Consider the following 288,358-nt stretch of genomic DNA (forward strand, 5'->3'; position numbering starts at 1 on the left):
GGGTGGCATATATAACATATAGAGAGTCAAGAGGGGGGGAGAGGGGCCACGAGCAACTCTATCTCCCTGCTATGTTCATCCCCTACAAAAGAGCTAGAAGGAGGTCTACATTATTAGAAGCAACAGAGAGAGGGGAAGGGTAGCCCACCAAAGGTTAAACTAGACATTAGAGGGTTTGTGCTTCCATAAGAACGCACATAGACAAACGGTGTGCTTAGGGTAGAATGTGGAAGGGTGTCTTCCAGTGGAAGGAGATAAAACCTAAGGTGTACAAAATGCCTGGTATTCAGAATTTGCACCCAGCACTGGAAACGGCCTAATTCATAAGCGAAATCAACTGTTACCTGGGTGAGAAAGACTATTACGCAAAAGGGATGATCAGTGGAAGGGCAGCGCATAGTCATGGTACAGGGAGCAGCAACCTAAATAACATGTGGTAAGACATCACTAGTGCATAGCAAGACTTTAAATTGAGCAAACAATCGCCTTATCGGTAACAATGAGCTTATCAAAAAGGAAAAAAAAATGCAATTTGCATATCAAAAAAAAGAAAAAAAAAACACAGAACAGAGTAACGAAACCATAACGTTGGAACCAATGTTCTAGCACCCTCGCCACCGGACAAAAAGAAAGAAAAAAGAAACCAACAAACATGAGGGGAAGGAATCTGTGCATGTTATCTATCTCACAAACCTTATTGATACCTATGTAACCAAGTTGCCTGACGCGTCAGGTGAGACAAGGGCTTGGGCCCACATGCGTGGCATAGAAGATTGAATACCTGGAGAATGTTCTCCACAATTTTGGGAAACCTCCGAGCAGGGGAGGGACTCGCCCTCAGGCATACTAATCCAGATTCCTTCCCCTCGGGTGCTGCCCAGCGGTCAAGCTCTTCATTGTGAACTGGACTGCAATATAAAACAGAACCAATGGTATATAATATAACATTTTTATTACATCCCAGGCTGCCAAGGTCCGTCGCCCGAGGACAGAAAAGACAAGCAAGAGAGTGAGAGAGTAGGGTAAAGTAAGCAGAGGTTTAAAAGACAAGATGAGGAGAAAATATAGGCAAAGGAGACAGGAGGGGCGAGTAAGAAGAGAGTAACATAGTGGAGGAGGGAAAGAGTCGTAGCAGCAAGGGCGCACAGAATCCCCCCTCTTCTCCCTCTAATATAGGGTCTTTGTACTAAGAATTTTCTACATCAGTCAATCTGTGCTATGGGGGGGGGATCTTCTGCAGAAGTGTCCGTGGAAATCAAAATGTTACATGGACATAGAGTCAGCTTGAAGAGGGACCAGAGGTTCACGTGGGCAGAGGCTAGCCTATATGAGGAGACCAAGTCTATCCTAAGAAGAAAGGGTCACTGAGTGAGGTTAGGAAAATCCAAACGTGGGGTCTCCAGACCCGCCCGAACCAACATGGCCAAATAATATGTAAGTTTCTTCTGAGGTAGGACAGAAGGTTTCAGGGAAATAGCCGAACAATCTCAGGGCAAATAAGACAGGATAAGTGGTGAGGAACACACTGAGTACCTGGTCAATTATGTCTAGGCCTTCGGTGAACAGGAGAGGCGGTGGGACTACCATTTCGTGGGGCGTCCGGGATCCTCCGTGGCGAACGAGGAGGGGGAGGCTGTTGAAGGTCTCTGCGCCGACGTCCCATGTGGAAATTACCCGCTACCTCCAAACCTTCCATGGAAGAAACTCTCGTTAAAGAAGGGAGCTTGAAATCGCTGTACCAGTCAGGAAGTTCCACTACAGGAATATCCAGGGCTGCGCAGAAGTGGTCTAAATCCTCTGGTACCTTAAGGGTTGCGCTACGGCCCTGGTGGGATGCTGACAGGCCAAAAGGGAATTTCCAGCGGTACTGAATTTCTCTACGCCGGAGGACCTCCAGGAGGGGCCTTAGCTCCCTTCTGCGTTGCAATGTGATCCCGGAGAGGTCCTGAAATTTTTTTATGGAGGCTCCCCTGTACAGGAGCTGATTTCTCTCACGGGCTTTGCGGAGAATCTCTTCTTTTAGCTGAAAGTCTATTAAACAACATACTGCGTCTCTCGGGGGGTCTATATCTCTACCCCTCGGACGAAGCGCTCGGTGAATGCGTTCAAAAGCCACTGGAGTCTCCAGAGGTCTTTCCAGCAGGTCATTGAAAACGTGGGTGACTGCTTGAGTAAGGCGATCAGGTTCAACCGATTCGGGGAGACCTCTCACCCTAAGGTTCCGACGTCTCCCCCTATTGTCCAAATCCTCCATGTGCCTGTTGATATCCCTCAGATGGATAGCGTGGGATTCAGTAATCTGCTGAACATGGCACAGGGAGGCATCATGGCGGGCCTGGACAGATTCAATTTCTTCTACTCTGACTGACATGGAATGAATGTCCTCCCTTAGGTCCGCAATGGCGGCAGATAGCGTGCCCTTAATGTCGGCAGCTACATTCCTTAGGTCATCTATTGTTAGCATTTGCGGTTCCCGGGCCTCGGGGTCTGCCCTCGAGCGTAGCGGGCTCCTGCTGTGGGAGCGCGATCTACTCGAGGCCGCGGCTTGCGAGCCGCCTCTAGGCCTCGCGCGGAAGAGGTCCGGTATCTGCCTGTTCGGCTGAGTATGCTGCTCCGGAGGGGAGCGGGACCTAGCCGCCGACATCCCCTGTGGTGGCCCCTGCTTACCGCTGTGCTTCTGGCGTTTTTTCCCCGCCGTGGTTACTGAGTGCTGGGCCTCGAGGACAGGAGCTCCAGGACTACGCCGCCATCTCGGAACACCGCCGAGCCACGCCCCTCTCTCTTGGCTGTTTCTATGTGTCTACCGTATTGCAAATAAGATGATTTTTAGAGGATCTTAGGAATGCAGCCATCTGGATATCTTTATTGACATAAATATTGTGCATGTTCTCATGCTTCCTCAGGACCATTGGGAAATAATCAGTGTGCAACATTATCTTTCATCATCAGAATAATAGTAATATAGTATAGAAGATACCCTAGTTTTACTGACCCAAACAACTTTATTCCACTGGGATGAAAGCAGCCTTTAGTTCACACTCCAAATTTTTCTCAAAAATGGTGTGTAGCGCCTACCCCGATTTTCCGGGAGTCTTATGGTGACTACCAGGGGTAGGGATGGCTGGCATACATTTTCAGGGTGCAGGTTTGGGGGCATGGTGGGTGATGCACAAGGAAAAAAATTGGGTGCCAGTCACTTTTATGCTTGAACAAAAGAGAAGTTTATTTCTGAACCAGGAAAAATGAGAGGGGAATAGGGCACAGGACACCCTTAATAACGTAATCAGCAACAGGCAGATTGGCAGACTCCTTAGACAAAAATAGGTGAGACGAGGCAGACCACAGTACAGGAAAAAGAGTCTGTAAGCTGAACCAGCACATCTGTATTTTATAGGACAGGTTGTCTCCTCTAGTAACTGAACTTTACTCCCAGCTTCATATACAGATTCTCTTGGATGAGTTCTCTCTTGAAGTCCTCCCAGCCACTTTATAGCCTCCAGCTACACGAAGAGTCCCCTCTGGTGCTTCCTCAGAGCTCCATTCCTCTAGAATAATTTCTGTCTCTTTGTCAGACTTTCCTCCTCATAAACTTGAACACCCAGATAGGCCTCGGACAGGCCTAGCAGCCGGCAGCCACCTGGATTGGCCTCAGGCTTTAGGCCTAGCAGCCAGGAACTGTACACACATCCACCCAGGCTGAAGCTCTGGGCAGGAAGACTGACCCTGAACACCTGACTTCTTACCATTAAATAGCTTTTCCCAGCATATTTAGCTGCTAATATGATTGGCTGAGAAAAGTATTTTATCCATGATTGAAGTATACTGTAGCTCATCATACTAATGTCAAAGGCAATGGTGCCACTTACTGACAAAAGGGAGAAGTCACGATTCAATGGAATTAAACAGAAGTCATGTAATCATTAAACACTAAAAATTAGCCAGGCTGGCTACCACCCCACAACTAAATTTACCCTTAGCCCTATTCCAGGGACAAGGGTGCTACAGGTGGAATTAGTTTGGTGAGGGCAGAAACTTTCCAGGCCACAGGGGAGTCCTGTCATGAAATGTAAAACATCAGTTAGCAGCTGGAGTCCCTGCTTTAGTAAGCAGAAAATGTTCTTGGACCCTCCTCAAAATTCATACATATTAGACTGGTATAAATTATGATGGAGGCCCCACGCCATTTGTTTACAAACAGGACAAAGCAGGCGGAAAACCATCATTTAGCAGCAATAGATTTTATTCTCCTTAAATGTCATTTTAGCAAGAGTAGATTGTACTGGCACATAACTTCACATGCAGGTTTAGAATATTTCCAACCATATTTTTTTTAAATGAGTTATATATTATATATATTTTTAATGCTGCCCTTTAAGCCTCCCCACTAAACTATATTTTCTTTTCAATTTATTTTGCATTAGTACATGTTCCCCATGGCAGTGTCCAGACATTCTTACCCCCTGTTTTTTTTTGGCAAAATCATACAAACTTGCCTTGAAAAAGACAAGACAAAAATAACAGTATAGTATATAGAGTTTGGGCATTATGTCTGGGGTATGTAGCTGGGTTTGCTATGTAGCACTTTGATTGATTCACTCATAACTATAGGTAAAATGCTTCCTGTCATTAGGGATGATTAGGCGTGCCAATCTAACAACAAATGTACACATGGCAAAGAAAGGGGATGATTAATGGCATAAATCACTTCATAAAACACTGGTTCAGCAATAAGCCAATCCCCAAAACAAGTGAATTAAGAATGATACAATAATCCTTTTATTTAATTTTCTAGATTCTACTGATTTTCATAAAACAAATAGAGGCATTACTTTTTTTCTTTAAAAAGTATAGGTTAGCAACATCAAATGTAAATGGTTATTTACATCACACTTTATTACAATATTGCAGATGGTGTAACTGTTTGTATCCATCGTTTTTATTTATCTCATTTATTTTAAATGTTGCTCTTTTCTTCAATTCTATTTCAATTCTATGTGCAGCTAGTAGTTATCTTCTGCTTTCAATATGGTCTTTACAATTTACTTCCCTCACCCCCCCCCCCTTTTTTTTTTTCTTTCTTTTTTTTTGAGGCAGTATGGAAAGAGGACACAGGGGACCAGAAAACATACAGCATTCTTTACTTTGGGCCACAATGAACCCAGCTCAAACATTGCGTTTCAAAGAGGCATGTCAACAATAAGAGCAATGGTCAGAGAGAGCAGCATCATTGTACAGGAAAAAAGACCATCTGCAATGTGCATTCAGAGTAAGATTTTCAATAAAACTGGTACTGAATGGAGACATTTTGTTAAATGAATGGGGCTTTCAGTCTTTCATATTTTGTATCTGCTATCATACAAAAACATTTTAAACTTCAATAAAAACACAGCATCCAGAGTATAAACAATACTTTCACACTTTCTTAAATATATTCCCTACCTAAAATATCAGGTCAAAGGCAAAATTTAAATGTGGAGGGTGCAGCAGATTTATTCAGCTGTATGGAGCCTTAACCATAATATTAAACAGCTCTTATCATTCAGAAGCATTTACTAAAATAAGCTCCATTAGAGCTAAGCTTTATTTATGATTCCCCACTAGTTTCCTTTAATGTGCTTGCAGTTGTAATTTTAATGAGAGAAAGCACAATAATAAATATCAGTAAATGTGCAATGAGTGCATTTTTATTGGGATTTCTGAACAAGTCAGAAGAACAGTGCTTCGTCATGAACCAGAACCAGCTTTTTAAAAAATAATAATAAAAAAGCCTCACAAAAGTGTTATTGCAGCATGGGAACGTATTTCCAAAAATAAAACCCTTTATAGGAAATAATGTGGAATATAAAAATGTTGAAAGTGGTAATAGAAAAGATGTTAAAATCTGGTAAACAGTTGCAATCGACAAGAAAAGCACTTGCACATTTTACACTAACATGTATTTGGCTAGAGATTGAATCATCCTTTTTAGTAAAAACAAATAAAATAGTTTTACTATTGTTGCTGTCATAAAAGAATAGATTACAAATGTAATTATGTGACTTTAGATTTATTAACTATGACATCACATTTTTCTTATAAATTTATGATAGAATGTTGTTCATGTAACAACAGCTGAACTTGTATCTAGGCTTAACTTACATCAAAGACAACTCATACGATACTGGGTTAAAACATAGTCTGGAACTCTACTTAGTTCATCCCCATCCCCTGTATCACCGGGAGGCTATTATGGACCCCCAAAGGTCACTGGTATTATTATTATTTTTATTATTATTATTATTATTATTATTATTATACAGGATTTATATAGCGCTAACAGTTTACACAGCACTTTACAATATAAAAGGTGACAATACAGTTAGAATAAAATAAAATACAAGAGGATTAGGAGGGCCCTGTTCAGAAGAGATCACAATCTAATAGATGGTACAAGTGGCACAAAGGGTTCTAACTGTGGGGAATGAGCTGATGGAAGTGGTAGGAGATTAGTTGGAGATGTGATAGGCTTTCCTGAAGAGATGAGTTTTCATAGATCGCCTGAAGGTAGCAAGAGTAGGGGATAGCCGGATCAGTGGAGGTAGCGAGTTCCAGAGGATGGGAGAGGCTCTGGAGAAATCCTGGAGACGAGCATGGGAGGAGGAGATGCGTGGGCTTGAGAGTAGGAGGTCATGCCCATTGTTGCTTATATATGGTCTTGTCCATATATGATCAATGGCATCACCTCGGATATCCTGCCCTCTTGTATATAACTGCTGTCATCCACTGGACTTGTTATTTGGTGGATTACAAGAAAACATGGATTGACATGGATCTGCATCACTGGACAATGTAATTGACAATGGATTTGCAAGGATGGACATTTTTTGGTGATTTTTTTTTCTTTTTAATAAGACTTGTCATGCTGTTATGTGTCCTTATTTCTAGGTTGCTTTTTTGTAAATGAAAAGGGGTACTATATACCCCATACTCATTCACATATGGGGTTGTATCTGGGTGCTTTTATTGTTAAAGGGGGCTTCCAGATTCTGATAAGCACCCCACCTGCAGAACCCAACAACCACTAGGCCAGGGTTGTGGGGAGGAGGACCTTGTCCTCATCAATTTGGGGACAAGATGCTTTGCAAGGGTGGCCTGGCATGGTTCAAAAGTGGTGGGCTGCACTCTTTCCCCCCTTTTCCTGACCTGCCAGGTTGTTATTATTTTTTTATCTTATTAATATAGTCTCCAATCAGTCTGGAGGGGGAAAGAAAAGGGAGAGGGTTCCTGTCCATCCTAGACTACATGGCTGTGTGTTTTTATTTGTCATGTACCTTACAGCAAAGCCTGATGTTTAAAGGGAGGCCTCTCTATCAGCCCTGGCTCAGGGACCACTGATGTTGAAGAGTGCAGCGAGGTATGAGTGCCTGTAAGTTTTCCAGCTGACCATACCCATGAGTATGCATCTTTGGTCAGCACAGCAGATGGCAGCAGGAGCAGTAGACCTTGGACTGGGCGGACACAAGGTGGAAATTGCTTGGCAGGCAGCTGGCTGGTAACAGATGCTGGAGAGTCTGGCAGGAGCAAGCAAGTGAGGGACCAGCAGGGACAAGGTAGCATACAAAGCAGGACAGACGGATAACTGGATGCGTGGTTAGATGAGCCAATTCAGCAACAGATGGTCAGATGCAAGCATGGATGACAAGCAAAGAATGGTCAGGATGCAGGCAGAGAATGATCAGGACACAGGCAGAGGTCAGCAACACTGAAGTAGGCAGATGAGCAGGAGGCAGATCAGAAACCAGAGACAAGCCAAGGTCAGAGAAGGTAGCATTTAAGTGTGGTCAGGACAAGCCTGGTCAATCACAGAAGTCAAACACAGAAACAGATGAAGGAACATGTGAATCACTGTAGATCAGAAAGCACTGACTAGTACAGCTTCTGCTCTTAAATAGTCTATTTGGCGCCAGTGTTAGTGGCAAGTGCGGGTGCCTGTGCATGCACACATATGTGCACGTCTATGCACAGCAAGGCGAGCACCCACAGATCTTCACCTGTGCATCTGTATGCACCTTAACCACTTCAGTGCAGGACACTTTTACCCCCTTCCTGCGCAGACCAATTTTAGGCTTTCAGTGATTTCACACTTTGAATGACAATTACTCAGTCATGCTACACTGTACCCAAACAAAATTTTTATAATTTTTTTACACAAATAGAGCTTTCTTTTGGTGGTATTTATTCGCCACAGTTTTTTGTGATATAAGCAAAAAAAATACAGAACATTTAGAAAAAAACACTTTTTTTTTAAGTTTCTATTATAAAATTTTGCAAATAAGTAATTTTTGTTTATAAATTTGGACCAAAATGTATACTACTACATATCCTTGGTTAATGTAACCCAAATGAGTGTACAGTATATTATAGGCATACCCCACTTTTAAGTATGCAATGGGGTTTATTTACTAAAGCTGGAAAGTGCAAAATCCGGCTCACTTCTGCATAGAAACCAATGAGCTTCCAGGTTTTATTACCAAAGCTTAATTGAACAAGCCGAGGTTAGAAGCTCATTGGATTCTATGCAGAATTTAGCTTGATCTTGCACTTTCCAACTTTAGTAAAACCCCATTGTGTACTTAAATTTGGGGTATGCCTGTATTTAGTCTTTGTGAAAGTTTAGGAAACTAGTGAGGAATGATAAGAAGAGTCTACAAACTATGGTACCAATCATTGCAAACTGACCACATGTGATGTCATTTCTTGAGGCCCTGAAATGTGAAGACAGTAAAAATACCCCCCAAATGACCCATTTTTGGAAAGTATACAGTCCTAGGTATTTCTAAATAAAAATATCTCTGCGCTAGTCCGGTATGAAACTGCTACAACTCAAAATCTTGGAAGGGATGAAGTAATAGAAGTGGCTAATGGAGTGGCTAATGATGCACTGTTCCTTCAACCCTTTCCCGACCAGCAGCCACAGTTGCACTGCGGCAGGTTGGCTCCCCTGGGTTAACCGACGTACCTGTACATTGTGACCACTAGGTGCGATGCTGGAGCCAATGCGCATGCACCCGCGATCGCTCCACACAGAGACAGAACAGAGATCTGTCAATGTAAACAGACAGATCTCTGTGCGGTTAAGGTTGAGGAGAGCGATCTGTTATCCATACTAAGTATAAACAATGATCAGTCTCCTCTCCCAGTCAGTTCCCTCCCCCCACAGTTAGAATCACTCCCTAGGGAACACAGTTAACCCCTTGATCACCCCCTAGTGTTATTCTCTTCCCTGCCAGTGACATTTACACAGTAATCAGTGCATTTTTATAGCAAGGATCGCTGTATAAATGTTAATGGTCCCAAAAATGTGTCAAAAATGTCCGATCTGTCCGTCCATAATGTAAAAATCACGATAAAAATCGGCGATCACCTAATTACTAGTAAAAAAAATAATAGTAATAAAAATGCCATAAATCAGGGCGTGGCCTAACACCGGTCTGTGATGGCAGCTTAGGAGGAGAGCTCTGGCATCTAGGGCTTCAGCATGAGCCACGAGCATCTCATATGTGGAAAAGCTTTGAATTGTAAGGGAGGAGATTTCCGGGAGAAGCACTTTAGCCCCCCGCTCAGAGGCGGACCCGAGCACGCAGCTATTCTGGAGTTATTCAGGATCCAGCAGGCAGAGTTGCAGGTTTCCACTCAGGCCTTGGATACAGCTAGCCAGCGCAGCACACAAAATCCCTTTGGAGCAATCGGGCACTGCCACACACTGCCCTCAGCCCTCACTGCTCCTCAGCTTAGAGGATGTACAGCTAGTGGCTTTGAACATCAGGACCACACTCTCCGCAGCGATCTCAGATCTCAAAACAGATCTCAGAGCAGTGGCATTGAGACCAGAGCGCATGGAAGTGGTGGCCATGACACATGGATCAGCTATACAGCAAGTACAGCAGGTATCCACTTCCCATGATCAGATTATGCTTGATATGCACCGCCATATGGAAGACCTGGATAACAGGGGTAGGAGACACAATTTGAGATTAAGGGTGATCCCTGAGTCTGTATAAGTGCCCCCAGCTGCAACAAACAATATGAGCAATCTGTAATACTATCTTGGGCAGACCCCCCGGATGCACCCCTAGAGACGGAGAGATGTCACAGGGCATTTAGACCTAAAGGTTGTGATACTGATCCCCCCAGAGACATAGGGGGTTATTTACAAAAGGCAAATCCACTTTGCACTACAAGTGAAAAGTGCACTTGAAATTGCACTGAAAGTGCACATGAAAGTGCAGTTCCTGTAAATCTGAGGGGTAGATCTGAAATGTGGGGAAGCTCTGCTGATTTTATCATCCAATCATGTGCAAGCTAAGATGCTGTTCTTTTATTTTCCTTGCATGTCCCCCTTGGATCTACAGCGACTGCACTTCCAAGTGCACTTTCAGTGCAATTTCAAGTGCACTTTGCACTTGTAGTTTGCACTTGTAGTGCAAAGTGGATTTGCCTTTCGTAAATAACTCCCATAATGTGCTGTCTGGTCAGCTTCAGTCAGAAGGAGGACATATTGTGCCAAGCTCGCAACCAGGGACAGATACAACATGAGGGTGTCACCATACAAATCTATCAAGCTTTATTCATTATCACACTTCAACATAGGTGAGTGCTCCACCCATTCTTAATGTCCTGAGGGAAAAGCATATTATACATCGCTGGAAGTTCCCCTTCTGCTTGATGGTGACCATGGGGAATCGAACGGCCTCCCTACGCACACCAGTGGAGTTACAAGCGTTCTGTAATACCCTGGGCATACCGAGGGTAACTGTTCCAGAGTGGCATAGTGCATTTATGTGAACAGAGCCCTGAATCCATGTTCAACAAGAGATGACCCCACACTCGCAACGCAACAGGCAGAGACGCTGCAGATCCTCTTGGAATTCTTCGCAGAGAGGTCTAGGTCACATCACAGATCATGATCCTGGAGCTGTGCCTTCATCTCTCCATTGGAGAACAGATAACTGAGTCCAGACTATCGGGTCTTGAGAGGTGCTTTCTTTTGGAGGCTGTATGCCTACTCTTTGGCAGGTTTTGTTACTTCCTATGAATGCTACAGCATGTTCATTACACTAATAAGGATCCTGACTCAGCAGAGCACAAATACTTACCACTATGCCCTTCTTGGTTGGCCATGATTCACCTGTTTGACTGTGCTCTCCTTACCCAACTTATAGACTTGGACCAAGTTGGCTTTATTCCAGGTAGAGAGGCGAGAGATAATACGCTCAAAGCCATTAACATCCACACTGGCTTACTACAAATCACAAACAGGGTTTCCTACTCTCTTTGGATTAGGAGAAGGCATTCGATAGAGTGGCCTGGGACTACATGATAGAAGCCCTAAAAACTATGGGTTTCCCCCAACGTTTGCTTCACTTCATACAAGAACTATATACTAAATCCACCACAAGAGTCCGCGTTAATGGCCACCTGTCAGGTGCCTTCACGATATCCAATGGGACCAGACAAGGATGTCCCCTCTCCTCACTTATCTTTGTCCTTTCCCTTGAACCACTGCTGAGACGCCTCAGAACAAACCCAGATATCAAAGGAATAACTATTGACCGTCACGACTACAAAATAGCAGCATTTGCTGACGATATTCTCCTTTTCCTTACAGAACCTCTTACAACACTCCCTAATCTTCTGAATGACTTCAACACTTTTAATTATCTGACTAACCTACAAATTAACTTTGCATAATCTGATGCTCTCAATGTCACACTACCTCCTGATACATGTACGCAATGTCGAGATAATTTCCCGTTTATATGGCGTAGTCACTCACTCACATATTTAGGCATCAAACTACCATCATCCCTTACTGACTTATACTCTATTAACCATCTCCCACTGCTCCAAAACATTATAAAAGACCTGAAAAAATGGTCCTCTGGGATCTTCTCATGGTTCGGCAGAGCTGCCATAGTTAAAATGAACGTCCTACCCAGACTTCTCTATTTTCTACAGACAGTTCCAATAAAACTTCCGCCAGCTTTCTTTTTTACATATCGGAAAGCATGCACGGATTTTATATGGAGTACACTACGCCCTAGAATAGGTTATGCCAGACTTACCATCCCTAAACTTAAAGGAGATATAGGTCTCCCAGACCTCCACAAATACCAACAAGCCTGCCACTTAAGCAGAATTATTGACTGGAACGTACACCCTAAAACCAAAGAATGGATTGCTCTGGAACAATCCATGTCACCCATTCCACTCTGCCAAACTCCATGGATTGCACCGAACTAAATCCCTCCTGAATACGGGAGGCATCCACTCATTCACCCGACTTTAGTTTAATTTTGCGATACATGTTCTAAATATAAAATGTAATCACTTCTAGGCCATGACTCCTCTCCGATATAATCCAGATTTTACTCCAGGAATGTCCTCCTCCTTTTTAATGAATATTTCGCCTCACACGAATGTCCGAGCAGAACATTTCTTTGAAAATAACCAATTACTCTCCCACACCGACCAAGCCACTAAAACGACAAATGGCACATTTCACTTCAGACTTTTTTTGACAAGCACAATCCAAAACCGGGTGTGGCAAACCACACCCTTTGAATCCCTCTATCAGAGTACTGAACTTCTTAAACACCTGATCTCCTGCACATATATGCTGCTACTTTCAGACCACCTTCCCAAGCTCAATTGCGCCAGCCATAAATGGGAACAAGAACTTTCTCTTGACTTAACCAATCGTGAATGGGAAAACATTTACACATGCATTCACAAGGGTACAGTGAATGTACACAGGCAAGAAAAAGCTTTTAAAATCTTTTCAAGATGGTACAGAACCCCCCTAAGATTACACCACATCTATACCTTTCTTTCACCATCATGCTGGTGATGTGGGACTGAAATTGGTTCCCTCCTTCATATGTGGTGGACATGTCCTAAATTGCAACCCTTTGGAAAGAAGTCCACCGACTCACCAAGCAAATAACCACATACGAACTAGACTACACACCAGCGCAATTCCTGCTGCACCACTCCAACTTACCTATGAAGACTTATATACGCTCCCTAGCCATACACATGGTCAATGCGGCAAAATTGTGTATACCAGTTAGATGGCGTTCTCCTGAACCTCTATCTAAATCTGATTGGTTTAAACGCATACAAAAAACAGCATAAATGGAAGAATTGATACATCAGGCTCATGACACACAGTAAAAGTTCACTGCTGTATGGTCTGGCTGGTTCCATTTTATTACGACAAACGAATATCAACAGTCCACCACGTAATTGCTCACCAAGGGTGATGACATAAAATTAAAATACATTCTTGAGAAACCCGCCACCCGTTTCCTTTCCTATGTCCTCAAATTGCCTTGGATTGTTCCATTACATAATTGAAGAGACCCCCAACTAAACACCTCCATTTACAAACATAGAATGTGTCACCTTCTTAAGCCTTATTATCACTCCCTACCTGTCCCCCCTCTTTTTACCATTCCCTTCACACCTATTCCCCCTACACCAACCTAACATAATATCCTACCATCAGATAATCACCTGTATCTATCTCCTAAAATAAAGAGGATCTGACAAGGATCCCTAAACAAAATGCCTTTGCTTGTTTTTTTTTTTCCTTTTTGCTTTCCTTGTTTATTTGTTTATGTGGTTGATCCTTGTTTTCTCCGGGTTTTACTCACACTGTTATTGTGCTACATGTGAGTATGGAGGATTCATGGAATCGGTTTACCTTTGTATTATCTGCAAGACTTTTAATAAAATGTTTATTAAAAAAATAAAATGCCATAAATCTTTCCCCTATTTTGTAGCTGCTAAAACTTTTGCGAAAAACCAATCAATATCCACTTATTTTTATTTCCAAAAATATGTAAAAGAATATATATCGGCCTAAACTGAGGAAAAAAATGTGCTTTTAAAAAAAAAAATTGGGGATATTTATAATAGCAAAAAGTACAAAATATTGGGGGTTATTTACGAAAGGCAAATCCACTTTGCACTGCAAGTGCAGTCGCTCTAAATCTAAGGGGTAGATCTGAAATGAGTGGAAGCTCTGCTGATTTTATTATCCAATCATGTGGAAACTAAAATTCTGTTTTTTATTTTCCTTGCATGTCCCCCTCGGATCTACAGCGACTTTATTTCCAAGTGCACTTTCAGTGCACTTTCAAGTGAACTTGCAGTGCAAAGTGGATCTTCCTTTAGTAAATAACCCCCAGAGTCTCGTTAAGTCTTTTAAAACTTCTTGAAGGATTACATTTGCACAAGAAATTCTCTGATGCCTGGGACTGGGAACACAGGATTTCAGCAATCAGCATCTCTCTGTACCAGGCAGTCGGTAAAACAAAAAGCAATTCAATAGAGGAAAAATGCAAAGCAGTAAAGGGATGGGATTGAAGGTTTGAATCCATTTAATTGAAATAATTTATGTCTTATGTCTTTTAACCAGTCTGGATAGCTAGCTAGCTACATACAGTATCTATTATTTATATGTCTTTTCATCTTGTTGTGAATGTCCAATTATTACATACTATGCAGTTTCATTGATCAGCTATGAAATACAAGCAATTGCACAGACTACAATGTTTTAGTTTTTAGTAAAAGTGTCAAAATTGCAGTTCAGTACTTGCTGAATATGTTTTGTTTTTATTACAGAAAGTATTACTTGGGCATCTTAGCAACAATATTAAATTTTCAATCTTAGTGGATCCCATATATTTTTCTCAGTAATGCTAAATCATTTAAAATAAAAATGTTGTCTTTTACATTAGTAAATTTGGTAATAAAAAAAGTGATAGCATTTTGTGGCTTATGTCGCTATGAGAAAGGTTTTCAAATTGAGGACAATAATATTTGCTATGCAAATGTCTTAACATTCATGCAAGTGCAATGGATAATACCTATAATTTTTGTAATATTAGTGTAATATTTTACTTGCTTTTTGTGGGGTGAATGTAATATTCACCATAACATAATGTAACAGTTTTTGGTAAATGTGTCAAAATTGTGGCTCAGTGCTTGCTAAACAAAACAATTATTTGTTTTTATTGCAGTAATAAATTCCATAGGAATTTTAGCAAAAATATTACATGTTCATTCTTAATGGATTCCATATATTTTCCACATTAATGCAAAGTCATTTAAAATAATATTTTGTGTTTTACATGAGTTAATGTGGTAATAAAGAAAGTGGATAGAATTCTCTAGGTAATGTTACCCTTCTCCATGAGAAAGGTGTTCAAATTGAGATTAATAATGTGGAAGATATTTTATTACTTTTTCAATTGAATAAAATTGTTAAAATATTATTTCATCATTTTATTTATGAGTTTGTAACAACGGTCCATGCACACTGTTACTTAGGGTTCTATTTATATATACAAAAAATGCTATTCAAATGTCTCAACATTCGTACAAGCGTAACTGTTAATACCCATAATGTTTGTATGTATGTAATAGATTACTTGCCTTTCGTGGAGCAAATGTAAAATTCCCTTGCATTCGCCTCATCAGAGAAAATAGCTATAGAATCATTAAACAATGGGAGTTAACATTTACCAATTCATAAAATAGCTGTATTGATGTGAATGCCCCCTTATTATATACTATGTAATTCCATTGACCTGCTATGAAATACAAGCAATTGCACAGAACCAAACTATAATGTAATATTCAAATAGTAGGGAAAGGGGGATGGGAAAAATTGGGGCATTAAATGAGGTCATAGCCTCCATCTCTATCACTATTAGGCAAAAATTAAAAACAAGAGCTTGACGGGACTTTATATGAAGCACGGGGTTAAGAAAGGAAACAAAAATAGCTATTAAGAAAAATATTAATATTTATTTGTCTATCAAAACATGATTACATATATTTAATGAGGTGCGCAAACATACATGTCATTAATATCAATATTTTCTTTATACACTCATGGTGACCGATAAAAAATAGGTTATAAATGCGCATCTCAATTGTATACATAGAAACCACCAATGGTAATGATGGAATAGACAATGAATAAAGTATTACAGCTACATGAACCTATGACTTCATCATTGTTACAATATGTAAAACGAACACAATTGATACAATATTACAAAAATAAATACTTTTAGAGTTGGGATACCAAAATACACGGCAACTGGTAGCTCTAACCATTTCACGGCTTACTGCCACTCATCAGAAGCAAGCTCGTGATTGGTCTGAAAATACAGGGTAGTGATCAATTAATATTTATAATAATTGAAGCAAAAGGGAGATTGAAAAACCCACCTAATAATCACTTACATACAGCCAAGCAGCCATAGGCGCGGTATCGGGGGCCACCAAACACCCCAAGCGACGGCACAGGAACTGGGGAGGCCCATCCAGCAGCCATATGGCCCAGGGGGTGCGTACACAGGCGGCCACCGGGACAAACAGGACAATTCTCAATTGTAAACATAAACAGTATGTAAGTGTATGCCTAATGGGTGAAAAAATACATAGTGAGAACTACAAATTAGAGGCTATGTAATGTGGAACATATGAGTGCAGGTTAGAAAGAGGAAAGAAAAGAAAATATGCTGTAAAAAGAAAATGTTAGGTGAATATAGAAGTGAGTAAGATAAGCGACGGGAGGAAGGATGGCCAGTGTATGCCGTCCCCCACCCAAACTCCCAAGTAACAAAGTGACAAGAAGAAGAAGAGGGAAGGAAAGAAGAGCTGTGGCGCTAAGTGTAGAAATACCTTGTGTATAGAAAGAAAATGAGATCCTAGGATCACAATGTTCAGGGTATGTGTAAGCCCAGATTGTTCCAGTCCCGCCCGCTGCCGCCACCCACAAACACCCATACGCTGCAACACGCACGAGTACCATGAGGAGGGGAGAACGTCGGCCCCGGGACAAATTACCGCCCAGAGCCGGCGTCCACACCCACCCCCCCCGGTCACATAACGATGGAGCTAAGTCCGCCTGGACGGCGGCGCCTAACAAAGGGACGCCACACATCCGGCGGTATAATGTGTGATGCCGATATGCAGTGGGCGAACGTGCCCCGCCCCAACCATAAACAATGGATGAGGAGGGCGGAGGGAGTCCCCCAGTGCGCATCGTAGATCCCGACCATGGCCAAAACGAGGTGACGGGGCAGACAATACCTACCTCACCGACTGCACAGGTGTACCAAGGATTAACCAATATAAAAAATAAATATTATTCAACCAAGGAATATAAAAATAAGGAAAAAGATCAATGGGAACTGATGAAAATAAATAAAAATTGATGGGTAATAAGACACTTAGAGTGTTGTCCAGAAATTGGAACAAAAGAGGACAAAATGCAGAATGAATAGAGTAAATAGATAAATGGAATATAAATAACACCCGTCTTCCATCCCTTATATCAATAGTCAAATAGTAGGGAAAGGGGAATGGGAAAAATTGGGACTTTAACCACTTACAGACCGGACCATTTTGCTGGTCAAAGACCAGACCACTTTTTGCGATTCGGCACTGCGTCGCTTTAACTGACAATTGCGCGGTCATGCGACGTAGCTCCCTAACAAAATTGACATCTTTTTTTCCCACAAATAGAGCTTTCTTTTGGTGGTATTTGATCACCCCTGCGGTTTTTATTTTTTGCGCTATAAACAAAAATAGAACGACAATTTTGAAAAAAACGCATTCTTTTTTACTTTTTGTTATAATAAATATCCCCCCAAAAATATATATAAAAAATGTTTTTCCCTCAGTTTAGGCCGATACGTATTCTTCTACATATTTTTGGTAAAATAAAATGGCAATAAGCGATTATTGATTGGTTTGCGCAAAAGTTATAGCGTTTACAAAATAGGGATAGTTTTATGGTATTTTTATTAATAATTTTTTATCATTTTTTTTACTAGTAATGGCGGCAATCAGTGATTTTTATTGTGACTGCGACATTATGGCGGACACATCGGACATTTTTGACACATTTTTGGGACCATTGTCATTTATACAGCAATCACTGCTATATAAATGCAGTGATTCCTGTGTAAATGACACTGGCAGTGAAGGGGTTAACCAGTGGGTGGCAGTGTAGGGGTTAAGTGTTCCTAGGGGTGTGTTACTAACTGTGGGGGGGCTGGGCTTTCATTTAGTGAACACTGATCTCTGCTCCATTCACATGGAGCAGAGATCAGCGTCACTAGTTGCTAGGCAGAATGGAAAAATGCAGTTTACAACCGCATTTCTCCATTGAGCCGCCCCGTGAGACGATCGCGGGTATGCCCACGGTGATCAAGTCCGCGGGACCCGCGACCGGACTCACAGGGGTCCCGACCGGGACGTGCTCGTGATGGCAGGGCGGCATTGAAGATTGGACGTACCTGTACGCCAATATGCCTGCCCGTGCCATTCTGCCGACGTACATCGGTGTGCGCTGGTCGGGAACCGGTTAAATGAGGTCATAGTCTCCATCCCTATAACTAGGGATGAGCTTCGAGTTCGAGTTGAACTCATGTTCGACTCAAACATTGCCTGTTCGCCTGTTCAGCGAACAGTGAACAATTTGGGCTGTTCGCTGTTCGAAAAGCCGGAACACCCTGTACAAGTCTATGGGAGAAATCTAAAGTGCTAATTTTAAAGGCTAATATGCAAGTTACTGTCCTAAAAAGTGTTTGGGGACCTGGGTCCTGCCCCAGGAGACATGGATCAATGCAAAAAAAAAGTTTTAAAAACGCAGTTTTTTCAGGAGCAGTGATTTTAATAATGATTAAAGTGAAACAATAAAAGTGTAATATTCCTTTAAATTTCGTACCTCGGGGGTGTCTATAGTATGCCTGTGAAGGGGTGCATGTTTCCTGTGCTTAGAACTGTCCCTGCACAAAGTGGGCGGGGCCACCCGTCTCCTGACCCCGCCACCCTCTGACGTTAGTGAGGGAAGCCAGGGCTTCCCCCAATGACGTATGGGTGACCCCGCCCCCCTCTGATGTAACGGCCACCTGTCACCTGACCCCGCCCTCCTAATATAAGAAACATCAGGTGCTGGGATCCCCACAGTGTCTCCTCAGTGGAGACAGAAGATGGATGCATGGATGGACTGCGCTGAACTGAAAATCGCTGGATCAGATCAGCCATCGCTGGACCCCGGAGAGATGATCATCCATCGCTGGATAGCAAGAGTGGATTACCACCGCTGGAATCTTTTTTTTATTTTTATTTTTTTTAATAAAGACATTTTTCACAAGTGTGTTTGTCTTATTTAACAATTTTTTACACTTTCTTTGTAAAATGGTAGGGGTAATTTTTTACCCCCTTACCATTTCAAACAGGGAGTGGCTGGAATCTGGGGGTCCCCTTGTTAAAGGGGGCTTCCAGATTCTGATAAGCCCCCCGCCCGAAGACCTCCACAATCACCGGCCAGGGTTGTGGGGATGAGGCCCTTGTCCCCATCAACATGGGGACATGGTGCTTTGAGGGGGTCACAGACCCCCAAAGCATCCTCCCAATGTTGAGGGCATGTGGCCTGGTACGGTTCAGGAGGGGGGGCGCTCTCTCGTCCCCCCTCTTTTCCTGCGGCCTGCCAGGTTGCGTGCTCGGATAAAGGGTCTGGTATGGATTTTTAGGGGACCCCACATCAATTTTTTTTTAAAAATTGATGCGGGGTTCCCCTTAATATCCATACCAGACCTGAAGGGTCTGGTATGGATATTTAGGGGGAACCCCACGTCAATTTTTTTTAAATTTGACGCGGGGTTCCCCTTACTATCCATACCAGACCTGAAGGGCCTGGTAATTGAAATTGGGGGGACCCCATGCTTTTTTTTTATCAATGAATGAATTGTCGGCTCCCGTAATACAGAGAACACTCATTGAGTGTTCTCTGTATTACGGAGCCGATAATTCATTATAGCCGCAAGTGATTTTAAATGAATTTTTTTCGGCAGAAATTACACTTTGTGCAGGGACAGTTCTAAGCACAGGAAACATGCGCCCCTTTACAGGCATACTATAGACACCCCCCAGGTATGAAATTTAAATAGAATGTTTCACTTTTATTGTTTCAATTTAATCATTATTAAAATCACTGCTCCTGAAAAAAACAGCCATTTAAAAAAAAAATTGCATTGATCCATGTCCCCTGGGGCAGGACCCAGGTCCCCAAACACTTTTTAGGACAGTAACTTGCATATTAGCCTTTAAAATTAGCACTTTAGATTTTGAACGTTCGAGTCCCATACACTTTAATAGGGTTCTAAAGTTCACACAAAGTTTATGTCTGTTCGCAGGTTCTGGTGAGAACTGAACAGGGGGGTGTTCGGCTCATCCTTACCTATCACTATCAGGCAAAAATTAAAAACAAGAGCTTGACGGGACTTTATATGAAGCACGGGGTTAAGAAAGGAAACAAAAATAGCTATTAAGAAAAAGATTTATATTTATTTGTCTATCAAAACATGATTACATATATTTCATGAGGTGCACAAACATACATGTCATTAATATCAATATTTTCTTTATACACTCATGGTGACCAATAAAAAATAGGTTATAAATGCGCACTTCAAATTGTATACATAGAAACCACCAATGGTAACCTATGACTTCATGATTGTTACAATAAATAAAACAAACATAATTAATACAATATAAAAAAAAAAAATCCTGTTAGAAATTTGAGATACCAAAATACACGGTAACTGCCACTCATCAGGAGCAAGCTCGTGATTGGTCTGAAAATACAGGGTAGTGATCAATTAATATTTATAATAATTGAAGCAAAAGTGAGATTGAAAAACCCACCTAATAATCACTTACATACAGCCAAGCAGCCATATGCACGGTATTGGGGGCCACCAAACACCCCAAGCTATGGCACGGGAACTGAAGGGGCCCATAATGTAATATATTTTCATAAAAGTGTAAAAAATGTGGTTCAGTGCTTGTTGATGTTGAATATGTTTTTTTTTTTTTTCTTTTGTAGTAATGATTACATGGGCATCTTAGCAACAATATTATATTTTCCTACTTAGTGTGGGGATTATCCAAATCTGGAGACCCTTTTTAAAAATAAGGGGCCCCCAAAAACTGGCATACCCTACATGAATGAATAAGGGATACATATATCCCTACTCCTTCAGAAAAAAAGTCAATGATAAATAAACACACACTAGCAAATTTTTTGACAAGTCCTTTAGTTAAAAAAATCCCCATGAGGTAAATCCACCATCAATCACAACATCCATTGCTGACTGCTGCTAACTGCGACTAGTGATGGGCAGAGCACCCCTGCGTTCTGTTCTACACCAGAACTCTAGAACTGGGAACAAGTTGTGACCAGAACCCAGAACAATATTAAAATATATAGTACCAGAACTCGAAAAATCAAAAGTTCCAATTTTTAAGGTTTATATGCTAGTTATTGACCATAAAAAGGTATGGGGGGTTTGAGTACTGCCCTGGGGGACACGTATAAATGCAAAAAAAAAGAAAATTTTTTTTTAAATGAGCAGTGATTTTAATTATGCTAAAAAAGTAAAAATACTTTTTTACACAAATTTATTAGATAATAGAAAATGGGTGATTGGATGGACTTTATTTAAAGAAATATAGTATTTGATGCACTATACACTGTATTCAATTGAGCACTGCCGCTGGCACAAATTGAAAATTGTAATTAAAAATGTATTAATAAAAAATGGGGAACACCAGTATCTCAGTAAGACAAACTGCGGTTAACAATTTAAAAAGGGTCAGGGGAACAAAAACAAAAAAAGATGCAGCAACAAAAAAAGAAAAAAGTTTGTATACAGCACTGTATACAGCATTAAATATGATGCTGTTAAACACTGCACTACATTCACACTACACTGACACTAAACTGTAGTCACACTACACTAACACTACACTTTAATCACGCTACACTGACTCTACACTTACACTACACTGACACTCTACATTCATAATAACACTAACTAGCTATCAGTGAGCCCTGCTCTATCTATCTCCAACAACACACTGCAAAATGTTCCTTTGGGAAAGAATCTTTTATAGTGTGGGGTGGAACTATGTGCACTGAGCCATGATTGAGCAAAGCCATCATGACCTTATCCAATCAGGGCTCTGACAGTGCTCTGGGCCCTGGTTAGGCAAAGCCTTGCATCTGATCAGCAGTCAGGTGCATTGCGGCACTGTGTAGCATGCATTGCTCAGTGAACATCCAAATGAGCACTGTTCTGGGCCGAACCAATGCTTGACCCAAACAGATCACCCATCTCAACTGCCAACCCACTGAACAAAAACCAAAACCAAAACCATGTCATGTTTTTATGGCTTATACACTGCAGAATTATCTAATTTTTCTGAGATAAAATAACCTCAAACCTCTAAATCCACTTTCTATCTCCCACAATGCTGTGGAGGTTTAGGTCTCCCCAATGGCGTCTCATCCATGTGTGCAGGGTGTTCACTGCTCATGGGCCCACTGCACACAAGGGTTATTGTCCCTTGACAGTGGGGGATGATCGGTGCGGCAGAGGACAACTGTGAGCACTGATCTCCCTGTAAAAAAAAACAGCCTGATTTGGACAGGAGATTCAGTTTGTAGATGTAGAGACTGGTGGCTGCAGCTGAGCCAAGTATCTATGTCACTCGCAGAGGCCATCGAACACACTCTGTTCCTCCTGTGTCTGCCTGGACCGCCTACTCTCCAATCCCGGCATGCAGCTGTATCTGACAGGAGATGTGTGGGCAGGAAATATGAATGATGCCGCTGTCTGTGCCTGAGATAGCAACTTTAGCCCTCTGGTGATTGAACACTGAGCCGTGCAGTGTACAGTGATTGCTGAACTGTCCCTATCTCCCCCACTTGTCTCTCCCCCTCCTCGCTGTTCTTCCATGAGAAAACTTCAGTTCCATTTGACACTTATACATTGATCACTTTTTTCTTTTAGGCTGGGTTCACACCGATGTGGTCTGACACATTGCATGACATTTGTTCGGGAATTGCACCAGATTCCTGTACGAATTACATGCAACTTCAGTGCGGTGCGAATTGAGCCATGCATTATGTATGGCTCAATTAGCACTGAATCCACACCAAATATGTGCAGGGCCCTTTTTTTTTGTCTGCACCAGAATCAGATTGCAAGGGTGTTCAGACCCATGCAACCTGTTTCCACAATTCGCACTGCGTTCTGCAAATCGATTTGGGGGTGTCATTAACTTTATATTGACACCCGTAGCAGTACCCAGAGCACAGTGTAAACTTCCCGTGATTCAGAGGTGGTGCTGGAACTGCTGGAACTGCGGTCCCCCCAACACATCAGTTAAAACCGGGCCTAAACCATTGTGTTCAATTCCCCCATCTACACATTCAAGGTGGATGGGGGAATCCTTCCATTGACACTGTGATAGAACTACCAGGGTCGTACTTGCGACCAGGTTCTGGCTTTCCATCACAACAGAGGGTTTCCAGCCTCCTCTTTCTGTCTTGAATGAATGAATGATTTGTATAGTGCTGCAAATGCGAACTGAATCGCCTCAAGGCGCTTGATCAGCCTAGTTGTCTAGCTTCTTATGCCGCGTACACACGGGCGGACTGTATGGCCTACTTAGTCCGTCGAAACACATTTCAGTGGACAGTTCGCTCGTGTGTGGGCTTCAGCGGACTTTTTCAGCGTGCAGTCTGGCGTACTAAGTATTTCGGATTTTTCGAAATTCTGTCCGTCGTACTTTGGTTTCAGAGGACAATCCGCTCGTCAGTAGGCTAGTTCGACGGACTAAGAATGGCGCATGCCCAGAAAGGATTTACACGGCGGAAGGGTGCTTTGCTGTGTATTGGACTTCCTATTTCTAGTCCCGTCGTACGTGCTGTACACGTCACCACGCAAGCTTTCGACGGACTGTTTGGGTATTCGTGTGTGGTCAAGTCCGTTCAGTCGAAAGTACGACGGGCTGTCCGTCGGATTGTATGACGAACTAAGTACGCCATACAGTCCGCCCGTGTGTACGCGGCATTAGAAGAGGTAGGTCTTGAGTTTTTTCCTGAACGCCTGATGGTTTTCTTCCATACGGATGTTAGTCGGTAGAGCGTTCCAAAGCCGTGGTCCTTGAACTGCGAATCTCCGTTCTCCCTTTGATTTGTAATGGGATTTGGGAATTAGGAGGAGGTTTTGGTTAGATGATTGAAGACTGCGGTTGGGTGTGTAGTGTGTTATCTTCTCACGTAGGTATTGGGGAGTGTTTCCTAGTATGCATTTATGGGTGAGGCAGAGGGTCTTGAATGTAATCCGTTTCTTTACGGTTAGCCAGTGTAGGGTCCTCTGGGCGGTGGAGATGGATTCCCAGGTTTTTTTTCCCGTTATCAGTTTTGCCGGCGTGTTTTGAATGAGTTGTAAGCACTCAAGTTGATATTGGGGTAGCCTTATGTAGAGGGAGTTTGTGTAGTCGAGTCGAGAATTAATGATTGTTCCAACTACTGATGTTGCACCGACGATGTTGCTGAGTAGGTGGTGATCCCGAAGGATGCCGCTGATGACAGCGGTGAATATGTTGAGGTGCTGATGATGGTGCTAATGTTCAGGTGGTAGTGGTGAAGGGGCCTGCTGACCTAACCGCCCTCCTGTTGATCCAGAGGAAGGTGAAAACCCCCTAGCTGTGCTAGCCAATTGCTACAGTAGGAGGAGAGGCGGTCAGACCGGGGGACCCTGGATCAACTGCTAGGTGAACCCCGCTATTGCCCCTGCTATTTAAACCAATTATCTGACTCTATGGCAGCAGCTGCACCCCATTAGGACTCAGTAGTGTATTATGCGGCTGATGGGTGCAAACATGGTGGGAAGGGGGCTGGCGTCACTATTGGTTGTAGACAGCTGAGCTTTCCGCCAGCCACCTAGCAGCATTGACACTGCATAGCCTTCTCTGTTGACATGGCGATCGAGATGCAATCTGGTTGATGCTCCTGATAAGATCTAATATTAAATGTGATAAGCAGTTTTATTGATCAGAGCCCCTGCCTTACTTACTCGCAAGTGCAACCTTTGCAACCCTGGTAGTTCAGCCATTACATTGGACGCTTATATGCCATTCCCTAGTGTTCTGGGGACATACCTTTTGCTTTCCACCACCATGGGGGGGCAAGATGGCAGGAAGGGGGCCCTCTGCAGAACATGTGAAAGAGTCCCGCTGCAGGACCAAAACAAAGGACCAGTATCAGTGGGTAGGGCCCCAGGCACAGAGAAAAGGGCCACGGGAGCGATGGTTGGGGGGGTCAGGGGGACCCGCCATGGTTTCTTGCAGCGGAGCCATGAAGGCATTAGTTACACCTCTGATACAGGGAGATCGGTGCTTGCAACTGTTCCCCGCCACACCAATTTTCCCTGACTGTCCCCCTTGTTCTCCTCTGCCCCCCTCACCGCCCTGCAACTGGCTTCCCTCCTCTCCTCTCCTACCTGCTGCTGTCATGTCATTTACTGGCCCCTTCTTTTTCTGAATTGGACACAGTGAGCGATCCCTACTGATCGCTCCCGTGCCCTCTGATAACATATAATATATATTTACTAGGCTTCAGTTTATGAAAGGGATTTGGGAATCTGTGTCTTCAGTCCCTTTTTCTGTCTCAAAGGGGAGATGTTGGGGGTCTATTTAGGTCCCTGACATCTCACCAAAGCCCGTCAAAAGGGCTTTGGTGAGATACCCAGCCCCCCCCCCCCAAAAAAAAAAAGGACTGTGAAAAAAAATTAAAAACAAATTAGATACATGTAAAATATGTAATGTAAAAAATGTAAAAAAATAAATACATAAAAAAAAAAAATGTTGACACCATCCACTGCTCTAATGACACTGTCCACTGCCCTACTGACACCGTCCACTGCCCCATAAGCCCCCCCCCCCCATCCTTTCCCAGAAGCAATGTGAAAACAAATATTTAAAAAATTATATAAAAAAAAGCACAATTGTAAAAAATAATAGGTAATAAAATAATAAACACTGCTGACACCAACCTCTGCCCTACTGACACTGTCCATTCCTCTACTGACACCGTCCACTGCTCTACTGGCACCATCCAATGGCTACCAAAAAGCATTTGGAGGAAAAAAAATATGTAATATGTAATTGTAAAAAATGTATAAAAAATGAAAGAACTACAGACACCGTCCAGTGCCCTACTGAAACCATCCTGCACATACTTCCCACCACAGTACATTTTGCACTCCTCATCTGCACATTCTACCCACCTCCATACACTCCGCACTCCTCCTGCACATACTACCCTAACCTACTAACATACTACCATACTACCCTAACTACTAGGGATGAGCCGAACACCCCCCGGTTCGGTTCGCACCAGAACTTTCGAACGGACCCCGCGTTCGAAACGAACGCTAGAACCCCATTGAAGTCTATGGGACTCGAACGTTCGAAATGGAAAGTGCTAATTTTAACGGCTAATATGTAAGATACTATCCTAAAAAGGGTTTGGGGACCTGACTCCTGCCTCAGGGGACATGGGTCAATGCAAAAAAAGGTTTTAAAAACGGCCGTTTTGGCGGGAGCACTGATTTTAATGACGATTAAAGTGAAAAAAAAAGGGAAATATTCCTTTAAATATGGTGCCTGGGGGTGTCTGTAGTATGCCTGTGAAGTGCCACGTGTTTCCCGTGTTTAGAACAGTCCCTGCACAAAATGACATTAAACGGAAATAACACCATTTAAAACTACTTGCGGTTTTAATGTTATATCTGGTTCCTGCAATATGGTTGAAAATCATTCAGAAAAATGGCATGGGTAGCCCTCCCTGCCCATTACCAGCCTTTTTGGGTCTTGTACGCATATTAAGGGGAACCCCGTACCCATATTTAAAAAAGGAAACGCGTGTGGCCCCCAGGCCCTATATACTCAGAACAGCAGTATACAGGCGGTGCAAACAAGACAGGGACTGTGTAGGTTTGTTGTGTTAAGTTGAATCTGTTTGTAATTTTCAACTGGTACATTTTTAAAGTGTAGCTCCAGTCAAAAAAAACTATTTATAAGCTTTTTGGAAAACATAGGGAAGGGTTATCACCCCTGTATAATTTGTTTTGTCGTCCATCTTTTTTCATCTCACTTGCTGCTGTCTGATGTTTGTAAGTTGGATGTTTGAAAGTAGGGGCCTGCCCTATATGCTCTGCAGAAATGGCGGAACAAGGTGTTGGTTTTGCCACAACATTGTAAGCCCTGAAAGTGACTCTTGGTGGGCGCTGGAGCGCCCTGCTGTGAACGATTATATCAAGAATTGTAATTACATGCCATTGTTGAACAGTGGTAGAAAAATTGACCTTTGGTGGTTGTGGTGCTGGTGCCACAACACTATAAGTCCTCACCGTTACTCTGGGTGGGCACAGGAAGGGGCCCTCCTGTGAAATATTATATCAAGAATTGTAATTACATGTCCCTGTTAAACAGGGGCAGAAAAATTGGGCCTTAGGCACTGGTGCCATCACACTGCAACCTCTGCCATATACTCTAGTTTTATTGCAGGAATTAGCCCTGCTGCAAAGCATTGCATCAAAAATTGTACTTAAACGCCCCTGTTAAACAGGGGCAGAAAAATTGGGCCTTAGGCACTGGTGCTGGTGCCATCACACTGCAACCTCTGCCATATACTCTAGTTTTATTGCAGGAATTAGCCCTGCTGAAAAGCATTGCATCAAAAATTGTACTTAAACGCCCCTGTTAATCAGGGGCAGAAAAATTGGGCCTTAGGCACTGGTGCTGGTGCCACCACACTCCAACCTCTGCCATATACTCTAGTTTTATTGCAGGAATTAGCCCTGCTGCAAAGCATTGCATCAAAAATTGTAATTAAACGCCCCTGTTAAACAGGGGCAGAAAAATTGGGCTTCTGGCATCACCCAGAACCAAAAATGTTCTTCCAACATATCAGCGGAGGAGGAAGAGGATAGACAATCAACATAACAGGACAGTCACTCAGCATCAGCATAGGCAGTCTTGAAGGGATGTGGTATTTCAAAAAAAATTATTCGGTTACATCAGCTTCAGGTGCTTGGTAGCTGTGGGTGATCCAAGACTGATTCATCTTGATGAAGGTCAGTCGATCAACTGATTCGGTGGACAGGCGCACCCTGTGATCGGTAACAAAGCCACCAGCAGCACTGAAGGTGCGTTCCGAAAGAACGCTGGATGCAGGACAGGCCAGTAGCTCAATTGCATACTGTGCAAGCTCTGGCCAGTGATCCATCCTCAAGACCCAGTAAGCCAGAGGATTTTCAGTGGGAAAGGTGTCCAAGTCTGACCTTGCCCCTAGGTATTCCTGCACCATGTAAATTAGACGCTGGCGATGGGTGCTGGAACCAATCATACCTTGGGGCTGCGGACTAAAAAAATGTCTGAAAGCATCAGTCAGACGGCCACCTTCTCCACCGCTCCTTCTGACTGATGCCTCAGCAACACGTTGTCCAGGACCAGGAGTTTGTGACCTCCCAGTCTCTGGGAACGCGTTGCACAGAGCTTTCTGCAAGGCCTCCCGGAGATGTCTCATCCTCTGCTCCCTCTGCGATGGCAAGATAAGGTCGGCAACCTTACCCTTGTACCGTGGATCAAGGAGAGTGGCCAGCCAGTAATGGTCCCTCTCCTTGATCCGAAGAATACAAGGATCCTTCCGCAGGCTTTGCAGGATCAGGGAGGCCATGCAGCGTAGGTTAGCTGAGGCATTCGGTCCGGAGTCCTCTGGGTCACTAAGGACAACATGATCCGCAGCTACCTCCTCCCAGCCACGTACAAGTCCACGTGTTTCTTAGGACTGTAAATCATCCCTATAAGACTGCTGCTGCTGATGCTGATGCTGAGTGCCAGCCTCCACCTCCATGCTGACACAATCATCCTCCTCCTCCTCTTCCTCCTCCTCACCCTCTTCCTGTGTGATGGGTGGCACAGCAGGAACACTGTCTGGATAAAGGGGGCCTTGAGAGGCAAGGAAGTCCTCCTCTTCCTGCCTCTGTTCTGCCTCAAGTGCCCTGTCCATTATTCCACGCAGCGTATGCTCCAAGAGGTGGACAAGAGGTACAGTGTCACTGATGCATGCACTGTCACTGCTCACCATCCTTGTGGCCTCCTCAAACGGTGACAGGACAGTGCATGCATCCCTGATCATGCCCCACTGGCGTGGTGAGAAAAAACCAAGCTCCCCTGACCCTGTCCTGGTGCCGTAGTCGCACAGGTACTCATTGATGGCCCTCTGCTGCGTGTGCAGCCGCTGCAGCATGGCCAATGTTGAGTTCCATCTGGTGGGCATGTCACATATAAGGCGGTTCTTGGGCAGGTTCAACTCCTTTTGGAGCTCAGCCAGCCGAGCACAGGCATTAAATGATCGGCGGAAATGCACACAGACTTTCCTGGCCTGCTTCAGGACATCATGTAAGCCGGGGTACCTGCCCAAGAACCGCTGCACCACCAGGTTAAGGACGTGAGCTACACAGGGCACATGGGTCAGTTGTCCCTGTCGGAGGGCGGAGAGGAGGTTGGTGCCATTGTCGCAAACCACCATTCCTGGCTTAAGCTGGCGTGGCGTCAACCACCTCTCGGCCTGCCCCTGCAGAGCTGACAAAACATCCGCCCCAGTGTGGCTCCTGTCCCCCAAACAAACCAGCGCAAGCACGGCATGGCATCGTTTTGCCTGCGTACTTGCATAGCCCCTGGAACGCCTACGGAGCACCGCTGGTTCTGAGGACAGAGCACTGGAAGAGGCCATGGAGGAAGAAGAAGAGGAGGGGGTGGAGGAGAGAGGTGTGTCACAACCAATAGTATCATTTTGGAGGCGTGGTGGCGGAACAACCTCCAACACTACTGCACCTTGTCCTGCATCCTTCCCAGCAGCCAGAAGAGTGACCCAATGGGCCATGAAAGACAGGTAACGTCCCTGTCCATGCCTGCTGGACCATGAGTCAGTGGTAATATGCACCTTACCGCTGACCGCCCTGTCCAGCGAGGCAAGGACATTGCCTTCCACATGCCGGTAGAGAGCCGGAATCTTCTTCCGTGAGAAAAAGTGGCGTTTAGGGACCTCCCACTGAGGAACCGCACATTGTACAAACTCACGGAAGGGGGCCGAGTCTACCAACTGAAAAGGCAGCAGTTGAAGTGCTAGCAATTTAGCCAAGCTAGCATTCAACCGCTGGGTATGTGGATGGCTGGGAGTAAACTTCTTCCGCCGGTCCAGCAGCTGGGGCAGGGACATTTGCCTGCTATAATCGGATGTGGATGTACCACTAGCAGAGTTCCCGGAAGCACTTGGCTGTGACACACCTAATTCTACACCTTCATTCCTCTCAGAGCAGGTTTCAGAGAGGACTGAAGGTCTAGTGGGGTTGGAGATGCCAGCTGATGAGGAGCAAGGAGAGGTCCGCTTTGTTCTTTGGTGTGGGTCTTTGAGGTACGCTTGCCAACGAGCTGCATGGCAGGTCAACATATGTCTGGTCAAGCATGTGGTGCCCAAGCAGCTGATGTTTTGGCCACGTGAGATACGCTTGAGACATATGTTGCAAATAGCAGCGGTGCGATCTGATGCACTCGTCTCAAAAAAGGCCCACACCAAAGAACTTTTAGAATAACGCGCAGAGGAAGCGCTCTGCGCAGGCGGAGCTCTGCGGTGTGATTCAGTTGGTGTGCTGCCCCTAAGCTGACCCCCGGAGGGCATCCTGCCTCGTTGGACATGTGCCTCCTCCTCCTCCTCCTCCTCCCTCCTTCCAGGCACCCACGTGGAGTCAGTGCCCTCATCATCCCCTCCCTCTTCATCGCTGTAGCAAACCTGGCAGTATGCTGCAGCTTGTGGAACATGACTGCCAGATTGCTGTCCTTCTTGAGCATCCCCTCTCTCTGCGCTCACGCTACTGCCTTCCTCTAGCTGAGTGTCATCATCAGATCCCACCAAACACTGGGCATCCTCCTGGAGCATGTACCCAACACTGTGCTCAAAGAGTTCAGGAGACTCCTCAGGAGGACGTGGTGGGTCTAGGGAAGGAGTCACTGATGATGACATTGAGAGGAGGGAAGACGATGTGTTGGCAGCTGCTTTGCTACTACCCTGAGACTGGGTGAGAGAGGATGAGGAGGATGAAGAGGGCTTGGTCATCCACTCTACCAAGTCGTTGGCATGTTGCGGTTCAACATGTCCAGCTGCAGAAAAGAAGGACAAGCATGTCCCATGGCCACGTGCTGATGACAATGCACCGCGTCCATGACCAGCACTGTTGTCTCTAGACACAGAGCCTGCCTGCCATCTTTTATCGGCTCGCGCCTGTCTGCCTCTCCTTGCTGGCCTTCCAGACATGGTAATGGCCTGAAGGGAGTTGGGTAAAACAGTAGTTGGGTAGTTTATATTGTGCTGGAGGCACACAACACCCACTAACTCCTGCAGATGCCTTTTTTATAGAACAGCAGAGATAAAGGGGTATATACAGATGTATACTGTGCTGTGCTGGAAGCACACACAACTTCCAATAACTCCTGCAGATGACAATTGTTCCCAAATAGAGAACAGCTATGTAGGTGGATTATAGCGGTATGTACTGGGTACAGAGCACGCAGACAGCACGCACTATCTCCTAACACTACTGACTGCAAGCTCTATTTTTAAACATGGACCACTAGCTATATAGGTGAGGTGAATATCACGGTGTATACTGCGGTCAGGGCACGCAGACAATAACCAGAAAACAGCAGAGTTAAAGGGGTATATACAGATGTATACTGTGCTGTGCTGGAAGCACACACAACTTCCAATAACTCCTGCAGATGACAATTGGGCCCAAATAGAGAACAGCTATGTAGGTGGATTATAGCGGTATGTACTGGGTACAGAGCACGCAGACAGCACGCACTATCTCCTGACACTACTGACTGCAAGCTCTATTATTAAAGATGGACCACTAGCTATATAGGTGAGGTGAATATCACGGTGTATACTGCGTTCAGGGCACGCAGACAATAACCAGAAAACAGCAGAGTTAAAGGGGTATATACAGATGTATACTGTGCTGTGCTGGAAGCACACACAACTTCCAATAACTCCTGCAAATGACAATTGGGGCCAAATAGAGAACAGCTATGTAGGTGGATTATAGCGGTATGTACTGGGTACAGAGCACGCAGACAGCACGCACTATCTCCTAACACTACTGACTGCAAGCTCTATTATTAAAGATGGACCACTAGCTATATAGGTGAGGTGAATATCACGGTGTATACTGCGGTCAGGGCACGCAGACAATAACCAGAAAACAGCAGAGTTAAAGGGGTATATACAGATGTATACTGTGCTGTGCTGGAAGCACACACAACTTCCAATAACTCCTGCAGATGACAATTGGGCCCAAATAGAGAACAGCTATATAGGTGGATTATAGCGGTATGTACTGGGTACAGAGCACACAGACAGCACGCACTATCTCCTGACACTACTGACTGCAAGCTCTATTATTAAAGATAGATCACTAGCTATATAGGTGAGGTGAATATAGTGGTGTATACTGCTGTCAGGGCACAGACAATAACCACTACACAAGAGCAAGATAGGAAATCAGCCAAAAACGATTGGTGTGTAACTGTGTTGAAGGTACACAGAACACCCACTGCTTCAGATGCCAACACACTACACGAGGCCGCCTCAAAGGCGGCCTTATATAGTGTGGGGCGTGCACTACACAGCCTGAGCTATGATTGGCCACAGGCAGGACGCCCGTGGCCAATCATGGCTCTCCTCGCTGCTGGCGCTGCGATTGGCCAAGCATGCGGGGTCACAGTGCATGCTTGGCCAATCATGAGCCAGCAATGCACTGCGCCATCGCAGTGCATTGTGGGCCACACGAATTTTGCCGTGAACGGCCCAAACGTTCGGAATTCGCCGAACGCCCGAACGACCAATGTTCGAGTCGAACGTATGTTCGACTCGAACACGAAGCTCATCCCTACTAACTACCCTAACCTAACTGACCCTCATGCTAGAGTACTTTTTTTGTTTCTCTGTAAGCAAATTTTACTAGTACTAACATTGATCCTCCCTCAACTAGACCTTAATACCTCAATTAATGCTGCTGAATTGTCCAGCATATGGCCCCCCACTAAGTCTGCTTCTTCTAATATTGTTGGTGTGGAAAGTAACTTGAAGGTGCCAACCCGTGGGTATTTGGTCCCCGCTAGAATATAGAAATATGCTTCTGATTACTCCGGAGCTTGTTTTTGAGGCTTTTCAGAGTCTGGCACTCAACTTCATATTTGGTGGGATTGCCCAATTGTCCAAAATTCCTGGAAGGCAGTTTTTAACTTAGCCTCCAGCATCTTTGATACACATATACAGACAATCCTGCTACAGCCCTATTAAACCTGAAATCTGATGGGAATACACAGAATCATTTTCTCCATCGTTTATAGCTTCTAACAGCCGCAAAACAAATCATTGCTAAGAGATGGAAAACTCAATATTTAATTCTAGCTGTAACCATACACAGAACTAATAAAGTTCCTATTCATGCTAAAATGGAAGCAATCAAAAGAGATTGAATTGGTCAATTTGAGAAACACTGGCTTCCTTCGGTTAAGCAGTGTTTACAGACTTTGATGACACACTATTATTGCCTTGGTAATTTTACTCTATTTGCCTTGACTATACTTTCTATTCATTTGGGATAGCATCTCTACTTGTAACCCCCCCCCCGCCCCCATTCCCTTCTCCCCTTTTTTATACCCTCTTCTCTGTATCTACTCCTTTTTTTTCTCTTCTACATTTTTTTTAATATTGTGTGGTACTCATAAACACATTATCTATTCTGTTTTCAATAAATACTTATTAGATTGATCTCCTAATTACTGCTCTTACAAAATGAACCAATAGTCACTAGCTTACTTGTTTCCTTCTGATGGAATTTTCCAATGCTTTAGATGTAATACTTTATTGGTTTATTAGTAGTTCTACTGGTTACATTTTTACATTGTTATGTACTCATCCTGCTCATGAATCAATATGTTTAGCTTTATTGCTATTTGAATATTGTACCACCATTCTTCTATGTACTCAATTTGTCAATATTTGTTATATTTAAAAAATAATAAACAAATTTGACGAGAAAATTAGCTACACATATATATTCTTCTAGTTACTATTATTCATATAAAGTACCATGTCACAGAATTAAGTACAGTATTCAAAAAAAGAGGCACATACCTTCTTCCGCTTGTCTCATTCAGAAGATAATACCCCCTCTGGTGCCCCCTAAATGTACAAGTATTCAAAAGTTGACTGAAACATGGTCCCACATATTTGCATATACTTAAGATCTTGTTGTGCTCACAGTGTATCTTCTACTGTCTTATATTCTTTCATAAGACAACAATTCTACACAGACATTTCCTAAAGGTCACTTTATTAAAAAATACAAAATACGCGTGACCTCTGAATACAACCTTCCCCTCCAAAAGAGCATTCCTTTCTTTCAACTAATTGCTCACTCTATCATCCATTTCCCCAATGCATACTACCCTAGAAGATTGAGCAACACATTTAGCTACCTTTTTGGCCAACTCATTACAACTGTTCTGATAAGCTGGAGGTACAGTGCATATGGACCATTCCGTTTGGGCTTTAAAGAGTTACTAAAGTCATATTTTTTTAAATTAAAATAACAAACATGTTATACTTTCCTGCTCTGAGCAATGGTATTGGGGTTCTTGGGTTCCCGATGGCGATCTTGGCGCCTCCTCTTCTTTTCATGCCCACCATAGCCAGCCACTTGCTAAAGGTGACAAACGTTGTCCACACGTTCCTGACCTGTGTGTCTCCATAGACTCACACAACAGGACTTAGGCCCGCCCCCCACTTTCTCTTGATTGCTTTTGATTGACAGTAGCAAGAGCCAATGGCTCCTGTTGCTTCTCAAATGCTGTGCAAAGAGGAAATAAGGTCAGAATATATGCAGCCGTGCCCAGCGCTGATCTCTTTACACAGGGAAGGGGGCACAGGGAAATTGAAAATGTTGTTTACCTTAATGCAGACAATGCATTAAGGTAAAAAATGTTTTTAGGTTTAGTAACACTTTAACTCTATCCCAAACCTATGTCAATCTGCTACTTATACCGTCATTTTACCCAAACAAACTAATTCATTACCACATTATGGCTACTAGATGAAGCTGAGGAGCATACTTTTTTCCTATGATAGTCAATGCCATTTTATGCCAATTATGTAGTATTTTTTCCTTTGTCAATTGTTATTCATTGTCAATGAATAATATTTGACCTGCAGAAACTGTAGCATAAGAACCTTTGCTATTTCCCCAATTGCACAGAACAAATTTGCATACAGTTTCAATAAATGAACACCTAGAGCACGCGTGTATTTAAAACTGTTTTGAATTTAGTTGTTCCTTTAAATGCATAGTTCAGCAGATCTAGCTTCTGTAACTCTGGGTGGTTTTTGAACTTTTCAAATCTACAGTTTCGATTTGGCAAATTTCAAAGCAAATGCAGCTGTCAAAACTGTCAAGGGAGAATAAATGATGACAAATGAAGGTTTGGAAACCCAATGGTCTATAGAATTGTTTAATTTCCTCTTTTGTTTTTTTCTCCCTGTTTAGGTTATTTAAATAAATTTAAAACATCAAAGATGCAGAGAAAATAGATGAGCTGTCAGCTACCAGCATTAAGTGACTGTGATGAAACACGAATCGCACCATGAGCTATTAACAAATTTGAAAATGCTGTGAATATATAGCAAACATGCTAAAGCTGTGCAACCTTATTTTATTGGAATGTTTAATAATGTATTTAATGTATTAAACTAATTGGTATTTAAACGTATATTTATAGCAAGGCTTATGTAACATTTATACCATATATTTACATACATTATCTTTTTTTAAAAGGGTGGTCTAAAAAGGTATTCAATTTAGCTTTTTACAGGAGGCCAAAGGACACAGTAAAAGAGTAATTTTATCTAAAATTGATATTTGTGTTTGTAAAGGACTGAAAGTACATCACTCCTCCTCCCATTAAGCCCAACACTTCACCTTCACAGTGCATGGTACTTTCCTCTCTATGTGACCACAGTTGTCCATTTGAAGAAGAAACCAGCACATAGCTTCTCCTCAGATAAAACTGTATTGTTAAAGTCATACTAAAGTCTCCTTTTTTTTGGTTTGAAAATAACAAACATGTTATACTTACCTGCTCTGTGCAGTGGTTTTGCACAGAGCAGCCCAGGTCCTCCTCTTCTTGAGTCCCTTGCCAGTTCTTCTGGCTCCTCCCCTCTGCCAAGTGCCCCCCACAGCAAGCAGCTTGCTATGGGAGCACATGAGCTGAGCCACAGCTTGTGTGTTCATTCAGGCACTGAGCCATGGTCTGGCTCTGCCCCCTCTATCTCCTCATTGGCTCACTGACTTTGATTGACAGTAGCTGGAGCCAATGGTGCCCGCTGCTGTCTCAGCCAATGAAAAGGGAGAATTTCAGACAGCCGAGCCTCTTGTGCAACATTGCTGGATTGAGGTGGGCTCAGGTAAGTAAATACGGGGTGAGGGGGGCTTCTGCACACAGAAGGTTTTTTGTATCTTAATGCATATAATGCATTAAGATTAAAAAAAAATCTTCTGCCTTTAGAATCACTTTAACGCATCTTGCACACAGTAAAAAGCAAGTAAAAACCATTAATACTTCAGACTGCAAAAATGTAAGCATAGCTGGTTACTCTACTAAAACACTGCTAAAACAATCTCCCACCAATATACGGGTAGGTCAGCAACTAATTACATACACAGAACCTGATTACATGTAAAAAAAAAATGTATTTTGCAACCTAAAAGAAAGTAAGAGAACTAATACAAAAAGTAGGACAACATCAAAGAGATGTGAGTAACAGTACAATACAGTATAATTTTAAGTACATACTCATAGCCCATCTATGGTTTAAACCCATGGGACCCTTGGCTGCAATTAAAAAAATCTGCCAGAATGCAGAATGCCATAGAGAAGGACCCTTGCTCTTTAGATGAAAGCAGTGGTCTTGCTGAAGAGGTCTGACATGCCCTGGTCAGATGTCTGAGTCAGAGCAACAGCCCTCCAATCAGCAAAACCTATACTTTCTGCTATTTGAGAACTCTAGCCCTAATTGCATTTATGTGGCAGCACAGGGGGAACAGGGGTACATATTTTTATTATTGTAGATTAATTTTTTTCTACCTAACTTTATTGCTATCACAAGGTATGAACAAGCATCTTAATTCGTTTTTCATGCTTATTTATCCATCTAAGCATTCTCTGCTTTGATACATCATGTGAATGTAAATGAGTTCTATGCCTCTTTTACTCAATATATGACCGTTTATATGGCAAGCTAAAATACCTAAAAAAAAAACAGAACTAAATTTCACTGACCACAGCTTCCATAATTTCCTATAAATAACCCCATCACAAGCTATCACAACATCAAACTATTTCCCATAGCATTCATGTTGATGTACATTGCCCAGACATATTCCACTGTTTTCACCATTTCTAAAAAGGCCTGTGAAAAAACACATGCAGATTGTTATTACTTTAGTGCCTGTGGACATGAAAATGCTGTAAATAGGCTGTAGGACACAATCTGTATTAGTATGTAACCAGAGCCAAGAAAAGGGGGGGGGGGGGACGCAAGAGCCAAGAGCCAAGACAATTGGGAGTGGTGGGAAACATGATGAGCACTGCACTGTGTGCACACTCAAGATCAGTGGCGAGCAATTGGCAGATCACATCCCCCCTTCTATGTCATGAGTTAGCAGTTGGGAAGGAGGGGGTGCAATTCTAATTCTACATCTTTCTTCTGAGTGCTGGATGACCCCATCCAGGCACTGGATTTAACAAAGGGTGAACATTTAAAAAAAAAACATTCTCTTCTCCACTCCTCAGTTACTTAAGATGCACAGCATTTTGATACCTACATGCCAATGGTTTGCATCTAATTTAGGATACCTACCAGTGCCTAAAAGCCCTACACTAATCTCTTTCTATGCAGTTTGTCAGCTGTACTCCTTATGTTTTCCCTGCTGTAACCTCAACCTTTCAAAGTGAGGGGGGTGGATAATCTAAAGCCTCCTTATTGGCCTTTTTAAGCTAGCTCACTTAGGTCTAAAGACCAAGCAGTGCATTAATATTACAAAGAATGTGGTCTTGAGAAATCCTATCACAAACCTAAAACACACAGGATTTTCCTTGAACCTCTTTAATATCTTTTTAATATCTTCATAAATTATATAGGGTCTGGGATCAAAAGTAACATTTCCGTCTTTGCAGATGACCCCAAGATATGCAGTGGAATAACTTCCTTACAGGATGTTTCCAATTTACAAGCCAACCTCTATGCTCTGTCTAATTGGGCGACTATGTGGCAGATGAAGTTTAATGTTGAGAAATGTAAAGTTATGCACTTGGGGGCTAAGAATATGCATTCATCATACATTCTAGGGGGAGTACAACTGGGGGAATCCATAGTGGAGAAGGATTTGGGGGTTTTGGTAGATCATAAGCTCAATAATAGCATGCAATGCCAAGCTGCGGTTTCCAAAGCGGTAAAGTCCTTTCTTGTATTAAGAGAGGTATGGACTAGACATGTGCAGAGTGAAATATTTTGTTTCAGAATTTTGTTTTCGTCCGAAAAATACATTTATTTAGTTACTCCCGAAATTCGTTTTTATTTATTTAGTTTTTCGTTCAAAAATTACATTCGTCCAAAAATCCACATGAATTACGGTTGAATCTGTCTTTGAAGGCTTATGGTGTCTGTCGAACGTATAAAGAAGATTCAATGGTGCTGCTAAACTCTATATAGCATACTTTGTGTGAACTTTAGAATCCTATTGAAGTCTATGGGACTCCAACATTCAAAATCTAAAGTGCTAATTTTAAAGGCTAATATGCAAGTTACTGTCCTAAAAAGTGTTTGGGGACCTGGGTCCTGCCCCAGGGGACATGTATCAATGCAAAAAAAAGTTTTAAAAACTGCATTTTTTTCGGGAGCACTGATTTTAATAATGATTAAAGTGAAACAATAAAAGTGTAATATTCCTTTAAATTTCGTACCTGGGGGGTGTCTATAGTATGCCTGTGAAGCGGCGCATGTTTCTCATGCTTAGAACTGTCCCTGCACAAAGTGTCATTTCTGCAGGAAAAAAAGTCATTTAAAATCACTCACGGCTATAAAGAATTGTCGGCTTCCGTAATACAGAGAACACTCATTGAAAGTCATTGATAAAAAAAAAAAGCGTGGGGTTCCCCCAAATTCAATTACCAGGCCCTTCAGGTCTGGTTTGGATATTAAGGGGAACCCTGTATCACATTTTAAAAAAATTGACGTGGGGTTCCCCCTAAATATCCATACCAGACCCTTCAGGTCTGGTATGGATATTAAGGGGAACCCCACGTCAAAAAAAAATTGACGTGGTGGTCCCCCTAAAAATCCTTACCAGACCCCTTATCCAAGCACGCAACCTGGCAGACCACAGGAAAAGAGGGGGGGACGAGAGAGCGCCCCCCCCCTCCTGAACCATACCAGGCCACATGCCCTCAACATTGGGAGGATGCTTTGGGGTCCCCCCCAAAGCACCATGTCCCCATGTTGATGGGAACAAGAGCCTCATCCCCACAACCCTGGCCGGTGGTTGTGGGGGTCTGCGGGCGGGGGGCTTATCAGAATCTGGAAGCCCCCTTTAACAAGGGAACCCCCAGATTCCGGCCCCCCTGTTTGAAATGGTAAGGGGTACAAAAGTACCCCTACCATTTCACAAAGAATGTGTAAAAAATAGTTAAATAAGACAAACACACGTTTGAAAAAGTCCTTTATTAAAAATAAAAAAAATAAAAAAAGATTCCAGCGGTGGTAATCCACTCTTGCTATCTAGCGATGGATGATCATCTCTCCTGGGTCCAGTGATGGCTGATCTGATCCAGCGCAGTGAATCCATCCATCTTTTGTCTCCATGGAGGAGACACTGAGGGATCCCAGTGGCCTGACGTTTCTTATATGCGGAGGACGGGGCCACCCATCACCTGACCCCGCCCCATTCTGACGCAAATGGGGAAGCCGGGATTCCCCAATGACGTATGGTTACTGGGTACTAACATTTATAGGTAAAGTTGATCTGGGGAAAATCAGATTGCCTCTCGGGGGATCAGGAAGGAATTTTTTCCCCTTTTTTAGCAAATTGGATCATGCTCTGTTGGGGTTTTTTGCCTTCCTCTGGATCAACTGTGGGTATAGAATTGGGTATATGGGATTGTATGATATTATTTTATTTTTTTTGTGATTGAACTGGATGGACTTGTGTCTTTTTTCAACCTGACTAACTATGTAACTATGTAAACTCATCCCTAATTTAGAGCAAAGGTTTTACACTGACATTGTAAATATTCCCAATCTGTGTTTTTTTTTTTTTTTCTTATAAATTGTAGAACTGTGCTGTGTCACACAGCCTTGCTCAAGACTGAGTCGGCAGGTGTGCCCCCATAACAAGCCACTTGTTATGGGGCACACAAAAAAAGAGGAGGAGCCAAGAGTGCTGGCGGGGGACCGAAGCAAAGAAGGTTTCAGGGCAGCTCCATGCAAAACCATTGCACAGAGCAGGTAACTATAACGTTTGTTATTTTAATTTTGTTATGTCATGAGCATGTGGATGCTGTGGTTTAACCACTTCAGCCCCGAAAGATTTGGCTGCTCGATGACCAGAGCACTTTTTACAATTTGGAACTGCACTGCTTTAACTGGTAATTGCATGGTCGTGCAATGCTGTACCCAAACAAAATGTGCGTCCTTTTTTCCCCACAAATAGAGCTATTGACAGGTTTGTATTCTGAGCCTGAATCTGACAGATGGGTGAGTTCCTCTTCACTCTCATCTGTCATGCTCAGAAACACGTAGGCCTCTTCACTAGTGTACCTTCAATTGGACATTGTAGCCTCTAAATTTACTGGTACAACTAGTGAAACTCACAGGAAAAGAGAGCACTTGACTGTCAGCGACTCCTTCAAACGCTGCCAAAAAAACTGTTAGCACTTGCAGTGATCTCGCCTCACTCTGCGAATGCTGCAGTTATGTGTTTAGTGTTTTATAATTACTCTATTTGTCTGCTGGCTGGGGGCTTCTAATTGTGGGCCGGGTGCTCTGGGTGGACTTTCTGCGCCTTAGCTAAGCTCAGCTCAGGCTTGATGTCGGGACCCATGCACACCGGGACAACTCATGCTCGGCATTCCTATGGGGTGTAAGTTCTGTGGACTTGACCATCTTTTTTCTGTATAAATGTATTTATATATAATATTTCTCATACTACGGGCTTTTTAATTTAGAACACCTGTTATTATTCATTATTTACAGACATTATATATTTGCTCCTGATGAGTTGGTCTATCGCCGAAACACGTTGAGCTCTTGAGGATGTAATCCCTCACATTTCCATCATTTTTTCAACATTTTTATGAATTCTATTGTATATTATTACTGTACTATTTCTATGATATTTGTATAAATCTTTTTCCCTGTTATGATAATTAAGTTCTATATCATGTTTACTCGGATGTCATGTCTGTACATGTATTGAACACTCATTTGTCACATATAAACGCTCCCTGGCATTCATGTATAACTAATAATAAAATTTCTACTCTTACAGTGTTTTTGAGCGTGTTGAGTGTTTTTGAACCTGCCTCATTTAAAGTCCCATACTTGTTTTGTCTTTTGAATTTAGAATAGGGATGGAGACACACTACCCCCCCTTCCTTGTGCGTTTCATTTAAAGTCCCAGTATATGGAGATATACATTCCCCCTCTTTGAGTGTTTTGTAAGTGACAGTGATCGATGATACTGCACTTGGATGGGCTGGGTGGAGGGGCTAAACATGGGTGCTAGCAGGTATCTGGGCTGATCCCACTAACGCTGCAATTTTGCGAACCCTAAACTATTGGGGACGCTAATATAGATTGATCCATTTAGACAATATACTACTAAGGAGGTGTATGGTGCATGCGTGGGTGTTACTGCTACTAGCACCCGTGCCATTCTGTCACAGTAAAACTGTGGCAGCTGGTCGGGAACCAGTTAAATAATACTTTTTCTCTCTTTTTTATTTTATATCTTTAGTCCTTTTTAAATGTACTATTACATGCCTGGAAAGGATGTCAATATTCAATTTACAATACAGTTAAATCAAAAATCACAATGTATGCTTCAGAGAGCTGAAGCTAATTTTGTCATTGACGCTGACAGAAATTCTTACACAGACAAGTGGGGTCAGAGTAGTGTGAAATGACAAAAGTTTATTTGTACAGTTCTTTTGTTCCAAGTCTTTTAAATATTTTTTAGAAATATGACAGTGTGATCATTTGAAGGTAAACAATCTATGCAATGAGTGTCAACGTTTTAAAAATCTTGTGTCTTTTTTACAGTTTATAAATATACACTTTTTTTTTTTCTCAATAGATTTTTATTGAAGATTGTCACTTTAAACAGAATTTGAACATAGATGCGTAACATACCGTTCATGAAACATATACAGGTCAGCTGAACAAACAAACAAACATACCATTACTGCATGAGATATTTTCCATCTACCTGGGCATAAGGTTGGTGACCTATTAGGAATATCAAAGATCTACTACATGTTTGTCATTCCCTAAAATATACACAGCCTAGTGTTTACTTGGTCTGGTACAAGTTCGTCGCATAAACTCAGTGCTAATACCTATCTATAGGTGGGAAGTTGATCTCTGGAAGGTGATCTGGGAGGGTCACTCCACCTGGACACCCCGCCTGGGGATCACTACTGTGTCCCTGTGGGGTGGGCCCTCCCGCCCTCCCTCCTCTCCTTTCCCTATATTCATATTTTATTAAATGAAATTGGGAGATTCACACATCATTTACTTCATTCAAAGATCTGTAACATTCGTGGGGATTCAGTCCATTGTATCCATGGTTTCCACATGAGGATAGCTTGTGGTGTACTTTTGTGGGTTAGTGCCAGGGTGGATTCATGTGTAAAATGTACCTGTATTGTGTGAACTACGTCTTTCAGGGTGGGAGGAAGTGGGTCTTTCCATTTCCTGGTAATGTTGAGCCTCGCTGCCAGAAAAATATGAGAGAGGATGTGTCTGGTTGGGTTGGGGAACCTATCCAAGGACAGAGATAGAATGACAAGAGAAGGTTTCTTTGGGACAATTGAGAGTGTCACCTCTGCTATTAATTGGTAAACTAATTTCCAAAATTCCAAGATTTTTGGACAGTGCCAGAGTATATGGAGCAAGCTTCCTTTCATTCCACAGTTCCTGCAGCACATGTCAGTTATTGCTGAATCAAATTTTGACATCCTGACTGGGGTCAAGTACCAACGGTACGTTATTTTATATGCCAGTTCCCATAGGGTGGAGCAGCTAGTGGTTTTGTAAACGGATTTACCTGCTTTTTCCCATTCATCCTCAGTGAAAGAATGTCCTAGTTCCTTTTCCCAGCGGATTAGTGGGGTTGATTTGATAAATGTCAGTTTTTGGTTGAATATTTTATAGAGTAGGGATATGCCTTTACTATGTTTTGAGGAAGAGGAAATGAACAACCATGCTGGTCTAGGAATCGTGATGTTTCGTTTTTTTAGGGAATTGATACAATGTTTAGTACGTAGGTACAAAAAGATATCAGAACAAGGAAGTTGGAATTGTTCTCGGAGTATGGGAAAAGGTTTAATTTTGTTCGCAGTTATCAGATCATCTAGGTAGTTAATTCCCAGTATTTTCCATCGTTTGAAATTGGACGAGTCTATCAGATAATGCAATGATTCAATGGGGATGGGTACGTCGGAGCAGTCGGGGACAGTAGAGGAAATTTTTGTGAGTTTGGACCAAGTTTGGCATGTAGCAAGGATTGGGGGAGATAGGTGTCGTGTATGTTTGGCTCCCAGAGAGAGGGCTAGTAGCCAGGGTACCAGATCTTTACCTGGGACTGATGAGAGTTCAATGGTCTGCCATAGGGTTGGGGATGAGGTGTTGGAGAACCATTCTTTAGCTTGGGTCAGAATGGAAGCCCAATAATAGTCTTGGAAGTTGATATAACTTAGTCCTCCCGCCATACGATGTTTAGTAAGTTGGGATCCGGCGCATCTGGGTTTTTTGCCTTGCCACACATTTCAAAAGAAGTGATTGTAGAGATTTAAAATATTTGGCTGGTATGGGGATTGGGACAGTCCTGAACATATATAATATTTGGGAGAGATGGTGCATTTTGAACGCCGCGAGACGTCCTACCCACGAAAATTCAACTGATGCCAGCCTGGTTAGGTCTTCCTGAAGTTTAGTGCGAAGGGAATGATAATTCGCTTCGAAGAGAGACTTCGTTCTAGGGGTAAGGTGGATGCCAAGATACGTTATGCTAAGTTTTGCCCAACTGTAAGGGAAAGTAGTTTAAGTTGGTTGCTGGTATCCTCGCTTACTCCTAGGTCCAATATGTACGATTTAGTGTCGTTGACCTTATAATATGATATATCTCCAAACCAGGCTAACATCTTTTGGACTTCTGGTAATGTTCGTTCTGGTTCTGTGATTAGAAGAATCACATCGTCCGCAAAAAGGTTAATCTTATGTTCAGTATCTGCTATGCGGATGCCTTTTATTCAGCTATTGGTTCTGATGCTTTCTGCTAGTGGTTCCATAACTAGATTAAATATTAGGGGGGAGAGCGGGCAGCCCTGTCTCGTCCCATTTGTAATTTTGAAGGGATCTGATAGGGTGTCTGAGGCTAGTACTCTGACAGAAGGGTTTGAGTAAAGAGCCATTATGTAGTCGTGGATTGGGCCCGAGAGCCCGAATTTATGTAGAACCGCTGAAATATAGCCCCAGTGCACCCTATCAAAGGCCTTTTCGGCGTCAAGGGAGAGGAGTAGGGATGTGATTCCGTTTTTTTCTACATGGTGGATAAGGTCTATCATTCGTCTGGTTGCATCAGATGCCGGATGCTGTCTAGTCTATTTGCAAGAAGTTTGGCGTATATCTTTATATCGAGATTAAGTAACGATATGGGACGAACATTTTTAGGAGTGTTGGGATCCTTCCCAGGTTTAGGGAGGGCCACTACTCTAGCACTTAGCATTTCAGGGGGAAATTGTGTGGATCTGGCAGCTGTATTAAAGGTTCGGCATAGGAAGGGAGCTAGAATATCTTGGAACTGTTTATAATACTCCCCAGTGAAACAGTCCAGGCCAGGAGACTTTGCTGAAGGGAGTTTGTGTATGACTTGTCTAATTTCATCTACCGTGAATGGGCTGTTGAGTGAGGAGAGTTGGCTTGGCGAGACCTGTGGGAGTTGGAGTTTTTCAAGGAAGGAGTTGATGCTCTCCGAGGAGGGTTGTGTGGTGGAAGGATCCTTATTAAGGTTGTAGAGATCCTCATAGTATGTACTAAAGGCATTGGCAATATCATGAGGTTTAAGACGTTTTTGGTGGGAGTGAGGGTGGAGTATAAAAGGAATTTTAGTCTTATTCCTGCATCCTTTAATTTTAAGGGACATTGCTTTACCGGCTTTGTTACCTGTGGTGTATGATCTAGCTTTGAGTAACCTGTATATTTTTTCTTGTTTTTCAAGGAGGTGGGATCGTAGGTCATGACATAGAGTAAAGATTTTTGCTTGGAGGATAGGATAAGGTGCTAGTTTGTTTTGTGATTCAGCGTTTGCTAAGGCGCTTGTCAGTTCATCCAGTTTCCGTGATCTAGCCTGCTTTGCCCTAGCGCCCAGTTGTAGGAAGACCCCCCTGATTACCGCTTTATGGGCGTTCCACACCACCACCGGGTCAGACACAGCTTCCTGATTAAGTGAGAAATATTCCACCAGCCGTTCCTTGATATGGGAGGATGAGCTAGGATTGCGAAGTAGATAGTCGTTGACTCTCCATATGAAAGTGCGATGATGGGAGGAACCATCTGAGATGCTGATGCTTACAGGGGCATGGTCCGACCAGGTGGCGGTGTGTATAACAGATTTAGATACTCTTTGTAACAACAGTCTGTCGACAAGAAATAAATCAATTCTTGAGTAAGTGTTGTGACGCGACGAGAGGAAGGTAAAATCCCTCTCACTCGCGTGACAACACCTCCACACATCATACAAATCCATTGAGGAAATATAACTCCCTAGTGGGGAGGGGCGTCTCTTGGTGCCAGACGTGGAATCTAGTTCAACGTCCGGCACCATGTTGAAGTCTCCACATAAAATAATGTGTCCTTGTTGGATTTTCTTAACCTTACCGACAATTTTTTTGAGGAATGCCAATTGGCCATAGTTGGGAGCATATACAGAAACAATAGTGTACATAACATTATTAATTGAACCTATCAGTATGAGAAACCTCCCTTCCGGGTCAGATTCGCATTTCGTAAGTTAGAAGTTCACTGAGTCTTTGATCGCTATCATCACTCCTCGTTGTTTCTTGTGGTATGAGGAAGTGAACACATGGGGATATATTCGATGTTGGCATGTAGGGGAAGCAGTTATAGAAAAATGAGTCTCTTGTACGCAGAGAATGTCACTATTATGGGAAATAGCAGTTGACCATAAAGATGACCTCTTAGCAGGGTGGTTAAGACCTCTTGCATTGATTGAGAGGACAGTGAATCCCATATTTGTAATCTGGAAATAAGACCCCCAAAAAGAGAAAAAATTTGATAAAGTAAAAAAAAAAGAAAAGGGTCCCTGGGTACCTTGAGGTTCCAGACGCTGTAGGCTCAGCTGAGGTCTATCGGATGTGGCAGAGGCAACGTTAGTTCCTTATGAGAATGACCCAGGAATTCCAAAGTCGGTATTAGCTATGGGTAAAAGATGAGTTAGTACGTCAAAGGTCACCAATCAATATTTCGAGTTGCTTCACCTGGTAGTGTTAATGCGGGTAATGGCGAGCGGGTAATGGTAGAAAAACTGAAACAACAGGAAAAAAAGGACATAACAAGGTAGAACAAGGGAATCCAAAGGAAAAAGGGAAAGTCAGAATAGTGCGGTATGCACAATGCGAGGAAAAGTGAAACAAGACTAGCCAGTAGTCTGATCAGCAACAGAAGCTGAGGAGCAACTGGTCAGGGTGGGGGGTAAAGTTCAGCAGGTGTATGTTGTGTCGCAAACCATTCTGGACGGGTAGTCGTTTGGAAGTGTCCCAGGCTCAGTGATCAGCGGCGGTTATTTTTGCGGGATCCGCGGCCTACGCCAAAGGAGAAGGGATTCGGGACCCCTGTGGTATCCCTCATATCCGGTGGGGGATCAAGAAGGATTCCCCAGTCACGTAACAGTTTCAAGCCTCCCTCCAGGGTGGAGATGGTATGGGGTATGCCATTGTAGGTGGCTAGTATGGTGGCTGGGTGCTGCCATTTGTACTGGATTTTATGGTTATTCATGGCCTTAGTGATAGATTGAAGTTGCCTGCCCATCTGTAGCGTGTATTGCGACAAATTGGCGTAAAGTTGAATGTCGGAGTAGGGGGCAGGCAGGGGGGACATTTCTTTCGCCTTTAGGAGAATTTGTTCCTTGGCTTGGAAGAAGTGCACTCTGAGGAGGACGTCTCTGGGAACATCCGCCTCAAGATGGCGCGGTTTAGGCAGTCTATGTACGCAGTCAATCGTTAGCTCTATGGGGGACAGCTCTGGGAGCAAACTAGAGAAGAGGGTGCTAGCAAAATTATGTAGTTCTGTAGGTTGTACAGATTCCGGGATGCCGCGTATCTTGATATTATTACGCCTAGAGCGGTCCTCAAGGTCCGCGAGTTTAGATTTCATCCACAGAGAGTCATCTCTTTGATCATGATAGGCATCAACCAGGTCATTGACCGTTTCTGTGCACTCCTCCATTCTAGTCTCAATGAAAGTCACCCTGTTATCCATGTGCTTCATTTCAAGTGAAAATTTGTTGATTAAAGAGGAAAGATTCGACATGAGGGATGATTGGAGGGATACTAGCATATCCTTCATGGTGGTATCTAGTACCGGTTGTCCCAGGGTAGGAAATTGAGCAATGGATGATTGCAAAGAAGAAATTGCTGCATCATTGTGCAGGCCTGTACTCACAGTTTCCGCGGCCTGCCCTGAAACATCCATCTTCATCCTTGTTTTCGCTGGACTCTGGGTAGCTGGGGTCACTGGAGAGGAGTCTGGAGGTTCTCCAGAAGCCATCCTGTGTCTCATTTCCTGCGGATGGCCTGTATTAAGCTCAGAGAAGGACAGGGAATGGCGTGCTGTCCCTCCGGCGGCGCCATCTTGTCCGCTGTGTCTGGCTGAGTGAGGCTGATAGGCGAAGGATTATAGTCGCCGTGGGCCCGTATCCTGGCTGCGTTTTCGGGACATTCCAATTGCGGAGGTAGCGGGTGACAGCGGGAAGTCGATCGGTGCCACGGATGGCGTTGTGGGAGCCCGGTAAGTCGCGTTCCGTCCGGATGATGTGCGGAGCTCTCAGCTCAAGCTGCCATTTTCGGCTGCGCGCAAGCCACGCCCCTATATAAATATACACTTAAAAGCAAGAACCATGTTTGCTCTCTGTATTTGCAGGCTATATTTTCTACATAAAAACGTGTAAGAAGCCACTCTAAATGGTCAAATTATAAATTGCGTGAATAACCACTTACAGACCGGACCATTTTGCTGGTCAAAGACCAGACCACTTTTTGCGATTCGGCACTGCGTCGCTTTAACTGACAATTGCGCGGTCGTGCGACGTGGCTTCCAAACAAAATTGACGTCCTTTTTTTCCCACAAATAGAGCTTTCTTTTGGTGGTATTTGATCACCCCTGCGGTTTTTATTTTTTGCACTATAAACAAAAATAGAGTGACAATTTTTAAAAAAACACATTATTTTTTACTTTTTGTTATAATAAATATTCCCCAAAAATATATAAAATAACATTTTTTCCCTCAGTTTAGGCCGATGCGTATTCTTCTACATATTTTTGGTAAAAAAAATCGCAATAAGCGATTATTGATTGGTTTGCGCAAAAGTTATAGCGTTTACAAAATAGGGATAGTTTTTTTAATACAAACGTTTTTTATTGTGTGAGAAACAATACACACAACAGTAAACATATATATATTGCAGCATCAGTGGATAATAAAATAGTACATTTCAGAAGTGCTGAGACAATTTAGTATCTTGTAGAACAGAGAAAATAAAAAAAATCCCTGTTATAGACAGTCTTCATAGAGTTCATGCCTAACACATCCAAAGATACTGTGCAAAGTTATCCGAGTTGTCTGTGTGGGTTAACAAAACAATGAACACATTTTCTTATAACAACTGACCATATCTTCAAAAAAAAAAAACAATCAATGTTATCTTTCAGCCCTGTAGCAACTAGTAGCCGCTAAACATCGGGTGCTTGAAAATGTCAAATGGCCTGGTGGAGTAGGCTATGAAATCAAGGCAAGGGAGACTATTGTGTCCCAGAAAGGGGTCCAAGTCCAACTTACACTCAGGGATCCTCATGAGGAGGGGGGGGAAGAAGTATCACCCCCTCGGGCCGTGCACTTGTAGGCCACTTGGCCCATTTGGTGGTATGAATGTGCATAGAATCCATGAGTGTATGATGGATCCGCTCCATGAGGCGGATAGAATCCATCCTCCGGAGAACCTGAGACCAGGGAGTCAAGGGTGTGTGCCAATGTAGTGCCACCGCCCATTGGATGGCACTAAATAATGTATTAATTAATCTTTGGGAGGATCAGGGAATCCCCGGGATTGAGGCAAATAGTAAGCAGTGTGCAGCTGTTAAATCCACATTAGACCCCACGATGGTAGCCACTAAGGTTGAAACTTGATCCCAGATGGGTTGAAGTTGAGGACAGCTCCAAAACGTATGGAGCAAGGTGCCAGGCATAGGACAGCCCCTAAAGCACAGGTCAGGGACTGAAGGATAGAACTTATGAACCCTCTCTGGGGTGAGGTACCATTGCGTATGCAATTTCACCAAAGTATCTTTTATAGCCATGGACCGGGAACATCTATGCATGTTCAGGATCATATCTCGCCACTCCTCAAGTGAGAATTCAGTGGCCAGATCAGCTTCCCATAGTCCCATAGCCCTGGATTTCTCTGGCTGTTGGGTCTCAATGAGATATTTGTACATGGTAGAAATAATACCTCTGTCCCTAGAGTGACGAAAGCATATAGCTTCAAATTGTGCATTAGTGCGGGCTTGAGAAGCGCTATAGTGTGTTTGAAAAAAATGGCGGATTTGAAGGAATTTAAAGAACTCCCCCCTCGGTATCTCATATCTTGTCTGAAGTTGTGAGAAAGAGGTAAAATGGATGTTATCATTGCAGAGAGCCTGTAGGGTGACCAACGATTTTTGAACCCATCAGCTAAAGGAGCCGGGGGAACCTCTTATCCCCCAAAAAAGAAGCCAAATGGGGCCTATCTGGGCGTAGTTTAAATTTAGAATGGTAGAGTGACCAAAGAAAAAGAGAACGACTGACAATAGCATTCAGGGGGGCTAGGTCCCCTGGCTTCAGCCCCTCCTGCCACAGGATGCCCGGGAGAAAATACGGGCGTATGGACTGGGTTTAAAATTTTAACCACGGCACCCCAAGATTGGGGGCATGCCATTGAGCTGTTTGGGCTAATCTGGCTGCCAGATAATACAACCACATATCCAGTAAACCCAGTCCACCCTGTGGCAGAGGTCGATGCACCAGAGGCCTCCCAAACCTGGGTATTTTGCCATATGAAGGCGTTGATATCTCGTTGTAGCAACGTAAGGGATTGGCGTGGGATGTACAAAGGGAGGGCTCTAAAAAAATAAAGTAATTTAGGTAAAATTGACATATTAACAGCCACCACCATACCCATTAGGGGGATATGGTATGTGGACCACAATTTCAGCCATCTCCTAACTGCAGAGAAGGCAACAGGAAAATTAGCATTGTATGTATCTTTCAGTGTAGGGGCCAGGTGGATACCAAGGTAATGTAATGTATGGTTAGATAAGGGGAGACCAAATGTGTTTTGGAGATTTAAGATTTCCAGACGAGTAAAATTAATAGGGAGGGCAGAACATTTAGATAAATTAACTGCTAATCCCGAAAGCTTCTGGAAGGAATCTAGGTTCTCAATAAGTGTCAGGACCTGGACCTGGACTTGAACCTGGGACCTCTGCTGTGTCTGGCAATGAATCTTCTCTCTGAACTATCTGAGATGCTGGACAGTTCCTTGTCAGATCCTTTTGACAACCATGCCTTGTACCTTGATTTCAGCTGAACCTTGAACTCTTTGCTCCTCCCATGAACTTCCTGATATAAGCCATGTCTCTGCACTTCCTCCTTGCCAGAATATTGTGCCATCTCCAGCCTGTATCTCGCTCCCGTCTTCTCTGCTGCCGCTTATATTTGCTACTGCTCGTTATCGACCCTTGGCTTGTTCCACGACTACGCTTCTGCCTGATCCCAATCTGCAACAACTCGTTACCAACCTTTTGGCTTGCTTTCTGACCACGCTTCTGTTTGATCCTTACCTGCTCATCCGTTACTGAACCCCGGCTTGCTCACCTCCTGGTGGGGCGGTCCTGAGGACCGCGACCTGGTACTAACACGCAGCTAAATCCATCTCTACCATCTGGAGCTCCGGTGAAAACCGGTTAGTACAGGCATGTCCAAAGTCCAGCCCGCGGGCCAATTGCGGCCCGCGGTCCGGTTTTGAACGGCCCGCCTGGTCTTTCTCAATTTATTGTGCTGCGGGATCAGGGCTGTCAGATCAGCCGATCCCCGGCACTGAGCTTCAAAAGTGAAAGTAAAGTGCAGAGCATTGTGCTGTGCTCTCTGCTTCCCCCTACAGTGCAGTACCCGGCTGAATGAGGAAGCTGCAAAGGTACTGTACTACAAGCTAGATTAGTGTTAAAAAGGCCTTTATTCATGTGTGTGTATGTATGTGTATGCATGTGTCTGTATTTGTGTGCATGTATGTCTGTGTGTGTGTGTGCACATGTGTCTGCATGTGTGTGTGTGTGTGTGTGTGCACATGTGTCTGTATGTGTGTGTGTGTGTGTGTGTGCACATGTGTCTGTATGTGTGTGTGTGCACATGTGTCTGTGTGTGTGTGTGTGTGTGTGTGTGCACATGTGTCTGTGTGTATGTGTGTGTGTGTGTGTGTGTGTGTGTGTGTGTGTGTGTGCACATATGTGTGTGTGTGTGCACATGTGTGTGTGTGTGTGTGTGTGTGTGCACATGTGTGTGTGTGTGTGTGTGTGTGTGTGTGTGCACATGTGTCTGTGTGTGTGTGTGTGTGTGTGTGCACATGTGTCTGTATGTATGTGTGCACATGTGTCTGTATGTGTGTATGTGTGTGCACATGTGTCTGTATGTGTGTGTGTGTGTGTATGTGTGTGTGTGTGTGTATGTGTGCACATGTGTCTGTATGTATGTGTGCACATGTGTCTGTATGTATGTGTGCACATGTGTCTGTATGTATGTGTGTATGTGTGTGTGTGTGTGTGTGTGTGTGTGTGCACATGTGTCTGTATGTGTGTGTGTGTGTGTGTGTGTGTGTGTGTGGTCTTTCTCAATTTATTGTGCTGCGGGATCAGGGCTGTCAGATCAGCCGATCCCCAGCACTGAGCTTCAAAAGTGAAAGTAAAGTGCAGAGCATTGTGCTGTGCTCTCTGCTTCCCCTACAGTGCAGTACCCGGCTGAATGAGGAAGCTGCAAAGGTACTGTACTACAAGCTAGATTAGTGTTAAAAAGGCCTTTATTCATGTGTGTGTGTGTATGTATGTGTATGCATGTGTCTGTGTGTGTGTGTGTGTGTGCACATGTGTCTGTGTGTGTGTGTGTGTGTGTGTGTGCACATGTGTCTGTGTGTGTGTGTGTGTGTGTGTGCACATGTGTGTGTGTGTGTGTGTGTGTGCACATGTGTCTGTGTGTGTGTGCACATGTGTCTGTGTGTGTGTGTGTGTGCACATGTGTGTGTGTGTGCACATGTGTGTGTGTGTGCACATGTGTGTGTGTGTGCACATGTGTCTGTATGTATGTGTGCACATGTGTCTGTATGTGTGTGTGTGCACATGTGTCTGTATGTGTGTGTGTGCACATGTGTCTGTATGTGTGTGTGTGTGCACATGTGTCTGTATGTGTGTGTGTGCACATGTGTCTGTATGTATGTGTGTGCACATGTGTCTGTATGTATGTGTGTGCACATGTGTCTGTATGTATGTGTGTGTGTGTGTGTGTGTGTGTGTGTGTGTGTGCACATGTGTCTGTGTGTGTGCACATGTGTCTGTGTGTGTGCACATGTGTCTGTGTGTGTGCACATGTGTGTGTGTGTGTGTGTGCACATGTGTCTGTATGTGTGCACGTGTGTGTGTGTGTGTGTGTGTGTGTGTATGTGTGTCTGTATGTATGTGTGTGTGTGTGTGTGTGTGTGTGTGTGTGTGTGCACATGTGTCTGTGTGTGTGTGTGTGTGTGTGTGTGTGTGTGCACATGTGTCTGTATGTGTGTGTGTGTGTGTGTATGTGTGCACATGTGTCTGTATGTATGTGTGTGTGTGTGTGTGTGTGTGTGCGCACATGTGTCTGTATGTATGTGTGCACATGTGTCTGTCTGTATGTGTGTGTGTGTGTGTGTGTGTGTGTGCACATGTGTCTGTATGTGTGTGTGTGTGTGTGTGTGTGTGTGTGCACATGTGTCTGTGTGTGTGTATGTGTGCACGTGTGTGTGTGTGTGTGTGCACATGTGTCTGTCTGTATGTATATGTGTGTGTGTGTGTGTGTGTGTGTGTGCACATGTGTCTGTATGTGTGTGCGGCGTGCATTTGTCTGTATGTGTGCCTGCATTTGTGTGCTTGTGTCTGTGTGTATGTTACTTTTAATCCGGACCCCCCCTCCCCCCATTCTTATACCACCAAAACTGCTTTTGTAGGGCTTGTGTGTGATATTAGCCAGGACTGCTGCTCCTCTGAAAAGCAACCCATGCACAGATCTCTTTTCAGAGGCATTTGAATGGCGGTAAAGAGGCATTATGTTGCCTCCTCACCACCTGTTTTAAGCCTGTAAATGCAACATCTGTGTGGCTGTGTACTGTGTGTAGGGCAGCCCATTAATTTCAATGGACTTCCCTACTCACAAAAATGCTAGGAAAGAAGTTCCCGCGCTTTTTTTTTTTTTTTTTTTTTTTTTTTTTAATTGCACTGCACCAAAAGCACCCTACATTTTCCAATGTGTGGGGTACCATTAAGAATTAACGGTGCCCCCTAAAGTGCAGAGCATTCGTCTGTGTGTTGGGAACGAGTGCGACAAAGGCAAGATAATTCTTGTTGGGCAGTGTATTAGTGCTCGGATGGACACACTTAGACTGAATTTTCAATGGTTCAAAGAATGTCAGGCAAAATGGTCGGCCCTCAGGCATGTTCACTTCATCAAATCCGGCCCACTTTGAAAAAAGTTTGGACACCCCTGGGTTAGTACTTAGACTCCGCACCTCAGGTGAGCCTGTGTCTTCTGCCAGGGTGACGGCCTGTGTTCCTATCCTGCTGGTTAGTGGTAATCCTGCAACTGCTATAGCAATTGGTCTTCAAGCCTGACCCCTGATCGTGACAATAAGGTTGGGTAGTGATATCAGAGGATTGGGCAAAAACAAGAGGACATCGTCCGCATAGAGACTTATCTTGTACTCTCCTTCTTCCTTCAAGTACCCTCCTACGTTCGGGTTAGTTATAAGTGCCCTGGCAAGGGGTTCTAAGGCCAGGGCAAATACTAGGGGAGACAAGGGACAGCCCTGCCTGGTACCTCTGCCTAAAGGGAAGAAATCGGAGGAACAACCAGGGATTTTTATTCTCGTTTGAGGGCTATGATATAGTACCTTAAATCTGTTCACAAATTCACCCATAAACCCAAATTTAGTTAAAACTCTGTCTAGATATGGCCATAAAATACTATCAAACGCTTTATGTATGTCCAATCCCAGAATCAAGACTTTGCGGGAATAAAGGTTTGCGTCTTGTATAATATTCATGGCCAATCTGATATTATCCGTGATTTGCCTGTTGGGAATAAATCCCGTTTGTTCCGGGCCGACCAGGGTACAAATGATAGGGGCCAATCGGTTCGCTGACATTTTTCCTAAAATTTTGATATCATTATTTAAAACTGAAATGGGCCTATAATTTTGGGGCATAGTGTGATCTTTATTCGGTTTGGGGATTAATGTCATATTGGCGTGTAACATTTCATCAGGAAGTGCATGACCTTGCAGAGTCTGATTAAAAAGTTTCGTCAATTTAGGGGCCAATATCTGGGAAAAATTTTTGTAATACAAAGAGGTATAGCCGTCTGGGCCAGAAGCCGTAGAGGATTTAAGGGTTTTCATAGTGGCTATGACTTCTTGGTCAGAACAGGGAGCATTCAAAACCTGAAGTTGTGAGTCCGAAAGGGACGGAAGACGCAAAGAGTCAAGCCACTGATCTATATTATGGGCTATAGGCAGTGAGGGGGGGGATAACAAAGTTTGGTAAAATGATTTGAAAATTTGAAGTACTTCCGTGGGGTGAGTAACCATTTGGCCCGAATTATTTCTTAATTTATAGACGTGGGAAGGTTGTAGAGATTGGTGAAGTTTACGAGAGAACATACTAGAGGCTGTGTTGCTATGTAAAAGAAATTTAGCTTTAGACCAGCGCAGTGATTTCTCTGTGTGTTCTGAGAGTATAGTGTATAACTCGGCTCTCTTGATTGATTAACTGCATGGTATCTGGCGTATGTGTACGTGTGTGGGACTGGTATAATTTCTGTAGATCACGGGTGAGTGTCCGAATCTGTGCACTTTTCTGCCTTTTCTTGGTGACTGCGATTTCAATAAGATGACCGCGGAGAAGTGCTTTATGAGCAGTCCAGAGTATTTGGGGGGAGATGTCACCCGTGTCATTAGTGTCAAAGTATTCCTCTAGGAGGTCTGCCACGCGGGTGTACGTCTCAGGATCAGAAAATAAGGAATCATTCAGCCTCCAAGAGGCCGTTGCAGGGGAAAGACCAATGTGAGAGGTATGAAAAGTTACCACATGGTGATCAGACCAGGGACATGGGTGGATAGTTGCAAGAGCCGAGTTAGCCAGCAATATGGGGGATGTGAATATGTAATCTAATCTAGCGTAGCTGTCGTGGGGATGGGAATAATGAGTATATTCTCTGGCGCCAATATTCAGTGCCCTCCAAGTATCAATAAGTTGTAATCTATCCAAAGATCTGCTAAGTAGTTTCGGGAACGCTTTAGCACTGTGTGTTGGTTTACTTCTGTCTAACGCAGGGTTGGCAACTAAATTAAAATCTCCCCCTACAATCAAATGGGGGGAGATGTATCTATCCAAAATTGGTAAAAACATATTGTAGAAAGTACCTTGCGCAGAATTTGGAGCGTATAGATTGGCTACAGTCACAGCCTTACCCTGTATCAAGCCCTGAAGAATAAGAAACCTGCTATCAGGGTCCTTATAGACATGGGAGGGTTCAAACTGTATATTATTACGGATAAAGATCGCAACTCCCCTGGCCCTGGACTCAAAAGTGGTATAGTAGTGCAATTTATAGGACTCATCAAAGAATTTAGGACAAGCTGCTGAAGAGAAGTGGGTCTCTTGTAAAAGAATAATATCCGCGCCAATTCGTTTATAGTGGCGGAAAGCTTTCCTTCATTTTTGTGGGGAGTTGAAACCCCTCACATTATGGGAAATAATTTGTAGACCCATGTTATCCGGTAAGTGTATATGCTCCTCTGAAAAGGTTACCAGAGAAGTGCTTTACCCTATGCCAGAGTCCAGTGCCCAGGGAGCTACTCCTACTCATGTTAAGACATAGCATTATCAGGATGTGGTCAGAGCCAGGTCTCCACCAGTTAGAAAAGCTATAAGCAGTAAGCATATCTATCCACATTCCAGGGCAATCATTAAGGTCAGTAAAACATAAAACCAAATAAACAGCAACAAAAACAAAAGTACCGTGGGGTCGGGGTGGAAAACCCATCCGGACCAATAAAGTGTACTCATAGGGCCCTACGGCCCCTACATCCACCTGCTCCATCCACTCCCCACTAAAAGACAGTAAAAAGAATAAAAAAATTAACACCGGTCAAAAGAAGAGACCGAGCAGGGAGTGGAGGACCAGTATGGAGGGGGGGGGGGGGAATGCGAGGCCAAGAAAAAAAGATGAGAAAAGAGAGCATCTCCGGGGACAGGGAGACTCCTGGACATCTTCGTAGACATGCCCGATTGGCTAAAGCGTAGGGGGGGGGGGGGGGGGTCAAGGAATCCAGGTAAGTCAACTGAACAAATCCGACTGGGTGTCCCAATGATGACAACTGAAATCCCTGTGCATATGTCTGGACATCGGCGAGAAGTCCGGGCAGTCAACCGTGCAATCATATTTCGGGTAGTGGTTGTAGTCTTCGGGAACGTCTATCCCTGTGAGGCGATGGGGTGGCCCAAATGGGTGACGGGCGAGGTGTTGGTGGGTGCCTGGGGGTTTGTTGTCTCTCCAGTAGGCCCAATTTCATTAAAACTTCTTGACCCTCCGCGACTGTGGTGGCAACATGTGTGGAACCATTATGTGGAATGATAAGCTTAAATGGAAAGCCCCAACGATAACGTATATATGAGCTGTCTGCAACGCAGAGGTGACTTCTCTCATTTGTCGCCGCTTCTCCAGAGTAGCGGGTGCTATGTCAGGGAAGATTTGTATAGCAATCCCATCCAGATGAATGCGGGGGGGTATTACGGGAAGCTCTGAGGATTTCCTCCCTAATAAGGAAGTCTTTAAGACACATGACAATGTCCCGGGGGGGTTTCTCCGGGGGGGGCTTAGGCCTCAGAGCCCTATGCAGGCGATCGCAGATAAATGATTCCTTTGGCTGGTTAGGAAGGAGGAGTTGGAACAACTTTATGATCGTAGCTGGGAGGTCGGTCACCGATTCAGGGACCCCCCGCACCCTAACATTGTTCCTTCTGTTGCGGTTGTCCTTCCAAATGATTGTGGAGCTGGACAACCGTGTCTCCCAACACCTCATGATCCCTCCGGAGGTCTGCATAAGCTAGGTGAAGCTCATCATGTTTCACTTCCAAGAGATCCGTCCTGTTTCCCAGGGCCGCTAACTCTTGAGACAGTGTACTAGTTGATTTTTGTAATTTCGCCTGGAATTTCTTAGCTAGCCTGTCATACAGGTTAGCTAGACTGTCTTCCAAGTCTGCTTTCGTTAGTTGGGCATCCCCCGTACCTGTATGAGAGCTCGCCGTACGTAGGGCCTCCGCGTCTGTGGAGGCCTGGGCGCCATCTTGGGACATCTCCTTTCTCTCAGTGACCCGTAGCAGATAGTTCGTAAGAGAGCGTTGAGCGGTTTTCCGCTTGCCCTTCTTAGATGTCGGCATGCACGAATGATCCCTCGGGATGAAGAGGCTAGTTTGGGGTTGTTAGGAGAGCAGAATCGTCCCGGGGAGTGTTGTAGAATCTCCGCTGTCCCCGGAGCTCTTGGGTTTAGCGTCCTGCCTGTTCCGTGCCGCGCATGCGCCCCCCCAAAATAGGGATAGTTTTATAGCATTTTTATTAATAATTTTTTATTATTTATTTTTTTACTAGTAATGGCGGCGATCAGCGATTTTTATTGTGACTGCGACATTGTGGGGGACCCATCGGACATTTTTGACACATTTTTGGGACCATTGTCATTTATACAGTAATCGCTGCTATATTAATGCAGTGATTCCTGTGTAAATGACACTGGCAGTGAAGGGGTTAACCAGTGGTTGGCAGTGTAGGGGTTAAGTGTTCCTAGGGGTGTGTTACTAACTGTGAGGGGGTTGGGCTTTCATTTAGTGAACACTGATCTCTGCTCCAATCACATGGAGCAGAGGTCAGCGTCACTATTTGCTAGGCAGAATGGAGAAATGCTATTTACACGGCATTTCCTCCATTCAGCCGTCCCGTGAGACAATCGCGGGGATGCCCGCGGCGATCGGGTCCCGCGACCGGACTCACGGGGGTCCCGACCAGCAGGGCGGCATTGAAGATTGGACGTACCTGTACGCCAATATGCCTGCCCGTGCCATTCTGTCGACGTACATCATCGTGGGCTGGTCGGGAACCGGTTGAGCAACAAATCTCTTGTAAGATATAAGCACAATAATAAACATAAAAAACATATAGGTTGCGCTAAAGAAATGTAAACACAAAACAACTGTGATGCAAATAGTTAAATAGTCCACAAGTAATGTGATATACGGATTCTGGTATCAGTGACTTCACCCATCAGAAAAATTGCTCGCTAACCAACTTGAAATGATCCCTCATTACATGGGATTAAATGTGTTTGTGGCTTTAACCCAGCCCAGGCCTTTCTCCTCAGCTCTTTCACAATCTCCTTCTTATGTTTAGGACATGTAGCCTGGGATGGTTCAGGAGTGGGGGGGCTTGCTCATCCCCCCTTTCCTGACCTGCCACCCTGCATGTTTGAATAAGGGTTTGGTATGGATTTTGGGGGGACCCCATGACAATTTTTAAAATTTTGTGATGGGGTTCTCCTTAAAATCCATACTAGACTTGAAGGGCCTGGTATGGGTGGGGGGACCCCCACTGTGTTTTTTCACAGAATTTTTTTTCAAATCATTCTGAAAATTTGGAATTTATTAGAAAACGAATAAACAAAACTAAACTAAACTAAACTAAATTCAACTCCAAGGAAATGCATTACTGTTGTCATGTATCCAACTCTCTGAATAACCAGAAATTCGTCCAAATTTAGAAGTCCATTAAAAGATACATTATGAGTCCACCTTTTCGCAGGAAGTCACTACAATCCTTCATTCAGATTGAAAATTGGATGATGTTGGTTGACCTCTCAGACACATACCTGCACATTCCCATCCATCTCTGATTTCAGAGGTTCCTGCAGTTTGTGGGCCTAGGATGCCACTTTCGGTTCATGTGCCTACCTTTTGGAGTCTCCACTGCTCCAAGATTGTTCACAAAGGTCCCAATGCCCCATATTTCCCAACTAAGAGTCAGGGGCTTCAGATTGAAATATTATCTAGACAACATCCTGCTGGTGGCCCCTGACCACAAGACGGTATTCTGTTTTTTACTAAGCCCTAGTTATTGTTTGCTTCTGCCTGCCTCTGGGGAGTGTCCCTGGTGGTAGTGTAGGATCCAATGATCAGGGTTTTGAATAATTATGTCTACCTGGTTGAACCCTAGGAAGTTTATTGCCAGTGGTGCATGCTGGAAAAGGACATAAATATTTGGGGTGACCTTCAGTTAGCTCTTTTTTTTCTACTAGGTTTTGCTGCCTGGAGAGGCTACATGGGCTCTGTTGTAATGAGTGGGGCATTTGTCTGAGGTCTAAGTTTGCACTGCCCTGCTGGAGGTACTTTTCCCAGAGGGATTCGAGCTGATCCTGGGAAAGAACATTAGGGAGGATCGTAGCTGCTAGGGGTGCCTCCATATTCCAGAAGCTGGAATATGGCATTGACCTTCCAGGGAGTCTAGTGTCTCATTTAGGGAGTTAATTTTACATTTGCACAACAGTTGGTGACCTCCCCAGCCCCATTCAATTACATGGCTGGGAATCCCTGACCAAGTAAACAAAGGGAGAGGGATAGTTAATTATTAATAAAATGGTGTGCCCCCCCTTTTTCATACCCAGCCTGGTATGGATTTTAACGGGTATAGCAAGAGAAAATATTGTGTGGAGTCATCCTAAGAATCCATACTAGACTATTAAAGGGTTATTAAACCCTCAGTTTTTAGCCACTTTCAGCAGCTGATTTAATCACGTACTGAGTATGCAGCTTCTTTATCTTTATCCCTTGCCTATGTTCCGGTTTAAGCTGGTGTCAAGACCACTGCCACAGGTTTCCTGTTTCAAGGGGGCTCTATTCTCTTGAAACATCCTATTGAGTGACTCTTGTTTTGAGGGACTAGGGTTGTGCATCCCTAAACTTTTTGCATCAATGATGTCAGGAAAGCACCAGTTAAGCTTAACCAGTTCCCACCCGGCTTATTACAGAATGATGCCAGTGGAAACCTCTCCTCCCTCTGGGCGGATGTCATATGACATCTTTCTGCTCTCACCGCTACTGTGCCCCAATTGCCCCCAAAATAAAAAGGACCTGCATGTAACCCCATCAGAGTACCTGTCTGTAAGCCCATCTGAGTTCCTGTTTCTAGGCCATCAGAGTACCTGAGTACCTGTCTTGAGCCTTTCAGAGTACCCGAGTACCTGTCTCCAGCCCATCAGAGTACCCAAGGTTGCTGTGTCCAGCCCATCAGAGTACACCAGTACCTATCTGCAGCCCATCAGAGTACCCAAATACCTATCTCCAGCCAAGAGTACCCAAGTACCTATCTCCAGCCAAACACAGTAACCGAGTACCTATCTGTAGCCCATCATAGTACCCAAGAACCTGTCTCCAGCCCACCTGAGTACTTATCTGCAGCCCATCAGAGTACCTGAGGACCTATCTCCAGCCCATCAGGGTACCCGAGTACCTGTCTCCAGCCTATCAGATTTCCAGAGTACCTGTCTCCAGCCTATCAGAGTACCTGAGTACCTGTCTCAACCCCATCAGAGCACCCAAATATCTGTCTTTAACCTATTAGCATACTGAGTACCTATCTGCGGCCCCTCAGAGTACCCGGGTACCTGTCTCCAGCCCACTTGAGTACCTATCTGCAGCCCATCATAGTCCCTTAGTTCCTGTCTCCAGCCCATCTGAGTACCCGAGTACATGTCTCAAGCCCATCAGAGTACCTGGGTACCTGTCTCCAGCCCATCAGAGTAACCAAATACATGTCTCCAGCCTATTAGAGTACCCAAGTACCTATCTGCAACCCATCAGAGTACCAGAGTATCTGTTTCTAGCCGATCAGAGTACCCGAGTACCCAAGTACCTGTCATGGTTATGCAGTGATCTTCCTGTTTGCTTACGTCCCCTCATGTGTTCAGGCTAAGAGGCCTGCCACTTCCACCTGCTGGTTTTTATAACCTCTCCTCTAAGCATGGCTCCACCCCAGGCCCTATCAGGGAACCTTATATTAACCTGTGCACTGCATGCCAACAGTGCTGATCAACCATTGTGTATTCCTTTGCTCTTCTGTTGTTCAGTTACTGACTTTGGCGTGTTTTTGACTATCCCTGTTTGCCTGTGATCCTGACCTTTTGGTGTGTCCCTGACTTTTCCCGTCTGCTTGTAGCCCCGACCTTGGCTTTGTCCCTCATCATCCCTATCCTCCTGTTGCCTACTGTGGGTGTGAGCTGGGGGACCCTGGGGGTCGCGACCTGGAGCCAGTTGCAGCCAAGTCCATCCTCACCACTCGAGGCTCTGGTGAACATCTGCTGGCTCTTAGACTCCGCGCCCCAGGGAATCTTACGCTCTAACCCCGGTGGGACCTGTCTCCCGTCCGCAGCAGTCAGCCGTAGGGTCCACAACCTTGCGGTGCACTCCTGATCCCTACGGTGTGCATCTGTCACCTCGCCTCAAGGTGACCTGACAGTACCTGTCTCGTGGGGTCATTTTGTGGGCATTTCCATTGTCCTGGTGCTCCAGGTGGTGTGATAGGCTGTCAGGAAATTAGATGTGTAATTTATACTCCCTGAACACCTGAAGGTGCTACTTGGATGTTGGGCCTCTGTATGTGGCAAGGCTCTGAAAAAGTCTCACACATGTGGTATCGCATACTCAGGATGAGTATCAAAATCTTTTTTTAGGATGTAATTTTTGCTATGTACATGCTATGTGTTAGAAATATCTTATAAATTGACTGTTATGCTTTATGTTTATATATTACGGTTCTTTTGGTAAAACCAAGGAAGCTTAGACTTCTGTAGTGTACTAATGTATACTAAACAGAAAAGCTGCACATACAACTGTAGGATACACAATACACCACAACTCATAGTTTACAAAAATATACCTACAAATATAAGCAATACGTAAAAAAAAATAAAAAAGTTATTAAGGGTTTAACCACTTAATAACCAGCCCATAGCCGAATGACGGCTACAGGGCAGTTGCTTAACTCTGGGAGGACTTTATAGTACGCCGTCCCAGAATTCCGCTCTTGCGCGCCCCCTAGGGCGCGCACTCGAGAGCATCCGTGACCTTTGGCGCATCACAGATCATTGTAAACAGCAGCTCATCGTGGCCGTTTACCACGTGATCGCTCCATCAAATGAAGGAGCGATCACTTGATGCCGGTTCCTCCCTCCTCTCTCTGCACCGATCGGTACACTGAAATGCCCTGCCAATACTCTGCAATGCCCAGCAATGCCCTACCAATACTCTGCAATACCCAGCAATGCCCTGCCAATAATCTGCAATACCCAGCAATAATCTGCAATAGCCTGCAATACTCTGCAATACCCTGCCAATATTCTGCAATACCCAGCAATGCCCTGCCAATAATCTGCAATACTCTGCTAATCTGCAATACACTGCAATAACCTGCAATACCCTGCCAATACTCTGCCATAAATCGCCATACCCAGCAATACCCAGCCATACTCTGTGATACCCAGCCATAGTCGGTGATACCCTGCAATACCCAGCCATACCCGGTGATACTCTGCAATACCCAGCCATACTCGGCCATGTTCAGCCATACTCTGTGATACCCTGCAATACCAAGCCATACTCGGTGATACCCTGCAATACTCTGTGATACCCAGCCATAGTCGGTGATACCCTGCAATACCCAGCCATACCCGGTGATACTCTGCAATACCCAGCCATACTCGGCCATGTTCAGCCATACTCGGTGATACCCTGCAATACTTGGTGTTACCCAGCCATGCTCGGTCATGCTTGGCTTTACTCAGCCTCTGTATGTTGCCAGGCTGTGGAAGTCTCACAGACGTGTTATCGCTGTACTCAGGAGGAGTAGGAGAATCTATTTTGCGGTGTCATTTTTGGTATGTACTTGCTATGTGTTAGAAATATTGTATAAATGGACAACTTTGTGTTAAAAAAAATGCATTTTAACCACTTCCCACCTGCCGACCATCATATGACGTCTTTGACTTTGTGCGGGGATATCTGAATGATCCCTGTAGCTACAGGCATCATTCAGATATCAGCTTTTTCAGCCGGTGATTCCCTACACCATAAGACTGATCATAGCAGGTGTTCCACTGCTTGATTGTTCTTACAGGAGGCGAGAGGGGACGCCCCCCTCCCGCCGCCCTCCGGTGCTTCTACCGACTCGCCAATACGATCAAAGCCAGAATTGTTTTTTTTATTTTTATTACAGGCTTCCCAGCCTAGAGGTGAGATGTGGTGTCTTATTAACCCCATATCTCACTTTTGAAGAGGACCTGTCATTCCATATTCCTATTACAAGGGATGTTTACATTCCTTGTAATAGGAAAAAAGTGATCAAAAAATTTATTTTTGGGGAAAAAAGGTGCCAAACTAAAATAAATAAAGTAAAATGAACAATACATTTTTTTTTTTTTTTTTAAAGTGCCCCGTCCCCATGTGCTCGCATGCAGAAGCGAACGCATACGTAAGTCCCGCTCACATATGAAAACGGTGTTCAAACCACACATGAGGTATCGCTGGGAACGTTAGAGTGACAGCAATAATTTTGGCTCTAGACCTCCTCTGTAACTCAAAACATGTAACCAGTAAAAAAATTTAAAGCGCCACCTATGGGGATTTTTAAGTAGCGACGTTTGGCGCCATTCCACAGGCGTGTACAATTTTGAAGGGTGACATGTTAGGTATCTATTTACTCGGCATAACTTCATCTTTCACGTTATGCAAAAACATTGAGCTAACTTTACTGTTTTGTGTTTTTTAAAGCACAAAAGCGTTAGAAAAATTGCTGCACAAATACCTTGCGAGATAAAAACGACCACCATTGTATTCTCTAGGGTCTTTGCTAAAAAAAACATATATCATGTTTTGGGATTTTATGTAATTTTCTAGCAAATAAATTATGAATTGTCAGAATTGGCCTGGGTGCTCCAGAACGGCTGATGGTGCTTCCTGCATGTTGGGCCTCTGTATGTGGCACACTGTGTAAAAGTCTCACACATGTGGTATCGCCATACTCGGGAGTAATAGCAGAATGTGTTTTGGGGTGTAATTTGTGGTATGCATATGCTATGTGTGAGAAATAAACTGATAATATGACAATTTTGTGAAAAAAAAAGGAAAAAAAATCTTGATTTTGCAAAGAATTGAGGGAAAAAATTAAAAACTTCAAAAAACTCATCATGCTTCTTAAAAAACACCCCGGAATGTCTTCTTTCCAAAAAGCGGTCATTTGGGGGGTATTTGTACTTTTCTGGCATGTTAGGCCCCTTTCACACGGGGCGGATCAGTAATGATCCGCCCCATGATGATCCGCTTGCTCAGCGGGGATCGCTCCATTGTCCCCGCTGAGCTGGCGGATAACAGGGCGGTCCCAGCACAATGTGCAGGGACCGCCCTGTCAGCTCTCTGCTCTCCTCTATAGGGGATCGGATGAACACGGACCGTCTGTCCGTGTTCATCTGATCCGCTCTGCAGACGGATAGAAAAATAGGATTTTCCTCCATCTGCAGAATCGGACAATAGCGGGTGTCTGCAGATGTTTATCCACAGACACCCGCTATCCCATAGGGATGCATGTATGTCCGTATTTCATCCGAAAACAGATGGATGAAATACGGACATAATGTCCGCATGTGTGAAAGTGGCCTTAGGGTCTCAAGAAATGAGATAGGTCATCAGTATTTCAGGTGTGATCAATTTTCAGATATTGGCACCATAGCTTGTGAACTTTTACAAAGACCAAATAATATGCACCAATTTGTACTTATTTTTACCAAAGATATGTAGTAGTATACATCTTGGCCAAAATTTGAGAAGAAAAATTACTAATCTACTAACGTTTATAACAGAAACAAAGAAAATTTCATTTTTTTTTACAGAATTTTCTGTCTTTTTCCTTTTATAGCACAAAAAATAAAAAACCCAGCGGTGATTAAATACCACCAAAAGAAAGCTCTATTTGTGTGAAAAAAAGGATAAAAATGTCATATGGGTACAGTGTTGCATGACTCTGTAATTGTCATTCAAATTTTAAGAGCACCGAAAGCTGAAAATTGGTATGGTTATTAAAGAGGAAGAAAACCCTGATGGGTTTACTTCCTCTTTGTCTCCCTGCAAAGGTAAAGCATAATGGGCTACTATGCATCGCATAGTAGCCCATTATGTGTCACTTACCTGACACAGGAGCCAGCGATGTCACCGCTGTCCCCTGTAGTCCAGAGCATCCATCTTCTTCCGCGTATCGCTGTTCCGGCCACTCACAGTGCCGAACCAGTGATGAAGTCACTGCCACGCATGTGCACGGGAGCCGCCACTAATGGCATATCTCTGTTAGCAGCGCCATGCTGCTAACGGCGATAGTGCGCCTGCGTGCTGCTGTCTACGGCGCATGCGCCATAGACAGCTGTCACTGTCTTTTACTAAATATCTCCTAAACCGTGTAGGCTTAGGAGATATTTCTTGGACCTACAGGTAAGCCTTAGTCTAGGCTTATCTGTAGGTCAAAGTGGTTTGTAAGTCTTTACAACCACTTTAAGGGGGTTTAATTGCCCAGTGGTCAAGTGGTTAAGATGCAATGTCCTTAATGCTTCCTTGCTAACCACCAACTTCCTGTATACCAACTTCCTGTCAGAAACCATGAAACAGACTGAGACAGAAGTACAATCAAATCACACTTGTTTATTAATAAAAATAAAAAGGTAAATAGAAAAAAGTGTAGTCAAGCATAGCCAGAGTCCTTTAGCCAGATCGGATAGTCAGCCAGGCCGGAAGTCAGGGATCCAAGGAGAGCAACCACAAGCAGGATAAGAAGCCAAGTGGCATGTCAGCAAGCCAGTCTTGAAACAAACAGCAGGAGATGTTTCCCTGTGATGTGACCAATGCGAAGGCAAATGAAAAAGTGAGCAGGAAGGCTTTAAATAGGCAGGTCAGAGGAGCATCACTGGTAACTGTGAAAAGAGAAGAGAGCTGGCAATTAGCCGACAGCTGGGCAGCCAGCCCAGAGGAGGAAGGGCTAAGCCAGCCCTGGCACTTCCTGTCTCAGCTTCAAAACCTATCCAACTGGTTTATTTACATATCAATGGAGAGGAAAAGCCTCTGTAAACATATGCTCTTAAAAATTGAACTCTATATTATTCGAAAAGTGATTAATAGCCATAGCAACACATACCACCTCTTGACTTTATAGAATAATATAGGAAACTTCAACATCTTTTAAAGCCTTTTGTCCAGGAAAGGGGCAAAATACCCCCCCCCCCCCTATATTGTAATTGCCTTTCGACCCCCGTGTCTTCTGGGCAGTCCAAATTTAGTTTTGTTGTCCCTGAAAAGCTGCTACATTACTTTTGATCAGGGTTAACACTGTCTTTGGCAGTTTGTGTAAAGACAGTCCCAGATGAAAGTCTCTTGTTATCTTGGTCATAAGGAAATGCTCAGACAAAAGTCCACTCCAATTCAGCCACCATCAGGAAATCCTGTGCATCTTTTTCAGGCTCTCTTCTGGTCTGCCTCCTCCAATCAAGCATGGTCATCTGTTCTGCCTGCTCCAACTCTTGATGCTCAGTACCTGAAAAGAGTAAGAGACAAAGCAGATTATATATTCCTTCCAACTGTGCCAAAAACATACTGTAGCTCACTCTCACATTTCTCTATCTGCCAATTTCTAACTGCAAAACGATTGTAGAGTGCCCACTGTTGCCTTGAAACACTTTCACTGAAAGGTATTGACTTCCAATGTAACAAATAAATGTGCATGTCTCTCCATACTGTCATGGGAAGAATGCAGGACTGCTGTTGTCCAGTCTTCATAGCATGGCACATTTTTTCAAAATGCCCCATTTTATGGCAACAGAAATATGTAATGTGACTGAATCTACCATTCCCAACCACTTGCTTTCACTTCTTAAGCAATGCTGTTGCTGGAGTCTCGTTTACTTCCTCTCTAGGAACCCCCACCTTAAGTAAATCAATCCACATGTGTCTCCTGGAGATCATAGACCCTGCCTTCCTTGTATCTGACTCAACTCAGCCATTTGAACTGATCAAATCCTCAGCTTCCCGCTTATGGGAAGTAACAGTGGCACGTCCTATTTCTGCTTACATGCTTCAGGCCTTTGTTAGGGCATCACTAGACTTGTTCATGAGGGCTGCACACTGCTCATTAAATACTTCAGTTCAGCCTATAGTGGTTTGAACACACTTCAAAGCCACTCCAGGTTTAACTTTGATTATCCTTTCTAAATATTTTGCCTTGCTTGCAGTTTCTTCCAAATACTTGGATGCTACTGCAAGCTGCTCCTTCAGTAAACCTCTTTCTAATTCTGCCTTTTCCCTCTTTTCAGATTCAATTAGTAGAGCATGCAGGAAGCACAAACCAAACACAACAACTGGCCGCGTCTCTCCCTTACTGAACCCAAAACTTTTGAGACTAAAATCCAGCATATCCAGCCAGCTCCTTTACAACAGACATCCAGGGCCGGATTAACATAGGGGCTTTTGGAGCTGCAGCTCCAGGCCCCCATCATATTATAGGCCCAAACACCTCAATCAGTCAATCACCATGGCCCGGCTGTCGGCCGCAAGCCGATATATACCTTCACATTGCCAGGCAACTGCATTATTTATAGGTCCACATATGTTATAATGTGTCAGTCAGGTTAAATGTAATTGCGGCGCCGGCGATATAAGCGAACAGTGTGTGGGGCCAGTACCATTGCGCTGCCAAGGCTGAGCGTTCTCGGCTGCTCGCATCCTGTAGGTGGAGCTTGACGTCCCGGCCGGCGTGACGTCATCCGCAGGCCTTCCCTGGTGTCCCGAGAGGCTGCCGCTTGACTGGGAAAGGAGTGGAGTTCTGTGTGCGGGCGGTACTGCGAGAGTGCGAGCCAGGAGAAGGAGTCTGTATTAAGGATTCTGTACAGCACAGCTAAGTTCTAAGCCAGCGCCCTCTATCAGTGCCACCTATCAATGCCAGTGCCCTCTATCAGTGCCACCTGTCAGTGCCAGTGCCATCTATCAGTACCAGTGCCCTCTATCAGTGCAGCTCATCAGGGCCATCCAATCAATGCCAGTGCCACCTATCAGTGCTGTCCATCAATGCAGCTCATCAGTGCCATCCAATCAATTCTAGTGCCACCTATCAGTGTAGCTCATCAGTGCCACCTATTATTGCCCATTAGTGCAGCTCATAAATGCCAGTGCCACCTATCAGTGCTGCCTAACAGTGCAGCTCATCAGCGCCACCTTGATAGTGCCCATAAGTCCTGCCTGTCAGTGCCGCCTATCAGAGCCCATCAGTGCTGCCCATCAGTGACCATTAGTGCATTTAATTAGTGCCCATCAGTGCTGCCCATCAGTGCCCATTAGTGCAGTTCATCAGTGCCACCTATCATTGACCATCAGTGCTGCCTATAAGAGAAGCTCACCAGTGCCACCTATCATTGACCATCAGTGCTGCCTATCACTGCAGACGATCAGTGCCACGTGTCCGTGCCACCCATCAGTGCTGCCTATAAGTGCCCATCAGTGCCCCATAATAGTGCTGCCTCACCAGTGCCACCTTATCAGTGCCCATAAGTGTTGTCTGTCAGTGCCGCCTATCAGAGCCCTATCAGTGCTGCCCATCAGTGTCCATTAGTGCATTTCATTAGTGCCCATCAGTGCCCATTAGTGCAGTTCATCTGTGCCACCTATCATTGACCATCAGTGCTGCCTATCAGTGCAGATCATCAGTGCCACCTATAATTGACCATCAATGCAGATCATCAGTGCCACCCATCATGACCATCAGTGCTGCCTATCAGTGTCAGTGCCACCCATCAGTGCCCCATAATAGTGCTGCCTCACCAGTGCCACCTTATGAGTGCCCCTAAGTGCTGTCTGTCAGTGCCGCCTATCATAGCCCATCAGTGCTGCTCATCAGTGCTGCTCATCAGTGCAGCTCATCAGTGCCAGTTTTCATTGCCCATCGGTGCTACCTATCAGTGCAGCTCATCATAGCCCATGAGTTCTGCATATCAGTGCTGATCATCAGTGCAGCCTCATCACCGCCGCCTATCAGTGTAGCATCATCAGTGCACATGAGAAGTTGATTTGTGTAAAAAAAAAAAAAAAAAAAGACAAAAATCAAAACACATTCTCTTCAGTGGGTGCAGTCTTAATCAATGTGACTCAAGACAATAATTCCAGCAATTTTATGGGATTTTGGTGCGATTTGAGTGCCGTAGACTGCAATGTTAAATCATAAAAGTTGCAACAAAGTCACATGACTTTGGGTCGCAGCACCCAAAGTCATGTGAACCGGGGGGCGTGGCTTGGAGCTCGGAGCGGATGGCAGCAGACTAGGTGAGCTCCGCTAAACCCTCAGCCCCGACAGCACGTTTACCACCGTAACCACCGGCAAACATGAGCAGGCTCACCCGCCACAACTCAGGCAGCCGCCCGAACCGTCACACACCGACCTCCGGAGCCAGGAACATCCCAGACATTTTTAAATCACAGCCTCGCCGCACTAAGGCCTTGCCCAAGATGGCGCTGCCTCGTGGAGAGGACGAGCTCAGTGATGACTCGCAATCCGCTTATGAGGAGGAGGTAAGGGAAGCGCAAGCCGAGCACCCCCTTACACTGACTGACATGATGAAAATAGCGGCGGACATAAAGGGCACATTTTCATCCGCCATTACCGAGCTGAAGGCAGACATTCTCTCCATATCAGAGAAGCTGGAGGGGGTGGAGAGGGCAGGCTCCAAACGGGACAAAGCTATCACGCGCCTGGAAAGAATATCAGATTCCCACACAGCCCATCTCATTGCGATGAACAGGCAATTAGAGGACTTGGATAACAGGGGGAGGAGGAACAACGTTAGGGTGAGAGGCATACCAGAATCGGTGGAGCCCGATAACATCCCCTCCGCCCTTCAATATGTATTCAACGACCTACTAGAGAGACAAACCGACACGCCAATAGACTTTGTTCGGGCACACCGTGCCCTGAGGGCACGACCCGCAGATACAGCACCACCGAGGGACGTAATATGCTGTCTCTCTGACTTCAAGCTGAAGGAGGACATTATGGCCAAAGCAAGGAATGCTGCACATATTTCGTTTAATGAAACTGAACTTTCCATTTTTCAAGACCTCTCGCCTATAACTCTGAGTAACAGGCGTGCGCTGCGTCCCCTGCTGGAAGTCCTACGCAGGCAAAATATCCCATACAAATGGAAGTTTCCCTTTGCCCTACATGTCACTTTCATGGGCAGGCAGCTGTTCTTACGCACACCGGATGACTTACCGGATTTTTGCCAGGCAGTTCAAATCCCACCGATCGATCTCCCGGATTGGTACAAGGACTTTCACTATGTCCCAGCAACTCAGCCCTCACCGGATTCCCCCAATTCCACGCCCTCTAAGCCCCCACACAAGAAGGGGAAGTTCCAGAGGTTACCGACACCGGGCCGGAGCACCACACCCAGGCGCTCCTCCGCTCCGAGGGCCTTACAGATGAATCCACCTCAGGAAGGATGAACGGTCGGTAAGATGACCTCTTATATCACCCTTAGGATCTTACAGGCGGTCATGCTTGGAATGGAGTCGTGGTCCGAACGGCCCTCCTTCTCTTCTTTTGTACATCGTTCGTTGGTTCGCTTCGTACCCAGTTTATACCTTTAAGTTGTTGCGGTACCTACATGTTTTTTCAGACCTTACACGGACGCGCCCCTGCGATGGATTGGACGGATCAGCCGATCGATTTCTACGCCTCCTTCTTTGTTAAGGTGTCTACAGGCTTCTTCGGAACTCACACGGACGCGCTCCTGCTACAGACCGGGCGGACCGTCCGACCGGTTGTTATGTTCCCCTTTACCTTTTTACTCATCGCAGGAGGACAATGGCTGGCATGTAGCTGTGACTGAACTGCTTTACTCTAGATAAGTACTAACACTGTGATATAAGGTTTCTCTTTTTACACCCAATGAATGGGTTGGTTACGGTTGTTAATTTTATTATGCACGAATATAATTAGGCTTCATAATAAGGGGCTGGGGGGATGCGGAGAATGATTGGCAATTGCAGACGGATTAATCACCCCGGGTTGACTGGGTTTCTGTCTGTTGGCATTGCTTTGAGTGCTCTCCCACTTCCCCCGCAAGGGGTTTCGTGGCTTGGTACCCTGGGCGGCCTCACTGGGGCTCTCTGTTGCCCTGGGGATTGTCGCTGGGGGGGCCAATCTACGGCCCCACTTCTGGATATTGCCTCTGGGGGACACCCCTCTGGAGGTTGTTAACTGAATTTTCTTGACCCACTCTCTTGGTGTCAGTTAGTGGGCTTCTCTACCCCCCTTCTCCCCCACTTCCTTCCCTCTTCCCTTCCCTCTCCCTCCCCCCTCCCCCCCTCTCTCTCCCCCCAATCCCTCGTGCCTCTCTTGGCCTCCCCTAAACCCACTCCCTTTCTTGTTCCTATTCTGTTCTATTCCCTCTTCTTTCCCCTCCCTCCTCTATCTATTACATAATGATCTACTCTGCTCTAGGCCAGAACCCGACTGTGTGAATGTGTGAATGTCTCAATATACCGCATAAAAGAACGCAACTGCTCCGCCACTTGAGGAAGGGGAGGCCGTCCTTCGTGTTTCTGCAAGAAACTCATTTTAGGGCTGATTCCATTCCTAAAATGACTGACAAATTTTTCCCTAAAGCCTTTCATGCGGCTAACCCTGACTCGAAGACTAAAGGGGTCTCGATATTGTTAGGGAGAGACTCTGGATTCGAGCTCACACAGCAGCTGGCGGATCCGGGGGGACGGTACCTATTCCTCAAGGGCACAGTCGGGAAGCTCCCTGTTACGTTAGCATGCGTTTATTTTCCAAATACAGCACATGTGAGTTTTTGCCAAACCATGATTGATGAACTTGCTGGGTTTGCCGCCGGGTGCATAATCCTGGGTGGGGATTTCAATGTTCCGTTGGATCCCCTCCAGGATACCTCGGACGGCAAGTCCGCTATCACTTATCGTAAGCTCAAAAAGATTAGAACTATCTTGAACTCTCTAACATTGGCGGACTCATGGCGAGTTTTGCACCCACTGGACAGAGATTACACCTACTTTTCCACTGTACACGACAAGTATACCCGTATCGACTTTCTATTTGTGACACAAAGGGACTTGAACAACCTTAAAGAGGCGCATATCGGGACGAGATCGATCTCGGATCACGCACCGATATCTTTGAACCTCGCATTACAACCTTCACGCCCACAGTCGAGCGGCTGGAGACTTAACCCAACATTACTGACGGATCCTACAATCCTAGACCAGATTAGAGAAACTATACAACACTACTTTAGTGAGAACACCACCGAGGATGTTTCCCATTTAACTATATGGGAGGCACACAAGTGCGTGCTCAGGGGCAGGCTGATAGGCTTGGCGGCACAAAAGAAAAGAGCGACGGAACAGGACTTGAAAGAGGCTTTTATAAAAGTGAGGGATTTAGAAGCTCAACACAAACGATCGATGGCGGTTGCTCGGGCTGATGACCTGCTTCTTGCGCGCAAGGCGCTCCAGGATAAATTGGACTTACAGGCTAAACGGATATTATTTTTTCGGCGAGGATTTTTTTACGAACACGGGAACAAAAATGGCAAGTTTTTGGCACTAGCTTTGAGGGGCGTACGGTCTTCTAACACCATTATCCAGATTAGAAACAAGGAAAACAGGCTAATACACGATACGGAAGGCATTGCGGCGGAATTCCATAGGTTTTACTCTAAGCTTTACAACATTCCACCCTCACACAAACCAGCGACGGTGGATGGGCCGAGATGTGCGATCATAGACCAATATCTACGTAACAGCGGCATGCCAGGCCTATCAGTGGACGACGCTACAGAACTAGATAAACCCATTGAGGAGTCGGAACTAATCCGGGCTATTAAATCTTTGAAAACGGGCAAGAGTCCGGGCCCAGATGGCTTTTCCGCTATTTACTATAAGACCTTTATACCCTTATTGACGAAACCATTGCTCCGCGCTTTAAATTCCCTCTCAGCACACCAGGAACCCTCACCTTCCTTTAATTTAGCGCACATCACAGTACTCCCTAAACCTGGGAAAGACCCCAACTCTTGCTCCAGTTACCGACCGATTTCGTTGCTCAATTTAGACATAAAGCTCTTATCGAAAATTATTGCTACCAGGTTGAACACTCTGCTACCCGATCTAATCGGGCCGACACAGGCGGGTTTTATGCCAGGGAGGGAGGCGCGGGATAATGTGGTTAAGGCGATAAACCTTCTCCATTGTATGAAGGGGGATGCTGTCGAGGGCCTTCTCCTGTCTACGGACGCGGAGAAGGCCTTCGACAGAGTGGCATGGGACTTCATGTTTGCAGTATGCAGGTGGGTGGGTTTCCAACCAAAATTGATGGCCTGGATCTCCGCACTCTATCGAAGCCCGACGGCCCGGCTCAAAATCAATGGAACCCTTTCGGAACCAGTACTTATACGAAACGGCACGCGTCAAGGGTGCCCTCTATCCCCTATATTATTTATCCTAGCATTGGAACCCTACATCCGCACAATCAATGCCAATCTGTCGATCAAGGGCCTTACGTTGGGACAAACGCAATTTAAAATAGCCGCTTACGCGGATGATCTCCTATTTGTCATAACCCAACCCCACACTTCAATCCCTAACCTCTTGAAGGAATTTGAGCTATTTGGATACATCTCCAACTTTAAAATTAATTACGAAAAATCTGAGGCTCTGAATATCTCCCTTAACCCTACCCGCCTGCTGTCTGCCAAATCTAACTGCCCCTTCAAGTGGGTGGACCACAGACTTAAATACCTGGGGATCTGGCTAACACCCGACCTGGACAACCTTTATGTACAAAATTTCCAACCCCTCCTAAATGAACTCCGCACAGATCTTCAGGACTGGCACCGTCACCCACTGTCATGGTTCGGAAGGGCGGCGGCGGTCAAGATTACGGTTTTGCCACGGGTACTGTACCTTTTCCACACTCTGCCCATCAAACTACCTAGGCGGTTTTTCGCACATCTGACAGCGTTAATAAGGGACTTCATTTGGGCCGGGAAGAAACCCAGAATTAGCTTATCGACCTTGACTTTGCCAAAAGTTAAGGGGGGGATTAATCTACCGAACTTCAAATATTACTACTATGCGGCACACCTGGTTCGTATTCTAGACTGGAATTGCCATGCAGCATCCAAGGACTGGGTGGGACTGGAGGGACGACTGACAGAGACTCCCTTGCGGTTTCTGCCTTGGGTCACCAGGGAGGCCCATTCGGCCTCACTGTCCTCACACCCCCTGATAGGGCCCACCCTGGAGGTCTTTGGAGAGGCTTCACGCCAATGTGGACTGGCCTCCGATCCGGGCCCTTTGACACCCTTAGCCCACAACCCTAGCTTTGCATCAGGACACACTACAGTTTCGTTCCCGCACAGAAATGATGGGACCCCTGTGACAATAGCACACTGCGTAGAGGCAGGCAAGCTTAAGTCTTTTCAGGACCTCTCTAGAGACTTAAGAGCAAAACATTTTACACACTGGCAATACCGATAACTGCACGACTTTGTACACTGCCCGACTAACAGACCGCATGTTTTGAGGGAACAGACATGGTTTGAGCAGCTGTGCATCACGGGAGAACCGTTTCGGAAGGCGACCTCTCTGATTTACAGTTGGTTACAGGCGACCAGGACAGACCACTCGACCAAACATAAACGAGACTGGGAGAGGTTCCTCTCCACAACCTTTACTGATGAGCAGTGGAAACATGCCTGCATATTGGCGCATAAGTGCTCCATAAGCACTAGTTCCCAAGAAACAGCATACAAGGTCTTGTCAAACTGGTATTTTACACCAGTCAGACTTAGCAAATGGTATCCAGGCACGTCAGAACTCTGCTGGAGATGTGGAGGGGCAGGGGGTGATATGATACATATTTGGTGGGATTGTCCACAGTTGTGGAATTTCTGGATTGAGATCTGTGCACAGATCAGGGCCATCACCGAAACCAAAATTACTCTCACACCTGAGTGCTGCTTGCTCCACATCTCCAACTACTCTTTGGGCAGGTACAAAAGATCAGTGGCATGCCATATGCTGAATGCGGCTAAGACAATCATTCCTCGGCACTGGAAATCGCCTCACCCCCCTTCACTGCGGGAATGGCTCTTAGAAGTAGACTTCCTATATAAGCTAGAAGAAACCGTGGCGATGGCCTCGGAAAAAAACGATAAATTTCACACACTATGGAGACCCTGGTTTATTTTTAAACTTACAGATGGTTATGCAAAACTCTGTACTGGTTGATTTGTGACAATCAGCTCGTCTAACTATCTCTCTGACTAATTGTAAATGTGATGTTACCGAAGCTGGTTATTATGATGTTCGAATATGCAAAATGGTATCTCTGTCCACCCCTCGGGTTCGGGGCCAATGGAATTGGTACCCCTCAAACTACCCCCCCTCCCCTCTATCACCTATCCTCCTGTCTTGATCCTTTACTTCCCTCTTCTAACCCTTTTTCAGACACTTCAAAAATTCCTACCCCCACAAATGAAAATATTATTCTGCACGAGTTTCAGGGGGTTTTTGACTTTGACACTGATGTTTTATGTTAAGATTCACGTTTCTATGGAGACCTTCCTATGGTTTGTTTTTCTTATGTACCAACTTATAACACTGGATTGTGCGGTGCTCTATAGCGAACTTATGTAATAGAACAACATGTTTTTTCTTTTTTCAATGCCATGTGGGCTGAATGTTGATGGATATACTTGTTCTTTTCCTGCAATGTATCAAGCTGTCAATTGTTCAATAAACTATATTGTTCAAAGTCATTATATAAGAGCTATATAAGAGCAGTCACAAGAACAGAAGCCGCGGCGAAATGGGTAGGGTGTGCGACGTGCTGACATCACCGCGTGTTGTCTTGCTCCGTGCTGCACGAGCGAGCTGATTGTTTGAGCTAGCCGGCTGTTATTTTTGTAAGCATTTTTTTAATGCATTGATTGCTATGTCTTGTCCTATTTATACAATAAAACCCTCGGATTTTACAGATGTTGGTCCCTTCGGGTTTTTTTCCCTTTTTATGGCCCCTTCATTTGCATACATACACCCGTTAGATCAAGCGTCACGTTACTGACTGAGAAGCGATATAAAGGGGACCTTCTCACTTTGGATCACTGCCTGGAGGTAGACGAAGGATCCAGTATTCCCTGTTCAGGGTGTCATATCCCAGGATTCTGCAATTCCCCTATCGGGAGATATGCCTATCTGGTAAGCCTAAAATCTAGCTGGTGGTGGATGCACAATACAGCAAATTATATGATGAATTGACACCGGGTGTTTTCTATCTGCACATTTTGTCTTCCACGGAATGGACTTTCTTATTTTCAGAATCTATTTTTTATTACGTTTGTAATGCACTTGTTTTTATCTGTATACGAAATTTGTTTTAATTATTTCATCACAGGGATTTGGGGGTTTACTGTGTATATTCCCTATATATACACGGGATTATTTTTCATTATACACGTATGGCTATATGTTAGTTTCTAGCATAGCTCCATTTGTTTTAACTGTTTGTTAGTGTTGTATATCACTTTGAGCGTTTAGAGCTGTATTATAGCGCGTTTTTTCTTTATGCATACAAGAACAGAAGAGTCACACAGCGAGAGACTCCCATTGAGACGGATCGTCCGGAGGACAAATCGGGGAAGAAGAAGCCGGAGGAAAATGCTTGACGAGAAGACCGGAGGAAGAAGCAGAGGAAGATAGAGGAAGAACAAGATGGAGGAAGAAGAAGACATTCTCTGAGTCTGTGATCAAGTTGGATAGCCAACTGAATTGTAGGTTCCAATGTATCAGGGAGCCCCACTCTTGTTAATTTGTCTTTGAGGGGCTCGGACTGGAGCAAGCGAAACCGATGGTGCAAGGCAGGGTCATTCCATGCAGTGTCTGCAGCCCACTTGCGGAATTCTGTTACGTAGTCCTCAACAGGGTGTTTCCCCTGTTGTAGAGAGGTCAACACTGTTTCAGCTGTGGTGGTCGGTTGTGGAACATCATAGAGCATTGCCATGGCATAGAAAAAAGAAAACAGTGAGTGCAGTATAGGACTCTCCCTTTCCAGTAGCTAATGAGCTCATGCTTGGGGTTCTTTTGTAAGTAAGGCTACTATGAACCCAACCTTTGTATCCTCTGAAGAGAAGGTCTGAGGCTGTAAGATAAAGTATAGTTGACAGGCATTCCTGAAAGTCCTGAACTTGTGGCGAACATCTGAAAAGCGATTCGGCATAGGAACCCATGGTTCAGGAGCTGGAGCAGAGATGGGCTGCTCCATAGCCTTAACAGGTGGTTCCGTAGGGCTCAGAACTGAGGGATTGGCCATTGCAGTCAGCCGACCTTACAGTTGAAAGTACTCCTCTTGTATTGATGTCAGGGCCTGAGACACAGAGGCCACTTGTTGGCACAGGGCCAAGGAAGCAATCCCCTCAGTCTCAGACATGGCTGTATTATTCTGTCATGAGAGCCACGTACCTGATGTGAGACCGAAGTAGTGGGGAGGTCTCCCTTGCACCTCGGGTCCTTGAAGCCTCTGGAGCTGGAGACAGAGACTTGGTAGACACTGAGTGGCACAGGTGTCAGGGATGCAGAGCACCGTGAAAGCCTTAGTCTGAGATCCGAGCCAAGGTCAAGTCCAGTTGGGCAAGAAATTATAAAAGGGTTAATCAGAAGAAGAATGGTTGAGATCCAAACAGGGGTCGGCTCCAATATGGCAGCTGAGTACAAAAGGGGCAAAGAAGTAGAATGTTTAAAGTACAAATCCGAGGTCAATGGCAAGCAGCATTTAAGCGTAGTCAAATAGGTTTCCAGGTCACAAACAAGTTCAGACAGATCCCACACTAGCACAGGAACAAGGGGGGACTGAAGATAATCCAGCAATTTTGCAGTGTCTGGGCTGGGCTTTATATAGGGAAGTTTGAGGTCACTTCCTGTGCACCTCCTGGGCATTTTCCCACCTTTTTCCATCAGGTTGAGGTTACTTCCTGTGCACCCCCTGGGCATTTTCCTGCCTTTTTACATTAGGTTTAAGTCACTTCCTGTGTGTGTCCTGGGCATTTTCCTGCCTTTTTTCCATCAAGTCTTCTGCTCGGGTGCGGGTAAGCGCACTGAGGCGTCTTTGGCGCATGCTCAGTTGGCACGGATTTCCTCTTGCGGCAATGCGCCATTGGTGCATGCGTAGTAAGCTCTGGACTCTTACAAAGATGTAGACCTTTTTTCTCATAAAGTATTATTGTTGATTCATGATATCCAAAAGGCATTTGATAGCGTATTATGGCCATACTTGGAAACTATTCTTATGAAATTCATATTTCAGGGAGCATCTGTGCATGGTTTCAGAGATCTGTATCACCACCCACACACACAAATAGTGATGGATGAACTTCCGACTGGACGTTTCGCGAACGCAAACCGTGAACGTGGCCAAAAGTTTGCGAACCGCGAGGTTCGCGGTGGACCCCATTGACTTTAATGGCAGGCGAACCTTAAAAACCTCCAGGTCATATTTTCAGCCACAAAATACTTACTAGCTGTGCACACATAGTCCCACAACATGGACACTGACATAACAAAAGTATTAAGCGAATCTGGGATCGACAACGACAAGCATTCTTTTTTTATCTGTGAATTTTTGACAATTCAGGAGCGCATGAAGGCCATGGAGAAGAGGCAAGGTCAGGCCAGGCTATGAAGGGGGTGCAAGAGATGATCAGTGCCACAGTCAGGGCAGCGCAGCCCTGTGCCAGTGTCCCAGTGTGCCAACCTGTGCTTGAGCCCCTCCCTCTTACCCCCACCTATGCAGGGCTCCACTGCAGTGGTCCGGAGGTGCCAGTCCAGGGCTGATCCACAGCCATGGTGCTGGCACTGCCTGCTGATTGGCTTCTCCACTGCTATCTCCCTCACTGTTTGAAACCAGCACCGCGATAGAGACTGAGCACTGACACCAGCACCGTGATAGAGAGCACTGAGACCACACAAGCACCGATATAGAGAGCACTGACACCAGCACCGTGATAGAGAGCACTGACACCACACCAGCACCGTGATAGAGAGCACTGACACAAAACCTGCACTGTAATAGAGAGCACTGACACCAGCACTGAGATAGAGAGCACTGACACCAGCACCATGATAAAGAGCACTGAGACCACACCAGCACCAAGATAGAGAGCACTGACACCACACCAGCACCGTGATAGAGAGCACTGACACAAAACCTGCACTGTGATAGAGATCACTGACACCAGCACCGTGATAGAGAGCACTGACACCAGCACAGTGATAGAGATCACTGACACCACACCAGCACTGTGATAGAGAGCACTGACACCAAACTTGCACCATGATAGAGAGCACTGATGCCAGCACTGAGATAGAGAGCACTGACACCACACCAGCACCGTGATAGAGAGCACTGGCACCAGCACCATGATAGAGAGCACTGACGCCAGCACCGTGATAGAGAGCACTGAGACCACACCAGCACCGAGATAGAGAGCACTGACACCAGCACTGTGATAAAGAGCACTGACACCACACAAGCACCGAGATAGAGATAGAGCACTGACACCAGCACCGAGATAGAGAGAGAGCACTGACACCAGCACCATAATAGAGAGCACTGACACCACACCAGCACTGAGATAGAGAACACTGACACCAGCACCGTGATAGAGAGCACTGACACCAGCACAGCGATAGAGAGCACTGACACCACACCAGCACCGTGATAGAAAGCACTGACACCAAACTTGCACCATGATAGAGAGCACTGACGCCAGCACCGAGATAGAGAGCACTGACGCCAGCACCGAGATAGAGAGCACTGACACCAGCACCGAGATAGAGAGCACTGACACCACACCAGCACCATGATAGAGAGCACTGGCACCAGCACCATGCTAGAGAGCACTGACGCCAGCACCGTTATAGAGAGCACTGAGACCACACCAGCACTAAGATAGAGAGCACTGACACCACACAAGCACCGAGATAGAGAGGGATCACTGACACTAGCACCAAGATAGAGAGAGCACTGACACCAGCACCGTGATAGAGAGCACTGACACCACACCAGCACCGTGATAGAGAGCACTGACACCACACCAGCACCATGATAGAGAGCACTGGCACCAGCACCATGCTAGAGAGCATTGACGCCAGCACCGTTATAGAGAGCACTGAGACCACACCAGCACTAAGATAGAGAGCACTGACACCACACAAGCACCAAGCTAGAGAGGGAGCACTGACACTAGCACCAAGATAGAGAGAGCACTGACACCAGCACCGTGATAGAGAGCACTGACACCACACCAGCACCGTGATAGAGAGCACTGACACCACACCAGCACCATGATAGAGAGCACTGGCACCAGTACCATGCTAGAGAGCACTGACGCCAGCACCGTTATAGAGAGCACTGAGACCACACCAGCACTAAGATAGAGAGCACTGACACCACACAAGCACCGAGATAGAGAGGGAGCACTGACACTAGCACCAAGATAGAGAGAGCACTGACACCAGCACCGTGATAGAGAGCACTGACACCACACCAGCACCGTGATAGAGAGCACTGACAGCAGCACTGATACCAGCAACTCGCTGTGGGACCCAAAAATATGACACCGCTCAACCTCTTCAAACAGGAGGGTACGGGCATATAGTATGGTGTGCTTTTTTTGTACAAGGAAGTGAGCCAAGGTAGAAAAAAGGTCTGTGTGCGCGATTATATAAATCGTTTATAGAGTTATGCATATACATGGTCTACTGGTCACATGTGTGCTATTCCTCCAAGATCCATGCCTCATTCATTTTTATAAATGTGAGGTAGTCAACACTGTCGTGAGCTAGGCGAGTGCGCTTATTGGTCACGATCCCCCTGCTGCGCTGAACGTCCTTTCGGACAGGACACTGGACGAGTGGCAAGCCAACAGTTCCATTGCAAATTGGGCAAGCTCTGGCCAGAGGTCAAGCCTGCCCACCCAGTAGTCCAGGGGTTCATCACTTCTCAGAGTGTCTACATCGGCCGTTAACCCGATGTAGTCAGACACCTGTCGGTCTAGGCATTCCCTGGTGCTGGATCTGGATGAGACCTGTTGATGGGTCGGCTGAAAGAATGATCTCATATCAGAAGTGACCAACACATCTTCAATCCGCCCTCTTCTTGCAGGCGCTGTTGGATAATGTCATCCTCCTCGTTCTCTTCTCCCCATCCACGGACAACAACAGGGATCCCAGAAAGGTTTAAAGCATGCTCTTCTTGCTCCTCCTCATCCGCCCTGAAACCATCCTCCTCTGACTTCTCTTCAGACTCCTGTTGTTGACTTGTCTCAGATAGAGTAGCCCCCCCTGGGAATTCATCCAGCATTGCGACTTCCGCATCTTCCTGCTCCTCCACGGCTTGATCAATGACACAACACAATGCAAGCTCCATAAAGAAAGCATAAGGTACCATGTCACTGATGGTGCCATGGCTGCGACTGACCAGTTTGGTGATCTCATCTCAAATGGCCGCAGAAGTCTGCATGCCTCGCGCATGAGCAGCCACTGGCGCAGTGAAAAAAAACAAGCTCCCCAGAACCTGTTCTGCTGCAGAGTTTGTACAAGTAGACGTTAACTGCACATTTCTGCTGGAGCAGCCTATCAAGCATATAGAAGGTTGAGTTCCATCGCATCGGGCAATCACAAATAAGACATCTGACCGGCAGATTGTGTCGCTGCTGAATGTCAGCAAGGCAAGCCATTGCCGTGTAAGCTCTTCTGAAACGGGCCGAGATTTTTCTTGCCTGTCGCAAGATGTCCTGGGCCCCAGAGTATTTGACAACAAATCGCTGCATGACCAGGTTTAAGACGTGTGCCATGCATGGCACGTGCGTATTTTTGCCCTGTTTCAATGCGCTAAGCAGACTGGCACCGTTGTCACACACTACTTTACCAACTGTCAAATTGAGCGGTGTTAGCCACTGATCTGCCTGTGAAGGCAAAGCTGAAAAGAGTGCAAGGCCAATGTGGCTCTTGGCTTCCAGGCACAACAGACGCAGCACAGCATGGCAACGTCTCAGCTGGCATGTTGAATAGGTTCTGGGGAGCTTGGGTGGAGCAGCGGAAGAGACGCTAGCAGCGGAAAAGGAGGAGTCAGCTGAGGAGGAGAGGGAGGTGGATGGAGTAGGAGAAGGAGAAGAAGAGTCAGGCCTGCATGCAATCCGTTGCGGTAAAACCAAATCTACACGGGTGCCACGGGTTACATGCTTGACGGCCGTCAGAAGGTTCACCCAGTGGGCAGTAAAAGTAATATACCTTCCCTGCCCGTGTTTGGTAGACCATGTATCTGTGGTCAGATGTATCTTGGCACCGACACTGTGTGCCAGAGATACATTCACTTGCCGCTGAACATGGCCATACAGCTCTGGGATGCCCTTCTGTGAGAAATACTTCCTTCCTGGGACCTTCCATTGTGGTGTTCCAATGACCACAAATTTTCGAAAGGGCTCCGAGTCCACCAGTTTATATGGCAGTAGTTGACAGGCTATCAGTTCTGACAAGCCAGCTGTCAACCGTTGGGCAAGAGGGTTATCCGGCATCATAATTTTTTTTTTAAAAGATACATTTTATTGAGTTTACAAACACTACAAAAATCGCATGAAATGCATTGACATATAGTTATACAACAGTCTTGACATACAGAATATCTCTGAAGTATTGCCGCGGAATAAGCATTATGCGTAGGTCGGTGGAGGCAACATTATGTCGCCACCTTGTGTGATCCCCTCTTGGAGACGGAGCCTGATAGCTCCATCTAAGTTGGGCAGGGTTCTCCTCTCCACCCAGACACCCCTTACAGGATCAATTCTGTGTCCGGGAGGAGAGCAGCCCCCCTGAGGAGTGGCTTGTGACCCCACTAGTTGCGAGAAACATCATGTTTTCAAACCATTTTATGGAAGTAACCTAAGTACAACAACTTAACATACTATAAGTGGAGAGGATATCAACTATCAAGTTGCCTATCAGCAATTAAACAAACAAACCAAGGCGAGGGAGGCTATTTTTCCAATGGTAGATTATTGGTGTTTGCAATCCATGTTGCCCATGGGCTCCATGTTTGGATAGCATGGGTTCTCTTGGTATTGCTACGTGCAATTGTTAGTTCATATACATGGTGTAGATGAGTGGTGCTCACTACTTCTGATAGGGTTGGAGGAGAGGGGTTTTTCCACCGTCTGGTTATGCACAGTCTAGCTGCCATCAGAATATGGGATATGGTGTGTCTCATGCCGCGTACACACGAGCGGACTGTATGGCGTACTTAGTCCGCCGAAACACATTTCAGCGGACAGTCCGCTCGTGTGTGGGCTTCAGCGGACTTTTTCAGCGTGCAGTCCGACGTACTAAGAATTTCGGATTTTTCTAAATTCTGTCCGTCGTACTCGCATTTCGGCGGACAATCCGGCCGTGTGTATGCCAGTCCGCCGTACTTTTGAAATGAGCAGACTTTTCCCGCCCGGAGAAAAGTCCGCTCATTTCGAGCGGGTCTCCAGGTAGGCGGGGCCCGCGAAGGAGACGTTGCTGGCCCCGCCGCCTGGTATGGACTTAAAGGGGAACCCCAACGGCGAAAAAAATCGGCGTGGGGTCCCCCCCAAGTCCACAACAGACCCTTGTCCGAGCACACTACCCGGCCGGCCAGGAAAGGGGGGCGAGCGAGCGCCCCCCCTCCTGAGCCGTACCAGGCCGCGTGCCTCAACATGGGGGGGTGCCTTTGGGAAGGGGGGGCCGCGCGGCCCCCCCACCCCAAAGCACCTTGTCCCCATGTTGATGAGGACAAGGGCCTCTTCCCGACAACCCTGGCCATTGGTTGTCGGGGTCTGCGGGCGGGGGGCTTATCGGAATCCGGGAGCCCCCTTTAATAAGGGGGCCCCCGGATACCGGCCCCCCACCCTATGTGAATGAGTATGGGGTACAATGTACCCCTACCCATTCACCTGTAAAATAAAAGTACAAAAAAAAAAACAACACACGAGATAAAATACTTTATTGCACAGCTCCGGGGGTCTTCCGTCTTCGGGAGTTCTTCTGCCGGGCCACCGCGCCTTCTTATAGCTCTTTTAAAGGCGGTGGCCCGGTCTTCTGTCGCCGCCGCCGCCGCCTTCCGTTCTTCTTCTTCTTCTTCTTCTTCTTCTTCTCCTTCTTCTCCAGGAGATGTTGACTCGACGATCTCTCCGGCCACAATGCCGGGGCCGCTCTGAGCGGCCACTTATATAGGGACAAGGGGCGTTGTGACATGGCTTTATGTCACATGGGTTGGTCACATGGGTTGATGTCACATGGGGACTATGACATCGTAAGGGGGCGGGGTCACCATGTGACACCAACCCATGTGACATAAAGCCATGTGACACCGCCCCTTATCCCTATATAAGTGGCCGCGCAGCGCGGCCCTGGCATTGTGGCCGGAGAGAGCGTCGAGTCAACATCTCCAGGAGAAGAAGGAGAAGAAGAAGAAGAAGAAGAAGAAGAAGAAGAAGAAGAAGAAGAAGAACGGAAGGCGGCGGCGATAGAAGACCGGGCCACCGCCTGTAAAAGAGCTTTAAGAAGGCGCGGTGGCCCGGCAGAAGAACCGAAGAGGGGGACAAGACCCCCGAAGTCGGGAGAAGAGGCCAGCGGCGAGGAAGAAAGCCGGACTCCTCCGCTAGCAAAAGAGCTACAAGAAGATAGCGGAGGAGTCTGGCGAGAAGACCCCTGAAGACGGAAGACCCCCGGAGCTGTGCAATAAAGTATTTTATCTCGTGTGTTGTGTTTTTTTTTTGTACTTTCATTTAACAGGTGAATGGGTAGGGGTACATTGTACCCCATACTCATTCACATAGGGTGGGGGGCCGGTATCCGGGGGCCCCCTTATTAAAGGGGGCTCCCGGATTCCGATAAGCCCCCCGCCCGCAGACCCCGACAACCAACGGCCAGGGTTGTCGGGAAGAGGCCCTTGTCCTCATCAACATGGGGATAAGGTGCTTTGGGGTGGGGGGGCCCCCCCTTCCCCAAGGCACCCCCCATGTTGAGGGCACGCGGCCTGGTACGGCTCAGCAGGGGGGGGGGGGGGGGGCGCTCGCTCGCCCCCTTTCCTGGCCGGCCGGGTAGCGTGCTCGGACAAGGGCCTGTTGTGGACTTGGGGGGGACCCCCACGCTGATTTTTTTCGGCGTTGGGGTTCCCCTTTAAGTCCATACCAGGCGGCGGGGCCAGCGATGTCTCCTTCGCGGGCCCCGCCAACCTGGAGACGCGCTCGAAATGAGCGGACAGTGTGGGATATTGCAGATAACAACTGAAATGTTGATTCCCAGAAGGATGTCAGGGTGGGGCAGCTCCAGAAGATGTGGAGCATGTCTCCTTTTTTCCCGCACTGCCTCCAGCAATTCGCATTATGCTGTTCAGAGAACTTTGACATCCTGTCTGGGGTCAAGTACCACCGCTGAACTAGTTTAACGGTCAATTCCCATAACATAGAGCAACTGGTGTTCTGGTAGGTGGCCTTGATAGCGTTAGCCCATTGTTCAGGAGTGTACGTGTGGCCAAGATCCTTTTCCCATTTAAGCATAGGAGCGGATTTGACAAATATGTTTTTCTGTTGGAGCAGGGTATAGAAGAGGGAGATGCCTTTATGTTTGCATGACGGGTTTGTAAGAAAGATCCAAGCTGGGTGGGGGATTTTGCATGACCAGTTAGGGGAGGCATGGAGGTAATGTTTGGTCCTAAGATATAGATAGAGGTCTGAGTCGGGTAATTGATATTCTCTTTGTAGGTCAGGGAAGGATTTGAATTGACCTAATTTGAATAGATCGTCAACACGCGATATACCCTTATCCTGCCATTTTTTAAAGGAAACTAGATCTATTTTCTTTTGAAGAACGAGTAGCGGTGTTTTAAGAGTGGCCCTGTTGTTGTATTTTTTGGTGAGGTGCAGGAATCTGTTCCAGACCCAGAGTGTGGCCGTCATCGTAGGGGGGAATTGTGGATTTTTGTTGGGAGGACGAGTAGTGGAGAGTAGCCAGACAAGCAGGTGCTTCTCCAGGGTGAGTGTTGTTTCTAACTGTCCCCATAAAGTGTTTTGTGCGGGAACAATCCATTCTCGCATTTGTGTCAGTATGGAGGCCATGTAATAGTCTTGGAAGTCAATATAACCCGCCCCGCCAGCTAGACGAAGTTTGATAAGATGCTTATGCGCGCTTCTAGCCTTTTTACCTTGCCATATAAAGGCGGAAAGGATAGTTTGTAATGATCTGAAATAATTGTGGGGTATGATGATTGCTAGAGTTCTAAAAAGGTACAGTACCTGGGGTAGGTGGAGCATTTTGAAGGCTGCAAGGCGGCGCATCAATGACAGTTCAAAGGTCGCTAGCTTGCGGAGGTCAGTTTGTAGCTTGTTGCGAAGGGGGATGTAGTTGTGGTAGAATAGATCTTCGGTGTTTTTGGTTAGTTGAACCCCTAGGTAAGTAATGCTCTCCTCTACCCACGGATACGGGAGATGGCTTTGTAGCATGGAGCTGGTGGGGGCATCAAGGCCTAGGTTCAAAATGTATGATTTTGTATCATTTACTTTGTAGAATGACACTCTGCTGAATCTCGCAAGGGTCCTCTGAACTGCCGGGAGGGAGATGGTGTGATTAGATAACATAAGAATGACGTCATCCGCAAATAGACTTATCTTATGAACGCTCTTGCCTATGGGTGTGCCCGTAATTTGATCGTTCATTCGGATAGACTGTGTGAGGGGCTCCATTACTAGATTGAAGATTAGGGGGGATAGGGGACATTCCTGCCTAGTGCCATTGGAGATGTCAAATGGAGATGAGAGCGTATCTGCCGAGTACACTCGGGCGGAGGGGGAAGAGTATAGGGCCATGATAGCACTGTAAATGGGCCCCGTAAAACCGAATTTTCCCAGTACTGCTGAGAGGTACCCCCAATGTACTCTGTCAAATGCTTTTTCAGGATCTAGGGACAGGAGTACAGAGGGAGTACCAGTGTGCGTTGCATGGTGAATGATGTCCACCGTACGCCTGGTGGCATCAGAGGCTTGACGGCCTTTTGGGAACCCTGATTGGTCTTTATGTACCAGGTCTGGGATAATATCCAATAATCTATTGGCGATCAGTTTTGCGTATATTTTGATGTCAACATTGAGTAAGGAAATGGGGCGGAAGTTTTGGGGTGAGTTTGGCTTTTTACTGGGTTTTGGCAGAGTTATTACTATTGCACTAAGCATTTCTTGGGAGAATGTGGAGGACTTCGCTGCCGAATTGTAAACATTGCAAAGTGCAGGGGCTAACAGTTTATGGAATTTTTTGTAATATTCCCCATTGAATCCATCTGGGCCTGGGGATTTAGCGCTCGGGAGTTTATTTATCGTGTATTCTATTTCAGGAACCGTGAAGGGCTCGTTGAGGCTATCTAGTTGAGTAGGGGATATGGCGGGAAGGTCTATTTGAGTGAGGAACTCAAGTATGTCTTCTTGGGTAGGTTGGATGGTGTCATTGTCTTTCCTTAAGTTATAAAGGTCGCTATAGTACGCGCTAAATGCATCTGCAATTTCATTAGGTTTTAGAACTTTCACCTTAGTGTGAGGGTGGTATATATAGGGTATTTTGGATTTGGTTCTGTGGCCTTTTACTCTCAGGGCCATTAGTTTACCCGCCTTGTTGCCCGTGGAGTAAGTGGTCGCTTTTAATTTAGTGTATGATTTTTCAAATGACTAGTAACAAAGACCGTAACTAGTGGCAGAGTTTAAATATCGTTGTTTGGGTAGCAGGGGAAGGGTTGTGTTTGTTGAGGGATTCAGCAGCCGCAATATCGGCTGTAAGTTTATCTAGATGCTGAGATCTCTTTTTCTTTGCTCTGGCCCCTGCCTGAATGAGGACACCTCTAATAACCGCCTTGTGGGCGCTCCACACTACCCCCGGGTCAGACACTGACTGTGAATTGATAGAAAATAATTCTTCTAAGGCCGCGTACACACGGGCGGACTGTTCGCCCAACTTTGTCCGCTGAACAGTGTTTCAGCGGACAGTCCGATCGTGTGTGGGCTTTCAGCAGACAGTTTCAGCGGACAGTCTGACGAACAAAGTTTTTCGGAATTTCCGTAAAACTGTCCGCTGAAACTTGGTTTGAGCGGACAGTCCGCTCGTGTGTAGGCTTGTTCGTCAAACTAAGTTCCGCGCATACTCAGAAAGAATTTACAGGGCGGAAGCGCTCGGTCTTGTAAAACTAGTGTTCGTATTGAAGCTAGCATATTCGTCATGCTGCTAATTTTGTGTTTTTTTTTAATATAGCCCGTCCTTTTCTTCTTCGTAATGCAAGAAAAGTGAAGTAGCTTTGCTGCTTATATTCACACAGAGTTATACTACATGTTTTTATTCATCCTCATCCTATGATTAATCTTCCAATTATAGCAAAAATATATTCCCAATTTATATAAAAAAAAAAAAAAAAAAACACAACCCCCAAAAAAATATATATATATATTTATTTATTTATTTAATTTATTTAATTTATTTCAGAAAAAAAAAAAATCTATTACTATATATTTTTGCAACTACTATTGTTTTTTTTTTGTTTTTTTTTGGGTGGGGGGTTTGAAACAAGATGGACTTGCATTTTTTTGGGCCAAGCAGGACTATGCAAGTAGAGATAGATAGATAGATAGATAGATAGATAGATAGATAGATAGATAGATAGATAGATAGATAGATAGATAGATAGATAGATAGATAGATAGATAGATAGATAGATAGATAGATAGATAGATAGATAGATAGATAGAGAGATAGATAGATAGATACCCAAACCATCATTTTAGCCTACACATGATTGCATGTTCAAAATCAGCAGAGCTTCCCCTCATTTCAAATGTTAAGCCTCAAATTTACAGCGAATGCACTTCCAAGTGCACTTGCAGTGCTTTAAAAATTGCACTTGAAGTTAGCATATTTACATGAACATGTGTTTTGTAAATAACCCCCAGAGTCTTTTGACATGTATCTGCCTACTCACAAATAAACTTTGTTTTTTTTAACCCAAAATTATACAAAAATATTGATAAAAAAAAAAGAAAACATACAAGATTTTTTTGAAATCCAAAATTTTTATTTTTCCTCAGAACCAAAATAAATCATGAGGGAGGCAACACTGGAGACAATTTTGACGTTTGTGAAGCCTTTTGTCCCCCAGGCACACATCAAGTGAGTGGACACCAAAATTCAGAACCTGCGTAGCATGTACATAGGGAGCACAACCAGGTCCTAGAATCCCAAAGACCAGGAACAGCAGCAGATGAGATCTATGTCCCCAGACTGTGGTACTACAACAGCCTGCGTCTTCTTCCAGAGCAGACTGAAGCCAGGCAGTCACTTGTGACTCTTCCGTCTAGCCTTCCCTCCACGCTTCGCTGGAGGCTGTGCCTCTGGTGGTGGAGTTGTGGTAGGAGGAGGAGGAGGAGGAGGAGGAGGAGGAGGAGGAGGAGGAGGAGCAGTAGGGTCTGTTTTGTAGAGCTTCGTGGTGGGTGTGAGCTCACCCTTCAGACCCAGTTGTATGGCATCAAAGAAGATTGCCTCACACATGTTTCTTTGGGGTTTGTCCATTTCTTGGAGCTTGCTAGCCAGATAAGTGGCATAGGCCTCCTGCGGATTGGGGGGTTTGGACAAAATCTGGGTGGCTCGCTGTATCAGCACCAAGGACTCCTCCTCTGCACGGCCCATCCTCCTGGGCCTTTTGCTGGCTAGGCGGAGGGGAGGGACCTGGCTCTCAGTCCTACTCCTGCTGGGCCCAGCTAGCTCCTGCGTGTGGCTGGTCCCGGCCTCCTCCTCCATACCACTGGTCCCGGCCTCCTCCTGGGTGAGCTCATCCTGTGTAAAAAAACAAAGCAATCAATAACTAAAATATGTCTATATTTAGAAATCATCAATCACTAACAATTTTACAGTTCTCACTTGCAAATACATTTGTCTTGAAATACAAAAGGCTATCATTTTGACACCATCATTTTTCCATCAGTTCATTAAGATTTGAGCCACATTTGTGTAAACTACTGTATCCTTCTATCTAATTTAATTTGAAATCCTAGATTTGGAAGCAATTCAAACATTGAACTTGACATCATTAATATTTGAGCAATCCAAACGTTAGAAACTAAAATATACCTGGCTCCAGCTGGGCGCATCAACCTCGTCCAGCAAGGAAGGGTCTGGATCTTCCAGGGATGGCTCACCTGAGGCGGAGGGGAGGGTGGAGGGACGGGTAGACGGAAGAGTCGAAAGTGACGGCCTGGCTTCTGACGTGTCATCCAGAAAACGCAGCCTGTCATAATACCACAGCCTAGGTACATAGACCTGACCTGCTGCTGATCCTGATGTTTGGGACTCTAGGATCTTTCTTTGCTCCCGCCTATACGCGCTACGCAGGTTCTGAATTTTGGCGTTCACAAAGACAGTGTCTGCCTGGGGGACTCGGGTTTTCACAAACGCCAAAACTGTCTCCAGTGTCTTCTTCCGGGCAGCACGGATTGGGTATTGGGGTTGTTTTGTATCCCACAGATTGCTGTGGGACTCCACTAGATCTATAAAGGTGGAGAGGAAGGCCTCCTCTTTAAAGGGGTCTGCAGTATACTTTTTCATTTTCTGAAAAGAAAAAACAAAAAAACAAAAAAAAAAACAACAAAAAAAAAAGTCAGACCAAATGCACACTATATTGTGACAATGTAGGCGAGACACACACTACTACACACCCACACACACAAACACTCCCCCCCCCCCCACACACACACACACACTACCCCTCCCACACACACAAACACTCCCCCCCCCCCCACACACACACACACACACACACACACACACACACTACCCCTCCCACACACACAAACACTCCCCCCCCCACACACACACACACACACACACACACACACACTACCCCTCCCACACACACAAACACTCCCCCCCCCCACACACACACACACACACACACACTACCCCTCCCACACACACAAACACTCCCCCCCCCCCCACACACACACACACACACACACACACACACACACACACACACACACACACACACTAGCCCCACCCCCTATACACCCACCCCCACACTACCACACAAAACACCAAGTCCACTCAACCACCAACCCACATAGAAATCAATTAAACATCAATAAGAATAAAATTCAATATGGACATCCCTAACGCAGGCTTTAAATTAACCGAAAATAAAATGATAACTATCTTACCGTCGCGTGTAGCACTCGCTGCTCCCGTTCGGACAAGCGTACGGCCTCGTGGTACCGCTTTATATACGGCGCATGCGCTCAGGCTCCGCCTGCGTCGCCCGCCCCTGACGTTCCTTGCGACCGTGTTTCCCCGCCCCTTTTACCCTCCTTCCGCTGTGGGTGTATGAGAGTGGAAAATGGCGGATGCAAGTTCAATTAGCAGCGTGAGCAGCGCGGAGGAAAGCCATGGGCCCCAAGCAAGGAGGAGATATAAGGCCACCAATATGGCGTTCGAAGAGATGGTGGAGATGGTAGCTATCCTTAAAAGGGAGGACTATGATGGGGAACATGGCCCTTACCCAAAACCAAATATAAGGAAAAGCGCCATCTTGGACGAGGTGGTCACAGCCTTGAATTCAAAATTCGGGGTGCGGAGAGGAAAGGACCAGCTGCGGAAAAGATGGTCGGACATCAAGTCCAGGGAGCCGGACCAATATGACCGCATCAAAAAGGTCCTGAAAAAAAGTGAGTAAACTCCGCGTTTCTCGTGACTGTCGGACATAATCGTTTGATTTGATCGTAATCGTTCGTGTAGATAGTGTATGTAAAACTGGCGGATTTGATCGTAATCGTACGTGTAGATAGTGTATGTAAAACTGGCGGATTTGATCGTAATCGTTCATGTAGATAGTGTATGTAAAACTGGCGGATTTGATCGTAATCGTTCATGTAGATAGTGACTGGAAATCTGGCGGATTTATATTAATCGTTCGTGTAGGCGGTGTAAATCTGGCGGATTAGATCGTAATCGTTCGTGTAGGTAGTTTATGAAAATATGGCGCATATGGTTGTTCGTATATGTGGGCGTAAATAGCATGAATTTGTGTATGGTGTAAATTTATCTGGTGTTGGATTTGATTTTAATTAGTTATTTTTTTTTTTTTTTTGTTCATGATAAACTGAATTGTCACGCTCAGTTTATAGGATATAAATTTTTAATAAAGTTTCATAAATTTATTCATTGCAATGTAGACTCAATTAAAAAAATTAGATAGATAGATAGATAGATAAAATGCTGGTTCAACATCTGGACTAGGAAACTTTTATAAGTGTAGTTTGGGCCTTCATAGAACATTTTTGACATAATCACACACAGGTACTCCAGGCGTTGATTCGAGTGTGTCCGTCTGTGAAACTTGGACAAAAGATATACAGTATCATAGTTTGGTTAAAGGCTAGGTTCACATTGCTGCAATGTACGAGATCAAATGTGATTTGCACCGCACTGCAGTGCAAATCACATGTGATCTCTGTGTGATGCGATTTCAGCTATGCATGTAGTATGGCTGAATTTACATCGCATCCGGACCAAACTTGTACATGGCCCTTTTTTTAGTCCACAGCCAAATCGGATCACATGGGTGTTCACACCATGTGGTCCGATTCCTGTCCGAGTTTAAAGATTGCACTGTGAAATGAGAACTAATTTGGAGGTGTCAATAAAACTTTACACTGATACTCCCAGCAGGTCACATAGGGCAGTGCGAACTGCGCATGCGATGCGTAAAACCACAGTAGATTTGCAGCGTTCACACATCGCAGCAGTCTGAACACAGCCTAACAAAAAAAAAAGTCATTTTAAGGATGTATTAAACTAGGAGCTTGTAATAACCAGCTAATAATTGTACACCACTTCAAACCAATGTTTTATATTCAAATTTCTGAACTCAAATATCACTATGCTTAAAAGTATTTTTTTTTTTTTTCATTCTCATAGGGAAACAAAGACTCAGACAAGAGGCGGAGCAGCCCAGGACCCCCCGACCTCGCCAGCCTGATTGGGCAATTAGCCCCAGCCCCAGCCCCAGCCCCGTGTCGGTGATGGAGCCATCCAGCCCCGCATCAGTATTGGAGCTGCCCAGCCCAGTGTCCTCGAGGGAGCAGCCAAGCTCGGTATCCTCCGCTGGACCAAGCTCCGTAGCTCCACTGGATGAGCCCAGCCCAGGGCTAGATGTGGAGGAGGAAGAGCAGGTGGAGTTACACACCCCACAAAGTGAAAGTGAGTGTCTGACAACCCAGCTTAAGGTAAACAATTAATGGCTGTATATTTTAACCAATTTTTTATCTACACATGTTTTTAGGTGATGATCTGGTTGTGGTTGGAGAAGCCGCGGAGCCATTTTCAGCGGACAGTGCCCAGAGGCTAATTGGTGACATCATGGCCTGGAATGGGCAGATTGACCGGATGGAGAACCAGATTCTCAATATTCAAAGAGAACTGGTCACTATGAGGCAGGGAATGAAGAACATGATCGATGTTTTAGGGAGAATCTAAGCCCCTTTTCCCTAAAACCCAATCGATCATGTTCTTCATTCCCTTGTAAAAACGTTTTTAATGTTTTAAAAACAGAGTTTTTAGAGGCCAAATTTTGAAGATGCACACGGTGTGTCAACATGTGCTATGTGCCATCAGAGGATCGCAATGGACGCGTTTGGTGTTTGCAAACCCTTCTAGTATGTGAGAGGAAGGGATTGCACACACCAAACACGTCCATTGATCACTCATGATGGTACATAACACATGTTGACATTACCAATTTTTGGTGTGCATCTTCAAAATTTGGCTTTACCCCTTGTTTTATGTAAATAGTTAAAAATCTGATTTTATTATTTTAAATTTTTGTGATAATTGTATTTTTGATATATTTATATATTGCTATGTTTACCAAAAAAATAAAAAAAAATAAAAAAAAAAAAATTATAAAAACAAAAAAAAAAAATATAAAAAAAATTATTTTTTAAAAACCAATTTCACAAAAAAAAAAAAAAAGAATTTAAAAAAAAACACAAAAAAAAAGATCTAAATAAGAGGCACTGGTTGGAATGTGCACTATTAAAAAATCAAAAAAAAAAAAAAAAAAATGTGTGTGTCTACTTCTTTCAATACTCAATACCAGTTTGTAAAGTCATTTTGTGTTTTCTGTCACAAAGGGCCTTATTTCCTATTGTCAAAAACCACTTTGCTATACAAATGCACTAGGACAGGAATATGCAATTAGTGGAAATCCAGCTGTTGCAGAACTACAAGTCCCATGAAGCATAGCAAGACTGACAGCCACAAGCATGAGACCCAGAGGCATGATTGACTTGTAGTTTTGCACCAGCCGGAGGTTGGCCAATTGCATATCCCTGAATTAGGTCAATGTAGGATACAAGCAACGTGAAAAGCAAACAAGAACCAAACTTAAAAATTTGAACAGACAAGACATATTTCAAGAAAAAGATTTTTTTTATTGGTCAGCTGGCATTGGAATAGCCCCCCTACCATTAAAATAGCTGACATAGCGGTCACGCACCTCACGTGCTGTTTGGGGGGCTAAGCCAGGAAGGGCATGATCCAGCCCTGTCAGTTCTGGAAGCCTGAGTCCGGCCTCAGGCCCAATAGGCTGCAGGTACTGGTTACCAGAAAATTTCCTTAAAAAATTGTGAAGAATGCAGCAGCACATAATAACATAGTTGAGTTTATATTCCGCCAGGTTGATGGCTGTCAGCAACAGACGGAACCGGCTGGCCATAATGCCAAAGGCACTCTCCACAACCCTTCTTGCTCTGGCCAGCCGGTAATTAAAAATCCTCCTCTCCGGGGTGAGGGTCCTTTGGGGGAAGGGTCTCATGAGATGTTCACTCAGACCAAACGCTTCATCAGCCAGAAAAACAAACGGGAGCCCCTCCACATTTTCGGCATCTGGTGGCAAGTCCAGGCCACCAGTGGTAAGACGGTGGCAGAACTCGGTCTGCCTAAAGACTCCTCCGTCAGACATCCGGCCGTCCTTCCCCACATCCACATAAAGGAAGTCACATTGTGCCGACACCACCGCCATTAGCACCACACTATGGAACCCCTTATAATTCCAATAGTAGGACCCCGAATGGGGTGGGGGCACAATCCTCACATGTTTCCCGTCGATGGCCCCTCCGCAGTTGGGGAAGTCCCAACGGGCAGCGAACTGGGAAGCCACAGTCTGCCATTCCTGTGGCGTTGAAGGAAGCTGAAACAAAAAAAAAAATAAAAAAAAAATTAGTCATTAAATAAAAACAATTCATAACAAAGAAAATTCAAAAACATTTTGGAACAACAGTTAAACAGAAATCTTGCTAATTTGTTTTCTGCCAAGAAAAAAAAAAGTAGGCGGACCAATTCACAGATTAATCAGCCCTCTGATGGACCAGGGGACATAAATTAGGTGGGTAAGTGGGGTGGGGGGGGGGACTAATTACTAAGTATACAACACATGAACCTAATTTGAGTGGGGTGGGGACTAATTACTAAGTATACAACACATGCACCTAATTTGAGTGGGGTGGGGACTAATTACTAAGTATACAACACATGAACCTAATTTGAGTGGGGTGGGGACTAATTACTAAGTATACAACACATGAACCTAATTTGAGTGGGGTGGGGACTAATTACTAAGTATACAACACATGAACCTAATTTGAGTGGGGGGAATAATTAATGAGTTGACAATCCATATCTCTCTCTATATATCTCTCTCTATATATCTCTCTCTATATATCTCTCTCTATATATCTCTCTCTATATCTCTCTCTCTCTCTCTCCACACAGGGTGTATACACAAAAAAGGTAAAAAGCTAAAAAAAAAAAAAAAAAAAAAAAACACATTTAAAGAAAAAAAAAAAGGACACAAAACAAAAAAACATTTAAAGAAAAAATAAAGACACCAAAAAAAAAAAAAAAATAGGCGGACCAATTCACAGATTAATCAGCCCTCTGATGGACCAGGGGACATAAATTAGGTGGGTAAGTGGGGTGGGGGGGGGGGGGGACTAATTACCAAGTATACAACACATGAACCAAATTTGAGTGGGGGGAATAATTAAATTAATGAGTTGACAATCCATATCTCTATCTATATATCTATATCTATCTATCTCTCTCTATATATCTATCTATCTCTCTCTATATATCTATATCTATATATCTATCTATCTCTCTCTATATATCTATATCTATATATCTATATATCTATATCTATATATCTATATATCTCTCTCTATATATCTATATCTATATATCTATATATCTCTCTCTATATATCTATATATCTCTCTCTCTATATCTCTCTCTCTCTATATCTCTCTCTCTATATCTCTCTCTCTATATCTCTCTCTCTCTATATCTCTCTCTCTCTATATCTCTCTCTCTCTATATCTCTCTCTCTCTATATCTCTCTCTCTCTCTCTCCCCACACACAGGATGTATACACAAAAAAAGGTAAAATGCTAAAAAAATGACACAAAAAAAAAAAAAAAAATACATTTAAAGAAAAAAAAATGACACCAAAAAAAAATATAAAAAAAAAGTGCATGCATTCATATAAAGGGGACATTCACATCATATTCCTGTCATGGATATTAAAAGTCATGATGAAATTAATACAAACATACAATGCAATATTAAAATAACAAACTTACCTTAATATAGTCCTTCTGCAGGACCCGAATAATGGCAGAACAGGTCTCTGGAATAATGATCCCCAGAGCCTGGGGGGAGATGCCTGTCGAGAACTTGAGGTCCTGAAGGCTTCTCCCTGTCGCCAAGTAGCGCAACGTGGCGACGAGCCTCTGCTCCGGAGTGATGGCTTGCCGCATGCAGGTATCCTGCCTGCTGATATAAGGGGTCAGCAAAGCCAGCAGACGGTGAAAAACGGGGTCCGTCATCCTGAGATAATTCCTGAAATCATCAGGATTATTCTCACGGATCTCACGGAGTAAAGACATATGAGAGAATTGGTCACGCTGGCGCAACCAATTCTTTGTCCATGAACTCCTCCTCACCCTGTTCACAGACTGGGCTCGGGTCAAAGTATTAACCCCAACACCAAGCCCCCATATAGCACGAACTCGTTCCCGAGTACGTCCACACTCCATGGCTTTGAAACGGTCGGCTGGACAGACAAGCTCAACTGAACGCACTGAAGAACAGCCAGACCTATGAAGAACGACCTGAAACCCAGAAACGAGCGGACCAGAAGCGCCTAATAACAGGTACAACTGATCCACGCGTACCGAAAGACAGATACAAACCTCACAGGTAGACTGCGCCGCAGTAAACGGACAAATTAAGCTGAAGTCTGAAAAGCGCGAATCGTCTCTAACCAAACTTCTACTAACGCAAAGTCAGCAGAAGGAGCCCAAAGCGTGCTTTGCTGTGTCTTGGACCTCCTATTTCTAGTCCCGTCGTACGTGACATACGTCATCGCGCACGGTTTCAGCAAACTGTTCGTTCGTCGTGTGTGGCCATGTCCGTCCATGCTAATTTTGAGCGGACTGTTTGCCGAAACTGTTGGACGGACAAAGTTGGGCGAACAGTCCCCGCGTGTGTACGCGGCCTAAGTGTTGTTGAATATGCTTGGCTGTGGACGGATCATGAAGGAGGTAGCTATTAAGCCTCCATAAATTGGAGTTAGGATGATGCGATTTAGTGTCAATAGTGAGACTAATAGGAGCGTGGTCCGACCAGGTGGTAGTGTGAATCGCCGAGGCTGAGATCCTTTGAAGCAAACATTTATCAGTTAGAAACATGTCAATACGCGAGTAAGTGTTGTGACGCGGTGAGAGATACGTATAATCTCGTTCACTCGCATGGCAACACCTCCATACATCAAACAAGTAATTTGAGAGTAGAAATCCACTTAGTGGCGATGCATGTCCCTGCTGTAGAGTCCATGTGGAAATTTGGGACAAGGTTAAAATCTCCACACCAGAGGACATGCCCCTGTTGGAGGGTCTTAACCTTCTTCCATAGGTACTTGAGATACGCCATTTGGCGATGGTTAGGAGCATACAGGGACACTAAGGTATACACTGTGTTGTTAATCTTGCAAATCAAGATGATGTAGCGACCTTCGGTGTCCGTGATGCATTGCTGAAGTTGAAAGTCAACAGTGTCACGTATCGTAATTAATACTCCTCTTTGTTTCTTCGTGAAGGATGATTTAAAAATATGGGGGAATAGCCTATGCTGGCACAGGGGAGGGGAGTCTGTGGTAAAGTGCGTTTCTTGCACACAGAGCACATCGCTCTTAAGCGACAGGGCTGTTTTCCATAGGGATGAGCGTTTAGCTGGGTGATTTAAACCCTTTGCATTCAGGGATAGTATTGTAAATGACATGGTAGTGTTTGGCCGTGAGTGGAGTATTTGTTGCACTTACAGCTGGGAGATGTTGGAACCAGCGACCGCTAGATGCTGTTGTACCTTACTCGTATTTGAAGTTGCGAGGATTTTGCAGTTGCGAGGGTCACAGTGGGTTTGTCCGGTTTCTGAGGTTCGGTGCTGGCAGGGTGGAGGATCACCGAGAGTTTGCGTTGCATCTGGGACCGAATTAACTGAGAGAAAGAAACAAAAGATATATCCTGGAAAAAAAAAATAGCAAGTGAAGACACAACCAACAGTGGCTGAGTAACGAGGCAAAAACAGGTCAGCAAATATCCACCGTGGGTGGAAGCTGACTAAACTGGGGGTAAAGTCTAGGCTCGAGTTGAGGCAATCCTAAGGCCGGACCGGATTATGCGAGGTAGCTCACATTGAGAACGGGCAAGGGCTCTCACTTTGCTTTAGATTGAAGATGACCCCTGTGGCGGCCATGGGGTGGGGAGGTAAGCCTGTTAGGGCCTGGCTGGTTGATCTGAGGTGAGTCCTGGGTTATGCCCCAGGAATGTAGCAATTTCAGTCCACCTTCCAGGGTAGATATCGTATGTGGGATGCCACTATAATAGTGGCTGGGTGTCGCCATTTGTAGATCACTTTATGATTCGTGAGGTCTTTTGTAATTGGTTTCAGTTGTCTCCTTAATTGCAGCATGTATTGCGATAAGTCGGCAAACAACTGTATGTCTGCATAGGGTGCGGGGAGTGTGACCAGCGCCCTAGCTTTTGAAAGAATCTGCTCTTTTGCTTGAAAAAAGTGGATCCTTAGGAGCGCGTCCCGTGGGACCGAATCCGCCAGTTGTTTTGGCTTGGGGATCCTGTGTATGCAGTCAATAGTCAGTTCTATAGGAGAAAGTTCAGACAGCATGGCAGCAAACATGGTGCTAGCAAAGTTGTGGAGATCTGCGGGGGGCACCGTTTCCGGTATTCCGCGTATTTTTACATTGTTGCGGCGAGAGCGGTGCTCGAGGTCCGCTAATTTGGATTTGATCCATTTCGTGTCCTCCTTTTGGGCCATACATGAATCAACTAGGTCTTTGACAGTCTCTGTACATTCCTCCATTTTGTCCTCCATATACTGCACCCTGTCTCCCATATGTCTCATATCAGCTGAAAATTTGTGGATCAGTGAGGAAAGGTTGGACATGAGGGATGATTGGAGGGATAACAGCATATCTTTCATGGTTGTGTCCAGTACCGGTTGTCCTGAGGTGGGAAAGGCCGCTATGGAGGACTGTAGTGAGGATATTGCATGAGCATTATGGAGGTCAGTACTCACTGTGGTTCCGGCCTGGTAAGCTGCATCCAGGCGCATCCGCGCTTTGGCTGGGCCCTGGGAGTTCGGGGTGAGCGGAGGTGAATCCGCCCGGGGTGAGGATGGACCTTCTCTGGGTAGTTCCCTCGGATCTCCATCAGGAATGTCGGTGTATGCCGTCGAGTTCCGCGCTGTTGCTCCGGCAGCGCCATCTTGCCTGAGCCCTCTGCGCTGAAAGGAGAGGGCCGTTAGCTTTTGCAGGTTCCGTTCGTCCTTGCGCTTGCGGGACGACATACCGACGTGTTGTGTGGATCGTCTGGAGGACGGTAAGGGTGACGATGGGGCTTAAACTTGCCCGTTTAGCGGTGGATGTCCGGTCGGCGTGAGGGAGCTTCAGGCACAAGCTGCCATCCGGATTGCGCGCAAGCCACGCCCCCGCATCATCATTTTTTTACACTCAAACATTTGGTCCACAGAAGCCTGCCTTTTTCCAGAAAAACTTGATAATGGAAGGTGGAGTGGAGGACAATTCTGAGGAGAGAGGAGGAGGAGGAGAAGTAAAAGAGGCTGGACAGTGAGAGCCTGGAGTGTGGCTTTGTGGGTTCCATTGCTCCCACTGGGCTCGGTGATGGCAACTCATGTGCCTTATTAAGGCGGTCATCTCTAGGTGAGTGTTGGGCTTACCGCGACTTATGCGTTGACTGCAAAGGCTGCAGATGGCAACACTATTGTCAGCAGCTGACACATCACACTGCCGAGCCATGTGCCGGTGTCCTGGGAGCGCCAGATGTGACCATACATGGTTGATGCCTCGCTCCTGATACATTAGCAGTCTGCTTTGTCCCTCCTGTGTAATGTAAGTTCCGCCTGCTTCTCCTCCCTATCTGCTGGTCCATATCTCCCTCTGAACTCCCCTCCTCTTCCTCTCTTGTGGGCACCCACGTGACATCACTAGACACGTCATCATCAATGTCACCTTCCCCACCGCTATAATTAGAGATCTCGGAGTAGGCAACAACACCGGGGACCAACCTCCTTGGGCTGATCTAGGTACTGTCGTCAGACTGTTGAGTGGCGGTTGTTTCTACCGCCTCTTCCTGATCCAATGCCAAGAGTAGCTGCGCATCGGCAATGCCTTATGATGGATCGGAAAATAATTCCTGTGACTCAAGCAGAGGGTATATGGTGGTGGTGTTAATGGTAGTGTCTTTGGGGGTGCACACAGCAGAGAGTGAAGAAGAGGGTGCAGATCGAGAGGATGAGGAGGGTGCAGAAGAGAAAGGCTGAGTGAGCCACTCAACCAAGTCTGGTGTGTCCTTTGACGTAATTGAATGCACCTTCTGCAATTGCTCAAGCCTGTTGCTCCTGCCCTACCCCTACCACCCCTGCGGAAGGGCCTGCCTCTTCCTCTGCCTGTTATTTTTTAAATGACCCTGTGACAAAAGTCTCTAGAGAAGTGCAGTATATGTGGAAGAAGGTATATAACACCCTGCTTCAATCTGTCATTTTGGGGGGCCACTGGTCTATCACACCAGTTATAATACTTTTTTCTAATTGCGTTTGTCACTCTTTGTAGTATCGCTGCAGAACCGCTCAGCAGTCACAATGCTGCACAGTGGAAATGCACTATACTAGGCTTTCTATATTTGAAAGTATTTTATATGTGTATTACACCCTTATATACTGCACACCAAATAGTACACCTATACCAGTCCTTAAAACGACCTTTGTGGACCTAGTAGTAGCTAGCTAGTAGCTAGTGAATTGCAGACTGTCCCTGCTCCAAACACCAAACTGTCCCTCCCTACACTGAGAAATGACAGCTGCAGAATTGGTCAGCAGCACTGCATGCAGTGCACTATAATATGCTTTCTATATTTGAAAGAAAGTATATTATAAGTGTATTACAACCCTATATACTGTACACCTATATCAGTCCTTAAAAGGACCTTTGTGGACCTAGTAGCTAGTAAATTGCAGGCTGCCCCTGCTCCAAACACCAAACTGTCCCCCCCTACACTGAGAAAAGACAGCTGCAGAATCGGTCAGCACTCAGCAGCAGAGCAGTGCACTATAATATGCTTTCTATATTTGAAATAAAGTATATTATATATGTATTATATGCTGTACACCTATACCAGTCCTTAAAATGACTTTTGTGGACCTAATATTAATAGCTAGTGATTAGACTGACTGTCCCTGCTCCACACAGCATGCTTTCCCTACATTGCCAAAAGACAGAATGTAAAATGGCTACCAGATCAGGTCTATTTATAAGGTAGGGGGTATGTCCATGTGCTGAAATGTCTCAATTGGCTGCCCTGTACCCCATGATGCATGTGTCATGGGTCAAAGTTCTTTGCAATGTAAACGCATATGTCCGCCGCGAACAGCTCCAGAAGTCCGCCGGTTTGGTGAATCGCGAACGAGCAAAGTTCGCTGCAAACCGACCGCCGGGCGAACCGCAAGGCCATCTCTACAGACAAATAAAACTTCCAGGTTGTAACTCGAAATACTTTACTCTTGGCCGTGGAATGAGACAGGGATGCCCCCCCCCCCCTTCAATTTTCATTTATTATTGAACCCTTGGCTCTCTCTATCTGTCTGGACCCTAACATTAGAGGTTAAGTTGAGCATATATGATGATGATGTCCTACTATTTTAAACAGACCCAGTGGTCTCTTTACCTAACCTGATTTCCACTTTTCACACCTTTCGAGATTTGATGGGTCTAGGGGTTAATCTCTCAAAATGTACTGCACTTCTAATCAATTTCTCCCAGTCCTCAATTTTGGGCATTTGAGCTAAATTCAGTTTTGCCTGGAGTGGGATAATACTCTCATACTCGGCATTAGTATAGCTCCATCCCTCTGCAAGATGTACTATTCTAACTACCCACAGGTGTTTTCCTGCATCAGGCAACTACTGACCATATGGAACCCATACCACATCTCCTTTGGTAGGGTTCAGGCAGTGAAGATTTCTATACTTCCAAAATTACTTTTTTTTATTTTAGAGCCCTCCCCTTGTACATCCCATCGTCAGATAATAGAGATGATACAAAAAGAGGTGAATAGGTTTAAATGGTCTACTAAAAAACCTTTCTTGGGCAAACTACTAGTGTACAGACCCTGGTTGGGCTGGGTTTTCCAAATCTGTGGTTATACTATCTTTCTGCCAGACTGGTTCAACTGACACAGTGGCATGCCTCACCAATCCATATTCCATGGCTTCACTTTGAACTAACCTCCATAGACCCAGTTGGTCAATTGCTCCATTTATGGCCTTTATATAAGTTGAAATTCTCTTTGTTACCTCCCAAATCTAGGCTGACTTCCTTCTTAGGAGACCCTAGGTTCCCTCCAGCTTTTCATTCTCCCCGAGACCCCTCCAAGTGCGCTGAGTATGACATTGTCACCTTGGAGTCTGTTAAGTTGGCCTTTGATGGCTTCTGTTAGGTTTGCCTTTGAAATTAGAGATACCAACAATCCAGTAGCATTCTTTCTTGATACTAGCTTACTTCAAAATAATAATCATACATACGAATAAAGAGTTACAGTGTACGCTGGACCACCAGCTCAATAGGGTATGGTACCGACACAGATATAACTTCAGCTTTTATACAGAGGTTGCAGAACATTTGTCTATGTATGTCATGATACCAAAACACAAGTCTTCCATAACTAATTATTTCTACATTAAATATGGTCATCCTGACCTCTGGATTATATTATCATACTTCATCAATCTTATAGTGACACATGAGGGGTCATCCAAACGGGACTTTTTGTTATATTAGCTCTTTCCCAGAAAAAGGCCAATGTGCAGCCAAACTAGTCCAGATATCATTTGGCAGTACATTTGATTTCACAACATTTGCCTAATACTGAAATAGTTGAGAACATATTCAAGGGGGAACTCCAGACTCCCAAGAACCTATTCAATATACAGTTCAATAATAAGGGGAACTCCAGACTCCAGATATTCAATCTTACAAAGTCTCTGACACGAGAAACCCCCATTTTGCTCTTTCTCCTCCCTTCAGCTGAGCTATGCTTTCCCTTGAATGAAATGCTATAAATATCTGCAGGTCAGACATTTTTTTCTGCCATTTACTTCTCCCTGGAAGTCACAGACATGGATTCCACCTTTGAACGTACAGTATCTCACAAAAGTGAGTACATCCCTCACATTTTTGAAAATATTTCATGAGACAACACTGACGAAATAACATTTTGCTACAATATAAAGTAGTGAGTGTACAGTTTTTATAACAGTGTAAATTTGCTGGCCCCTCAAAATAACTCAACACACAGCCATTAATGTCTAAACCACTGGCAACAAAAGTGAGTACACCTCTAAGTGAAAATGTCCAAATTGGGCCCAAAGTGTCAATATTTTGTGTGGTCTCCATTATTTTCCAGCACTGCCTTAACCCTCTCGGCATGGAGTTCACCAGAGATTCACAGGTTGGCACTGGAGTCCTCTTCCACTCTTCAATGAAGACATCACAGAGCTGGTGGATATTAGAGACCTTGCACTACTCCACCTTCAATTTGAGGATGCCCCACAGATACTCATTAGGGTTTAGGTCTGGAGACACAGTTGGCCGTCCATCATCTTTACCCTCAGCTTCTTTAGCAAGACAGTGGTCATCTTGGAGGTGTGTTTGGGGTTGTTATCATGTTGGAATACTGCCCCTCGGCCCGGTCTCCGAAGGGAGGGGATCATGCTCTGCTTCAGTATGTCATAGTATATGTTGGCATTCATGGTTCCCTCAATGAACTGTAGTTCCCCAGTGCTGGCAGCACCCATGCAGTCCCAGAGCATGACACTCCCACCACCATGCTTGACTGTAGGTAAGAGACACTTGTCTTTGTACTACTCACCTGGTTGCCGCCACATAAATTTGACACCTTCTGAACCAAATATGTTTTCCTTGGTCTCATCAGACCACAGGACATGGTCCCAGTCCATGTCCTTAGTCTGCCTTGTCTTCAGCAAACTATTTGCAGGCTTTCATCATCTTTAGTAGAGGATTCCTTCTGGGATGACAGCCATGCAGACCAATTTGATGCAGTGTGCGGTGTATGGTCTGAGCACTGACAGGCTGACGCCCCACCCCTTCAAACTTTGCACTGCAAATCTGGCAGCACTCATACGTTTATTTCCCAAAGACAACCTCTGAGTATGACGCTGAGCACATTCATTCAACTTCTTTGATCGACTATGGCAAGGCCTGTTCTGAGTGGAACCTGGCCTGTTAAAACGCTGTATGGTCTTGGCCACCATGCTGCAGCTCAGTTTCAGGGTCTTGGCAATTTTCTTATAGCCTAGGGCCCTAGGCTATCTTTATGTAGGGCAACAATTCCTTTTTTCAGATTCTCAGAGTTCTTTGCCATTGAAGTAACTGATAAATGCCACCTATTATCCTTATCAGTTATGTATTACTTTGTCTAGTCCCTATAGATTAGTTAGTCTATTAATACTCTGAGCACATGCTATCGTTAATATCCCAATACCACAAAGTTAGCTATGAAACCAAATACACGGTTTAAGCTGAATCAAATCTCATTTATTTCCCAAGGAAATAAGAAAGCTTACATAAGGTATCTATAGAAATTACAAGAGTACTTAGCATACAATCAGAATACAATACAAGCAATACCTAGCAGGTCCTCATGGCTGTCCTCATGGCGGAGTGAGAGGAAGCTCTCCTTGATGAATCCCTTTTTGATAAACACACCTCAGCCCCACCACAACCCATTGCCCACCCCCCTTTGCCTGTGGACGAATTGGCGTCTCCGGGGCGTCTCCTCCCCCAGGCTAAATATCTCTGACAGTCCTGCCATAATTGGCCTCTGGGGGGCAGTGTTTGCCCATGAATTGCAACTGCTCCGACTGGGTTCACATCTTGTGATTCGATCTTGGACGCTCTTCCCGCTCATTAGGCCCAGCTTTTGTCCTCACAGACAGATCAGAGCCTCCATCGTCCCCAATCTATTTGAAGCTCCGTGCACACCAGGTGGGCTGAATAGAACTCCTTCTGCTATGCAGATTTCGTTTGATGTTTAGTTGTACAAACAGATATGTAGAAACTTTAGATGTATCATGTTCAATTTCAACATCCACGAGGCACCATGTGGAACTTCCAGTGACCAGTATGAGAGAATGAGAGCGATAACACCAAATTTAACACACCTGCTCCCCATTCACACCTGAGACCTTGTAACACTATCGAGTCACAGGGAAAATGGCTAATTGTGCTCAATTTGGACATTTTCACTTAGGTGTGTACTCACCTTTGTTGCCAGAGGTTTAGACATTAATGGCTGTGAGTTGTGTTATTTTGAGGGGACAGCAAATTTAGACTGTTATACAAGCTGTACACTCATTACTTTACATAGTAGCAAAGTGTCATTAATTCAGTGTTGTCACATGAAAAGGTATAATATAATATTTACAAAAATGAGAGAGGTGTACTCACTTTTGTGAGATACTGGATGTGCGTATCCTCCTCCAGGGACAATCTCTATTATGTATTAATATCTTAATGAGAGGAGTCTCCCTGCCAAATCTTCAGTGATGCTCAGCTGGGAGGAGAAAAGGGGGCAAGAAATTTCCCCTGAGGATTGGTTGACTTTCCACTATGCACAGATGCACAAAGTCTATGGTGATTAAAGAGATGATTGTTAGGCTCTATACTAGGGGGTATTACACGCTATCTAAAGCAATGTTTCTCAGAGTGACACCCCCTCATCCCCGATCAGCGCGCCCAAAGAGTGCATGTGACCAGCTGTGATTGGACACAGTTGGTTATGTGGTAAAGAGACATTTTCATTGGCTCTTTACTAGACATGTGCTCCATCAATAAATTTTTTTAGTTTCGTTCCGTTTCGTATTAGAATTAATTTGTATTTCATAATTCGTGTCCAAAATTTCATACAAAATATGAATTTTCTTTATGTTTGTTAATTTGTCATAACAATTACAAATGTTCGTTATGATGAATTTATCATTATGAGGGGCTCCCACCATCCCTGTGCTGACTTCCTGGGTTTTTAACTTTTAGGTTTGTTAACTTTTCGTAACAATTCCGAATGTTTGTTAGGAATTTAGATCCGAAATTCGTAAGCAAAATTTCGTATTTTGTACAGACTTTGGAAGGATAGCAATTAATATTTACGGAAATTCGTATGAATTTTCGATTCATACGAAACTAATCGCACATGTCTACTTTTTACTCTGATCAGGGATGGGCTGTGTTCCAAGGGGCACGCCTCATTCCTTATCATTGCACTGTCTGCCCCCGGGGGTAAGCAAGAGAGGCAAAAACAGGCAGATGTCATATGACACCCGCCTGGAGGGAGGGAAGGTTCCTGTCTGCGTAATTTTACAATGCGCTGGTAGGGAAGGGGTTGAATAAAGTTAAAAATAAAATAAATAATGGTAAAATAAAATAAAAAATATAAGGGTAAAAATAAAACTGATCATGCCTTACTCTTTTGGAAATGAAAAAAACAAAGTTTTGCCTTTAGTTCTAATTTACTTGGTTTCATAGGGCAATTAGTTCTTCTGCAATGGGGCTTGGTTTGGTTTTGTGTTTAAACCAATCGTCTAATAATTATTGCAGTTTGGCATGTTGCTTGCATTTGAATCTGAAACCAGATGAGGAGCCCTATCAGGAGTGGTATTTATCTTCACATATTAGGCAAGTTCTTTGGCCACATCTGCCAAGATCTGAGTATGTTGAATTTAGCTCTCCATTTAGTCTCCATTGCCATGCCCAGAAGGGATATTGTCCATTAAGGCTAAAGAAGTGAGATGTGAAGTTCCCTATATCTTATTTAATGGTCATGGGTATATGCTGGTAATGATTCAAAAACTTCCTCTGATTTTGATCTACTGTTATTATTGTTATAGCTTTGGTAAGAAGTTGCAAAATGATGAACTCCTAGAGAGGTTGCCTTATTTTCTTTACATCGAGTTTCCTGGATATGTGCAATGTGCACTCTCCCTCTTTTCAGGTCATTGAGAAGTATCTTTATCTTTTAGGAGTGGAAGTAAAGTTTCATATTTTACTTTTACCTATAGGTAAGCCTATAATAAGGCTTACCTACAGGTAGTGTAAATATCTCCTACACAGGCACCGTTTAGGAGGTATTTACATTACATGCAGCCAGTGACGTCACTGGTGCAAATGCTCTGAAGAAATGACCAACCATGCCATTCCTTCTAGGCCCTGTGACATATTCAGAGGCTCCCACGCACATGCGCAGTAGTTACGTCCACGCGGCTCCGGCCAGTTACAGAGCTGTTGTACGTGAACTCGGAAAGCAAGATGGGTGAAGATGGGAACCCACTGCAGCTCTGAGATCTCAGCGCGGGAGGACTTTGTTTTAAGGTAAGTTTAACATAATGTGCTAGTACTAACACATTATGACTTTACCTTGCAGGGTGTAAATAAAATAAAAAAGTGGTTTACAACTGCTTTAAGGGAGACCATGTAAATTGCATCCATCCCTCATTACAGTAAGTTATGGATTATTATAAGGCTAATTAAGCATTTGTGGATTGCCAAAAATGTCCCTTTCCAGGGCATAGCAGTAGATCTGCTAGTGGGTAGAAGGTCAGACAAGGTGCATAATGAAAACTGAATTAACAGCATAAGTTGTAACATTTATAAATAGTGATGGACAAACTTCTCAACGGGACGTTTCGTGAACCGCAAACGTGGCCAAAAGTTTACGAAACGCAAAGTTAGCGGCGGACCCCATTGACTTTAATGGCAGGCGAATCTTAAAAACCTCCAGGTCATATTTTCAGCCACAAAATACTTACTAGCTGTTCACACATAGTCCCACAACATGGACACTGACATAACAAAAGTATTAAGTGAATCTGGGATCGACAACGACAAGCATTCTTTTTTTATCTGTGAAATTTTGACAATTCAGGAGCGCATGAAGGCCATGGAGGAGAGACAAGGTCAGGGCAGGCTATGAAGGGGGTGCAGGAGATGATCAGTGCCACAGTCAGGGCAGAGCAGTCCTGTGTCAGTGTCCCAGTGTGCCAACCTGTGCTTGAGCCCCTCCTTCTGCCCGGATTTTACCCCCACCTATGCAGGGCTCCACTGCGGTGGTCCGGAGGTGCCAGTCCAGTGCTGATCCTCAGCCATGGTGCTGGCACTGCCTGCTGATTGGCTTTTCCGCTGCTATCTCCCTCACTGTCTGAAACTAGCAAGGCGATAGAGACTGAGCACTGACACCAGCACCGTGATAGAGACTGAGCATTGACACCAGCACCGAGATAGAGAGCACTGACACCAGCACCGTGATAGAGAGCACTGACACCAGCACCAAGAGAGAGAGAGCACTGACACCAGCACCGTGATAGAGAGCACTGACACCAGCACCATGATAGAGAGTACTGACACCAGCACCGAGATAGAGAGCACTGACACCAGCACCGAGATAGAGAGCAGTGACACCAGCATCGTGATAGAGAGCACTGACACCAGCACCGAGATAGAGAGCAGTGACACCAGCATCGTGATAGAGGGCACTGACACCAGCACCGAGATAGAGAGCACTGACACCAACACCGAGATAGAGAGCACTGACACCAGCACCGAGATAGACAGCACTGACACCAGCACTGAGATAGAGAGCATCGACACCAGCAGTGAGATAGAGAGCACTAACACCAGCAGTGAGATAGAGAGCACTGACACCACACCAGCACTGAGATAGAGAGAGAGCACTGACACCAGCAGCGAGATAGAGAGCACTGACACCACACCAGCACCGTGATAGAGAGCACTGACACCAGCACCATGATAGAGAGCACTGAGACCACACCAGCACCAAGATAGAGAGCACTGAGACCACACCAGCACCGAGATAGAGAGCACTGACACCACACCAGCACTGAAATAGAGAGCACTGGGACCACACCAGCACCGAGTCAGAGAGAGTGCACTGACACCAGCACTGAGATAAAGAGCACTGACAGCAGCACTGATACTAGCAACTCGCTGTGGGACCCAAAAATATGACACTGCTCAACCTCTTCAAACAGAAGGGTATGGACATTTGGTACGGTGTGCTTTTTTTGTACAGGGAAGTGAGCCAAAGGTAGAAAAAAGGTCCGTGTGCTCGATTAAATAAAATGTTTATAGAGTTATGCATATACATGGTCTACTGGTCACATGTGTTCAATTCCTCCGAGATCCATGCCTCATTCATTTTTATAAATGTGAGGTAGTCAACACTGTCATGAGCTAGGTGAGTGCGCTTGTTGGTCACGATCCCCCCTGCTGCGCTGAACGTCCTTTCGGGCAAGGGCACTGGACGAGGGGAAAGCCAACAGTTCAATTGCAGATTGGGCAAGCTCTGGCCAGAGGTTAAGCCTGCCCACCCAGTAGTCCAGGGGTTCATCACTCCTCAGAGCGTCCATATCGGCCGTTAACCAGATGTAGTCGGACACCTGCCGGTCTAAGCATTCCCTGATGCTGGATCCGGATGAGACCTGTCGATGGGTCGGCTGAAAGAATGACCTCATATCAGAAGTCACCAACACATCTTCAATCCGCCCTCTTCTTGCAGGCGCTGTTGGATAATGTCATCCTCCTCGTTCTCCTCTCCCCATCCACGCACAAAAACAGGGATCCCAGAAAGGTTTAAAGCATGCTCTTCTTGTTCCTCCTCATCCGCCCCGGCACCATCCTCCTCTGACTCCTCTTCAGACTCCTGTTGTTGACTTGTCTCAGATAGAGTAGCCCCCCCTGGGAATTCATCCAGCATTGCGACTTCCTCATCTTCCTGCTCCTCCACGGCTTGATCAATGACACAACGCAATGCACGCTCCATAAAAAAGGCATAAGGTACCATGTGAAACAAAAAGTGTAGCACATTTTGTTTCACATTTATTTCAATTTTGTTTGTTTAAGTGTCAGCTGCTGATTTTACTTGAGTAATGCAGTGTTTTCTCTTTTCACTACATAAGGTACCATGTCACTGATGGCGCCATGGCTTGCGACTGACCAGTTTGGTGATCTCATCAAATGGCTGCAGAAGTCTGCATGGGTCACGCATGCGCAGCCACTGGCGTGGTGAAAAAAAAACAAGCTCCCCAGAACCTGTTCTGCCGCAGAGTTCGTACAGGTAGACATTAACTGCACGTTTCTGCTAGAGCAGCCTATCAAGCATATAGAAGGTTGAGTTCCATCGCGACGGGCAATTGCAAATAAGACGTCTGACCGGCAGATTGTGTTGCCGCTGAATGTCAGCAAGGCGAGCCATGGGCATGTAAGATCTTTTGAAATGGGCTGAGATTTTCCTTGCCTACCACAAGGTGTCCTGGACTCCAGGGTATTTGACAAGGAATCGCTGCATGACCAAGTTTAAGACGTGTGCCATGCATGGCATGTGCATAATTTTGCCCTGTTTCAATGCGCTCAGCAGATTGGCACCATTGTCACACACCACTTTAGCAACTGTCAAATTGAGCGGTGTTAGCCACTGATATGCCTGTGAACGCAAAGCTGAAAGGAGTGCAGGGCCAGTGTGGCTCTTGGCTTCAAGGCACAACAGACGCAGCACAGCATGGCAACATCTCACCTTGCATGTCAAATAGGTTCTGGGGATCTTGGGCGGCACAGCGGAAGAGACTCTGGCAGCGGAAAAGGAGGAGTCAGCTGAGGAGGAGAGGGAGGAGGATGGAGTAGAAGGAGGAGAAGAAGAGGCAGGCCTGCATGCAATCCGTGGCGGTAAAACCAAATCTACACGGGTGTCACGGGCTACATGCTTGATGGGCGTCAGAAGGTTCACCCAGTGGGCAGTAAAAGTTATATACCTTCCCTGCCCGTGTTTGCTAGAACACGTGTCTGTGGTCATATGTATCTTGGCACCGACACTGTGTGCCAGAGATACATTCACTTGCCGCTGAACATGGCCATATAGCTCTCTGGGATGCCCTTCTGTGAGAAATACTTCCTTCCTGGGACCTTCCATTGTGGTGTTCCAATGACCACAAATTTTTGAAAGGCCTCCGAGTCCACCAGTTTATATGGCAGTAGTTGGCAGGCTATCAGTTCTGACAAGCCAGTTGTCAACCATTGGGCAACAGGGTTATCCGGCGTCATCATTTTTTTATGCTCCATTTGGCCCATGGAGGCATGCCTTTTTCCAGAAAAATGTGAGGACGGCATGATGGAAGGCGGAGTGGAGGACAATTGTGAGGAGAGAGAAGAAGGTGAAGTAGAAGACGAGGCTGGACAGTGAGAGCCTGGAGTGTGGCTTTGTGGGTTCCATTGCTCCCACTGGGCTCGGTGATAGCAGATCATGTGCCTTCTTAAGGCGGTCATCCCTAGGTGAGTGTTGGGCTTACCGCGACTTATGCGTTGACTGCAAAGGCTGCAGATGGCAACACTATTGTCAGCAGCGGACACGTTTAAAAAAAGCCCACACTGCGGAGCCATGTGCCAGCATCCTGGGAGTGCCAGATGTGACCGTACATGGTTGATGCCTCGCTCCTGATACATTAGCAGTCTGCTTTGTCCCTCCTGTGCAATCTAAGTTCCGCCTGCTTCTCCTCCCTATCTGCTGGTCCATATCTCCCTCTGAACTCCCCTCCTCTTCCTCTCTTGTGGGCCCCCACGTGACATCACTAGACACGTCATCATCGACATCACCTTCCCCACCACTATAATTAGAGATCTCAGAGTAGGCAGCAACACCAGGGACCAACCTCCTTGGGCTGATCTGGGTACTGTTGTCAGACTACTGAGCGGCGGTTGTGGCTACCTCCTCTTCCTGATCCAATGCCAAGAATGGCTGCTCATCGGAAATGTTTTGTGATGGATCGGAAAATAATTCCTGTGACTCAAGCAGAAGGTATATGGTGGTGGTGGTGGTGGTGGTGGTGTTGGTGGTAGTGCCTTTGGGGATGCACACAGCAGAGAGTGAAGAGGGTGCAGATTGAGAGGATGAGGATGGTGCAGAAGAGTAAGGCTGAGTGAGCCACTCAACCAAGTCTCAGTAAATATTCAATGGACTCCTGCGCTTAAATGGGATTTGTGAGGAATGCTCTTATTTAGTGGATGCCGCAAGCACTTTCATGAGACACCAGCTCATGTATATAGACTAAAATAAAAAATGGTGGTGCTGCGCTTCCAAAAAAATGGGACCTTACATGAAAATGTTATAGAACTAATTATTCAGATGGAGATATGTCAGATGGTATATATTCAAACTAGTATGGTAAAGTAGTAAGGGAGAACTCTTATCCTAATGTAGAAATTCTTCTATCAATAGTGCCTGCAACAGTGTGTACACAATAATAACTATCACAATCCCAAGTGCAACTTATATCTCTATGATATAAAATAGTGCTAAGTGCAAAACCACATATAGTGGTCTAACTATAAATCAGACTTCTATGACAGAAAGTTCTGAGTGCATCATAACAAAACCAAAGTGACTGAAATATAGACAGTTACTGGCTACCTAAGCGCAAACTAGTGACAATAATAAAGTGCAAAAAATGCAAAACTACAGTGCAAAAAAATGCAAGCAAGAAAAAATAAAGTGCAAAAAATGCAAGCAAAGTGCTTAGTGTAACACAAAATGTTAATAAAAAACATATAATAATCGAGCTATAGAACAAAACTCCATAAACAGAAAGTGCTAAGTGCAAAAAATTGGACTATATCCAGCTGTTAATGACGTGAACACAGTCCTGTGATGATGTCACATAAACATCTAAAGTGATTCTGCGCTGGGAAATGTCTCAGAGGTTCTTCCTCCACATAAGTGATTCCACGCATAAGTGGGTAATTACCTTCCCGCTATATGGAATATAGCGTATATGCAGCCTCCTCTTGGATATACCAGGAGTCCCAGGAAAGGGGGTGGAAAGGGGGGGCCTCAGGGGGTCACTCTCAGATCTCCCTCACAATATACTCCAGCAAGATGTTCCAATATAGCTCAGAGAATAAGTATAAGAGCAACCATAGTGGGGGGCGCATGCGCGGCTTTGAGACGGATGGAAGCCTAATGCCTTAGCTCCGCTCCTGACGGGACTTTATCTGCACCTCGAGGGCCATAATCTGCGCTTATCATGGCTCATTTTGACCCCCTCGGTCTGCTGAAGCTTGGTGCATGCCGTCTAAAAAGAAAAAATCTCGGGGCTCCACGCAGAAGTCGCTGACTCAATATCTCCTCCGCACGAGAGAGCAACCCAGCATGGCGCAAGATGGCGCCTCGGACGGAGGTTACTCCCCGGCTCCCGCTATGCTGCCTCCATCTCCGCTGACTCCTCTCTCACCGCCGGTTGTCCGTGAGTACCCTGCCACCATCTCCAAGGCAGACCTGGAAGCCAGCCTGGAAACCATGTACAACAGGCTGGCGTCTAAGTTCCAGTCTGAGCTTCATAAGACCTCCCATGCCCTATCACAGGAGATCTCTGCTCTGGGCGCCAGAACGGAGAGACTGGAGACCAAGCATGATGAACTAGCCATAGCACACAATGACCTCAGCAGGGAACATGAGGCGTTGGCGTCAGCCTTCTCTTCTGTCCAGGCTCAAATCGAAGACCTCGACAATAGGAACAGGCGCAACAACCTGCGTCTCCGAGGTATCCCCGAGTCTGAAATGGAGTTGATCCCCACAGTTATCAGACTCTTCAAATCCCTGCTCCCGGATCACGATTCTGCCATGTTTAAATGCGATCGCATTCACAGGGCCCTGCGACCGAAACCCCCGGAGGACAAGCCTCCTAGAGATATCGTTCTCTGTATGAAGGACTTTCTGGTCAAGGAAGATATTCTCCTTGGCTGCTCGTAACAAACCCCGGATTTCCCTGGACGACCACCCTATCCAGATTTTCCCTGATATCTCCCTGGCAACCCTGGACAGGAGACGCGGACTGAAGGAGATCACGTTGGCCCTGCAAACAGCGCGCATTCATTACAGGTGGGGATTTCCCTTTCGCCTGTTGGTCCCGCACAATGGCACCACCTACGCAGTTACCTCTCTGCTTGAGGGCCAAGAGATGTTGGTGAAACTAGGCCTCCTGGATGCAGCCGCAATACGCAGACCACCTTCCACTCCCAGGCCCGCACCGATCTGGCAGACCCCACCACCCAGGAGAGACAGGCGGAGGATCCGGTACGAGGTAGGAGGCCGAGTGGAGGAGCTCCCCCATCACTGACTGCCATTTTTGTTCACTATTTGGAAGACTGCCTATGTTACTCACCCGGAAGAAAGTGATAGTTCTTAACTCTTTTTTTTTTTGATAATTTTCCTTTCTTCGTTTTGGGTACTTTTGTCCCTTGGAGCCGCATCATGTCATCCCCTCCCAGCATCCAAATGCCATCTTTTTGTGAGTGGTTGTTACGAACGTTTTCGCGCTGGGTAAGAGACCGAGTTGTCTCTCGTTTGGATGTTTTTTTTCCCAAGGATTCGGTTACTCACCGTTTCCTGGTTTTTGTATTCTTTTTCCTTTTCAGGGTTTTGTTCTGGTCTAAGACTATTTTTTTATTTTACTTTTTCTTTTTTGATCTGCTTTTTCTATTATTTTTTTTGTTTTTTTTGTTTGATTTTGGTCTACCACATGTCATCCTGTTTATTTTCTTGCACTGGTATGGAGTCTATGAATCTTGTCTTTTTTTACCACTCAGCTGCTCGGTTATGCCGACCCATTATGGTGGCTCGGGATATCTGAGCGGGGATAGGGTGACACCCCTGGCCTGGAGCTGTTCACTTTTTCAGTCATCCCCTCTTCTCCACACCACCCATGACAATTAGATGTATCTCCCATAATGTTAAGGGGTTTAACGCCCCCAGCAAAAGGCGTAAAGCTTTTGCCTTTTATAAACAGCTGGGTGCACAAATTCTTTTGCTCCTGGAGGCGCATTTCTCCCGTTCCTCCCATCCTAAATTCTTCCATAGGAACTTTCCTCAAGCCTTCTTTTCACTCCATGCAGCCAAATCCAGGGGTGCCGCCATATTTCTACACTCCTCCTTCCCAATGGAGGTTAATCAGGTGTTTAGAGATAAGGATAGTCGTTATGTAATTATAAAGGGCATTGTTCATAATAGAGAACTGACTATTGCCAGCATATATGCGCCTAATGACGGCTCTGCTGCTTTCTTTAAATCATTTCTATCTAAACTGGCTGAATTTCAGTCCACCCATATGCTTATTGGAGGGGACTTTAACTCGGTTGCCAATGCCACTTTAGACCGCTCGTCATTAACGGTCGCCTCTAGAGCTTTTCCAAAATCCCTCACCAGCGGCTTGCATGAACTCCAGCTCCTTGACACTTGGAGGGCACATAACATCGGGAACAAGGAATTTACATTCTTCTCCCATCCGCATAACAGTTCTGCCAGGCTTGACTATATTTATGCTACCCCAGTTATTCTTGCAAACTCTTTTGATGCTACTATTCACCCGTGTTTGGTCTGACCATCATGCCACCTCTTTTACTACAGGTTTTAGTAAACTCGCTCATTCGGCGCACTCTTGGAGATTGAACGAATCCCTCTTATCAGATCTGTCGTTAGAATCCCAGGTAGCACAATCATTAGAGGAGTATTTTTTGCTGAATGATCAACCCGATATTCAACCTTCAGTACTATGGACTGCCCATAAAGCGGTCCTTAGGGGTAAATTAATCAGCTTGTCTGCTGCTCGTAACCGGGACAATAAGCACAAAATTGTCAGTTTATTGGCCGAGCTTGATCTTTTGTATAAAAATACTTCCTCCCTACACTTAGAATCAACTAGAAAGTTAATAGATCAGAAGCGTCTGGAACTTGACTACCTCCTCTCTAGCAAGGTTGAGAAGGCACTTCGATGGGCTAAGGCACGATATCTATTACATAACAACACCGCCTCTACGCTTTTCGCAAGGCAGCTGAAACACTCGATTCGACCCCCTCATGTTTATAAATTGTCCTCTAGGGAGGGCCCACTGACCTCACACCCCAAAGACGTACTCAAAATTTTCAAGCACTTCTACTCCTCTTTATTAGCACCTACCCGAACGCCCCCCTCCCCGGACAAAGTGGCATGGTTCCAGGATATCCCTATCCCAGTCCTGTCTCCCTCACAACTGGAGGCCCTTAATGCACCTATTTCCGTCCCTGAACTTCTACAAGTAATCAAGCTATTAAAGACAGGTTCTGCCCCAGGCCCTGATGGGTTTTCCTCACTTTACTATAAAAAATTCTCCACAATTTTAGCCCCTAGATTAGTTCGCCTTTTCAACTGGGTGTTGCAGGGTGGTAGTTTCCCCAAAGAGATGTTATTGGCCAATATGTCCCTAATCCCTAAACCCAATACGAACCTCACTTTGCCCCAAAACTATAGGCCCATTTCGGTAATTAACAACGATTTAAAACTTTTTAGTAGGATCCTGGCAGACAGACTCGCCAAAATCATCCCCACCCTGATATCCCCTTTCCAGTCCGGGTTTATCCCTCACCGTTTTATAACGGACAACATACAGCTAGCCACAGACATTATCCAAGAAGCCAACTTATCAGACCGTAAACTCCTCCTACTTAGTTTAGATATACAAAAGGCCTTTGATAGCGTCTCATGGAGCTATATCAAGGACCTTTTACTGCGCATGGGCTTTCAGGGTGCATTTTTGCTTGGTTTCCAAGCCCTCTACGCTAACCCCAAAACCCGTATCAAGATCCCGGGCTGCAGTTCTGATTTTTTTGCGTTGGGCAGGGGTACTAGGCAAGGATGCCCCCTCTCACCCTTGATTTTTGCACTGGCTATGGAACCCTTGGCCATAGCGCTTTTGCAAAACCCGGATATCTCTGGATATACCAAGGGTAATTCAACGTATAAGTTCTGCATGTATGCAGACGATGTCCTAATATTCCTATCCAATCCCCATATTTCCCTTCCTAATCTGTTATTGGCGCTGTCGAGCTTCGCGGAGGTCTCCGGGCTCTCCATCAATATCTCCAAATCTGTAGCCCTCCCTGTGGGCTTTACTCCAAACGAGCTTGATAATATTAAACAATCATACCCTTTCAGGTGGTCCGATTCACATATTTCTTACCTGGGTATAGGTTTGCCCGGAGACTTTCGCTCACTCTTCAGCGTCAATTACCCTCCCCTGATCGCCAAAGTGAAAAAATCCCTTAAGCAGTGGCTCCCCTTACAAATTCCCTTTGTCGGGAGGATTACAGCCCTCAAAATGGTTATTCTCCCACGGCTCCTCTATCTTTTTAGGTCCCTCCCTGTCAGACTTTCTAAATCTTACTTGCTAAGTTTACAGTCATACCTTAATTGATTCATCTGGCGCGATAGACCCCCTAGATTTGCCAGGGACGTTTTATACCGCTCTATGCGGTCTGGAGGCCTAGGGGTCCCTCAACTCTGGTCTTATTACTTGGCATGCAGATTCACGCAGCAGGCCCAATGGTCCATTCGTAACTCGAAGGTACCTTGGGTGGATTTCGAAAGCGAATCAGTCGCCCCTTTACACCTCCCTGGACTTGTGTGGTCTTCACACCAACCTACTGCTGAGCTGCGCACTAAGAACCATATTGTGGCTCACAGTCTGCAACTTTGGTTTCAATACCGACATAAGTACAAATTGATTTCCTCAACCCCTCTGGGAGCCTCTTTCCTCTGGGATCCGAGGTTCTCTCCTGCTTATGCACACCCAGAATCATTCCGTCTCTGGGTGGTGCTTAATCTCACTAAACTAGGTGACTTTCTCAGAGGTTCTAAATTTATCTCCTACGCAGACTTACAAGAACAGTTCCCTCTCCCGAATGATGAATACTTTCATTATTTACAAATTACGCATTTCTTTTTAACACACTATCGTGGCCCGGATCTGGGCCAGACTACCCTTTTTGAGGACATTTGTTTTAATTCCCCGCGTCAGAAAGGCCTCATCTCTCTTGTCTATAAATCTCTGATATCGGCTGTGGAAGATCAGCCATTGAAGTATAGATCCCAATGGGAGCAGGAACTGGAGCTTGACAGGGACGCCATAGACTGGGGAGAGGGATGGACTAACTTGTGTAAATGCACTAGATCCTTCACGATTAGAGAAACGGTGATTAAACTGATGACCCGGTGGTATTTCTCGCCGGCACGTTTACACAGGATTTACCCCCACACTTCCCCGCTTTGCTTTAAGGGCTGCGTTTAGAGTGGCACCCTTAGCCATGTCTTTTGGGATTGTGCGATGATCCAGCCAACCTGGAGGGAGGTGTTAGGTCTTCTTGATACCCTAGCCGGGAGAACATTATCTCTGACACTCCACCACTGCCTACTTTTTCAGACCCCTCCGGATGTTCCCAAGCCGCTGGTGAGGCTGATTCATTCCATATGTGTTGCTATGTTTTGGACTGTAGCTCTACACTGGAAGACTTCTGTTGTCCCTTTTGCTCAGGTATTATCACGTACAGATCACACTATGTTGTCGGAAAAGATTTTCCATACGCTACAGGATTCCGTTCCTATATTTGAGGCAAAATGGAACCCATGGGTCCTATATAGACTCAGTAACTGACCAATTTTCTGTTATTAATAAAAAAAAAAATATATTTTTTTTTTCTTTTTCTTTTCTTTCTTTCTTTTTCTCCCTGGTTTATTCCTCCAGTTTTGGCTTTGAAGACATCTTCTCTTATGATTTAGATAGTACTGCTTACTGCTGCAATGTATGCTGTGATGCGTAACCTACGGATGTCATTTTTGTTTACAATTTGAGATATATATCGTGTTATGGGTTTATTTTCTTTATGATGCGGTGTATGTGCCCGCAGATGTCACCTCTGTCTATACTATGCTAATGTTTTTCTGGATTTATATTTTAATAAAGCTCTTTTGAAATAAGAGCAACCATAGTGTAGTATGTTTTTAAAAATCACTACTTTATTAAAAGGTTAAAATTACTCACAAACGAAATGGGGTAAATAGGCAGCATTAATAGCAAAACAGTTCAAATCGACCGCTCTGGTGCGAGCGTCACTTCCGGTCTCCGTATCCTACGCGTTACATCACTTCCAGTGACTTCAACTGGGATCCCAGTTGAAGTCACTGGAAGTGATGTAACACGTAGGATACGGAGACCGGAAGTGACGCTCGCACCAGAGCGGTCGATTTGAACTGTTTTGCTGCTAATGCTGCCTATTTACCCCATTTCGTTTGGAAGTGACAGCTGAAATAATTGCTAACCACAGCTATGTTGGCAGTGATTATCCTCAGAGAAAAGTGAAAAGGCCCTCTGTGTGAGAAGGAAAGGCTGTTGCAGCAGATTTGCCCCATCTTCTATTCTCATTGCAAACATCTTTCCATCAATGTTTTAAGTAACTGACAAGTGCGACAGAGAGGGGTCAGAATCTAAAATGAGAAAAACAAAATCCTTCTCCCCCACTGTCCACCTGCCTGATGGTATTGTAGATATCCAGAGAGCAAATTTGCAGGGCAAGTTACATTGTGGGTTCAGGGTAAGATCATGTTTCTCCCCTTAACTTCTACTCTGTCTGTGCCTCCGGAGTAAAACTTTACATCCTGCATAATCACGCCACAGCCCACTGCTCCCAGCTCTTGCAACAATGGGCGGCACAGTGGTGTAGTGGTTAGCACTCTCACTAGCAGTAAGAAGTGGTCACTGGTTTGTATCCCAACCATGACACTACCTGCCTGGAGTTTGCATGTTCTCCCTGTGCCTGCATGGGTTTCCTCTGGGTACTCCGGTTTCCTCCCACACTCCAAAGACATGCAGGTAGGTTAATTGGCTTCTGTCCAAAATTGGCCCTAGTATATGAATGGGGACCTTGAATTGTGGGCTCCTTGAGGGTAGGGACCGATGTGGGTGTGTAATGTACAGGGATGGGGACAATTGTGGACACTCACTCAAGTTGAACTGGATGGACTGGTGTCTTTATTCAACCTTACTAACTATGTAACAAGTGGAAAGATCCCTGTTGAAACCCCTATCCATGGAGGTCTCTGATCATCCCCTTATCTATACCGTTGAGTCACAGACTTCCTATCTGCATCTGAAGGGTATGATTTTTTTCTCCCCTGAACTTTCAATCTGCCTGTGCCTTTGGGGTAAACCCTTACATCTTGCATAGTCGCACCACAGTGCATGAGTACAGACTCCATATGGCTCCTAGGTCTTGCATTTAATTTATTGACATTTCCAGTCCTGGAAGGAATTTACATCTGTGGGATTTCTGTCTTGATATTTTTCTGGCATGCTTAAGATTTAAATTTTGGTTCATTATCAGAGAACCCCGTAGAACCCAGTACCTACATGCTTTGTAGTCCACAGCTGTGAGCAATCCTCTCATTATTTAGACAGCCCCAGGGCTTTGGATGGGCTGCAAGTGTCAGAGCTGTATTCATCACGGAGTTAATCTCCCCACATCCATACATGTTGTTCCTCACACAGTGTTTCTAGTCTGGACATATATTTCTGTGATTTTTGCCCTTTTCCCTTTCTTTTTGTTTTCTTGATTTTAATTGCACTAGTTTTGTTTATGTATTTTCCTTGCAACACCATGTGCCTAACAAGAATTATTCCTTTTATTTATAGTTAATAAACACAAGTTTTTGTACTTTTCAACAAGTCGCATTTCTGTCCAATTAATCTCTTCTTTGCCCTGGGTGGGAGCTTTACACCCTCCGGGTGCAAATTTCTTTTTTTTTCATATATGCATTTTGGTTAGAGGAATGAACACCTAACGGTGGTAGAGACATTTGATTGATTCCCAACAATCATTATTTACCCCCATTGTTTTTTTTTTTATACAAGTTACGTCATGAGCTCATATAGGGCAGATATCAAGGCTCTGGGGCATGTTACCTACAGATGTCACTGTCAGTACAAGAGGCCTGCCAGCATTGGAAGAGGTTTCCTTACACAAAGACTCTGACAGAATCTGTGGCTTCACACAACCCAGTCCAAGTTTCTGCTAACTTTCACACTGTTCACCTACTTTTATGTAGAAAACACCAATTGACTTTACTATTCCACTTTTTATGAAGCTGCCCACCATGTTTTGCCTCATACACTGAACTTCAAGCAGTATGCTGCTCCAGAGAAATATCCTCCACACAGATGCAGCATGTACTAATGCTGCTGCTTCCTTCCTCCAGGTGGATCCGTTTTGGTCTATGTCAGCACTGCTCCAGGCCATAAGCATTTGTTAAGACTCTGATGTATTTGTCTTTACCACAGTTTCCCTATATAAATAATTGACTCTGAAAATGAATGGTTATGCTATGTAGTTTTTAAGGCACTACAGCATATAGAAATCATTCTCCAGGGGAAATTTCGAGTCCTCACTCTCTTTTAAAGCTGATCTCTTGGTTTCATTTAACTTTAAATAGCTTGTTTGAATCAAGCTGGTCTAAACAAACTATTTACTTCTCTAACATTTGCAGTGGCATCTATCTATCTATCTATCTATCTATCTATCTATCTATCTATCTATCTATCTATCTATCTATCTATCTATCTATCTATCTATCTTTCTCTATATGTATACTTAGTATAGTAAACATTGTTCATTGTTGCAAAAGAATAATATCCTTCAACTGACTTGATTATCAAGGAAAAATGTACAATGCCATCAATGGACATACAACAGATTGCTGACTAAATCATTGAAGGATTTTACACTGGTCAGCATCCAGCAGTGCATGAAGGTGATTTTTACAAAACAGTGACATCTGAGATTTCTTAAATTTATTTATGCAGTCATTGGCCTGCCACACTAATGTTACACTGTAAGTAAAGGATGACATGGGAAAAATGTTATCATTTATTTTTAGTGGTTTGACAGCTAAAGTTAATATAAATCTTTATTTTCATCTAAATCGGTCATGGCCTTAACATTATTCCCTGTCGAGTCAGCATTCAGACAATGAGTAGGAAGGGAAAACAGAGCAGCATTGATTTATATCTACATTAACTGTACTAGTACTAAAATTGTCTCAACAATGAACTATATCCAAATAAAAAATATTATATATGTGTGATATGTATGAGCTTGTATGTATAATATTGACTTTTGTGTTCTATTTTTTTCTTCAGAAGTAGTAAGTTATGTGTAAAGTTTTTTTTTTTTTTTACAAATATTTTAGAAAAAAAAGGGAAAACCACTGTACATTTTTAGCAATGTTTAGCATTTCTGCCCTAAGGCCTCTTTCACACGGGGCGGATCAGTAAAGATCCGCCCCGTGATGATCCGCTCGCTCAGCGGGGATCGCTCCGTTGTCCCAGCTGAGCCGGCTGCGGACAGGGCGGTCTCCGCACACTGTGCGGGGACCGCCCTGTCAGCTCTCCGCTCTCCTCTATGGGGATCGGACGAGCACGGACCGTGTGTCCGTGTTCATCCGATCCGCTCTGCAGATGGATAGAAAAATAGGATTTTCCTCCGTCTGCAGAATCGGACATTTGCGGAGACGGACAATAGTGGGTGTCTGCGGATGCTCATCCGCAGACACCCGCTATCCCATAGGGATGAATGGATGTCCGTATTTCATCCGCAAACGGATGGATGAAATACGGACATACCATCAGCATGTGTGAAAGGGGCCTTATGGTTTATAAAATGTAATTGTATATCATACACAATACATATTCATACATAATACATATACATAATATTTACAACTTCAATACAGGGCACTTTCACCCCCTTCCTGCCCAGGCCGATTTTCAGCTTTCAGCACTGTAACATTTTGAATGACAATTGCGCGGTCATGCAACACTGTACCCAAATAAAATTTTGATAATTTTTTCCCCACAAATATAGCTTTCTTTTGGTGGCATTTGATAACCTCTGCAATTTTTATTTTTTGCACTATAAACAAAAAAAGAGTGACAATTTTGAAAAAAAAAAGAACCCACAATATTTACTACTTTTTGCTATGATAAATATCCCCAGCTTTTTTTTTCAAAAAAACTATTTTTTTCCTCCGTTTAGGCCATTATGTATTCTTCTACATATTTTTGGTAACAAAAATTTCAAAATAAGCGTATATTGATTGGTTTGTGTAAAAATTATAGCGCCTACAAAATAGGATATTGATTTATGGCATTTTTATTTGTATTTACTAGTAATGGCAGTGATCTGCAATTTTTACCAGGACTGCGACATTGCAGCAGACAGATCAAACACTTTTGTCACTATTTTGGGACCGGTGACATTTATACAGCAATCAGTTCTATAAATATGCACTGATTACTGTGTAAATATTACTGGCAGAGAAGGAGTTAACACTAGGGGGCAATCAAGGGGCTAAATGTGTTCCCTAGGTGTGTTTTAAATGTGGGGGGATGGGACTGACTAGGGAAGAAGACCAATCGGTGTTCCTATATAATAGGAACATGCAATCTGTCTCCTCTCCCCTGACAGGATGTGGATCTGTGTGTTTACACACACAGATCCCCATTCCTGTTCTATCACGAGCAATCACAGGTGCCGGCAGAATCTTTTTTTCATTTTGTATAGCAAACTTATGGTTAGAACCTTTGTCAGGCTGCTACAGCTGTCTAAGGAGACCCATCCTCTCTATTCAACATAGTTATTATTTACTTATCTAAATAAATTATAACATTTATATTAAAATTTTCAAAATTCAGTGCCTCATTCAGACACTCAGTCGAGTAGTAGTCTCAGTATAACAATATAGACAACTACTGGTGTTTTTGCCAGAAAACTAGCATGATTTTTTACACATATTTAAATATTAAATAGTAAAAAGCTTATAGAACCACATATGCAAATATTTTATTGCAGGTATTATCACAGGGACATAAAAATACAGAAACATAGAAGAGTGACAGCAAAAAATATCACATGGTTTCTCAAGTCTGCCCTTTTTAAATTTTTGTATTCTTTGTTCTTTTTTTTAAAAGTTTTGCCTCTAGTTTTATGCAAAAAATGTGACACTGCGCTATCCAAACAGAGCAGCTAACACGCTAAACATGGATATTTTAGCACAAATGTAGTGAAAATTATAAAGTGTAGCGCTATATAATAATGTGTGAATCTGTACACACATTAAATTAGTGACAAGAAAAAATACAAACACTTGCAGTTTTCTAATACTTCAGTGAAGTGCACATAAATATTACTGTGTATTAGTGCTTATTGATATACGTTCTACAATGAATAGAGTGAACAATATGTATAGAAAATAAGGAAGAAAACACTCTAAAAATCTGAGCACAAAAAGTCCACTTGTGAGAGTGAAGTCCCAAATATAAAGTGAAGGTATGAGGGAGCAATCCAAGGATGATTCTACTGAACTGTCACCCAAGTGCCGATACCACCACCTTAACAGATGTAGGCTTACCGGATGCTATTGACCTGAATGAACTTATATTCAAAGGGTCATACATGCTTATCACTCTGGTTGTTGAGAATGGACTCCCAGATCTCAAATCGGTCAGTCACACCATGGAAATTGCCTTCCTCCAATTCCTAAATATACTTGATCTTTACCACTTAAAAGAGATCCTCTTGCCTCTAGTTTTACCTATGTTTTTTGCAAGAATATTTGTCTCAACTCTGTTTGCATCGTCTACTCTTTTAGAAAAATAATATTTTCTAAGAATCACTTTGAATTTTCCTTGTGCATATTTACACTGGAACCCAAAACCCTTTTCAAAAAGGGCAGATAGGTTAGTAGGCCCAATCAAAATGTTTTCCCTGCAAATAGCCCGCTTTGCACAGGGGAATTAAAAAAAAAGTTATTTCCGTGTTTATATAATTAAATTGATCACAGCTTTAATATCTCAATCAGTCAAACATTAAAGAGACCGTTTCACCAGATAAAAAATTTCAGTTAAAAGCACAGAAAAAAACAAATATTTTGAGTTCTTACTTGCAGTGTTTTCCTTTTCTTCAATTTCCTTTTTTATTCACATGCAAAGGGCCTTTGATCCTGCTAGCAAAATTGAATCAATTCCCTAGCACAGCCTCCTTCTTTCTTGCATGTCACAGTCCTCTCCTTATCTGGGAGTGTCTAGATAGTATCTGTGATACCCCTCCCCTCTGCTCCATACATAATCTTTTATGTAGCTGTGGGGGATACAGGGAAATACTTTAGTGTCACTAGAATGATAACTCAATGTATTGGTGCTGCTGACTTCACATCCAAGATAGTGAGCACAGCAGCTGTCTCAGGGCTTCTGGATGTCCAGACAATGAGAGCTTTTACAAGTAAATAACATGCATAAAAAATATTAAGTGTACATAAAGGTATAATAGCAATAGTTACCCATGAAACCTATGTGTCTGCGTCTATATTTAAAATTGTGTCTCGAGGGACGTGGCCGGAAGCCAACCAAGATGGCTGCTTGCTAATTCTGCTCCAGGCTATAGTGGCTTTCCAGGGCGGCAGTGACATGCAAATCCGCCTTCTCTCTCGCCTACATCCACATCAGATCCCCAAGACACCCAGAGAATCTCGAAGAGGGGGAAGAAATGATCGGCTCCACGTAAACTCACAGAGTTTTACCCGCTGCCAACTCACCGATCATTCCAAGATGGCGTCGGAAGACACAAGGAAGCTCCACACAGCAGCCCAGAGACAGCTCGCATACAGGCAAAGGCTACAGAAGGAGCGGGTCTTCCTCCACTCATGCTGAGCATCAGCTCCACAGCCTTTACACCATCAGCTAGCCCAGCTAGATCTAAGCTGCGGCTGACACAGGACACAGACCAGGACACCCCTTTCTAGATCTGCCCTGTCTAACTCCATAGCAGCATACCCAATATCAAATCAACCAGTTATTGACACCACTTTGAGAGACATGCTGCTATCACTACTAAGCTCCATTTTCTCTGATATCGCCAGAATGATGCAACACTTTACCACTGAAATATCCTTTCTAGGAGAGAGAGTCACAGCTATGGAACACAAAATGGGAGTGACATACTCATTTAATGATCTAGTGGATTCTCAGGGTGAGGAGGCAGAGGATATTGAATGGATGAAAGCTAAAATAGAATATTTGGAAGACCATTCCGAATGAACAATCTAAAAATGAGAGGCATACCAGAGTCCATTCCACAACCCACCTTCAAGTGGTTGTAAAACAATTAAAAACATTAAAAAAACCTGCAAGACAAAGGCATAATGAGCTAGTATGCATAGCGGATAGTGTAGGACTTTTTTTTTACCTTCGTAATTACTAGTTTAACCAGATGACTCCATTTGTATTGTATCTGGTGGTTTTGGAGGGGTTTTGTAATGTTAAATAGATTCTTGCGTTGGAGCATGGTGTATTTAGATCAGGTTAGAGTAAAAGGCCAAATTGTTGTATGGCTGAGGATAAGCATCAGGGTTATGTATAGCATGCATCAGATTTTCCTTTACGTGAAAAAAAGTGAATTTGGACGATGGTAATGGCACACTAGCTGAAGCAACAGCACAAATGAGCCATTGCTTCAGTGCGCTTATGCTGATAATATTGGCACATGCTGATACAGGGGACATCTCCTAAACTGTGCAGGTGTAGGAGATATCGGGGCTAGCTACAGGTAAGCCTCATTATAGGCTTACCTGTAGTAAAAAGTGGATTGTAAGGCTTTACAGCCATTTTAACCCCCCTGGCGGTATGATTATTTCAGATTTTAGGTGCTAAAAGTGGTACAATTATTTTGCATGAAAGTTTGGTGTTTTATATTGTAGTCCTGTAATTCTTAGGAATAACTCACTTAAATCTGTCCAAACCAGAGTCTAGCAGACATCCCGGGTATGATAAAGTTTTAAAAATGAAATCATAAATTATAATATAATAAATAACTATAAATAATTATACCAAATTATAATATAACACTAATAAAAATTATTCAATAATGTAATCAAATCAAAAACACTGAAATTTGCTCAGTTGCAGAATTGTCACTGTCATTACTTTTCAGTATTTGATGACAGATCTTCCCACAAATCACTATCGCTCAGTTCTGTGAGTGATTCCAATTTATTATCGCTGTTTTCTAGCTGGTCTAAAATCATTTTTGATGTAAAGGGACAGTTTTGATTGCTATGGACAATGTCCAATTTCCAGGCAGAAAGAACAGTTTTCATATTATAAAACTGCATGCAGGACACTGGACAGAACACTGGGGACAAAGGGGATGTGAAATAATTACATACAGCAATGTAATCTGTAAGATTACATTATACTGTATGTAATGTGTGTGTTTCACTTTTTGAATTTGGTGCTGTTCTCCATCCACGTGCGTCGCAGCGCTCGCAGGGAAAGGAGATCGGCTCCGTGATGAATCGAGTGGAGGACGGCTCTCTCGTACAGCGGGAGGACATCGCTGGATCCAGGGGACAAGGTAAGTAAACTCTCCCTGGATTCAGCGATGCGGTCCCGAGTTTGGTCAGGGTTACCACTTTTGGTACAAAATCTCCACCCCGAGCCAGACTCGGGAATATCGCCAGGGGGGTTAAAAGAATACTTTACCCGGGGGGCGTGGCCGGAAGTTGAAGAGGACGGACGCGTTCAGCGAGAGCTCCGCTGCGGCCTAATAGCATCCACCACGATCCGGACTCCTGGCACCGCTGATTGGGCTCTCTTCCGTCCGCAAGCCCTGCTGGAGCTACCCGCTGTCATTCAGGGTCCTTTCGGTGCATCTCCGGGCGATCCACGAGCTTCGGTCCGTCCCGGGGCTGCCGCCCACGCGTGAGGTGCTCCGCCGCCATCTTGCAGCCTACCTCGATCCCGGAGCGTCTGGACATCCTTCGGCTCTAAGGAGGGTCCTCTTCCTCATCATCCACGCAGCGGTGCATCCCTGCCCTGGTCCGGTGGCCGAACGAGGTGGAGAAGGAGCGCCTGGAGGTTTTATGGCCTAGTGATCCACAGCACCAGACGGCGGCCATCTTAGTACACCCGGAGCAGGCCGCAGCCCTCCGTCCGCACGTCTGGTGCCAACATCTGCCACAGGTGAGACACCCCTTCTGGATTCCGCTCTCTCGAGCGACGTGGGACTGCTTTGGTGCCAGGGAGGGCTTCCCCAGCCCCTCCAGCAATAATTAGCCCTCGGATAGATCAGTTTGGAGTCAGGAGCTGCTTGGGCCTGCTGTGTCTTTCCTGCCACCGCTTTTCACCACTTCCTGGACATTACCTCAAGTTTTCATCTCCAGTGCATGTGGTTCGCAGGGATCCTTACCTCGACAATTGCTCCATTTCCCCCTGGACTCGCAGTGAGTACGGCACGGCCTCTCCCCCCCCCCCTGCTGCTGGCTGTTTCCTGGTGCCCTGACCCCTCCATTGACTGTTTATTCTGGGGGGTGCCCCCTTCTACTTGTCACTTTGGATCTGTTTGCTGCCGGGCTTTTACATCAGGCTGGGGCACAGCAGCCCCCAGCAAGCCCACAGACTGGCTATTGACACTGCGCTAGCTGCTTCTGCTTCAATGCACCGCCTCCTTTCACAGTAGCAGCGCACGCACCTAGTCTCCAAATGTATTTCTGAGACCCCAGATTAGCTCCGTTCGGGACTTCAGTCTATCTCTGAGGTATACTTGCACCACGTTTCACCCCTTCAATTTTTTTTCTTACCTCATCTCCTAACCCGCTGAGCCTTGGTGTATGCCGACTAAAAAAAAGAAGGCACGGAGCACCGCCCAAAAGACTCTCACACAATACCTTCTACGCTCTCAAGAACAATCCAGCATGGAGCGTGAGGGGTCAGTTGAGGGGCGCCTCTCCCCTGACCCGGCCTCCCCGCCTCGCTTATTGGGTCCAACTTCTCCTGCTCCTTTGTTGGATAGAAGAATTCCCAGTGCCCTCTCAAAAGGCAGATCTAGAGGACAGTCTGGAATCCATGTACAATAGATTGGCTTCCAAGTTTCAATCAGAACTTCAGAAAACTTCTCATGCACTTTCACAGGAGATCTCGGCCCTGGGCGCAAGGACTGAGAGGCTAGAGACTAAACACGACGAGTTGGCAATAGCTCATAATGACCTCAGCCGAGAACATGAAGCCCTATCCTCCACGGTCCAGCTTCTACAGTCTCAAATAGAAGACCTCGATAACAGAAATAGACGCAATAATCTGCGCATCCGTGGCATCCCGGAGTCCGAATCTGAGCTCATTCCGGTAGTGATCAGGTTGTTTAAATCCTTGCTCCCTGACCATGAAGCCAATATGTTCAAATGTGACCGGATACATAGGGCTTTGCGCCCCAAACCCCCGGAGGATAAACCTCCCAGGGATGTCATTCTCTGCATGAAGGACTTTCTGGTCAAAGAGGAAATTTTGAGAGTGGCTCGTAACAAACAGAGGATCACTCTCGATGACAAAGTTATCCAAATTTTCCCAGATATCGCACCGCGACTTTGGAGCGGAGGAGGAACCTAAAGGAGATAACCACAGTCTTGCAATCAGCCCGCATCAGGTACCGTTGGGGGTTCCCGTTTCGTCTTGTGATTCCGCATAACGGCTCGACATACTATGCCACTTCGGTCCTGGAGGGTCAGGAGATCCTGGTGAAGCTAGGACTTTTGGACGCCTTGACGATTCGCAGACTGCCCTCCACTCCCAGAGCTACACCTATTTGGCAAACTCCTCCGACCAGAAGAGACAGGCGTAGAATCAGATACGGTGCTGATGATCGGGTGGAAGATAGTCCTCGATGATGTTGTTTTTCTCACCTTCATCTGAAGGCTCAGACTGCGGTTTGCTATAGTTCCCAATGGCTGTTTATATGCTGCTCTTGTTTACATTGTTCAGAGTAGAGTGTGTTCAGGTTTCTGGTTTTATACTGTTTTCCCCTCGTATCTCCCGCTTGCTCCGCGCCTCTGTCCTTTCGGGGGGTGGTGGAGCTTGCTGGAGAGAGGGACTATGTGTTTTCCAGGTTTTCCTACCCAAACCACAAGCCATTTACAAGTCCCTAGGAGCTGTTGTATGGCTCCCCTTTCCAGTGGTCGGTTGCTTCTCTGGTGGGCGCCCACTACCATTGCGCAACCCTACTGGTCACGAGACCTTGTTGTCTCGGTATTTGGCGGTTATTTTGGTGTGGCTATGTTTTCCCACACGCTACCACGCTTAGCATTAATGTGGGGCCCCAGGCCTTTATCAGGCTCTGGGCCTTTTCCCTCTGATATTTACTTTCTTTTTTTATGTCTTTTGGTTTTCTCCCTTCTAGGTCGATCATTGTCCTTGTTCTATGCTCTTTCAATCACTCAGGCTCCTTTTATGCTCAGGATTAGTGTTCTCATGCTACACTTGTTGTTATTGCACCTTATCTTATTTTTCTGTTACCCAGCTGATGATATGAGGGTCCCCCTGTGTTTCTGGCGCCTGTTGGACGAGTATTCCCTGAGAGTTTCCCTTTCCCCCCTTGCTACCATATTTGATCTCTCCACTATAGTTGTTATTTTTTATTCTCCATGGCAATAACATGTGTCTCCCACAATGTCAAGGGATTTAATTCACCTTCCAAAAGGCGTAAAGCCTTCTCCTTTTATAAAAGCCTTGGAGCTAAAATCCTTCTACTCCAAGAAACACATTTCTCCCGCTCCTCTCACCCTACATTTTTCCATAAGGACTTTCCTCAAGCCTTCTACTCGCTCCACTCGTCCAAGACCAGGGGGGCCGCCATACTCCTCCACTCCTCCCTCCCGATGGAGGTTAAGCATATATTTAGAGACCCCGAGAGTCGCTATGTTATTGTACAGGGTGTTGTCCACAACAGAGAACTTACTATTGCCAGTATTTACGCACCCAATGAGGGATCGGCTACTTTCTTTGGATCATTTTTTGAGAAAATTGCTCAATACCACTCTCCTCACTTGATCATTGGTGGCGATTTTAATTCAGTTGCCAACGCCACTCTAGACCGTTCATCGACACCAATCACTTCTAGAGCTTTCCCGAAGTCGCTCTCTAGAGGCCTACGTGACCTGCAACTCACTGACACCTGGAGAGCCCACAACATAGGCTGCAGGGAGTACACTTTCTTCTCCCACCCGCATAACAGTTATGCGAGGTTGGATTACATATACTCCACTCCAATTATTCTTGCTAACTCTGTAGAGGCCTCCATCCACCCCTGTGTTTGGTCCGATCATCAGGCTATTTCCTTTACTACGGGGTTCATTAGGCTCGCCCCCACGCCTCACTCCTGGAGATTGAAAGAATCCCTTCTCTCGGACTCAGGGGTGGAAGCCCAGGTAGCTCAGTCTCTGGAGGAGTATTTTTCCTTGAATGCTTGCCCAGATACGCAGCCCTCGACTCTCTGGATGGCGCATAAAGCCGTCATCAGAGGACGACTTATCGGTCTTTCCGCAGCCCGAAATAGATCCAATAGACTTAGGATAGTGGAATTAACTAGAGAATTAGATCACTTATACAAAGACTCATCCTCATTGCACTTGGACTCGACCAGGCGTTCCATAGACCAGAAGCGCCTGGAACTCGACTCCTTGTTGTCCTCCAAGGTTGAGAAGTCGCTACGCTGGGCCAAGGCTCGCAGTTTGTTATTCAACAACTCCGCATCGACCTCGTTTGCTAGGAAGTTGTCTAGCACACTTCGCCCGCCTCATGTCTACCGGCTATCTAATAGTGAGGGTTTTGTATCGTCACATCCCAAGGAGGTTCTCAAGATCTTTGAGCAATTCTATTCTAAACTCCTAGAAGCCCCCCGCACCTTTCCTTCCCTCGATGACCTGTCCTGGTTACAGGACATCCCTCTCCCGACGCTCTCCCCCTCACAAATGGAGGCGTTGAATGCCCCCATTACGGTCCCGGAAATCTTAGGGGTTCTCAAGTCACTAAAATTGGGTTCGGCCCCGGGTCCGGACGGCTTTTCGGCCCTCTATTACAAAAAATTCTCCACGATTTTAGCCCCCAGAATGATGCAACTTTTCAACTCGATTCTATTAGGAGATAGCTTCCCGGAGGAAATGCTGTTAGCTAACATGTCACTGATCCCTAAACCCAATAAAAATCATAATCTACCTCAAAATTTTAGGCCAATCTCGGTTATAAATAATGATATCAAAGTATTTAGCAGAATCTTAGCTGACAGACTAGCAAAATGTATCCCTTCCCTGATTTCCCCCTTCCAATCTGGGTTTATTCCACATCGCTTTATCACTGACAATATCCGCCTTGCCTCCAACGTTATCCAAGATGCCAACCTGTTCTCCCGTAAGCTCCTCCTGTTGAGTTTAGACATACAGAAGGCGTTTGACAGTGTTACATGGAACTATTTAGACACACTTTTGCCTCTCATGGGCTTTCGGGGTAGCTTTCTGGCAGGATTCCAAGCCCTCTACAACAATCCTATGACTCGCATTAAGTTGCCTGGCTGTAACTCAGAATTCTTCCCCATAGGTAAAGGCACTAGACAGGGGTGCCCCCTTTCCCCTTTAATCTTTGCTTTAGCCCTAGAACCCCTTGCAATTGCCCTCCTGAGACATCCTGATATTACTGGTTACACTAAGGGAACCGAAATGTACAAATTTTGCATGTATGCCGATGATGTTTTGATGTTTATTACTAACCCTCATGTCTCCCTTCCCAATCTTTTTTTGACACTGTTTCACTTTGCGAAAGTCTCTGGCCTTTCCATTAATGTGTCTAAATCTGTAGCCCTCCCTATAGGCTTTACCCCCAATGATTTGGCCCTTATTAAACAAAACTACTCATTTACTTGGGCCACCTCCCACATTCCTTACCTGGGTGTTGGTCTTCCCGGGAATTTCGGGGACCTCTTTGGGGTCAATTATCCCCCACTGATTAGCAAACTTAAAAACACCCTAAAAAGCTGTCTCTCTTTACGTATCCCCTTTATAGGATGAATCACTGCCCTCAAAATGGTCATCCTTCCCAGGTTGCTATATTTATTTCGCTCTCTACCGGTTAGGCTCTCCAAGAGTTTTCTCCTTGACCTTCAGTCCCATTTCAACAGGTTTATTTGGAACAGTAGACCTCCCAGGTTTGCGAGGGGGGTACTCTACAGATCTATGAAAAATGGTGGTTTGGGGGTACCTCAGGTTTGGTTGTACTACCTTGCCTGCAGATTAACTCAGCAGGCACAGTGGTCGATCCCTAATTCTAGAGTCCCCTGGGTGAGGTTTGAGGGTGACTCGATCACTCCATTCTATCTCCCCGGCCTTATGTGGTCAACTAATCGTCCCCTCTTGACTTTAACCACCCGCAATACTATAGTGGCGGATTGCCTCCTACTGTGGCACCGCTTTAAGCAGAAATACGACCTCACCCTGGGTCGCTCTATGGGGGCTTCCTTCCTGGGTGACCCTAGGTTCCCCCTAGCTTATCTCCATCCTGAATCTTTTGGTATGTGGGTCCGTTCTGGACTTACCCAGTTGAAGGACTTTGTGACGGGCTCTGGCTTTGTTCCTTTTTCGACACTGCAGACCCAGCACCAACTCCCGGACTCTGAACGTTATAGATACCTGCAGATCCGCCACTTCTTTCTCTCCCGGTATGGACTCCGTCCTCAAGCACAGCTCACTATCTTTGAAGACGTATGTTTTAATTTCCCACGCCAAAAAGGACTGATCTCTCTGATATATAAGGCCCTGGAGGGACATTCGGAGTTTCAGCCCCTGCGATATAGAGCGCGTTGGGAGAAGGAGTTGGCTCTGGAGACAGGGGTGGTGGATTGGGAGGAAGGCTGGAACAATATGCGTAAATGTACCAGATCCCTAACTGTTAGAGAGACGGCCATCAAAGTTCTCACCAGGTGGTACTACACCCCGGTACGTTTGCACCAGATTTATCCCCTTACATCCCCCAACTGTTTTAGGGGATGTAATCACCCTGGCACCTTTGTTCACATTTTTTGGGACTGTGACTTAATTCGCCCTGTCTGGCAGGAGGTCTTAAGACTGGTGGATGGGTTCGCTGGCCGAACACTGTCCCTCTCTTATCACCACTGTCTTCTCTTCCAGACCCCCCCTGACACTCCTAAACATTTTATAAGGTTAGTGCACTCTATTTGTGTCGCTGTACTGTGGACTATTGCACTTCATTGGAAGTCCCCGTCTATACCATTAGCACAGGTTCTCTCTCGTATTGATCAGGTAATGCTGTCTGAAAAGATCTTTCACACTCTGCATGACACGGAACACATTTATGACCTTAAGTGGAACCCATGGTTCCTATTTCGTTTACTGAAGTGATCGCACCTTAGGTTTTTCATTTTGCTTCTCTTTTCTGTTTGCATTTTCTCCTTTTTCCTTTGTTTCTCTCTGCTCTCTTTTCGATTTCTCCCTGTCATGATCTTTCTTTTGTATTTTGGTTATGATGGTCAGCTCGTTTAACATGTCATTCTCCTTACTTTTATGACCTGTTGTTGGATGTTAGACCCATACAGTTAATTACTTATCAGTGGTTTGTCCTGCAGGGTTTATCACCTTTTGGTAACCTTGTCATCCAACTTCTTATGCCAATGTTGAAATATGAATCTTTTTGCTGACTTTGTATTTCTGTTAATAGCTTTAATAAAACCTTTTTTGAAAACAAAAAAAAAGAATACTTTACCCAATTGATGATGACCTTTCTCCCTGATACCCCTCCAGGAGAACTGATCATTGACTGCTACCCAAGCCGTAATATCTGCCAGACACTTTTCCAAGAGATACCATTGTCTGAATTCACTTTTTTTTTCACGTAAAGGAAAATTTGTGGATGTAACCCTGATTATTATTCTCAGCCATACAACAATTTGGTCCTTTACGCTGATCTATCTAAATACACCATGCTCCAATGCAAGAATCTCTCTACCATCACAAAAACCCCTAGAAACCGCCAGATACAATACAAATGAGGTCACCCGTTTAAACTAGTATTCATGAAGGGAAGCAAGTCCTACACTGTCCGCACCTTTAATAAAGGCCTATCATTGCTTGCATCCTGGAGCCACTACAGCAACGTCAGCAAAGCCGTAATCAACAAAATCAAAACAATAGTGATTGGGATGACATTGATCTCCCAAATGAACTGACCACCTAATTTCTTCCAGCTTTTCCAGGCTTACATTTTAGCCCTAGAATGTCCGCTCAAGACTAGCTCATCAGCCTTATACCCCCTATATAAGATGTGGTATACAGCGCACACGCAGAGTTCTATTGTTCTATGTTTTTTTTAAAGTTCTTGGAAACACTGAATACATATATTCTGTTTCTCATTTGTAACTGTTGATCTGCTTACCATATATTACAGTCTGCCGCTTAACGCTATACTTCATCCATCTGTGCTACTTTAGACCACATCTGTCAAGTTCTGGCCAGCATAGATAATCTCCTAGAACTCCTGTGCAAAAAAAGTAAGTAATCCTATGTGTATGGGGCAACCTAATGCCCCATACACACAATCAGATTTTCTGACAACAAATGTTGAATGTGAGCTTGTTGGCTGACCGTATGTATGCTCCATCGAACACTTGTTGTCGGACTTTTCACCAACAAATGTTGGCTATCAGGTTCAAATATTTTCTGCCAACAAAACTTTGTTGGCGGAATTTCCAATCGTGTGTACACAAGTCCGACGCACAAAAGTTCACGCATGCTCTGAATCAACCAGAAGGAGCCGCACTGGCTATTGAACTTCCTTTTTCTCGGCTTGTCATACGTCTTGTATGCCATGTTCCCACGTTTGTAATTGTTGGCCAACATTTGTGTGACCATGTGTATGCAAGACAAGTTTGAGCCAACATCCTTCGAACAAAAAGTCTGATTGTCTGTATGGGGCATTAGACAACACTGAGGTAAACGTTATCCCAGTTTAACAGATGAACAAGTGATCTTTTTATGCTTCTGAAAATGTCATCTCTCAATGTAAAAGGTCTAAATCATCCAGGGAAGCACTTCTCTCTTTGGTCAGAGACCAACAAACCAATGTGATATCCTGTGCCTTCAGGTGACACATTTCTGCCAAGATAAAACCTCCAACATGATGGACAAAAAATGGCCACATATATATTTTGCAAACTCTCCAAACAAAACAAAAGGAGTACTCACAGCTATTAAATACACAGCAGCTTTTAAGTTAATCACCTCTACTGCTGACCCACAAGGAGGATATCTCATCCTAGTTTACAAAATGAACAATGTTACTTATACAATTGTGACAACATATGCCCCCAATGCAGGTCAACTATGCTTTCTTTGCAAGTTGTGGAATAGTGTAAGCAAAATAAAACAAGGTCGCACAATTATCTGCAGAAACTTTAACCTAGCTCCAGATGCTTCCATTAGATCCTACACCCAAAAAAAACCTGACAGTCTGATCTCTCCTTTTTTCAAGCCAATGGAGATGTCAACATTCTACAGAAAGAGATTTTACCTTATTTTCTAAACCCTATTGTGCTTATTCCAGAATAGACCTGTTTGTAGGTGACAAACAGCTCCTTCAGGATGCCATTAAATCTGAAATTCACACCATAATTTGGCCAGACCATGCACCGATATCCCTGATTGTGAGCGACAAAACAGGAAACTCCATTGCCACCAATTGGAGGAACGACCCACATCTGATGTCAGATCCTACTAAATTTTCTGTCATACAAAACAGTCTGCATGATTATTTTGACCTTAATTTATCCTCAGTCAGTAACCCTGCCACCATATGGACTGCCCACTAGGCATATATCCACTGTATACTCCTTAAATTTAGCTCTTAAGCTAAACAACAAAGGACACAGTGGCTCACAGAGCTTCTGACCATTATAACCGAACTAGAGCAGCTGAACAAAAACAACCCCACACCATCAACTAGTGACAACATTTTTAAGGCCAGGAATGACCTCAGGGCATTTCTAAATGCTAAACACGCTAAACCTTATTCAAACTGCATGCTTACTTTTACACAACTGGCAACAAAGCCAGTAAACTACTAGCGACCCAAATCAAACAAAGAAGAATCAAGCGAAAAATTCCATACATCCACCATCCTATCAAAGGAGATAAAATGTACCACCCCAAAGACATTTTGAATGTATTACAGCGCATTATACAACTTAAAAGATGACCCCTCAACCACACAACCAACTGACTTGGGAATCTCGGGCTTCCTGGAAACCCTAAACCTCCCCACATTAACTGCCGAGCAACTATCAACCATTAATGCCCCTCTATCCACCAAAGAAATATCACAAGCTATTTGAGCACTCCCCAGTGGCAAAGCCCCTGCACCAGATGGTTTCTTGGACAAAAATGTATTCTAGTTCCACATGTGTGTCAGATGTTCAACTCTGCTCTGTCCTCTGGCGAAGTGAAATGCTATCTGCAAATATTGTAACCCTATCAAAACCAGGGAAGGAACCAGTTACCCCTTCAAACCTCCGCCCCATTTTTTTGTTAAACACAGACCTTAAATTATATGAAAAACTATCAGCGAATTCCGAACATTATGGGCTGTTCACACCAAATTCGTGTGGCGCTCACGGCCCACCAAAGGGTCTGGTAATGGGCAGGGAGGGCTACCTATGCCATTTTTCTCAATGATTTTCAACCATATTGCAGGAACCAGATATAACATTAAAACCGCAAGCAGCTTTAAATTACGTTATTTCCGTTAAATGTCATTTTGTGCAGGGACTGTTCTAAACACCAGAAACACGTGGCACTTCACAGGCATACTACAGACACCCCCCAGGCACCATATTTAAAGGAATATTTCACAATTTTTTTAAATTTAAATCGTCATTAAAATCAGTGCTCCCGCCAAAACGGCCATTTTTAAAAGGTTTTTTTGCAGTGACCCATGTCCCCTGGGGCAAGAGCCAGGTCCCCAAACCCTTTTTAGGACAGTATCTTGCTTATTAGCTGTTAAAATTAACACTTTTAATTTCGAACGTTCGAGTCCCATAGACTTCAATGGGGTTCTAACGTTCGTACGAATTTGGGGTCCGTTCGAAAGTTCTGGTGCGAACCGAACCGGGGGGTGTTTGGCTCATCCCTACCCCTAACATTCCCCATCTCATATACCCCGACCAGATGGGTTTTACCCTGGGAGGGCAGGCCCCCGATTCCTCACGAAAACTATGAACCTCCTACATTATACAGAGTCCAAAGATATTCCAACCTTATTTGCAATGCTAGATGCCAAAAAAGCATTCAACAGGATCCATTGGGGATACCTGAAACATACGCTTAGGAAATTCGGCTTCCAGGGCAGTATTGTGTTAATGATGGAACCCCTAGCTCAAAAAATGTATATATCCATCTGTATCTCAGGAGTTAAGATTAAAGACCAAGAATTAAAAAATTACTTTATTTGCGGATGACATAATCCTCACCTTAACGGAAGTGGCTCCATCCCTTGCAAAAATATGCAAAATATTGAATGATTTTAACTCATGTTCATGTTATAAAATTAATGAATCTAAATCAAATATTCTTAGCGTAAAAGTACCAGACTCTATTATGTCCATCCTTAAAGCCAAATTCCCTTTCCAATGGATGTCCACTTCTATGCCATACCTAGGCATCTCATTAACATCTCCGATTTCCAACCTTTATTCATATAACGAATTACCATTCCTTCATAGATGCAAACAAGAACTCCAACAGATACGTAAAGAATATCTCTCATGGGCTGTCAGAGCTGCAGCTTTCAAAATAATCACTCTACCAAAGCTTTTATACTTATATAGGGCTCTTCCTATAGTGATCCCTGATTCCTTATTTAACATCTTAAAATTAATTCTAAGTTATTTTGTATGGCTAAAACGGAAACCACTGTGTCCATATGCAACTATCATAAAACAAAAGTCTGCAGGAGGTTCCGACGTCAAAAATTACTATGTAGCAGTGATTCTGGACCAAATTAGACATTGGTGCATGCCTTCATTTAACAAACAATGGTGGTTTATTGAACACATTTTTATACAGGAAGGTACCTTAAGTTCTCTCCTTTTAGCCCAATTGAAATCCACAAAATGTAAGAAAATAAACCATCCCACAATCTCAGCTGCTCTAGCAGCATGGAAATATTTTTCCACGAACATATTTTCTATGAAAGATGAACAGGTCATTCCTGTTCTTAATTTAACTCTCCCCAATACTGGTCAGAAAGCAGACTCCAAATGTTAACTTAACTAATGCAACATAGTCTAACCATTACATTTGCAAATATACAAACTAGATACCATGTACCTCCACAAGGTTTATATACATATAGACAAATTGTCTTCTACCTACAAAAAATGGCTTTGAATGTTAAAGAAGAACAATACATTTAATACCAATTAAAAAAAAATGAGAATTGCCAACTATCACAGAACCCTACGCAACAAAATCTAAAATGAACCCTGACTCCTACCTAAAGGCATATCAAAAAGTGAAAAATGTTCAAATATCCTGTTGAAAAGAACTAATCTTGGAATGGTCACAAAAAAATTAATCTTTCACAAATGAGTGTTTGCGAAATTAGTCTTTCACAAATCCAGTAATGTAACACCACATTGCTCATGTTTCTTTTAAGCTCTGATATATATGACAGATACAGTCCATTCAAACAGAGCTCATTGTGACACACATATCCTCAGTATAAGTTAATCTACATCACAGACAGAGACCCTACTTCTGGGTCAGTTTCTGTATATTGGTATGCACATGCAAGTTTTCATGCATAAGAATGCAGTCTCAAATTTTTGTGTAAAAACATCAGTCCAAAGTGAATATACTTATAATAGGGTTGATCTTTTAAAGGCAAGTAGACTGTTGAAAGGAAGTTGCACTTTGCAGGAGAACTTTCTCCAGAGCTTAAAGAATGCAGTGAAATGTCACTTTGCAAAAAATATTAAATCACTTTCAAGAAAAATGAAATACAACATCATTTGTTGATGGATTTCTGCAGATCTTCACTTCATTCACTAAGCTTTGTGAAGTGCAACTTCCCTTGCAAAGTAAACAGCCTATTTGTGCTTAGTAAATTAACTCTATCATTTTTATAAGGCTCCATGATATATACAGAGTACATGTGTATATAGAGGAGACAAAGGTGTCATAGTATATGACCTGCACTCATAGAATACATTAAACATATGATGAAGTTGTAGCAACAGCAGAAGGAAAATAATCATACTTTAGTAAATATCTAGAAGATTACGTTGGACAGATTTTACCAGTTGCTGTCTTTACAGGCTAAGGTGCCCTGAGGGTCAGTGGGAGGATAAATCAGGTTAGCCACAGTGATAAACAGAGCATCCCTTCTCAAAACTAGGGTGCTTTATTGCCAACTAGCAAGCAGATTCAGAGAAGAATGTTGTTATATTTCACACACCAGTGTAGATTAAAGCAGCAATAGTGGAAGTGAGGGAGGTGCGTTGTAGTGCTACACCTGCAAAAATGTTTTTGATGAAGGCAAGAGAAAAGGTCTATCATTTCAATATGATATGCATTTTTGTTTTTGCAGTTGAAGTGAAATAATTCTAAGATGCTGTAACAAGCACCAATACAACTGACATTTCATCCATATCACTGCTTTCAAGCATATTGTATCTGGATACAAAATTACCTTATTATACTGCCATTCCTTATTAGTACCTAAACACTTTGCTTGTGTTACAAGTGAAAGCAACACTGCTAGTGGTGACTCAAGGCTTTCCTTCAAATCTGAGCATGGTATGCTTGAAGATAAGGAGAAGATACAAACATGGTTCTTAATATTTGCAGTATAATGAGTTTTTACATACAAAAGTGTGGTAAGGTAAAGTAACAAGTCCCAAATCATACATATAGTATGCTTGAAGTAGCAATAGATGTCACCAACAAACTAATGCCTAAGTAGCAGGAACCAAAATGAAGGCCATCAAAATGAAATATCAACATTTTTGAACTTTAGTGCAGTTTTTCAAGATTGATATTTAATTATCATGTAGTTCCTTATGGTGTAATGTAGTAATGGGCAAAATGTTGATACCCACGAAGAATAATGAGATAGGTAAATCAGAGGATGAGAGCTGTGTTGAAAAATGTGCAGTGTCATTGGTAACTAAAAATAACTGCCATCTGAAGGTAGTGTTGCCTATCAAGTAGACTATAGAAATGGGGTTTGCGTTTGTGGCAACACAGAATAATAATAATCATTTGATGGATGTTATTTATCCCTCACTATTTTACCTCATATATACAGTATATTACATAATAATTTTGTTAAAATATAATTTAATAAGAGCTATGTGTATTACTTAAAGTGATTATAAAGACTTTTTTTTTTAAATAACAAACATGTTATACTTACCTGCCCTGTAGGTTTTTGCACAGAGCAGCCTGGATCCTCCTATTTTCAGGTCCCTCTTTGCTGCTCCTGGCCTCTCCCCCTGCTGGGTACCCCCACAGCACGTAGCTTGCTATGGAGGCACCTGAGCTGAGCTACAGCTCTGTGTTTCCATTCAGACACAGAGCTGACATTAAGCCCCGTTCATTATCCCTCCTAATTGGCTAACTGACTTTGATTGATAGCTGCAGGAGCCAATAGTGACGCTGCTGTGTCTCAGGCAATCAGGAGGGAGAGTCTCGGACGGCCGAGGGACTCACAGATATCGCTGGACAGAAATGGGGCTTGGGTAAGTAATAGGGTGTGCTGGGGAGGCTGCTGCACACACAAGGTTTTTTATCATAATGTATAGAATGTATTAAGATAAAAAACCTTCTGCCTTTACAACTCCTTTAAGATATATTTGCTATATAGATATATTCAATATTCAATGTATTTACTAACTGAGGTACAAAATATATCTACTATATTCAATGAGGCATCTCTCAAGCTGTAATAGTGCAGATGGCTATAATGTGCCTCTAAAAGTAGACTTGTATAAATAATTAAAATGTATGCAAATTTAATGATTTAGACATTTGATCCTGTAAGCATTATCATTGAAAAGTCAAATTTTTAATTTACATATATTTATATTGTTCTCTCTATTTTGTATGTTTGCTTTTTCCCCAACATTCTCCATCCCTTTTTATCTTTTTTCATCCTCAATTCTTACTTCCTTTTATATCTTATGTTGTTTTGTAATAGCTTTGTTTATAATATTTTACTAAGGCTACAAAAATGTATAAACACATTTGCAGAGTTTTAGCCCATATTGCATAATTGATTCCTCCAATAAAATAGCATTGGCATTCAAATTGTATAACTCCATGAACATAGACATTATATAACTTCAAGAAACACATTTCTCCTAAATATCTGCACCATTTTATTTCTACCATAAGTATTCTACCTTCTATTTATATAACAGCCCCGGAAAAAAGAAGAGTCAATATTACTTTGTCAAAAAGTCCCTTTCCTCACAATATTGTAAAGGATAAGGATGGCCACTTTTTAGTGTTCATTGAAAATGTCCATGATCATTCAATATCCATAATCTCTACTAGGCTCCCAATACTAAACAAAAGTAATTTTTTCAATTACCATATTTATCAGTGTATAACACGCACAGGCATATAACACTCACATTAATTTTAAAAGGGAAGTTTCAGGAAAAAAAACTTTGGGTCAGTGCCCATCTGCAGCCTTATTATTGCCATCAATGCAGCCTGATCAATGCTCATCTGCAGCCTCACAAGTGCCATCAATGCAGCCTCACCATTACCATCAATGCAGCCTGGTTGATGCACATCTGCAGCCTAGAGAGGACAGGGAGGGGGGCGGGATGAGTTCCGACAGATTACATAGTGAGAATCTCCTATTATAGACAGAACAGTGGTCCAATGACGGCCCAGGAGATGGGGATTCCTATTATAGAGGCCGCCAAGCAAACAGGAGATTCTCACTGTATGTAATCTAACGATGCTCATCCCACCCCCCTCCCTAAGACAGCTAAAATTTTAAGTATTGGCATATACTGTAGCCTATAGTGTAGCCTATACTGTAGCATATAGCTGTCTCTAATTTAAAGGGCTAATTCACCTTTTAGGACATTTTCACAAACTCCCCCAAGTGCTGGAGGACTCCAAGCACATTAAAATACACTCTTCAGCTCCTTTACCACTGCTTAGTTGTAGGCAGTACATGGCCCGTCTGCAAAAACTCCAAGTAGGTGCCACCTCCGTCCTACCTAAATAACAGTATTCTACAGGCTCATTCCCAAAACATAAGTATCAAGTGTGCTGGCACATTTAAAGACTGTGCAGGTGCAGTGCATGGTTTCTTTTTCCCTGAGCTCGACCACTGCAGCTACAGAGAAAAGGTTTATCCACTGTGATGTTAGAATGCTATTCTCATATATTTTCACTTAGAAAAAAATGGTCAAATATTGTAAATTTATACAAATAACATCCCCCCCCAACAGTTTCAAATTGCACCTCAAGCTTGTTTGCCATTCCAAATAGATATTGTCATGTGGGCCAAACCCAAGCATAGACCTTCTATACTCAATCCCTTTCTTTTTCAATCCCTTATATTATGAAACCATTTAAATTCTGTTCCAAATATATTTTATTGAAAAGAATTACAAGAATATTATATGAGTATATTGCATTAACAAGAGCAATATCAGATTGTTACTAGTGATGGACGAACTTCCGACGGGACGTTTCGCGAAAGCGAAATGCGAACGGACCCAAACGTTCGCGAAACCGAACGTTCGCCGCGGGCCCCATTGACTTCAATGGGAGGCGAACTTTGCAAACCTTCATGTCGAATTTGCGGCCACGTGGTAATTATTAGGGGGTAAAACGTAGTCCCACCATCTGGACAATGACATAATACATGTATGAGGTGAATTTGGGATCGATAACTACAAGCATTTTTATTTTATTTGGGAAATTGTTCTAACAATTCAGGACTATGGAGCTAATGAAGGCAATGGAGGAGAGGGAAGGTCAGGGACCAGGGTAGGCAAAGAAGAGGGTGCAGGAGATGATCACCAGCAGCGTGACATACCGGAATGACACATGCACCGTGATAGAGGCATCTGACAGCAGCACCGTAATACAGAGCACTGACAGCAGCACCGTGACATACAGCGCTGACAGCAGCACCGTGACATACAGCGCTGACAGCAGCACCGTGACATACAGCGCTGACAGCAGCACCGTGACATACAGCGCTGACAGCAGCACCGTGACATACAGCGCTGACAGCAGCACCGTGACATACAGCGCTGACAGCAGCACCGTGACATACAGCGCTGACAGCAGCACCGTGACATACAGCGCTGACAGCAGCACCGTGACATACAGCGCTGACAGCAGCACCGTGACATACAGCGCTGACAGCAGCACCGTGACATACAGCGCTGACAGCAGCACCGTGACATACAGCGCTGACAGCAGCACCGTGACATACAGCGCTGACAGCAGCACCGTGACATACAGCGCTGACAGCAGCACCGTGACATACAGCACTGACAGCAGCACCGTAAGCAGCCCCAGGAGGAAGTCAGCACAGCACAGGGATGGTGTGATCCCCTCATAATAAGAACCCCCAGGAGGAAGTCAGCACAGCACAGGGATAGTGTGATCCCTTCATAATAAGAACCCCCAGGAGGAAGTCAGCACAGCACAGGGATATCATAAGCAGCCCCAGTAGAAATATGACACCGCTCAACCTCTTCAAAGAGGAGGGTAGGGGCATATAGTACGGTGTGCTTTTTTGGGTCAAGGAAGTGAGCCAAATGAATTAAGAAGGTCTGTGTGCTTGATTAAAAAAATAGTTTATAGACATATACATGGTCTACTGGTCACATGTGTTGAATTCCTCCGAGATCCATGCCTCATTCATTTTTAGAAATGTGAGGTAGTTAACACTGTGGTGAGCTAGGCGAGTACGCTTATCGGTCACAATCCCCCCTGCTGCGCTGAACGTCCTTTCGGACAGGACACTGGATGAGGGGCAAGCCAACAGTTCGATTGCAAATTGGGCAAGCTCTGGCCAGAGGTCAAGCCTGCCCACCCAGTAGTCTAGGGGTTCATCACTCCTCAGAGCGTCCACATCGGCCGTTAACCCAATGTAGTCGGACACCTGACGGTCTAGGCGTTCCCTGATGCTGGATCCGGATGACACCTGTCGATGGGTCGGCTGAAAGAATGACCTCATATCCGAAGTCACCAACACATCTTCAAACCGGCCTCTTCTTGCAGGCGCTGTTGGATTGGTACCCGCAAATCCTTCTCTGGGAGTGGGAATTGCTCCTCTGCCAGCGCACGCAAAAGCAGAATGCAGCATTTCTCGAAGCAAGGCCTGGAAGTGCTGCATTCTGACAGCCCTCTGCGACGGCGGTAACATTTCCGCCATTTTGTGTTTGTACCGGGGGTCTAAGTACGTTGCCACCCAGTACTGGTCCTTGACCCTCATGCTTTTTATACGGGGGTCCCTATTAAAACACTGGAGCATGAAGGCCCCCATTTGCACTAAAGTGGAAGCGGTGTGGTGGCCTGGCTCCTGCTCATCATCCAGGATAATGTCGTCCTCTTCATTCTCCTCTCCCCATCCTCGCACAACAGGGATCCCAGAAAGGTTTAAAGCATGCTCTTCTTGCTCCTGCTCATCCGCCCCGGCACCATCCTCCTCTGACTCCTCATCAGACTCCTGTTGTTGACTTGTCTCAGATAGAGTAGCCCCCCCTGGGAATTCATCCAGCATTGCGACTTCCTCATCTTCCCGCTCCTGCTCCTCCACAGCCTGATCAATGACACGACGCAATGCACGCTCCAGAAAGAAGGCATAAGGTACCATGTCACTGATGGCGCCATGGCTGCGACTGACCAGTTTGGTGATCTCCTCAAATGGCCGCAGAAGTCTGCATGTGTCGCGCATGAGCAGCCACTGGCGCGGTGAAAAAAAACCCAGCTCCCCAGAACCGTTTCTTTCGCAGAGTTCATACAGGTAGACGTTAACTGCACGTTTCTGCTGGAGCAGCCTATCAAGCATATAGAAGGTTGAGTTCCATCGCGTCGGGCAATCGCAAATAAGACGTCTGACCGGCAGATGGTGTCGCCGCTGAATGTCAGCAAGGCGAGCCATGGCCGTGTAAGATCTTCTGAAATGGGCCAAGATTTTCCTTGCCTGCCGCAAGATGTCCTGGACCCCAGGGTATTTGACAAGGAATCGCTGCACGACCAAGTTTAAGACGTGTGCCATGCACGGCACGTGCGTGATTTTGCCCTGTTTCAATGCGCTAAGCAGATTGGCACCGTTGTCACACACCACTTTACCAACTGTCAAATTGAGCGGTGTTAGCCACTCATCTGCCTGTGAACGCAAAGCTGAAAGGAGTGCCGGGCCAGTGTGGCTCTTTGCTTCCAGGCACAACAGACGCAGCACGGCATGGCAACGTCTCACCTGGCATGTGGAATAGGTTCTGGGGAGCTTGGGCGGTGCAGTGGAAGAGACGCTAGCAGCGGAAAAGGAGGAGGCAGCTGAGGAGGAGAGGGAGGAGGATGGAGTAGGAGGAGGAGAAGAAGAGTCAGGCCTGCATGCAATCCGTGGCGGTAAAACCAAATCTACACGGGTGCCACGGGTTACATGCTTGACGGCCGTCAGAAGGTTCACCCAGTGGGCAGTAAAACTGATATACCTTCCCTGCCCGTGTTTGCTAGACCACGTGTCTGTGGTCAGATGTATCTTGGCACCGACACTGTGTGCCAGAGATACATTCACTTGCCGCTGAACATGGCCATATAGCTCTGGGATGCCCTTCTCTGAGAAATACTTCCTTCCTGGGACCTTCCATTGTGGTGTTCCAATGGCCACAAATTTGCGAAAGGCCTCCGAGTCCACCAGTTTATATGGCAGTAGTTGGCGGGCTATGAGTTCTGACAAGCCAGCCGCCAACCGTTGGGCAAGAGGGTTATCCGGCGTCATCATTTTTTTACGCTCAAACATTAGGCCCACGGAAGCCTGCCTTTTTGCAGAAAAATGTGAGCTTGGCGTGATGGAAGGTGGAGTGGAGGACAATTGTGAGGAGAGAGGAGAAGGAGAAGTAGAAGACGAGGCTGGACGGTGAGAGCCTGCAGTGTGGCTTTGTGTGTTCCGTTGCTCCCACTGGGCTCGGTGATGGCTGCTCATGTGCCTTCTTAAGGCGGTCGTCCCTAGGTGAGTATTGGGCTTACCGCGACTAACGCGTTGACTGCAAAGATTGCAGATGGCAACGCTATTGTCAGCAGCGGACACGTTAAAAAAAGCCCACACTGCGGAGCCATGTGCCGGTGTCCTGGGAGCGCCAGATGTGACCGTACATGGTCGATGACTCGCTCCTGATACATTTGCAGTCTGCTTTGTCCCTGCTGTGCAATGTAAGTCATTGCTGCTTCTCCTCCCTATCTGCTGGTCCATATCTCCCTCTGAACTCCCCTCCTCTTCCTCTCTTGTGGGCACCCACGTGACATCACTAGACACGTCATCATCAACGTCACCTTCCCCACCGCTATAAGTAGAGATCTCGGAGTAGGCAGCAACACCGGGGACCAACCTCCTCCTTGGGCTGATCTGGGTACTGGCGTCAGACTGCTGAGTAGCGCTTGTTGCTACCTCCTCTTCCTGATCCAATACCAAGAGTGGCTGCGCATCAGAAATGTCCTCTTGATATGGATCGGAAAATAATTCCAGTGACTCAAGCGGAAGGTATGTGGTGGTGGTGGTGGTGGTCGTGTTGTTGGTGGTAGTGTCTTTGGGGGTGCACATAGCAGAGAGTGAAGAAGAGGGTGCAGATCGAGAGGATGAGGAGGGTGCAGAAGAGTAAGGCTGAGCGAGCCACTCAACCAAGTCTGGTGCATCCTTTAAAGTAATTGAACGCACCTTCTGCAACTTCCCACTTTGGCTCAAGCCTGTTGCTCCTGCCCTACCCCTACCACCCCTGCGGAAGGGCCTGCCTCTTCCTCTGCCTGTCATTTTTTAAATGACCCTGTGACAAAACTCTTAGTCCCTATACCGATGAAGGACTGCTGCAGTATAGGGCAGCGGTCAGCAGTGGTGCACGTCAACCCTATCTATTGTGGACCGATAGCGGTCCTTACAGAACAGCAGACTGTACCGCACTCAAGCCTATGTACCGTAGCACCCTATACCAAGTTACCAGTCCTTATAAGAACTTTTGTGGACCAAGCAGGTTGTGTATTAGTGTTTAGCAGACTGTACGTCAGTCCCTATACCGCTGAAGGACTGCTGCAGTATAGGGCAGCGGTCAGCAGTGGTGCACGTCAACCCTATCTATTGTGGACCGATAGCGGTCCTTACAGAACAGCAGACTGTACCGCACTCAAGCCTATGTACCGTAGCACCCTATACCAAGTTACCAGTCCTTATAAGAACTTTTGTGGACCAAGCAGGTTGTGTATTAGTGTTTAGCAGACTGTACGTCAGTCCCTATACCGCTGAAGGACTGCTGCAGTATAGGGCAGCGGTCAGCAGTGGTGCACGTCAACCCTATCTATTGTGGACCGATAGCGGTCCTTACAGAACAGCAGACTGTACCGCACTCAAGCCTATGTACCGTAGCACCCTATACCAAGTTACCAGTCCTTATAAGAACTTTTGTGGACCAAGCAGGTTGTGTATTAGTGTTTAGCAGACTGTACGTCAGTCCCTATACCGCTGAAGGACTGCTGCAGTATAGGGCAGCGGTCAGCAGTGGTGCACGTCAACCCTATCTATTGTGGACCGATAGCGGTCCTTACAGAACAGCAGACTGTACCGCACTCAAGCCTATGTACCGTAGCACCCTATACCAAGTTACCAGTCCTTATAAGAACTTTTGTGGAACAAGCAGGTTGTGTGTTAGTGATTAGCAGACTGTACGTCAGTCCCTATACCGCTGAAGGACTGCTGCAGTATAGGTGAGCGGTCAGCAGTGGTGCACGTCAACCCTATCTATTGTGGACCTATAGCGGTCCTTACAGAACAGCAGACTGTACCGCACTCAAGCCTATGTACCGTAGCACCCTATACCAAGTTACCAGTCCTTATAAGAACTTTTGTGGACCAAGCAGGTTGTGTATTAGTGTTTAGCAGACTGTACGTCAGTCCCTATACCGCTGAAGGACTGCTGCAGTATAGGGCAGCGGTCAGCAGTGGTGCACGTCAACCCTATCTATTGTGGACCGATAGCGGTCCTTACAGAACAGCAGACTGTACCGCACTCAAGCCTATGTACCGTAGCACCCTATACCAAGTTACCAGTCCTTATAAGAACTTTTGTGGACCAAGCAGGTTGTGTATTAGTGTTTAGCAGACTGTACGTCAGTCCCTATACCGCTGAAGGACTGCTGCAGTATAGGGCAGCGGTCAGCAGTGGTGCACGTCAACCCTATCTATTGTGGACCGATAGCGGTCCTTACAGAACAGCAGACTGTACCGCACTCAAGCCTATGTACCGTAGCACCCTATACCAAGTTACCAGTCCTTATAAGAACTTTTGTGGAACAAGCAGGTTGTGTGTTAGTGATTAGCAGACTGTACGTCAGTCCCTATACCGCTGAAGGACTGCTGCAGTATAGGTGAGCGGTCAGCAGTGGTGCACGTCAACCCTATCTATTGTGGACCGATAGCGGTCCTTACAGAACAGCAGACTGTACCGCACTCAAGCCTATGTACCGTAGCACCCTATACCAAGTTACCAGTCCTTATAAGAACTTTTGTGGAACAAGCAGGTTGTGTGTTAGTGATTAGCAGACTGTACGTCAGTCCCTATACCGCTGAAGGACTGCTGCAGTATAGGGCAGCGGTCAGCAGTGGTGCACGTCAACCCTATCTATTGTGGACCGATAGCGGTCCTTACAGAACAGCAGACTGTACCGCACTCAAGCCTATGTACCGTAGCACCCTATACCAAGTTACCAGTCCTTATAAGAACTTTTGTGGAACAAGTGAGTTGTGAATGTTTAGCAGACTGCAGCAGAAGGGCAGCAGTCAAGTATAATATCCTTTCTATATTTGGAAGAAAGAATATTATACATGTACAAGCCTATTACTGTACCACTGATACCAGTCCTGAAAAGAACCTTTGTGGAACTAATAATAACAGCAAGTCTTTAAAATTACCCTCACTGCCTGACAACACTGCTTCCTTCCTGTCCCTATACAAATTGGCAAAAAAAGAGAACGATTAGTGGTTACTGGAACAGCTCTTTTGTGGACCTTGATAGTAACAGCTAATGATGATGATGATGATGATGATGATGAAAGACTAATCTGGCTGTCCCTGTAGCATACACCGTCCTTTCCCTTTCTCTAAACTAACAAAAGACACTCAGGCTGCTGCAAGAATCAGCAGCACAGCAAACCTATCAACACCTAACACCTATACCAGTCCTGAAAAGAACTTTTGTGTACCAAATAGCTAGTGGTTTATCTCTCCCTACTCCACACAGGAACCTGTCCCTATCGTGACAGAAGAAAGAATGTAAAATGGCCACCGGATCGGGTGTATTTATAGGTTAGGGGGAATGTACAAGTGTCCATGTGCTGTCATGTCTCAATTGGCTGTCCTGTATCACATGATAAACGTGTCACCAAAGGTTAAAGTTCTTGTATACATTAAACACGTAAGTCCGCCGCGGCGAACGACGGAAAAAGGCGTTCGAACGTGCGGACCGCGAATGTCGGAAATTCGCCGCGAAACGACCGCCGGGCGAACCGTTCGGCCATCACTAATTGTTACATTTAATACATAGCAGGTATTGTCACCTGCGAAATACAACAAAAAACGTTGAAATTTTACAATAAGAATATAACATAATTAAGAATGACTTAATGAGTATGATGGAGCATCTAACGTTGGTATTGAGCAGGGTATTTGAATGATTATGTTTTGTTTATTACCTATTGTTTATTATAGGTTAAACCAGGTAAGTATCCAAGTGTTTTAGGTGCACTTTAGAAAGTAGGTATTGTAATGGAGTAATCTGTTTATTTGTGTTTGCATGTGTCCAGCAAAGGCATGCCAATAAGATCAGGTCTTGTACTTGATGTGGGAAGGTTAAGAGTCGAGGAGAGAGAAAAGAAAAGTAACTATTAAATGTAGGTGATGCTAGATATAAGACTGGGATCATACGTTAATTTGTATGTGTGTGCATCTAGGAATGTAAAGAGAGTTTTGTGATTTGCATTACCGTGATTTTGACAGGTTAATAAGTATGGAAGATGGGTATAGGGTTTTGTACCAGAGAAAGAGCTGAGTATAATGGATGGTATTAAGGCTGCTACAAGAAGAGTAATGTACTATGTGTTTAGATTCGGTTTAAGGGGGTAAGGCCCATTACTTGTGAATATTTTTTGGAGGACTGGAAGTGGGTCCAACATGCCCATAAAGATGAGAATTTGTGGTGGGAGTTTTGTGAGATTGAAATTAGTTTTTCCATTACAGCTATTTTATCTATGTGTTTGTATCAATCTGACACAGAGGGGATTTTGGGGGTGCCTCATAGCTTAGGTATGAACATTTTAGCATTGACTAACATTGTGGCAAGGGATTTATTATATGGTATGTTTTTTGAGACATTGTGGTGGAGTAGGAACTGCACAGGTGTGAAGTCTAAGGAATAAGAGGTTATATTTTTGGTTTGCTTATGGACCGTTTTTCAGTAAGCTAACATATACAGCCCCAATTCGAGACAAGTGAGTTTTTTTCCACGAAATAGGGGAAGCTCTAGCCTCTTTCCAATCAGGCATCCTCCTACTCGGAGGAGATTTCAAAGTAGCCCTGAATCCGCTCGAGGACACCACCTCTGGTACATCATCCCTCCCAGTCAAGGCTCTCAAACAAATCAAAACCCAATTACAAGACTTACTTTTACGTGACTCCTGACACACCCTACACCCCAGTGACAGAGACTTTACCTTCTACTCGAATCCCCATGACCGGCACTCTAGAATAGATTACCTGTTTATCACACAAAGGGACCTACCACTTTTGACAGAAGCAACCATTGAGCCTACGTTTCTCTCCGACCACAATCCTAACACTGCCACTTTATCATTATCATTCCCAGAACATACACAATGCACCAGCACTCTCATACCCCTCACATGTGACTAAAATCACGGATATCATTAAAGAGTACTTCAAGACAAACGACACTCCCGACGCGTCCCATGTGTCCCAGTGGGAAGCCCACAAATGCGTGGTTAGGGGGGCTCTAATAAAGCTGGCCTCCACCCGTAAACGTATCCAGCAAGAAGTGACAAATGCCTTGCTAAACCGAATATGAAAACTGGAACAATCGCACAAACTCACCATGGCCTGCTCCACCCTACAAGAACTGGAGCAAGCCCGAAGGCAACTCAAAGAAGAACTTGGGAAAAGGACGAGGAAAAATGATATCCTCTCCCAAAAGCTCTTCTATGAGCATAGCAACAAAAACGGAAGGCTCTTAGCTAGAGCCTTACAAACAAAAAAAGTAAACATCACCATACACCAGCTCAGATCATCCCCGACGACAACATTGTCCAACAGCGATGACATTGCAAATCACTTCGCCCAATATTATACAGAGCTGTATAACCTCCCCCCCGAACAAAAACCACAAAATGACAATAGGTCACGTGAGGATATCATCGCAGATTTCCTCACACAAAACAGCCCTAAACCCATCTCCCCAGAACAAGCGAAATCCATAGATGGTCCTTTGACAGGAGAAGAATTTTTAACAGCTATTAAGCAAATAAAAATAGGCAAAAGCCCCAGGCCAGACAGATTCTGTATGGCCTACTATAAAACTTTCTCAAACATACTTACAGCCCCCTATTTAAAAGCTTTCAATTTACTGTCCCAATCCAAAATGACATCCAACACACTACTCAAAGCACATATATGTGTAATCCCCAAACCTGGTAAAGACAAAGAACTAGCTTCAAACTATCGCCCCATCTCACTACTAAACACAGATTTAAAAATATTTGCAAAAATCATAGCCAATCGCAAACTTCCCCTAATCCCAAAACTCATCTCAACAGATCAGGTAGGATTTGTCCCAGGAAGGGAAGCTAGGGACAATACCCTCAAAGTTATCAACATCCACCACTGGCTCACCTCCAATAAATCCCCTGGATTCTTCCTTTCACTAGATGCCTAGAAGGTCTTTGACAGGCTAGAATGGGATTACCTCGAAGCTGTACTACGAAAGCTTGGCTTCGGAGAAAGACTTATGAACCTCATAACATCTCTTTATAACAGTGATGGCGAACCTTGGCACCCCAGATGTTTTGAAACTACATTTCCCATGATGCTCCACTACACCGCAGAGTGCCAGAGCATCATGGGAAATGTAGTTCCAAAACATCTGGGGTGCCAAGGTTCGCCATCACTGCTTTATAACAATCCCAGTGCGAAAATCAGAGTAAATGGACTCCTGTCAAAGGCCTTCCAAATAAAAAATGGCACACGTCAGGGGTGCCCCTTCACACTAGAATCTCTCCTACGTAGACTACAAAACAACCAAGACATACACGGCATTTCAAAAGCGGGTTGTCAGGGCTGGCTTAACCCTTCCTTTTCTGGGCTGGCCGCTCATCTGTCGGCTAATTGCCAGCTCTCTTCTCTCTCCACAATTACCAGCTGTTCCTGATGATGCTCGTCTGACCTTCCAGCTCACTTCACCTCTTCCTTCGCCTTGGTCACATAACTAGATACCATCTCCTGCGGTTTGTTTAAAGACTGGCTTGCTGACATCCTTTTTGGCTCCTTATCCTGCTTGCTGTTGCTCTATTTGGATCCCTGACTTCTGGACTGGCTGACTACCCGATCTGGTTACTGGACTCTGGCTATGCTTGACTATGCTTTTCTATTTACCTTTTTATTTTTATTAATAAACAAGTGTGATTTAATTGTACTTCTGTCTCGGTCTGATTCATGGTTTCTGACACGGGTAAGGAGTTCAAACTAGCTGCATTTGCGGACGATATTCTATTGTTTCTATCTAAATCCCTTATAACCATCCCTAACCTTCTCAAAGATTTCAGATTATTCCAATACATAGCCCATCTCAAAATAAATTTTACAAAATCACACGCCCTCAACATAACTTTAACAGAAAAACAAGTGTCACATTGCAAACAAAACTTTCCATTCATCTGTAAAGCAGACACATTGACCTACTTAGGGATACAACTACCTGAAAACCTATCAGACCTCTTCCTTAAAAACCACCTACCACTACTCAAAACCATTAATGACGACCTTAAAAAGTGGAACAAATCACACTTCTCGTGGTTTGGGCGAACGTCAAGATGAATATTAACTGAGGCATTAACTGATTTTGAAAAGTTATGTCTTAGTGGCACTCCACAGCGCCATGTCATCTCTAGGATATACAATATGTTTTGGAATAATATACAGACAGATGACGGAAGGGCCTGCAAAGCTTGGAACAAAGACTTGGCATAGACCTGACCAGTAACTCATGGGACACAATGTATATAGAAATACCCACAAAGGGGGGGCGGAGCCGGCGCACAGGGTGAATGGACATGTGAGTCCTGAGCTCCTGGCTTACGGGACATTCAGAGCTAAATACAGCGACGGTTAGCACGGATAAGCGGCAACTCACCACGGCGGAAGGTCGGGAGACTAATCCGGACATGTCACGGAGGAGGAGAGAGCGTCCACAGCCCGGGAAATTGACTGATTTCTTCGGCCGGTCAGGCCGCGTGGCTGGACAAGATGGCGCGGACGCCGCACATAGATCCCAGGCCTCGGAAGACACGGAGGATTCGGCGGGAGGATGGGAAACAGTGAGTAGACATAAACACAAGCATAAGGCGCCACAGGTCCTATCCCAATCCTCCTCCACTACGAATAGCCCTGTTAAAGTGAAGCCCAAGCTGACACAGGAGCTAGCAGGCAGAGGGGACAGCGGCATGGCTGATGCTGTGAATGATACCTTGGAGTTTCAGGACGCCATTGCGGCATTCCCCACCAACAATCAGCCTGTCATGGACTCCACTTTAAAAGAAATGCTAGTGACACTTAGAGGAGCTATTCATACTGACATGCTGCAATTGGTGACTCAATGTAAGACAGAAGTGAGTGCGGTCAGTGACAGAGTTTCCCATATAGAGAACAAGATGGGGGAATTTACTGATACGTTTAACAATATGGTGGACGCTCATAATGAACATGATGATGATATAGCTTGGCTAAAGGCAAAAGTGGCGGACCTGGAAGATCGTTCCAGGAGGAACAACGTGAAAATTAGAGGAATCCCTGAGACTGTTAAACCCCAAGAACTGATGGCGTATCTCACTACTATTATGTGCGAGCTTCTGCCGGAGGTTTCTTTGGAGGAACTGGCAATCGACCGTATACATAGACTACCAAAGCCACAACATATACAAGCCAAACTCCCCAGAGACACCATTGCAAGGATACATTACTACAGGGTGAAGGAAAAATTAATGTTCGCCATACGTCAAGCTACCCAACCCCCGGACTGTATACAGGGGCTTACTTTCTTTGCGGATCTGTCAGCGCACACCATGCAGCGACGGCAAAACCTCCTGACCATTACCAAACCGCTTCGGAATCACAAGATACCTTACAAGTGGAACCACCCAGCTACTTTGATCATCTCTAAAGAGGACCGGGAATATCGAGTTAATACACTGGAAGATGGCCTGCTTTTGTTGGAAAAGTGGAAAATCATTACCTCGGCACCAGCTGACCCCTCGGCACACCAGGCGATGACGGTTCCTCCGGATGGATGAAGAGGCTTCGGTGACTTACCGTGCTCAGTCTACATTTTTCTACTAGTGACTCTGGATGACCCCATCGGCATTGAGACTTGTGTTTCCCCCCGTTTATACAGCCACTGTTGGCTCAGATTCCTTGGAAAAGGTTTCTGTGTTCTTTTTTGAATTACTTTTTATTTTATATTTTGCTCAGCATTTTATTTTATTTTTTAATTCCTTTTTTTTGACTTTTTTACTTGTCTATTTTGTTTTATAATCACTCTCTGGAAACAAGACTTTCCTCATACAGTTATTACAGTACTCATATGTCCTTCTGGTGAGGGGCCGCATTTAGGAGTATAGCACTTCTGCGTGTTTAAAGTTCTCTCTTTCAGGTTTTGGTTGGTTACACGCTCACCAGTATGGTATTTAAAGTGTCATCATTAAATGTTAATTGTTTAAATAGCCCGCAAAAGCGGCACATGTTATGGAAGGAGGCCCGGTTATTGCAAAGCGATGTTCTGTGCCTGCAGGAGACGCATTTTAAAGAAAATAACCACCCTAAATTGTATAACAAACTCTTTCCTACGATATACCTGTCTAATGCCTCTACGAAGAAAAGAGGTGTCGCTATTCTCATTAAACAATCAGTTGCCTATAAATATGTTTCTCATCTTCAGGATACAGAAGGGAGGTATTTGATCCTTTGTTGTGAAATTAACAACGTGGCCTACACCATAGTTAACGCCTATGCCCGAAATGCCAGACAGGTCCATTTTATGAATAAGCTCTGGAAAAAAATACAAAACTTAGCCAAAGGCCACGTTAATTTTTGTGGAGACCTAAACGCAGTTCCAGATAGTATTCTGGATGTATCCAGTTCCACCCCGCGTCAGTCCTGCAGGCCAGGGATTGCTAATTTTCTAGGTACAGCTGGCCTATTTGATGTATGGAGGTGCCAGCATTCTACTGAGCGTGACTTTACTTTTTTCTCGCGAGTACACATGTCCTACTCCAGGATTGACATGTTTTTAGTCGATAAATTCTTACTGCAGCGTATCTCCAAATCGGAGATTGGTACAATAACATGGACTGATCATGCACCAGTATCAGTCGTGGTTGGGGATGGTGCCTTCTCTACTGGGGCTAACCGGTGGAGGTGCGATTCCCAACTGTTTAAAAACCCAGAGGTTGTAAAGGAGGTTTCGGCCTCCCTACAAGAATACTTTACTACTAATGATGTTGATGATGTAGACTCGTTTACATTATGGAATGCACACAAAGCATTTATTAGGGGTCTCTTGATCAAGATCAGGGCAGGGGAGAACAGGAGGAGGAGGCTGCGCCTAGACTGCATTTTGAAGGAGATAACTGATTTAGAAACCTTGAACAAGGATGCACCCTCTTTTTCTGTCAGCAACAATCTTGCGAAGGCCCGTAATGACTTACGTGCATTACTTGTAGCCCAACACTCAAGGAACATCCATAGACTTAAGGCTAACTATTATACACATGGAAATAAAGCAGGGAAACTCCTGGCCACACAGCTTAAGGAGAGAACGCTTAGACAGAGAATACCTTATATAATACATCCTCAGAGCGGTTCTAGACTTTCTAACCCTAAAGAGATAGCGGATGCATTTGGCTGGTATTATAGTAGTTTGTATAACCTGAAGGAAGATACTTCTACTGTACAACCCACGCCTGATGTTATAGATCGCTTCCTTTGGGAGCTACGCCTCCCTCAATTCCAATCACAGCAACTAGAGGAATTAAATGCCCCATTCTCGATAGCTGAAATTCAAAAGACTATAGAGGCCCTCCCTAAAAATAAATCTCCTGGCCCTGATGGATACTCTGCAGAGTATTATCGAACATTCTCTGGTATCTTACTCTCCTATATGCAGAGGATGTTTCAGGTAGCAGCCTCCTCAGCCTCATTTCCACCTGAGATGTTATCAGCGACTATTGTCACATTGCCTAAACCTGGGAAAGACCCTGATAGAGTACAGAACTTCAGGCCCATATCTTTGTTAAATGTAGACCTGAAGATATATGTAAAGATCTTGGCAAACAGGTACAGCCCGACCAGGTGGGATTCATTGCGGGGAGGCAAGCCCTGGATGCCACTAGAAGGGTGTTGAGCTTAATTCACTCCACGTCCGGTGGGGGGGGGGCTGCGGTCCTCCTGTCGCTGGACGCGGAGAAAGCCTTCGACAGGGTGCACTGGGGGTATCTCTCGTTTGGCTTTTCGGGTCCTGTTTTTTCCGCCATATCTGCTCTGTATTCCAGGCCTTCGGCGCATGTTTTCGCGGAGGGCCTGTTTTCGGAGCAGTTTTGCATTACCAATGGTACGAGGCAGGGGTGCCCTTTGTCACCCCTGATCTTTGCCCTTTTGATGGAGCCGTTGGCGGAGAGGATAAGGACTCATCCAAATATTCGGGGTATTTGCTCTGGGTCCACCAGACACTCTATAACTTTATATGCGGATGACGTGATCTTGTCTTTGGTGGATCCGGAGACGTCCCTGAAGATGGTATATGAAGTGTTGGAGGAGTTCGGAAATGTTTCTTATTATAAGATCAATGCGAATAAATCCAGCATATTGGGAATCAAGGTGCCAGTAGACATGTGTAGCCGTATACAAACCTCTTTGCCATATGTTTGGGCAGCAGATTCTATACAATACTTGGGCGTAAGGCTGACTAGCTCCTTGTCTCAAATTTACAAATATAACTTTGAACATGTTCCATCGATTTTTGAGAGAGAATTGTCCAGATTTAGAAAGTTTTTTTCTTTCCTGGTCCGGCAGACTGGCTGCGTACAAAATGTTCTTACTACCGAAGCTTTTGTATCTTTTTAGAGCACTTCCCGTTGCACTGCCTGCTTCCTTCTATAGATCGCTTCAAAGCCAATTAGGTAGATACTTGTGGGAAGGGAAGCCAGCTAGATGTAACTTCAGAATCCTATTCAAGCACAGGCAGGTTGGTGGAATGGGAGTTCCAGAGTTGAGAGATTATCATATGGCGGCTATTTTGGACCAACTTAGAACTTGGTTCTATTCCCCAGAGCAGAAAAGGTGGCACGTATGCGAATTAGAACAGGCACAACACAGGGATCTCTCGGGTTTACTATATGCCACAGCCTTATGCCGCGTACACACGAGCGGACTTTTCAACATCCAAAGTCCGAAGGACTGAGTCCGTCAGACTATCCGATCGTGTGTGGGCTGCAACGGACTTTTGACTCACCAAAGTCCGAAGGACTTTAGAATATGGAACATGCTTCAAATTTTTCCGAAGGAACTCCGCCGGACCCGGTCCCCTTCGAAAAATCCGCTCGTGTGTATGCTACTCCGACGGACTAAAACCGACGCTAGGGCAGCTATTGGCTACTGGCTATGAACTTCCTTATTCGAGTCGGGTCCTACGTCATCACGTTCGAATCCGTCGGAGTTTAGTGTGATCGTGTGTGGCCAAGTCCGTTCGGCCGAAAAGTCTGTCAGAACTCCGTCGGAATTCCAGCAGAACTCCGACGGAACTCCTTTGGAAGTCTGTCGGACATAAGTCCTCTCGTGTGTACGGGGCTTTAGGGGACCCTAAACATTATAAGCATCACCCGACTATACAGGCGACTCTTCAGGCCTGGTCTTACCTGCATAGGTACCAGCACGACCTTACTGAACTCAAACACCTTCCTATTCCCCTCTCGGCCTTATCGTTTCTTACACCTGACCTACAAGTGACTCACTGGGCAGACTATGGATTATGTTTTATGCACCAACTGCTATCGCAGGGGGAATTACGTTTGTTTGATAGCCTGAGGATATCTCAGGGCCTCCCCAAGACGGAATTTTTAACATACGCTAGAATAACCAGCATGCTTTCTAGTGATAGATCACAGTACTTTAGTCTTCCGAAAGTGATCTGGGAGTTGTGGCAGCCATGCTCTGCTCAAAAGAAGGGTATCACGGCCATCTACAATCTACTTCACGGTAAATTACATTTTCAAATGCACAAACAGTTGTCGAAATGGGAAGAGGAGTTAAACATTACTATTTCCCCAGACCAATGGATCAGAGCAATTAAGGGTAGCTATATTTCCACTCGTTGTTCCAACTTTAGGGAAGGAGCACAAAAGATACGTCTTAGATGGTATAGGACTCCCGACTTGCTGGCGAAATACGCAGGTGAGGAAGCGAATGTATGTTGGAGAGGCTGTGGCCAAGTGGGAACCTTGACGCATATTTTTTGGTCATGCATATCTTTACGTAGTTTTTGGAGGGAAATAGGTAAGATAATAGCTGTGACCACAGGGATTTTGAACCCCCTCCGGGCTGAGCAGGCACTTCTAGGAGTGGCAATGGATATATATCCACCCATGGAACGTACGTTGGTGATGCATATTTTGTTCGCGGCCAGACTGTGTATTGCACGCAAATGGAAAACTTTGGTTTCTCCCTTACTGTCAGAGGTAATAGCTTTGGTGAATGATTCTTTTGAATATGAAAAAACGATAGCATTTCAGGAAAATAGAATGCATTCTTTTCTTTGTAAATGGGCCCTATGGGACAAATATAGGAAACGTCCTTAGTCGTGCGCAAAATCAGCTACTGCTTGTCTGATCTATGCCTATATGACACCCTATCTTTGTTTGTTTTTTACTGAATGTTGAAACCCTCGTTGTTTGCACGTACTATGTTTTCTGGATATGGAGATTCAGATTTCTCCTGTTAAACTAATCATTCGGTATGCTCCCGAATTTGGTCTTAATATGTTGTTACAGATTGAATATACTTGAACCTGTATTTCGATATTTGTTAACTTGTGAAATTTTTCAATAAAAAGATTTGAAAAAAAAAAAAAAAGAAATACCCACAAAGGTTCTATAAATGTCTCCACCCAGGAGGCAAACTATAAAGTAATCTCACTCTGGTATCGCACCCCTACTATACAACATAAGTTTAACACAGCATACCTGGATAAATGCTGGAGGTGCCAAAACAAGCAAGGGGACCTCTTACACATCTGGTGGAAGTGTCCCAACATCCAGGTATTCTGGAAACAAGTACACAATATAATTGGGAAAATTATCACATATAAGTTAGAGTACTCACCTGCACAGTTCTTACTACACCTCCAAAAGCCTGACAATACTCTATACTTTAGATCACTAGCCATGATGCTAGTTAATGCGGCTAAAATGTGCATACCACCTTTATGGGGCACCCCTAAAGTACCCTCCATCTCAGACTGGTTTAAAAGAATATGTAGAACTTCCGGTTCCAGCGCCACATGAGAAGGCTGTGAACGGTCACAGCTCCCGCTGACCCCCTCCACACCGCAGCCTATAAGCCAGCTAAAGCTCCGGGGCATACCCCCGGCCATCACCACAACGGTAGGGGGACACATGGACCGCTTCGTGGAGCGATCCTACGCTCGAGCAGTCTCGACGCCGCCATTCCCCGCGGAGGAAACAGCCTCAGGCGCGGACAATATGGCCGCCGCGATACACGCGGAGACAGCACTCTGTCAGCCACCCCCAGTTTCGCCGGCGCAAGAGAATCCGCACCCAGCGGGCATAGCTCAGGAGGTGGTGGTTCTCTTGGGACCTACGCTGATGGCCACAGTTGATGCTGCGGTACATAAAGGTCTGGAACAGTTACATATTGAACTGCAGGCACAGTCCCAACTAATTACACAGATGGAGGACAGGATCTCCTTACTGGAAGATGACACCACAGCCCAGTCAGCGGCGCTGGCTCATCTCTCTGCAGAGAACAGAGAACTGTGGGAGAAACTCGACGACCTCGAGAATCGTTCCAGAAGAAACAATTTGCGCATTATAGGACTTCCAGAAGCTGTCGCCAACAACCAGCTCACCGACATATGTGCCAAAGTATTACCGAAACAACTGGGTCTCCGCATACTATGCGTTATCGAATGTGCACACCGCATTGGGCAGTATGAGGACAACCGCGCCAAGCCCGGACATGTAATTGTACGGTACTTGAACTATGCAGACAAGGCTGCGATACTACAAGCATTTCGTCGCACCCGCAACCTAACCGTGGACGGAGCAAAACTGCTATTGTTTGCGGACTACTCGGTTGAGGTGATGAAGCAGAGGAAGGCATTCGCCTCGGTATGCTCAACCCTGCACCAGCACCAAGTGAAGTTTTCCTTGGCGTACCCTGCTGTTTTACGAGTAGAAACCCCCACAGGGGAGCGACTTACTTTTACATCGCCAGAAGAAGCGGAACGACATCTGGCTCATGTTGGCTCGGCAATGGATCAAATGGACTCTTCCACGGGCTCCCCGTCCCGCCTTAGCTCTCTCCGTCGGAGGATCGCAGGCCACACTCCAGTCCCAGCAAACCGCCCTACAAGCGCACTCGCCTCACCCAACTCACGAGCCGCGCTGGTAATCGAGGACGCTGAAGACGACCTCCTACTTAATAATCCAGGCAAAATGTTACTGGCTCTCCAGAAGAAGGAGAAGAGTTGATAAGTATAACCTCTATTCCCCTCTTTACTTACCTATATCCCTGTCCTCTACCTTGGTATTACACCATCACGGATGCATAAGCCAAATCACTTGGAGAGCAAACCCGGGTAAAACAGGGCAAGGACTGTCCTATTTGGGTAGCCTTACCCCAGACACTGTTGTTATGATCGCCTCTTTTTAGGATCTAGATCTCCGATTCTTGGAGATAACATGTTTGCTAGGTCCACCACTTAGTCAACATTCAGTGACTGTACATATGCCGGGAGTGCGACTGCTCTCAAAGCTCGAACCGGCATATCTGATAACGCCATCCAGGCATCTCCCCGTACCGGTACTCACACCACCCCCTGTGACAGTGGGGTCACTTTGGACACAGGGTGAATAAAAGAAACCCCCGATATGGTCTGTGATAGCCATATTCAAGGCTGTATATACATTGTATATAGATTGGATGTACACTGTATATGGGGGTTAAGTATCATTGCTGTGAGGAATTAAGTTGTTTTGCATTTCTATTGTTCATTTAAGTCTGTCCTTGTGTGTATTGTAAAGTGCCAGACAGACTGGCTGCCAACCCTTTGTGAAAAGATGTGTATTGGGTGGGATCGTTTGAAGCCTAGCAGACGTCAGGATGAGGTGTTGAGTCTTGGGATGTGTGGGTGGAGCTGGGCCCTTGTTCATGTTAAAGCATGTGCCTTGAATTGTGTATAAAGTTACAATGTTTCTCATTAATAAAGTCATTCTTACTACAGAAGAGACAGAGTGCGTCTCGTCTTTTTGCCAGAGGGGTCGGCTCCTATAGGAAAGGGTCGTTTAGCTGTGGATATTGGTAGCGAGTGGATGTGTGTCTAGGAGAGGGAACATCGTAAACGGCGTTAACCCCCTTTATATTAGGGGTGCCGTTACACCCCCCATTTCAGTAGCCCAGAGCCATTACTAGACGGCATTGGGGACACAGGGTTTAGCGGGAGGCTATGTCATTGGATATAGCTGAATGTGGAAAAAAGTGAAGTTCCTGATAGACTGTGTTTGTAGCCTTTGGCTTGATGTTTATTTTTTGTTCTTTTTCCGATATACTGTAACGTATATGTCGATTGTTATAGAATGTTCGCATAAGTGCTGCATGCTTTCAGACCTAGATTTCCCTCCCGCTATTTAACATTATACACCAATTTATCTCAGACATGGCTTCATCAATCGATGGGAATCACCTGAATATCGTGTCATGGAATGTTAAGGGCTTCGCTCTCCATGTAAGTGGATGATGGTACTTAGACACCTGAAGCGTCTGCGGACGGATGTGGCTCTGTTACAGGAGACGCACCTGTCTGCAGATGATTTGAAGCGACTCCGCAAGTTGTGGGTGGGGGAGGTATTCGGTTCTCCTTCAGAGGGCCGTAAGGCTGGGGTAGCCATTCTACTGCATAAGAGACTTAGCTATGCTATTAAAAATGTAAAATCGGATCACCACGGGCACATGATAACTATCTCCCTTAACCCATAAAGACATAGCGATTACCAATATCTATGCTCCAAACTCACCTGACTCTGCATTTTTCCGAGATCTGACGGCATGGGTTACGTTGATACCGGAGACTTTACACCTACTAGGAGGAGACATTAACGTGGTAATGTCACCTACACTTGACCGCACGGGCAAAGTGACAGGCAGTGGGGCTGGGCGGGATGGGTCTATCTCCCCCCTAACTCCCCTGGCGAGAACGATTGAACAGCTGCAACTTGTAGACATATGGAGGCTAACTCACCCAACAGATAGAGACTTTACTTTTTACTCCCCCCCATAATTAATTTTCCCGAATTGACTATCTTTTTGTTTCACCAGCACTTTCACAAATGACTCGAGACCCTGAATTTCATGACCCTAGAATTTCGGACCACAGCCCTGTAGTTGTTAAACTGACGGACACTCAAGCCGGATCCTTGCCGGGTATGTGGCGCTTTCCTTCGTACCTGGCGGGCAATGAGGATTTTCGTTCCATGCTGGAAACGGCATGGGCGGAATACACAGTTACTAACGCAGAACATCTCTCAGACCCGAATCTCTTCTGGGAATCCGGGAAAGCTTTCCTACGGGCAAAATTATCTCATACACCACTCAATTTAAAAAACACGCCAAACGACAATACGTGAAGGCCAGTGAGACCTTGCGGCTAGCTTACGAACGACTAACGACTACTCGCACGCCTGCCAACATTCGAGACTGAACGACCGCCAAGAGGGAGTTCGACCTCTGGGCGGAACAACAGGAGTTAGCCAAAACATCCTACTCCACCTTATACTTCCACAAGTTTGGAAACAAGGCGGGCAAACTGCTAGCAAGGTTATGTACTGGGACTAAAAATTATGGCTATGACAAATGATGCGGGAGTGGTACCTACTTCTCCCAAGGCAATTATTGAAATTTTAGCAAACTATTATTTTTTTATTTCAAACAATTTTTATTATTAAAGAAAAGATAGTTACAATCCATCATAACACAATCAAAGGGCTGTTACAAAAGGCCCAAGTACATGTGCACAATTGGTGGTGCAACCATGTAGCAGTACAATATTGCTACTAACATATTCTAGACATAAATAATATACTGTCAACTCAGTAAATTCAGCGAAATACAGATAAATACCTGTGGCAAGTCGGACAGAAATAGGATAGGGTAACCAGGATGAACAAAAAGCTCATGATGCGAGGTATAGAAGTATATCTGGAGGATATATAAGTATAGACATAGCTTCCCCTCTCCACTTCCATACCCCAAATGGGATCACGCTGTATGGAAGGGGAGGGTAAATGAGAATTTCATCAGAAAGTGGAAGTAATGGTCTAACTGTTTAGAGCAGTAGTGAATTCTACCTCGCATTCGTATATGAGTGTAACCTATCATTCAAGTCGTATAAGAGGATAAGCGATGCAATGAGGAAGTTAAATGACTACCTATGTGAGGGAGTTGTCCATAGCAAGCTGGAACATAGCATTATTTGTTAGTGTATATGACCATTGCAATAAAAACAGTCCCATTCTTTTAGGACCTTTGCTTGTGGAACTATCTGAAATAGAGGGAAAGGAGGGGGAAAAGGAAGAATACAAAAAAAACAATGTCAAATAGAAGAGGCCTAAGGATAACAAGGCATGGCGGATACAGCATAGGAATTAAATTCGGCATGTGGAAGGTTTTAGTAATTTGGGGTGAGGGTAAACCCCTACATGGAAAGAGAGTTAAGTTGTGCGTAGTAACTCTCGAAATTGCGGTGACTCCCGGAAGTGTAACCAACATGCCCATGTGTTATTGTATTTCGTTGGCGAGTCTCTGGCTTGGTGGATCAAATTTTCCATCTCCGAAATCTTTTCTATACGTTTGAACCAATCTTGTAAGGTAGGTAGGGTATTGCTCCTCCAATGGAGAGGTATACATTGTTTGGCTGCATTCAGGAGGTGTGGGATAATGGATTTCCTATACGTTGATCGTGGTAGCGTGGTGTAATGTAAAAGGTATTGAGCTGAAGTAAACTCCAAAGTATAACTGGAGATACTGGTGATCGTCTCATGTACTCCTTCCCAAAATGTTTTAAGCCGAGTGCAATCCCACCAAATATGAAGTGGGGTACCTCTATCCAATCCACAGCGCCAACATAGCGGTGAAACAGAAGAAAAGTATTTGTGGAGTTTGTCTGGGGTCCGATACCAGCGAGAGTATATTTTATAGCTATTTTCCTGTGCTGAAACATTGATAGAGCTTTTTTGAATATAATCATAGATTGTTTCCCAATCTTCTCTAGATAGGTCTAACTGGAGATCCTTTTCCCAATTTTTGACTGCTTCATTGTGTTTGGGATTATGATTGCTAAATAGCAATGAATACGTTTCAGAGATAAGGTGTTTTTGTGGGGTCGAGCTAGTACAAATCCTTTCGAAGGGGGTCAGTTCTCTAGACCATTGTGCGGTGGAACCCGTGTTCTGTAGAAAATGTCTAATTTGCAAAAATTTGTAAAATGGAATATGGTGGTCAGGGAACCGTGAAACCATGGTGTTAAATGGTAAGAGCAAATTATTCTGAAAGAATTGGAAAGCTTTAGGTGCAGAAGTGGAAGGAGAAACCTGTGGGTTACAAAGTGGAAGTCCCGGAGTGAAGTCAGGATTACCATCTAGGGGAGTTAATGGACCTGGATAATTCGTCCAATTAAGCGTCTTAGAAATTGTCTGGAAAACATGTAAAGTTGCTCCAGTTAGAGGATGTGTGACGTAAACCTTGGGGGTACCCGATTGGGACATCCAAGGTAGATGGGCCAGAGGGATTTGGACAGAAGATTCCTCGAGATTAACCCAATCCTTTGTAAATGTATGGAGGTGCCAGTCAATTACTCTTGTGAGATGACACGCTGCATGGTATTTTTTTATATCAGGTAGGCTTAAGCCCTCTTTAGTTTTTGGGATAATTAATTTTTCCCAGCTTAATCTGGGGGATTTGAAGGCCCATACGAAATTCCTGCATAATCTTTTATAAGTAGTAAAAAATGAATTGGGAAGGTTAACAGGTACAGTCTGTAATACATACAGTATACGGGGAAGGATGTTCATTTTTAATATGGCAATGCGTCCAAACCAGGAAAATTGACCCGAAGTCCAATTGAGGAGATCAGTTTGTATGTTCTGCAGTATAGGTAAATAATTCATTGCATACAGGTCTTTAAGGTTACTAGATAAATTAATCCCCAAGTAAGTTAGGGCCTGAGATTCCCAGCTGAAGGGGAAATTACGTTTACATTGCGATACTAACTGTTCTGGGAGAGAGATGTTAAGGGCTTTAGATTTTGTAAAATTGATTTGTAAGTTGGATAATTTATTAAAAAGGGCAAAGTCTTTCAGCAAATTGGGAATAGAGGTTAGTGGGTCCGATAGAAAAAGGAGGATATCATCTGCATATGCAGCTAATTTATAATGCTTATTACGAATGGAAAGGCCTTTAATGTCGGGATTCTCCCTAAGCTTACATAGGATGGGTTCTAGAGTAAGAATAAAAATGAGCGGGGAAAGAGGGCACCCCTGACGAGTTCCGTTCGAGACGGAGAAGGCGTCCGACAGTCGACCATTTATCCTAATTCTGGCTGTGGGGTAGGAATACAACATCAAGATCATATGAAGAAAGCGGGTAGGCAACCCCATATTCTGTAATGCTGCCGACATGTAGTCCCAAGCCACTCTGTCGAACGCCTTCTCCGCGTCGAGTGACAGAAAGAAGCCTTTTTGTTTGGATTCAGTGGAAAGCCAATGTTGAATTAGAAGGGCCTTTATGGTGTTATCCCTGGCTTCCCTGCCAGGGACAAAACCTACTTGATCAAGGGACAGAAGTTTTGGGATAAGTGGAAGAAGACGATTAGCAAGGATTTTAGCATATATTTTTATATCTACATTTAGTAGAGATATGGGTCGATAATTTGATACTATGGTATCATCTTTGCCAGGTTTTGGAATCAATGTAATATGCGCTTCCAAGAGATCCTTATTTAAAGGGTCAGTGGTAGTCAAGGAATTAAACATGTTCAGGAGATGGGGACAGAGTATTTCCTGAAAGGTTTTAAAGTAACTCACTGTCAACCCATCCGGGCCAGGGCTTTTACCCGGCCTGAGTTGTTGCAAGGCTTTCCCAATCTCCTCTTTGCTAATTGGGCCATCTAGAGTCATGGCGTCTTCCGGTGAAATCGGAGGGACCCCAAATTGTGCCAAAAAATCGTGAATATCCTTTTTTCTGTTAAAAGCTTGTCCAGGCGCCATTGAAGATGGTAAATTATATAATTTGGTAAAGTAAGCGGCAAATTGGGAAGCAATAGCTTCTGGGGACGAATGCGTTTTGCCATAAGAATCAACAATCTTGTGTATTGTTGTTAAAGCTTTTTTGTGTTGTAATGCTCTAGCCAATAATTTTCCTGATTTATTGCTAAATTCATAGAACAGTTTCTGTGTCAGGACGTATTTACGTTTCAGTTTCTTATTCAATTCATCCTTGAGTTCCTCTCTGGCCCTTAACAGTTCTGTAAGAGACTCAATAGCTAGCGAGGCTTTGTGTTGTCGTTCAAGTGTATGTACCTTTTCAGACAGTTCCTTAAGGTATTTTTGTCTCTGCTTGTGTCTATGGGCCGCTAAGGAGATAAGCTCTCCTCTTAGAACACATTTATGTGCAGCCCATACTACTATTGGTTTGGAGTCATTAGTGATATTTTCTGTAAAGTATTGTGTGAGCCTGGTGTTAAGTTTGTGCGTGATCTCTGAGTCAGTCAGCAGGGAATTATCCAGTCTCCAGACCGAATTCGGGACGCGAGTAAGTGGAATTGAAAGGGTTATTGTGATTGGATTGTGATCTGAAATCACCATGGGGTCAATGGTTGCTTTAGTAAGGAGTGTCAAATCATTTTGGGAAAGAAAAAAGTGATCAATCCTGGTGTATTTATTGTGGGGTGAAGAGTAAAACGTAAAATCTCTATCATTTGGGTGTAACGTTCTCCACGTGTCATGTAATGTCAATTCTTGAAACTGTGTTTTGATAGCTTTCAACGCTCTATAAGGCATGGACGTTGACCCATTAGAAGAGTCCTGCATCGGGGTGAGAGCAACATTGAAATCCCCACCTACAATGAGAATGCCCGAATAAAAAGTAGTAAGCAGCTGTAATGTTTCTCGAAAAAAGGAGACTTGTCGTTGATTGGGCGCATAAAGATTTGCTAATGTAACGGGTTTGTTATATAATGTACCCTTGAGGAAAATATATCTACCTTTGGGATCTTGCATTGTTTTCGAAACTATCAATGGACAGTTTCTGGAGATTAATATAGCCACTCCTTTTGATTTAGAGGTATCATTAGTAGCGTGGTATACAGTGGGGAAATTTCGGTTGCCAAGTTTGGGGATATTATTAGATCGAAAGTGTGTTTCCTGCAGAAATGCAATTTGTGTTTTATTTTTCTGCAACAGATAGAGTAGTTGTGATCTTTTTTCTGGGACATTTAGTCCTCTAACATTCAATGAGCATAGCTGTACTGTAGGATTTTGCAATAGATTAGGTGTGGGGTCTGTGTCATTAGTCGCAGTAGCTGTATCCGCCATGTCAATTGTGATTAAAAGGACCAAAAATAAAGGTATGTGAGAGCCGGTAATGGGAAAGCAGCAAAAATAAAGTGGGTATTAGGTCAAAATGGGGACTACGGGGGGAATCTGAGTGTGGGGGGGGGATATTAAGCTAGCCTATCGGAATATAAGGTAGGCTAGAAAGGTACAGTTGGAACTCAGTGGACGTGGCTATAAACACTCCTATGAGCCACGCCACTGCACTGTCTGGGGGTCGATCTACACCGATCCAAAGATTGGCCTCGTAATCAATGGTGTTACCGCCGTTACCTCTCTTAAAAGTCAAAGGTTGGAGGGTAGGGCAGCCTAGTTACTGAAAGCTTAACTAATATACAATGATACCTAGATGAACAGAATTACAGGATAGTGCATCCAATACTGTGAAAGACCTCAGAGCAAGCTAGCATAAAAACATCCAAAAATAGGAATGTATAGGGTATTGGGTATAATGCTAGAAAACTTTAGTTCAATGAAATGATGGAGCAAGCGTTGGTCCGCAAACATATTAAGGAAAGGAGTGCTTTGTATTGTGTTTGTTTATATAATCTTTCGCATCAGAAGACCTTTTAAATATAAATATAGGTTAGAAAATGTAAGGAAATCTAGGTCTTCATAACTCAGTATGAAACAGTATACGGTAAACGTAAAACCCGTTAAACCTTATAAAACGGTAAAGAATTACTAACCTATAACAGATAACAATAATCATTGAAAGAAATGTAGAGCTTTGCCTCTGTTTTGTTTTCCCCTTCACTCTTCCTACAGGTAGAAGGAGGTGAGGATAAGCAGATATCATCCATCTACCATGTGCCCCCCATAACATGAATAACTGACATGTAATCCTCTAACAATGGGGAGGCCTTACATCGTGTGGGCGGAATAATAGGATATAATGTTAGGATCACAATGTTCCTAATCTATGAGAATAACTCAACATGGACCACGGTTCAAGTCGCAGCACACTAAAAAAGAAAAAAAAAAAAAAAAGGTGGTTGTGCCGAACGTTCAGGCAAAGCCGCAATAGTCCAGTTGTATGAAACCCAGTGGGTATAGCGGTGGATGATACAAATCACATTCACCAGCTGGGGATTAGTGAAGAAAAAAAAAAAAAAAAAAAAAGTGGGATGACAGTATATACAGTCAGTTATATTATGCCCATAGAGGGCGCCCGCTGCTTTCGGTCCTATTGAAACTATTTTTTTTTCCCCGCCGCAGTGACCGATATCTATTTTCCCTCAGAACAAGACCGACCTAGTATCCTGCCTCGACTCTGAGGGAACAGAAGAACAATCTGCACTAGCTTACATGGGCGTGTGTGCGTACCTCAAAAAATTTGATACAAAAACATAAATATATTCTCATTGATATTACCCTCTCCCTCCCTCCACAACAGCCTGCCGAAAGTCTGGCTGCAATGCCCAACATACATTACCCGACACCAACCAGTGAAAAGAAAGGGAGAAGGGGCAGCCAGGAAAAGTACATTGCAGGGGTATCAGGATTAGTTCTGACAACTGTCATCCGTCTCCCATGGCAATACTCTGTTCATGAGATGAAGTAAGAAAAGGCTTTGCAATCCCACTGGGTAGAAAAACCGTAGATTATAGGTTGTCACAGAAGAGTCTCAATAGAGGAAAAATTATCTAGTGGGTAGTAGACGTGCTCTGCAATAGGGAACAATTATCGGTCTAACTCAGCAGTGTCAGTAGGTAGACAGGTAGTCTATATGAAAGCAACCGTCGATAAAGCACCTAGTTTGTCAGAAATCAGTGCAGGACTAAGTATATTCTCATGTGTAAAAGCCACAGACAGGAGCACTCAGTAGTTTCTGTAGTCTCTGCGGACTCTCCTGGGACGGGGAGATTCTGCGGGACTGCGTCCCCTGTCATGACGAACTGAAGGTCTATCACCCGATGAAGATCTTCTTCTGCGAGAACGAGTAGCTTGTATTTCCATCTGGTCATCCACCGGTGGGGGCTTCTTGTTGGGATAATGGCGGTAGTCCGCATACCAGTTGGGGACGTCCACAAGGGGGATGTCCAGGTTATTGCAAAACTGGCGAAGGTCTTCCGGCACTTTCAACAACGCCGTCCTGCCTTGATGTGTGGCGCTTAAACAAAATGGAAACCGCCATCTATATTGGATGTTGCGGGCACGTAAGACTTCAAGTAGCGGTTTCAGGTCCCTGCGGTGTTGTAATGTAATAGAGGACAAGTCTTGATAAATCTGTATAGGCGTATCGCCATGTTGTAAATGCTGTCTGCCTCTCGCTTGTCTCAAAATGTCCTCTTTCAGTTTGAAATCCACAATATGACAGATTATGTCCCTTGGGGGGTCCGTTGCTCTCCCTTTAGGGCGAAGTGCCCTATGAATCCTCTCCATCTCAATAGGGGTATCTCTCGGCCTGTTGAGGAGATCGTTAAACAGAGCGGTTACCTCAGGGGTCAGATGTTCAGACTCAATGTCTTCTGGCAGTCCTCGGATTCTAAGATTGTGTCTGCGGCCACGGTTATCGAGGTCTTCGATGTGCCGCTGTGTTTCTCTTAGTTGCAGGGTGTGTTGATCTATTTTTCTAGTTGCTTTGCGTAATACAGTATCATGTTGTGAGGTGATTTTCTCCACTTCCATTACTCTGCTGTTAAGTGTATGAATGTCCACCCTCAGCTCAGCAATTGCAGCTGACAGGGTGTCTTTTATATCTGCAGCAATGGATTTTAAATCCTGGATGTTAAGATGTGGTAGTGGAGGACCATCCAGTTCTCCTGACAGCGCCTGAGGGGACAGTTGTGAGCTATGCGCTGATCCCGTGCCTGATCTGTGTGAGGCTGCAGCTGTTGTATTCTGTGAGGAGTTCTGGCGCGACGGCGCCATGTTACCTCGCTGGGACCTGAACATTTCAGGGATATTCTGGCTCGGATTCCCGGTAGTTTCGCGGGGAGATCTCGAACGCGAGGCGGAAGTGTGGCGGGATGCTGTCCCCATCTTTTTGTGTAAAAATAGCCCGTAAATACCTCCGTTAGAAGCGGTAAGAGAGAGGCAACGGCGGGAGCTGTTCTCTCAGGCAGCCATCTCCCTGCTCGGCCAGACCACGCCCCTTTAGCAAACTATTATACCCATTTATATTTAAAGGATCCAGTGGATCAGAGTGAGGCGGCGGCCCTTTTAGATAAATTGCACCTACCCAAACTGACGGCTGAGGCCTTAGACGCCCTTAACGAAACTATCTCTGTTGAGGATGTTCAGGACACAATTAAGTCCCTAGCTTCCTCTAAAGCTCCGGGCCCAGATGGTCTTACAGCCGAATTTTATAAATTGACCAAAGAATTAATTCCAGATACGTTACGAAGAGTCTTTAAGGCTGTCTGGGACGGAGGCACACAAGCGTACATATGACTCATAGGCAAAAAAGATAGGGATCCCACTCTCCCTGGGTCGTATCGACCAATATCGTTGATTAACGTAGATGTTAAAATCCTATCCACAATTATCGCAACCCATCTCGCATCGCTACTCCCATCAATGCTACACCCGGCCCAATCAGGATTCGTTAAGGGACGCTCAGCCACCTTAAATATTCGTAAAGTCCTAACGGTATTAGAATACGCTAAAATGCACCCTGACCAAGACGTAGCCATAATGTCGTTAGATGCCGAAAAGGCCTTCGATAACATCAGTTTATATTGGCTCATTCAAGTGCTGGAAAGGCTAGCGTTCTCTAGACCAATCGTGAACTTTCTACGACGTATGTACGAATCCCCGACAGCTCGGCTAGTTGCATCTGACTTTATTTCAGACACGATTCCCCTAACGAAAGGAACTCGACAAGGCTGCCCCATCTCCCCCTTATTGTTCAACCTGGCAATCGAACCTCTGTCTAGGTTGCTCAACTCGACTAGTGGAATCAGTGGGATAACTATAGGAGACCAAATGCTTTGATCTGTTTTTTTTGCGGACGACATTTTATTATTTTCCACTGATCCGGCTGGGGACTTTGGACGACTTAAAGACATCTTCCAGACATTTCGATCATGCTCTGGGCTGCGTATCAACTTTGAAAAGAGTGAAATACTGTCACTCAGACCTAATTTGGCCGCGACTTGGTCTCATCAATCCCCTTTGACGATAGCTTCACACAGTATCACCTATCTGGGAATACATTTTGGCCGAACGCCCTCAACCCTCTACTCGCTTAATTTCCCACCTGTAATATCAAAAATTGTAAAGGAGCTGGAAGCTTGGGCGGCTCTTCCCCTCTCGCTCTTTGGGAGATGTCATCTCTTTAAAATGGTCTCGTTTGCACGGCTGCTCTACCCCATGCAAACTATCCCCCTTCTGCTTAAACACTCCGATGTCCAAAATGATTCACACAGCACTGACAAAATTTTTGTGGGCTGGGAAAAAAACACAGATTGCTTTGAATAAGTTGTGCCTCCCGAAGGAGGAGGGGGGAGCAAGCTTGCCCAATATACGTTTCTATAACTTAGCATGCTTACTTAGGCAAGGCCTTGATTGGTTATCAGGCAAGTCCAGGTACTCGAACCACCTTCTTGAAGCTGCGGAAGCCGAGCCATTCGCTCTATCAGCCATCCTCCACTCAAACCCAAACAAGTTACCTATACATCTTAAATCGAATCTACTTATCAGAGACACGATAGTAGCCTGGAGGGAAACCCGGAGACTGCTAGGGTTGCCTTCTAATATCTCCCAATATTTGCCTATCCAAGCTAATCCCATGTTCCTCCCATCTACAATGCATGGAGTGTTTGCCTGTTGGTCGGCGAAAGGTCTCACCAAGGTACAAGACATCTACCTACACAGTTTGGGTAAACCTAAGCCTTTTCAGGTGCTGGCTAGAGAATTCGCTCTACCAGCGACCCATTTCTTCTACTACCACCAATTACTCAGCTATCTGAAGAACTGCCATGCTCTTACTACGGACCCCTTTCAAACGTCTTTTATAGATACAATACTGCACAGTGGGGCCTACTCTATTTTCACCGCTTCTACCTGTCTGATCTCCCACCAATCGGACAAATACCATTTTCAACCATTTCAAAAGTGGGCTATTACACCGCTTGTGGGAATGCCCACATGTTACAAAGTTCTGGGACTCGGTACTACAGTTTATTCACGATGTTGCTAACCTTGAACTACCCAGAGACCGCCTACTTTGTTTGTTTGGATACACCCCACCTACTCTAACACCCCTTGGGGATAACGCTGTTTGTATTCCTCAATGGGTACATTTATGCCTACTGGTGGCACGGAGAACTATTTTGACGCAATAGATCAAAGTCCCACCACCTACGTTACAGGCTGTGAAAAAGGCCCTAACTACTCTCTTTTACCTTGAAAGGTTGGATACCATCCTATTGAGCTTCAACTCCTCCACGCGCTTCTTCTCGAGATGGCACAAATTTAAGGAACATGTCTTTACTCAGGAAGAAATACATACCAATATGCAGCCATTTCGGTACACAGCCTGGTATCTTAAAAGAGACCTTACAAACTCTTTGGGTGTCCTGAGGCTGCCCAGCAGGGCAACCAGAGAGCGACCCCCCTGAGCTGTGGTAACACCACCATGACTAGCATCTGATATAGCTTTAGCCATATGTGAGGTTAAACGTTGCTTCCGCTCCTGTATGCACTATATGTATGTTGGCATGATATCATAATGCAGTGATATACTTATGCTTGATCTGTTGCTTTTTATTTTCTATCAATGACATGTACATGTTTATGAGTGAAAATCTGAATAAACATTTTTTCAAAAAAAAAAAAAAGAATATGTAGAATCGAAGAAATGTAAGAACTCATCGCAATATCTCAAAACTCACCACACAAATTCTCTACGCTCTGGGCCTGCTGGATACACTTTAAAGCAACTGAAGAATACCTTAAACACATAAACCCACCGAAAATGAGAGAAACCACACCATAAACCAATTAGCTAAGTAGAAACTGAAAGAGCAGCTGTAAAGATCCATGAGACACTGACTCTTCACAGGGAGAAACCCATTTGACGCACTCTATCAATATACGTATACAATGATATGACCTGTAAAAAGTTCCACTAAACACAGTACACCCCCCATCAACTTCTGGCAAACTACAAAATCTATCTCCTTTTTAGCTACTCCCAACCTACCCTATTCCCTTTCTTCCTAAATAACCTCTGAATCAGGACAAAATTCCACGTTGTGTTGGACTTGGGCACATACACGAACAGATAAACAAAACCACAAGAAAGACCTCAATATTATATACACCATGCATTATAAGCGAAAAGAAGCCATCGCAACAGAGACAGTATTGGAGGCAATATTAACAATACTAATATCTACCACCGCACATCCCCCTGAGAGGCAAACCACAGCCTTCCTCTCAGTGGCGTAACTAGAACCTTCAGGGCCCCGATGCAAGAAACCATGAAGGGCCCCCCTGAACCCCAGCCAGGGCCCTTCCCTCCGAGTCCGGCGGTGGAACTCCAGGGCGTGGTCACAGGTATGACCTTTGTGAGCCCTGTAGTTCCACCACTGGTATCAGTAGTTTTTTTTAAAAACATTTTTTTTAATTTTTAGGTGCCCCATTGGGGGACTGTCCCTAGGCAGGATGGGTTCCCCTGCCCCAGAAGAGATGAGGTCCTTTTCTCCAGGGCAGATGAAGTTACTGACCCCAGGTGAATAGGGGTCCCTGTCCCCAGGGGAGGTGGGGATCCCTATCCCCACGTGAGAAGGGGTCCCTGTCCCCAGGGGGAAATGGAGGGGGTATGCAATGGTGTGTGGGGGATGGGGTCCTCTCACTCACCATGACCAAGCTGCAGGCCGCACACTCATCCATGTTGGCCTGGGCTCCATCCAGTGTGCTGGACGGGCGATCAGCATATCTCCCAGAAAGACCTTTCATCATCTGTGTTTGACGGGGGAGGAGGAGGGCTGGCAGACAAGCCTGCAGTGTCCTCTAGGGAGCTGGCTCTCATAGGGCTGCACTGCATCTGTGTGCTTAAAGTTTCTTTACCCCGGAGAAGTATGCAGTGCAGTGTGGGCCAGACTCAGGGGGGGCGGGACTCTGGCTGGGGAGAACAGACATCGGACTGAGCGGCAATGCATGGAGCAGGACAGGGGTACTCTGAGGAGCCGGCAGAGGACACAGGTCATGCGGGGAATGCAAAACTAAAGAGCAGCCAATGCTATAGTAGAGCTTGGAGCTCTGCTAGTCACCCTCCACCTCCAGCCACCCGTGTGCATGGTGCACTGGTACCCCTAGCTGCCTATGCTGCTGCCGGTCATATGTAGAGGGGACTGCATGGGCCCCCTGCATCACAGGGCCCAGTTGCGGTCGTGACTGCTGCACCCCCTATAGTTACACCCCTGCTTCCTCTCCTCCCTCTGTATAGACACCGGGCTAATTCTCCACACATACATCACAAACAAAGTATAATATCTTTAATGTATACTAATCTCGGCCTAGATGTCTTTTTTGCTATTGGTTTGTGAAGCTTGTCCTGGTCATGTATTCCTGTAATTGTATTATATATACCTTGTATTGAAATACCTGTTTATCATTCATGTTATCTAATAAAAAGAATTTTGAAAAAAAAAAAAAAAAGAAAAGAAACTCTCCTTGCCGAGGTTATTGCCACTAAAAATACCATTTTTTTTGTCAGAAGGACCAATGGAATATCACCTATTGGTTCAAAAGGAGGTTCCGGAAGGACCGACAAGACCAAATTCAAATCCAATGGACACAGAGGTGATCTGACTGGAGGATTTATATCCTTTATATACTCCCTGAATAAAAGCCTGAACTAAAGAATGAGAAGTAAGAGGTTTTTGGAAAAAGACTGACAAAGCCGAGACTTGACCTTTGATAGTGCTTGTGGCTAGTTTCATCCCTACTCCTGATTGCAGGAAGGATAGCATTCTGCTTATGACATACTTGAGAGGGTGCCAACATTTACTCTTGCACCAGGAGATGTAGACCTTTCAGACCCTATAGTAGATAGCTCTAGAGGCTGGTTTTCTTGCATTAATCAGAGTAGTTATTACTGGACTTGAAAGCCCACAACACTCAAGCACGAGGGTCTCAACAGCCAAACCATCAAATTTAGCATTTGTAAGACAGGATGGAACACCGAAAGCAAATCTGGGCAAGACGGGAGAGTCCAAGGCTCCCCTACTGTCATTCTCACAATTTCTGCATACCAGGATCTCCTGGGCCAAGCTGGAGCCATTAGGGTTACAAGTTTCTGTTCCCCTTTTAATCTGCATAGGAGACACGGGAGCAAACGAACTGGAGGAAATGTATAGATCAGAGAAAACTGATCCCAGAGCTTCCAAGGCATCTGTACCAAAGGCCAGCGGATGCCTTGTCTTCGACACAAATTTGTCCAACTTTTTGTTGAACATGAACGCCAGACGGTCTATGTCTGGGGTGCCTTACCTTAGGCATATGGACCAAAAGACGTCGGGGTGTAGAGACCATTCCCCTTGGAGCAACTGTTGGTGGCTTAAGAAGTCTACCTGCCAATTTTCCACTCCAGGAATAAACACTGTAGATAGGCAGGGCACATGCTCTTTGGCCCCCCGGATAGAATATGGTTTACCGCTCCTTGTGCTGCCTTGATGATTGATATAGGCTACTGCCATGGCATTTTCGGACTGAACCCAGACAGGACAGCTTCGTAGCTTGTCTGTCCAGGCCTTCAGGGCAAGGCATGCCGCCAGAATTTCTAGAATGTTGATGAGTAGGAACCTTTCAGAATCCAAATATTTCCCCTGGACAGTGTCTTTTTCCAAGACTGCTCCCCAGCCCAAGCAACTGGCATTGGTCGTCATTATCTTCCAAGTGACGGGTATGAAGGTCTTCCTGCAAATTTTTGGCTGACAACCACCAATTGAGACTTTGACGAACACTTGGAGTCAAACCCATTGGACAATCCAAATCCTGGCTTTTCCTGCTCCAGGCAACCAGGATGCTGTTTTGCAGAATGAAATTGGGCATAGGGAACTGCCTCGCATGAGGCTACCATCTTCCCTAACAACCTCATACAAAGACGGATGGAAGTACTCTCCTTTGTCCTGACCGCAAGTACCAGTTATCTTATGGCGCAAATTTTTGTCTGGGGTAAAAAAACTTTCTTTGGGTAGTATATATGACTAAACCCAAGTACTCCAAACTTTTTACTGGTCGCAAGGACAATTTTTCTAGGTTGAGAACTCAACCGAAACATTCCGGATATCTGACCATGTTTATCACATGCTGATCTAGCCCTGCTACAGACTGATCTTTCAGCAGCAAGTCGTCCAGGTACGACACTATTGTTATACCCTGGGCTCTCAATCTTGCCAAAAGTGTAGCCAGGACCTTTGTAAACACCCGAGGTGTGGTGGCCAACCTGAAAGGCAAGGCCAGAAACTAGGGATGAACTTGGTGTTCGAGTCGGTGTTCGGCTGTTCGCACGTTCGGCGAATACCGAATGTTATGGGCTGTTCGTGCCAACTTTGTGTGGCGCTCATGGCCCACAATGTACTGAGCCACCGCAGTGCATTGCTGGCTCATGATTGGCCAAGCATGCACTGTGACCCCGCGTGCTTGGCCAATCACAGCGCCGGCAGCAAGGAGAGCCATGATTGGCCACAGGCAGGATGCCTCTGGCCAATTATAGCTCAGGCTGTGTAGTACACCCCCCACACTATATAAGGCCACCAGCACGGCGGCCTTGTGTATTGTTCTGGTGTCTGCAGGAGTTAGTGGGTGTTGTCTGTGTGCCTTCAGAGCAGTATACACCTGTATCTAATTATATTGCTCTTCTCTAATTGAGCCATCAGCCATCTGCAGGAGTTGGTGGGTGTTGTGTGCCTCCAGCACAGCACAATATACACCTGTATCTACCCTTTATTGCGGGTGTTCTATAATAAAGGCACCTGTGGGAGTTAGTGGGTGTTGTGTGCCTCCAGCACAGCACAGTATACACCGGTATCTACCCTTTATTGCTGGTGTTCTATATTAAAGGCATCTGCAGGAGTTAGTGGGTGTTGTGTGCCTCCAGCACAGCATAATATACACCTGTATCTACCCTTTATTGCTGGTGTTCTATAATAAAGGCATCTGTAGGAGTTAGTTGGTGTTGTGTGCCTCCAGCACAGCACAGTATACACTGGTATCTACCCTTTAATTGCTGGTGTTCTATATTAAGGATGAAGGAATGAAGATGTAGAATTAGGTGTGTCACAGCCAAGTACTTGCAAGCACTCTGCTAGCAGTACACCCACGTCCGATTGTAGCAGGCAAATTTCCCTGCCCCAGCTGCTGGACCATAGAAAGAAGTTCACTCCCAGCCATCCACATGCCCAGAGTTTGAATGCTAGCTTGGCTAAATTGCTAGCACTTCAACTGCTACCTTTTCAGTTGGTAGACTCGGCCCCCTTCCGTGAGTTTGTACAATGTGCAGTTCCTCAGTGGCAGGTACCCAAACGCCACTTTTTCACACAGAAGGCGATTCTGGCTCTCTACCGGCATGTGGAAGGCAATGTCCTTGCCTCGCTGGACAGGGCGGCCAGCGGTAAGGTGCATATTAACGCTGACTCATGGTCCAGCAGGCATGGACAGGGATGTTACCTGTCTTTCACGGTCCATTGGGTCACTCTTCTGACAGCTGGGAAGGATGCAGGACAAGGTGCAGTAGTGTTGGAGGTTGTTCCGCCACCACGCCTCGAAAATGCAACTACTGGTTGTGACACACCTCTCTCCTCCACCCCCTCTTCTTCTTCTTCCTTCATGGCCTCTTCCAGTGCTCTGTCCTCAGAACCAGCGGTGCTATGTAGGCGTTCAAGGGGATACGCAAGTACGCAGGCAAAACAATGCCATGCCGCGCTTGCGCTGGTTTGTTGGGGGGACAGGAGCCACACTGGGGCAGATATTTTGTCAGCTCTGCAGGGGCAGGCCGAGAGGTGGTTGATGCCACGCCAGCTTAAGCCAGAATTGGTGGTTTGCGACAATGGCACCAACCTCCTCTCCGCCCTCCGACAAGGACAACTGACCCATGTGCCGAATAATTTTTTTTGATATACCACATCCCTTCAAGACTGCCTATGCTGATGCTGAGTAACTGTCCTGTTATGTTGACTGTCCTCCTCCGCTGATATCTTGGAAGAACATTTTTGGTTCTGGGTGATGCCACCAGCCCAATTTTTCTGCCCCTGTTAAACAGGGGCGTGTAATTAAAATTTTTGATGCAATGCTTTGCAGCAGGGCTTATTCATGCCTGCACTACACATAGAGTATATGGGAGGGGTTGCAGTGTCGTGGCACCAGCACCCGTACCAGAACCACCACCCCAATTTTTCAGCCCCTGTTTAACAGGGGTGTGTAATTACAATATTTGATGCAATGCTTTGCAGCAGTGCTCATTCCTGCACTACAAATAGAGTATATGGGAGAGGTTGCAGTGTTGTGGCAACAGCACCAGTGCCACCAGCCCAATTTTTCTGCCCCTGTTTAACAGGGGCATGTAATTACAATTTTTTTATGCAATGCTTTGCAGCAGGGCTCATTCCTACACTCCAACTAGAGTATGTTGCAGTGTTGTGGCAACAGCAAACAGTGCCACCAGCCCAATTTTTCAGCCCCTGTTTAACAGGGGCATGTAATTACAATTCTTGATATAGTATTTCACAGCAGGGCCCGTTCCTGCGCCCACTGAGAGTAACTATGAGGACTTACAGTGTTGTGGCACCAGCACCACTACCACCACCACCACAACCACCAAATGCCCTATTTTTCTACCACTGTTCAACAATGGCATGCAATTACAATTCTTGATATAATTGTTCACAGCAGGGCTCTCCAGCGCCTACCAACAGTCACTTTGAGGGCTTACAGTGTTGTGGCAACACCAACACCAACACCTTAGGCGCAAATTTCTGCAGAGCATATAGGGCAGGCCCCTACTTTCAAACATCCAACTTACAAATGTCTCCTACTTGCAAATGGAAGGAGACAACAGGAAGTGAGATGAAAAAAAGACGGACGGCCAAACAAATTATACAGGGGTGATATGTTTTCCAAAAAGCTTAAAAGTAGATTTTTTGACTGGAGCTACACTTTAAAAATGTACCAGTTCAAAATTACAAACAGATTCTACTTAACACAACAAACCTACACAGTCCCTGTCTTGTTTGCACCGCCTGTATACTCCTGTTCTGAGTATATAGGGCCTGGGGCCCCCACGCCTTTCCTTTTTTTAATATGGGTACAGGGTTCCCCTTAATATCCGTACAAGACCCAAAGGGGCTGGTAATGGGCAGGGGGGGCTACCTATGCCATTTTTCTCAATGATTTTCATCCATATTGCCGGAAACAGATATTACATTAAAACCGCAAGCAGTTTTAAATTACTTTTTTTCCGTTAAATGTCATTTTGTGCAGGGACTGTTCTACAGGAAACACGTGGGACTTCACAGGCATACTCTAGACACCCCCCAGGCACGATATTTAAAGGAATATTTCACTATTTTTTTTCACTTTAATCATCATTAAAATCAGTGCTCCTAAAAAAAATTCAATTTTTAAAAACATTTTAGGCATTGACCCATGTTCCCTGGGGCAGGAGCCAGGTCCCCAAACCCTTTTTAGGACAATATCTTGCATATTAGCCATTAAAATTAGCACTTTTTATTTTAAATGTTCGAGTCCCATAGACTTCAACGGGGTTCTAAAGTTCACATGAATTTTAGGTCCGTTCGAAAGTTCTGGTGCGAACCGAATCGGGGGGTGTCCGGCTCATCCCTACCAGAAACTGAAAATGCCGCTGCTCTACTGATAATCGCAGGAATCTTTGATGAGCGGGAAATATTGAAACATGGAGATATGCAACTTTGATGTCTATTTCCTCCCCGAAAGGTAGATACCACTGAGCAAATTGTTTCCATGTAAAACAAACAAATGTTTAGGAATTGGTTTAGATCCTTGGGATCTAAAATGGGTCTGACAGTTCCTTTGGGTTTCGGCACTGTAAAGAGGTTTGAATAAATCCCCAACCCCTGTTCTCTTAAGGGAGTCTCTATGATGAAACTCCCGTAACTCCAGAGACACTGTGAAGATGACCCACGGGTCCTGAACTTCCTCCCACCAGGCTCCTGAGAACTTCTATAGCCTTTCCCTCAGTCGATCAGAGGTGCCTCTTCATGCTTTGTAGACTTCTGTCCTAAGGGCTTTTTATGGCCCTGTGTTCGGTTCTGAGGCCTTCCTCTTGGAGTTGATGGTGGAGGCTGTCGTAACTGTCTGGATGCTGTTACCCCTGGCAATGGAGAGGCAGAATGTTTAAAAGAAAAACTCTTATGCCCCGTACACACGAGCGGACTTTTCAACATCCAAAGTCCGTCAGACCGAGTCCGTCAGACTATCCGATCGTGTGTGGGCTGCAACGGACTTTAGCTTCGCAAAAGTCTGACGGACTTTAGAAATGAAGCATGCTTCAAATTTTCCCGACGGAACTCCGCCGGACCCGGTCCCCTTCGAAAACTCCGCTCGTGTGTATGCTACTCCGACGGACTAAAACCGACGCTAGGGCAGCTATTGGCTACTGGCTATGAACTTCCTTATTCGAGTCGGGTCGTACGTCATCACGTTCGAATCCGTCGGAGTTTAGTGTGATCGTGTGTGGCCAAGTCCGTTCGGCCGAAAAGTCTGTCAGAACTCCGTCGGAACTCCGGCGGAACTCCTTTGGAAGTCTGTCGGACATAAGTCCTCTCGTGTGTACGGGGCATTACTCTTCTTTTTTACTGGAAGAAGGGTATTTTTTCCACCAGATATCTTCTGGATATATTTATCCAAGTCATCCCCAAATAATCATTCCCCGTGAAAGGGAAACCCAGTCAGCAGCTTTTTTTCTGCTGACCAATGCTTAAGCCACAAAATCCTGTGCATGTGAACTAACAGGAGGGCAAGGCGATATGCCAGATGAATAGAATCTTTAATAATGTCAACAGCAAAACAAAAGGCCATTGGCAATTCTGCCATATCCGGAACCTCTTCCCATTTGATGACTTGTTTTACTTTGTCTTTAAGAGATTGAAAGACGCCAATTGCCACTACTGCAGGCTGTGCAACTGCACTAGCCATGGAAAATGAGGCTTTAAGCAATGTCTCCAGTCTCTTATCTGCTGGATCCTTAGACACCTGAACATTATTTACTAGACAAGTAAGACTCTTATTCAGAGAAGAAACAACCGCATCTACTGCTGGCAAACTCAATGTTTTAGTAAATTTAGGATAAATCTGAGAGAATCTTTTAGGAGTAATAAAATGCCTATCTGGATGATCCCAGTCAGCATAAATAAGCTGTTCCAGCAACAGGTGCATAGGAAAAGCAAGTGAACCCTGAGGAGACTTCATTGAACCCAAAGAGGAGAAAGGTGCTTCAGCCATCTCTGCTAAGGGTAATTTATAACAAAAAAGCACTGTTTCAGTGAGTTATTGAACTAACAACCTTTGCGACTGTGAAGCTGAACCTGAATCCTCTGGGATAGAGTCCTCAAATGAAGAACCATCCTCCTGCCCCTCTAGTGGGCCCCCGAGGGGCACATTCGAATCCTCTACCCACGCCTGATCCACAGATGCCAAGTCAAGGGCATGGGGAAGGGGATCGTTCATGTTTTTTCCCAGCCTGGGAGGAGGATGCGAGCAAACTAGCTATCTTTCCTTCAAAACCAGCCAGGGCCTTAGCCAAATCGTCTTTAGTGACATAGGCAAGGACTGGAATGTTGGAGGTAGCTACAATGCCTGATGGCTGCTATGGCTCAGCCTGGTCAGCAGCTTCAGGACCTTAAGGAGAGTATGATACTGTGGAGGCATGACTAGGGTGCTCAGACCCTGACTCACTCCTTCTCCCTGATTTTGTCCCTCTCTTTTGGGAATACATAGTCCTAAGCCCACACTATGGTACTATTACCATGCATCTATTGCTGAGCTCAGTCTTAGTAATGGTTAATATTCCACTATCAATGTCAGCAAAATTCTAAGTAGATGTGTCTGAATTGCCTGTAGCCAATCACCCAGTGCTTACATGCCCTTGGACTGTGCCTGTGTCCCTCCTTCAACCGGCACTCTGTACATAGCAATGGCTTATACAAAGCCGCTGGTCCATGCCTGCGCCATGGGAAAGCATGCGTGCCGATCCACGTGCACATTAGCGGCGCAGAGGGGGGAAGGGGGTGAGTACACTGATGCCTGGATTCTCCCCTAGCTGCTGACAGGAGCCTAGGAAACAGACAGGTACTGCTTGACACAGCTATCCATAGAGACTAGCATAGGATGTTAACACTACATATTTCAATAACCTCTAGTGGTTGCAAATATAAATACAGCAAAGACAACATCTACTTAAAAGAAGTCCATAGGAATTTCCCAGGATCTTCTTAACTTACCATTCCTGCTGCAGGGTACAAACTAGAATACTCACATTGACCCAATCTTCCCCCATCACGGCAGGTTGGAGTCATGTCAGACCTTCAAGGACGATGTCCCCTTTTAATGTGGGGTCCACTGCCTTGGACCCATATAGCGCCCTGCCAGAACAATACCTGTGGTATGAGAATGTGACCAAGGTGCTGGATCCCAGGGCCCAGCTCTCTTAAAGAGAAGCGTTACGGGCAAATCCTCGTTCTTCCGTACCGAGGCTCGGGTACCATTCACCTTAGCCTTTGATTGTGGCCTTTGAATGGATCTGATTATGCAGCTCCTTGACCCTCAAGGCCTTTCCAGGGAGATTCTTTAACACAGATCTTAACCATGACCAACACCTTAGACACTGGCGAAAAAACGGAGGTACTCCCTGCGTGGGAGGGGTTATAGAGTGAGGGGGAATTCCTGTCTGTAATTATGCCAGTGTCCATCACCTGAAGGTGGCGTAAACCCATACAGTTATTACTGTGGTGCTCTGTGTCCCGTGATGTAAGAAAAAAAAAGTTATATTTAAACTATCAATGCTCCTACGTAGTTTAAGTTTAAACCTCTTTTCTTCTCATTTTAATGAGTGGCCACGTGTCTTGTTAAACTTCCTTCCACAAAAAAGTTTTATCCCAATTGTGGGGTCACCAATACGGTATTTGTAAATTGAAAATATATCCCCTCTCAAGCGTCTCTTCTCCAGAATGAATAGGTTCAGTGCTCGCAATCTTTATATAAGTAACATCCTCCAGACCCTTTATTATCTTTGATGCCCTTCGTTCTATTTGCTCCATTTCCAGTACATCCTTCCTGAGGACTGGTGCCCAGAACTGGACAGCATACTAGGTGCAGCCGAGTCTTGGAGAGCGGGAGAATTATCGTTTTATCTCTGGAGTTGATCTCCTTTTCAATGCATGCCAATATTCTGTTTGCTTTGTTTGCTTTGTTGATTGACATGATTGACATGGATCTACATTGCTGGACAGTGTGATATAAAATGGATTTACATTGTGGGATGTTGTGGATATTTTATTAATGAAGGATTTTGTTATGATGTTGTATGTTTATTTAAAAAAAATGTTATACCTAGTTAGGGGGGTATTATATACCACATACTGTCACCAGTGCAGTAGGGCTTCATCATATGACTGGTGTGGCGGTGATCAGGGACACTAACTAGTGACAGTATGTTAAAAAATATATATATATTTTTTTTTAACTTTTTCAACTTTCTTTTTTAACCACTTAACAACTGGCCCATAGCCGAATGACGGCTACAGGGTGGTTGTTTAACTCTGGGAGGCCGTCATATGACGTCCTCCCAGAATTCCGCTCTCGCGCGCCCCCTGGGGTGCGCACTCGAGAGCATCCGTGACCGCCGGGTCCACAGGACCCGGCGCATCACGGATCACGTTAAACGGCCGCTCATCGCGGCCGTTTACCACGTGATCGCTCCGTCAAATGACGGAGTGATCACTTGTAAACAAACCGGCGTCATGTTAAGACGCCGGTTCCTCCCTCCCCCTCTCTGTACCGATCGGTACAGCGGAGGGGGAAGAGATCGTGTCAGCAGCGCTGTGGGCTCCATCTGCAGTGCCAACATCGCTGCTCACCAAAATTTAACCTCTCAATTCCCTGCCATTACTCTGCAATACTCTGCAATACCCTGAAATATTCTGCAATACCCTGCAATACCCTGCAACACTCTGCAATACCCTGCAACACTCTGCAATGCTCTGCAATACCCGCCAATACCCTGCAACACTCTGCAATGCTCTGCAATGCTCTGCAACACCCACCAATACTCTGCAATGCTCTGCAACACCCGCCAATACCCTGCAACACTCTGCAATGCTCTGCAACACCCGCCAATACCCTGCAACACTCTGCAATGCTCTGCAACACCCGCAAATACCCTGCAACACTCTGCAATGCTCTGCAGCACCCGCCAATACCCTGCAATGCTCTGCAACACCCACCAATACCCTGCAATGCTCAGCAACGCAATACTCTGCAACACCATACTCTGAAACACCCAGCCATACTCTGAGATACCCAGCCATACTCGGAGATACCCAGCCATACTCGGAGATACCCAGCCATAGTCGGTGATACCCTGCAATACCCAGCCATAGACACCCCCCCTCCCGCCGCCCTCCGGTGCTTCTACCAACTCGCCAATACGATCAAAGCCAGAATCTTTTTTTTTTGTTTTTTTAGGCTTCCCAGCTTAGAGGTGAGATGCGGGGTCTTATTGACCCCATATTTCACTGTAAAGAGGACCTGTCATGCCATATTCCTATTACAAGGGATGTTTACATTCCTTGTAATAGGAATAAAAGTGATCAAAAAATGTATTTTTGGGGAAAAAAATGTCAAACTTAAATAAATAAAGTAAAATGAACAATAATAATTTTTTTTTTTTAAAGCGCCCCTGTCCCCATGTGCTCGCATGCAGAAGCCCACATATGAAAACGGTGTTCAAACCACACATGTGAGGTTCCGCTGGGAACGTTAGAGCGAGAGCAATAATTCTAGCCCTAGACCTCCTCTGTAACTCAAAACATATAACCAGTAAAAAAAAAATTAAATCGTCGCCTATGGGGATTTTTAAGTAGCGACATTTGGCGCCATTCCACGAGCGTGTGCAATTTTGAAGAGTGACATGTTTGATATCTATTTACTCAGTGTAACGTCATCTTTCACATTATGCAAAAATTGGGCTAACTTTACCGTGTTTTTTTTTTTTTAAGCACAAAAGTGTGTTTTTTTTAAGCACAAAACTGTTTTTTTTTCCAAAAAAAAGCATTCGAAAAATTGCTGTGCAAATACCGTGCGAGATAAAAAGTTGCAATGACCACCATTGTATTCTCCAGGGTGTTTGCTAAAAAAACATATATAATGTATGATTATATGTAATTTTCTAGCAAATAAATGATGATTTTTACATGTAGGAGAGAAATGTCAGAATTGTCCTGGGTGCTCCAGAACGCCTGATGGCGCTCCCTGCATGTTGGGCCTCTGTATGTGGCCACGCTGTGTAAAAGTCTCCCACATGTGGTATCGCCATACTCGGGAGTAATAGCAGAATGTGTTTTGGGGTGTAATTTGTGGTATGCATATGCTGTGTGTGAGAAATAAACTGATAATATGACAATTTTGTGAAAAAAAAAAAAGTTAAAAAAATCTTGATTTTGCAAAGAATTGTGGGAAAAAATTACAACTTCAAAAAACTCATCATGCCTCTTACTAAATACCTTGGAATGTCTTCTTTCCAAAAAGGGGTCATTTGGGGGGTATTTGTACTTTTCTGGCATGTTAGGGTCTCAAGAATTGAAATAGGCCGTCAGTACTTCAGGTGTGATCAATTTTCAGATATTGGCACCATAGCTTTTGGACTCTATAACTTTCACAAAGACCAAATAATATCCACCAATTTGTACTTATTTTTACCAAAGATATGTAGTAGTATAAATTTTGGCCAAAATGTATGAAGAAAAAATTACTAATCTGCTAAATTTTATAACAGAAACAAAGAAAAATTCATTTTTTTACAGAATTTTCTGTATTTTTTCTTTTATAGCACAAAAAATAAAAAAGCGAGCGGTGATTAAATACCACCAAAAGAAAGCTCCATTTGTGTGAAAAAAGGACAAAAATGTCATATAGGTCCAGTGTTGCATGACTGAGTAATTGTCATTCAAAATGTGAGAGCACCGAAAGCTGAAAATTGGTCTGGTTATTAAGGGTGTTTAAAGGGGTTGTAAAGGTAAATGTTTTTTCACCTTAATGCATTCTATGCATTAAGGTGAAAAAACATCTGACAGTCCCGGCACCCCTAGCCCCCCCGTTTTACTTACCTCACCCCTCGAATGTCCCGCGCTCGTCCCCCGACATCCTTTCCACCGTTCAGCCTGGCCGCTGATTGGCTGGAGTGGATGGATGGAAAGCAGCGCAGCCATTGGCTCGCGCTGCTGTCAATCACATCCACTGATGCGGAGCGCCGGGGGGCGGGGCCGTGTAATACAGCGAACGGTTATAGCCGCCGGCTGTATCACGGGAGCACGCCCGCAGATGCTTCTCACCATGCGAGGGAGCTCGCATGAACATGAGAAGCATCTGAGGGAGGAAGCAGAGACAGCAGCCGAGGGACCCCAGAAGAGCAGGTTCGGGCCACTCTGTGCAAAACGAGCTGCACAGTGGAGGTAAGTATAATATGTTTGTTATTTAAAAAAAATATAACATTCTCTTTACAATCCCTTTAAGTGCCCAGTGGTCAAGTGGTTAATCTTTTTTTACTTTTTTTCTTTCTTTACAATTTTTTTTACATACTTTCATCAGAGTACATAGGTGTCACCATAGTAATACTGTGCTACTCTGGGGGGTGATCAGAGATTTTTGTTTTTACACTTTTATTGCTGTTACCATGATGATCACTGCAACAGCAATGTTTTGAACTGGCATGTAGGGAGTCCATAGAGGGCGGGAGGGAGTCCATAGACATCATCCCATGCTCGAGCGGCCTGCGCACCCCCTGCAGGGTGCGCACAGCACGCTCTGTAATCAGCGAGTCTATGAGACTCGGCTGATCACAGATCGTAGAAAGGGGTCGATCCCGACCCCCTACCACGTGATCAGCTGTCAAATGACAGCTGATCATGTGATGTAAACAGAGCCGGTAATTGGCAATTTTTTTTCCCCCGCTGGTAGCGTGAGGAGAAAAAAAAAGCCGATCACCAGCGCCTGTGAGAGGGACATCAGTCCCAATCATGGAAAGCATCTGTAGAGACTTCTGTGCCCACCAGTGCCACATACCAGTGCCCACCAGTGCAACCTACCAGTGCCCACAGTACCACCCATCAGTGCCCAGAGTGTCACCTATCAGTGCCCACAGTTTCATCTATCAGTGCCCACAGTGCCACCTATAAATGTCACCAATCAGTGCCTCATCACCAGTGCTGCATATCAATATCACCTACCAGTGCCCATTAGTGCCAACTACCAGTGCCCATTAGTACAATCTACCAGTCTCCATCAGTGCCACCTACCAGTGCCCATCAGTGACATCTATCAGTGCCCATCAGTGCCACCCATCAGGGCCCATCAGTGTCATCTTATCAGTGCCATCTTATAAGTGCCTATCAGTGTCACCCTATCTGTGCATATCATTGTCGCCTTATCTGTGTCTATCAGTGCAGCCCACCATAGCGGCCCATCAGTGCCCATCAGTACAGCCCATCAGTGCCCATCAGTGCAGCTTCATCAGCAAATATCAATGAAGGAGAAAAATTACTGTTTGTAAAATGTTATAACAAACTATTGTGAGGGGGTTCGCTCGGTAGCGGGTGTGTGTGACCCCCTGGATGGGTTCACAACACAAAGTCAGGCACAGCAGACAGCGGTGTAGGTGCAAAAAACAAAAGATCCGGTTTATTTAGGCTACATGCAGTGATACATATAACAGCCAAACAAAATAAAACAAGAAAATAAATCCTGGTCAGCTTGACCTCTAACTACACACGTAGACTCCCTGTCTAACAACTGGGTGCAGCCTTGTGCTGCCCCAGTCCCTGTCTCTATTGTAGGGGTTTGCCACACAGGCGTTAACTCACCGCACAGAACAGATCTCAGACTCCCCAGTCTATACACACAAAACTGGTTCCAGGATGGAGCATCTCCCTATGCATGCTGTTTTTTTTTGTAGAGGTCTTAATGAGCCCACTTACTACAGCTTGGCTCATTAACTCTTCCCCTCTAATTGTAAAAGTCTGCATAAAGCCTGAATCTAGGACACACATATTTCCCATCCTGAATACAACCAGGTGATTTTACCTGCGTGCTGCCACATACCCCCCCCTCTTGTTTCAACCTTGGGGTTGTAACACAAGCAGCCAGACACGCATGTATCCGAGACAAAGCATCCACATTCCCCATTTTAACACCAGGGCAATGCTTAACTGTAAAGTTAAATTCCTGTAGGGCCAGGAACCACCTATTTACCCTTCTATTGGTCTCCTTGTTTTGAGCCATCCACTTTAAAGGAGCGTGATCAGTCACCAGGTCAAAGTGCCTACCTAGCAGATAGTACCGAAGGGAATCTAGAGCCCACTTCACTGCTAAACATTCCTTCTCAATCGTGGAGTAATTTACCTCATGGGACTTTAACTTCCTGCTGAGGTAAATGACTGGGTGCTCTTCCCCGTTCCAGACCTGGGATAACACTGCTCCTAACCCAACGTCTGATGCATCAGTTTGTACAACAAAGTCCTTAGAGAAGTCTGGTGAGTACAACACTGGCTGGCTACATAAGGCTGTTTTTAAGGACTGAAATGCTTCCTCAGCCTCTGGGGACCATTTAACCATAACCGACTCTTTCCCTTTTGTCAGGTTGGTGAGGGGCACAGCCTGAGAAGCAAAATGGGGAATGAATCGTCGATAATAGCCAGCGATTCCCAGAAAGGCTCGTACCTGTTTCTTGCTGTTGGGACGTGGCCAACTCTGTATGGCCTCGACTTTATTGACTTGGGGTTTTATCACCCCCCTCCCAATAGTGTACCCAAGATATTTGGCCTCCTCCTGTCCAATGGTACACTTCTTTGGATTGGCCGTAAACCCAGCTTCCCGGATAGAGTCTAGGACTGCTTGTACTTTTGGCAAATGCGAGACCCAGTCTGTGCTATGGATAATCACATCATCCAGGTAAGCTGCAGCATATTTATGATGGGGCCTCAGAATCTTATCCATTTTCCGCTGGAATGTTGCCGGTGCATTCTGTAACCCAAACGGCATTCTCTTATATTGGAATGCCCCATCTGGGGTTACAAACGCAGTTTTCTCCTTGGCCGACTCGGCCAGGGGAATTTGCCAATACCTTTTGGTGAGATCAAGAGTTGTCATATATCGGGCTGTTCCCAGCCGGTCAACCAACTCATCTATACGTGGCAAGGGGTAGGTGTCAAATTTTGTAACTTTATTTAATTGTCTAAAATCGTTACAAAACCGCCAGCTCCCATCAGGTTTGGGCACTAGTACAATAGGACTGGACCAGTCACTCTGGGACTCCTCTATCACACCCAATTCCAGCATCCTTTGAACCTCCCCACGTATTGCCTCCCGTCGGGCCTCTGGTATTCTATAAGGTTTTAGTTTTACCCTTTCTCCTGGCGGGGTGATAATATCATGCTCTACGCCAGATGTTTGTCCCGGAAGCTCAGAGAAAATCTCTTTGTTACGAAGTACAAACTCTTTAACCTCCTGTTGTTGGGGTTTCGATAAGGTGTCTGCTATTCCAACCTCAGGAACTAAGCAATCAGGCTGTACTTGTGACAAAGTCTCTGCGACTAGGGATTCCCTATCCCTCCAGGCTTTCAGCAGATTGACGTGATAGATCTGCTCCGGCTTTCGCCTTCCTGGCTGTCTAACCCTGTAGTTCACCTCACTAATTTTTTCAATTACTTCATATGGACCTTGCCATTTGGCCAGAAATTTGCTTTCAACCGTAGGGACTAGCACCAAGACCCTATCCCCCGGGGAAAAAGTACGTGTCTTGGCCCCACGGTTGTACACTCTCTGCTGTGCTAACTGCGCTTGGGTTAAATGTTCCTTTACAATTGGCATTACCTGTGCAATTCTATCTTGCATCAGGGCGACATGCTCAATCACACTCCTGTGAGGAGAACTCTCATTTTCCCAAGTTTCCTTGGCGATATCCAGCAGTCCTCTTGGGTGTCTCCCATAGAGCAACTCGAAGGGTGAGAACCCCGTAGAGGATTGGGGTACCTCCCTAATGGCAAACATCAGATAGGGTATTAGACAATCCCAATTCTTTCCATCTCTATCCACCACCTTCTTTAACATTTGTTTTAGGGTTTTGTTGAATCTTTCAACCAACCCATCTGTTTGGGGGTGATACACAGATGTACGCAATTGCTTCACTTTGTACAACTTGCATAATTCTTTCATAACCCGGGACATAAAGGGTGTACCTTGGTCCGTAAGCAGTTCCTTACAAATACCCACGCGGCTAAAAACAAGGGATAGCTCTTTGGCTATGGTTTTGGCCGAGGTATTTCGGAGAGGAATTGCTTCCGGATAACGGGTGGCATAGTCCAATATAACCAAAATGTACTGATGCCCCCTAGCAGACTTCATTATCGGACCTACCAAATCCATTGCGATCCTCTCAAAGGGGACCTCAATGATAGGAAGAGGTACCAGTGGGTTACGGAAATGTGGCATAGGTGCCGACTTCTGACACACAGGGCAGGAGGAACAATACTTTTCTATTTCCTTCATGACCCCAGGCCAATAGAATCTCTGCAATACCCTCTCTCTGGTTTTCTCTGTCCCCAGATGACCTCCCAGAATGTGTCCATGAGCCAATTCTAACACCAACTTCCTGTAAGGTTTGGGCACTACAAGTTGCTCAATGGTTTCTTCTGCCCTTTGAGCCACTCGATATAGCAGGTCCCTTTCCATAGTGAAGTAAGGATAAGGGCAAGTCTTATCTGGGTTCACTAACTCGCCATCTATTTTCACCACATTTTCCCGTGCCTTTATTAGGGTGGGGTCTTTTAACTGTTCTGTGGCAAAATTTTCCCTGTGAACCTCAAGATCCGAAAACTCCACAGACGGCATGTTTTCATCTGAGGATGTTGGCTCCTCCCCAGTTTCTCGAGTTTCCCCCGCCAATACCGACAAGGGAAATTCAGGAGAGTCCTCACCACTCCCAGAGGAATTCTGGTCATCTTCCTGGTTTATAGGGGCACCAATGGGGGCCTCAGGACAATCCCAGAGTTCCCAGAATTTTGGAAAATCCCTTCCCACAATAGCATCATGTGGTAACTGAGACACTAACCCCACCTGAGGAGAGAGGTTACCTTTGGGGGTCTCAAAAAACACTGAAGTTACAGGATACTCTCGGGTGTCCCCATGCACACAAATAACAGCCACCCTGTTCTTCCCAGAGACCTCTGTAGTAACTAATTCAGCTTTTATCAATGTTACCAGGCTACCTGAATCTAGCAACACATCAACATGTCTACCATTAATACACATTTTACATAAATGTTTCTCAGGTCCCCGAATGGCAGTGCATGCAACTGTCGCAAACAGCGACTGACGTCTCTCCCTTATAAAGTCACATTGCATAGGCTCATCCACAACTGGGCAATTGGCTGCAATATGTCCCTCTTGCCGGCAGCGGTAGCAAATAATTTTTTTCGCTGCCTCTTGCAGCATGGGCTTCCTGGGCTGCTCCCGCCAGACCTTAGGTAGAACTCCCACCCTCTCACTCTCTCCACCCTCACCCCTTGGAGTCATCTTACCCGCCACTGGGGATGATCTGGTCTTAGGGGGGAAAGTCCGTGAGTCCCTGGAAGAGGTGGTCAAGTTCTCTGTAGCCAAGTACCTCTCAACCAGATCCACAAGTTTATCTGCATTTTCTGGGTCTCCATGGCTTACCCATTTTTGGATGGCAGTAGGAAGAGCTCTCAGGAAACGATCCATAACCACATGTTCCACAATGTTTGGTGCGGTCAAAATCTCTGGCTGCAGCCACTTCCTGCTCAGGTGAATGAGATCATACATTTGAGACCTGGGAGGTTTTCCAACCTGAAAAGTCCAGTTATGCACACGCTGAGCCCGGACTGCCAGGGTGACACCCAGCCGTGCCAATATTTCTGCTTTTAGCACCACATAGTCTTTTGCTTGGTCAGGCTCTAGGTCATAATAAGCTTTCTGCGATTCCCCAGTTAACAGAGGGGCCACCAGTCCAGCCCACTGCTCCTTAGGCCACTTTTCCCTTTCAGCAGTCCTTTCAAATGTGGTCAAAAACACCTCCGGATCATCCTCTCCAGTCATTTTTGTCAGTAAACGGCTCACACCAAAGGTTGCGGTATTATTGTACCCACTTGCTTCATTGGTCTGCGGACGTTGCTGTATCAATGTCTCTATTTGCTGTTGAAAATTCTGCTCTTGCTTCTGCAACAGGTCTATGAAGCTGGCTTCAGATCGCTGCTGGGCTTGTTGCTGAGCTTCCAAACTCTGCTGCAAAGTTGCATTTGTCTGCTGTTGATTTGCATTTGCCTGCTGCTGGGCTTCCAAACTCTGCTGCAAAGTTGCATTTGTCTGCTGCTGATTTGCATTTGCCTGCTGCTGGGCTTGTTGTTGAGCTGCAAGGCTCTTTTGTAAAGCTGCATTTGTTTGCTGCTGGTTTGCATTTGCTAGAGCCAGCTGTCTCAGTATCTCCTCCATGCTGGCCTTAACAAAAAAAAAAAAAAACTGCCAAAATTCTCCACCAACTGTGAGGGGGTTCGCTCGGTAGCGGGTGTGTGTGACCCCCTGGATGGGTTCACAACACAAAGTCAGGCACAGCAGACAGCGGTGTAGGTGCAAAAAACAAAAGATCCGGTTTATTTAGGCTACATGCAGTGATACATATAACAGCCAAACAAAATAAAACAAGAAAATAAATCCTGGTCAGCTTGACCTCTAACTACACACGTAGACTCCCTGTCTAACAACTGGGTGCAGCCTTGTGCTGCCCCAGTCCCTGTCTCTATTGTAGGGGTTTGCCACACAGGCGTTAACTCACCGCACAGAACAGATCTCAGACTCCCCAGTCTATACACACAAAACTGGTTCCAGGATGGAGCATCTCCCTATGCATGCTGGTTTTTTTTGTAGAGGTCTTAATGAGCCCACTTACTACAGCTGGGCTCATTAACTCTTCCCCTCTAATTGTAAAAGTCTGCATAAAGCCTGAATCTAGGACACACATATTTCCCATCCTGAATACAACCAGGTGATTTTACCTGCGTGCTGCCACACTATGAAACTTTTTTTTTTATTTCTGTATTTTTGTTTATTTAGCTAAAAAATAAGAACTCAAGTGGTGATTAAATACCACCAAAAGAAAGCTCCATTTGTGTGAAAAAAAAAATTATACAAATGTAATTTGAGTACAGTGTAGCATGACCGCGCAATTGTCATTCAAAGTGTGACATTGCTGAATGCTAAAAATTGGTTTTGGCAGGAGGGGGGTTTCAGTGCCCAGTAAGCAAGTAGTTAAGAAACGTACTGCATGATCAATCTATTGTTGATTTTTGGATCTATGAATACACATTGGATGTGAAAGAGGAGAACACATTGGATTGAACATTTATCCCAACTTCTCCTGTTGGCATAAATACTAAGGCTTTTTTGGTCTTTTTGGCCATGTGGATCTGGTGAGGGTACCCGCAAATCACACGTGGTGGAGCACTATGTTTGAGAGCTGAGAAGTTCTTGACAGTAGCATACTGTAAAAGTCATGGTGGATAGAACTAATTGATTTATAAGCACAACATACTTGTTTTGGTTTTGTATTTTTGGCTTGCTTTTATTTTTATTTATTGTTTAAAAGGAACACTTTTTGAAATTTAATTGGACACTTTGATACAACAATTTTGTTGGAAATACATTTCTTGTGCCAAATTGCACATGCTATATAACTGTGGAGAACATTCTACAGTATATACTTTATTGCATATTGTATTTTTATAGGTTTTTTTTGTGGAGTGGGTTTATTACCACACACATAAGATTTTATTTTATTTTTTTGCACAGAATTTAGTACATTTTTGCACAAATTAGAGTAGTGCCTTAATTTATTTATAGACATATTTGTAATGAGATGTTCACTTAAAGGGGCAGCTGCCACATAATTAAAAAAAGATTTGAAGGTTGGCGCCATTTACATATTTTAAAAATGTTTTTTTTATTTTGAATTGTTACATGTTCCTGCCAGTGCCCAGCTCCATATGCCCTTTTTTGATAATCTCTTGCTTACTTTCTTTAAGAATTGACTTTAATATTTGTCTTCTATTAACTTCAGTGAGGTTCGCATTAAACTTTGCAATTTGTGTTGTTTTGGCATTGTTCACTAAACATGCCTGTGAATCAAACCTAAACGGATTAACCTATCACTAGTGGGATCACTCACTGTGTGCTTTGTCATGGTTATGCAATAGAGTTTGTCTGCTTACCTGTTTCCATGTGTTCATCTCTAGAGACCAGCCGACCCTCACCTGACTGCTTTTGTAATCCATCCTCTGGCATGACTCCACCCTAGCTCCTATCAGAGAACTCTATATTAACCTGTGCACTGCAGGCCAACCCTGCTGATCAACCATTGTGTATTTCTTTGTGTGTTTAGATACCTGTTACCTGCCGTGTGCTCTTCTGTTGTTCTGTTACTGACTTTGCCATGTCCTTGACTATCCCTGTTTGCCTGTGATCCTGACCTATTGGCGTGTCCCTGACTATTCCTGTCTGCTTGTGGCCCCGACCTTGGCTTTATCCCTCACTATCCCTGTCCTCCTGTTGCCTACTGTGGGTGCGAGTCGGGGTACCCTGGGGGTCACGACCTGGAGCCAGTTGCAGCCAAGTCCATCCTCACCACTAGAGGCTCTGGTGAACACCTGCTGGCTCTTAGACTCCGCGCCCCAGGGAATCTTACGCTCTAACCTCAGTGGGATCTGTCTCCCATCCGCAGCAGTCAGCCTTAGGGTCCACAACCTTGCGGTGCACTCCTGATCCCTTCGGTGTGCATCTGTCACCTCGCCTCAAGGTGACCTGACAGTTTGATCAGCCATGGACCCAGATGATGACCCATTGCAGGGCTTAGTTCGCAGACTTGAGACCCAAGAATCACATCAGACCCAGGTGATGCGATTCCTTCAGGATTTGGCTTCCCGTGTTGAACAGGTTCAGTATTAGACCCTGAAATATCACCTTCACCTTCTCGTCTTCTCCTTTCTGTGTTGCTTCATGTCAGTGCTTCCTCTCGCTCGGTCTCAGCACATCTGGATTCTGGAGCCGCTGCCAATTTCATGGATTGGGAAACTGCATCCTCCATGAGACTTACCCTTTTGCCCCCTACAACGCCATTGGTGGTCTTGGCGATTGATGGCACTGTTCTCCAAGGGGGCCTTATCTGCTTTCAGACTCTTCCTGTTAAGATGTCAGTAGGGACACTCCACCAGGAGTGGATATCCTTCCTTGTCTTACCTAAGGCTTCATCTCCTATCATATTAGGTCTTCCTTGGTTACGGCTCCATTCTCCACACATTGACTGGTCTGCTGGACAGATCCTGGCTTGGGGTCCCTCCTGTTCCTCTTCCTGCCTACTCAAGGGTACCCCAAAAGAGAAACTTCCTGTTACCACCATCCCAGTATCTTCTGCTCTTCCCGCTGTATATAGCAATCTCTGGGATGCGTCCTGCCATAGTCGGACTGATGCACTCTCTAGTTCATGTGGTACCCTGGATGAGAGGCCCACCTATGAACCTGAGTCGATCATTCACTCCACTTTGCATAACCATTTACCTTTGCCTGTCCCTAATCTCCCTTGGATGCACAGCCAGGCTAACTTGTCTGCAAGTTCCACAGTTGCTATGCCCTGTGATGTGATTGAGATGGTCGCTACACCTGACAATATTAGTCAGTCGGTCTCTGCACCAGTTATGCCAGTCCAGTCCATGCCCAATGATCTTCCTGCTACTTGTTCAGGACCTTTGGTGACCCGGCCTCACCCTACTGCTACTATTTCCATTCAAACCCGTTTAAGAGGCTCAAGCCATCCTTTGGATAGACTGCCTCATTCGGCCAGGTGGGGTTTTCAATCTTTTTTTCAGGGTTCTCTGCATTCTGTTTGTGTTTCAGCTATCCAGATTGACTCTTGTGACATGTCACCTTCTAACCAACCTGACCTCTGGGATCCACTGACCTCTGCCCAGTCTGGTAGTCCTGTTCTAGATGCCCAGCTCATCTTTAAGGGTCTGGGGGACCCTGCTCAGGCTCCTGATCTTCTCATGCCCTTACCCATTCCTAAAAAGCCTTTAGTCCTCAAGTCCTCTTGTCCTCTCCCTACCTCGGTCCCAGTCTCTGAGGATAACCTAAAATACGAGGTTAGTCAAGTTTTGGATTCCCGTCTCCGTAAAGGCATTCTTCAGTACCTCGTACATTGGAAAGGGTTTGGCCCTGAGGAGAGGTCTTGGATCACTGCTCCTGAGGTCTTTGCTCCTAGTCTGTTGAGGAGGTTCCATCTGGAGTTTCCCTTTAAGCCTGGACCCAGGCGGGGGAGGGGGAGGCCTCGTAAGAGGGAGGGTACTGTCATGGTTATGCAATAGAGTTTGTCTGCTTACCTGTTTCCATGTGTTCATCTCTAGAGACCAGCCAACCCTCACCTGACTGCTTTTGTAATCCATCCTCTGGCATGACTCCACCCTAGCTGCTGTCAGAGAACTCTATATTAACCTGTGCACTGTAGGCCAACCCTGCTGATCAACCATTGTGTATTCCTTTGTGTGTTTAGCTTCCTGTTACCTGCCATGTGCTCTTCTGTTGTTCCGTTACCGACTTTGGCGTGTCCTTGACTATCCCTGTTTTCCTGTGATCCTGACCTATTGGCGTGTCCCTGACTATTCCTGTCTGCTTGTGGCCCCGACCTTGGCTTTATCCCTCACTATCCCTGTCCTCTTGTTGCCTACTGTGGGTGCAAGCTGGGGGACCCTGGGGGTCACGACCTGGAGCCAGTTGCAGCCAAGTCCATCCTCACCACTAGAGGCTCTGGTAAACACCTGCTGGCTCCTAGACTCCGCGCCCCAGGGAATTTTACGCTCTAACCTCAGTGGGATCTGTCTCCCATCCGCAGCAGTCAGCCTTAGGGTCCACAACCTTGCGGTGCACTCCTGATCCCTTCGGTGTGCATCTGTCACCCCGCCTCAAGGTGACCTGACATGCTTGATGTCAGGCCTTGGGAGTTCAGAAAGTAACAGTGAACGCGTGCAGTAGAAATAGAAGAAAAAAAACAAAGGTTGCAAATTAAAGCCTGATTATTGGTTTTGATCCAAATACCAAACTATCCAGGACATTTGAAAAAGTTTAATAGTATGATATTAGCCCTCTGATCGCAATTGCCTAATCTCCAAAACATTACAATTAACTTATTGAAAGTGAGGTGACTGTAAACCAGAGCTTCATCTCATATGACATAAATATAGAAATAAACAATCTCTTGGGTACTTGAACCCTTACATTTACAGTAATTATCAAACTATGTTTAATGCATTTAATTTAGCCATCAAAACACCACTGCAAGTCTATTTTACATTTGCAAAACAGAATAAAAATACGGTCGATTTAAGATATTGTGTTTGTGCTGTCTGAAACTATGCGATATTGATGTTACACTTTATTTACATTTTCTGTTATTTGGAAAAGTACCCTATATAGATAATTTAAGTGTTATGTTGCATTTTTACTAGATATTTTCTGCAGTCATTTTGGTAAAACTAAGTAGTCTCTTTTTCTTAAAGCCTAATGTTAATGTGTTTTTTAAGATGTTTCAAGGGAAGTGGAAATGCTATCATAAACTGTTCTAGAGAAATTTAGAAACAAGAGCAGATTTTAGTGCATATTGTTTTACTCATGATATTTAGAACATTATTGCAAGGATATGATATTGTATCGTACTATAAAATAGAAAATCTATTTACAATGTATTAGGCAGTACAAGAGACAAGGTGGAATTTATATGCTGTACACATTACATGGAAAACTATTTTTCATTTTTATTAGATATGCATACAGTATGTACTAAGCATGTAGCACAGCAGCCCAAAATTACAAATCCCTAAAGTCCCTATTACCTGTCTTTCTTAATGGGTACTATGACGTATAGTTTTGAACTGTACAGGATGAGATTGGTTAAGTACCAGTAAAAGATAGCACCAACAGTTTATAAAGTGAAACAGTACAGTTACAATACAGTTTAAAACAGGAAGGATGGAGCTCTATCTGTGAAAGCATACAGTCTAAAAGGCAAGTGATACAAAAAGTAATAACTGTGTGGTAATAAGCTGATAGACAAAATAAAATGCAGTCAGTAGGTAGAGTTGAGATACACTTCCTTGAATGGATGAGTTTTCAGGGATTGCAAAAAGGTGAACAGAGTAAGAGTTAGGCCGCGTACACACGGGCGGATTGTCTGTCCAACTTAGTCGTGTGTGGGCTTCAGCGGACTTTTTCAGCGGACTGTCTGACGAACAAAGTCTTACGGAATTTCCGAAATTTTGTCCGTTCAAACTTGGTTTTGTCCGTCCAAACTTGGTTTCAGCGGACAGTCCGCTCGTGTGTAGGCAAGTTGGACGAACTAAGTATGGCGCATGCTCAGAAAGGATTTACACGGCCGAAGGTTGCATTGCAGTGTATAGGACGTCGTTTTTCTAGTCCCGTCGTACGTGCTGTACACGTCATCGCGCACGCTTTCAGCGGACTGTCTGCTCATCGTGTGTGGTCAAGTCCGTTCATGCAAATTTTGAACGGACTGTCTGTCGGATTGTCTGACGAACTTAGTTGGGCAGACAATCCGCCCGTGTGTACGCGGCCATAGCAAAACAGATTTTAGTAAGGAGTTCCAGTGTCACAGATCTGTGGCAAATCTGATCTGTCTTTTATATTCTCCCAGACCAGCAGGCATGCTGGGGCATGTAGTTGCATAGATTCAACATGCAAAGTTCTACTTTAATGGCTATCCTTCAAGACTTCTAATGCCACATACACATGATCGGAAATTCGACCAACATGATGAGAGCTTATGGTCGGAAAATGCGATCGTGTGTAAGCTCCATTAGACATTTACTGGCTGAATTTTGGCCAGCAAAAGATTGAGAGCATGTTCTCAATTTTTCAGTCGGAAAAAATTCCTATCCAAATCATGTGTTCATGTGTTTGCAATTCCGACGTGCAAAAACTCACGCATGCTCAGATTCAACTACGAGACGGAAGGTATTGGCTACTGGGTATTGAACGTCCTTTTTCTAGTCCCGTCATACATGTCACCACATTCTTGACGTTCGGAATTTGGTGTGACCATGTGTATGCAAGACAGCTTGAGCGAAATCCAGTCGGAATTCTGTTGGGAAAACCATCAGAGCTTTTTACGACCAAAATTACGATTGTGTGTACATGGCATAACTCACCCGCTATTGATTCAATTAGCTACAGACCCAGTCCAAGCCTGAGCCAAGCCAGGTCATCAGCTTTTCTATTTATGCTGGGCTTATTCCCTTAGCTATTGTTCCTAGCCCCAGCCCCCCCTGTTTCCATAAGTTTCCTAGTGTCCTTCACTTTTCAATAATCCAAATAACCTCAAGATTCCATGTTATTTTGACCTTCCGAGTGCTTCTACAAGACCATTTGGTCACTCTTCTGGCAGCTGGGAAGGATGCAGGACAAGGTGCAGTAGTGTTGGAGGTTGTTCCGCCACCACGCCTCCAAAATGCTACTACTGGTTGTGACACACCTCTCTCCTCCACCTCTCCTCTTCTTCTTCTTCCTCCATGGCCTCTTCCTGTGCTTTGTTCTCGGAACCAGCCATGTTCCGTAAGCGTTCAAGGGGCTACACAAGTACGCAGGCAAAAAGATGCCATGTCGTGCTTGTGCTGGTGTGTCTGGGGGACAGGAGCCACACTGGGGCAGATATTTTATCAGCTCTGCAATGGCAGACCGAGAGGTGGTTGATGCCACGCCAGCTTAAGCCAGGAATGGTGGTTTGCAACAATGGCACCAACCTCCTCTCCGCCCTCCGACAGGGACAACTGACCTATGTGCCCTGCGTGGCTCACGTCCTTAACATGGTGGTGCTGTGGTTCTTGGGCAGGTACCCAGGCTTACAGGATGTCCTGAGGCAGGCCAGGAAAGTCTGTGTGCATTTCGCCGATCATATAATGCCAGTGCTCGGCTGGCTGAGCTCCAAAAGGAGTTGAACCTGCCCAAGAACCGCCTTATATGTGACATGCCCACCAGGTCGAAATCAATGTTGGCCATGCTTCAGTGGCTGCACATGCAGCAGAGGGCCATCAATGAGTACCTGTGGGACTACAGCAGCAGGATAGGGTCAGGGGAGCGCGTTTTTTTCACCACGCTAGAGGGGCATGATTAGGGATGCATGCACTGTCCTGTCACCATTTGAGGAGGCCACAAGGATGGTGAGCAGTGAGAGTGCATCCACCATTGACACCGTACCTCTTGTCCACCTCTTGGAGCATACGCTGCGTGGAATAATGGACAGGGCACTTGATGCAGAACAGAGGCAGGAAGAGGAGGACTTCCTTGCCTCTCAAGGCCCCCTTTATCCAGACAGTGTTCCTGCTGTCCCACCCATCACTCAGGAAGAGGAGGAGGAGGAGGATTGTGTCAGCATGGAGGTGGAGCCTGGCACTCAGCATCAGCAGCAGCAGTCTTTTAGGGATGATTTACAGTCCCAAGAAACCCGTGGACTTGTACATGGCTGGGAGGAGGTGGCTTCGGATCATGTTGTCCTTAGTGACCCAGAAGACTCCGGACCGAATGCCTCAGCTAACCCATGCTGCATGGCCTCCCTGATCCTGCAAAGCCTGCGGAAGGATCCTCGTATTCTTCGGATCAAGGAGAGGGATCATTACTGGCTGGCAACTCTCCTTGATCCACGGTACAAGGGTAAGGTTGCGGACATTATCCTTCCATCCACAGTACAAGGGTAAGGTTGCGGACATTATCCTGCCATCGCAGAGAGAGCAGAGGATGAGACATCTCTGTGAGTCCTTGCAGAAAGGTCTGTGCAACACTTTCCCAGAGACTGGGAGGTTACAAACTCCTGGTCCTGGACAACGTGTTGCTGAGGCTTCGGTCAGTCACAGAAGGAGTGGTGGAGAAGGTGTCCGTCTGACCGATGCATTCAGACAATTTTTTAGTCTGCAGCCCCAAGGTATGATCGGTTCCAACAACCATTGCCAGCGTCTGATTTACAGGAATACCTAGGGGCAAGGTCAGACTTGAGGATGGATCACTGGCCAGAGCTAGTACAGTATGCAGTTGAGCTACTGGCCTGTCCTGCATCCAGCGTTGTTTCGGAACGCACATTTAGTGCTACTGGAGGCTTTTTAACCGATCACAGGGTGCGCCTGTCCACCGACTCAGTTGATCGACTGACCTTCATAAAGATGAATCAGTCTTGGATCACCCCCAGATACCAAGCACCTGAAGCTGATGTAACCAAATAATTTTTTTGGGAAATGGCACATCCCTTCAAGACTGCCTATGCTGATGCTGAGTAACTATCCTGTTATGTTGACTGACTATCATCTTCCTCCTTAATGATCCTGCTGAAAGCTTGGAAGAACATTTTTGGTTCTGGTCGCCGCCACTAGTGTCTAAGGCCCAATTTTTCAGCCCCTGTTTAACAGGGGCATGTAATTACAATTTTTGATGCAATGCTTTGCAGCAGGGCTCATTCCTGCACTCCAACTAGAGTATCTGGGGGATGTTGCAGTGTCGTGGCACCAGCACCAGTGCCTAAGGCCCAATTTTCAGCTCCTGTTTAACAGGGGCGTGTAATTACCATTTTTGATGCAATATTTTGCAGGAGGGTTCGTTGCTGCGCTCAGCTACAGTATTTGTGAATGGTTTCAGTGTCGTGGCACCAGCACCAATGCCTAAGGCCCAATTTTTCAGCCCATGATTAACAGGTGCATTTAATTACAATTCTTGATATAAAATTTCACAGCAGGGCCCGTTCCTGTGCCCACCGAGAGTAACTGTGAGGACTTACAGTGTTGTGGCACCAGCACCACCACAGGCCCAATTTTTCTACCACTGTTCAACAATGGCATGTAATTACAATTCTTGATATAATAGTTCACAGCTGGGCACTTCAGTGCCCACCAAGAGTCACTTTGAGGGCTTACAGTGTTAACTTGTGGCAACACCAACACCATAGGGCCAAATTTCTGCAGAGCATACAGGGCAGGCCCCTACTTTCAAACATCCAACTTACAAACATCTCCTACTTGCAAACGGAAGGAGACAACAGGAAGTGAGATGAAAAAAGACGGATTGCCGAAAAAATTATACAGGGGTGATAACCCTTCCCTATGTTTTCCAAAAATTTACCACTTCAAAATTACAAACAGATTCTACTTAACACAACAAACCTACACAGTCCCTGTCTTGTTTGCACCGCCTGCATACTGCTGTTAAGAGTATATAGGGCCTGGGGGCCCCACACCTTTCCTTTTTTTTATTTGGGTACGGGGTTCCCTTTAATATCCGTACAAAACCCAAAGGGGCTAGTAATGGGCAGGGGCTACCCATACCATTTTTCTCACTGATTTTCATCCATATAGCCTGAACCGGACATTACATTAAAACCGCAAGCAGTTTTAAATTACTTTTTTCTGTTAAATGTCATTTTGTGCAGGGACCGTTCTAAACACGGGAAACACGTGCCACTTCACAGGCATACTATAGACATCCCCTGGCACGATATTTAAAGGAATATTTAATTTTTTTTTCACTTTAAGTGTCATTAAAATCAGTGCTCCTGAAAAAACGTCCTTTTTTTTAATTTTTTTTTTGCATTGATCCATGTCCCCTGGGCCAAACCCTTTTTAGGACAATAACTTGCATATTAGCTTTTAAAATGATCAATTTTAATTTCAAACATTCGAGTCCCATAGACTTTAATGGGGTTCTAAAGTTCGTACAAATTTTTGGTCCGTACGAAGGTTCTGGTGCGAACCGAACCGGGGGAGGTGTTGGGCTCAACCCTAATAGCCAGCCACTCTGCAACATCGCGTCTCCCATCAACAGCTTAGATCAGCAAGTAAAAGTATTTATGCCTCTCCAGTGTGGTAGCAACCTATCAAGAAATTATTATTATGAGAGTCTCTAAAATGTAAGGAGATACTATGTTGTTTGTAGCCATTCCCTTATTATGCTCACCTATCTCAAGACCTCAGGAGGTCATACATGTTCAAATTCAACCATTAACATCACACATCATACACTGGCCTATTTAGACCACCCTTTCCCTCAGTAGAGAAATGGAACAAAGGCAATCTAATACTTTCTGAGCAAGTCCTGCTTGGGGATGCAATGTGTCTGGCTCCAAACCATGAGGGATGATTATGCACGGACTGGTGATACCTGCCAGAGTCATTCCTACTCTCGTATATGTGCTAGTACTTGCTATTTGCTTGTGAATATGTCTTCTAGTGTTTCCCCTATCACTCCCTAATTCATATATACCAACTTGAACAAATCTGGGAATTTTTTGGTGCTAAAACAAATACAAATATCTTTAAAAATAATTTTCTTGATTAAATATTAATTAAAATTTCATAAAAGTGCATACAATTTTACTTAACATATGCTATACAGCAGAAGATATAGATATATTGTTTTTCCATAAAGGCTAAACTTGGTTGTTTTTCTCAACACATTTCACTGACCTTTGTCAGGAGTGGCAATGCCAAATCTGAATTTGCTTACATACAGTATATATGTTATCTATATACAGCTTGCTAATATTTGGCAACACTCCTCCTGACAAAGCCATTGTCAGCGAAACATGTTGAGGAAAACAACAAGTTATCAATATCTTCTGCAATATCTTCTGCTGTATATGTTAAGTAAAATTGTATGCACTTTTATGAAATGTTAATGAATATTTGATAAATAAATTTATTTTAAATGAAATTTGTATTTGTGTTAGCACCATAAACATCCCAGATTTGTCACTGATATCTGATTTTGACATGGACACGTATCGGACACATATCAGACTTTCACATGGACACATTATATGTTTGATTTATTATTGGGTATTTATTTTGTACCATTTTTTTGTATGTTGTTTTTTTTGTGCATTTATGGTAAGGAGTGATGCACACTGTGTTATTTTGTGTGCTGCACTTTTTGAGTTTTATTATTTGGTATGTTTTATGTGGCTGAAACATATAATTAGTGCTGGCTCTATATTAAAGAAAGGGATTGCTGCACGGGGACATTTATACTTTTATTTGTAACAAATGTGAATTCATATTTTTTTATTTTTTTTGCAGACACTGCAGGTTGGAGTAAACATTTGCAGTTGGCCAGTATTCACTTTGCAGAAACAAGGCTGGTATTGGGTGAATGCTGTGAGTGTACTATTTGGTTTGTGAGCAAATCTTATGAATCCTTGTGTGAATTTCAACAGCTATTCTACTCTACGTGCCATGGAAAGAATGTCACTTAATATATTTTATTGTCATTTACGAATGGTCCTCAGGGTCTGCCAATATCAATATTAAATATGAGATAATATCTTAAAATCCTAACACAGATGTTTCATACTTGTAATCTAGCTTGTTTAAATCCACCGCAAATTCTTTTAAAATTGTATTCTTGTATGAATAAAATGAAAATAATAGTAAAAAAAAAAAAAAAATGTTTGACTACATTTCATTCCTTTTTTTTGAATAAACATCATTAAAAAATGTTAATTTTAAATTACTATAGGAAGAAAAGTGTAAGTTATTTTTAAGAGCATTCATTCATGGAGCATTTATACCTTCATTACCCTTCATAGAATGGAATGCTAATAAAGAAACAAGTAATAAGATTAAAATAAAATATGTTAGATAATGAATGTATGTGAAATATCCATTACCATAATACTATTGTAATTAGAAATATATTTTAGTTAGATGGGATATATTTAGATCATTAAGTGTGGTTCAGCATCAAACCATATCTAGCTTCCCTGTTGGTGTTACTATAAATAGTTTTCTACTTATGAGGTCTGTCAATTGTCTTTTCTTATCTCACATGGGTTGTAAACAGAAGCCTTATTTGAATCCTCCAATCAAGCCTCACCCAATATACATATAGTGTCCAATTAGGGTGCATCATATTCGCTACTGTACAGAAAGCAAAGGGGGATATCATGAATTTTTACCAAGCTGTGCTTTCTCTTTGTCCTGGAGACACAGAAGCACTCAGTATGAACAGATCTGAAGCTGGAAGGTAAACTGACTACATACTTGTGCTGTGCATGTTATTGTAAAGATAGTTTTGTGTAATCTGTAAGTATCATGTAACTCAGTGTACTTACATTGTACATTGTTTTGTGAATGCGGTTTAGTGTGTAATTTTGTATATATTATGCAACCCTATCAATACATGTATATTACAGATCGAACTACTACTTTTGTTCAAGAATCCTCAGATCTAGCTGTGTATACTCTTTTAGTGATTGGAGTGTATTCACTTATAAAAAAGCACCATAAGCAAAGCAACATACAGTACCTTTTAAGTGGATAAGAAAGACAACAATAAAATAAAATGTTTTTATGTAAATGCTATGATGCAAAAGCACCATAGCAAAGTATTGTACCCTTGATCAGTGGATTGTGGGTGCAACGTCAGGCTCTCTTCCCTGTACCTCTGTAGGGGCAGACAGTAATTGATATGCAGGTGGTGTCAATGGACTACTGATCAGCATGTTCATAGTCCACTGAGAACTACTTTCTGCCTTCTGTCATGGTGGCAGAGATGACTTGCAGTATAATCATTCACAGATTGCTGTGAATGAATGACATGGCTGTGCAGGTGGAGTGCAACACAGCTGCATCAAATTTAGATGCAACAGAGGCTGCAGGGAGAAGAACTCCTGCCTGCTGTCACAGGGAAGGGTCACTGGGGGTGAGAGGGCTCATGAATACAGGTGTAACATGTATGAGTAACATGTTGGTAAAGGTGAATGTATCCTTTAAGCTACTTTCTACTGTGGAGCAGTAACAGATCGATAGTAAACATTTTTTTTTCTTTAAAAATAATGATAGCAGACTTCTGAAGAGAACTTCATGTTATCTTAGGATAAGTTAAGGAAGTTGACAATGATTTGTTTTTCTTTACATTGCCTCTAAGCCCTTGTACACACGGTCGGAGATTCCGACGGAATGTGTCCGATTGGACCGTTTTGTCGGATATTCCGACTGTGTGTGGTCTACATCGGACTGTTTCCGTCTGAGTATCCGACGGCCCAGATTTTCCAACTTGTTGGTAAAATTTTCCGACAAAATTCTCCGATCGGACATACTCCGATCATGTGTAGAGAATTCCGATCGGACAAAGTGCCACACATGCTCAGATCAAATTCCTACACCAAAGCTATTGGCTACTAGCGTGAATGTAGTCCCATCGTAACGAAATAACGTAATCACGTCGGATTTTCCGACAACTTTGTCCGACCGTGTGTATGCAACAGTTTCGGACAAAATCCGACGGGTTTGGTTGTCGGAATCTCCAACTGTGTGTACAAGGGCTAAGACCTCATACACACTATACAACTTTTGTTGTCTCATTTCCTTCAGATTTACACAAACCATATAGTGCAAGGGCCTGCTTGATTACATACAAACTGAAAGCTCTACTTTTAGCGCTGCTTTACCGTAGTGGCTTTGCCAGTGGGTTTGCAGTGCTGCCCCATTGTTTTCAATGGGAAGGGGCGCTCTAGGAGCGGTGAATACACCACTCCTATAGCGCTGCAAAGATGTGTCTTTCAGGACTTTTTTGACCGCCTTGCAAGCACACGGGGTGAATTGAGCGGCTCTTTCAGGGTGCTTTGCAGGTGCTATTTTTAGTGCTATAGCGCCTGAAAAGCACCTCAGTGTGAAAGTAGCCTAATGCCGTGTACACACAAGCGGAATGTCTGACAGAAAAAGTCCAATGGAATCTTTTCAATGTATATTCTGATCATGTGTATGCCTCATCTGACTTTTTTTTACAAAAAATCTGACGGACCTAGAAATAGAACATGTTTTAAATATTTCCGACAGAACCAATTCCTATCGGGAAAATTGCTTGTCTGTATGCTGTTCGGACAAACCAAAAACGGCGCATGCTCTGAAGCAAGTACAAGATGGAGGCTATTTGCTATTGGCTATTGAACTTCCCTTTTCTAGTCCCGTCGTATGTGTTGTATGTCACCACATTCTTAATGGTGTGATCGTGTGTACGCAAGACAGTTTCCGCGGAACTCCATCTGATCTCCGTCGGGAAAAACCTGTGGAGGTTTTTCTGACGGGAAAACCGGTCATGTGTATGTGGCATTAAGGTTTGACCTCATATTATATGATTTTGGTAAATCTAAAGGGAAAAAAACTAAAAAAAAAATTGTATAGTGTGCATCCACCTTAAGGATGAGCTAGGAGACATTTTAGGGATCTTCTGATGGCCTTCAAGGAAGCTTTTACCAAGAAAGTACATAAGAGTGTTGATTTGAATTTAACTTTATTTGTTGCATGCCTGTTTGAGGTTCATGACTCAGAGAGTAGTCATGCCAGAGACATGCAGCATAGAAATAGGTCTGCAGTGTCAGACACTATATTTCTCTGTGGATCACTTTAAAGTGGTTGTAAACACTTCCATATACCAAGTGAAGTGTCATGCTTCAAATGATACATGAAGATGAAACAAATCCTCCTATATAAGTTATACATGTTTATCTGCAGTCCAACAAATGGCTACAAAAAATGGTTAAATCGATTTAATTTATTATGTTTAAATATTGAATTTAATACATAAATACATGTTGGAGATCTTTCATTAACAAGAAAAATGTTACTTAAATACAACACTATGTTTCTTTAAAGAGGATGTGATTTTATGAAGTTAAATAACTTCTTACACAGTTGGCCCTTCCACAGGTGTGGGTAAGAAATTTAATTCCCAGTCTGTTTGTAGCAAGAATTCAGTTTGTTCTTATGCCCCGTACACACGAGAGGGATTAAGTCTGACAGACCTCCAAAGGAGTTCCGCCGGAGTTCCGACGGAGTTCTGGCGGACTTTTCGACCGAACGGACTTGACCACACACCATCACACCAAACTCCGACGGAGTCGAACGTGATGACGTACGACTGGATTCGACGTAGGAAGTTCATAGACAGTAGCCAATAGCTGCCCTAGCGTCGGTTTTAGTCCGTCGGAGTAGCACACACACGAGCGAATTTTTCGAAGGGGACCGGGTCCGGCGGAGTTCCGTCGGGAAAATTTGAAGCATGCTTCATTTCTAAAGTCCGTCAGACTTTGGCGAAGCTAAAGTCCGTTGCAGCCCACACACGATCGGATAGTCTGACGGACTCGGTCCGTCGGAGTTTGGATGTCGAAAAGTCCGCTCGTGTGTACGGGGCTTAAGTTTTATTAACACAGAAATGGTATAAATAACATGTCTAAGAACAGATTTTATATCCCACAGGTAAGTCTAGAATATATAAACAACAACACTTATGTCTTGATCAGATTGTATTTATTAGATTTTTTTTCCTACAAAGTAAAACAGATCTACAAGTGAAAACAAAAAAAGACACAATCTAAATAATAAATAAAAAACCCACATCCTCCCATCACGGCACAGATCCATAATAAAATTAAGAACAGACTACAAATAGTATACATCTTAATTGCAAGGCTGTCTTCACAAAATGAAAGTTCACAGCTAATATTGAGAACTTAAATCCAATGGCAGCATATACTAAAAATATCTGGGAAAAATAAAGAATAAGTGCAGCGCTAAATGAGAAAACACTAGTAAAAAAAATGTATTTATATTAAATGATTACATGTCATAAAACAAAAAAATAGGCTGAATTGACCCAGCTGATTATACTAAATCCACACACTAGAATTAAGCATATATAATAAACATCAAAGAAATTTAGTGACTTAAAATATCTGGTGAAAAAATGCTAAAAGTGAAAAACTAAGGCAGAGTCCCAAATAGTGAAAATATAGTGAAATCAATCCATATAAACAAGTCCTTAAGTGAATTGCCAATGAATATCTGTGAGTATGAAATCCCTTTGCCAAGTGACAAGACACCCAGGAAGTGAGCAAATATTCAGTTTACCGACTCCAAAAGACCAATAGAATGGTCTCAGCAAGCCAAGGGAATTCGGTCTCCCAAAAACCTATGCCGCAATATAGCTGATCCTGGATCAGTACCACTCAGAGAATATAAACAATAAAAGCTCCCATTGTGTAGTATTTAGATAAAAGATTTAATGAATTTAAATGAATTGCACTTACAAAAAAATCGCGATATAGCACAGTATAAAATTATCGGTTTCCCATAACACTCTCCCTTCTTGCTGTCCTTCGCAAAGCTACACCTCCAACGAGGCAAGCGTGATGACATCAAAGCACCTCCCTAAGTGGAGTTTTGTCACAAGAGGACGTCGTCTGGGGATTGGCTGAGAGGCTAAAAATATCTAGTGACCATACAGGAAAGTATATTACTAGACTGCCTTTTTTCAATAAATATTTATGCTGACTTGCGGAAAAGATATTCTCCTCTGTTATCATTAAAAATTTGAAATACAATAATGTGACATTCAGACCTCATTGCAGCCATGCACTAGAATTCAGTGCCTGAACCTAATGATTGGCAAACTCAGATCCACTATCTGTGGAGACTTTTAGACTATGCCCATATAGCATCTATAGTTCAACAGCTCTACCAGTAGAGAAAGCACTATAACAATAGACAGCCACATCTTAAAGGTCAAATCCAATGTTGAGACTTCAACACTGCTACGTACTGTTTGTTAAAAGGATTACTGTATCATCTTGCTTAGTGTATACTAATGCTGGCCATACACTAGTCGAAAAATCGTTTTAACGCCCTTTTGAAAAATGAACACACGTGCTATTATGTTATGACCAATTTTCAAACAATAAATCATTTATGAACATAAATGAATCATTTTGTCATGTGTTTTTTGCATCTGTGATGACATTGCTGTGACCTTTGCACCTGGCTTCCTGTGGTTTCCGTATACACCAAGAGGAGCAATGTGCATTCGACAGAACAAACCTTGTGCGTAGCGAGCATCTCTCCTGCATCTCCTTAGCATCACCTACATCAGCACCTTAAATATGGATGTGGAAAAGAGACCATTGCCATAATAATGCTTGGAGTGATGGCTGTACAGCAAGCAGAGGAGTCAAGAAGAAAAAGGCGAAGGTTAAGGAGTAAGGATGAGCCGAACTCCCCCCTGTTCGGTTCGCATCCAGAACATGCAAACAGGCAAAAAATTTGTTCGAACACGCGAACACCGTTAAAGTCTATGGGAGGGGGGGCGTGGCCGGAAGCTGAAGAGGACGGACGTGTCAGAGAAGAGCTCCGCTGGTGCTTTTCGCCATCCACGTCCATTCTCCCCCAAGATACAATTTTAAGCCCACTGGACCACCCATCCACACTGCGGTACACATTCGCTCCGGGCTGGGGCCGTTTTTGGCCGGTCTCGGTACCGTGAACCGGCTCGCGGCCGCGAGCAGCACATCAGGCCGGGTGCCGCCATCTTGCGGCCTACTTCGTCCCCGACGACCTCCGGACGGCAGATCTCGAGCCATCCTAACTACATCCACTACCACAGGATCTACAGGACACCCCCGCCTGTGGCCGAGAGCCTGAGGCCGAATGTCAGATGCCTGAGGGGACGCCAGCATAAAAGACTCTGAGGTGAGCTCCGGCGGCCATCTTGCTACACACAGGGCCAGTCGAGGATCTTTTGATTGACCCCCTCCAGCCCCAAGCTTACCCTCCCCTCAGGTAAAGCTATTAACCCCCGCCACAGTGGTGCCTGATTACCCCAGGAAGGCTGCTTACCCACTCCTCAAGTGCCTCCATACCCTGAGACTGTGACCTTGGCCTAGCCGGTGACCATCTTGGACCACCCAATCCCTTCCTTTGCTCCCTGAGGCCTTCATTTGCCCTTGCCCCATCCTGGTTTTTACCTTGAACCTCTCTGCTAGCTGGTGTGGCTACATATGCTGGGGTCATCTCACACATTCCGTGCCGCCGCTGTCTATTTACCACCCCCCCGCTGGCTTGTGATCTCTATTCTGCAACAACCTATTTCGGGGTCACATCCCAGGTCTCCTCAGCTGACAGCCATGTAATCACTCTACGTTGACCTTTGCCACCTTCCTATGCTCCCCTATAACGCTCAGTCGCTACCTCCACATGGGAGACATTGCATACAACTAATATATACCTAGTCCCAACGCCTCATGGTGAAATAAGGGCCGAAACACCTTCCTCAGTCTCTGTCTCCAGAACTACGGTACTCACAAACTCTAGACCACTTTCTGAGCAGGTCAGAATCCCCATCCCCTACTCCAGGCTCTTCCACATAGGCACAGATGGCCTCCCAATTGTCAGTACAAGACAGTCCACAAACCCTAACGGGCAACCACTCGGACATAATGTCTGCCCCCGTGACAGTAGAAGTGCTCGATGAAAAACTGCGAGTTCTCCTGCAAGACCTGACAAGCAATGTTTCTAAGGAAATGGGTAAACTTGCTCCTGAGTTGCGGGGGGAGCTTGCTCAAATTGGTGAATGGACTGACGTCCTGGAAACTAAATTTGATGAACTGATACAATATGTGCACTTTTTAGAAGAAGACAACGCCGGTTTGAAGCAATCTGTCTCTCAGCTTCAGTCCCAACAAGAAGACCTGGAGAACAGGGAACACCGCCAAAATCTAAGCAACAAAGGAGTTCCTGAAGCCGTCAGCGAGGGAGAGATCAGACCGTATCCACTCAGCCTCTTCAATGTCATCGCTCCTCGAATCCCGGATATAGATTGGAGACTGGATAGAGCACACAGATCCTTAGCACCAAAACCCCCTGCTGGAGCTAACCGTAGAGACATCATAGCATGCTTCCACTACTACGACAGCAAAGAAGCTTTGACCATGGCCACCCGCAATAAATCACGTTTGGAATTTAAGGGAGCCAAGATTCAAATTTTCAGTGACTTATCCCCAATCACCCTCGCTAAACGTCGCAGCTTCCACCCTGTGACTACACACCTACAGAACCACCAGTTCCCGTATCGCTGGGGTTTCCCCTTTCGTCTCTCGGCTACTAAAGATGGGATTCAATACTCCATGAGGGACCTCCAGGAAAGTGAAGCATTCATCCGCAACCTGGGTCTACCGCCGTTACCTGACGAAGATCCTACTCCACTCCCGATGACACCCAGGCCCACGTCCATTCCAGGCCGGATTTGGACCCTTGCTTGTCAAAAGTCGCAGAAGTCTTTCTCTACTCCCCAGTGTAATCCGTTTCCCAGACTCCCTCCTTGAAGAGAACTTCCATATGTTGTGTCTGGTTAGCTCCGGCCTCGGCCCTTATGTCACCATGTTTCCCCCTGACAGGGGGTGTTTACACCCATACCCATGGGTTGTAATTTTTCTTCTATCCCTATTTTTGGTTGTTGGGACTACAGTATAACATTTTTGCTACCTGTTGTTATTGCTGGAAGGTGGCGGGGGTCACTCCAGACAAGCTGGAACCCACGATGTGCCTCCCTCTGTTCCACATGGTATCTTTTTGCCTGAGTGCTTGCGTAGCCCCTTGAACACCTACAGAGCACCGCTGGTTCTGAGGACAAATCTATAGAGCAAGAGGCCATTGAGGAAGAAGAAGAGAAGGGGGTGGAGGAGAGAGGTGTTTCAGAATCACCACTAGTAGCATTTTGGAGGCGTGGTGGCGGAACAAGCTCCAACAATACTGCACCCTGTCCTGCATCCTTCTCAGCTGCCAGCAGGGTCACCCAGTGCGCCGTGAAAGATAGGTAAGGTCCATGCCTGCTGGACCATGAGTCACCGGTAATATGCACCTTACCACTGACCATCCTGTCCAGCAAGGCCAAGACATTGCCTTTCACGTGCAGGTAGAGAGCCAGAATTGCCTTCCGTGAAAAAAAAAAGTGGCATTTGGGAACCTGCCACTGAGGTACCGCACATTCCACAAATTCATGAAAGGAGGCAGAGTCTACCAGCTGAAAAGGCAGCAGTTGGAGTGCTAGCAATTTAGCCAAGCTAGCATTCAGCCGCTGGGCATGTGAATGGCTGGGACCAAATTTCTTTCACCGGCAAATGGGGTAGGGAAATTTGCCTGCTACAATCAGACGTAGATGTAGCGATAGCAGATTGCCCACAAGTACATTGATCAATCCAGATCAATCAGGCTTTACGATGGGGAGGCAGGCATCAGGCGCTACCCGTAGAGTTATTAATCTTATTAATTATGCAAAAACCTGCCGGACATCTTCTCTGCTCCTATCTTTGGACACGGAGAAGTCATTCAACAGGATACATTGGAGGTATATGAAACTTGTTCTTAGTAAGTTTGGCTTTGAGGGCCCCATTCTGTCTGCTATTCTAGCTCTTTATTCATCGCCTTCGGCACAAGTATATACATCGAACACTTTATCCCACCCTTTCCTCATCTCCAATGGGACAAGACAGGGGTGCCCCCTGTCCCCCTCAATTTTTAATCTCCTCATATAACCCTTAGCCGAAAAAATCAGGTCACACCCTAAAATCATGGGATTTTCCCTACAAGATCAGACCCACAAAATTAATCTTTTTGCTGATGACATTATCTTATTCATTAATTCACCACTCCATTCTTTACCTCATGCCCACTTAGACATGTCTTAGACAGTTTCAGCAAAATCTCATATTACAAAGTTAACTACACCAAGTCATTTATATTACCTATTGGCGTATCATCAACTCTCCAGAGTAGATTGAGGAACTTATTTCCATATTCATGGAGCAATGATAGAATACCATAACTAGGCCTTCAATTGACAACAGACCCATTTAAATTGGCAAATGCAAACTACCTACCATTACTAAATAAGCTATCAGCCAGAAACCAAAAGATTATCCAAATTCAAACTAACTTGGTCGGACCGCTTGGCATCATTTAAGATGCTCTTACTTCCTTAAATTTTGTACATATTCCGTACCCTACTTGTTCCCTTAAAACTTAGTCACCTCAAGGAACTAAATCTCCTCCTTAACCACTTGCCGACCAGTGCACGCCGATGTACGTCGGCAGAATGGCACGGGCAGGCAAATGGGCGTACCTGTACGTCCCTTTAAATTTGCCGCCCTGCCATCGGGAGCGTGCCGCCGGCGTGCTGGTCGGGACCCCCGTGAGTCCGGTCGCCGGACCCGCAGACTCGATCGCCACGGGCATACCCGCGATCGTCTCACAGGGCGGCCGAATGAAGAAATGCCATTGTAAACAGCATTTCTCCATTCTGCCTAGCAACCAGTGACGCTGATCTCTGCTCCACATGATTGGAGCAGAGATCAGTGTTCACTAATTTAAAGCCCAACCCCCCCACAGTTAGTAACACACCCCTAGGAACACTTAACCCCTACACTGCCACCCACTGGTTAACCCTTTCACTGCTTTGTCATTTACACAGGAATCACTGCATTTATATAGCAGTGATTACTGTATAAATGACAATGGTCCCAAAAATGTGTCAACAATGTCCGATGTGTCCGCCACAATGTCGCAGTCACAATAAAAAACGCTGATCGCCGCCATTACTAGTAAAAAAAAAATAATAAAAAATTATTAATAAAAATGCCATAAAACTATCCCTATTTTGTAAAAGCGATAATTTTTGCTCAAAGCAACCAATAATCGCTTATTGCAATTTTTTTTACCAAAAATATGTAGAAGAATACGTATCGGCCTAAACTGAGGGAAAAAAATGTTTTTTTATATATTTTTGGGGGATATTTATTATAACAAAAAGTAAAAAATAATGCATTTTTTTCAAAATTGTCGCTCTATTTTTGTTTATAGCGCAAAAAATAAAAACTGCAGAGGTGATCAAATACCACCAAAAGAAAGCTCTATTTGTGGGAAAAAAAGGACGTAAATTTTGTTTGGGAGCCACGTTGCATGACCACGCAATTGTCAGTTAAAGCGACGCAGTGCCGAATCGCAAAAAGTAGTCTGGACTTTGACCAGCAAAATGGTCCGGTCTGTAAGTGGTTAATAAATATGTGTGGAATCATAGAAAACCCAGATGTTCCAGAGTCCAATAAATTAACCATAGGTCAGCAGGGGGTATGGGGTTTATTGAGCTACAAGACTGTTTTAGAGCCTCCCTGCTTACCCAACTCAAAGTTTGGTTCACAAGCATATCAACCACTCCCTGGTGCAGTATTGAGCAAACTCTTAGTCCCACTAAAGACCTTCTCTCCTTGCTAATACTTGATTAGCACCGCCACTCAACTGATGGAAATACATATCCATATCAATGTATTGGCTAAAGCAATCCCGGATATCACAATTAAGGACTGGCAACTTAAGGGTATTGCTCATATTGCCGACCTATTTAACCACTTTCAGACCGGACCATTTTGCTGGTCAATGACCAGAGGTCTTTTTACAATTTGGCACTGCGCTGATTTAACTGGTAATTGCGCGGTCATGCAATGTTGTACCCAAACAAAATTTGCGTCCTTTTCTTCCCACAAATAGAGCTTTCTTTTGATGGTATTTGATTGCCTCTGCGATTTTTATTTTTTGCGATATAAATGTAAAAAGACCGCAAATTTTGAAAAAAAATGATATTTTCTACTTTTTGTTATTAGAAAAATCCAATAAACTCAATTTTAGTCATACATTTAGGCCAAAATGTATTCAGCCACATGTCTTTGGTAAAAAAAAAAGTCAATAACTGTATATTTATTGGTTTGCGCAAAAGTTGTCACATCTACAAACTAAGGTACGTTTTCTGGAATTTACGCAGCTTTTAGTTTACGACTGCCTATCTAATTTCTTGAGGTGCTAAAATGGCAGGGCAGTACAAAACCCCCCCAAATGACCCCATTTTGGAAAGTAGACCCCCTAAGGAAATTGATAAGTGGCATGTTGAGCCCATTGAATATTTTATTTTTTTGCCTCAAGCGATTGAATAATGACAAAAAAAAATTATTATTTTTTTTTTACACAAAGTTGTCACTAAATGATATATTGCTCACACATGCTATGGGCATATGTGAAATGACACCCCAAAATAAATTCTGCTGCTTCTCCTGAGTACGGGGATACCACATATGTGGGACTTTTTGGGAGCCTAGCCGCGTACGGGGCCCCGAAAACCAAGCACCGCCATCAGGCTTTCTAAGGGCGTAAATTTTTGAGTTCACTTCTCACTACCTATTACAGTTTTGAAGGCCATAAAATGCCAAGATGGCACAAAACCCCCACAAATGACCCCATTTTAGAAAGTAGACACCCCAAGCTATTTGCTGAGAGGCATGTTGAGTCCATGGAATATTTTATATTTTGCCACAAGTTGCGGGAAAATTACAAACTTTTTTATTTTATTTTATTTTTTCACAAAGTTGTCACTAAATGATATATTGCTCACGCATGCCATGGGCATATGTGAAATGACACCCCAAAATAAATTCTGCTGCTTCTCCTGAGTACGGGGATACCACATATGTGGGACTTTTTGGGAGCCTAGCCGCGTACGGGGCCCCGAAAACCAAGCACCGCCTTCAGGCTTTCTAAGGGCGTTACAGTTTTGAAGGCCATAAAATGCCAAGATGGCACAACCCCCCCCCCCAAATGACCCCATTTTGGAAAGTAGACACCCCTAAATTTAGGGGTACACTAGTGAGACTAGGTAATAAATGGCGGGTGCCCTGAAACTATAAAAAAATAACTAACCAACCAGCGTCACCTGTAACAGTTATATGGTGATCACTGGTGAAAGGGTTAACTAGGGGGCAATCAGGGGGCTTTATGCGGTAGTATATGGGGGTCCCTGGCGCTATAAAAAGCTGCGGCGAACCTAAATACCTACCTGCCTAACTAGCGTCACCTGTGACACTAATACAGCGATCAGAAAAACGATCGCTTATTAGGCTGGGTTCACACTGGAGCGATGCGGGAACGCCATGAATCCGCGGCGGGTTCCCGCATCGCATGCCTCCCGGCGGCAGTTCACACTGCCCTATGCGAACTGCTGGGAGTGTCAGTGAAATGTTAATGACACCCCCAGATCAGTTCGCATATCGCAGTGCGATCTGCAAACTCGGATCGCATGGTGTGAACACCCATGCGATCCGATTCTGCTGCGGACCAAAAAAAGGGTCCCGTGCGAATTTGCGGCGGGTGCGGCGGGTGCGACGCAAATTCAGCCATACTATCTGTATGGCTGAACTCGAATCGCACAGAGATCGGGTGTGATTTGCACTGCAGTGCGGTGCGAATCACATCCGTTCTCATAAACCTGCAATGTGAACCCAGCCTTAGTGACACTGGCGACGGTGGGTGATCACGGGGTTAAACCTTTATTGGGGGGGTTAGGGGGGTACCTTAGAACTAAAGGGGGCTAACCCTAACTGCCCTAACAGTTATTACAGTCACAAATGACACCAATGCAAAAAAAAAAAAATGCAATTGGTGTCACTGTGACTGGGGGGGCAGGGGTAATTGGAGGGTGATCGGGGGGTAAAGGGGGGGGGTGTGAGTGTGCCTGGCATGTTCTACTGTGAAGTGTCGTGTTGGTGCAACTCACCGATCCTCTCTCCTCGGTGCCGGAACGAAAAATACCGACACGGAGGAGAGATTACATCACTTCCTCTCCTGTGTTTACATTGCAGGAGAGGAAGTGATCCAATGCTTCACTCCCATTCGTCAGAAGCGATCGCGAGGGGGTGGCCATGAATGAATGGCCGCCCCCTCATCCCGGATCGCTCCTGCACGGATACCGACCGCCGCTGGCACCGGAGGGGGGCCCGATTGGGCCCCCCACCCGCGGGAAGGCAGGGACGTACAGGTACGCCCATATGCCTGCCCGTGCCATTCTGTCGACGTGCATCGTCGTGCGGCGGTCGGCAAGTGGTTAAAGATAACCACTTTAAGGCCTCTAAAACTCTTAGGGAGGAATATAATCTTCTGCCCAGAGATGAATACAAATACTTCCAAATATCCCATTTCTTAAGCTCAGTAAACTCTTGACGCTTATATCTACCAGACATAATTTGGAAATTCTACACAACCCCGTCCACATCCACCAAAGGTGTCCCTTTCTTTTATACCCTCTGCCAGCACAAGCTTGTCTTTACCAAGACTAACTCCTTTAAAAAATGGGAGGAGGATCTGGGGAAATCCTTCACTCAACAGCAATGGAGAACAGCCCTTAACACAGTCTATAAAGCATCCAAATGTGTAAATCATTGGGAACTGTCTCAAAAAATAACCTTGAGATGGTATCTTACGTCATGTCACAGGATGTCTAAAATCTCACAAACTAACTCTAGTTTTTGCTGGAGAGGGTGTGGCAACGTGGGTAATATTAAACACATTTTTTGGTCCTGTGAGCATTTAACTAGCTTTTGGCATAGTATCTTTCACCTACTCTCTTCCATTACTGGTATTCTCATGCCCCCAAACCCTGAGTTAACACTATTAAACTTGGGCGTAGAAGCCTTTCCCTCACACTTCCGGACGGCCATCACACATGTTCTCCTGGCAGCCAGATTGCTTATAACTAAAAATTGGAAAACAAATGTGGAATCTAATGTATCTGATCAGTATTATGGCATCAGCTGATCCTATCTAAGTGATTGTCGATCTAAGCAATGTCCAGCTATAGTTCTAGCTTTAACTTTAACCCTAACTCTAGTCTATTTCTAATTATATTCTAAATTTATGTTGACTTTATTCCATCCTATCTAATTCTGATATTCTGCTTACCCTGGCATACTGTGCAATTCTTTGCTACCTATCATATCATCTTACCATATGGTATTTCACCTGGAACATGTCTTTTACTTATTTCCTCATACTATGTGCCAATTCATGTCAACATTGTTTTTTCTTTAATAGTTATCCTTAGCCGCACAGGTGGAATTTTGGTGGTGTTGTCTTTGTTTTGTTATCTGTTATATACAGATGCATGGATCCCTGAGGAATACTTATCTTTTATTGTTCCTTTTATACACTGTATATTCTGTAATTTTCTTGAAAAATTTCAATAAAAATTACCGCATGTATCGGTGTATAACACGCACATCAAGTTTAGGAGGGAATTTTAAGGAAAAAAACTTTTAGGAGGGGAGTTTAAGGAAAAAAACTTACATTTAAATGTCCATCTGCAGCCTTGTCCATCATTGCAGCCTTGCCCAGTGTCCACCTCCAGCCTTGCCCAGTGCCTTTGCAGCCTTGCTCAGTGCCTTTGCAGCATTTCCTAGTGCCTTTGCAGCATTGCACAGTGCCTTTGCAGCCCTGCTCGGTGCCTTTGCAGCAATGCCCAGTGTCTTCGCAGCATTGCCCAGTGTCTTTGCAGCATTGCCCAGTGTCTTTGCAGCATTGCCCAGTGTCTTTGCAGCATTGCCCTGATTTAAAATTGGCGCCGATCTCCACTGACTGAGCAGAGTCGAGATACACAAAGCTGAGTGTACTACGGCTAGACTCGGCTCTGCCCACAGTCCCACCCATCTCCACTGATTGCGAGAGGAGAGGAGCGAGTGCCGCCGACATACATAAAGCTGAGTGTACTTCAACTAGGCTCGGCTCTGCTCATAGTCAGGGGCGGGACTGTGAGAGGAGCTGAGTCTAGCCGAAGTACACTTGGCTTTCTGTATGTCAGCGGAGCTCACTCCTTTCCTCACAATCAGCAGGAGATTGGTGGGGATCAACGTATAACACACAACCACGATTTTCCCCTGATTTAAGGGGAAAATGGTGTGTGTTATACGCCGATAAATATGGTATTGTTAAAAAAAAAAAAAAACAGTACAGCATGAACGGTCTGCAGTGAGATCTAGCTAAACTGGATCAAAATCCTGCCTGAAATAGATTAGAAAAACCTTCTGAAGGAGTTTAGATTCTTTCAGAATATCTCCAATTTTAAAAATAATTTTGCAAAATCACATGCCCTCAATATTTCCCTCACACCAGATATGGTAACACAATGTAAGAACAATTTCCCCTTCCAATGGAAGCAAGACCAGATTAAATACCTAGGGATATACCTAACAACAAAAATCTCAGACATGTTTACAAAAAATTATCAGCCCATCCTCGCATCCATCACAAAAGACCTAAGTAAATGGAACAAAGCAAATTTTTCCTGGTTTGGAAGGGCTGCAATCTTAAAAATGAACGTACTTCCCCGCATTTTATATATCCTACAGACTATCCCCATTAGGCTCCCCCCGTCCTTTTTCCAATCATATAAACAAATATGCACTAGGTTTCTATGGAGCCAGAAAAGACCAAGAATAGCTTATGAACAACTAACAAAGCCAAAGGATAAAGGAGGCATTGGTCTCCCGGACTTACAGCATTACTATTGGGCCTGTCACCTTGCTAGAATAGTTGACTGGTCACTACATGGCCACTGTAAAGACTGGGTTGCTCTCGAACACACATTCTCTCCTCTACCACTACGTTCTCTCCCTTGGACCTCGATCCGACATACCCCACAGATCCTGAAAGACCACCCCCTCATTGAACACACACTCAAGTGCTTTGAAAACACCTGTAGAAAATTACACATCTCCACTAACCCTGGACCGCTTACACCTGTAAGGCTAAACCCTGCATTCCCACCTGGTATGTCCACACACTTTCTAGCAGACATTTGGCAACATCCAGAGGTTCTATCTTATAATTTCTTTCGACTGGGTCGATTTCTAGAGCGCTCTTCCCTACCAGCTAATGGGGATAACAATCCCTTTCCCCTCTGGACGTATTTCCAGGTCAGGCATTTCCTACAAGAAGCAGATCATGCCTCCGCCGTCTCTCGCCATCTCACTCCTTTTGAACAGCTATGCTCTCTCTCTACTCCCCAACAGCATGTACTCTCAACTATCTACAACTTATTCTCCGCTAAAAGCTTGATGAAAACTAACAAATCATGTGTAAACTGGGAAAGAGACCTGCAAATAGAGATGACAGAGGCGCAATGGGAACATATAGCTACACTAGCTCAGAAAGGTTCACTCAATGTCTCGATTCAGGAAAATAGTTATAAAATTCTAATGCGCTGGTATAGAACCCCAGTAATTCTCCACAAATATAATCCTGCCTACTCTGAAAAATGCTGGCGATGCTTCAAGGACACAGGTACGTTAGTACATATTTGGTTGACCTGTCCTTTAATTCAGCCATTTTGGACTCAAGTTCAAGAACTGACATCGCAAATTTCTTCATACACCCTGGAGCACACCCCATCTCAACTCCTCCTCCACCATTCGTGCCTACCGACACACCACTACCGAAGAACACTGATACCACCCCTGTTAAATGCTGCCAAAATGTGCATCCCTCTTTATTGGGCTTACGTTCGACTCAAACTCGAAGCTCATCCCTAGCTCTGAGGAATGACATGACCTCACATTGTTTAATTGTCCATTACTGGATCACACTTCTCTATTCTACACGGAAGACTTAAGATGGAATTTGTTTTATAACACACTATGCTGCACACTATCTAGTTGAGCGGTCGCTTCTGCAACATAACAGATATCAACTTTATCATATAAGTCTAGTTATATCTAGTTGTTTAGGATGAGTGTGTGAAGTTTGAATGAATGTGGTAGCTGCCTGTATCTTGACAACTTTGTCAAATTGTAAACGAATGTGGTGAAGGTGCAATTTTATCTAATTACTGATAAAAAAACAAATTCAAATTCAACAAAGTGTTTTTTTCTATCACTGGCTGTTTCCCTTTCAAGATTCACTTTGGATTTTTATCCACGTTCTATATATTAAATGCCACTCTGTTCTAGTTAATGATTTCTCATGAGTATGGTTTTTAAACTACATACAGTAGTAACTATTTCTCTTCTTTTATAGCATTTCCCTTGTGGTGATTTGTCCTGCCAGCTTTATTAGCAGTGTTTTTAAAGTCTTTTTTTAGGCAAATCACAGAGCCAACATTTTATTTGGAAGCAATGTAAACTTCAAACCCCAAAGTGCCATTTTACTTACGCTTGTACATGTACACTGAAGACTTAAGAATTCATTAAAGCAGAATTCAACTCTAAAACACAGCAAGAGGAGTTTGATTATTATCTGTTTGGCTAAAAATAACACTATCTCTCTATAGAGGTTACAGATGTGGATCTACTCATGGATGTCAGAAAATTTCTGAACTATATCTGCTAATGCACGTAGTTTAACTATTTTGAAGTTTCTTGTTTTAACTATATGTACTAAAAGTCTGAGAAAAAATAGTTGGCACTGCAATTATGCATTACAATTATAGTACCAGGAGAAAAAGACTATAATATTTATATTTGTTTCATAATGGCTAAATATGTCCATACACTTGACTGATTTACTAAAGGAGTTGAGAATCTTTACTCAAAAATCATGTTAACATTCAATTATCCAAAAAAAAAAAAAACAATTTCTTGTTTATTTATTTTATCTGCACATGAATTACTTTTCACATGATTGATTAAAAGAAGAGAATATTCATTACATTTATTGAAGGAAGATTCTCAACTCTTTAAATAACTTCCTAAATAAATCAGCCTATTAGAGATTTTAAATGCATTACTGTTAACAATTTCACCCCTTCTTAACATAGCAGAGTTGATTCACTGAAGGAGCAGAAACTGTTCACTTAGCAAAATGAATGTTCTCTTTCCAAAGTAAATTTTTATTGAGTTTAGTAAATGCGACAAAACTGCGTTCACTATTAAAGCCTCCTGGTTTACTAAGCTGGCCATACAGTAGAATTTAAGCTAAATCAGAGGAATTTTCTGAAATTCTAATAGTGGGTGGGCATGTGAGCTCAGCAAAAGTCAATTACTCAATTAGCTTTTTTCGAAAGAGAAGGACCGTAAAGTGTTAGCCAAACATTGACTCTACCCAATAAGCTGAACGCACTGTTTGGATATTATGGTAGCTACCATGGAAATGTGAAACCAACTTGGGTTATCAGATTTTTATTTTTTATTTTATAAGAAAAAATGTCTACTAATGTAAAAACTCAATCTGGGATTAAGGAGCTTCTCAATAGTCCCCACTCTCCCTAAGTCCCACTCAAGCCCCTCCCATATCAACATGAAAAAAAAAAACACATGAACCACCACCACCTAAGAATAATTCATCCTCTTGCAGCATGTATGCAAACAAACAATGACCTGTTTCAGTAAATACTGAGCCAATTAATGGGCATATTCTGAACGCACGTGATTTACAAACCCATCGGGTAAAGGCCTATTCCATCTGTACATATCTGCATACACCCCCTAAAATATAGTTAGTATACAAGAAGACCTATTATAAAATAGTGCTCAATATGAACTTAGTCCCAACAGTAGAAAAAGGACTGTCAATTTATAGGAGTGGAATCCTGTTTAAATTGCTAACCATAAATCATATGTGGAATATGAAGTATATACCAAACAAGAGATATCTAGTCAGCTTGATTTCTGAATACAGGCGGTCCCTGGGTTACAAACAAGTCAAGAGCTGTAGACTTTATAAGTGTAGCTCCAGCCCCAAAATTTTTTTACGTTTTTTGGATAGCATAGGGAAGGGTTAACACCCCTGTATCTGTAAGGAAAGGGTTTGCCCATTGTTGGCACTGTTGGTCTTTTGGATTGCAGTACCAGTGTCTACCAGTGGGTGTCTTCCAACACTATAGATCTGTAGTGGAGGGATTTGCCTGTTGGTGCCACTGTTGGATCCTTTGGCTGTAATACCGGTGTCCACTAGTGGGTGTTTCCCGGCACTGTGGAGCAGGCAGTCTTCTTGCTTTCAGGTGTCACTTGAGGCTAATTACAGGCATTCATATAAATACCCAGATGAAGATTGCGCTCATCTCCCTGGTATCTTACTTGCGCCCTGATCCATACCTGCGACCTGTGAACCTGATTCTGCAACCTGTAACATGTGTACCTGAAACGGGTCATTCCTAGGTTATGGTTGTCAACCTCACCCCCAACACTTCCACAATTGATCACCACTGTGGCGGACATACATAGAATGGAACATCTGACGGCTGTAGTGGAGGGTACGGAGCTGACATTTTCTGAAATTTGGTCAACATGGGATGATTCTGTATATGGTTTTGAAGGAAATTGACCCAGTTAGTTAACTTCAACTGTTTACATATTTTTTGTTTGATCGTATGCTAACTATTTTTCTTTTTGTACAGATCTCTTTATGAGGTTAAATAGTATGTTTATATTACCTCTATAACCCCTTTACAGATAGAGTGGGAGGTTGTCTCAACTCCTTCTCTTTTTTCTTTTTACTTCTTGGGCAATCACATCGCTATTTCTCTACTTGTTCAGATTATGTGTGCTTTGTAGTTCTCTAAGTCAGTTTATACCTGCATTACTTCTAAATGTTAATATTTTACATGTATTTTCTTTTGTATGACTTGCAAAAACTTATAAATAAACAATGAAAAAAAAAAAAGCCCACAGAGGTGAGGTGTGTAAGGCTGATTTCCTAAAGGGTTTCAGAATGTTCACCCAGTAAAATGTGTAACGATTCCCTTATCTACTTACAGACCGGACCATTTTGCTGGTCAAAGACCAGGCCACTTTTTGCGATTCAGCACTGCGTCGCTTTAACTGACAATTGCGCGGTCGTGCGACATGGCTTCCAAACAAAATTGACGTCCTTTTTTTCCCACAAATGGAGCTTTCTTTTGGTGGTATTTGATCACCCCTGCGGTTTTTATTTTTTGCGCTATAAACAAAAATAGAGCGACAATTTTTTAAAAAAACATTATTTTTTACTTTTTGTTATAATAAATATCCCCCAAAAATATATAAAAAAAACATTTTTTTCCCTCAGTTTAGGCCGATATGTATTCGTCTACATATTTTTGGTAAAAAAATCGCAATAAGCGATTATTGATTGGTTTGCGCAAAAGTTATAGCGTTTACAAAATAGGGATAGTTTTATGGCATTTTTATTAATAATTTTTTATTATTTTTTTTTTTACTAGTAATGCCGGCGATCAGCGATTTTTATTGTGACTGTGACATTATGGCGGACACATCGGACATTTTTGATACATTTTTGGGACCATTGTCAGTTATACAGCAATCAGTGACCAATCACTGCTATATAAATGCAGTGATTCCTGTGTAAATGACACTGGCAGTGAAGGGGTTAACCAATGGGTGGCAGTGTAGGGGTTAAGTGTTCCTAGGGGTGTGTTACTAACTGTGGGGGGTTGGGCTTTCATTTAGTGAACACTGTTCTCTGCTCCAATCACATGGAGCAAAGATCAGCGTCACTAGTTGCTAGGCAGAATGGAGAAATGCTGTTTATAACGGCACTTCTCCATTCAGCCGTCCTGTGAGCCGATCGCGGGTATGCCCGTGGCGATCAAGTCCACGGGACCCACAACTGGACTCACGGGGGTCCCGACCGGCACGCGAGCGCACCAGCGGCGGCGCGCTCACGATGGCAGGGCAGCATTGAAGATTGGACGTACCTGTATGCCAATATGCCTGCCCGTGCCATTCTGCCGACGTACATCGGTGTGCGCTGGTCGGGAACCGGTTAATGTATATAATCATATGAAAAGAAAATGACTGTTTACTTTTTTTTATCTGAACATTGGATAACCAAATTGGATTTTCACACATACATTGTGTGAACATTCTCAAATATTTTGTAAATGTGCCTCAGGGTGTCACATGCTGTATAATAAATAAATGTATTTGTCCTAAAGTTTGGGCAATAACAGGTAAAACATATAAGTCAGTCATATAAATAACGTTCCGTGTGCAGATACAAAATGACATGTGACCAGCAACCACTTGTGGCAGGAAAAATGTCCAATGACCCAACTTAAATAAATATAACTATTATAGACTTTGTACGGATAAAATGTTAAGAATGGGAAAACATGTGTATGTAGTAGGTAAAACAGTAGGCTAACAAGTGAAAAATTGTATCAGTGTGACTGAATGCCATTGTTTTGGAGTAATCCTCCATTCACACCAGTGCGATGTGAACAGAGGCCCACCCAGGTTATTATTGAAAACACTTTGAATTCTCAAAACTACATCAGCATCTTGTGTAGCTTCTGGAAAGCATTATAGTTTGATGTCTTATCTTAACTGCAGCAATGTAAGGTTCAGTACTATTTAATAAAGACGGTTTGTATAGTGTTAATCTTTTGAGAGAATGTTAGTTTTTTTTTTTTTATGTTGTGCAAAAGTATTTGTAAAATATCACTTCAATGTACAAAAAAAAGCATTATCAGACTTTCAAGGTATGCACCTCAGTTTATTTTTACATCTAAATTAGCTACCCATAGTGTTTAATTCAAGCATTATGTTTATTTAGGAAAATGTCAACTTTAAACTGATCAATTTTATCTTTCAGAAGAACAGTTTGCTGTTTTCACTATAAAAAATATTATATTAAAATAATACATTTATAAATGTTACTGGAATGAAGGGTTATAATTACTGTAAAGCTTGACAACTTGCCAGAAATGACAACTAGTTTCTTGTAATAGCTATCTATTGGAGAGAAAATAAAGCAAAATTAAAGTCTGCTTTTTAGATGTTATTTAATTTAATTTAGTTTTTTCTCTTTAAGCTGTCACATATTATATGCTGTAAATAAAGTTCAGTCTGGAGTCTTTTTTCCATAGCCCAAAACTATTAGACAAATAGTACCTATTTTTCTAACATGCCTGTAACGAGCTAGTCTTTAAAAAAAAAAAATGAATTAATTAAGCAAGGTCCAATTTGATCCATCAGGGATAAAATTCCTTACTGATGCTCTAAAGCAATCACAGATTCCCTGGATCAGCAATCCTTGGTGTTATTACTGGTGATTGTTAATAGCCATTCAGAAATTATGCATTCGGGAATGCACCTAGCATTTTTTTTAAACAATCACCTGAGCTGCCTAGTTTCTGAGTCTAGTCTATATTTTCACAGCATATACTGTGAAGAAGCCTTTTGCATGCAAAGTTCAAATCGTGTTTCTTCCAATTGCAACGATTTCCTTTTTATTCTTTGTGATTAACTTTGTATCAAGTTCACTGTATGCACCATTTATGTATTTATACATGTGACCATATTCCCTCTTTATCACCACTTCTCCAGGGAGAATAAATTCAGTTTAGCTAATCTTTCCTCTAAGCTGAGAATCTCCAAGCCTCTTATCAAACTGTTTGTCCTTATTTGCGCTCTTTCCAGTTTGCCAATATACATTTTGAATTAATCTTCAAATCAAGACTGCATTTTACAGATGGAATCCTACTAATTTGTACAGGGGTACACTTATGTTTTTCTCTTGGGTATGTTTCATACAAGAAAGGATTTTGCTTGCTTTAGAAACTGCAATTTGGCATTGCAAACTCTTATTAAATCCACGATCTACCAGGACACCCAGATTCTCCTCACTCATTGGATACCCCAATTTTATTCTTCCTAGAATGTATGATGCATGCAGGATTTTTAGCTCTCAAGTGCATAACTTTACATTTGTCCATGTTAAACCCTTTTTGCCACCAATTTGTTCAACTTTAGAGATTGGGGAGATCTAGAAAAACACAGAAATAGTACATTAACCCCACATGATGCTACCTTGTAGTATGAGTGCAACACATGACAAGCAGAGAACTTCACATGATACAACATTGTAGTGTAAGCCCTTGTAAACACGGTCGGAGATTCCATCGGAATGTGTCTGATCGGAGCGTTTTGTCAGATATTCCGACTGTATGTGGTCTGCATCGGACTGTTTCCGTCAGAATATCCGTCGGACCAACTTTTCCAACTTGCCGGAAATATTTTACGAAAAAATGCTCCGATCGGACATACTCCGATCATGTGTTAAAAATTCTTTCATGAAGCATATTCTCTTGTTCTTTACAATGCTGCAAGAAGGAACTTCTTTTGATGCTCATAGTCACACACACTTCTCCCGAACGTATTTCCTGACTCTTTTTTACTAATTTCAGCAATACAATTTTTGAATTTGCCACATCTACACAATTCAATATTTTGTTTATTCTTTTTTGAGTGAATTTTTTATTTATTTTTTTCCTAAACATCTCCTTTTTTGACAGTTTGCTCATCTTTCCATTTTTTGGGGTGTGTTTTGGGTTTCAACTTACCACAACAAAATTATTATATTTTTTATATTTTCTTTTTCTTTTTTAATCTACAGGAGGTTGTTTAGTGTTGTTACCCCTTGTTATTCATTTCACTTTTTATTTTTGAAATGTACCTGCCTGCTCACAAATAAACTGGCCTATTGGAAGTAAAACACATACGCAAGTATTTCTTCAAACAAAAAAAACCTTTATTTAGGTCTCAATAAACTAAAAAGAGGAAGGCAGCGCTGGAGAAACTTGTTACTTTGGCGCAGCCTTTGGCCCCCAGGGCAGACATGAACTAATTAGAAAAAGAAAAATTGGTGGCCTGAGGAGTACATATCTCAGGGAGAGAAGTCTGGTCCAGAAGTCCTAGAGATCAGGAAAATCAGATGCCATCTATGTCCCCAGGATGTGGTTCTTCAAGAGGCTGCATCTTCTGTCAGACCAGGCTGAACCCAGGCCATCACTCTCTCGTCTTCCTTAGGCACTTCCCTCCAGGCATCCTTTGAGGCTGTGGCTGGGCTCCTGTAGTTGTGGCAGGAGGAGGAGAAGTAGGGCGTTGGTCGACCTCCTGGCTGCCACTTGCCACAGCCTCCCCCCGACTCAGGTCTTCCTGTGTATGAAAATGGGACATAGTTTTAGTTTTTTGCTCATCAATCACACCATTTTTAGCTCATGACTTTTGAAAATTGAATGTTACCAAATAGAACAGACTATCATTCTGAGCCCAGCATTTTTCATTCTCGTCCCAATCATTTTTGGTCACTACTGTCTATTGATATGTAAATCACTTTGTTAAATCACAACTTAATGATCAATAATAACATCTAGTTAACATCATTAAATGTACGACAACAATGCTGTTCAACAATGCAATACCTGTCTCAAGCTGGGTCCCACCACATGTTGCTGCCTGGAAGGCCCAGGTTGGACGTTGGAAGCCTCAGCTGGGGGTGAAGGAAGCCTTGAAGGAAGACTGGAGAGTGGTGGCCTGGGTACCCCCTGGTCTACCAGAAAATGCAGCCTCTGGGGTAATAAACGGCATCTGGATCTCCTGATCTCAAGGACTCCAGATGCTTCTTTCTCTCCCTGAGATATGTACTCTTCATTACACCAATTTTCCTAGTCACATAGGCCATGTCTGCCGTTGGGACCATGATCCGAACCAAAGAAAGATGTTTCTCCAGCACTGCGTTCCTCTTTCTTCTGTTGTAATAAAACTGGTTGTTGATCTGCCACAGGCAGGGCATCTCCATGTACAGTTCCAGGAATAGACGCATAAAATTGGGGTTTTTGAATGGATCCATCTTCTCTGCAAGACACAACACAAGACAAACCCTAAAATACTAATAATGCCATAATAAACCCTCCTAATCTTGTCCCAACATTGGCCTAGATAGAAGCAGTCTAGTCTAGTGATGTACCAAGTTCAAAATGTTACCTTCATTTGCACGATCGTCGCGTCAGCTGCTCACTCTGTTCCCAGATTGTACGGACGACACACGCGTGTTGCGTTTTATATACAGTGCGCATGCGTGAAACTCTGCCCGCCCCTGACGTTCTTTCTAGACTATTCCCCGCCCCTTCGTTTTTGGTGCAGTGGGGAGAGCACATGGCGGAGAGAACGCAGGTGCCCAATCACAGTTCCACTAACGAGGAGGAGGGCGAGGAAAGCCCGGAGCCTGAAACGTCCCGATCCACGAAGACAAGATTTAAGGCCTCAAATATGTCTTTTGGAGAGATGTTGGAGATGGTGGACATATTGAACAGGACCGACTATGATGGGAAGTATGGACCTTACCTAAACCCAAATATCAGAAAGGCCAAGATCATGACTAAAGTTGTGAAGAGTCTTCGGAAGAATTTTGGGGTACGCCTGAGAAAACGCTGGTCAGACCTGAAACTGAGGGAGCACGATCAGTACAGAAGGATCAAGCGTGTTCTTCAAAAAAGTAAGTAGTTGTCGTGTGTTCATATCATTATTCTTGCTTGCATACTGCTCCATGTGCTTTGATTTCATGTTGTGCATTTTAAAATGGCCACTTTCAAGTTCATGGTTTCATTCGTTCGTAAAGAAACATCGTTCTGCAGGTAAGTATTCCAGCTTAACAAAGTGTCCACAATAATGTTCTCACCTTGGAACTCGGCCAAAAAACACAATTGTACAACACTTCCAAGCAATGTTTCATATTACTATTTCTGCCCTCTGTGTGCTAATTATTCTTTCTTTACATTCTCATAGGGGAGAGAAGACCCGGCAAGTATGAGGACACCAGGGACCACACCCCTCCCAAAGAAGGCAAAATTCCAAAACCAGAAGCAGAGGAGCAGGAGGAGGAGGAGGAGGAAGGAGAGATCATTGAAGTTGGACAAATTGTCACCACAACAGGTGAGTGTCTGAGACCACAGCTTCCAGTAAGCTCATCAATGTATGTCCCCATATTTTTAATACATGGTGTGTTTTTTTGCTTTGTTTTGTAGGTGATGTGGAAGAAGAATCACATTTTACCAGTGAAAGTGCCCAGATTCTGATTGGGGAGATAATGGGGTGCAATCGGGATTTAGAAAATATGCAGCAAAACATCAATGATGTTAAAAATAAAATGAAGAACATCATTGATGTTTTGGGGAGAGTGTGAAACAGCCCAAACTAGCTAAGGTTTTATTTTTTGGCTTTTAATCCACAACTTTTGTATTTTTTGAAAATCCAAATTTGGAAGATGCACAGAGTGTGTCAACATGCGCTATCTCCCATCATGGGGGATCAATGTACGTGTTTTGTGGAAAGTGGCTGAGATGAAGGGGTTGAAGCCCCAAAACATGTACATTAATCCCCCATGATGGGAGATAGCACATGTTGACACACTCTGTGCATCTTCCAAATTTGGATTTAACAGGGGTGACACCCCAGGTGATGAAGGCAATATCATCCCAGTTTGTACATATTCATGTCTGATATTGTCTTTACTTTTCAAAGTTGAACTTTGTAAGTTCCTGAGTTCTGTATGTTACGCTTTGATACATGCCTGTTTACACAAAAACACCAAGTAAAGAAAAATTACCTGAAAGAATGTTTTGATACACCCAATTTGTTGGTTTGTTGTAAAACCCTTTTCTAAACGCAAATGTGAGTGTGTTTTGATTAAAAATTAAAATTATGAACAATGTGTGGCTTCCTTTTTCATTGCGCAAATGATGTATTTGGAGTAAAATTGTTGTTTTCGGTGAGAATGGGTGTTATTTACTTAAGACAACTCCACTTTGCACTTCAAGTGCAGTTTCAGGTGCACTTTTGCAGTGCACTTGTAGTACATAGTGGATGTGCCTTTAGTAAAAAACACCCACAGTGATGTGTGAATTTTGACAATCATGCCATTTTCCTGCCATGGTGATGAAAATGAGCACGATTTTGGTAAGTAATGCACTACATACATTAGTTACCAAAAACAAGGTGTGTGTGTAGCAGACCCACAACATAATAAGCTTATCTGAAGAAGAGACTGTCCCCTCATCTCGCTCAGAACAAGAAAAAACATAAATTTACATAGAAGACACCTAAAAGCAAGCCAAGCAGTAAATGAAGGAGTTTCAAAGAAAAATGTATTCTTAAAATGCCGCTCAGACATTGTCTGGCATATCAATGGCCCCCCTACCCACAAAGTAGTCCATGTATTGGGTTCTAACCTCACGGGCGCTTTGGGGGGGGCAAGCCAGGATGAGCAGGTTCAAGGCCCGTGAGGTTATCATTTTCCAGCAAGTATGCTTCTTGTTGGACAACTGAGACTGCATAGTTTGCAGAATGTCTTTTTAGAAAATTGTGAAGAACACAGCAGGCCAGCGCAATGTGATTTAGTTTGTATTCCGCCATGTGGATAGGCGTTAAAAAAAGGCGGAACCGGCTGGCCAGTATTCCAAAAGCCGCGTACACACGTAGCTGTCTGTCCGACGTACTTAGTCTGGCAGACTTCCCGCCAGACTGTCCGTCGGACTTTCCGAACGGGCTACTTGCCCACACACGGCACTTTTTCAGCGGACTAATACGGCGTACTAAGTCCGCCGTACTATCCGCCCTACTTTTGAAATGAACGGACTCGCCCACACACGCGGAGGAAAGTCCGCTCATTTCGAGCGCGTCTCCAGGTAGGCGGGGCCCGCGAAGGAGACGTCGCGGGCCCCGCCACCTGGTATGGACTTAAAGGGGAACCCCAACACCGAAAAAATCGGCGTGGGGGTCCCCCCCAAAGTCCACAACAGACCCTTGTCTGAGCACGCTACCCGGCCGGCCAGGAAAGGAGGGGCGAGCGAGCGCCTTCCTCCTAAACCGTACCAGGCCGCGTGCCCTCAACATGGGGGGTGTCTTGGGGAAGGGGGGCCGCGCAGCCCCCCCACCCCAAAGCACCTTGTCCCCATGTTGATGAGGACAAGGGCCTCTTCCCGACAACCCTGGCCGTTGGTTGTCGGGGTCTGCGGGTGGAGGGCTTATCGGAATCCGGGAGCCCCCTTTAATAAGGGGGCCCCTGAATATCGCCCCCCCACCCTATGTGAATGAGTATGGGGTACAATGTACCCTTACCCATTCACCTGTAAAATAAAAGTACAAAAAAAACACAACACACGAGATAAAATAGTTTATTGCACAGCTCTGGGGGTCTTCCGTCTTCGGGGGTCTTCTCGCTGGTCTCCTCCGCTATCTTCTTGTAGCTCTTTTGCTAGCGGAGGAGCCCGGCATTCTTCCTCGCCGCCGGCCTCTTCTTCCGACTTCGGGGGTCTTGTCCCCCTCTTCGGTTCTTCTGCCGGGCCACCGCGCCTTCTTCTAGCTCTTTTACAGGCGGGGGCCCGGTCTTCTGTCGCCGCCGCCGCCGCCTTCCGTTCTTCTGTTCTTCTTCTTCTTCTTCAGATGTTGCCTCGCTGAGTGCTCCGGTCACAATGACAGGGACCGGGCACGTGGCGACTTATATAGGGACAAGGGCGGGATCTTCAGTGGATGTCACAAGGGTCTGTTGTGGACTTTGGGGGGACCCCCACGCCGATTTTTTTCGGCGTTGGGGTTCCCCTTTAAGTCCATACCAGGTGGCGGGGCCGGCGGCGTCTCCTTCGCGGGCCCCGCCTACCTGGAGACCCGCTCGAAATGAGCGGACTTTTCTCCGAGCGGGAAAAGTCCGCTCATTTCAAAAGTACGGCGGACTGGCATACACACGGCCGGATTGTCCGCCGAAATGCGAGTCCGGCGGAAAGATTGGAGTGTAACACGGCATTCTAAGTCTGCCGGAGGCTACACACGGGGGGATTGTCCGGCGGACTTGAGTTTGCCGGACTTTTCCACCCGCTTGTTTGATCGTGTGTACGCGGCATAAGGTGTTCTCCACCACTCTTCGGGCTCTGGACAGGCGGAAATTAAAAATCCTCTGGTCTGGGGTGAGGGTCCTCATCGGGAAAGGCCTCATCAGATGGTTCGCCAGGGCAAACGCCTCATCCGCAACGAAGACGAACGGGAGTCCTTCCTGATTCTCCTCTGGGGGTGGCAAGCCCAGACTGCCACTCTGGAGACGCCAGTAGAACTCCATCCGGGAGAACACTCCACCATCCGACATCTGTCCATTTTGCCCTACGTCCACATACAAAAACTCATAGGATGCAGACACCACCGCCAACATCACGATACTATGAAACCCCTTGTAGTTAAAATAGTACGACCCCAAGTTGGGTGGTGGGACGATGCAGACGTGCTTCCCATCAATTGCTCCTCCACAATTGGGAAAGTCCCAATGACTGGCAAAGTGGGAGGCCACAGTCTGCCATTCCTGTGGTGTTGAAGGACACTTCGGAGTTAAACAAGACCAAAAATTAGTAATTTAAAAAATCAACATTGCAAGCAGATTAGACACAAACATTTTTGGCCAAGATCGGTATAACATTTTGGCAACTGAGTATTTAAAGCCTAAAGTATAAGGTCCCCTTATTAGAGTCAGCTCCTTTCCCACCCCCCCTATCTGATGGGCCCTTGCTAAAAAAGGAGGGGGGGATGTTTTGGACAGGTAACCCTCTCCACTTGATTGAGAGCTGAATGCCTAAATAATGTGTGATACTTTGGGAAGCCCCTCCTTACTTACACTATTGGCAGCCCACCGGACAGGTAATAAGTGTCATAATACCAAAAAGAAAACAAAATGGAAGCACATTTTGACATTCTGCTATTACATATCAAGATAATAATAGGGGAAAAAAATTAAAAAATAAAGCATTTGAAAGTATTGAGGCAGGCCCTTGCACTACATGCTTTGGTGAACTCGTCCATAAATGTGACTATCAAAAAGGTAGATATAGTGTGTATTGGGTTTGGTAAAGTCAGCAGATAAAGGATTGCTATCAGCTGAGCTAGCAGTTGGGGGGAGGGGGGTTCCTAATGAGTTTGGCACAACCCAAAAAAAAATGTGACTCTGCATGAATTGAAGCACACACATAACATTTGTAGACATTTTAGGGGGTGTTTAGGGGAAAGCAATACTATGGAGCTGTCAAAAGACATTTGTAAGTGACTAGACTATAGTTTTATGGGCCAAGAAGAGCATGGTGGGGAAGTTAGTGAGGCAAATATGCATGAGGACAAAGGGGCAGAGCATATGATTTAGAGCATATTGCAATAATGGTAATTAGGGAATGAGGAAAGAAATGCAAGACATTAGCAATCATGAAATACATAGAATGTGATGTTAAAGGATACAACTTACCTTTGTATAGTCCTTCTGCAGGACCTGAATGATGGCAGAACAGGTCTCTAGAATAATGATCCCCAGAGCCTGGGGGGAGATGCCCGTAGAGAACTTGAGGTCCTGAAGGCTTCTCCCAGTTGCCAAGTAGCGCAACGTGGCGATGAGCCTCTGCTCCGGAGTGATGGCTTGCCGCATGCAGGTATCCTGCCTGCTGATATAAGGGGTCAGCAAAGCCAGCAGATGGTGAAAAATGGGGTCCGTCATCAGGAGATAATTCCTGAAATCATCAGGATTATTCTCCCGGATCTCATGGAGCAAAGGCATGTGCGAGAACTGGTCATGCTGGCGCAACCAATTCTTGGTCCACAAACGCCTCCCCTCCCTGTTCGTGGACCGGGATTGTGTCAAAGTAAGAACCCCAACACGAAGCCCCTGCACAGCACAAACTCTACGACGAGTACGTAGACGAAACATGGTTTCAAAACGGTCGGCTGGTCAGAACGGACAACAGAAAGCACTGATAAACAGCAATGCCTGAAAGAACGAACTGAATAGCAGAAGCAAGCAGACAATAAGAAATGCAAATCAAAGCGTACTATACCAAGATATAGTCCACAATGAGAAACAAATACTTACTAACTACACGCACTGATTATCAGATACGCAAAGACAAGCAGAAACTGAAGAGCAGTAGCGATCTGAATCACTAATCTGAAAAGCGTGAATCGTCTCTCACCAAACTTCTACTAACACACGATACACACAAGATCAGCAAAAGGAGCCCAAAGGGTGCCGGACGTGGTGCTGAACTTCCCTTTTCTAGTGCCACCATACGCAGCTTACGTCACCGCGTTCTTGGCAACTGGAAATTCCGACAACTTGGTCCGACCGTGTGTATGCAACATCACTTCCAGACCTCGTCTGGAATTAATCCGTCAATTTGGTCGTCGGAATCTCCGAACATGTGCACAAGGGCTAAGTGTAATGCATGACAATCAGAGAACTCCACATGATCCAGCATTGTAGTGTGAGTGCAACGTATGAAAAGCACCCAGATAGCAAGGATAACTTGCCACAAATTTGTGGAAGTGTTGAATAGTAAGTATGTTAACTTGCTGCACATTTTCACTTGAATCACAAGTTCTACTTGACACGCTTCCAATTTGTAGCAAATTTGCATGGCAAGTCTCTAGCAAGAGCAAAGTTGCAGTGGTGAGTCTACATGGATGACTGTTGCACAACATAACTGAACCAGAACTTGCAGCAGACTTGCAGAATGTTTGAAAAAACTGTTGATATGGAGTCATGCAATGCGGACTTGCTGAAATTGTTTTATGCAAACTTGTGAAGCCTGGCAAGTCTAGCAATAGTTTAACAAGTAATTTTCAAACATGCAGCACAATCGCTTGCTATCACATGACAAGTAGAGAACTCCAAATTATTCAAAGTTGTAGTGTAAGTGTAACGCATAACAAGCAGAGAACTCCACATGATCCAACATTGTAGTGCGAGTCTAACACATCACTAGTATAGAACTCCACATGTTTCTGCCTTATAGTGTGTCACTAATGTTGAGCAAACATCCAAATTATCAGGCGTTCAATCATTTGTTTAGCATGCCCAGCACCCCACAAGGCACTGCGTGCCTTGGAAGCCTTGATTGGCTGAATCAATGAAGAATGTGTCCAATCAGGGCACAGAACACCATCAGAGGCATGATTGGAGAAAGGAATGATGAATGTGCCCAATCATAGCTCATGGCTCATTGCTCATAGACCCACCCCATACTGTTAGGCTACTTGCCCACTGCAGTGACCAGGTAGCACCCTGCTAGTCATGCTAAAGCACCGCTCATCTTTGCGCTGCTTTTCAAAAATTGCAAAAAGTCCAGTTTTGCAGCGCTTTTAACGTGCTTTTAAGGCACTTTGAAAGCACTGTCCATTCATTCTAATAGGCAGGGCATTTTGGTGCACTAAATACAGCGCTCCCAAGCTGTCCTAAAGATTCTACTTGCAGGACTTTTCAGAATGGCTTGCAAGCACACTGTACACTGTGAAAAGACACACTGGAATAAATGGGAGGCTGTTTTCAGGTGCTTTGCAGGGGCTATTTCTAGCGCTAAAGCTCGTGAAAACTGCCCCAGTGTGAAAGTGGTCTAAAAGATTCCTTCCCAAAGCAGCCATTTGCAGTGTGATATTGGAGTGGAGATAGATAGAACAGCACATTTCTACTAGTGAGTTAGTGTGCTATTGTGATTATATTGTGAGTGTAAAGAATCAGTGTAGTGTGACTATAGTGATAGTGCAGTGTGAGTTAGTTCGACCAATCATTTTTACTTTAGTGTCAATTTAGTGTAAATATAATGATAGTGCAGCATGAGTACAATGCAACCGTTCATTTTAGTGTCAGTTTAATGTTTCAGTAGAGTGTCAGGGCAGTTTTACTGCAGTATATTATTGACCCAGGACATGTTTACTGCAGTATATTGAAGTGTGTAGGTGAACTTTTACTGTAGTATATTGAATTGTGTTAGTGAACTTTTACTGCAGTATATTGAAGTATGTTAGTGCACATTTACTGCAGTATATTGAACTGTGTTAGTGAATATTTACTGCAGTATATTGAAGTGCGTTAGTGCACTTTTACTGCAGTATATCGATGTGTGTTAGTGCACGTTTACTGCAGTATATTGAAGTGTGTTAGTGTATGTTTACTGCAGTATATTGAAGTGTGTTAGGGTACTTTTACAGCAGTATATTGAAGTGCGTTAGTGCAGTTTTACTGCAGTATATTGTATTGTGTCAGTGGAGTGTGTGTGTGTAGTGAGTCCTCAAGTTAAAGTGCACCAAACACCACTTTCCATTGAATAAAGTGCATCCAATTGCACATTTTGCTGTCTCTATTACATTTCAGTAATAAGCCCCCCATTACCGTCTGGTGAGATGTTTCCATGGCACTGTGAGGGGGCCATCACAGGCAAAGGTGGACATGGTCTTTTCTCAGGCAGGGTACCATTTCCTCTGTTTAGTGACGTTACCCATGCTATCCAGCCACAGCATGCAGAGGAGGTGGGGGACTAGCTTACTAAACCATCCTCATTCTCCTCATCCCCTATAACCCAACCAAATACTAGTGTGCAGTCAACTGGAGCTGCCAAATAAGCTTATTCTGCCTCCTTGTCCACAGCTACTCCTGCCATAGCCACAGCATCATGCATGGAGGAGTCAACTGAACTATTTGAACACTGCGTCAGACACTTGTACCTTGACGATGCACAGGCATTACTTGATTCTGATGTTGGTTCTGAAGTTTAAGAAGTTAAGAACATGAGCCTACAGAGAGGGGAGAATACTGATGTGACTTGGGTGCCGGATAGAGCAGAGGAGGAAAGTGAGGATGAGGCAAAACCCCAATGAGGCAGCCGTCATGGAAGAGTAGAGAGCAGCCATCCTATTCCATCACGTTGTGGAGCTGTTATCTCCCAGACTACTTCCCACAGTTCAGCTGTCTGGGCCTTTTTTAGCACATGTACAGCCTATTGCAGTGTTAAAATTTGCAAACTTTGCCTCAAGCAGATCAAGCATGGCAAACCACCAGACATTTCAGTACCATATATTTGACAATACATTTAACTTCCCAAAACTTAGCCCATTGGCAAGAGCACCTGAAAGCCAATCAAAAGGGATGCAATTCTGCTCCTCCTCACTCCTCACCTTTCAGTTATAACCCCAGCTATATATCATGACCTCTCAGCCTCCACTTACAGGGATGATGATATAGTGAAGGCTGTCACAGGTCCTTGCAGCACATCTGCCAGCAGCACACCACCAGCTGTATATTATAGCAGACAAATTTCTCTGCCCCAGCTGTTGTATGGAAAAAAAATACAGTCACTGCCACCCACATGGCTAGCATCTAAATTAAAGCTTATCAAAGCTGCTGGCTTTACAACTCCTGCCTTTCTGTCTGGTGGATTCTGCCCCTTAAGTGATTTTGCATAATGCCATACAACAATGGCAGGTTCTCAGTCACCATTTCTTTGCATGTGAGGCCATTCCAACTCTGTACCATCATGTGGAAGGCAATGTTGTGGCATTGTTGGGCAAGGTAGTCAACTGCAAGGTCCATGTTACTGCTGACACGTGGTCCAGCGAGCATTGTCAGAGACAATATATTTTGTTCCCAGCACACCAGGTAACTATGCTTGCAAATTGGAAGGATGCAGGACAGGGCTCAGTGCTGCAGCTTGTTTTGCCGCCTTGTCTCCATACAGCTGGTGGTGATGATGCAGGATTTGTCAGCTCCGCCAATTCTTCTCCTCCTCCGCCATGCCCTCCTCTGCTGAATTGTCCTAAGACTTCAAGGGGCTATTCAATGAGTCAGGCTAAAATATGCTATGTAGGGATTTAGCTGGTTTGTCTAGGGGACAGGAGCCACACCAGAGCAAAGATTCTTTCAGGTCTGCAAGTCTGGTGGTTCATGCCATGCCAGCTAGAGCCAGGAATGGTGGTGTGTGATAATAGCACTAAGCTTCTGTCTGTACTTAGACAGGGAAAGTAAACACATGCGCCATGCCTGGCACATGTCCTCAATTTGGTGGTGCAGCTTTTCTTAAACAAGTACCCAGGATTGGAAGATCTGCTGAAGTAAGCCAGAAGAGTCAGTAGCCATTTCAGGTGGTCATACACAGCCAGGGATGAAATTCAGTGGGAATTCCACCTACCCGTAAACCGCCTGATTTGTGACATGCCTACCAGGTGCAAATCAACTTTGACAATGTTGCAGTGGCCGCACGTGCAGCAGAGGTACCTGTGTGAATATGGCTCAACAAATCTTTCTCTCCACGCCAATGGCTGCTGATAAATGATGCATGCACTGTACTGTCACTACCTGAGGAAGTGACAAGGGTGGTGAGCTGTGACAATGCATGCATCAGTGACACAATCCCTGTTGTGTTCCTGCTGGAGCAGACTCTGTGTAGCATTATGGACAGGGAATTTGTGGCAGAGCAGTGGGAGGAAGAGGAGGACTTCCTTTCCTCTCAAGAACCACTTAATGCAGGCGCCATTCACAAGAGGAGGAGGAGTCTGGCAGTTTTGGAGGCATTGAAGCAGAGGAAGACATACGTCAAACCTTAAGAGATGATTTTATGTCCCAGAACCCTTGGAAGTAGTATGTGGCTGGGAGGAGGCAGTTCCAGGTACTGTATAAGGAAAGTTACTGGTGAGTTTAGGGTATATGGTCCAGCCAGCACTGTATTTAAAAAAATACCAGTGTTCAGAGTGACAATGGTAAATCCATGGAATGTCACTAGTCCGTGGTAGTTGGGGGTACGATAATGAATGCACGGGACCACTTGTGGCTGCTATCTTAAGAGTTGTGGCCGGCTCTGTGTAGACCAAAAGAAAGAAAGCAGAGAGGGAAGGAAGCACGGGCTAAGTGTAGTATCCCAGTAAAACCTTTTTTAATGGAAAAAGATTAAAAACACTCACAAGATTAAAATGTATAAAAAGATCATCTGGTAACACTACCATGTGTGAGGTAATCTTCGTCATAGTTACAGTTTTTGCAGAGATGGCAATACTGACTCCAGAGGATATTGTGGAACTAACTTGGGTGGTGGCAGCTCTTGAATTGGATATAAGAATTGCCAGCCGTGGGCTTGACATAAAGATGGCCCATTGCAGGGGGCGTGGCTACCGCGCGCTGGTGCATGGACGCTTAGGCAGTGAGCTCCGTTCCAGCGAAGGTTCCTCAGCGACATAGCAGCGACGGACAGCATTCCCGCCTGTGTTCCCGGTGACCGGAGACTCCACAGATTCGGCCGGCATGTCTCGCAAGCGGAAAGACGCGGCCAAACCGAAGAAATTGGCGGATTTCTTCAAGCCGGCGGAGCGAGGCCTGCGGCAAGATGGTGCCGGCGGAGCTGACTCGCCTCCGCCTCCCTCGTGTAGCTCCAGGTCGGACGAATCCAGCCCTGAAGCGACAAGTGCTCAGCGAGGACGTTCGCCAGCGGCATCCACTCCAAACTCATGCAGCCCTGTGAAGTCCAAACCCAGGCTGGAGGAAGACTGCAGACAGGTGAGCACGGAGCAGGACTCATTGGAGGACACAAGGGAGTTAGCAGACCCCTTTAGTGCTTTCCCTACTGCTGATAGACCTGTTTCAGATACCATGCTCAAGGAGATGCTGCTCTCCCTCCGCACCTCCATGCATGCAGACATGTTGAAATGTGTCAGTTCTTTTAAAACAGAGGTGGGGGAGGTGAGTGGCAGAGTTGACCATATTGAATCAAAAATGGGGGAATTTGCAACTTCCCACAACACACTGATTGACGCTTTTCATGAGCAGGCAGATGAAATCTCCTGGCTAAAGAGCAAAATCGCAGACCTTGAGGACAGGTCGAGAAGAAATAACATCAAAATAAGGGGTGTCCCTGAAACCGTCCTCCCTGCGCATCTACAACAATATGCCAGAGAACTCATGTGTGCGTTCCTTCCCTCCACTGATGAAGCGGAGATGCAGGTAGATCGAATACACAGGCTGCCTAAACCATCCCATCTGCCAGATAACATCCCTAGGGATGTGTTAATGCGAGTGCACTTTTTCCAAACCAAAGAGAAGCTCATGATGGCGTTTCGGAAACAGCAGGTCCCCCCTGAAAAATTTACTCACATTCAATTGTTTGCGGACCTCTCGCAGTATACGATGCTAAAAAGGAAATCGTTGGTTTCAGTGACCAAAGCCTTGAGGAATCACAATATTCCGTACAGGTGGGGCTACCCCGTGAAATTGACTGTTACTCACGAAGACAACACCACTGTTGTGACCAACATAACAGAGGGCTTGGCCCTGCTACGCTCCCTAGCCATCCTACCGGTACAGACGGATGACGAGCCTGCTTCCGCAAGGGTGGCACATTCTCCGGATGGTTGGCATACAGTGTCGCATAAGAAGAAGAAAAACTCTAAGAAAAGTAATCCTTGACATGCTTTTATCCCTTGCCGAGACACGGGCGGATACACATTGGGACCTTGCCGCACTAGGGAGCATTAGTGCGTTCTTTTTCCCCCCCCTGCAATAATGGACGGTTTTTCCGCCCTCTGGTTCTTGTTGAAACCTACCTTTTTACTACTGTTTTGTTTTTCTTACATAGACACTACTTTCTCCCCCCCCTTTCCCCCTTTTCCATTTACGTTCTCCAGGGTCCGGTGATTCTCTTCTTTTTTCAAGATCAGAAAGTCTGTTGAATAGACTCATTTGTCCGTGTGGTCGCAGTAGAAGTCTGTGGGTCGTTGATGGTATCTCCCCCAGATACCGTGAGTATCATCAAATACCTGTTAAATTATGTCTTTCAAAGTAGTTTCATTTAATGCTAACGGGTTGAATCATCCTGCAAAGCGCTCTTCGGCCTGGAGAGAAGCTCTCAAACTTAAAGCAGATGTCTTATACATACAGGAGACGCATTTCGAAGATGGCAATGCACCAAAATTCCAACATAAAAGCTTTCCATCCCTTTTCATGTCCTGTGCACCGAAGAAACACAGAGGGGTCCTTATTGCTATTAGGGACTCGGTATCTTTTGTCCTGAAGGAGTTGCATACGGACCCATCAGGTAGATACCTGATTGTTCAAGGAGAGCTTAATAACAAGCCGTATACCCTGGTCAATCTCTACGCTCCCAACACCCACCAAATTCGGTTTTTGCAAAGACTGTATAGGAAGATTGAAAATATGAAATGGGGTTCCCTAATTATCTGTGGAGATCACAATATTACTCCTGATTTTGCTCTGGACTCCACTACAGTCGCCAAACGGTTCCCTCCCAAATTGCAACCTCTTATACATGCGTCGGATGTGTATGATGTCTGGAGGTGCCAACATAGTGAAGAGCGAGACTATACATTTTATTCTCCCAGACATAACTCGTATTCCCGAATTGACTTGATACTTGTGGATAAACAGCTGTTACAGTTAATCTCTACATCTACTATTCATGACATTACATGGTCTGACCACGCCCCGGTCTCCATGGTGGTGATGGAGGGCCGTGGTCCTGGTCCAGCCTACATTTGGAGAGCCAACTCCCGTATCTTTCAGATGCCAGAACATGTTACTAGTATTAGAGCACATTTGAAGGACTACTTTGCTTGTAACGAAGGTTCGGTAGATGACCCGATGGTTTTATGGTGTGCCCATAAGGCATACATTAGAGGGGTGTTGATTAAGATATGTGCAGGGGAGAAGAGGCGGAGGACACAGAAGGTTGACCAACTGCTTGCCACCATAAAAACTCTTGAATCCCTCAATAAAGCCAATACTGATTCCCAATTAGCTCAACAACTTTCTAGAGCCCGCTCGGATCTCAGACTTTTGCTCATAGACCAAAGTGATAAATATGTACGTTCCCTGCGTATGTCCTTTTATGCCTCAGGGAATAGAGCGGGCAAATTTCTAGCTCAAAGGCTTAGGGGCATTAGGACTAAATCTAAAATACCATATCTCCTAGGATCTCCAGACAACAGAAAATTAGTTAATCCACAGGAGATAGCAGAATCATTTGCCGAATATTATGCGGCACTTTATAATCTAGATAGAGACCCAAACACCCCCAACCCTACCGACGATGCTATTCAGTCGTTCCTGGCCAAAATTCGGTTGCCAAAGCTCACGGAGGAGCAGTTAACTCTCCTCAACTCCCCAATAACGAGGTCTGAGATTGAAAAAGTCATCGGCACGCTCCCATTAGGAAAGTCTCCGGGTCCAGATGGCCTATCAAATGACTATTATAAGGTTTTTGGTGAGCAGTTGTCCCCAACGCTTCAACAGGTATTTGCAGCAGCAGTGTCCTCCGCCTCCTTCCCCAGGGAGATGCTTAAAGCATATGTTGTCACGATCCCGAAACCGGGCAAGGAGCCTACAACTCCGGCCAATTTTAGGCCGATATCTTTACTTAATACCGATGTTAAGGTCTATGCAAAAATTTTAGCGCTCAGATTACTCCCGATACTTCCATCCATCATTAACCCTGATCAATCGGGCTTCACTGCGGGCAGGCAGGCCTCGGATGCTACCAGACGGGTCATTGACGTGGTCCAGTATGCAAGGAACTGTCGGACGCCTTCTCTGCTCCTATCTTTGGATGCGGAGAAGGCGTTCGACAGGATCCACTGGGGATACATGAAGCGGGTCTTGATGCAGTTTGGTTTCTCGGGCCCCATACTTTCGGCAGTCCTGGCCCTGTATTCTTCCCCCTGCGCACAGGTTTACACATCTAATATGTTGTCATCAGTTTTTGATATATCGAATGGAACGAGACAGGGGTGTCCGCTGTCCCCCTCCATCTTCAACCTCCTCATTGAGCCACTGGCGGAGAGGGTGAGATCCGACCCCTCCATCACTGGCTTTAAAGTCCAGGGCAGGGAGCACGTGCTGAATTTATTTGCAGATGACATTATCCTATTTTTAACCACCCCAGCCATCTCTCTTAGACAGGTTCATCAGACCCTGAAGGAGTTTGGAGATATCTCTTTTTATAAGGTTAATTCAACTAAATCCTTAATCCTGGGACTAGACATTCCCCCTCCCTTAGAGACCGCATTGAAACAGGAATTCCCTTATAGCTGGTGCAAGGAACACATTACCTACCTGGGTATCAAAGTAACGAAAGAACTGAAACAACTAGCCCCTTCTAATTTCTCCTCCTTGTTGACAAAACTTAAAACTGAAACCGCTCAACTGAATAAAACTGAACTGACCTGGACAGGACGGCTAGCTACCTTTAAAATGATTATCCTGCCACAGATTTTGTACATGTTTCGAACCCTTCCGATCCCCCTAGGGGAGGCTCATTTTGGTCCCTTTAATGCACTACTCAAACAGTTTATTTGGAGAGGCAAAAAACCGAGATGTGCCAAATCACTACTGGTAAAGCATAGACAGGCGGGAGGAATGGGACTGGTGGACCTCCGGGATTACTATGGGGCCTCACTTCTTACACAACTTAAACACTGGTTTAATCCTTCCTGCGAAAATCCTTGGGTGGCACTGGAGAAGGCCCTATGCCCAACAGATGACCTAAAACTATTGCTTTTCTTAGACACTTTGAAACCTCACCCTGTGCATACCCTTCCTCTTACTATCCGGGCCTCCCTGATGGCCTGGAGAACTCTTCTTAAACTTGCTTCGGAGGGTCGGGAAATTCTGGAATTACCTGTGCCGTTGGAGGTGGTTTCTTATATAGCTCCCAACCTTTCCATGGTTAAATGGCATAACAAAGGAATTAAATTTATTGCTGACTTATACACTGACTCAGGTCCCATTAAATTTGATATGCTTCAGAAACAGTATGGTCTTCCCCCGTCAGATAGATATACCCACTACCGAGTGATACATTGCTTGGGTTCCATAAAATCACGCCAAGTGCTTGTCCCTAAGGTTGCTTGGAAGTTCTACAACTCCAGTTTCCTAGCTAGAGGTGGAATTTCCCTTTTTTATAATCTGTACCAAAACAAGTTAGAATTTATTAAATCCCGCCCCTACCTATTGTGGGAAAGGGATATGAATACTACCTTTACGCTTCAGCAATGGAAAGAAGCTTTCCGAGCTATCTATACCTCTTCCAAGTCCGTTAACCACTGGGAACTATCTCAAAAGATTGCCCTTAGATGGTATCTCACCCCCTACAAAATATCTAAGTTTTGTGGTGGAGGGTCCCCGTTGTGCTGGAGGCGGTGCGGAGACATTGGGAATTTATACCACGTGTTTTGGAGCTGTAGGAGCCTGACGAGCTTCTGGAATTCCTTGTTCCGCGTTGTCTCCAGCGTATCGGGGATCATAACTAGACCTAACCCCTCCTTAGCTATACTGAATATAGGTATAAACAACTTCCCCTTGGAATCTAGAGTAGTGATAACACACATTCTTTTGGTGGCCCGTACATTGATAGCGAAATATTGGAAATCCGACTGTGCCCCGAAAGTATCCGAAGTCCTGGTTACTACCCAAACCCACTGTGCATATGAAAACTTAATTGCTAGTAGGCAGGGAAACAGAATGAGGATGGTTAGTAAATGGCAAGTGTGGACAGATTGGTACAAACCTGCTTGACCCTACTAAGGGATACTAAGTGATACTAATTGATACTAAGTGATAAATATGTATTGTTTGGAGGGGATCACTAGACCCTGGACCCTTTACCCCCCCTTACCCCCCTTTTATTCTTTTCTTTCTCTTTCTCTTTTACCCCGTTTCTTTTCCCTCCCTCCTTTCCCCTTTCCTTCACTTTGACTATCCACGACCTCATATCATAGCAGAGAGAATAGTACTTATTATCGAGAAACATTGGAAAGCATGATATATAGTTTATAATAGCGTTTAAATGAGGTACTGATATCATATTTGTGCTATGCCAATTGATATGTGTATTCTTTTCAACTTAAAAGAATTGTACATTTTCTTGCCAACACTACTATTGGTCATATTCATTTGTTTGTGCTTTTTTATTCATTCTTTCCTGTATATGTTATATGAAAAATCTCAATAAAAAAATAATTGAAAAAAAAAAGATGGCCCATTGCAGTGACTGTATTTTTGCGAAGATCTAAGTCTAGGAAGGCAAGTGTGTCAGAATCTTTCACATTGGTGAATGAGAGCCCCAGGGTATTGTTGTTACAATATTGAGAAAAAGAGTATACTGTGTGTGCTGGTCCATCCCATATGATGACATTGTCATCTATATAGTTACCATAAAACACTATATGGATGGGAAAAGAATTGTTGTTGGAGAGGTAAGGATGTTCCCAAAAACCCATGGTTAGATTGGTGTAGCTGGGGGGAAAATTTTCCCCCATAGCTGTGCCATGGTTTTGGAGGAAAAAAGTTCCTTCCAGCGATGTCACTTCCGCCGTGCATTCCGAGCTGGCCAGCATGGCTTCCCAGGGCTCCTCCAGGCTCTCAAGCCAGTCATCTTCATGCCCAGCAACCGGAACAGATGGCAGCAGTCCTGCAGGACAGTTCTAGGAGTATCTACATCTACACACAGTGTTACCAGGTGAGCTTTTTATACATTTTAATCTTGTGAGTGTTTTTAATCTTTCTCCATTATTTTTTTTTTACTGGGATACTACACTTAGCTGGCACTTCCTTCCCTCTCTTCTTTCTTCCTTTTAGTTCCAGATACTGTAATTCTCAATGACACTGAGGACTCTGCTTCTCATGCCGCCGCAAACTTGCGGTGCATAGGCTCCCTCATTCTTCAAAGCCTGTGAAAGAACTTTTGGCATCAAGGAGAAATTGGTTGGCAACCCTTCTTGACCACCATTACAAAGGGAAAGTCTCGGACCTCATCCCATATCCCATTGGCAGTGTCTGCATCGTATGGTGGGAGATTATCTAGGGGCAAAAATTAACATGGAGAGCTTTCCAGTTGACGATCCATTGAGTTACTGGGTCATGACAATAGGCCACTGGCCAGAACTTGCCCAGTATACAATTGAACTTCTGGGCTGCCCTGCATCCAGTATGCTTACTGAACAGGCATTCAGTGCTGCCAGAGGTTTTGTGGCAGGTTAAATCATGTGTCTGTCCACAGACTCCATGGACCGACTAACAATTATCAAAATGAATCAGTCCTGGATTAGCAGCATCCATAAAGCCCCTGATGCCAATGTCACCGATTTAAGTGTTTTCTGGATCTGGAATCTCGACAAGACTGTCTGTGCTTCCTAGAATTTTGGGTGTTGATTTTATTTAGAATAAATTTTTGGTATAGGTTTCATGGGCAAAATTAAAACCCAATGTTTTTATACCTGTTTGACAAGGGGCATATCATTACATCTTTTTACAGCAAGTCTAATTCTTGCTTTAACCACTTGCCGACCAGCGCACGCCGATGTACATCCTATTTTTTAAGAGGGATATCTCGGTAACGGCAGCAGCTGCTGCCACAACCGAGATATCCATCTCTTCAGGCGCCGGTCGGCTGTACGATAACGGTGGTCTCCGTGGCAGATTCACCGCGAGAGACACCGCTATCGGCGGCGGGAGAGGTGCCACCCCCCTCCCACCCCCCTTCCGCACCTTCCGCCGCTTACCGGAGCCGTCGGTAGCGGCGGAGGCGATCGCGTCCTTTCACTAGCTGGGTATGGAGACGAGTGAGGCTAAGATGGCCCCCACTCGTCTCTATACCATAGGAGGGCGGAAGCGATGTCAAAACGCCCATACCTCTTAAAGGTATATTTTTTTTAAATGTCATTTTTTCTTTTTTTTTTGTTGCACTTTTTGACCCCAGATCTCATATTTAAGAGGACCTGTCATGCTTTTTTCTATTACAAGGGATGTTTGCATTCCTTGTAATAGGAATAAAAGTGATTTTATTTTTTTTTTAAACAGTGTAAAAATAAATAAAATCAATTAAAATAAATAAGAAAAAAAAAGTTTTTTAAAAACACCCCGTCACGACGAGCTTGCGCACAGAAGCGAAAATGGTGGTCAAACCACACATGTGAGATATCGCCGCGATCGGTAGAGCGAGAGCAATAATTCTAGACCTAGATCCCCTCTGTAACGCAAAAAAATGCAACCTGTAGAATTTGTTAAATGTCGCTTATGGAGATTTTTGAGGCTAAAAGTTTGACGTCATTCCACGAGCGGGCACAATTTTGAAGCGTGACATGTTGGGTATCAATTTACTCGGCATACCATTATCTTTCACAATATAAAAAAAGTGACCTAATTTTACTGTTGTCTTATATTTTTATTCAAAAAAGTTAATTTTTTCCAAAAAAAGTGTGCTTGTAAGGCCGCGTACACACGGGCGGATTGTCTGCCCAACTAAGTTCAAAATTTGAATGAACGGACTTGACCACACACGATGAGCAGACAGTCCGCTGAAAGCGTGTGTGATGACGTGTACAGCACGTACGACGGGACTAGAAAAACGACGTCCTATACACTGCAATGCAACCTTCGGCCGTGTAAATCCTTTCTGAGCATGCGCCATACTTAGTCCGTCCAACTTGCCTACACACGAGCGGATTGTCCGCTGAAACCAAGTTTGGACGGACAAAACCAAGTTTGAACGGACAAAATTACGGAAATTCCGTGAGGCCGCGTACACACGGGCGGATTGTCTGGCCAACTAAGTTCGTCAGACAATCCGACAGACAGTCTGTTCAAATTTTGAATGAACGGACTTGACCACACACGATGAACAGACAGTCCACTGAAAACTTGCGCGATGACGTGTACAGCACGTACGACGGGACTAGAAAAACGACGTCCAATACACTGCAATGCAACCTTCGGCCGTGTAAATCCTTTCTGAGCATGCGCCATACTTAGTCTGTCCAACTTGCCTACACACGAGCCGACTGTCCGCTGAAACCAAGTTTGGACGGACAAAACCAAGTTTCAGCGGACAAAATTACGGAAATTCCGAAAGACAAAGTCCGTCAGACTGTCCGCTGAAAAAGTCCGCTGAAGCCCACACACGAGCGGATTGTCCGCTGAAACACGGTTCAGCGGACTAAGTTGGGCAGACAATCCGCCCATGTGTACGCGGCCTAAGACTTTGTTCGTCAGACAGTCCGCTGAAAAAGTCCGCTGAAGCCCACACACGAGCGGATTGTGTGTACGCGGCCTAAGACCGCTGCGCAAATATGGTGTGAAAAAAAGTATTTCAATGACCGCCATTTTATTCTCTAGGGTGTTAGAAAAAAAACAATATAAAATGTTTGGGGGTTCTAAGTAATTTTCTAGCAAAAAAACCTGTTTTAAACATGTAAACACCAAATCTGAAAAAGAGGCCTGGTCCTTAATTGGTTAATCAAGAGTACCTCTATAGAGTGCCTCATTATACAAACATCAAGGGAGCCTTATCATACAGTCTGGCTTGTTTATAAAATAAAGAATGCTTGCAGGGAAAATGTCATGTTTTTGCCTTTATAAATGTAATTTTTGCTGCAGCAGGTTCTATACTCGCTACAGATGCACCACTTTACAGGCAGAGTTAGCGGACCCCCAGGAACTATATTTAAAGACATTTTTCATTTCTATTGTTTCACTTTAGCTGTTTGCCGACCAGCTGCCATCATTTTACTTGGCACGATCACGCAAACCATTGTAGCTAAACGTCGGCTTGTGGGATCGGGATAGTGGGCGTGCTCATGCCGCTGCATAGCGGGGGTGCCGATGCTCATAGCCAAAGGTCACGGTGACTGCCAGCTACGAGTTATAGCGAGCACCAGAGGCAGAACAGGGAAGTGTGTGTGTAAACTATAGACTGTAGACTGCTGGTTGGAAGCTAAACAGTGGGGACCTTGAGTGGAAAGTGAACAAGCCCTACTTTTTGACTGCTGGTGATTGCTGGGTTGCATTTTTAGGTTCTTTTTGGGGCTTTTCCTTGTAGCTTTTTAACACCTTTTTCTGACACTTTTTAAACAGCTTTATTTTTCTTTTCTTCCTTCAGCCTACTAATTAAGGGGAGTGGTTAATTGGTCACAGGTGCTTGAGGCCTATATAACCTTCTGTAGAACTTGTGAGCCTGCTTATCTTTGAGCTTGCTGGAACTCTGTCCAAGTGGAACTGGACTAAGTGGTGAGTTAAAAGCCAGGGTCGAAAACAGGAAGTTATAACAGGGGACATAGTACCTGTGTAGTGTGAGTACCTGAGTGTTTGAGTAGTGTGTGTGGATCGTTAAAACTTGTGTATTTTAAGTGCACATAGTTCTGTGAGTGCATATAGGTCTGCGAGTGCACGTAGGTCTGCAAGTGCCTGTGTATTGTCTTGTTGAGTACCTGTGTATTGTCTTGTTGAGTACCTGTGTATTGTCTTGTTGAGTACCTGTGTATTGTCTTGTTGAGTATTAGTGTCAGGAAGCTAGTTGTTAGGTAATTTGGACAGGGTATAATCCTTAATCCTCATTAAATTTAATAGATACGATGCCCGGTGGGTGTGGAGAGGTGACTCGTTGCACATCTTGCAGCATGTATGCGTTCCTTGATCATCCAATCGTGGGTGAATACTGCTGTGAAAAATGTAAGCGCATTATTTTCCTGGAAGCCCAGGTTTTGAATCTGGGGAAGCAACTGTCAGCACTGAGAAGTCCTTCCATACAAAAGGAGAGCCAGGAATGTACACAGCAGGTGCCGGCAGGGGCCAGCACAGAGGCGGCTGGAGACAAAGAGGTGCAGGTACTAGGAAAGAGTAGATGGGTGACAGTCAGGAAGGGTAGAGGGGGAAGTGCCAGGGATGCCAATCCATGGCTGAAGCATTCCAATAAGTACGCTCCATTGAGTGATATTGGTGAAACCAGTCAGGGACCAGCACTGCTGGAGCTAAGGGACTCTCCTAGCTGCCCTGGGAACAACTCCAGTGAGAGTGGGGGGGAAGCGAAGGGAAAGGAAAGACAGAATCTGGTGGTAGGGGACTCAATTCTTAGAAGGGCAGAGAGGCCAATCTGTAACAAAGACCTGAAGCGCCAAACTGTATGTTGCCTACCGGGTGCTCGGGTTCATTCACGGATCTGGTGAACAGATTACTGGGAGGGGCTGGGGAAGACCCAGCTGTCATGGTGCACGTTGGCACCAATTACAAAGTTAGAGGCAGATGGAGTGTCAAAAATAACAATTTTACGGACTTGGGAGCTAAAATGAGGAAAAGTACCTCCAAGGTAGTATTCTCAGGAATACTACCGTTACATCGAGCCACACCAGAAAGGCAGAGGAAGATTAGGGAAGTAAACAACTGGCTGAAGAGCTGGTGTAGTAAGGATGGGTTTGGGTTCCTGGAGGACTGGGCTGACTTCTCAGGCGATAACCAATAATATAAAAGGGATGAACTGCACCTAAATGAGGAGGGTGCAGATCAGCTGGGAATGAAGGTGGACAAAAAGTTAGAGGGGTTTTTAAACTAGGCGATGGGGGGAGGGTCCAGAGGTAGAGATAGTCAGCGCGGAACATATTCCAGAGGGTAGTATTGAGGGCATTAGTGGTAGGTTGACCAAAGACCATAAACCCAAGGTAAGTATAGTAGCAAGTCCTAGTTGCAATCTTGCAACTTGGAACACCCAATAAGAGGATAATATGCAACCGGTCTAAACTATGTGGCATCTTCACGAATGCCAGGAGCAAGATGGGTGAACTAGAGATACTGTTGTATGAGAAGGATTTAGATTTTGTGGGAATTTCAGAGACCTGGTTCAACAGCTCTCATGATTGTAATACTAAAAAACATCAGTCACAACGAATGAGGCCAATCCCTAGCGCTCAATGGATAAAAGTTTGTATACTGCAGCAGCTATTATCAAAAATCAAGACTATAAAACAAAAATGCAAAGCTAAAACTCAGCATCTAACAGCGCTAATACATGTCTAAAAATACATATATGCAGTTATATAATTTGCAGTGGGCTATGAAGAGTTTGCGCCCTTCAGATCGGCTGAATAAACAAGTCCATGCAGAAATGTTAGAGGGAAGTAAGGTGCCATATATCACCCAAAAAAATAAAAGCATTCATGTATTGCATCCCGTCACCAATCCACCTTGTTAGAACCCCTATGGTGATGCACTTACCGCAATGCTGAGAAAGATGAGCCTGATAAATCCAAAGGTAAATGGAGAACTTTCCCAGAGTTAGCAAAGATGTCTCTTACACCAGCTCAGATTAATAGTTTCACCATAAAAGACACAAAGGAATGCTCTGCATAGCGTAATACTACATTTATTGGAGATTAAACCCTGCATATAAATGTACTTACACAATAAACAAATAAAACGGTTTGTTTGAATAAAGCCCTTGCATCGTAATCACATCGTCAGCTTACCGCTTCCTGGAATGCTCTGAATCGCTGATCGTGGTGAGTCCGGGGATGACAAACAATGTGATAGACTGGAGAGCCGCGTGGTCACCTATTAACGCATTTCGTCATTATGTCTTCGTCAGAGCTTTCATGATTGGCTGGCAAACATTCAAGAGTATACCCTTTATCACAAGGATAGAGAGGGTAAAAAGGGGGAGGGGTATGCCTGCATATCAAGAATAATGTACAAGTAAATGTGAGAGATGACATCACTAAGGGAGCTAGGGAGGAGGTGGAATCCTTATGGGTAGAGCTCCAAAGGGATGAAGCTAAGGGGAAAATAATACTGGGAGTATGCTATAGGCCCCCTAACCTGGGAGATGATGGGGAGACAGCTCTCCTATCACAATTTAGATTATCAGAAAGGATGCAAAGTGTTATCATAATGGGGATTTTAGTTATCCAGACATAGACTGGGCAGAGGGAAGTTCCTAAATATCTTGAAGGAAAATTTCATGGTTCAGCTGGTAGACACACCAACTAGAAATAAACTGCTACTGGATATACTAATAACCAACAATACAGACCTGATCATGGATGTGGAAATAAGGGGCTATTTAGGTAACAGCGATCACAGGTCAATTAGCTTCAGTATAAATCACACAAATAGGAAACATAAGGGGAATACAAAGACACTGAATTTCAAAAGAGCCAACTTCCCTAAACTATGAACCTTGTTAGAAGGCTTGAATTGGGATAAAATCTTAGGAACAAAGGACACAGGGGAGAAATGGGTTTACTTTAAGGGCATATTAATTAAGGGCATTAGCCACTGCATCCCACTGGATAATAAATTTAAAAGAGTGAACAAAAGTCCTGGATGGCTTAACACCAATGTAAAAATGCATTTAAAAGCAAAGGAGAAGGCCTTCAAAAAATACAAGGTTGAGGGATCATCATCAGTATTCAGACTTTATAAATAATGCAACAAGAAATGTAAGGTGCAATTAGGGCAGCTAGGATAGAACACGTAAGACAGAGGAGAGCAAAAAAAAATCCCAAGAAATTATTTACTGTAAGTATATAAACAGCAAAAAAGGGAAGGCAGACAAAATTGGCTCCATAAAGAATGAGGAAGGACATCTGGTTACACAGGATGGGGAGAAGGCAAATGTATTTAATTTATTCTTATCCTCAGTCTTCACAAGGTAATCAGGGGGCTTCAGTAACCAAAACTTCAGTGTTTATCCTTATGACACACCACAGGAAGAACCTCCATGTTTAACAGAGGACAGAATTAAAATTAGACTTGGGAAACTTAACATTAATTAATCACTAGGACCAGATGGCTTGCATCCGAGGGTATTTAGGGAACTCAGTCAATTAATTTCTAGACCATTGTTCCTAATTTTTACTGACAGTCTACTGACTGGAATGGTACCAGCTGATTGGAGAAAAGCCAATGTAGCACCAATATTTAAAAAGGACCCAAAATACATCTCTGGGAATTAGGGACCAGTTAGCCTAACACAAATAGTATGCAAGCTATTGAATGGGGATGATAAGGGACTATATACAAGATTTTAGTAATGAGAACGGTATCATTAGCAGTAATCAGCATTCATGAAGAATCCTTCTTGCCAAACCAATCTATTAACCTTCTATGAGGAGGTGAGTTGCCATCTAGATAAAGGAAGGCCCATAGATGTGGTGTATCTGGATTTTGCAAGTAAATGCAAGGCTGACGCATTTTGTCCCAATGGATGTTAACTGGGGCATATATGGGCGAAAAGCATCAGAATTGCATTTACTGTTCCCCGCATTGCTTTTAACCTTATGATCAAATTTTTGTGCACATTTGTGAATTGATGTATGTACTTTTTTTACAATAAATCCCCCTTTTGACCTGCACCATATGGAGCTTTTTTCTTTTTCTTTTTTTTTCTTTTTTTTTTACTTTCAAAAAGAATTTATTGAGATATATCACAATAATAAGTATACAATAATAACATATTGTATACTACATGTTAAAAGGCATGGAATTTTAGGACCTGGTGTACATTTACACAATAAGTATTCAGTAGGGAACGTATGTTGCTAGTACCTGGGATCACAGTCTTGGAGTCCTGCAGCAACGGTCCGCGATCTGTGCGCGGTAAGGTCCGGTAAATCCGGAGGTGACCCATCCCCCCCAGACACCCCTATGGGCTGTGTCCTGGGGGGATGCCGCACCACCTAGCAATGATGAAACAAGTCTGACCATGTGTAAAACATAGTCCCTCAAGATAGAGGAGGTGACTGAAGAAGATAACAAAGAGCTTCAGGTGAAATCCAGCTAACTTAGAAATGATAGGTAAGTAACAAAGGACAACAATCAGGTGATTCTCACTGCCGACTCTATCTGGTCTGGGTGCAATGCTAAAAGAGGTCATGTAAGGTTTATGCAGCCTGGGTGGGCCAGCCAGGAGGACCAGTGTTTGTCAAATCTAGGTTCTATCATGTTAACTTTTGAAAAAAGAAATTCCATGCGACAATGTTCATTGAGGGTAGCTATGAGCTCATTAAGGGTTGGAGGGAGGGTTTTTTTCCACGCATGGGCTATGAGCAGGCGTGCTGAGATTAGTATATGATGTATCAGAGGTAGACTGGTGATGGGCCAGTGGTGGGAGTCCAGACCAAATAGAGCCATACGTGAAGTCAGCTGTTGGGAAGAGTTGGTCAGAGACTGTACAAGGGAGGAAACTTGGTACCAGAAGGTGGCGATAGCAGGACAGCTCCACCAAATGTAGAACATATCCCCTGTAGAGTCACAGTTCCTCCAACACTTTGGAGAGTGTGTGGGGAAGATGGTTGCTAATTTGTCGGGTGTGTAATACCACTTATGAAAGATTTTCATGAGCGTTTCCCAATGGGAGATGTTCTTGGAGATGACTAGTGGGGTACGTAGAACTCGATGACAATCGTCTGCGAGAAAGAGTGCTGTAACTTCGATTCCCAGTAGATCACATTCGGGGGTTTAGTAGAGGAGGTAGGTCTGGAGAGAAGAGTGTAGATGAGGGATATTCCTTTGGTAGTACTAAGGGGACGGTTGTAGTATTTGAGAAGCTCCTTAGAGGTGTTTTCTGTAGAAGTCAACACTTTGGAGAGGATATGTCTGATTCTGAGATATATGTAAAAGTCCTTATGTGAGAGCCTGAATTCCGAGGACAATCGTTGAAAACACTTTAGGTCCGGCTGAAGGTGAAGATCTCCAATAGTTTTGATTCCAGCTGTATACCAATGCTGGATAGGGAGGTCTGGGGATAGTAATTGTAGCGCCATTAAAGGTAGATTTCTCAATGATTCTCCATGGATACTCCGTGGGGCAAGACATATTGCAGCCCAATGCTTTAAAAAGGCATGAACTGTGGGGAAGATAGGCCGTGTGATGGGCAGGGACATCCAGATTGCTGCTAAAGACAGTTGAGGACTATCAGGAAATGCTACCGATTCTATTTGTTTCCGCTTTTTTGTTTTTCACCATCTTCATGCTGGTCCGGGTGAGAGCATCTTTTTACCCATTATTCCCTTCAGGATCGATCCCCAACTGGGTTCCAGTTCCATAAAGTCCTGTGCAGCAGTGGACTCCCAGGCTTTGGCTGATACAAACTCAATTGACCCACTGCTGCTGGCTTGTGAGTCCACTCTGTCTGGTAAGAGTATACATCTCATTTTCTTGGCGGAAGATACACTATCCCTGGTGTCCTAACGGCCAGCCACATTTTATTCCACTATCTAAGTGTCATCTCAAGAGTGGATCCTAAGTCCTTCACATTTGTGGATATTTGCTCGAATGAGCTCACTATAGTGGTGATTTTAAGTTTTCACTGGTTTTTAGTCACTGGACTTTATTATTATTAATTTTTTGTATACTTCACCATTTTTTATGTATACGTTATTATTTTTGTTTATATATCTTCAGTTCACTGTATTATGCTTGGTTTTTCCACGCGGTACATTGTGTTTTCACATATCTCTTTGACTCTCTTTGTTTTAGTGTTAACAGTGTCACATATGATTGGTTAAGTGCAGTCATATTCCCAAATCTTTTCACTCCTATATACTACACAGGCCAGAAAGTCTCCTTTAGGATTTTCTGGTAGAGCTCAGAATTCATTGTTCCTTTAATAATGGTATGTTGCCAAGGATCTTGAAGCTGCAAAGCAACCCCAGACCATCACGCTACCACCAAAGCCTTAGAAATGGCTTTGTAATCCTTTCCAGACTGATACATGTCAATGACTTTGTTTGTCATCTGTTCTTGAATTTCTTAAGAATCAAGGCATGATGTGCTGCTTTTTGAGATGTTTTAGCGTGCTTCACTTTGTCAGACAGCTTCTATTTAAGTGATTTTTTGATTCAACAGGTCTGGTAGTAATCAAGCCTGGGTGTGGCAAGTGAAATTTAACTCAGCTTTCCAAAGAATTATGGTTAATCACGGTTCATTCATGATTCAGCATTGGAGGGGCAATTACTTTTTCACATAGGGACAGGCAGTTTTGAACAGCTTTTTCCCTTGATAGATGAAATAATAATTTAAAAACGACACCTTGATTAGTTTGATGATCTGAATCATTTAAGTGTGAGAAATATGCAAAAAAATAATAATAAATCAGGAAGGGGCAAATATTATACTCTGAACTGTATTATATATACTATTCAGACTGACTGCACTATATACGCTGAACTGTATTATATAAATTACACTGACTGTCCTATATACGCTGAATGGTATTATATATACTACACTGATTGACTGCAGTATATACTATCCACTGTATTATATACACTACACTGACTGGCTGCACACTAGACTACACTACCTGCCTAATCCCCATTCATTTACTATATATGGCTGCCGTGTAAGCAGCAGTGTTATATATAGTGTGGGGCGTGGATCCTCTGAGCCATGATTTTCCAAAGATACCCTGCCTTTGGCCAATCATGGCTTTCACAGCACATTGCGTTGTGATTGGCCAAAGCATGCAGGTCAGGTGCATGTTATGGCCAATCAGCAGCCGTCAATGCACTGCGATCTTGCAGTGGATTATGGGGGGCTCCGCAGTGGGCGAACTTCCCGCGAGCGCTCCATATGTTAGTTTTCTCTACAAACAAACAGCTGATGTTCGGGTCGAACCCATGTTCAACTTGAACATCGAGCCCATCCTTAGAGAGAAATAACCTGTTACTATGTCAATTTTGTGAAAAAAAAATCATTTTGCAAAGAATTGTGGGGAAAAAAATACTTCTTACTAAATACATTTGAATGTCTACTTTCTAAAAAGGGGTCTGTACTGTCATGGCTTGTTTGTGTCTCAAGAAATTAGATAAGTTAACAGTACATCAGGTGTGATCAGATGTGATCAATTTTCAATGATTGGCACCATAGCTTGCAGACTCTCTAACTTTCAGAAAGACTAAATAATATACACTAATTTGGGTTATTTTTACCAAAGATATGTAGCAGTATAAATTTTGCCCAAAATGTATAAAGAAAACATACTAATTTGAAAATTTTTATAACAGAAAATAACAAAAATGTGTTTTTCACAAAATGTGTGTTCTTTTTACATTTATAGTGTAAAAATTTATTTATAAAACAGAAATGAAGAAAAATGCGTTTTTCACAAAATTTGGGTTCTTTTTAAATTTATAGCGTAAAAAAAAAAAAAAAAAAAAAAACAGTAGTGATTAGATACCACCAAAAGAAAGCTCTGTTTGTGCACACCCAGGGGCTCTTCTCCAGCAGAACAATTTAAGACAGAAAATACTAAGCCACCTCGCTACACTTTATCAGCACCACTACTCTTGTCAGGTTACTTCATCCAACTACCTGGTTTCTAGACAGGGTTATCCTAGCTCCAAGATTGTTCATACTTTCAGAGGTTTCTGCACTACCTCCAGTCCATGGACTTGCTAACCGCCTTAGCTTTTTTAGATTCCCAGACCCACTCTTGGTCTCCCAGACTGACACAACAGCTTTCCCATAGAATACCCACAACATGGGGTGCTGTCTCCAGCTGGAACACACAGCTCCCTCCTGACAGGGCTCTGTCTCCAAAATGGGAGCCCCTCTATGCTCAGGCATGGCTTATAACAACCCTGCAGACCTGTGTACTCACGTAGCCTGCAGGCTTCCAATAAAAACTGGACACAGGATTGTAGACTTCTTCCCACCCAAATCTTTTTAAAGTCTTCAAGCTCCAGGCCCTGATCCAAGACTACAAAACTCAGAGAAAACTGAAATGCCAGTCTTCTTTACACAGAAACAATAACCTACTTCCGCCGCAATGAGTAGCTGTCTCTCCTCACAGCTCCCACAAACCACCCTCCAAAACGGCCTGTAAAATCTGCGTTTTCGGCCAAAATACCTCCAGCTGCCTTCCCCACGACTCCGGTCACGAGATGGACCAGTTTGTAGAAAAATCCGGGCCGCGATCGTACGCGGCCGCCACCGCGCGGTCGGCCCAGCCACAAATCGAGGCCCCGGCTTCGACCTACACAGACGGTGCCTGCAATGGAGGTAGGCGAACAGTCAGCAACACAGTCTAATCTAAGGGACACACTATCGCAGCAGCCCCATGCCCCTCCACCACTATCTGGTTCTGCACCAGCTCCATTTATCCAGCAGCCTCTAATACCTCCACCATTGCAGGACCACCACACTGAAATCCTGGCCCAGGCTGTAGCTGCTCTCCTCTCCCCTATGATTGCTGCCTCAGTGGAGAAAGCTGTCAGCTCAGACATGCAAAAGATTCAAGTTCAGCTAGGGGAACATACCTCCAGATTAAATGAGGCCGACCACCGCATCTCAACTCTTGAGGAAGAACTCTACCAGACACAGTCTCTGGAACAAGCCCAAGACAGAACGAATAAATATGTACTGGAAAAGCTTGATGACCTCGAAAATAGGTCCAGGAGGAGCAACCTGCGATTTGTAGGAATCCCGAATCGCTTCACCAGTCTGCTTTGTCAGAGCTCTGTGCTTGTCGCATCCCTGAAACACTGGTTCTGGGGGGCCCATTCACCGTGGAATGTGCACACCGTGTGGGAGCCTTCAACTCTGAACGCAAATCTCCACGCCCAATTATCGCTAAATACCTCAATTACTCGGATAAGGCTGCCATATTACAGCAATACCGACAGTCCAGATCCCTGCAGATTGACGGAATCAAAATTTTGATCTTTGCCGACTACTCGGTGGACGTCTCCAAGAAACGTAAGGCCTTTCAACACATTTGGGCAGAACTCCACCAACGACAACTAAAGTTCACCTTGGCATTCCCGGCTATTCTGCAGATCAAAGCACCCAACGGAGAGCAATTTTCCTTTCAAGATCCAGAGGAGGCATCATCCTTCTTGAAATCAATACTCTCACCTCAGCCCCACACCCAAAGCGGCCCCAGTCAACTGAGCCCTGGATCAAAGGAGCCTGCGGAAAGACTCTCCCAAGCAATTCAGGGCCTCGGGTCCAGCACAACACGGCCTAACCGCACGTTGATGGGCTACGATGCCCCTGTTTGTCTCATCTAATAACCTCAACTTTTTTGTGACTCTGCCAGGCTACCCTTCCTACCTGGGCAAGGTGAACTGACCTTGGACTCTCCCTCCTGGGCCGTCCACACCTCTCAGGTAGTATCCATCATGGGTAGAAAGGCTATTGGGTTGTTCCTACCTGCATCCCGGTTCTTTCTCAGTTTTTTTGTTGTTTTCTTGGTACATTATCTAACAATGTTTTATGTGTTCAATGATTTTGAATGTTTGGTTCCTCTTGCATGAACACACTTGCTCTTCCCCTAGGTATCTCTGTGCAGACCTCTTTGCATGCTCTGATCTCCCGCCTGAACTGATGTCATACCCTATCCCCTCTCCGAAGGGCGGAAATCTACACATCAGACACGGGGCTGGTTATGGGAACTGGTCCTCACAGTGATCCCCATGCGGAAAAAAGTGAAGTTGGTTAATGTTTATGTACATTTCTTTCTAATTTGCCCTTGGCACCCATACCCATCCCCCCCCCCTCACTCTCTCCCTTTCCCCACTACCTCCGCTTTTGCTTTGACAACATCCGCTACCCCTCTACCAAGGGCCCACCTGGCCTATTCCAGTGTAGCATCTACGTATTTACCTTACTCAGGTCCCCTAAACCTAATGGTCCTACTACACACAACACATATCCCCATTAAAATCCCACCATGCTGTGAATAGTCTCATGGAATGTGAAGGGGCTTCTTTCCCCATCCAAGAGAATGAAGGTCCTTCACCATCTTAAACGGCTTAAGGCCGATATAGCTTTGCTTCAGGAGACCCACCTTTCCTCACCCGACTTTGATCGGATGAGGAAACTCTGGGTGGGTACAGTGGTTGGCTCCGAGGCCTGTGGCCATAAAGCAGGAGTACTTACCCTCATACACAAGCACCTTCCATTGCTGGGCAGACTTATCTCCCTTCGTGTCCACATAGGGACAAAAGAGCTAGTAATATCAAATGTTTATGCCCCTAACAACCCTACAAAGCAATTCTTCAGCACACTAACCACTTGGCTCCTACGCTATCCCCACCTTCCCCAGATCGTTGGGGGTGACTTTAACTCTATGATTCACCCGCTCGATGACAAATCCTCGTTGTCGCGCCCCATCCCACTTTTAACCCCCACCAATGTCACGTTCCTAGCAGCAACGATGGAATCCCTTGGCCTCCATGACGTATGGCGTCTACATCACCCGACCGATCGAGAATTCTCTTTATACTCACACCCAAACAATGTCTTCACTAGGATTGATTATTTATTCTGCTATTTCTGACCATGCACCCATCTCTGCGACCCTAGAGACTCCTGACATTCACCCTAATCCCAAAATCTGGCGTTTCCCATCCTACCTCCAACACAATGCTGATTTCCAAACTTACATTACAAAAGAGTGTCAAATTTATATGCAAACGAATGCGACACACACCGACAACCCGAATCTGTTTTGGGATGCGGGTAAAGCTTTCCTCAGGGGTCGCATCATTTGCTATGCATCGTCCTTCAAAAACAACGCCCACCTTAACTACAACACCTCCAGTTTCAGACTTCACCATGCACAACGAGCACTCTATGCCCATGACTCCCCTGAAAACCAGACTGCTTGGCAAATAGCCAAACATTATTTTGACACCTGGGCCGACACCCTGGAATCTACCAAGAGAGCATACCTTGATGCCACTCTTCAAAAATTTGGGAACAAGGCGGGCAATCTTCTCGCCAGACTATGCAAGGGACCCTACCGCCCAACTATCATCCCCTCTATCCGTGAACCTGACGGCACTGTAACGACCACACAAAAAGGTATAAATTTGGCTATGCTGCGCTACTACTCTGCGCTGTATGTGGCCGATCCAATTGACAAGCCCACGGCGCGTGACTTTCTGGACAAAGTGGAGCTGACCCAAATATCCTCCTCCCAACCAGACTCCCTTAACGCCCCCATCTCTCTTACGGAAATAACCTCCACAATTCGTAACTTAGCCTCCTCTAAAGCCCCTGGCCCGGATGGCCTAACAGGCGAATTTTACAAATCCCTAAACCCACTCCTAGAACCCACTCTTAAAGATGTCTACCAACACATGTGGTCCGGCGGCCCCTATTTACCTATGGGAAACCAGGCAATAGTTAAACTACAAGAAAAAAAGGGGAAGGAGCCACAAGAACCCGGCTCATACAGGCCCATCTCGCTTCTAAACCTCGATGTCAAAATCCTTTCCAAAATAGTGGCCACAAGACTGGCCAACATCATCCCTTTTCTGATACATCCTGCCCAGTCAGGCTTTGTTAAGGGCAGAACGGCAACGATTAACATCAGAAAGGTGATGATGGCGCTAGAACATGCCAGATGCAACCCAAACGGTGACTTTGCCATTATCACCCTTGACGCCGAAAAGGCTTTTGACAACGTGAGTTTCGAATGGCTTTCCATGGTTTTGAGTGGAATGGGCTTCTCTGGCCCCTTTCTCCACCTAATAGGCTCCATGTACACCTCTCCGGCAGCTAGATTGGTAGCCGCCGGCCTCCTCTTAAACGAATTTCGTCTACATAAAGGCACGAGGCAGGGCTGCCCCCTATCCCCTCTCCTTTTTAATATAGCTCTGGAACCACTTTCCAGATATCTGTCAACCGTGGCCCCGATACATGGCATAAAAATAGGGGAGCAGGATTTGAAGACATCTCTTTTTGCAGATGATGTCCTCATCTTCTCCGCCAACCCATCTGCAGACATGCCCACGATCAAATGCACTTTTGACCAATTCAGAAAATGTTCGGGATTACGTATAAACTACTCTAAGAGCGAGATACTGCCTCTAGGCCCCCTTCCACCTCCAGCTTGGGCTCAAAACTCAATTTTCACGATAGCAAAATCTCATATCACCTACCTAGGAGTTAAAATAGGGAAACTCCCTTCCTTTTTCTATCACCTGAACTACCCCTCCCTTTGCCAAAATTACCCAGGAATTAGAAAACTGGATGGATCTGCCCCTCTCGCTCCTGGGAAGATGCCATTTGGTGAAAATGGTCAGTTTCGCACACCTGCTGTACCCCCTCCAGACGATAGCTTTACTTATAAGACACAAAGATTCCAAAACTTTGAACTCTGCAATATCAAAATTCATCAGGCGAAACAAGAGACCACACATAGCCTTCTCAAAACTCCATCTTCCCAGGGCCGAGGGTGGTATTAGCCTCCCAAACCTCAGAACTTATAACCTTACTTGTCTTTTGAGGGTGGGCCTGGACTGGATAACCCAAAAATCCAGATGCTCTATCAGCTGGAGGCTGAAATGATTCACCCCTACTCCCAAGAGAACTTCTCCACTGTAAGTGGAAATCTCTACCACCGCCACTTCAACACAACCTTCTGCTAAGAGATACCGCTATTGCCTGGAGGGAGGCGAGGAAAAGTCTCAGACTATCCCCTTTCATATCAAAATTCCTACTGATACGGGGTCATCCGAATTTTACCCCAGGACTGGAACACCAGCCCTATGAATCGTGGCGACAAAAGGGTCTCACTACTTTCTCCTCCCTTTGTGATCTTGAATCTGGTTGAGCATTACCCTTCCGCTCCCTGGCCACCAAATTCTCTCTCACCAATACATCTGCCTTCCACTATGGCCAATGTCTCAGTTTTCTACAAAAAAACAGCAGAGATGAATCCACGAGATTTAAATCCTCATTCATTGAGACACTCCTACAAAAAGACTCCTACAAAATTTCCGACATTTACAAGCCTCTACTTTCGAAAACGACACCTTCTCTGGAATCATCTTCCGTATCCAACTGGGCAAAAGACTTCCCGGACGATGACATAGTGGACAAGATCCTTCAAGGCCTCAACTCTGTGTACAACTTGGTTCCAAACGAATCTTGGAGGGAAACCCAGCTGAAAATCGCTCATCGGGCACATATCCCTTTCCTCCCATCTGCCCAACCACATTTAGCCTCTTCTTCATTGTGCCCTTTATGCCACCAACCTAAGCCCTCTCTCACGCACCGTTACTGGACTTGCACTTTTATCTCCGCTTTCTGGGATCAAATCCTGGCATATATATTTCAGATTACACTGCTAAAGCTACCTAAAGACCCGCTTCTCCTTATCTTCGGGCACTGGGATCCCAAACTACTCCCTTGGTCAACCACTCTCAGCCCTTGGGCAAGGAATGGGCCTTAATATGCCTCCTGCTTGCTAGGAAGGCCATACTAGCCAACTGGGCTTCTACTTCCAAACCTTCTGTCTCCCAAGTCAGCAGAGATCTCCTGCAGCTTCTATTTCGTGACAAACTCAACACTAACACACAAGAAAGCCAAACAGCGCTTCCACAGCAGATGGGACTCTTTTATTGCATCGCAGCTCACTCCTCGGGAATGAGCTCACCTTGAAGAGATCTCCTTTATCTACAATGGACCCTTGCCGACTACAACCCTTTCTACAACCTGATCGCTACCACCAACAGGACTGCAGACTTTGGACCCCCCCCTCTCCTCACTCCTGGGCTCTACTCCCCCACCTTACTGGCAGTTTGGACTTCTGCGGGACCCTGCCCTCCCCTCCCCCAGTTGCGCTCCTTCATACTGAGCCTAGGTTCTTTCCCCCCCCCCTTTTTTGTCTTCCTCCCCCCTCTATCATAGTTTTCATTTAAGTTGTGCATTGTACCCTGGTTCTCTCTGAGGTTAGCATAGTGCCTTACTACTACCAGATCCATCCAGTCGAAGCTTCCTCATCTCCTTCTGTTTGAAAGGGATAGGTGTAATCTCTGTTCCTTATTTATGGTATTTACGCTCATGCACCAATATGTGACTCCCCCGAGGCATGAAAGTCATCACCTGGTTGCTTCTTCAGTTGCTGGGCCTCTCCACAGATGAGACGGCACCGGACCACCTTTGAATCCTCCTTCCAGTTACTTTGCCTAGGGCTAGCCAGCCCCGAAATTGGAATTGGATGGATCCGCACCATAGGCCATGAGGGCCTTGAGGGCTGGTCAGGAGGACCAGGATCAAACAGACAGAAAGATCTTCTGGACCGGAACCCAGAAGCATGTGATGTCAGTATCTTAAGTACCCTCTCCCAGAATGCACAGCAGGATGACACTCCCACCGGGCTGGTTCCGAGAAAGAAATGACACTCAATACGCCTAGCTAAACTGCGTTCTCACATTTTTTTGCTAGAAGTGACAGCATCTGTGGCCAAGCAGAACCCAGTGCAATCCAGCTAGACTGGTACTGAAACCATAATTTGGTATAATTAAGCCCAAAACCAAACTGCAGTTTTAGGAATTTTAAATAGAAATGAAAATAATGAATAATAATCCCTCCCATTGGTGTAAAGGTGGCAAGACTCGGTTTTTATTTGTGTGAGTAAAGTTTTAAAGAGCCTGGAGAAACAAGTATGGAGTAAAAAATAAAACTTGTACCCCCTTATTATTGAATTTACGGAGCCCATCGAGTTATTACTTTTCTTATAGTCAGATTTAATGAAAAACGAGTAACACAGAGGGCCAAAAGACCAAAACGATCTGGGGGAGGAGGAGATATTGGTGAATCACTGGTGCAATATAGGACCCCTTTTTCCCCACCCCCAGCAGTGAAATAGAAAGCTCCCTCTAAAGAAAGATAGAACCATCTCTAAATTTAAATATGAGACACCTAAGAAGGGAGGAAAACACACAATAAAACAGAGAAGGGGGAGGAGAACATCCTATACCATTCCTTGAAGGTAAACTATTTGTGATGTTAAAATGCCAGGATAGTGTAAACACCCCAACATGACTCCTGTTTGAAAACTCTAAACCCTAAACTATTTAGTTAGAGGCATTGTGAGTATTTAAAAAAATCTACTTTTTCTTTTTCGTTTTTAGAAGAATTTAAATATATATATATATATATATATATATATATATATATATATATATATATATATATATATATATATATATTTATATACTAAGCTGCAATTTTACTTTCAGAAGTTTTTTATTTTTGAAAAGGCACTTACAAGTATGTAGATACATTAAAATACAAAAGGCAGCAGGGCAGGCCTTCTGCCAGTAATCAAGTATACAACAGACATGCAACCATAAACGAGATAGCAGCCAGAGATTCAAACATTATCCCTCTCAATGAGGGCGAAAACCAAGTAAATAATAATGGAGGGCCACCCCGTCTGGAGCCCAATAGAGACTAACTAAAGAAGAGACCAGAGGTCCCCCCTGACACTCCGAAAGGGATCATGCTGTGTCAGAGGAGGGATGTAGACCCCCTGATCCCCCCCATCCCCCAAGATGAGGGCATCTGAGAGGTTTCAGGAGAGGAGCTCCCCAAGATGCATTATGTCTGCAATGTGATCATGTTATTTATCTGCCTATCAAGGCAATCACCGGGAAAAGATCAAGAGAGATAGAGAAAGGAGAGAGGAGAGACGACAGAGGATTGGGGGGGAGGAAAAGCTACTTCTGAAAAAGGGGGAGAGGGTGGAGGTCTGGAGCAACCACCATTCGACTGGTGATTGTCACGTCTATTGTTTAGATCTTGATGCCAAGGGAGAGCCCGGGGGCACTCCTGGTAAGAGGGAGATTCCTATGTACCTGGCCCATGGTTCCCAAACCTTTCTGAATTTTGGTGTGGTGTCCATCAGGATTCCGGACAATTTTTCCTGGGACATGATCCAGGATATCTTCCTCTTAGCTGCAAGGATAGAGGGTCTGAGTTGTTTCCATGCTGCCGCTATTGTAATTTTGGCACCTGGGAGAATAAAGTGGATCAGTTTCTGGGTTTTTTTGGGGAGTGAAGGAGCACGAGTATTTAGCAGTGCTACTTCTGGAGTCCTGGGGACCTGGCAGCTTGTTACCCTGAGAATCATGTTGAATATTTTGCTCCAGAATGATCGGAGCCTGGGGCACTCCCACCAAATATGGACCATGGAACCACGGTGTTGACACCCTCTAAAGCATAATGGGTTTTCCGTGGGGTAAATTTTAGCCAATTTGGAGGGAGTGAGGTACCATCTGGTTATCAGTTTGATGCTAGCTTCCATGAGTGATGTGTTTTGGATCCCCTGAAAGGATCTAGTCAGAGCCGCCTGCCAGATCTCCAGACTGTTTGTGATTTGGAGGTCAGCCTCCCAAGCTGTCATATAGGGAGAACTGCCCATTGGGCCAGTGAGGGTCGAGTATATTACCGATATGCCGCCCCTCTGCTACCCAGCCCCACCACACCAAGTTTCATATTCAGTAAAAGCAGGTGGGAGGGGCTTATTCTTCCATTGTGAGTGCAAAAAATTGGATATTTGCTGAAAGCGGAATCTTTCCGAATCAGGGAACTCCAAGTGTTCAATACAATGGGAGAGAGGGACCGGGCCCTTGGAGGTGAAGTAATGTCCTATCCGGTATAGTCCTTTATCTAGCTACCATTTGAAGGCAGTAATGTTGAGGCCAGGAGGGAAAGCAGGATTGCAAAAGATATGATCTAGGGGGCGCTCAGCTGAAACCAATGTCGGTAACTTACGAAGAGCGTCCCACAGGGAGCAGGAATGGGAGAGGGTAGGTGAGAGGATGGGAGGCCTAGATTTGGGGGGGGGGCACCATAATAGATAATCTAAGGTATATGTGGGAAGAGCTTGGCGTTCCATGGATATCCAGTCCGATTTTTCATATTTGGAATAGATCATGGAGAGTTGGGCCAGGTGGGCTGCAAGATAGTATTTGTGGAGGTTGGGCAAGTCCAACCCTCCCCTGCGCCTATGTAGTAAAAGTGTGTTTTGTGGGATGCGGTACCGCTTGTTACTCCATATATATTTCAATATCTAAGGTTCGTAGGTGATTCTTCCTTACAGGAATAGGGAGTGTGCAAAAATAATATAGGATTTTAGGGAGAAGGGTCATTTTGATGGAATTGATCCGGCCTAGCCAGGATAATTCATGTTTGGACCATATCTTAAGATCAGCTTCCAATTGCCTGTAGAGTTTGGGATAGTTTTGATTGTACATCGTCTCTATCCTGGGTGTCAGTGAGATGCCTAAGTATTTGATGGAAGTGTCGCTCCATTGGAATAGGAATGTGTATTGTACAGAGGAGGCCAATTGGGTGGGGAGAGAGATGTTAAGAGCCAGTGTAGTTGACTCGTAACCCCGAAATTTTAGCAAAGTCACCCAGTACTCGAGATAAGTTAGGTAGGGTAGTAATGGGGGAGGTGAGGAATAGGAGTATGTCGTCTACAAAAAGCCCGCACTTGTGTGTCTGGCCTCCAAACTGAACTCCTCTGATGTCTGTATTGTGACGAACAGCTATCGCTAACGTTTCAATAGCTATGGCAAATATGAGGGGTGATAGGGGACACCCTTGTCTGGTGCCCCTAGTAATAGGTATAGGTGTGGAGTGATATCCCTGAAGTCTAATTTGGGCCTTTGGGTGGGAGCATAAAGCTCGTAGAAGGCCAAGGAAGCAAGCCCCGAATCCCCACCTTTCAAAGAGCTGGAAGATGTACTGCCAGGAGACCGAATCAAAGGCCTTCTGGATATCTAGGGATAGAAGGAAGCCTGATTGTTTAGGTCCTCCCTCCCAATTGGATTGTAATATTGAGACAATATCTACCGCCCGCCTGATTTGATCCAGTCCCTGTCTGCCGGGAATAAACCCAACTTGATCCTTGTGGACGTATTGCCCAATGAAGGATGCCCACCTATTGGCCATTACTTTCGTAAGAATTTTTAGGTCATTGTTAATGAGAGAGATAGGTCTGTAGTTACTTACATCTTCCAAGTTCTTATCAGGTTTAGGTATGACCGTAATGAATGCTTATTTAGGTGGGGATCCAGGGGGCTTCCATTGGCTTTATGATTGCCAAGATTGGTTAAATGGGGGGCCAGAGTATGGGCAAAAACCTTGTAGTAGGGTATTGATAGTCCATCGGGGCCTGGAGCGGAGCCCTTCTTAAGGTCCTTTATGACTCCCAGGATTTCTTCCTCCCTGATGGGTGAGTCAATTATTTGTTTGTGTGTGTCAGATATAGAGGGTATAGGAAGACCCTCCAAGAATTGTGGGAGGAGATTCGCTTTGGAAGGGGGTGGGCTGCTACATAAGGAAGCATAAAAGTCCTGAAAAGCGTTCAGGACTTTTATCGGATTGGATGTGGGTGCCTGACCCGCGTTCCTGATTTTAGGCAGGGTGTTTAACTTGGCTCTAGGGGATAGTCTTTTGGCCAGAAGTGTGCCTATTTTGTTTGCTTCTGTATAGAATTTGTGGCCGGGCCATTGGATAGACTTTTCAGCTTTAGTGGTTAGGGCAAGATTGAGTTCTAGTCTAGTCTTGTCGAGTAGGGCAGTGGGGGTTCGGCGGGGATCCTTTTTGTGTAGGGCCCTGAGTCTTGAGTATTCCTTTTCCAGCTTGGTAATATCTGATTGCCGTTTTCGCTTTTAATTTGGGTGGCCATCTGAATGAGCTTGCCCCTGATAAAGGCTTTATGTGCCGCCCAAAGGGTTTCAGGGGATATGTCTGCCGTTGTGTTAAGGGAAAAGTATTCTTGTAGGGCTTTTTCAAGTTCTACGATTCTTGTTGGCTCGGATAATAGAGATTCGTTCAGTCTCCAATGTCTGGTGGGACTCCCTCCAGAGACCCCGCAATGATTGTTACAATTACCAGGGAGTGATCGGAGACCACCATGTCTTTGATGGAGGCTTTAATGACCTGGGGCAGGAGCGAGGTGGGAACAAGGATGTGGTCAATTCTCGCGTAGGATTGGTGAGGAGCGGAGAAGTTGGTGAAGTCCCTTTTCGAGGGGTTTAACTCCTGCCAGGAGTCAGACAGGCCATAGGCATGAATTAATTTGGCAACCCGCAAGCTTATTTTTGAGGGCCGGGTCAATCGAGAATGCAAAGGCGAGGACTTGTCGAGGCCCTGATCGAAAGCTACATTGGAGTCTCCTCCAACAATGACTGTCCCTTCTAGATAGGGGGCCAGGGTACGCAGCAGGGATTCATAAAATGTGGCATGACCCATGTTCGGGGCATAGTAGGAGACCAGGGAATACAGGTGGTCTCTCACCGTGCCCTTGACTAGGAGGAACCTTCCTTCTGGGTCTGCCAGTTCACAAATGTTGTCGAAATTACATGTCTTGGCTATCAATATGGCTACCCCTTTGGCTTTTGTTTCTGCACATGCGAGATAGAATTGGGGGAAGTGAGTGTGAAGGAACTTGGGGCTATACCGGATAGGGAGGTGTGTTTCCTGAAGTAGGAGCATATCCAGCTTTAGGGACTTATAGTAATCAAAACCTTTCTACGTTTAATGCGAGAGTTAAGGCCCTGGATATTGTGTGAGGCTACCTTGAGCCTAGTGTCCGGGTGATCAGCCATGGAGCAGAGGGGGAGCCCAGCATCTGAGTACGGCCTCACTTACCCAACAAGCTGCATAGATCCAGGTGGCATTGGTGAGGTCCGTGACCTGCTGTGACCTCGTTGAGGGTTGAGCAACATAGGAGCTCCAATAAATTCCTTAAAAATATGACAATGTTAGAAACATAATTCGCAGAAGTATCTTTTTGTGTGGGGGGGGGGAGAAAGGGGGGGACAGGAAAAGGAAGAAAAGGACTTCTGAAAGAGGAAAGAGGAGTTCGGGGCAGGAGATCCCCCCCGAAGCCCATAGAGCATCCAAGAACATCATCTGACTCTTATATGGTCAGATGTCCCGTCCCTCAGGCGCCCGAGAGAGACCGAGGGTGGGGGAGTTACGCAAGTGATCCCTCGCGGATCCCAATCTAGGAATGTGGAAGTAAAACGTAAAGCAGGCAATATATTGGCTGGGAAATGGAACAAGAACAGAAAACTTTGACTTTCTTAGCTCTTCCAGAAGTCCATAGAGGGGATTGCAGGCTGTTGGGCGTTGGTCTTTTGTTGGAGCTGTGCCCGGAGTTAGAGGTATCCATGTCAGCTTCTTGGGAGATGAGTTTCAGACGAATGAGAAGTTTCTCCACCTCCAGGAAGGTTGAGAATGCGTAGATTTTCCCTTTATCGGAGAACCGAACAGCAAAAGGGAAGGCCCACTTGTATTTTATATCTCTCTGTATCAGCACAAGCAAAAGGGGTTTTAATGCTCTCCATCTTTGTATCGTGGAGGGGGAGAGATCTGCAAAGATCTGTACCTGGTGACCCTGACATATGACATGCTGCAGGGACCTGGCTCTCTTCATGACCTCCTCCTTAACAGAGAAATGGTGGGGCTTTGCGATCACATCTCGTGGGGTGCCATCTTTTCTAGGAGGACCGAGGGTTCTATGGACCCTATCTAGTTCCAGTTTTGGAGCTGAGATGTCAGGAATTAGCTGCGAGATTAGGTCATGGACCGCCCCTGATATATCTGTTACCGATTCCGGGAGACCGCAAATTCTGATGTTGTATCTCCATGACCTGTTTTCAAGGTCGTCAATGTGGGCCATGGCCAAGTCAAGTTGCTCCTGCACCGAGTAAATGTGTCTGGAGTTTTGGTTGGTTATGGCTATGCTGTCCTCCATTTTGTGTTCGATCGTTTCGATCCGTGAGCCCAGATTGATAAAATCAGCTTTTAGTTCCCCGGTGATTTTCAGGGCTGTTTGGGATAGTCCCTTCTCGAACAGTTCAGAGAATTTGTGAAATATAGCGTCCATGTGGGATACAGGGTCCCTGTGGGGGACATCATGAGGGGATAGGCCCACCTGAGCAGCCGAGTGAGACCCTGTGGGGGATGGGGAGAAGTCCTGAATGGTGCGTTCCAGGAAGGACACAGTGGAGGCCGGGGACGGGGTGGTATCCTTGGGGGGGCCCCTGAGGCTGCCTGGAGTAGCATGGGAAGGTGTATGGGCTGGCTCTGACCTGTAGTCCACCAAGCCTGTGGAGCGATGTTCCTGGTATAGGAGCTGTGCTGCAGTGGCCATCTTGGATTTCTCCCAGCGATGTGAACAGCGGTCCCAAATTGCATTTTGCCGGTCCCCCGATCACCCAGGAGTGTGCCCGGGTTCATTGGGGGGCTATCAGTGCCTCTTGTGGAGCATTTGGTGGGCCGTGCTGTGCGCTAGGGGTCCCGTTGTTCCGCGAGGCAGCGGGGCTCTAGATGATCGCAGCCATCTTGCGAGCCTCGCGCATGCCCACTGCCACTAAGCTGCAATTTTATCAATTTATTTATTACACACAGCATGTGCATACTTATGATTATACCCCAAAACGCAGTTTGCTACTCCTTCCAGGTATGGGTAAAACACATATGTGAGACTTTTCAACAGGCTAGCCACATAGAGGGGAGCATCTTCAGACTTTCATGAGGCAAAACTGATATATGATTTTTTGACTATGACTTATTTTTGGGGACCTGAAGTGCCAGTAAAAAAGCCACTGGAAGGTATTTGATAAGAAGCCTTGTTAGGCATGGTGAGTCTTTTAACCACTTGCCTACTGGGCACTTTTACCCCCTTTCCAGCCCATGGCAATTTTCAGCTTTTTTTTTTTTCAACAGTTTTTATTGTTGTGCATTATCAAGTTATAAACATTGTTATTTAGATGTAGTACATGGTAAGAAACAGATGAACATAAACATACAGTACTTCTAATATAATCAAGGATATGTAAATGTGTATATTGAACAAATAACTGGGCAGACACGTTCAATATCATCATTATACTGTATAATATTCCAGAGTTATAACAGTGTTTCTCTGTTATATAATTACGTTTTAGAAGAAATGCAGAAGAAATGCAACAAGCATATTTCAGGTTTGGGGAGGTTAGGGCAATAGGAAGTGTGGGTAGGGGGAGGGAGGGGGCAAGGAGGGGAACATGCATGAGTAGTTATTAAGAGTTATATCTTAGGGAGTTCCTTATACCAATTTGACCAGGAGTTCCACATTTGTCTCAGCTTGGTGTGAGATTGATTGTTGTTCATTAGAAGTGTCTCATAATTGTGGTGAGTCTGAACCATTATAACTACATCTAGAACAACTGGGGGTTTAGTCTTTTTCCAGAGTTTTGTTATGTTGGGCCTAGCTGCTAGTAATATGTGAGTAATTATTTTCCTGTGAGCTATAGGTATGAGAGCTATATTTATGTTTAGTGAAGCTAGATCTGGCGATGGTAGTATGGTCAATCCTGTAATTTGTGAAATAATTAAGAAGACTATTGGAAGGAACACACTGCTAACAAGAGCAAAAAGGGTGCTGCTCACCCCTATGAATCAGAAAAATAAAACAAATTCCCCCACCAACGGGATTTTTAGGCAGCAATAAACAGTAAGCGTAGCATACTATATAAAAAAGATTACTTTATTGTGTGGTAAAAACATGAGCTTCACCCAGGTATTTAAAATAAAAAGATATAAATAGAACCAAGCTTGTACATACAAAAATTGCAATGACAATTGGGCATACACTAAGCAGACCTAACTATAAATATACTGTATAAGATTAGAAACAGCAAAAATAAATTTATAGTTCTAACGCGTTTCAACCACTAGGGTCTTCTTCAGAGAAAGTCTGTTGATAGAGAGACAAGATACAACTTAATAAATCTATCGAATAGGATTAGTATTAAACATATTCTAGATTTGTCAGTGTAATTACCCAGTATGGTATTGCCGAGAGGTTCATACAAATTATAGTGCTTAATGGTGGAGTTTACCCAGGTTCATGCTTAGACGTCCTTCACAGATTACAAAAGATATATGGTCCATACATCTCGCCACAGAATCCAGCAGTGGGGTGAGGGTCGGAAGCCCAGAGGCGCGGCTCACGAGCGGTCACACGACAAAACCCTATGCCCCACAAAGGTTGTAGGGAATAGGTGCAAGCGTAGGCAGCCTGCCTGTATGGTAAGTCACGCCTGTGATGAAAATCCCAACATAGTCACAATTAGACATATATATTTATATATTTGTTTTTTATATTCTATATTATATATATATAGACCCACATATGGGGTATGGAGATATCTTATATATGATTTGTGTGCATATAAAGGGAATATCCCCAGATATCTGTATTCACATCCAAAAAAAAAAAAAAAAGGGGGGGGGGGAAGGGGAGGGAAGGGGGGGAAAGAAAAACAAAACTCAAAAGGCAAACACGTATTAAAAAGAAGGAACAGAAACAGCAAACGTGGTTGAAATCACGTTTGTTTTCTTTTGATTTCAACCACGTTTGCTGTTTCTGTTCCTTCTTTTTAATACGTGTTTGCCTTTTGAGTTTTGTTTTTCTTTCCCCCCCTTCCCTCCCCTTCCCCCCCCCCCCCCCCCCCCTTTTTTTTTTTTTTTTTTTTTTTTTTTTTTTTTTTTGGATGTGAATACAGATATCTGGGGATATTCCCTTTATATGCACACAAATCATATATAAGATATCTCCATACCCCATATGTGGGTCTATATATATATAATATAGAATATAAAAAACAAATATATAAATATATATGTCTAATTGTGACTATGTTGGGATTTTCATCACAGGCGTGACTTACCATACAGGCAGGCTGCCTACGCTTGCACCTATTCCCTACAACCTTTGTGGGGCATAGGGTTTTGTCGTGTGACCGCTCGTGAGCCGCGCCTCTGGGCTTCCGACCCTCACCCCACTGCTGGATTCTGTGGCGAGATGTATGGACCATATATCTTTTGTAATCTGTGAAGGACGTCTAAGCATGAACCTGGGTAAACTCCACCATTAAGCACTATAATTTGTATGAACCTCTCGGCAATACCATACTGGGTAATTACACTGACAAATCTAGAATATGTTTAATACTAATCCTATTCGATAGATTTATTAAGTTGTATCTTGTCTCTCTATCAACAGACTTTCTCTGAAGAAGACCCTAGTGGTTGAAACGCGTTAGAACTATAAATTTATTTTTGCTGTTACTAATCTTATACAGTATATTTATAGTTAGGTCTGCTTAGTGTATGCCCAATTGTCATTGCAATTTTTGTATGTACAAGCTTGGTTCTATTTATATCTTTTTATTTTAAATACCTGGGTGAAGCTCATGTTTTTACCACACAATAAAGTAATCTTTTTTATATAGTATGCTACGCTTACTGTTTATTGCTGCCTAAAAATCCCGTTGGTGGGGGAATTTGTTTTATTTTTATAATTAAGAAGACTTCCTGCCAGTATTTTGTTAATTGTGGGCATTCCCATAGGGTATGGATTAAAGATACCTTTGATCCACAGTTCCTCCAGAATTTGGGGGATGTGTGATGAACACATTTATCTACAGTATTGTATCTGTGTATTTGAGAGTTCTCTCCCTTTCCATCCCTGAGTATGATCTGCCTAGATCTTGCTCCCATTGGTCAAAGGCCAGGGAATGGTGAAATAGTTTTTTTCCTGTAGAAGGCTATAAAATAGGGAAATACCTTTGTTTCCAGGGATGTGAGGCAAGTAAAATGTGGTAGCCTGTGTAGGGATGGAGATTAGAAGTTGTGGGTTGCTTTTAAGACAGTGAACAATTTGTAGGTATTGGTAGTGTGAATTTAGGCCAAGTTTTAGCTCTGTTTTAAGGTTGTGGAAAGGTTTGATCTTATTGTTGTGTATTAGTTTTATTCAGGTGTAGAAAGTCTTGTTTGGACCATTTATGTATGTGCAGGTCAGGGATAAGCAATTTGAGAACAGATAGGGGTAATTTGATGGGTATTATTGGACTGTCTCTCCAGGTGGTGGACATGAGTTTACGCCATTCATTGCCTGTTGCTGTCATGGTTAGTGGGAAGAATTTGGAGGGATTTGTTTTTGGATGTATGCTACAGATTAGATGTTTTAGAGCTTTACCTGGGATTGTATATTTTTCTATGGCCCCCCCCATTGAGTAGAAGGTGTTGGAAGGAACCATTCTTTTAACTGGGCTAGTATGCTTGCTGTATGATAGTGTTTGACTAGTCTACTTTTAGCTGCTCATGTTTTTTTCCCTGCCCAAATACATTTTTGTAGGAATGCTTGGAAAGAGTTGGTGAATCTTTTAGGTATTGGTATGGGTATGGTTCAGAAGAGGTACAGAAGTTGAGGGAGAACGGTCATCTTAACCGCATGCTGACCAGCTGCCGCAGTTGTACTGCCGCAGCATGGCTCGACTGCACAAATCGCCGTTATGCTACATCAGTAGCATAAACGGGCACTAGGGGGCGTGCGTGCTTGCCCTCGCTCACTCCCCGAGCTGATGCGAGTGCCCGGTGGTCTCGATCGCTTCCAAGCTCCAGCGATCGCTCGGGGCACATGGAGAACCGGCAGCTGTGTGTGTGTACACACAATTTCCAGTTCTCTGAGCAGGGAACTGACAGATCGTCTGTCCATCCCCTTTCAGTTAGAACACAAATAGGATTCATATTAACCCCTCCCCTGCCCCCTAGTGTTAAACCCTTCACTGCTAGTGACAGTAATTAATGCAATTTTAATCGCACTGATCGCTGTATTAATACCAAAGGTCCAAAAATGTGTCAAAATTGTCCGACATGTCTGCCATAATGTTGCAGTCATGATAAAAATTGCTGATCGCTGCCATTACTAGTAGAAAAAAAAATATTAATAAAAATGCCATAAATCAATCCCCTATATTGTAGACGCTATAACTTTTGTGCAAACCAATCAATATACGCTTATTGCATTTTTTTTTTACCAAAAATATGTAGAAGAATATGTATCGGCCTAAACTGAGGAAAAAAATGTTTTTATATATATTTGGGGAATATTTATTATAGCAAAAATGTTAAAATAATGTGTTTTTTCAAAATTGGCGATCTTTTTTTGTTTATAGTGCAAAAAAACGCAGAGGTGATTAAATACCACAAAAAGAAAGCTCTATGTGTGGAAAAAAAAGACGTCAATTTTGTTTGGTAACCACATTGCACAACCGTGCAATTGTCAGTTAAAGCGATGTAGTGATGAATCGCAAAAAGTGGTCTAGTCTTTAGCCAGCCAAATGGTCCGGGGCTTAAGTGGTTAAATGCCGCCAGTCTGCCAGCCCATGCGAATTCGTGTTTTTCTAGATGGTGAAGGGATTGGATACATGTTTGTCTATATATTTTATAGTTTTCTTTGAAGAGGTTCTTTAAGTGTCTTGTTAGCGTGATTCCGAGATATTCTATGCCTGTTTCTGCCCATTGAAATAATAATTTTGAGCATAAAAGATTATGATTTGTGCCATCCACCCCTAGATCTAGGATATGTGACTTAGTGGTGTTTGGCTTTGTAATATGACAGTGTACTAAAGTTAAGTAGTAAAGAATACACTGCTGGTAGAGACGAAGGTGGATTGGTCAGCATTAATATGATGTCATTGTCGAACAGGTTAATCTTGTGGTTGTATTCTCCCACTAGGAGTCCTGAAATTAGTTTGGAATTTTGAATGCTTTTTGCCAATGGGTTAAAAATGAGGGGTGATGGGAGCATGCTTGGGGTGTGCCATTTGATATATGAAAGGGGTTGAGAGCATTTATCCTACGTTAACTCGGGCAGGAGGGGTAGACTATAGTGTCTTTATGGCAGATAGTATGACGTCCTTGAATCCAAATTTGATAAGAACCTCTCTCATGTATCCCCAGTGAACCCTGTTAAATGCCTTCTCTGCATCTAGCAATAGGCAATTTAGGGGGAACCCCACGTCAATTTTTTTTAAAATTTCCCCTTAATATTCATATCAGACCTGGTAAGGAGCTGTAATGTGTACAAGAGTCTTATAAAACTCTCTAGTGAAACCATCGGGGCTGGGGGCCTTAAATGGGTGGAGGTTGCGAATGGTGTCTTCTATTTCATTAAGGGTAATGGGGGCATTGAGGATTTCTAACTTAGTTGGCGATATGGTGGAGAGTTCTAGCTTCTCCAGAAAAGAATGGGCTCGGCCCTTATTAATGGGATCAGGGGCATACAAGGGCGTGTAGTACTGTAGCATGGTCTCATTTATGGATAGGGGGGGTGGAATGAATATTCCCAGAGTGGTCACTTAGAGAAGTGATATGAGTCGGGCGGTGTAATCCCTTACTGAGTCTGGATAGAAGTTTCCCAGCTTTGTTGCTGAATTTGTGGAGGGTGGCATCCAGGTGTGCCTTCTTGGTAAGTTTAACGGTATCCTCGCAGTTATCGAAGGCAGAAGAAGTGAGAGTATGTTGGGCAGCGTGTAACCTGGTACTGGCTGATTTATAATTTCGCAGAGCGTTCCGTTTGAAAGAGGTGGCATAGCATATAATACGACCCCTAAGATATGCTTTCCCGGCATCCCAAAAGAGATTTGGGTCCTCTGTGTGAGGGGCATTGGCAGTGGGATAGTCTGACCACGCTTGTTCCATGTATTTTTGGTCCGAATTGTTGTGGAGGAAGAAAGGGAAACGCCAAAGATTGGGGTGAGGTGGGAGATCTAATTTGTCAAGGGAGATCGCTATCGGGGCATGATTGGAGATGGCTATGTCACATATCTCAGATTCTGAAGTCAAAGGGAGGAGATCATCGGAAACCGAAGAAATAGTCAATTCTAGTGAGGGTTTTATGAGGATTTGAATAGAAGGTGAAGTCCCTGTCTACGGGGTTGAACAGTCGCCATAGGTCTATAAAGTGTAGAGAATCCATAGTGGATGCAAATAGAGTGGGGGTGGAAGGTTTAGGACCCGTCGTAAGTCGTTTAGGGGAGGACCTGTCCACTGAAAGATGCATTACATCGTTGAAATCGCCCAGGATTAGGTGGGGCAAATGAGAATATTTGAGCAGCCAGAAGGAGAGTTCACAGTAAAATTGTTTTGTAGGGTTGTTGGGAGTAGGGATGAGCCAAACACCCCCAGGTTCGGTTCGCACCAGAACTTTCGAACGGACCCCAAATTTGTACGAACTTTAGAACCCCATTGAAGTCTATGGGACTCGAACGTTCGAAATTAAAAGTGCTAATTTTAACGGCTAATATGCAAGATACTGTCCTAAAAAGGGTTTGGGGACCTGGCTCCTGCCCCAGGGGACATGGGTCAATGCCTAAAATGTTTTTAAAAATGGCCATTTTGGCGGGAGCACTGATTTTAATGACGATTAAAATGAAAAAAAAGTTAAATATTCCTTTAAATATGGTGCCTGGGGGGTGTCTGTAGTATGCCTGTGAAGTGCCATGTGATTCCCGTGTTTAGAACAGTCCCTGCACAAAATGACATTAAATGGAAATAACATCATTTAACCACTTCCCGACCAGCGCACGACGATGTACGTCGACAGAATGGCACGGGCAGGCATATTGGCGTACAGGTACGTCCAATATTCAATGCCGCCCTGCAATCGGGAGCCCGCCGCCGGCGGCGCGCTCCCACGCAGGTCGGGACCCCCGTGAGTCCGGTCGCAGGACCCGCGGACTCGATCGCCGCGGGCATCCCCGCGATCGTCTCACGGAGCGGCCGAATGGAGGAAATGCTGTGTAAACAACATTTCTCCATTCTGCCTAGCAACTAGTGACGCTGATCTCTGCTCCATGTGATTGCAGCAGAGATCAGTGTTCACTAAATGAAAGCCCAACCCCCCCACAGTTAGTAACACACCCCTAGGAACACTTAACCCCTACACTGCCACCCACTGGTTAACCCTTTCACTGCCAGTGTCATTTACACAGGAATCATTGCATTTATATAGCAGTGATTACTGTATAAATGACAAGGGTCCCAAAAATGTGTCAAAAATGTCCGATGGGTCCCCCACAATGTCGCAGTCACAATAAAAATCGCTGATCGCCGCCATTACTAGTAAAAAAAAATTATAAAAAATTATTAATAAAAATGCTATAAAACTATCCCTATTTTGTAAACGCTATAACTTTTGCGCAAACCAATCAATAATCGCTTATTGTGATTTTTTTTACCAAAAATATGTAGAAGAATACGTATCGGCCTAAACTGAGGGAAAAAGATGTTTTTTTATATATTTTTGGGGGATATTTATTATAACAAAAAGTAAAAAATAATGCGTTTTTTTCAAAATTGTCGCTCTATTTTTGGTTATAGCGCAAAAAATAAAAACCGCAGGGGTGATCAAATACCACCAAAAGAAAGCTCTATTTTTGGGAAAAAAGGACGTCAATTTTATTTGGGAGCCACGTCGCACGACCACGCAATTGTCAGTTAAAGCGACGCAGTGCCGAATCGCAAAAAGTGGTTAAAACTGCTTGCAGTTTTAATGTTATATCTGGTTCCTGCAATATGGTTGAAAATCATTGAGAAAAATGGCATGGGTAGCCCTCCCTGCCCATTACCAGCCCCTTTGGGTCTTGTACGCATATTAAGGGGAACCCCGTACCCATATTTAAAAAAGGAAATGCGTGTGGCCCCCAGGCCCTATATACTCAGAAGAGCAGTATACAGGCGGTGCAAACAAGACAGGGACTGTGTAGGTTTGTTGTGTTAAGTTGAATCTGTTTGTAATTTTCAACTGGTACATTTTTAAAGTGTAGCTCCAGTCAAAAAACCTATTTTTAATCTTTTTGGAAAACATAGGGAAGGGTTATCACCCCTGTATAATTTAATTTGTCGTCCATCTTTTTCATCTCACTTGCTGTTGTCTCCTTCCGTTTGCAGGTAGGAGATGTTTGTAAGTTGGATGTTTGAAAGTAGGGGACTGTCCTATATGCTCTGCAGAAATGGCGGAACAAGGTGTTGGTTTTGCCACAACATTGTAAGCCCTCAAAATGACTCTTGGTGGGCGCTGGAGTGCCCTGCTGTGAACGATTATATCAAGAATTGTAATTACATGCCATTGTTGAACAGTGGTAAAAAAATTTACCTTTGGTGGTTGTGGTGCTGGTTCCACAACACTATAAGTCCTCACAGTTACTCTGGGTGGGCACAGGAACGGGCCCTCCTGTGAAATATTATATCAAGAATTGTAATTACATGTCCCTGTTAAACAGGGGCAGAAAAATTGGGACTTAGGCACTGGTGCTGGTGCCACGACACTGCAACCTCTCCCATATACTCAAGTTTTATTGCAGGAATTAGCCCTGCTGCAAAGCATTGCATCAAAAATTGTAATTAAACGCCCCTGTTAAACAGGGGCAGAAAAAATTGGGCTGATGGCATCACCCAGAACCAGAAATGTTCTTCCAACATATCAGCGGAGGAGGAAGAGGATAGACAATTAACATAACAGGACAGTCACTCAGCATCAGCATAGGCAGTCTTGAAGGGATGTGATATTTCAAAAAAAAATTATTCGGTTACATCAGCTTCAGGTGCTTGGTAGCTGTGGGTGATCCAAGACTGATTCATCTTGATGAAGGTCAGTCGATCAACTGATTCGGTGGACAGGCGCACCCTGTGATCGGTAACAAAGCCACCAGCAGCACTGAAGGTGCGTTCTGAAAGAACGCTGGATGCAGGACAGGCCAGTAGCTCAATTGCATACTGTGCAAGCTCCGGCCAGTGATCCATCCTCAAGACCCAGTAAGCCAGAGGATTTTCGGTGGGAAAGGTGTCCATGTCTGACCTTGCCCCTAGGTATTCCTGCACCATGTAAATCAGACGCTGGTGATGGTTGCTGGAACCGATCATACCTTGGGGCTGCGGACTAAAAAATTGTCTGAAAGCATCAGTCAGACGGCCACCTTCTCCCCCACTCCTTCTGACCGATGCCTCAGCAACACGTTGTCCAGGACCAGGAGTTTGTAACCTCCCAGTCTCTGGGAACGCGTTGCACAGACCTTACTGCAAGGCCTCCCGGAGATGTCTCATCCTCTGCTCCCTCTGCTATGGCAAGATAAGGTCGGCAACCTTACCCTTGTACCGTGGATCAAGGAGAGTGGCCAGCCAGTAATGGTCCCTCTCCTTGATCCAAAGAATACGAGGATCCTTCCGCAGGCTTTGCAGGATCAGGGAGGCCATGCAGCGTAGGTTAGCTGAGGCATTTGGTCCAGAGTCCTCTGGGTCACTAAGGGCAACATGATCCGCAGCTACCTCCTCCCAGCCACGTACAAGTCCACGCGTTTCTTGGGACTGTAAATCATCCCTACAAGCATGCTGCTGCTGATGCTGAGTACCAGCTTCCACCTCCATGCTGACACAATCATCCTCCTCCTCCTCTTCCTCCTCCTCATCCTCTTCCTGTGTGATGGGTGGCACAGCAGGAACACTGTCTGGATAAAGGGGGCCTTGAGAGGCAAGGAAGTCCTCCTCTTCCTGCCTCTGTTCTGCCTCAAGTGCCCTGTCCATTATTCCACGCAGCGTATGCTCCAAGAGGTGGACAAGAGGTACAGTGTCACTGATGCATGCACTGTCACTGCTCACCATCCTTGTGGCCTCCTCAAACGGTGACAGGACAGTGCATGCATCCCTGATCATGCCCCACTGGCATGGTGAGAAAAAAACGAGCTCCCCTGACCCTGTCCTGGTGCCGTAGTCGCACAGGTACTCATTGATGGCCCTCTGCTGCGTGTGCAGCGCTGCAGCATGGCAAACATTGAGTTCCACCTGGTGGGCATGTCACATATAAGGCGGTTCTTGGGCAGGTTCAACTCCTTTTGGAGCTCAGCCAGCCGAGCACAGGCATTAAATGATCGGCGGAAATGCACACAGACTTTCCTGGCCTGCTTCAGGACATCCTGTAAGCCGGGGTACCTGCCCAAGAACCGCTGCACCACCAGGTTAAGGACGTGAGCTACACAGGGCACATGGGTCAGTTGTCCCTGTCGGAGGGCGGAGAGGAGGTTGGTGCCATTGTCGCAAACCACCATTCCTGGCTTAAGCTGGCGTGGCGTCAACCATCTCTCGGCCTGCCCCTGCAGAGCTGACAAAACATCCACCCCAGTGTGGCTCCTGTCCCCCAAACAAACCAGCGCAAGCACGGCATGGCATCGTTTTGCCTGCGTACTTGCATAGCCCCTGGAACGCCTACGGAGCACCGCTGGTTCTGAGGACAGAGCACTGGAAGAGGCCATGGAGGAAGAAGAAGAGGAGGGGGTGGAGGAGAGAGGTGTGTCACAAGCAATAGTAGCATTTTGGAGGCGTGGTGGCGGAACAACCTCCAACACTACTGCACCTTGTCCTGCATCCGTCCCAGCTGCCAGAAGAGTGACCCAATGGGCTGTGAAAGACAGCTAACATCCCTGTCCATGCCTGCTGGACCATTAGTCAGCGGTAATATGCACCTTACCGCTGACCGCCCTGTCCAGCGAGGCAAGGACATTGCCTTCCACATGCCGGTAGAGAGCCGGAATCGCCTTCCGTGAGAAAAAGTGGCGTTTGGGGACCTGCCACTGAGGAACCGCACATTGTACAAACTCACGGAAGGGGGCCGAGTCTACCAACTGAAAAGGCAGCAGTTGAAGTGCTAGCAATTTAGCCAAGCTAGCATTCAACCGCTGGGCATGTGGATGGCTGGGAGTGAACTTCTTTCTCCGGTCCAGCAGCTGGGGCAGGGACATTTGCCTGCTATAATCGGACGTAGGTGTACTGCTAGCAGAGTGCCCGGAAGCACTTGGCTGTGACACACCTAATTCTACACCTTCATTCCTCTCAGAGCAGGTTTCAGAGAGGACTGAAGGTCTAGTGGGGTTGGAGATGCCAGCTGATGAGGAGCAAGGAGAGGTCCTCTTTGTTCTTTGGTGTGGGTCTTTGAGGTACGCTTGCCAACGAGCTGCATGGCAGGTCAACATATGTCTGGTCAAGCATGTGGTGCCCAAGCGGCTGATGTTTTGGCCACGCGAGATACGCTTGAGACATATGTTGCAAATAGCAGCGGTGCGATCTGATGCACTCGTTTCAAAAAAGGCCCACACCAAAGAACTTTTAGAATAACGCGCAGAGGCAGCGCCCTGCACAGGCGGAGCTCTGCGGTGTGATTCAGTCAGTGTGCTGCCCCTAAGCTGCCCCCGGAGGGCATTCTGCCTCGTTGGACATGTGCCTCCTCCTCCTCCTATTCCTCCT

The sequence above is a fragment of the Lithobates pipiens genome, unplaced genomic scaffold, assembly GCF_037356315.1.
Source record: "Lithobates pipiens isolate NorthernLeopardFrog02 unplaced genomic scaffold, aLitPip1_a1.2 Scaffold_13, whole genome shotgun sequence".
Classification (NCBI taxonomy): domain Eukaryota; kingdom Metazoa; phylum Chordata; class Amphibia; order Anura; family Ranidae; genus Lithobates; species Lithobates pipiens.